The 288,358-nt window shown below is 42.3% G+C and overlaps 1 long non-coding RNA gene and 1 pseudogene across 5 annotated transcripts; both read right to left on the reverse strand.

Moving 5' to 3' along the window:
* Positions 1-10,655: 10,655 nt before the first annotated feature.
* Positions 10,656-184,425, reverse strand: LOC134354720 (uncharacterized). 5 transcript variants are annotated; one of them, XR_010019884.1, is made up of 6 exons: positions 184,272-184,425; positions 170,655-170,740; positions 143,873-143,967; positions 74,783-74,936; positions 37,927-38,122; positions 10,656-10,724 (listed from the first exon to the last, which is right to left on the reverse strand). It is a non-coding gene; the product is annotated as an uncharacterized LOC134354720 (long non-coding RNA). The 5 variants fall into 5 exon arrangements; XR_010019882.1 differs by lacking the exon at positions 10,656-10,724 and adding an exon at positions 10,809-10,861; XR_010019880.1 differs by lacking the exon at positions 10,656-10,724 and having other exon boundaries at positions 33,616-38,122.
* A 74,104-nt stretch (positions 184,426-258,529) lies between these two features.
* On the reverse strand, positions 258,530-262,002 carry LOC134355144 (sin3 histone deacetylase corepressor complex component SDS3-like; annotated as a pseudogene).
* Between the last annotated feature and the right edge of the window lie 26,356 nt (positions 262,003-288,358).

Below are 288,358 nucleotides of genomic sequence, written 5' to 3' on the forward strand. Positions count from 1 at the left end.
TTGCTGAGGTCCTATTTCCCACATCCCCCTTAAACTTACTAGAGCAATGGTAAAATTGATTATATGACTGTGTGAAACCTTAGACGTGAATGAAGTGTTCGGCTGTATTAGAGGCACAGAGTAAACAAGAGACCATGTGCACATTGATGTTGTTCCCTTAGTCTGCGTAATCAGTGCCATATCTCTGGACTGGAAAGCCCACAGTGATAAACATGTCCACATTATTGAGGTCTTGGAACCATACTCAGTGAGCAATTAACTTTTAACATGGTGATACCAAAGTTTATCAGTCAAATCAAAACCCACTTCAGTTCCTATTGCCTGAGTCAGGAGCTCCCTCTGGTGGAAGTAACCAAATCTGTAAGCTTTTGATATCTATGCAATTGACGAGCAGATTGTCTCTCCAGCCCTGGGCTTCTCAATGTTCACAGTTTGAAAATGATTATACTTCAGGAGTTATTGTTCCAACAGGATTATCCACTCCTCTTGACTATTTCAAGGCTGGATTTTGAACTCTGTTGTGCTTTTCCTCAATGTTTCTGTGTTTGGAGAGGAGCTATCTTTCATATATCTTGCTGTTATATTTCTGGTCTGTGACAATAGACTAAGACGTAAATATAAAACAAGATGCTCTATAATGCTGGAAATCAGAGAGTAAAAAGTGAAAAATTTGTATCTAAAATGTTAGTAGGCAAGATCAGTGATGGAAGAACAGGTTTAATGATCTAAAGGAGAAATAACTGCAGATGCTGAACAGAAATAAAAAATGAAGATAGCAAGGTCAGGCAGCTTCTGCGGAGAGAGAAGCAGTTGGTATTTTTGCTCTGGGACTTTTCAGAATTGATCATAACTTTTTTGAAAAAGAGCTCCACACCTGAACTGATCACTGTTACTCTGTGAACTGCAAACACGAGGAAATCTGCAGATGCTGGAACTTCAAGCAACACACATAGAAGTTGCTGGTGAATGCAGCAGGCCAGGCAGCATCTCTAGGAAGAAGTACAGTCGACGTTTCGGGCCGAGACCCTTCGTGTGAACTGGCCTGTTTCCAACAATTTAACCTTTCCATTCGATGGGATTAGCAGCCATAAGGGATCCTCTGCTATGGCTTATTGTGAGTCTTGGGCTGCTAACCTTCCAGCACCTGTTTACACCTGTCTGCAATGTTTTCGAGCAGGACTGGATGATCAGGTGGGAGACATGGAGACATAAGAAAATGGTCTCATATCAGAAGGCCACCGGTAGGAGAGTAGGATTATAAAGAGCTGCCAGTGATGGGAATGTGGAAAGGAAGTTTGCCTCTGCTGAAGCTCATCAATTCCATGCTGAGCTTGAAGAATTAATAATGTTACTTCCAGCCTACGAGAAGTACAAGTTCGGGTATTCAAAGTTGCTTCTCTACTGCAGGAGTGACACCACCTCATATTCCATCTGGGTAGCCTCCAATCTGATGGCATGAACCGGTAATTTCTCCCTCCTCCCTCTTCTCTGTTCTTCAATTTCCTGTTCTGATCCCACTTTCACCCCTTCTCTCCTCCCCTACCCGTCACCTCCCTCTGATTTCCCCTTGTTGTAGCGTGGATGTAATCACCGGAGAGACAGAGTCACTGGTAGATACAAAGCAGATTCTTTATTCAACACAACAAGGTACAGCAGGCATCTTAGCGGATGGAGGCGCTTTCCGCAGAAAGGTCTGTTAGCTCAATGTGGGCTCGATATTTATATGCTAAACACAACGGCAATCGCTACTTAAAAAGTTATAGACAATGCTTCCTATTGAAGCTGCATACAAAATATCACACCATCCTTTCCTTCCGACACCAACATGTCTGGGTTGGTATCCACAGCCTTTAGGAATGCAAATTAAGTATACAATACATTTATATGGCATTTCCCATGCTAACATAGAAGACAATTAATATTTATAATGTATAGATAATACTGTCTTCAAAACTACAGCATCAGGTCAAACTACGGCACCAGAAGCATCTGGTATTCACACCTTTTTAGGAAGCGCATTGATGTGGACTTAATCCACAGTACTTTGTCAAATAGAAGTCTGGTGGCCAAAGTCATTTAAGTGTAAACAAATCATCTACCCAAAATAACTCACTCTAACACTCCTCCTCCTTCCCTTTGTCCCATGCTCATTCTCCTATCAAGGTTCTTAGGAATCCATTGTTCAGAGCTGCACTGTAGACTTAATCTTCAATGCATATTTCAATCTGAAGAATGATCACTGAAGTCAATATTTGCTTTAGGTCCTAACCCCAAAAACGCCCTGAAAGTCCCTCCTCTTGGCCCTCTTGGACAAAATAAGTTTGTACCAGGAAAAGGCCAACAACCTTAAGGAAGATCTACTCAAATAGGGCAGCAGAAATGCCCTGCTTTGGAACCCTTCCATATATGTGTATCTACATCTACCCTATCATCCCTAATAGCTACTTACAAAATGCTAAGCAAAAAGGTTGTTCCAGAAACTTGAACAGTCTTTAGAAATGCAGCTTTGTTCGTGCTCCTGTTGGCTCTTTCCCTGCTGGCTGGTTGCTATTCCGTGTCTTCACCCCTTCATTTTCTGGTAGACAAAACTCCTTCTTTCTAGGAGTACCAGCAAAGTAAATGTATCAGGCTCTCAGGCCCTCTTATCGATGTACACAAAGGGGGTTGGGGTGGTCTCTATTTGAATGACCGCAAGGACCTCTCTCCAGTGGCATCCCCTTCCGAACTGTCCAGCTGATCACTGGCCCGACTGCTGAAAGCACCCAGCTCATTTGTACTCACTCTCCATTCAGGCTGGGGGTGACTGCCTTCAGATGCCGTGTGCATGCCATTGAAGTTATAGAACCTGATATCTCTGCTTTAACTTAAATCCCTCCCCATCTATTTTCCTCAATATTTTTTCTTTTCTATTCTATGCTATTCAACTAATCATTGACTTTCAGCAACCAGCCTTAATTACAGAGTACCATTTTCAATACACTTTAGCATGCTATTCACGGGTTTCTGGCGTGCCCTCAGTGTCTTCTGCCTTTGAGTCTGCTGTGCGTGTGTTCCCATCAACTATGGTCAGGCCTGGTGTGGCCTTCTGTTCATCTCTTAGGTTCTCTGTAACTACACAGTTACTGGGTACACTTGATCTCCCACTCTGCCTGTGGGGCAAACAAGAAAGTTTAACCTGAGTCTAGCGTTTCCACAGACTGCCTCACTGAGTCTGTACACAGTCATTTGTTAAAAGTACCATCTGTGGTCCTAACCATCTGGGAGTAAACCCTGTGCTTTCAGGCTGCACCCTCACCATGACCTGGTCACTCAGCTGTGGGAGGACTATCTCCTTTCCTTCTGGCTCTCTCTGATTAGCAGTATGCTGCTGTTGTTTTGCTCGGTCCTTCAATGCTTTAAGTCAGTTACAAATGTCTTTCCCTTGCGGGGTCATTCTATCCCTGTAAGCCCCAGGCTCACTGCAACCCATAACTACCCTATAAGGGAGTTGCATTGCTTGCCCCATCAATAATTCGTAGGGGCTGAAACCCAATATGCCGTTTGTGGTTGCTCACAATTTCATCAGGATTCCTGGTAATACATCAACCCATGTCTTTCCCATCTCAGCTACAACTTTGGCTAAGATGTTCTTGATTGTGCAGTTCATTCTTTCTACCATTCCTGAACTCTGAGGGTGGTGGGGTATGTGGAACCGTTGTCGAATTCCTCACAGTCGGCACATTTTCTTCATCACTTTCCCTGTGAAATGTGCTCCCTGATCCGAGTCCACCTGGACTGGGGTTCCCCACCTTGGGAGAAACTCCTGAACTAGGATCCATGCAGCAGTGCTGGCAGTGCAGTCCCTTGTTGGGAAAGCCTCTACCCACCGGGTGAAGTGATCCACAATTCCTAGACTGTAGCTTTTCCCCTTGCTTTTTGGCAGAGGCTCCATGAAGTCTATCTGGAAGTTTCCCAGGGTCCCCTCGGCAGTGGCTGATCTGCCAGCTGTAGCTTTATGCCCTGACCAGGGTTATACTGGGCACAAATGATACAATGTGGCAGAATTTCTCAACATCCCCGCCCATTCCTGGCCACCACCAGTCCTGCCGGAGGGTCATGATCAAGCTCTGTCTTCCCTGATGTCTCACCCCATGATATAACTTCAGTAGTATCTGCCTAATACATGGTGGGGCCACCACAACCCCTTCCTCCCCGTGTGTCCAGCACCCATCTGGTCCCTCCTTTGCTCCTTTTCTCCTTCATTTCTCATTCTCTTCTGCCTCTACCTCTTCATATAATTTTAAACTGGCTTCTGTCATTTCCTCCTGCACACTTGCAATTTCAATTGCCTCTTGTTCCTCCGCTGCCTTCTTCACACTGGCATCTGCCCACTCATTTCCTTTCTGCTCCTCACTCTCCCCTTTCTGGTGAGCTTTTGCTTTAGTTACTGCCACCTCTGTTGTCAGACTCACTGCTTCCAGCAGTTGTTGTTTTAGGTGCCCGTGCTGAATACCTGCTCCTGATAAGGTTTCAGATCCTCATCGTGCCCACACTATCAGATAATCATGTACCACCCCGAAGGCGTACCAGCTGTCTGTATATATATTTGCCCGTCTGCCTTTACTGCAACTCAGTGTTTCTATCAGGGCCACAGTTCCGCTTCCCAGTCTGAACAACCGCTTGGCAGTGCTCCTGAAGCTAATTCTTCACCTGTTTCCTTCACCATGCCCCACTTAGTCCGTGGCTTCCCATCTACGTACCTCCAAGACCCACCTATAAAAATTTCCTCTGCTTCCCTTTCCGGAAGTGTTTCCTTCACACCAATATATTCTTCCTGCTCTATTTCCATTTGGCACTCGTGTGTATCCCTCTCTGTTAGGGTGCTGCTTGCGGGGTTCATCCCAGTGTCCCTAACTATCGTTACTGACTTGTCTTTCCAGATGAGAACCACCTCCCAAGCTGCCCTTCTGCTGTTGGTGACTGCTCTCAGCCTCCCTGTGGTCAGGAGCTCTACAATGGTATAGGGTGTGTGTGGAATGAGCTCTCCCACCATAACAACTGGTTTGCTTACTCCCACTGCCCATACAACACAGTCTAAAACTGCTACACAGTGGGGAAGTCCTGCTGCAATGGGAGTCTGTTTCGTTGAATAATATGCCACTGGTCTTTTTTTGTCCCCATGGTCCTGCACCACTCGTGCATTGTAACATACTCCCTTATTGCTGCAGTATAGGCGAAAGGGGCCACATCCGGTAATCCTAGAGATCAGGGCTTTCTTAATATCTGGAAAAGCCTTTTCCTCATCTGGCTTCTCTCCTTTAATCAAGGCCTGTATCGGGGCCACTAGTGCTGAGAACCCTGGTATGAAATTACAGCAGTAATTAAATAGACCCTTTACCTTCCTCACTCCCCTTACCTTTGCTGAGCGGGTCGTGAAGCTGATTGCTGAACGTCTGTCATCTGTCATGTCCTTCCTCCCCTGGGAAATGGTGTAGCCTATGAGCCCTGTGTGGACAGATTTTAAACCCATCATCTTGCAGTATCTCTAGAACACTGGCTATCACCTCTAAATGACCAGCTTCATCTTCTGAAGCAATTGGTAGATCATCTACATATTGTAAGATGGTCGACCAGTAGGGCATTAGAGTGAGCTTTTCCAAAGTCTGCAGTATGACCTGGCTGGGCTATTGCGGAATCCCTGGGGGAGTCTGGCCCACGTATGCTGCTGCCCATCCAGGATGAAGGCAAATCGGTCTTGGGACTCAGGTACTAAGGGGAGCCCCCAGAATCTATTAGCGATATCCAGGACTGATAAAACATTATGTTCTGGAGACAAGCCATTCAGTATTGTTGCAGGGCTCGCCACAGTGGGATGCAATCTCGGCGTGGTCTTATGAAGAGCAGTATAGTCTATTGTTGAGTCTATTGTTCTCCTTTCTTTTAAGTGGGTTTATCTTTATTCCACCACAATCTTGCTTGTGTCTCACCCACACTGCTGGGAACAGCTGACGAAGTAACCCATAGACACTACCCTGACTCTACTGTCTCATGGTCTGGGCAGTTTTTGCTATGCTGGCTAGGTTGTGTACTTTATTGCTTGTATGTGTTTGCTGCCCCTGACTTACCCATATCATTTCACCCTTTCCTAAATCTATGATGGCCCCTGCTTCTCTTAGGATACGTATTCCAAGGATAGCACCCTCTTTATTTGGACAGACCCAGCAATACACTGGAAGTTGCACTCTGCCGATTTCAAGTATCTGCAACTCACTTCTTTCTGCTTTCACTGCTTCCCCACCCCGCGCACACACGTAATATAAATAGCATGCCTGGTTGTTAGCAAGGGAAGGTCAATTATCAATACTGATGTCCCCTGTGCCAATTAACATATCGCACTGCTAGTCCCCTAACAATGCTTTGTGTACATCTGTGGGTCACCAGCGCTGGCACTGGGGGCCGCCACTAGATATTTTGCTGACCTAGAAGCTGCCTTCACCAGCCCTATAATCTGATCAGCAGGCAGATTGAACAAACTGGGCGCTGATGGGGTGAGAGATTACGTGTCTGCCATAACTTCTGCCTGTTCCCCCCCCCCCCAACTCTATTTTGGACACTGCCTCCAACCATGTCCCGACAGGGCACAGCTGTAGCTTATCGACTTCTTTACTGTTTATGCCTGGTCTGACAGTCCTTTGCTAAGTGCCCTAGTTGCTGACACACAAAGCAAAGCCTCTGTGATGCTATAGCAGCTGCATCCACTAGAGCCATGTTACAATTTCTTTTGCATTTTCTTTGGTCTATCTCACTGGCCTGTGAAACAATTGCAGAGTAGGTCAATCCTATCACTATCCCTAAATCTAAAACTTCCTATAGGGCTGAGTTCAGGCTTCCTTCATCATTTTCAGGGAAACTAGGTTGTCTCTCCCTGAATTATCTAATCTTGAATACTCCTCGTACACTGGATATTTATGTTCTGGAAGTCCTTGGCTGTCTCATCAGCTCCTTGAACTATTATCGTTCCCCAGTTATTCTCAGCTACCCCAGTAGCTGCCTCACTTCCCCTTTAAAAGAGTGGTATCTTTCTTCATTGCTGGCACTCCCAGTAGTTGCCCTGTACCATCCCGCACTCTCTGGGCCATACTGCTCCAAATATTCCTCGGGCACTTCGCTTTTTACCAATGTATGTATATTTTTAGGGTGCATCTGGTGAATTTCAACCATTTCCTCGAGCTTGCATCAGAATTCTGAATTCCCACATGTGACTTAAGTGAGGGCAACTCTGATAATGCCCTGTTTCTCCCTGGGGGTGAAAAGCTTATGAATGGTCGTAATCAAGGTCAAGGGCAGGCTCGGATCATTGGGGTTCTCGATCTGATGTTTGCCTGACCTCAAAAGCTGCCATCCTGACAGATATATCTGGGCAGAACCTCTCCCTGAAATATCTCCACACTACACAAAATATAAATGACGGCTACCAGTTGAGCAGCGCAAACTTAAAACCGCAGAGTATATGCTCCGCAATCGGCCACATCTGTGCACCAGAGCTCATGATGCCTGTTGTATTCCTTTGCATCACACTCGCAAAACGTGTAAGCTAAAATGCAGCTCCCAGAACGAGTATGCACGCCCCCACTGGTATCCCGCACCTTCAATACCCTTCGCAACTGGTGGCCCTGTCTCACCAAATTAACACACAAGGTTTCGTCTCTTAAATAAACACACATGCACGTGCACACACTGCTTTTATATCTATCAATTCAGCTCTCCATGTTTGCTATACCTCGCATTCCCGTGTGCCACCGGCCCAAACAGATCCAAGTGTAAATGCTAATTTAAAAAACACTCACCTACTTAGACTGCTAAGATCACTGGCCACACAATGGGTCACAAGAAGGTATCCCATTCCTGAACGAAATGTTGTTTTGTGAATGAAGTCACCAGAGAAAAGTACTAGTAGTTATGAAGCAGCCTCTTTATTCGACAAAACAGGATACAGAAGGTATCATATTGAGACCCTTTGTGGAAAAGGTCTGCTTGGCCCAGCTCTACACAACATTTTATGTCCCAAAAATCAAAGAAAAATTCAGGACAATTCAAACAAATCCATATTTACAATGCTTTCTTTCAATTACACACCATAATTCCGTATTTATAATGCTTTCTTTGACCTACACACCACAATTCCATATTTACAATACTTCCCTTGAACACACCACTTTCACACCTCCCTCGTTCGCACCCATGCTACAGACATCCAAATACACACAAATAATGAACTTAAATCAGCAGTGTGTGATCTTCTGCTTAACTGTTGTCTTCCAAAGAGCTTGGTTCAAGGTTCTTAGGAACCCATTGCTCAGAGTTGCATTTTAGAGTTAATCTTCAATGCACATTCAGATCTGAAGGTTGGACACGGAAGTCAATAGCCAATGTCCTGACCCCCAAAACAGCCTAACACATGGTTGTGCCCTCGACGCCTCAGTGAGAGAGAAGCAATGGAGTCAATCATTGGCTCGTTACCCATCTCCAGGCTACCAGACCTCCAGACCATACACTCTGCTCTAAACCTCATCAAACTCCCTTGGAGTCAGCAAAGCACAAGATCACTCAATCAGCCTCAAAATACACCATCACAGGTTCCCATTGCACATAGTTTAGTAGTAGAATCTTATCTGAAAGAAGCAGTGAAAGAAGGAAAAGAAATATTCTGGTTTCTTCCCCCGTCCTTTCAAGCACTGTTGAAAGGTCCTGACCTGAAATGTTAACTGCTAATTCCCCCCAAAGACACTGCCTGACCTGTTGAGTTCCTCCAGCATTTTGTCTGTTGGTCTGTTTTGAATTCCTCCGGATGTTCTGCAACTCTTGATGAGCATTAGTTTCAGGTTAAAATAGGGTTACGTGCTCTGCTAACACTGGACGCATTTCCAAGCAATTGAAGACTGGCTGCATGCAGTCCCCCTGACAGAAGATCGTTTTTATGGGGGGATCACAAGAATATTGCTGGTATTGCTTTTGTTTTTGCAGGGCAGATATGATTCCAATCAAGCCATCAGAGTTATGATACAGCACAACATCCAGAGCATGCTAACCAAAGTGAATGTGTGCAGTGCTGCTATCTTTCTGCACATGCTGCAACCATTAGTGCAATTGGCTTCAAAATGCTTTGAGCACTCATTGGAATACTGATCTGATTTCAAGAGCCTATTGCTTCAAATGTAACAGTGCCCTAACAAAATGCCACACACTTTAAAATGCTATGAAAGGCAATGCGAGTAAACTCTGTCACCAATTATTTCTGTGCTTTACACTTTAAAATGTCATCCATGTTCAGCCCTCCAGTGAGAAATGGGGAATACTGGTTTGAAAGGCACTAGTTTGTGTACAGAGCATCAAAAAATACACTGACATTTAAGTTTTTTTTATCTTGTTTATTTGTTTCAAGTAACAACATTACTTGGGCTGAAGTAGTGCATCCATATCTCAGAACCCTTAACTCTGCAGAGATTTACTAGAAACACAGCCCATCAGGCTTATTGCGTAGGTTCTGTGTGGCCCAGAGTTTCCCAGCTTAACCTTGGTATTTCTGAAGCCCAGTGTAATCCTGTTCAATGCTCACTGTCAATCCCACCCAACATAATAAAGAAAGTTTTATATTTTATTGAGCCAAAAAAGGGAGTAAGAATTATAAAAGGAAACATTATTTGTCTGAATTGGTATATGGTCCAAAATATTACAAGAGATGTCATTCATGGTGCCTCACAGTTCTCCCTTGTCTTGTACACTGAAACCGCTGGCCAGATGCAGCTGTTATTTGGTGACATAGTGAGCCCTCTCTCTCTCTTTCCTGACACAGACTGTGTGCATCTTTGCCTATTCACTAGGCACAGGTGATGGGTACAGCACAGCAATGAGAAGTACGGTATGTGGATAATTTCCCTTTGAATGTTTAGAATGAAGCAACAAGTCAGAGTACATTTTCCTTTGCTGCGATATATTGCAACGATCATAACTAAAGTGTTCCTTTATCCATTCATTCCCATGAAAAGATATATTCTATGGGGACAATCATAACTAAAATGCTCCCTTTATTCATTCATTCCTCTGAAAAGATGAAAGTTTTCCATAGGTCACTACCTTCAGTGCCATGGGCTAACCCATTAATGTGCTTAATTGCATGCTTTATCAAAAACACTTTGCACTCAATTAAAACTGAATTACACAGTGACTGGTTACTTCACTATCTAGGGGAACATTGGATGCTGATAATATTGAATGTGTCCCATTGTATCTCCTTGGTGATCGTCTGAATTCTCCCACACTCAGATGAAATAATGTTATTCCTGATGTTTGAGATATGTACAGTATTTTAAAAGATTAGGTGAATATATTGAATTGTGCCTACTCTTCCTTCTTTGGCAATTGTTGTTGTCATTTTGTCTCTCTGTATGGGCTGCAGATTTATACAAGGATTGCCTACTGTTCTTTATCAATGTGAAACTTGGATGATTTTCTAACCTCACCTGAAGAGTTCGGGGTGCGTGCCTTTGAAAAATGTTCTGCATTGAGTATACGAGGGGTGATTGATAAATTTGTGGCCTAAGGAGTCAATTTTAGAAAACCTAGCACATTTATTTTTCAACATAGTCCCCTCCTACCTGTACAAACATAGTCCAGCAGTCATGGAGCATACGGATCCCTTCTTTGTTGAAGTGGTCCACAGCAGGGGTGATTGATAAGTTTGTGGCCTAAGGTAGAAGGAGATGAGTTATTAACTTCAAACTCTCTGCATTATCACTCAAAGAGTTGAACTGCACGTGCATGTAACGAGAGCGTCTTGGGCCTCCAAGTAGTCCACAGAAGGGGTGATTGATAAGTTTGTGGCCTAAGGTAGAAGGAGATGAGTTATACAGCTGTCATTACATGCACGTCCAGTTCAACTCTTTGAGTGATTATGCAGAAAGTTTGAAGTTAATAACTCATCTCCTTCTACTTTAGGCCACGAACTTATCAATCACCCCTCGTACTTTGGATCATATTCCAGTTCAGAAAAATAATGGTTCCCTTTATAGTTTTAACTTCCTGTTGCATGAAATATTATTATACTAGGTAGGATTGATACCAAGCATTGGACTATATACTCTGAGGATAAAATCACCAATCACTCAAGGGTTGAAAAGTGCTAAGCTCAGCTAAGCCGTGAAGTTTTGGGGTATGTGGATCCCTAGTAATGGACTCTGCTCCCAATGAAACATTTTAATAAATACATTTTATAAATAATGTTATCACACCAGCAGTTTTGTTCAACTTTTGAAATGTAAATTGCAGCCCAACTTATTACTATTAATAATGACCTTTGTGGCATCAATTCTGTTGAATTAAGACTTGGCGAAAAAAGCCTGACTCAGGTTTTCAGCTCTAAGACCAGGTTTGGTAAAGGAATTAATGGCAGTAAAGGAAGTGCTACAACAGCACTATTTTTCTTTTGCACAATACGTATAAAATTTAATCCCCCTTCTCCAATAAAAGTTAGGTATTGTATATCCTGTTTGTGGCCTTGACTATATTATCTGTCTTTCTTGCTCTCTTTTGGACACCAGACTAGAACAATGCAAAAATCCTGCTGTTCCTCTACACTACCTTGCAGTCAAGTGAAGCAATTTTCTTTTATTGTATATTTGTTTGTCAACTTTACCCTCCTAATGCATCACCTCACACATCTCTGGATGGAATTTCATTTGTCATTTTTATGTACACTTTATTTATTTATTGAGATACAGTGAGGAATAGGCCTTTCGAGCTGCACCACCCAGCAAACCTTCGATTTAATCCTAGCCTGATCATGGGACAATTTACAATGACCAAATAACCTGCCAACTGGTACGTGGGAGGAAACCAGAGCACCAGGGAAAACCATGCAGTCATGGGAGGAACGATAAAAGTCCCTACTGGAATTGAACACGGTTACTGGTACTGTAAAGCGTTACGCTAACCATTACATTACCACGCATCCATAGGCTTCATTCCTATGTCAAAATGTTCTTCTTCACAATCAATAATGTTGCCAAATTTGGTATAGTGAGTATGCTCCCCAAACATGGCACCTCTGTTTAAGCTCACGTTATTGATAAGCACTCAGTGGCCACTTTATTAGGTACAGGAGTACCACACCACCACTGCTGTAACATGTGCTTTTTCAGTTACTGTTGTCTTCCTGTCAGATTGAACCAGCCTGGCTATTCTCATTTAACTTCTAACCTCTCTCATTAACAAGGTATTATTGCTCACAGAAATGACACTCACTGGATCTCCATGTCATTTAATTTCCATTTTATTTTAACCTTTGCACCTTCTATATTCTTCAGGCTTTTTGCTGCATTGTTTTCTCATTATTTAATATAAACCTCATTGACAAGGCATTATTGCCCACAGAACTGACACCCACTGAATATTTTTATTTGTTTTCCACATCTTTCTCTGTGAACTCTACAGACTGCTGTGTGTGAACATCCCAGGAGATCAGCAGTTTCTAAAATACTCAAACCACTCTGTCTGTCACCAACAATCACGCCACAGTTAAAGACACTTTCCCACTTCTTCCCATTCTGATGTTTGGTCTGAACAACAACTGAAACTTTGACCATGTCTGCACTGAGTGGCTGCCACAGGATTGGCTGATTAGACACGACTGGCTGATTAGATATTTGCTTTAATGAGTAGGTGTACAGGTATACTAACTAAAGGAGCAATGAGTATATACCACAAAAAGCAAGGGACCTGATAGCAAGCTCGGTAGGCTCCGCTGCACACCTCCTTGTGACATTAAAATTCCTACCAACTGTTAACCTTTGTGTTCTCTCATAAAGCCCATTTTTAATCCAACTGGACACTTTTCATGCAATTTCCAAAAGGTTTTACTTTCCTGATCGGTATAATATCTGGAACTTCAATATAACACTTCTACTGGAATCCATCAAATGATCAGAAGACATTGGCTCCTTTTCACCTAAACTTTTGAAAAAAAAAAATTCAACCAGGTTTATGAGACATGGTTTTCCTTAAAAAATCCATGCTGAATGCTATTGATCAATCTTCTTTTCTTTTTAAATCTTTTTATTGAATAAGTATACAAAAAGGTAAGCCATATAAACATTAATACAATGTTAAAATATAATAAAATTCCAGAAGGTATCAATACCAAAAAAAAATACTACAAACAATGTAATTTAAACATAAGAAACCAAGATAACATAATAGTATACTAAATTTTATATATATCAATAGAAAAAAAGAAAAAAAAAACCCCAAAAAAAACCCACCGTGCAACTAACTAAAAGCAAAGCAAAGCAATGGGCTAACTTGAAACCAAACAGAGTTAAACTTAAAATCACGTCCTCAATCCCGACCTCCATTAAAAACAGTGAAAAAAAAACAAGAAGGGTATATATTACATTAAATGAAAATATCGAATAAAAGGTCCCCAAATCTGTTCAAATTTAAATGAAGAATCATAAAGGTTACTTCTAATTTTCTCCAGATTCAAACATAAAATCGTCTGAGAGAACCAAAAAAAGGTAGTTGGAGCATTAAGCTCTTTCCAATGTTGTAAAATACATCTTTTCGCCATTAAAGTAAGAAATGCAATCATTCTACGGGCTGAAGGGGAAAGATTACTAGAAATTTTAGGTAGTCCAAAGATAGCAGTAATAGGGTGAGGAGAGATATCTATATTTAATACCTTAGAAATAATATTAAAAATATCTCTCCAAAAAGTTTCCAAAGTAGGGCAAGACCAAAACATATGAGTTAAAGAGGCTATCTGCCCCGAACATCTATCACAAAAAGGATTAATATGCGAGTAAAAACGCGCTAACTTATCTTTGGACATATGTGCTCTATGAACCACTTTAAATTGAATTAGGGAATGTTTAGCACAAATAGAGGAAGTATTAACAAGATCAATCTTCTCAAAGTGCTGAGATCTGCCAACTCTTTGAATTTCTTCCAGTGATTTGTCTACTATCAATACAGGATGGTCAGGCTATCTCCCTCCCCTTTTTCAAACAATGTCATCACTTCAACAGTCTTGTCCTCCGGCATTGTGTCAACATGGATTAGAAAATAGAAATCGGAGCCAATACTATTTCTTCCTTTTCCCTTGCCTCTTAATGGTCTAAGCTCCATTTAATCTGAATCTGGTGATTTTCTCAATTTTTCTAAAAATGCTGATCCCTTTTAACGCTTTTCTATGTGTGTTTTACATTCACAATCCTTTGCGTTTTTCTTTCTCAATGGCAAATACTTTGAATTATTTATATCTTCTTTTGCACTCAGGCTAATAGATTTCTTTATTCTTTTCATTAAGGATTTTGGGATTTTCCTTAATTTTACCTGCTTGTATTTTTCATTCCTCATCTTTAGGTTTGTAATTTTCCATTTTATTTTAACCTTTGCAGCTTCCTTACTCCTTGGGCTCTTTGCAGGGGTGTTTTCTCAGTATTTAAAATGTGCTTCTCTTGTTTTACATTATTTACTTATTGACATACAGCGCAGAACAGGCCTTTCCCACCCTTCGAGCCAATCCACGCAGCGATTCCCCAATTTAACCTAGCCTAATTACAGGACAATTTACAATGAACAATTAACCTACTAACTGGTGCGCCTTTGAACTGTGGGAGAAAACTGGAGCACCCGGAGGAATCCCGTGCAGTCACAGGAAGGACATGCAAACTCCTAACAGGAAAAGGTGGGAATTGAACCCACATTGCTGGTATTGTGAAGCATTGCACAAACCACTACGTTGCATTTACCTTATATTTTCCTCAACATCCAAGGGGTCCAGATTTTTGAATGACTATAGTCGATATTTATGAATAATTAATTTGCTATTTATGAATAATTCTATTGATTTACCTTCAAGTAAGTTATTTCTGGACTAGTTGTCACAGGAGTGATTAAACTTTCCTTCAAGCCCACCAGAAAATTTTAACTCCTGCTCCATCCTTGCCCCTTTCCATAACTATGGAACTTGTAATTTAATTATGCTCAGTTACTCAAATATTCTCCCTCTGCAACCATTAGTCTCTCACTTGCCCCAGTTTATTTCCTGAAACTAGATCCATGACAGCAGATTGAGTTCAAGATTGTTTAATATAATTTCCAATGCACAAGTGTAAAGGAGAATGAAAAGCAGGGGTTCCCAGCTGTTTTTATGCCATGGAGTCTTGCCATTAACTGAGCGGTCTGTGGACCCCAGGTTGGAAACCCCTGTTACTCTGGATCTGATGCAGTGCACAAAAAAACCACTAAGATAAAGAATGCAATAATAAAAAACACAATAAATATAAATAGATAAGATAGCTAATATACACAGCTTGAATGTATGTCCATAAAGTAACATTAGGCACAGGAATGCTTGTACATAAAGTGACTGACATAATGTTGGTGAATTAGGCACCAGCCACCATCTTCTCATCCCTCTTCAGTGAATTCACACTTAGAAATGTCTGAGTTTCAGACACTGAACTGTGCTCTGTGCATCCACCTTCTGCTTGCCCCTGGGAGTGGAAGGACTGGGCCCAGATAAAGGAAACCCGTATGTCTACTTTGAATCACAGTCTCTGTGGACACATTAGTGGCAGTGACCCAATCAATTAGTAAAACAAGGTAGAACTTAACCTTGAATTGAAGAATGGTTGATAATTACATTTCATACAATCCATGAATGTGTGGAATTGAGAAACAAGTCCTTGAATTAACAATACTATACATGCAGAAGGTATAAACACATTAAGCTAAGTATTCAGAACACAAAGGTAGACTGACTTCATCACATTAAGGACATTACTGTGAAATACAATACAGAAACAGACAAGGTTAAAATTTAAAAAAAACATTCAATCTGATGGTAATGATAATTTTGAAATTTCTATAGATATAGAACAGTACAGCACAGTACAGGCCCTTCGGCCCACAGTGTTGTGCCGACCCTCAAACCCTGCTTCCCATATAACCCCCCCATCTTAAATTCCTCCATATACCTGTCTAGTAGTCTCTTAAATTTCACTAGTGTATCTGCCTCCACCACTGACCCAGGCAGTGCATTCCATGCACCAACCACTCTGAGTGAAAAACCTTCCTCTAATATCCCCCTTGAACTTCCCACCCCTTACCTTAAAGCCATGTCCTCTTGTATTGAGCAGTGGTGCCCTGGGGAAGAGGCACTGGCTGTCCACTCTACCTATTCCTCTTAATATCTTGTATACCTCTATCATGTCTCCTCTTATCCTCCTTCTCTCCAAAAAGTAAAGCCCTTGCTCCCTTAATCTCTAATCAGAATCCATACTCTCTAAACCAGGCAGCATCCTGGTAAATCTCCTCTGTACCCTTTCCATTGCTTCCACATCCTTCCTATAGTGAGGCGACCAGAACTGGACACAGTACTCCAAGTATGGCCTAACCAGAGTTTTATAGAGCTGCATCATTACCTCATGACTCTTAAGCTCTATCCCTCAACTTATGAAAGCTAACACCTCATAAGCTTTCTTAACTACCCTATCTACCTGTAAGGCAACTTTCAGGGATCTGTAGACATGTACCCCCAGATCCCTCTGCTCCTCCACACTATCAAGTATCCTGCCAATTACTTTGGACTCTGCCTTGGAATTTGTCCTTCCAAAGTGTACCACCTTCTCCAGGTTGAACTCCATCTGCCACTTCTCAGCCCACTTCTGCATCCTATCAATGTCTCTCTGCAATCTTTGACAATCCTCTACACTATCTACAACACCACCAACCTTTGTGTCATCTGCAAACTTGCCAACCCACCCTTCTACCCCCACATCCAGGTCATTAATAAAAATCATGAAAAGTAGAGGTCCCAGAACCGATCCTGGTGGGACACCACTAGTCACAACCCTCCAATCCGAATATACTCCCTCCACCACGACCCTCTGCCTTCTGCAGGCAAGCCAATTCTGAATCCACCTGGCCAAACTTCCCTGGATCCCATGCCTTCTGACTTTCTGAATAAGCCTACCATGTGGAACCTTGTCAAATGCCTTACTAAAATCCATGTAGATCACATCCACTACACTACCCTCATCTATATGCCTGGTCACCTCCTCAAAGAACTCTATCAGGCTTGTTAGACATGATCTACCTTTCACAAAGCCATGCTGACTGTCCCTGATCAGACCATGATTCTCTAAATGCCCATAGATCCTATCTCTAAGAATCTTTTCCAACAGCTTTCCCACCACAGACGTAAGGCTCACTGGTCTATAATTACCTGGACTATCTCTACTACCTTTTTTGAACAAGGGGACAACATTCGCCTCCCTCCAATCCTCCGGTACCATTCCCATGGACAACGAGTACATAAAGATCCTAGCCAGAGACTCAGCAATCTCTTCTCTCACCTCGTGGAGCAGCCTGGGGAATATTCCCTCAGGCCCCAGGGACTTATCCATCCTAATGTATTTTAACAACTCCAACACCTCCTCTCCCTTAATATCAAAATGCTCCAGAAGATCAGCCTCGCTCATATTGTCCTCACCGTCATCAAGTTCCCTCTCATTGGTAAATACTGAAGAGAAGTATTCACTGAGGACCTCGCTCACTTCCACAACCTCCAGACACATCTTCCCATCTTTATCTCTAATTGGTCCTACCTTCACTCCTGTCATCCTTTTGTTCTTCACATAATTGAAGAATGCGTTGGGGTCTCCTTTACCCTACTCGCCAAGGCCTTCTCATGCCCCCTTCTTGCTCCCCTCAGCCCCTTTCTTGCTACCCTATATTCCTCAATAGACCTATCTGATCCTTGCTTCCTAAACCTCATGTATGCTGCCTTCTTCCACCTGACTAGATTTTCCACCTCACTTGTCACCCATGGTTCCTTCACCCTATCATTCTTTATCTTCCTCACCGGGACAAATTTATCCCTAACATCCTGCAAGACATCCCTTAACATCCCTAAACATCGACCACATGTCCTTAGTACATTTCCCTGCAAAAACATCATCCCAATTCATACCTGCAAGTTCTAGCCTTATAGCCTCGTAATTTGCCGTTCCCCAATTAAAAATTTTCCTGTCCTCTCTGATTCTATCCTTTTCCATGATAATCCTAAAGGCCAGGGAACAGTGGTCACTGTCCCCCAGATGCTCACCATTGAGAGATCTGTGACCTGACCCGGTTCGTTACCTAATACTAGATCTAGTATGGCATTCCCCCTGGTCGGCCTGTCCACATACTGTGACAGGAATCCGTCCTGGACATACTTAACAAACTCTGCCCCATCTAAACCCTTGGAACTAATCAAGTGCCAATCAATATTAGGGAAGTTAAAGTCACTCATGATAACAACCCTGTTATTTTTGCACCTTTCCAAAATCTGCCTCCCAATCTGCTCCTCGGTATCTCTGCTGCTACCAGGGGGCCGATAGAATACTCCCAATAGAGTAACTGCTCCCTTTCTGTTCCTGACTTCCACCCATACTGAATCAAAAGAGGATCCTGCTACATTACCCACCCTTTCTGTAGCTGTAATAGTATCCCTGACCAGTAATGCCACCCCTCCTCCCTTCCCCCCCCCCACCATCCCTTTTAAAGCACTGAAATCCAGGAATATTGAGAATCCATTCCTGCCCTGGTGCCAGCCAAGTCTCTGTAATGGCCACTACATCATAATTCCATGTATGTATCCAAGCTCTCAGTTCACCACCTTTGTTCCTGATGCTTCTTGCATTGAGGTACACACACTTCAGCCCTTCTACCTTACTGTCTTTACACCCTTTATTCTGCTTCTCTTTCCTCAAAGCCTCTCTATATGTTAGATCTGGTTTTACTCCATGCACTTCTTCCACTGCTCTATCGCTCCGGGTCCCATCCCCCTTGCAAATTAGTTTAAACCCTCCCGAACCATGCTAGCAAACCTACCTGCAAGGATATTGCTCCCCCTCGAGTTCAGGTGCAACCCATCCAATCTGTACAGGTCCCACCTTCCCCAGAAGAGATCCCAATGATCCAAAAATCTAAAACCCTGCCCCCTGCACCAACTCGTCAGCCACACATTCAACTGCCATCTCCTCCTATTCTTACCATCACTATCACGTAGCACTGGCAGCAATCCTGAGAACGCCACCCTTGAGGTCCTGTTCTTCAGCCTAGTTCCCGAAACTCACACTTCAGGACCTCATCCCCCTTCCTGGCCTATGTCGCTGGTACCAACATGTATCACGACTTCTGGTTGCTTTCCCTCACTTACCAGGATGTCTTGCACCCAGTCAGGAACATCCCAGACCCTGGCACCCGGTAGGCAACACATCATGCGGGTGTCCTTCTCACATCCACAAAATCTCCTGTCTGCTCCCCTGACTATAGAGTCTCCAATGACGACAGCTCTCCTCTTCTCCGTTCCACCCTTCTGCACCACAGGGTCAGACTCAGTGCCGGAGGCCCTGCCACCGTGGCTCACCCCTGGTCGGTCATCTCCGCCAACAGTATCCAGGACGGTAAACTTATTATTCAGGGGAATGGCTACAGGGGTGCTCTGCACTACTTGTCTGCTCACCTTCACTTTCCCCCCTCTGACTGTCACCCAACCACCTGCTTCCAGTAGCCTAGGTGTGACTACCTCCCTGTAGCTCCCCTCTATGACTGCCTCATTCTCCCTTACGAGTCGAAGGTCATCCAGCTGCTGCTCCAGATTCCTTACATGGTCTTCCATATCGCCCAGCTGCATGCACTTCCGGCAGATGTGACTCTCCGGGAGAGGGGAGTTGCCCCAAGACTGCCACATCTCACATGAGAGGCACATCACCGTCTCAGGAGGCATTGTAAAGCCTAATGGGGAGCAAGCTCATCCTCCGCCTCTTCTCATCGAAGCCTCTCGAGTCAAAGCCTCAAAGCTCCACTCCTTCACTGGCCCACTCACTCTTGTATGATAATATTTGACAATGACACTCATTTTAAATTAACAATACAATTACTGGTTTCAATTATTGTCCACAGATAAAACTTGAAACCTGGGATCAACTTGACTGTTGCCAATGGACAGTGTGCATAAATCACAGAAAAAACAATATGTCTTCCCCTTTGCTGGAGGCTGCAAGAGTTACCACAGGCTAGTTCACAAACCCAGCTTGACTGTAAGAGTTCTCCAAAGGGCTTTCAGTATGTGTTTACACTTTCTTGAGACACACATACAGATAGTTTCTTACATTCTCATACTGATCGAGCAGAAGCCACGTGGCTTTGGCACACTGCTAAGAGGACTAATACTAAGTGTTACAAGTAATGTGAAACCCTCCTCAAGGATTATCATCCAGTAGCACTGGCATCCACAGAGATGAAGTGTTTTGAGAGGCTGGTGATGAAACCCATCAACTCCTGCCTGAGAAGCCAATTGGATCTGCTCCATTTTGCCTACAGCACAACAGGTCCTCAGCAGCTGCCATCTCAGTCGCTACTCACTTCAGTCTGGAACGCCTGGACAGCCAAGGTACATAACATCAGGGTGCTCTTTATCAATAAACATGAGAAAATCCGCAGATGATAGAAATCCACAGCAACGCACACAAAATGCTGGAGGAACTCAGCAAGCCTAGCAACATCTATGGAAAAGAGTGAACAGTTGACATTTTGGGCCGAGACCCTTCATCAAGACTGCAAAACATAGAAACATCGAAACATAGAAAACCTACAGCACAATGCAGGCCCTTCGGCCCACAAAGCTGTGCCGAACATATCCTTACCTTAGTTCTAGGTACTTAGAACTACCTAGGCTTACCCATAGCCCTCTATTTTTCTAAGCTCCATGTATCCATCCAGGAGTATCTTAAAAGACCCTGTTGTTCCGCCTCCACCACTGCCACCGGCAGTCTATTCCACACACTCACCACTCTCTGCATAAAAAAACTTACCCCTGACATCTCCTCTGTACCTACTTCCAAGCACCTTAAAACTATGCCCTCTCGTGCTAGCCATTTCAGCCCTGGGAAAAAGCATCTGACTATCCACACAATCAATGCCTCTCATTATCTTCTACACCACTATCAGGTCACCTCTCATCCTCCGTCGCTCCAAGGAGAAAAGGCCGAGTTCACTCAACCTATTCTCATAAGGCATGCTCCCCAATCCAGGCAACATCCTTGTAAATCTCCTCTGCACGCTTTCTATGGTTTCCACATCCTTCCTGTAGTGAGGCGACCAGAACTGAGCACAGTACTCCAAGTGGGGTCAGACCAGGGTCCTCTATAGCTGCAACATTACCTCTCGGCTCTTAAACTCAATCCCACGATTAATGAAAGCCAATGCACTGTATGCCTTCTTAACCATAGAGTCAACCTGTGTAGCAGCTTTGAGTGTCCTATGGACTCGGACCCCAAGATCCCTCTGATCCTCCACACTGCCAAGAAAGAAGAAAGAGGAGCATTCAGAGTAAGAAGGGGAGGGTTGAAAGAAGTACAAGGTGGAAGGTGATAGGTGAAACTGGGAGAGGGGAAGAGGGTGAAATAAAGAGCTGGGAAGTTGATTGGTGAAAGAGATAAAGGGTTGGAGAAGGGGAAATCTGATAGGAGAGGATAAAGACCATGGAAGGAGGAGGAGAACCAAAGAAGGTGATGGGGAGGTAGGAAGAGATAAGGAGAGAGAGGGAACAGGAATAGGGAGTGGTAAATTTGGGGATGATTACTGGAAGTTTGAGAAATCAATGTTCATGCCATCAAGAGGATCCTCAGACGGAATATAAGGTGTTGCTCCTCCAACCTGAGCGTGGCTTCATCACGGCAGTAGAGGAGGCCATTGACTGACATGTTGAAAAGGGAATGGGAAGTAGAATTTAAATGGGTGACTACTGGGAGAACCCGCTCATTCTGGTGGACGGAGAGTCGGTGCTCAGCTAAGTGGCTGCCCAATCTACATTAGGTGGCACTTGTTCTGCTTGCAAGGGTAAGTACCAGAAGGGAGATCAGTGGGGAGGGATCAGTGGACAAGGGAGTAGCGTAGGGGGTGATCCCTGCAGAAAGCAGAAAGTGGAGGGGGGTGAGGGTAAGATGGGCTTGGTGGTGGGATCCCACTGGAGATAATGGAAGTTAAGGAGAATTATGTATTGGATGCGGAGGCTATGCGGGGGGGGGGGGCGGGGTTAGATGAGAACAAAAGGAACACTATCCCTGTTGTGGCAGCGGGAGGATGGGATGAGGGCAGACGTGCATAAAGTTGAAGAGATGGCAGGTGAGGACAGCGTTGATGCTGGAGGAAGGGAAGCCCTTTAAAGAAGGAGGACATCTGAGTAGTTCTGAAATGAAAAGCCTTATCCTGAGAGCAGATGCAGTAGAGATGGAGAGAAGGGGATGGCATTTTCACAAGTGACAGGGTGGGAAGAGGTATAGTCCAGGTAGCTGTGAGAATCAGTGGGTTTCTAAAAGATGTATCTCTTTATCTCTTTATTGACTACAGCTAACATTCGATACCATCGTTCCCTCAAAACTAATCAATAAGCTTCAAGGCCTGGGCCTCAACTTCTGTAACTGGATCCTCGATTTCCTTACTTGCAGACCCCAGTCATTTTGGATTGGCAACAACATCTCCTCAACAATCTTCATCAGCACAAGTTCACCACAAAGCTGTGTGCTTAGCCCCCTGCTCTACTCGCTTTACACTTATGACTATGTGGCTAAACACAGCTCCAATGCTGTACTCAAGTTTGCTGATGACACCACCGCCACTGGCTGAGTCAAAGATGGTGACAAATCAGCATATAGGAGGGAGATTGAAAATCTGGCAGAGTGGTGTCACAACAACAATCTCTCACTCAATGTCAAGAAGCTGATTATTGAATTCTGGAGAAGGAAACCAAAGGTCCATGAGCCAGTCTTCATTGGAGAATCAGAGATGGAGAGCGTCAGGAACTTTAAATTTTTTGGTGTTATAATTTTGGAGGACCTGTCCTGGGCCCAGCTTGTAAGTGCAATTACGAAAAAAGAACACTTCTTTAGAAGTTTGAAAAGATTTGGCATGACATCTAAAACTTTAACAATCTTCCCATAGATGTGTGGGGGAGAATATACTGACTGTCCGCATCAAGGCTGGTATGGAAACACCAATGCCCTCGAATGGAAAATGCTACAAAAAGTAGTGGATATGGCCTAGTCCACCATAGGTAAACACCCCCTCACCATTGAGCACATCTACATGGAAGGTTGTCACAGGAAAGCAGCATTCAGTCCTGACGAAGGGTCTCGGCCTGAAACATCGACTGCACCTCTTCCTAGAGATGCTGCCTGGCCTGCTGCGTTCACCAGCAACTTTTATGTGTGTTGCTTGAATTTCCAGCATCTGCAGAATTCCTGTTGTTTGCAGCATCCTTAATTAGAGACCCTCACAACCCAGGTCATACTCTCTTTTCACTGTGGAAGAAGGTACAGGAGACTCAGCGCTCACACCACCAGGTTCAGGAACAATTATTGCCCCTCAACCATCAGGCTCTTGAAGCAAAGGGGTAACTTCACACCACATCACTTGTCCCATCACTGAAATGTTCACACAATCTATGGACTCACTTTCAAGGACTCCTCATCTCACGTTCTTCATATTTATTGTTTATTTTTTTTGTATTTGCACAATTTGTTATCTTTTGTACACTGGTTGAATGCTCAAGTTGGTGCAGTCTTCCATTGATTCTATTACAGCTATTATTCTATTATGGATTTATTGAGTATGCCCACAAAAAAGTGAAGCTCAAGGTTGTATATGGTGACATATATGTACTTTGATAATAAATTTACTTTGAACTTTGGCCAACACTAACTTCTTATCTCTTATCCTTACACCTCCCTATAAGGCTTTGCATTCCTTGCAGGGTGGACTGAAATTATCTCTTCTGTTCTCTCTAAGCATAATGTTGCATTTCATTACTCAATTTAATTCTAGCCCTGCACCTTCAAGTTGTTCATCTCAAATCAATTGAAACCGAATTATAAAATAACTTAACACCCATTCTGACATGGTTCATTAATTCTCTGTGCTTCACCAGAGTCCTTCCCATTTTCTGCCAACCATCCCAGCAAGCCATAATTTGCTAATATCAGTTTACCCTGTACCACTGACAGACTGTTTTTAAGTTTTGTATTAATTGTGCAAAGCAAACATGTTGGAAACCATCACGTAAAGCATCAACAGATCAACAGCAACAACCACCAGCTCTAGAACAGAGAATGTCAGGGATGCACAAGGAGCAGAAATGGAGTAAAGTGGTGAGAGTTTGGAGGAGTTACAGAGAAGGGAAGGCCAAGAGCCTGGACAAGATTGAATCAATGTCAAAATTACTTTTGTCTGTAAATGGAAGTTTCACTCTAAATGACAATGCCAGAGGGCCTGCCTAGCTGTTTTACTTAGTCACTGATTTAGCGTTAATCTTCACCGCTTTTCTTGCCTGTAATAACTCTGCAGAGTCTGACAGCTTCAGGATGGAGCCAATATGAGAAAATAATCCATGGAGAGATGTTTAAAATTAGTAGTAAGTTGCATCAATCAGCAATTGGCATCAAGTGGGAAAAGGCATCCTGGCAAAGGAATCGAGAGGCAACAGTGGGGAGAGCTCCAGGCATCATGAGCCGCACAATTGATGACTGCATTCTTGCAGTGATATTAACACATCACTACAACCAAAGTCAAGCACAATTGAACAATTATTTTTGAAGTACAAAATGTGCAGTGACAGGACAAATAGAGCTGCCCCTGCCAACTCCAACAATTTGGATTCAAACCTGAGCTCAGGTGCTGTCTGCGTGGAGTTTGCATGCTCTGCCTGTGACCACAGGTGTTTCTTACCACATCTAAATACTTATGGGTTGGTAGGTTAATTAGCTACTGTTAGATGCTGCAGGAGAGTAGGTGGATGGTAAAATCTAGGGACATGGGGAGAATAAAATGAGATTGGTGTAAATGAGTGTTTAATGGCTGACTTGAAAAGCTGATTGCACACTGCATGGATCTATGACATCAACTTTGAATTTACTTTTCACTTTATTTTACATGGCCTTGCCTATTCATTCTCCGAGCACACTTGTGTCAATGTCATATGCAATGCTGACCTCCAGAGGGCACTGGAGTGAAAAAACTTAGCCAAAGACATAAGTCACTACAACACACATCAAAGTTGCTGGTGAACGCAGCAGGCCAGGCAGCATCTCTAGGAAGAGGTACAGTCGACGTTTCAGGCCGAGACCCTTCGTCATAAATCACTATTACTTACAAAAGGGGACATTTGAAACATTGAGCCCCATGGTAGTGCAGCAGTTAGCACAATGCTATTACAGTTCGAAGCATCAGAGTTCAGAGTTCAATTCCGCCACCCTCTGTAGCCAAGTTTAAACGTTCCTTCCAGTGTGCACATGGATTTCTTCTGGTTGCTTCAGTTTCCTCCCTCAGTCTAAAGACATATGTACCGGTCAGTAGATTAATTGGTCATTGAAAATTTTCCCGTGATTAGGCTGGGGTGAAATTGGTGGGTTGCTAAGTGGTGCGGCTCGAAAGGCTGGAAGGGCCTGTTCTGCACTGAATCTCTATATAAATATAATTTGAGGGTGGAGAGAGATTGAGGGAGTGACAACTAACGAGAAAACCTAAACACCAGAAGTACCTGAAGTCGGTGGTGGGAAAGATGCTGGAGTCAATTATAAAAAATGAAATTACGACACATCTGGATAGCAGTAACAGGATTGGTTCGACTCAGCATGGATTTACGAAGGGGAAATCGTGCTTGACTAACCTTCTGGAATTTTTTGAGGGTGTAACTATGAAAATGGACAAGGGAGAGCCAGTGGATGTAGTGTACTTGGACTTTCAGAAAGCCTTTGATAAAGTCCCACATAGGAGATTAGTGGGCAAAATTAGGGCACATGGTATTGGGGGCAGAGTACTGACATGGATGGAAAATTGGCTGGCTGACAGAAAACAAAGAGTAGCGATTAACGGGTCCCTTTCGGAATGGCAGGCGGTGATCAGTGGGGCACCACAGGGTTCAGTGCCGGGACCGCAGCTGTTTACAATATATATTAATGATTCAGATGAGGGAAGTAAAAGTAACATTAGCAAATTTGCCGATGACACAAAGCTGGGTGGCAGTGTGAAATGTGAGGAGGATGTTATGAGAATGCAGGGTGACTTGGACAGGCTGGGTGAGTGGGCAGATGCATGGCAGATGCAGTTTAATGTGGAGAAATGTGAGGTCATCCACTTTGGTGGTAAGAATGGGAAGGCAGATTATTATCTAAATGGAGTCAAGTTAGGAAAAGGGGAAGCACAACAAGATCTAGGTGTTCTTGTACATCAGTCACTGAAAGCAAGCATGCAAGTACAGCAGGCAGTGAAGAAAGCTAATGGCATGCTGGCCTTCATAACAAGGGGAATTGAGTAGAAGAGCAAAGAGGTCCTTCTGCAGCTGTACAGGGCCCTGGTGAGACCACACCTGGAGTACCGTGTGCAGTTTTGGTCTCCAAATTTGAGGAAGGTCATTCTAGCTATTGAGGGAGTGCAGCGTAGGTTCACGAGGTTAATTCCCAGGATGGCAGGATTGTCATATGTTGAAAGAGTGGAGCGACTGGGCTTGTATACTCTGGAATTTAGAAGGCTGAGAGGGGATCTTATTGAAACATATAAGATTATTAAGGGATTGGACACGCTGGAGGCAGGAAGCATGTTCCCGCTGATGGGCGAGTCCAGAACCAGAAGCTACAGTTTAAGAATAAGGGGTAAGCCATTTAGAACGGAGTTGAGGAAAAACTTTTTCACCCAGAGAGTGGTGGATATATGGAATGCTCTGCCCCAGAAGGCTGTGGAGGCCAAGTCTCTGGATGCTTTCAAGAAAGAGATGGATAGAGCTCTTAAAGATAGCGGAATCAAAGGTTATGAGGATGAGGCAGGAACTGGATACTGATTGTGGATGATCAGCCATGATCACAGTGAATGGTGGTGCTGGCTCGAAGGACTGAATGGCCTACTCCTGCACCTATTGTCTATTGTCTATTGTCTACCTTGAACATTAGGCCAACAGAGCTTTGTCTGAGTGTGCAGGAGTAATGCTCACTTTAAAATAGGCAAATAATCATGGGTTTCCTGACGTCTGGAAATTCTTCAACACTGAAGTCAGTTGTGGAGATGCTTAGAGATCAAAACATCTGATATGAATAGGGAATAAGATAGGGCAAGTGACGTAGGTATGTGTTGGGGAGCACTTCAGGTCCGGTCATCATTATACCATTAGTTTCAATATAATTATGGAGAAGGATAGGACTGGACCCAGGGTTGAGATTTTTGATTGGAGAAAGGCTAACTTTGAGGAGATGCAAAAGGATTTCGAAGGAGTGGATTGGGACAATTTGTTTTATGGGAAGGATGTAATGGAGAAATGGAGGTCATTTAAAGGTGACATTTTGAGGGTACAGGATCTTTATGTTCCTGTTAGGTTGAAAGGAAAGGTTAAAAGTTTGAGAGAGCCATGGTCTTCCAGGGATATAGGAAACTTGGTTCGGAAAAAGAGAGGGATCTACAATAAATATAGGCAGCTTGGAGTTAATGAGGTGCTCAGGGAATATAAAGAATGTAAAAAGAATCTTAAGAAAGAAATTAGAAAAGCTAAAAGAAGATAGGAGGCTGCTTTGGCAAATAAGGTGAAAATAAATTCAAAGGGTTTCTACAGTTATATTGATAGCAAAAGGATAGTGAGGGATAAAATTGGTCCCTTAGAGAATCAGAGTGGACGGCTATGTGCGGAGCCAAAAGAAATGGGGGAGATTTCGAACAATTTCTTTTCTTCGGTATTCACTAAGGAGAAGGATATTGAATTGTGTCAGGTAAGGGAAACAAGAAGGGTAGTTACGGAAAGTATGATGATTAAAGAAGAGGAAGTACTGGTGCTTTTAAGGGATATAGAAGTGGATAAATCTCCGGGTCCGGACAAGATATTCTCTAGGACCTTGAGGGAAGTTAGTGTGGAAATAGCAGGGGCTCTGACAGAAATATTTCAAATGTCATTAGAAACAGGGATGGTGCCGGAGGATTGGCGTATTGCTCATGTTGTTCCATTGTTTAAAAAGGGTTCTAAGAGTAAACTTAGTAATTATCGGCCTGTGAGTTTGACGTCAGTGGTGGGTAAATTGATGGAAAGTATTCTTAGAGATGGTATATATAATTAACTGGATAGACAGGGTCTGATTAGGAACAGTCAACATGGATTTGTGCGTGGAAGGTCATGTTTGACAAATCTTATTGAATTTTTTGATGAGGTTACTAGGAAAGTTGACGAGGGTAAAGCGGTGGATGTTGTCTATATGGACTTCAGTAAGGCCTTTGACAAGGTTCCACACGGAAGGTTAGTTAGGAAGATTCAATCGTTAGGCATTAATATCGAAGTAGTAAAATGGATTCGGCAATGGCTGGATGGGAGACGCCAGAGAGTAGTGGTGGATAACTGTGTGCCAGATTGGAGGACGGTGTGTAGCGGTGTGCCTCAGGGATCTGTACTGGGTCCAATGTTGTTTGTCATATATATTAATGATCCGGATGATGGAGTGGTAAATTGGATTAGTAAGTATGCAGATGATACTAAGATAGCTGGCATTGTGGATAATGAAGTAGGTTTTCAAAGCTTGCAGAGAGATTTAGACCAGTTAGAAGAATGGGCTGAAAGATGGCAGATGGAGTTTAATGCTGAGAACTGTGAGGTGCTACATTTTGGTAGGACTAATCAAAATAGGACATACATGGTAAATGGTAGGGCATTGAAGAATGCTGTAGAACAGAGGGATCTAGGAATAATGGTGCATAGTTCCCTGAAGGTGGAATCTCATGTGGATAGGGTGGTGAAGAAAGCTTTTTGTATGCTGGCCTTTATTAATCAGAGCATTGAGTATAGGAGTTGGGATGTAATGTTGAAATTGTAGAAGGCATTGGTAAGGCCAAATTTGGAGTATTGTGTACAGTTCTGGTCACCGAATTATAGGAAAGATGTCAATAAAATTGAGAGAGTACAGAGGAGATTTACTAAAATATTGTCTGGGTTTCATCTCCTAAGTTACAGAGAAAGGTTGAACAAATTAGGTCTTTATTCTTTGGAGCGTAGAAGGTTGCGGGGGGACTTGACAGAGATGTTTAAAATTATGAGGGGGATTGATAGAGTTGACGTGGATAGGCTTTTTCCATTGAGAATGGGGGAGATTCAAACAAGAGGACATGAGTTGAGAGTTAAAGGGCAAAAGTTTAGGGGTAACATGAGGGGGAACTTCTTTACTCAGAGAGTGGTAGCTGTGTGGATCGAGCTTCCAGCAGAAGTGGTTGAGGCAGGTTCGATGTTGTCTTTTAAAGTTAAATTGGATAGATATATGGACAGGAAAGGAATGGAGGGTTATGGGCTGAGTGCAGGTCGGTGGGAGTAGCTGAGAGTAAGAGTTTGGCATGGACTAGAAGGGCCGAGATGGCCTGTTTCCGTGCTGTAATTGTTATATGGTTATATGAATACCTCAGAGGCTTATTTCTGTTCTGTAATTGGACCAGGGATGAGGGCGCAAATCGGGAGAAGACACATAGTGAAAAGTTGGTGAAGTGGGGTGGTGATTACAGGTGACCAAAAGAGAGGGTAATGATCGCAGAGGGTCATGTTCACAGGAGGCACCATCTGTCCAATAGAGTCCACAAAGACTCAGTTCCCTTGTATTAGAAGACCAGGCACAGTGGTGCAGAAAGCTGGGATCACCAGTTTGGATGATTTGGAGAATATCTGCTCTCTACATAATTTGCTAGCTGCTCATTAGCAGGATTGGTGGAGGTGCTCTCTGTCCTCAGTCTTCATTTTCAGCTCACTCTGGGCACAACCAAAGCCTGATCTTCCAGTCAGCTCACGTACTTGCAAAGAATGAGTTTGTATGACCATGAATCTATGGATACTGGGACCCACATCTGTAGCTGTTTTTCCACAGCTACATATACCATCCCTGTTGCCAAATAAATTTCCGTGAGGAGCACTGAACAGCCCACACTGAAGTTTCAGACAGATAAGCTTCAGATTCCCTGGGAGGTGACACAGTGCTTTCTCCTTGTGCTGGTACACCACTCCTCTTGTGCTTGTGGCAATGAGACACGTTATCAAACAAAGCGGGAAGTATGTGTGAGAAGCATTTCAAGTGTCTAAAGTGCTTGAAGGCCTCCTCCAGCTAGAGTGTCTATAATAACCAAGATGACGCATAGGACAGTGCAGAAATCTCAGAGGACAAACCTCTTGCTATTCTTCCACCAGTGAGGTTTCCAATCAAAACGAGGAGAAGGTAAAGGGCATCACCACCGAGCCAAATACAGACTAAATCAGCTGGCAAGCATGTTCTTGAAGCCTCAAAGTTTCAGTAAGGCAGTTCACAAAACTGAATTTTGACCTGCCCCCATTGCACCTTCACTGACGTTAGGTTGCCAACAATCACAATTCATCACTGCATGTGCAAGAACTGGCTTCGTTCCATTTATGTCCTTTTCAGTTATGATTAAACAGTAAAAAAAAGCGTCAGTTGTCAAGAACGGTGAATATAAATTAAAACATTTTCTGTGATTTAATAACTAAATGAAACTTTCTAACAACAAAGAAGCATGCTTTTCTTCAGTAGGCTATGCGGCCCTTTCAGAACATAAACACAAGAGATTCTGCAGATGGCCTGGCAGAACATCCCAAGTGCATCCCTTGTTGTAATGTAGGAAATACATCAGACTATTTCAGCATAGTAATCTCCTAAACATTACTGTGAGAATGACTCATGGGCTTGTGATTATCAGAGACAGTCTCCCCTGCTCTCTTAGTCATTTTTCAGGCTACAAGCTGATGATAGCATTATAGGTTTCCTATTCCAAATAGCTCCAGGGGAGGTGATGGTGAGCCACTTTCTGAAATGCTGGTCTTGATTAAGCTTAAACTAAGACAGTAAAGGAGCCAGCACTACAGGCAGACCCCTGAGGGTACGGTCCTGGGACAATGAACTTGCAGGGCAGTCACCCAACAGCGAACTCAAACAGGGTTCTAACAGGCACTGAGCCGGACTGCACACAAGCGAAGGAGCTGCTCGATGGAGACATTTTATAAATACACACGTGGCAGAAGTGTACATGTAGACATGTTCATTGACATGCGGCAGTGTAGAGGTTGCACATGAATAGACACCAGGGACTGGGCCACTGATTCTGCAGGACAGGAAAACCACAACTCAACACTGGGCCCCGAGGGGCGCCAGTGCGCATGCGTATGGATTAGACGTGTTTGGTCAGTGTTCCTCTCCAAGGCCTCAATAAAATTACTATTATACCGTGCTTTATTCATTCATAGGCCAACAGTGCATGTCTAAACTAAGTGTCCGGAAAAGTTTGACAATGCCGAAGGCAAATAAAGCCAAGACCGCCGACTGCCAAACGACTGGAGTTAGTGTTAACAACAGGTCTGTAAAGAACTTCTCGGCGTCTGAGATACCACCGGATGAAACATATGCCACGTGCAAGGAGTTGGGTCAGGAGATTTCTGAGTCAGTTCTGCGCGGCATTAACGACCGCTTTGATGTTTTTGAGACCAAGTTTCAGACACTTGTGGCCTCACAGGCCGATCTACAAGTCCGTGTGGCTAATCAAGAACTAACCGCTAGTGACCTTGAAGCACGCGTGCAAGAGCTTGAATCTAAGTATTCAGAGCTAATGAGACAAAATAGCCAGCTCCAAGCTAAAGTGCTTGACATAGAGGCTCGTTCCCAGAGACGTAACATTAAGATTGTAGGGATACAAGAGGGTGAGGAGGATGCTAAACCTACTGAATTTGTTTCCAGACTGTTTCCCAAGTTGCTCGGGGAAGAGCATTTCCCATACCCAGTTAAAGTCAATCATGCACATCGCTCTCTCCAGCCGAAGCCGGCTGCCAGCGCTAAGCCGCGCACCACTTTGGCACGTATCCACTTTCAAGTGAAAGAGCTGATCCTGCACTGCAGCAGACTACGACCCATGGATACAAGGGAAACAAAGTCTTGATCTTCCCGGATTATACTAATGAGGTGATGACTCAATATCGTGCCTTTCGTGATGTACTGCAAACTCTGCGTGATGGAGGAATCAAGCACACCCTGCGGTATCCGGCTAGGCTCTATATTTATCATCAGGATGGAGGAGCGCCTATAGTATACGACGACCCGATGGAAGCAGCACAATTCTTGGAAAGGAATAACGCACACAAAAGGGAGTAGCTATATTGACACTGTTTATTCAGCTTATATTTGTGCCCGTTTCCATGTTGGGGATAAGGGGAGGGACCTGCTTGTTATACATAGTTTTACAATGTTGTATGCCGCACTGAGATTTAATTGCAGAGAATGTTCTAAATATGTCTGTTATTATAAGGGTTAAATTTGAGTTGGTGTCATGAATGTCCAGCTTCAGGTGTGGACATTGGATAACTCTAACCCAGCCCTAATAGCATTTATCTAATGGTATTATATAGTTTGTGTTATAAATTTTCTCAGAGAGAGGGTTTGTGATAATTCTGTAATGTTAGTTACCTGCCCAGCAGCTCCTTTTGGGATGGAAATGGGGAACTATGTGTCTGGTTGTGGGAAACACGAAGGTGGGGTGGGCTAGGGTGTGTGTTGTTCTTGTTTATGGGTCAGACATGCTTTTTTTGTTTACGTTGTGTTTTTATGAGGCTGCCAGCTATTTTGCATTGTTTACTATGTTTGTGCTCAACTCTAATAATCTCTTTTTTATTCTCATATGCAGAGGCCTTGCGGAAGAACGCAGCTGGGGGGTAAAGATATTACAATAGTCTCGTGGGATGTTAAGGGCCTTGGTCATGTTGTTAAGAGGGATAAAGTTTTTAGACATCTCGAATCTCTATCTGCAGATGTGATTTTTCTACAGGAAACCCATATCAAAGTAACTGAGCTACACAGATTGAGGTCGAGCTGGATATTGCAGGTTTACCAGTCACTATTTACTTCTCATGCCCGTGGTGTGGCTACCCTCTTTAGGAAAAATATTCCATTTCAACTCACCTCCATGACCACAGATCCTCTCAGCAGGTTTATCATGACCTCTGGCACCATTAATTCGTTTCCGCTAATCTTCCTTAATATTTACAGTCCAAAGACAGACGAGCCAAATTTTTTTAGGAAAGGTTTTGATTTACTTTCAAATATAGTAATTGGCAGTGACTTGAATTGCTACTTAGATCCATATTTAGATAGATTGTCCTCCCGCCTGCCCTCAAATATCATGTAAGCGCAGATCCTAAATAATTTGATTAAATCTAGGAATTTAGCAGATATCTAGGGAGTTCAACATCCCACCGACAAGGACTATTCTTATTATTCTCATGTTCACAAATCTTATAGTAGAATAGACTATTTTTTGGTTGACTCTCATTTGATTGCTCGTGTTACCAATACAAAATATCATAATATATTAATTTCTGACCATAGGCCCTTGACAATGTCCCAAAATCTCTCCCTTCCCAAACAAATATATTCATGGTGCTTTAACCCCTCCCTACTTACTGATAAGAAATTTATAGAAAATATCACCACCAGATTAAAAGATTTTATAGAAATTAATGATAACGGTGAGCTGTCAGATTCCACGCACTGGGAGACATTAAAAGTTGTAACTCGTGGGTATATAATTTCATATGAAACCGCTGCTAAGAGGGAGAGAGAAGGGCGATTATTAGAGATTGGGAATACTCTCCCAACCCTCGAAGCGACATACCAGGCTTCGAAATCCTCTGAAGATTATAATAATATAATGAAGCTTAAATACGAGTACAATTGTATCTTGGGTAGTCAAATAAATAACCTCCTCTTAAAATTAAGACAAAAGCATTTCAAAATGGAGGACAAACCTGGGGGGGGGGGCTTCTGGCGCAGCAGCGTAGGGGTACCCAGGCCCTAAGGTCAATTCATTGCTTTAGATCGAGGGCGGATACCCTGTTAACTAACTCCAAGGAGGTAAATGATTTTAAAAGAATTTTACAGTGAACTCTGCACTTCTAAATGCAATGCCACTCAATCTGATTTGAATGACTTCTCTGATTCTTTTGTAATGCCAAAACTTAGTGACACTGCTCGGGAGGACCTGGATTCTGACTTCACATTGGAAGAAATAACTTCTGCCATTAAGTTATTTCGGTCCGGCAAGGCAGCTTTGGCTGTGAATTTTATAAGAAATTTTGTGATATCCTTGCTCCACTTCTCCTCAGAATTATATCTTGCTCTAACAGGGATAAAGTCTTATCTAAAACATTGTACGAGGCTAACATTTCCCTCATTTTAAAGAAAGGTAAAAAGGAAACAGACCCAGCCAGCTGTAGGCCCATTGCACTCCAAAATTTCGATAGAAAGATAATTACTAAAATGCTGGCTAATCGACTAAATAAGCATTTGTCATCTATCACTCATCCTGATCAGACAGGATTTATTCCGGGTAGTTTCTCTTTTTCCAATGTCAGATTCTTCTGTAATACTATATATGCTGATCATGGGAAAGTTAGTAGGGCAGCAATTTTATCCCTTGATGCACAGAAGGCTTTTGACCAGATTGAGTGGCCTTACATGTTTGAGTCACTGTACAGGTTTGGATTCAGCGAGTCATTTATTTCCTGGGTAAAACTGATATACAACAGCCCAATGTGTTTTATTATAACTAATGGTGACAATTCAATTCAATTACATCTTTGCCGTCGCGGTAGAGCCCATTGCCCTAAAAATAAGAAGTCAACCAAATATTGTGGGTTTGAAAGTGGGAGGTATTGAAACACTTATTAGTTTATATGCCAACGATGTGATACTCTACTTACAAAACTCAGAAAAGGTAGTCCCCCTTCTTCTAGATTTAATCACCTCTTTTGGCAGACTATCGGGATACTCAAACAATTGGCCAAAAAGTGACTTCGTGACCCTATCCATCGTCTACACGTGGGGTTTTTTGGAAAGTGTCCCATTCAAAGTAGTTAAAGATCACTTTACTTATCTTGGTTTGGCAATCCCCAAAGATCCTAAATTAATATTTGAATTAAACTTTGCAGAGTTTATTTCAAAACTTAAACAAAATATAGGAAGTTGGAAAACCCTACCTCTGTCCATGATTGGTCATATAAATTCAACTAAAATGGTTTCCCTTCCTAGGTTTCTCTATCTTTGTCAAAATCTCCCCATTTTTCTTACATCAGCCTTCTTTAAAGAATTGGACTCCATAATATTGTCTTATATCTGGAATTAAAAGAATCACAGGATTTTGAAAATTCATTTACAAAAGCCCAAGTCTGAAGGAGGGCTGGGATTACCTGTATTTAGACACTATTATTGGGCTGTCAATGCTAGGGCTTTAATGTTTTGGCAAAAGGGGCTCTGCATAACCTATCCCCTGGGGCTCGCTTATGGCTATGTATGGAGTCTAACTCTGTTGTCAATTCCTCCTTGCCAGCCATGCTGTTCTCTAAGTTAGAAAAGCCTGGGACTTCAAAAAGTTTAAGTTTTGTTTTGAAAACTTCCGTCAGAATCCTAAATCAGATTAGGAACGTTCTGAATTTACCAGAGACCTCTGTACAAATACCATTCTGTTTCAATCACTCCTTTCTACCCTCATGGTCAGATAGAACCTACCATGCTTGGAGGGAGAAGTGTCTAGTTTCTATTGAAGACCCGTACATAGAGGGATGGTTTGCAACATTTAGTCTGCTGAAAGAGAAATTTGAGCTGCCTCATTCGCACTTTTTTCATTACTTACAAATTAGACACTACGTTCAATCTAAGATTTGTAATTTTGAAATCCTTCCAGGGAAGCATATATTTTTTGATATTTTAAAGAACCCTCCTGACTCCAGGCATCTCATTTCTAAGTTTGTACGTTTGTTTGATGATTGTACTGTAGCGTCTACTGTGAAGATTACAGATGCCTGGAGAGAGGAGTTGGGCATTGAATTATCTGAAGCTGCCTGGGACAAGAGTTTGTCTATGATACAGGCTTGCTCTGTTAACAACAGACACCAACTGATTCAGTTTAAATTTGTCCATTATCTCCATTACTCTAAACTTAAATCGCACAGATTTACCCTTCTGTCTCACCAATGTGTGATAGATGCCAAGGGATGGAGGCCATGTTGTCACACACCTTTTGGTTTTGCCATCATTGACTGGATTTTGGTCCAAAATATTTGACTGGTACTCAAAGGCCTATGAAAGATCCTTCCCCTTGGAAGCTGGTCTCGCCATCTTTGGCTGTTCACAATCTACTCTATGCTTCTCTACAGCCATACAACAGTCTCTGATGCTGAGGATGATTGTCGCGAAAAGACTTATCTTGAGGGAATGGAAATCACCCTCTCCCCCTTCCTTTCGGAGATGGATGGCTGACATGACCTCAGTCATACAGATGGAGAAACTCAGGTTCTTGAGAACCAATTCAATTAAAAAGTTTTCAGCTATCTGGGATCCATTTCTTGCCTACCTGGATGAGGCCGGGGGCGGATGAGCAAATTCCGCCCATCTGATTTCTCACGGCCCTCATTTGAGATTTAATGTTTAGTATTTTTGAGCACTTTGTACAATAGGCACCCCTCTAATGTTATGTCCCTTTTTTTTTTGCTTATTTCATTTTTACACATGTCTGAGCTGGTATGTTCTTGTTGATTTCATTGTTTTTTTTTAATTTTGAAAACAAAGTACGAAAAAAACACTGGGCCCCTGGCGAATCAAGCCTGGCTTGTCCTAGAGACAGGAAGACAGCCTGTTAGCTCTTATTCTGGTAGTTTGAAAATAAGCCCCATATTTTGGAGGTCTGTTCTTGTTTCTTTTTCTCCCTCATTATTGAAGCTTGAATGAAAAATACACACTCATTAGCCACTTTATTATTTAGAAACACTTGGTCGTTAAAGCAAAATCTAATCAGCCAATTATGTGGCAGCAACTCCATGCATAAAAGCATGCAGATATGGTCAAGAGGTTCAGTTGTTCTTCAGACCAAATATCAGAATGGGGATGAAATGTCATCGAAGTGACTCTGACCATTGAATGATTGTTGGTGCCAGGTAGGGTGACTGGAGGATCTCCTGGGATTTTCACGGACAACAGTCTCTAGAGCAGGGGATCCCAAGGTTTTTTTTTAATGGCATGGACTAATATCATTAAGCAAGGGGTCCATGGACCCTAGGTTGGGACCCCATGCCCTAGGGTTTACAGGGAATGGTGCAAAAAACAAAAATATATCTAGTGAGCGGCAGCTCTGTGGGACAAAAATGTCATGTTAATGAGAGAGGTTGGAGGAGAAAGGCCAGACTGGTTCAAGCTGACAGGAAGACGATAGTAACTCTAATAACAATGTGCTACAAAAATGGTGTGCAGGGAAGCATCTCTATTGCACAACACATTAAATTTTGAAGTGGATGTACTACAGCAGTCGATGACCATGAATATACACCCAGTTCGATGATTCAAAGGCTCAGTTTAAAATCAGAGCACATATACAGTATACAACCTGAAATCCTTACTCTTTGCAAACAGAGAACAAAATTCCGAAGAACGAATGACAGAAAAACGTTTGAACCCCAAAGGCCACCCTCTCCCCCACACACATAAGTAGCAGCAAAAGCATCAACCCTTTCCCCTCCCCCTCCCTGTCTAGCTTCAGCAAATGCATCAGCACCACCCACCATTCAAGCAATAGCAAGCCCCCAGAAGCTATGATCTAGAGTCAATCAAAACCTACTGACCATCCCAACACTTCAGCATCTCAACAGGCCCTCTCTCTCACTAATGAAGGAGTGAGAGATATCAGTCCTGCCACAGCGAGAGGGAAGGCCAAAAGCCCGCTATTTTGATGTTACAGTCTGCAGTGTCACTTATTTGAGTTCCTCTGACTTGGAGCCAACAGATTCTTACTCACTATCAAAAGGGAGAGACAAAAAGATAGAGAGACAGCTGTGCCTGCTGTCTCAGTGTTTCGAACTCCTGCGACGCTTCAGTCAGTGTCACCAGCGAGGAATCGCGTCGCCCACAGAGAAGAGTGAGAACCGACTGCCCGTGAAGAACATAGTTTGAGTGCAGCTGCAGATCATGGATGCTGACAAGATCCCAGGCACCTTGAAAAGGAAAAAAGACAAATGAGAACAGGAGATTTAAGCTGTTTTGCTGATGAACTGGAAGAAGTCATCCAAGTCCCCAAAATCCTCTGGTGCCAACTTTTATTTAACGTGGCCTCGTCAACAAGTATAGGAGGTATCTAATAAAGCGGCCACTGTGTGCTAGGTTGTGCAATATTGGATAATTATCCCTTTAAGAATTGTAACGTGTGATCAACTGCTCCCTGTGTGTTGCTACAAACATTTCTGTCTGGAAGTGGGCAGAACCAGCCTGGCTGTGTGGAAGTCAGTCACAGCAAGAATGAGGTTCACACTTTTAGCTAATTAATCTAGTTGGTTGCCTATTTTCCAGAATCGTGGAGAGCGAGATTGAAACAGAGGTCCCTTCTGCAGTGGGGTTCTTTCTTTCAGAGACTGTGCTGACTGTTACTTGCAACGACACAGCAGTTTCTAGTGTTGGTAGCATCATCTTTGTATGTGGACAAAGGGACACTGCAGGGCAAACAGCTAATGATTGATTCATTATATCAGCCACTCCATTCATACCAATTTCCCATTCTCTGTGTGCACAGAGGCTCTGTCCTGTGTTTTATCTTGGCCTATTTCTGTATTAAAAGAAAGAATTAGTGTCTTTTCTCAACTTCAGAACATTCCACAGTCCCACAAACAGCTAGGACTAGGAGCAGCTGCTCCAACCTCTGGGTTAATACATTGCATCAAATGTTTATACTTTGGTATGTTACGTGCTATTTTGTCTCCACAAAAGAAAGGGAATTAATTATGTGCATTGGCCCATTCATTAGGGATATACCGAGGGAAAAGACTGATTATCTCTGAGAATTAACAACTTAGACTGAAAATGCTTACCCTGAGGCGTATCCTCATAAATCTCTCATTCAAAAATGACAGAGCCACGGCAGAGGCTACCTTTCTCCTATCTGTCTGCAAGGAATAACATCAGCACTGGTCTTGCTGGGAGGGAACAGATCGAAGGACGTGAGAGTTTATTGGGGCAGGAACCAGATCATCCAGGGTTGCCCAGACGGCCACGCTCTCACCTCGTAGCCACGATATTAAAAGTCAGAGTTGTAAAGGTGTCAGCTGACATGAGGTCTTCGAAGGGCTTAATTTCCACATTCTGTTGCTAATTATCTCAGATATAGAAACCACTGTATTTAGTGTTTAAACTTAAACTATTGTGTTATTGCTTCTGTGTAAGTTTCTGATTCTAAGTTTGGCTGAGTTTCTCTCCTGAGTTCCAAGGTCCAGCACTAGTGTCTGATTGCAAACTGTGTGGATTCACTGTGGAATATAACAATAGATGTTAACTCGTCTTGTGAAAGAGCATGGCTCTAAAGTTCAGATAATTGTTGGGGGGTGGAGGCTGGGTTCGTGGCAAGGGGGAAGAACACGAGGATGTGGTAGAGTACAGTACACTGGTAACTATCTTACAAAGGATTTTCTAAACTATCTGTCTAATTTCAATTGAGCCAGATAACCAACATCAACTCTAAATACGTCATTTAAAATAATCAAAATATTGCATTGAAATTGTCCTTGTAACACCAAATATTTTACAGTGGTCAGTGTCTTGCTTGCATGGTAATCCCCCTCACATATTATTCATTATTTATAGGTTATTTGGTTGCCAAGGGGTCTGACCTTTCAGAAGAATTGCCCTGGCATTGGCGGAGGCTGCAGGTGGTGTTAGAAGGCAGATTTAGTCTGTCTTCAATTGGTTTGAGATGGTTGTTCTGTTTTAGAATCAGGGATTGTGATTTACCTCTGCTTTTCAAGTCAAGTCAAGTCAAGTCACTTTTTATTGTCATTTTGACCATAACTGCTGGTACAGTACACAGTAAAAACGAGACTTTTTCAGGACCATGGTGCTACATGAAACAATACAAAAACTACACTGAACTACGTAAAACAACACAAAACGACACTAGACTACAGACCTACCCAGGACTGCATAAAGTGCACAAAACAGTGCAGGCATTACAATAAATAATAAACAAGACAATAGGCACAGTAGAGGGCAGTAGGTTGATGTCAGTCCAGGCTCTGGGTATTGAGGAGTCTGATGGCTTGGAGGAAGAAACTGTTACATAGTCTGGTCGTGACAGCCCGAATGCTTCGGTGCCTTTTGCCAGATGGCAGGAGGGAGAAGAGTTTGTATGAGGGATGCGTGGGGCCCTTCATAATGCTGTTTGCTTTACGGATGCAGCGTGTGGTGTAAATGTCTGTAACGGCAGGAAGAGAGACCCCGATGATCTTCTCAGCTGACCTCACTATCTGCTGCAGGGTCTTGCGATCCGAGATGGTGCAATTTCCGAACCAGGCAGTGATGCAGCTGCTCAGGATGCTCTCAATACAACCTCTGCAGAATGTGGTGAGGATGGGGGGGTGGGAGATGTATTTTTCTCAGCCTTTGCAGAAAGTAGAGACGCTGCTGGGTTTTCTTTGCTATGGAGCTGGTATTGAGGGACCAGGTGAGATTGTCCACCAGGTGAACACCAAGAAATTTGGTGCTCTTAACGATCTCTACGGAGGAGTCGTCGATGTTCAGTGGAGAGAGGCCACTCCGTGTCCTCCTGAAGTCAAAAACCACCTCTTTTGTTTTGTTCACATTCAGAGACAGGCTGTTGGCTCTGCACCAGTCTGTTAGCCGCTGCACCTCCTCTCTGTTTGCTGACTCATCATTCTTGCTGATGAGTGAACAGCAGTGGACTGTGCACACAGCCCTGGGGGGCCCCGTGCTCAGTGTGATGGTGTTAGAGATGCTGCTTCCAATCCGGACTGACTGAGGTCTCCCAGTCAGGAAGTCTAGGATCCAGTGTTCTGACAAGTCTGCCAAATTGACCCATTTTAGGCTATTATAGAACATAGGACAGTACAGCACAGGTAAAGGTCCTTCAATTCAAAATATTATGCTGAACTAATTACATTAATAATCAAATACCCAGCTAATCCCTTTTGGCTACAAAATGACCATATCATTCCATTTCCTGCACATTCATGTGCCTATCTTAGAGCTCCTAAACAACAGTATTGTATTTTCCTCCACAATCACCCCAGGGAGTGCATTCCAGACATCCACAACTTTGTGTGTATATAAAAAAGTACTTGCCCTGCACATCTCTGTTAAGCTTACTCCCTCTCCTTAAATGCAAGCCTTTTCTTATTAGACTCTTCAAACCTGGGTAAATAATACTGGCTGTCTATTCTATCTATGTCTCTCATAATCTTATAAACCTCTATCAGATTTCCCCTCAGCCTTCATCACCCCAGATAAAGCGACCCAAGTTTCTATAATCTCTCCTTATAGAACATGCCCACTAATCAAGACAACATCCTGATAAACTTCTTCCACACTTTCTCCAAAACCTCAATATCTTTTATATAATGGAGTGACCAGAATTGAATGCAATACTCCAGATGTGAATACACCATAATCTGCGCGGATTGGTGATAACATATCCTCCTCACTGACCATGAACACTGGCGCACCTCAGGGGTGTGTGCTTAGCCCACTGCTCTACTCTCTGTATACACATGACTGTGTGGCTAGGCATAGCTCAAATACCATCAATAAATTTGCTGATGATACAACCATTGTTGGTAGAATCTCAGGTGGTGACGAGAGGGCGTACAGGAGTGAGATATGCCAACTAGTGGAATGGTGCCGCAGCAACAACCTGGCACTCAACGTCAGAAAGACGAAAGAGCTGATTGTGGACTTCAGGAAGGATAAGACAAAGGAACACATACCAATCCTCATAGGGGGATCAGAAGTGGAGAGAGTGAGCAGCTTCAAGTTCCTGGGTGTCAAGATCTCCTGAGGATCTAACCTGGTCCCAACATATCGATGCAGCCATAAAGAAGGCAAGACAGTGGCTATAGTTCATTAAGAGTTTGAAGAGATTTGGCATGTCAACAAAAGCACTCGAAAACTTCTATAGATGGGTACTGTGGAGAGCATTCTGACAGGTTGGGTCACTGTATGGAGGAACTACTGCACAGGACCGAAAGAAGCTGCAGAAGGTTGTAAATCTAGTCAGCTCCATCTTGGGTACTAGCCTACAAAGTACCCAGGACATCTTTAGGGAGCAGTGTCTCAGAAAGGCAGCGTCCATTATTAAGGACCTCCAACACCCAGGGCATGCACTTTTCTCACTGTTACCATCAGATAGGAGGTACAGAAGCTTGAAGGCACACACTCAGCGATTCAGGAACAGCTTCTTCCCCTCTGCCATCCGATTCCCAAATGGACATTGAATCTTTGGACACTACCTCACTTTTTTTTAATATACAGTATTTCTGTTTTTGCATGTTTTTAAAAATCTATTTAATATACATAATTGATTTACTTGTTTATTTATTGTTTTATTTTATTTATTATTTTTTTCTCTGCTAGATTATGTATTACATTGAACTGCTACTACATTAAAGCTGCAAATGAACTTCTCAACTCTTGAACTCAGTTTGTTGACTGATAAAGGCAAGCATGCCAAAAATCTTGTTTACCATCCTATCAACCTGTGCAGCCACTTTCAGGGAGCTATGGACTTGGACCCCAAAATCCCTCTGCATATCAACATTGTTTAGGGTTTTATCATTTGGTTTGATTTCCCAAAGTCCAACACTTCACGTTTGACCAGGTTAAACTCCATGCATATCTGCAACAGTCCTAATGGGATATCCCTCTGTATTCTTTGCCAGTCATCTATGCTGTTCTCAATACCACCAATGTTCATATCATTTGCAAACTTACTTGCTCATGCATTTATGTTTTCATTCACGCCATTTATAAATATCATAACCAGCAGAGGCCTCAGTACATATCCCTCCAGAACACTGCTAGTCACAGAGCTCCAGCTGGAGTCAGTCCCATCAACCACTACCCTCTGTCTTCTACAGGCAAACCAATCCTGAGTTCAAACGGTCAATTCACCATGGGGCCCATGCATCTTGATCTTCTGGGTGGGTCCATGAGGGGCCTTGTCAAACAGCATATAAAGTCCATGTAGACAACATTCACAGCTCTATCCTCATCAATCACCTTCATCAGCCCCACAAGAGCCCCATCAAGTTAGTAAGATACACCTTGCCATGCACAAAGCACAATCTCTAATTAGTCCATGGTGTTCCAACTAGTCATAAATCCTATCCCTAAGGATCCTCTCCAGTAACTTCCCTACCACTGAAATGAGACCCACCAGTCTATAGTTTCTATAGTTATGCTTGATCCCCTTCCTGAACAACGGAACAACATTAGTTACTCACCGGACATCTAGGACTTTACCTGTGATTAGAGAGAGCACAAAGATATTGGTCAAGGCCCTAGCAATCTCACCTCTTGCTTCTCTCTGTAACCTGGGCATATCCATCAAACCCTGGAGACTTATCCACTTTTCAAGATACTTCTGTATCTTGAAATGCCTTAGAAAATTATCATGTTTCACTATCATCCCCCCCCCACCCCCACTATCCTTCACATCCTTTGTCTTGATGAACACTGATGCAAAGTACTCATGTACTACCTCATTCAGATCCTCCACCTCCTTTCTTTATCCTTAAATGGTCCTACCCTCTCCCTAGTTATCCTCTTGCTTTTGATGCAAGTATAGAATGTATGGGATTCTCTTTAATCCTAGTTCCCAAGGACTTTCATGGCCCCTGCTGGCTGCCCTAATTCCCTTCATGAGATTTTTTTTCTGGCTGCTTTATAATCTTGAAGGACTCTTTTTGGTTTTAGCTTCCTCAATCATACATGTGTTTCCTTTTCCTTCTTGATTAAATTCACCAACCCTGACCTTGCCATCCTCGTCTTTCCTTCCTTACTGGAACACATCCACCCTGTACTCTATGCATTTAGTCTTTAAACACCTTTCACCTGTCAGATGTAGTCTTACCCAAATCACCTGATCCCAATTAACTCTCCCTAGTTCCTGTTTAATATCCTTTGAATTTGCCCTGCTCTAACGTAATATTCTCCAGCAACGTCCATACTTACCCTTATCTATAGCTATCTTAAAACTTAATGAGTTGTGATCACTGTTTCCTAATTGCTCTCGTACTTAAAGGCCAGTCATCTGGCCAGACTTTTTACCCAACACCAGGACTTTACAAAATCCTTATAATGAATTCTGCTCCATCTAAACCTTTTGCACTAAGGAGGTTGCAGTCTATATGAAAGAAATTTAAGTCACTGACGACCAGAAGCCTATTGTTTTTGCATCTTTCCCTAATCTGCTTGCATATCTATTCCTCAATGTACTGGTGGCTATTTGGGGATCTGTAGTATAATCCCATCAGAGTGATTGTACTCTTAATTTTTACTCCGTAGAAGCTTCTTCCATTATGTCCCCTCTAAGTGCAGGGTCCAGTGTACATCTCTGCATCTGGTTTTGATGCTGCCTGCGTTTGGGGTGCTCCTGTTCCCTTTGGTATCAAGAATAAGTATCTGTCTCTGTGACTGTGTACTCAAAACACCTAGCCAGCTTCAGCTAGTACTGGATAATCTGGATCCCAAATCTGAAGGTGTGGACCCCCCCCCCCCCCCCCGTGAGTGCATTGTCATTAGTGGAGCAATCCTTGAACATTATGTTGAGATGCTAAGTGCTGATCCAGGGTCTCCATCCAATTTCTCTAGATCACCCCAATCTGGCAGCCGCAGAAAAGTGCTGGAGCCATCACCACTGTGGAATTGAAGCCTAATGGGTGCTCTGACAAGGTGTTACTGAACATCTGGTGAGGCAGCCTGCCAAACAAAAAGCTGGCACTGAAGATCTGCACTGATTCCTAACAGCTATGTTAATCCTCTGGGAAAGGTGGTTGTCAAACTGTTTGATATTTTCCAGTTACTTACTGTCAATGTTGAACTTCTTTGCTAGTCCTGAGGGTTGACTGGGAGCAAGCTGATAGAGAACTACTTCACTACTTCACCTGGTGATCAGGGCAATACTTGGGCTATTTCCAGCTTCAGAGAAGTAGTTAAGAGCTGTTATCTTCCTCTTTAAGTGTGCTGTTCCAGCACAATTATAGGTATACTTAAGTCTGATTATCTTTATCATTGTTACTGTGCTTCTAAGATGATGTGGGAAGATGGGGCGCCTTGTACAACACTGATCCACGGTAAGACCCTGGAAAACACTAACAACTCTCCATATCTGACAAGTCTCCTCTCAGTGTGGACAGACATCGATGAGGAAAATTACAATCATCTTCTGTATGCCAGCACCCCATGAAAACCTGAGGAAAAGATGGTTTGATAGCCAAAGCATATAGCTCATTGTCTATAGCCAGCTCTGATCCCTGTGGTTTGAAAACTTTGTCTATTGCAGCAGACATCTCCAAATATTGAAAAAATGCCACCAGCGTACTTTCTGAAAAATCATCCAAATTCCCTAGAAGGATAAGTGAAGCAATATCCTCCCATTGACCTCCCACATCATGAAGACCTTGGAGAGACTTGTTCTGGAGCTGCTCCGGCCTATGGTCAGGCCACACTTAGATCCCCTCCAGTTCACCTACCAACCCCGACTAGGAGTTGAGGATGCCATCGTTACCTGCTGAACCGTATCTACGCCCACCTGGACAAGCCAGCGACCACTGTGAGGGTCATGTTTTTTGACTTTTCCAGTGCGTTCAACACCATCCGCCCTTGCTCTGCTGGGGGAGAAGCTGACAGTGATGCAGGTGGATGCTTTCCTGGTGTCATGGATTCTTGATTACCTGACTGGCAGACCACAGTACATGTGCTTGCAACACTGTGTGTCCAACAGAGTGATCAGCAGCATTGGGGCTCCACAGGGGACTGTCTTGTCTCCCTTTCCCTTCATCATTTACACCTCGGACTTCAACTACTGAACAGAGTCTTGTCATCTTCAGAAGTTTTCTGATGACTCTGCCATAGCTGGATGCATCAGCAAGGGAGATGAGGCTGAGTACAGGGCTACGGTAGGAAACTTTGTCACATGGTGTGAGCAGAATTATCTGCAGCTTAATGTGAAAAAGACTAAGGAGCTGGTGGTAGATCTGAGGAGAGCTAAGGTACCGGTGACCCCTGATTCCATCCAGGGAGTCAGTGTGGACATGGTGGATGATTACAAACACCTGGGGATCGAATTGACAATAAACTGGACTGGTCAAAGAACACTGAGGCTGTCTACAAGAAGGGTCAGAGCCGTCTCTATTTCCTGAGGAGACTGAGGTCCTTTAACATCTGCTGGACGATGCTGAGGATGTTCTACAATTCTGTGGTAGCCAGTGCGATCATGTTTGCTGTGGTGTGCTGGGGCAGCAGGCTGAGGGTAGCAGATACCAACAGAATCAACAAACTCATTCGCAAGGCCAGTGATGTTGTGGGGATGGAACTGGACTCTCTGACAGTGGTGTCTGAAAAGAGGATGCTGTCCAAGTTGCATGCCATCTTGGACAATGTCTCCCATCCACTACATAATGTACTGGTTGGGCACAGGAGTACATTCAGCCAGAGACTCATTCCACCGAGATGCAACACAGAGCGTCATAGGAAGTCATTCCTGCCTGTGGCCATCAAACTTTACAACTCCTCCCTTAGAGGGTCAGACACCCTGAGCCAATAGGCTGGTCCTGGACTTATTTTCTGGCATAATTTACATATTACTATTTAATTATTTATGGTTCAACTGTAACGAAAACCAATTTCCCCCGGGATCAATAAAGTATGACTATGACTATGACTACTATCAGTGTCCTCACCCTGGCAACATTGCCAATACTGAAGTTGGAATTGCCTTCCATTTCCTTCAAGAGGCAGGCCTTGTCATTCACAAGCTGACACCAAACTGCACAGCAGATACTTTATTTCAAGCTTGAACATGGTCATAAATTGTCGGGTGCATGAGGGAAAATTTGAGAATATTTTCACAGCTCCAGTGCCCCATTGGGATATTTTCCCATAATTGCTTATGCTGAAAGTGGAGTACTTGGAATGCCTGGAGCCCTTGCAACAGGAGCCTGCAAAACTCTGACATAAATGGTAAAAGGAATGCTCCCTTTCAAACACCTCCTGCCCACCTCTGGCAAAACTTGTGGCTTTCATGGTCTGAGCAGCTACCTCAGAATCCACAGAACTGGAGTGGAAGGAAATCCTCCTCAAACTCATGGGAAGAGAAGAAGGAAGATGTGCAAGTTAATGAAGTCATTGATAATGGCACCTCGCAGCACCTTATCCAATTGGATGGCTGAAAATTGCTGCTAGCGTTTGAGCGCTGGTCAGGTGGCAGGTTAAAATCCTTTGTGCTGAGAGATTGACACGCACTTTATAACTACATTCATTAACTGTTCAAACCAATATGAACCAAACCTTGATGCCCGTCTGTCCTATTGTCTAGTTGTTGTCTGATCTTGCTTTCAAAACAGTGATTCTCCATGATAGTTTTAGCACAGGGGTGCGCCAAATGTTTCAAATATTTTTAAAGCCAGACAAAATTATTTTACCATCACTGACCCTGTTGTGTATCAGTCAGTAATTTCAAAATTTGCATACCTGAGGCTTATGAATGCTACCATTCGAGAAAAATTTGCTTTATGAATCTGCATTCCTGTCAAATAAATGAGAACAAGCTGCTGGTACAGTGAAGTCAGAGGTCAGCTCAGGTAGTCCATACACCAGTTCCTTCTTCACAATGGGTAAGGCAAGATCATGTGTTATGCAGTACCTGAGGTAACCCTGAATCATCTTCCTAGCTCTAATTATTGCAACTGAACATTTGTTATCGTCATCAACTTTAAATTCCTCGGTGTTATTATTTCAGAGGACCTGTCCTGGGCCCAGCACGTAAGTGCAATTAAGAAGAAAGCACAGCAGTCCTCTGCTTTCTTAGGAGTTGGCAAATATTCAGCATGAGGCATGATATCTAAAACTTTGACAAACTTCTATAGATGTGTAGTGGAGAGTATATTGACTGGCTGCGTTACAGTCTGGTATTGAAACGCAAATGCCCTTGATTGGAAACTCCTTCAAAAAGTAACGGACACGGCCTTGTCCATCACGGGTAAAGTCTCCCCACCATTAAGCGCATCTACATGGAACGTTGTCGCAGGAAAGCAGCATTCAACAGCAGGGACCTCCACCAGAGGACATGCTCTCTTCTTGGTCCTGTCATTGGGAAGAAGCCGTAGGAGCCTCAGGTCTCACACCACCAGGTTCAGGACCAGTTGTTACCCCTCGACCATCAGGCACTTGAACCAAAGGGGATAACTTCACTTGTTCATCTTTGAAATGTTCCCACAGCCTATGGACTCACTTTTAAGGACTCTTCATCTCATGTTTCTGATATTTATTGCTTAATTTTTTTTTTTGTCTTTGTACCGTTTGTTGTCTTTTCCACATTGGTTGAATGCCCAAGTTATTACGGTCTTTCATTGATTCTATTAACACTCTATTATGGAGCATGCCTGCAAGAAACATTTATGTACTTTGCCAATGAATTGACTTTGAGCTTTGAACTTTATTTTGTAGTTACTGACTAAAACACATCAGAGTCAATGATGTGTAAGTATTTATGACTGGCTTCAAAATTATTTGAAGCATTTTGTATGTTCCTGATCTAAATATTCTGCATTGAATCACTATGTTCTTAATATTAAGTGAGTCAGGATTTTCTCTGTTTTATTTTTAAATGTAACTAAGACTATCTGTAAATATGCCAAACTTGTTCCCAATTCGGCAGCCACTGCAACTAACCTACTTTAGCTCTAGAGCTGCCAGTACTTCTGCTTTGGAATCAAAATTCCAAGCTGTGACTGTAGCTCATCGGGAACTCGGAACAGCATGCAATTATTGTATCTTAGAGCAGAAATAGAACATTTGCATGTTAATGAAATTATTGGAATTATTGAAATACTGAGATTTATTTAATTTCAAAAATCTTTAATGCATACCCATGAGACCTTATTATAAAATTGCTTCACTTAAGAAAATTTCCATTTTTATTTGGCAACCAAGATGTGTAAGTACAAAGCAGTACTATGATTAAAGTGACAAACTCTGTGTGAGTGGTGGAATAGTGGAGGGGGTGGTGATGGGAATATGGGGAGTTTTGGCATGGATTGCGTGCAAATGGGTGCCTGATGGTTGGCACAGACTTGATGAACTGCAGGGTCTGTTTCTGCACTATATTTGTGAAAAGTGAACATTTTGTCCAATAGAGGAGTTAAATTAATTTGTTCAATTAAGGAAATAACGATGCAATATGCTCCTGAGGAAAGAGGTTGGTGCCATCTCCACTGCTAGTAAACTACACTTGACTATACTTACTAACTGTATAAATTCAGTGCAGCTGCTACATAAGATCATTGTGGATAATACTTTCATCCAGCATAAATAAATGTACATTCTCTGTGGATTTACTCTCACTATTGTCTTCTCATGTTTGTCAAGTTTAGTCAGTACTGGAGAGCTTCAGCTAATTGCAATGTCAGATTGCCAACTCACCTCAGTTAGAAGTTCCTAGTACTGATGCTGAATTGTGATGTGAAATTGTGTAGAAGTTTTTGATCTCCTGTGGTTTGTCTATAAGTTTGTGTGCAGGTTTGTCAGAGCCTCAGAGCAGGCTATATACACGTGCACAAGGCAATGTCACCACTGGCCCAAAACAGTCATTCATATCCGTGGCATTGTTTTCTACTAAAGTTGCAGGCCAGAATCTTTGTGATGTAAATGAGCGCAGTTCCTTTTGTCTACTGTTACGAGAATACACATAAAATTAAGATGTTTGCTGGCCTGGGCTAGCATCAGTGGCATCAGCAGTTGGTCTGCCACCTGCCCTCAGGGGAAGGAGAGATAAGGAACAATGGAGCAGCGTCTGGAGATGTGTAATGAAGGGATGTGGGAGGAAGAGCTGTCTGGAGCGGCTCCCCCCTTTGAACCCTGAACTGTTTGAAGTGATGGACAGGCGATACCCCAGCAGGGGGATAAAAAGGGACAGGTTCGCTAAGACAGACACACACGCCACCCGAGGTAACGAGACCCTGGAAGCGGTACGCTTCTCACGAGTGGGTGAGAAGTGCCAGACAACGACCAGGGTGGAAAGGTACGATCAGCGGGAACCCGGTGTGTGTCCGCCCTTGCCTGGGTGCCGGGTTCACTGCAGAGGATCGACCGCATCTGGAGGAGGGGTCACAGTCGGTGACCTCAGGTGACATCACCAAGGACCCGCCCAAAAAGCTGTTTGTGAGCCATCTCGCTGGTCTGTGAGTGAAGCCGTTCTGAATGATGAGTTGTTCCTATTCTATCTCTCTCTTCCCCCACGTTGTCCACCGCCATGGCAACGATTACTGCGAACTGAACTTTGAGTCATTTTGAAATTGGTCATTTACCCCTAGACAACGATAGAGCTTGATTGATGCTGTTATCTTAATTCTGTGCACATGTATGGTTATCATTGTTGAATTGTTGCATTTATTATCCTTTCGATTACTGTGTTGCTTGTTTCTTTAATAAAACTTTCTTAGTTCTAGTACTCCAGACTCCAACTGAGTGATCCATTTCTGCTGGTTTGGCAACCCAGTTACAGGGTACGTAACACTACAAACCCCCACCCACTGGTCCTTCATGTCCCTTGCCACTCTGCTCCTCAATCATGCCCCAGTGCTGATCTCTTCTGTTGTCAGGTTAAGGTAGGTCGCCCCATTACTGTCTACAACTGACACTGGGCAGTGAAGCTCAGGAAGGATAATAATTCTTAAATTGTGACATTCCTGCTTGTTTGCCAAGATGTTTCATGATGCTGTGGTGAAGCATCTGCAAGTAGTTAAGCGGAGATCCACACAAGGTAAGTAAGAAATGTGTTTTTTAGGTGTGCTGGAAGGGACTCTGTCAACCATTTTGTGTATGTGCTTTGATGAGGTTGGAGATCCACCTTTAATGCCCTAACCTAAGGTAGTTTTGTTAAATCCGAAGAGGTGATCTGATATAAACCATCAGTGTTCAGGCAGAGTGAGACTGTAAAATTTCCAGCATGAAATTACCAAGTTAAAGTTGTTATTATGGGATGTAGCAGTTGATTGTGTTTGCATTAGGATTTAGTGCAGTGGATTGACTTTTAGTCTGCAAAATAAATCAGGCCCAGAAATTCAATGGCACTCAGAAGGGTATATTAAACGGGCAGAGAGTGGCATCCCGATGAATGTTTTATTCAAGGGCCAGTTACTGTTCTGGAGGATTCTCTAGTGCACTAGGCACAGTGCATTGCAGAAGAACACTTGCACTCTTTGTGCTTAAGGGCCTTTCCTTCATGTATTGAGCTCTAATCACCCCTTATAGTTCCCTCTGCTTGGACCTAAACTTCCGATTTGAGACTAAACAATAGCACTTACAAGGTTAATGCAAAATTCTGAAGTATTGTGGTCATTGTATTCTAGGAGCCCCTTTACAACAACATGAAAGGTTGTACCCAGGTTAGGCAGATTTTCATTTCTTTGAACTGTAAGTAACCTGGACAGAAATCCTGGACACGTTCTCAGGTGGCAGGAGGTAACTGTAGCCCTGCAGCGGCCAGCAAATCCATCCCTCCAGTCTCTGGAAAGCTCGTTTTTATGTTTGTACTGTACACAGGTTTGGCATTTGTAACATGGAGACAACTTGTAGGTTAAGGATCCTTTCATGTTGCCCAATACTAAATCTAAAATAGCCTGCTTCCGAGTCAGTTCTTCAATATACCAGAAATCCATATTGCGTATGTTTCAATAATTTATTCACTACATCTTCCGTACTAAATGATTTGCCCAGCCTATATGTAGATTGAAATTACCATAATTACTGTCTTGTCATCGTTACTTGTGTAATGGGTGAAAATTGGAGATTAGAGCAGTAGATGGTGAGAGCCTCTATTCAGTCACAGTACTTTCACAGGAGATCAGCAAGGAGAATTTTGCCAAGGAGTAGTAAGATATTTTGCTCTATATATTTTGGATACAATGATAACATCTGACAGGTGATTGACAGCTCATCAGATGTAATTACGGCCATTCCTTGCCTGGCTTGACGGACAGCAACCCATGGTCAATCCTTATATCTCTTGGAGATCCATGTTAAAATAGTGATGGTCACGAATTCTCAAATTGACCCCTAATGTGCTGCCCATTCATACTTTATCTGCTTCCTACTGATAGCTTTTCTCAGTGATCTAATAAACTTCACATCCCTTTATACCATTTCAATCCATCATTTCTCTTATCCATTGTCACAACACTGTCTTGAAGCTTTAATGTATCTATCAATGGAATAATGTGGATTCCTGCGAACTTGATCCTTTATTCTGTCTGTTTCAACATAGCCTTCCATGTTCACTGTACATTTGGCCAAATATGCCAGACTGCATACCATCTGTTGTCTATCCCAGCACTACAGAAAGAAGTATCCATGCGCATATTCCTATTCAAGGTCAGGATTTCTGGCACATATATTTCATTCTGAGAGTGTACACTATGAACCAATGATGTCAAGTGGTTGCTGTCTGGGTAAACATTGTGCATTTCCATTTTAATCAACAATGATCTTTGATCACACAGGTGTATGCTGGGGATTTCAATGGCTATTAATTATTGCAGTATTACAGAAAACAATATTTTGTGATATCAACATAGGATACAGTAGAAATGGGTTAAAGGCTGGAGCTTGCTAAATATCAATGGTTCCTATTAACACAAACTTCAAGCATGTCTCCTTCTTGTATCCATATCAAAACAAATCTTAGATTTCCTCATTTTTACCATGTCCTACACCATAATTTCTAATCAGACTTTGGGAGACACCTTTATTTTCAGTCAATTTTTCTTAATTAGCTCCATCCAAATTGATTCTAGTTCTTCACAACAATCTGCCAAGTCAAGATTTTTCAAACACTTTTGACACCATCCCTTTGTTCTAGCGCTTCCATATTTCCTTTTCATTTTTACCCATTCCTTCTAAATGTTGTATTCTCTGGAGTTATTATTCCCCAACTTTGCCCATGTTTTGGTCATGACAATATGTTCATACACATATATATGACAATCTATGCCCTTAATTATAGAACATAGAACATAGTGGCACAGGGCATGCCCTTTGTGTGGTCTTCCTTCCTACATAGCTCTCCACTTCTCGATGATCCATGTGCCTATCTCAGACTTTTTTAAACCCTTAATATATCTGTCCTTACCAGCATCCTTGGCAGGTCATTCCATGCACCCACCACTCTCAATGAAAAAAAACTTATCTCTGACATTTGCGCTATACTTCCCTCAATCACCTTGAAATTCCATGCTCTTTCATTAGCCATTTCTGCACTGGGAAAGTCTCTGGCTATCCACTCAATCCATGCCCCTTATTATCTTGTACACCATTATCAAGTGACCTCTTCTCCTCCTTTTCTCCAAACAGAAAAGCCCTAATTTAGTCAACCTATCCTCATAAGTCTTTCAAGCAGTGTTGCCATAAGTATCCTCTGCATCCTCTCTAAAGCTTCCACATCCTTCCAATAATGAGCCAACAGGAACTGAACATAAAATTCTAAATACGGCCTAACCAGGATTTTACAGAGCTGAAACATTACCTCGCATCTCTTAAATTCTATCCAATAACAAATGAAGTCCAGCACATCATAAGCCTTCTTACAACCATATCAACTTGTGCATCAACTTTGAGGGATCTATGGACGAGACCCAGAGATCCTCCACACTGCCAATAATCCTGCTATTAACCCTGTAATTCAACCTTCCAAAGTGAATCATTCACACTTTTCCGGACTGAACACCATCTGCCACTTCTCAGTCCAGCTCCGCATTCTGTCAACGTTCTGTTGTAACTTTCGACAACCTTCTACACTATACACAACTCCAGCAGCCTTCCTGTCATCTGCAAACTTACTAACCCACCCTTCCACTTCCGCATCCAAGTCATTTTAACAAAGAGCAGCGTCCCAGAACAAGTTCCTAAGGAAAAACACTGGTCACTGGCCTCCATGCAAAACAAGCTCCATCTACTCCCACCTTCAGCCTTCTGTGGGGAAGCCAATTCTGTATCCACACTGCCAAGTTTCCTTGATCGCATGCCCCCTGAATTTCTGAATGGGCCCACCGCAAGGAACCTTACCAAATACATTACTAAAATCCATATACACCACATCTATTGCTCTGTCTTTGTCAATGTGTTTTGTCACTATTCAAAGAATTCAATCAGGCTCGTGAGGTATGACATGCCCATCACAAAACTCTGCTAACTATCCCTAATCAGACTATGCTTCTCCAAATGCTTGTAAGTATGCTCTCTAAAAACCCTCTCCAATATTTTGCCCACCACTAAAGTAAGACTCACTGATCCATAATTCCCACAACTATCTCTACACCTTTTCCTGAACAAAGGTATTACATTTTCCATGCTTCAGTCATCTGGTACAACTCCTGTGGCCAGTGAGGACATGAAGCTCATTCCCAAAGGAACAGGAAGCTCTTCCCTTGTTTCCTTGAGATATATCCCATCTGGCCCCAGGGATTTTCCAAGTTTTTCAAAAGTTCCAGCATATCCTTTATCTTAACGTCAACATGCTCCAACACATTAACCTATTCTATGCTGACCTCATATTCATCAAGGTTCCTCTCACTGCTGAATACTGAAGCAAAGTATTCAATGAGGACCACCACTACCTCCTTCAACTCCACGCAAGTTTCCTTTTTAATTTCTAATCAGTCCTACCCTGGCATTAATTATCCTTCTATTTTTCACATATGTGTAGAACTCCTTGGGGGTTTCCACAATTCTACTTGCCAAGGCCTTCACATGCCCTCTTCTAACTCTCCTAAATCCATTCCTCAGCTACTTCCTAGCTACCTTGTACCACTCAGGAGCCCTATCTGATCCTTGCTTCCTAAACTTTAAGTAATTTCAAGTTCAAATTTAATTATCATTCAATCATACATGAATATAACCAAATGAAACAGCATTGCTCCAGGGCCAAGGTGCAAAACACATTCCTGACAGCACACAGCAAACTGCACAAAAGCAGAAATGGTTACAATAGCAGAAAAACATACAGTCACAAGGAATAAAAAGAATTATAGTCTAAGTCCCTGAGTGGCGTGGCCTGGAGACTGAAGGTAAATTGTCCTGGTCCGGCTTGTTCTTCCACCGAAAACACAGGAGAGCAGCACCAAGCGAACACTGGAGGACAGCACTGACAGGAGAGGCAGCTCCCAACCCGGTACAGATCGCACGCACCCACATCTGCTCTCTCCCACACTGCCTCCGCCCCGCAGCTTGTGTGCCTAATCCTCGCCACGACCGAGGAAATGCAGCTCCCCCACCGTCAGTCTCACCTATGAACTAGTGAACCGGATTTGCAGTATACTACATTACCAATGTCCAGCAGGGTCTTGCAATCACAATAAAAATGTCCAAGACAATCACTATGCACCGCCTCGGCATAATTACACCTACCATTGGATCCAAAGTAGCCGCTGAGTCCGAGCAAGCCAGCATCTTATCAGCAAGCTTCTTTCTTTCTCTTGTTGAGATGTTCCACATATTTTATCAACCATGTTTCCATTACCCTACCATTCTTTCCCTTCCTCAATGGGACATAATTATCCAAAGCCCCATGCAAGGGCTCCCTAAACAACCTTCATATTTCTTCATCCTTTTTGTGGATTCAATGTGCATTCAGACATGGTGCCTTTAAATCTCATCTTTTACCGTTTTCGTCACTCTGACTGTTTTTGTGCACGCCTTTATTTCCACTGTCTGTTTACTTATTACATTTCCGACTCCCACTTCTAGGATTGTTTCTCTCCCTCTTGGCTCTCCTCTCAGTTTCACATCACCCTTCCCAAGCACAGGGAACACACCATTGCAAGGATAGTCCCAGTTTTGTTGAGTATAACCATTTGATTTGTACAGGTCACAACTGTCTCCAAAGTCTAAAGTCTTCCCTCATGCACTATTTCTCAACTCATGCATTCATTTATTCTGCCTTCTTTCTGTTTTTGTTAACACTGGGAGTAACCCTAAGATTACTTCCTTTCAGATTATTTATAAATATGTGTGTGTATCTTTTCACCTCCCCATCATCTTCCTCAGTTATTGATAATGCCTGTTGGTCAGAATTCTTTATTTTTTTAATCCTCTCAGCAGCAGTTCAGTGAGCTTCTTGATCCTAGGACCTGGAAGGTAACATACTAAGGGATTGGACACGCTGGAGGCAGGAAGCATGTTCCCGCTGATGGGCGAGTCCAGAACCAGAGGCCGCAGTTTAAGAATAAGGGGTAGGCCATTTAGAACGGAGTTGAGGAAAAACTTTTTCACCCAGAGAGTGGTGGATATATGGAATACTCTGCCCCAGAAGGCTGTGGAGGCCAAGTCTCTGGATGCTTTCAAGAAAGAGATGGATAGAGCTCTTAAAGATAGCGGAATCAAAGGTTATGGGGATAAGGCAGGAACTGGATACTGATTGTGGATGATCAGCCATGATCACAGTGAATGGTGGTGCTGGCTCGAAGGGCCAAATGGCCTACTCCTGCACCTATTGTCTATTGTCTATACTACTAAACAGGGACTCTTCAGAGACAGATGCACCTAGCTTCTCCCCAAGTCAAATTTCCTTTAACGTTAGCAGCTCTCGCTTCTTCATCTTCTCCTGTATAGCTGCCACACTCCCAGTTCTAGCTGTGCTCCCCAGGGGACCATTCTCCTCACCACAATCCAAATCCTGTACATGAGACAGGCAGACTCATGGGGACTCCTGGATGACCTATCTGCTTCTTCCAATTTACCTGCTGGTCTGTACGCTCTCTTACAACTCTATCAGTAGCTGATGATGAGGTCACACCACTGAAGTGAAGACATTTAACATAATTCCCTGTTCTTTTGTTTAAAAAGATATAAAATAAATATGAGGAAACAGCAGCACTGTAGAGTTGGAAGGTTGGAGCTGATTTCAGTTTTTACTTTAATGCATGTCCAGATTTGGACTAAATTGAGGGGACATTATTTTATCATGTAAAGGGTTTTAGAGTCATATAGGACTTGGGCTTACCGAATAGACACCAGCCATCATACAACCATTCACACTAAGCCCACACCATTTTTTTCCCCTCATCAGCCCCTCATTCCCATCAACCGTTCGGGCTGACCGGAAGTGCACTGAGAGCGGTAAGCGTAAAGGAGTTGGGGGCTTGCTGTTCTGGTTAACAATGGATGGTGCAATCCTGGTCATATTACGATCAAGGAACGTGTTTGTAGCCCGGATATTGAACTTTTTGCTGTTGGACTCCGGCCATATTCCACCGAGATACAACACTGGGCATCATGGGAGGTTGTTCCTGCCTGTGGCCATTAAACTTTGCGGCTCCTCCTATGGAGGATCAGACATCCTGAGTCAATAGGCTGGTCCTGGACTTATTTCCATCTGGCATAGTTTGTATATTGGTGTTTGATTGTTTGTGGTTTTTGTATTGCTATATTTATGCTCTATTCTTGGTTGGTGCAGCTATAAGGAAACGCAATTTCCCTCAGGATCAATAAAGTATATCTATATCTATCTATCTATCTATCTAACTCTACCCCATCCCTTCCAATTTCTACAACAACGTTTCACTAATCAAGTCAAGTCAAGTCACTTTTATTGTCATTTCAACCATAACTGCTGGTACAGAACATAGGGAAAATGAGACAACGTTTTCCAGGACCATGGTGCTACATGAAATAATACAAAAACTACACTGAACTACATAAGAAAACACACAAAAACTACACTAGGCTACAGACCTATCCAGGACTGCATAGTGCACAAAACAGTGCAGGCACTACAATAAATAAATAATAAATAATAAACAAAACAGTAGGCACAGTAGAGGGTATAGTAGGTTGGTGTCAAGCCAGGCTCCGGGTATTGAGGAGTCTGATGGCTTGGGGGAAGAAACTGTTACATAGTCTGGTCATGAGAGCCTGAATGCTTCGGTGTCTTTTTCTAGATGGTAGGAGTGAGAAGAGTTTATATGAGGGGTGCATTAGGTCCTTCATAATCACATACATACTAGGTGCTTTTCGTAGAGGGCAATTAATCTACCAACCCACACCTCGTTAGGACACAGGCGAAAACTGGAGCACCTGAAAGACACCTGTGAGATCACATGAGAACATGCAAACTCCAAGCGGAGAGCAGGTCAGGGTTGAAGCCAGGTCAATAAGATGAGGCAGCAGCTTTACTAACTATGGCACTGTGCCATTTTGTGCTGGCAAATTGCTTTGTATGAATTATACAACAACAGTCAAACCAAAGCTCTTTATGGTTTTCCCCAAATTCCTGCATCAAAAGTTAATTGATGGTCCTCACACCCTTTGGTGAGATCTGCCAAAATTCTCTACTTATCCCTTTAGACAATAACTGGACACAATTTTCTCCAGAGGTTAATTGTTTCATCAGATTTGCCCTTGCCTTGCTGTTATTTTCAAATTTTTGTAGTATTTTGCCAAAATAGTGAGCTGATGAAAGTACCTATTGTAAGGTGATATTCCCCAAAGGTGCCTGGCATCTGAATGATTGGGGCAGGTAACTATTCAGGTCTTTGATACAAGGCCAATTTTATTCCACACAATTCCTCATGACTTATGTACGCTGCTGTTCTACTGTGGGTGGGGTTGGGGCTATAGAGGGAAAAAAGTGGGCCCTGCCTTCCTTCCACCTGTTGTGCCTGTTTTAAGACACAGACAGTTTCCTTGGCCCTGAACAAATAATTGCAGTATTTAACCATATTCATTTTTCACATAATGAAAATTAGATTAAAAATTACTCTTCGCAGTAACAGCAAGCCAACACTTCACCAGTTCACCTGACTTTCAGAAAGTCAAAATAGATCAATTAACACCATCTGTTATTCTGAATGTTGGAATCAGACCATTTAATTTGACATTTACATATACTTATCTGTTCCAGGGGAGTTTTACTTTTAAGCTTGAAGACAAAGTTGCAAGAGCTTTTAATCTGGTGGAGAATCGTCACAGAGTGAGAGAGAAAGAGAGAAATAAAGCCATTGGCTCAATTAACATCTTCTGGGAGCAAGAAGTGCATCCTGCTGGAAAATAAATTTCTGTTCTTCAGCCTTTGTCTCCTTGAGACTCTCAATCTGGTGCAATGGATAGGAGTACCAGTTAAGGAAAAGCAAAAACTAATGCCATTCCATCCAGTTTAGACAAAGAAAACAGGATTCAACACGGCCAAAGCCAGAAACTAGAGGTGGCTCATTAGATTATCCTGGAATCTCTTGGCATTTCTTTAGTACAGGCCTGAGAATTTGAGGAGCATTTTATTGCCTCATTAACATGAGGTGTATCAGAAAAACCTACAGAAAGGTGAAGCAATTAACATCAGTAGGGCCCAATGAGCCTTAATTTCTTCCACAAAATACACATCCCAGTTTGGTTGCTAGAACAAGTGAGATTTCTGATCCAGATAGTTGTTTACACAAGTCTCACTTCAGATATTTGAGTACATAATTGGGATATTCATGTGCAATACTGAGGGAGTGCAGCTTTGTTGGCAAGTTACATGTTAATTTCTGATCAACCTGAAACATTAATCAGATATCTCATTATGCAGATGCTGCCTACTTTTCTAATTGTTTCTAGAATTTTCTGATTTATTTATTTTGATAAGATGCCAAATGAAGTGCGGTTTCCCTCCTTAAAAAATTCAGTGGCACAACTTCAGGGCGATTAAGCGGAGCTGCTATCCTGGCGAATCTTTGTCAGTCTACATCACTTAAAAGTGTGAGTCATCTTGTCTTAATCATTGCTGTTTGTGAAAATTTAATGCACACAGATTGGCTGGTCCATTACCTCTCACTGAAACAGCACTTCATTGAATGGAAATTTCTGCAGGACACCCCAAAGCAGTGGAATATTTTCCATAAATATAAAAGTGTTTTGTATTGGATATTCAATTATAGGAATAAATACAATACTGGGGGCAAAATAGCAATCATACAGAAAGGAATCGAGCAGTATATGGACCAAGTATTAATCGACTCTTTACTTGCATTGTACTGACAGTCTATACATTGGGGTAAAAAGAGAAATGTTTTATTGCTGTGAAGTGACTGTGTGCATTTTGAATTCATGGGATTAAAATCAGAAATATCTATGGTATATTGACCATGTTTATTAATTTACGAGTAAGATGATATGCAACTTCATTTGTTAATTCACGATTCATTCAGTAATATCAAAAAATCATCAAATAGAAGTTGGCGATATTGTGTACCTGTGTCTGCCCTTGTGTGCCTGTGTGTCTCTCCATTGGTGTCCTTCAGCACCTGCATATTTTTCTGTTGCCGTGTTTGTTTTGTGTGTGTGTGTGTGTGTGTTCTATGTTTCTGTACATCTGTGTATGTTTCTATGTCTTTTTGCATCTGAGTTTTCAGGTAGTATATCTGTGCATTTCTGCACTGGTGTGGTGTGTGCGTGCGTGCGTTACTGAGCTGGTGATGGCTCCTGCCTTTGAGTTTTGGTGTCAGCGCTTTTCTATGTGTATTTCTGTGTCTGTGTCAGGTTTTGTAGATGATCCCATCTATGTACCTGGGCATACTTCTGTGCCTGTGTGTGTACACGCATCCGCGTACATCTATAATTCTGCATTTCTCTGTGGGTTTCTGTTTCAGTATGTGCCTGAGAGTCTGTATCTGTGTTGTTGTTATTGCATGTTCCCGTTTCATTTATTTCTGCATCTGAGCTTTTGTATGTTACTCTGACTGTTTCTTATGTGTGTGAATATCCATGTGTGCCTCTGCGTATGTGTTTCCACAACTTGTTGCTTTCTCTCTGCATTTCTATGCTTCTGAGTTGGTGTGTGGTTCTGAATGTGTGAGTGTTTGGTTTTATATGAATGTCTCTCTGTGTCTCTATTTGCTGTAAACGTGATTGTTTCTGAACTTGTGTGATTCTGTAACTGGTTTTCTCTGTGTGTTTCTGCCTCTGTACTTGTTTCTGTGTTTTTGAGTTTCTCTGTCCCTGTACATCTGTGCTTGTGTTTGTTTCTGTCGATGCCTTTGTCTCTGCACATCTTTGACTCTTTGTTTCCAAGTGTTTCTGTGACTTTATATTTCTGTCTCTGAGCTTGTATCTTTGTCTTGATGGGTGTATATGCACAGAAACAAGCACAACAGCAGAAACCACTGGAGGTTCCTCGAACTCACTTAGTCAGGGCCAACCTCAGAAAGGCGCTGCCAAAGTTACACCAACATGTCTCCCTGCCCCACTAGAGGCCCGAATATACTTGACCACTGCTACACAGCAGTCAAGGATGCCTACCGTTCCGTCCCACGACCTCACCGGAAAATCGGACCATCAGGACGCACTCCTCCTCCCGGCTTGCAAACAGAAACTGAAGCGGGAGGTCAAGGTGTCAAAAGTAGTGTCGCGTTGGACGGAGGAAATGGATGAGGTCCTCCGTGACTGCTTTGAATCAGTGGACTGGTTAGTATTCAAGGACTCAGCAGCTAACCTCAATGAGTATGCCTCAGCTGTCACGGACTTTATTTGGAAGTGCACGGAAGACGATCCAGGTATTCCCTAACCGGAAACCTTGGATGAATTATGAGTTCAAGTCCCTTTTAAAGGCTAGAGCTGCAGCTTTTAGGTCCGGGGATACCAGTCGCTACACGAAATCCAGGCGTGAACTCCGGAAAGCCATTAAGGGTGCCAAGAGGCAATATCGAGCCAAGTTGGAAGCCCAGGCTAACCAAGGGATGCCAGTAGACTATGGCAGGGTCTAAATGAGATCACTGGGTGCAAAGAAAAGGCTGGGAATATCAATAACTGCGGCGCTTCTCTTCCTGATGAACTTAACATATTCTATGCATGATTCGAACAGAAGAGGAGCGTCCTGCTCCCTCCGGCTGAACCGGACCTGGTGGCATCGAGATTCATCGTCACTGAGGAGGACATTAGAAGGGCCTTCCTGAAGATAAATCCAAGGAAGGCGACAGGCCCAGATGGTGTCCCAGGACGGGTTCTCCAGGCCTGTGCAAGCGAGCTAGCTGGAGTGTTTGCTGACATCTTCAACAACTCCTTGCTTCAGTCTAAGATCCCCTCATGTTTTAAGAAGGCAACGATAATCCCAGTGCCGAAGAAGGCAAGGTGGCACGCCTGAATGACTATCGACCTGTGGCTCTGACATCAATTGCTATGAAGTGCTTCGAGCGATTGGTTATGGCACACATCAACCACAGCCTACCGGTCAACCTCGATGCTTTGTAATTCGCCTACCGGAGCAACAGGTCAATGGCAGATGCCATCTTTCTGGCCCTACATTCCTACTTAGAACACCTGGAGAATAAAGACGCATACGTAAGGCTCCTTTTCATTGACTACAGCTCTGCCTTTAATACTATCATTCCAAATAAACTGATTCCTAAGCTCCGGAACCTGGGCCTTAGCACTCAGATCTGCAGCTGGATCTTCAACTTCCTCACAGACAGGACCCAGGCTGTAAAAATAGGGGACAAGCTCTCCTCTACAATCACTCTGAGCACCGGTGCCCCACAAGGCTGTATACTCAGCCCCCTGCTGTACTCACTGTACGCCCATGATTGTGTAGCCAAGTTTCCATCAAACTCAATATATAAGTTTGCTGATGACACAATTGTAGGCCGTATCTTGGGTAATGATGAGTTTGAGTACAGAGAGGAAATTAAGAACCTGGTGGCATGGTGCGAAGACAATAACCTATCCCTCAACATCAGCAAGACGAAGGAATTGGTTGTTGACTTCAGAAGGAGTAGTGGACCGCACAACCCCATTTACATCAGTGGTGTGCAAGTGGAACAGGTCAAAAGCTTTAAGTTCCTCGGGGTCAATATCGCAAATGACCTGACTTGGTCCAGCCAAGCAGAGTTCACTGCCAAGAAGGCCCACCAGCGCCTTTACTTCCTGAGAAAACTAAAGAAATTTGGCCTGTCCCTTAAAACCCTCACTAATTTTTATAGATGCACTGTAGAAAGCATTCTTCTAGGGTGCATCACAACCTGGTATGGAAGTTGTCCTGTCCAAGACCGAAAGAAGCTGCAGAAGGCCGTGAACACGGCGCAGCACATCACACAAACCAATCTTCCATCCGTGGACTCACTTTACACCGCATGCTGTCGGAGCAGTGCTGCCAGGATAATCAAGGACACGACCCACCCACCCAAAACACTTTCGTCCCTCTTCCCTCCAGGAGAAGGTTCAGGAGCTTGAAGACTCGAATGGCCAGATTTGGGAACAGCTTCTTTCCAACTGTGATAAGACTGCTGAAAGGATCCTGACCTGGATCTGGGCCGTACCCTCCAAATATCCAGACCTTCCTCGCAGTTTTTTTTCACTATCTTACTTCCCATTTTTCTATTTTCTATTTATGATTTATAACTTAAATTTTTAATATTTACTAATTTTAACTATTATAAATATTTTAATATTAATATTTGTAAGCCAGGGAATGTGAAGCACAGAATCAAATATCGCTGTAATGATTGTATGTTCTAGTACCAATTGTTTGGCGACAATAAAGTATAAAGTATATGTGGGCAACCAATTAAAACTCTGATATTCCCTATTTTCCCATACACCCCAGCTCAGACCGACCAATCCTGTCAATAACGGTAGATCAAAGGTTATATTCATTCCACGTGCTTCCCAGTCAGTTTCAGTACTCTTTAGCCCTTGCCCTACAATCTGCCCAATTTGAAAATGAGGAGAAAATCTGTTTCACACTCACTGCTGGCAATGTTGCCTCTTTCTGCAACTTCCCTGCAGCAATTTGGCGCTCATTGTTGTGACGTAATATTTGGTATTACACAGAAGTAAGATGAACCAAATATGACAATCAACAAAATGGGAAGGAAAACACCTCCCCCAAACCACTGCTGAATGCTACATGTTGGCTTGAATTATTTTCAATTGGCTTGATATGCTGTAATAACAAACAAGTACCTCAAGACTAAAGGGCATAGGAGCAGAATTAGGCCACTTGGCCCCTTGAGTCTACTCTACCATTTCACCATGGCTGCAGCTCAACGCACTTCATGGATATGTAGTTATCAGGAAGACAGGGGGTCTCCCAAAGATCCCAGGTCTCTCACAAGAAATACACCACTACCTCTCGATCCATTCTCAGCAGACTAGCTATGTACTAACCGAAAAAACACTTAATATAAACTTTCTTTCTTATTTACTTAGAACTTCCACCTGTCTTTGCCCAAGCCTGTTCTCACCTAAGCCTGTGGAACTAAAGCCAAACCACTCTAACATTGCCCCACTCCAACAATGGTCCCTCTGCTTCTGTACTCTGTGGGTATAATGACCATATTTCTGTATTTCCTTATGATATGAAGGAAGCTATTCAGTCCATTGAATCTCACAGAGCAATCCCACTGCTGACTAATTTTCCTTGTAACCTAGTTTCCCCACATCCACTTGTTATCGGGGCAATTTACAGTGGCCAATCTTCATGATGGGTCAGGAACTAGAACACCTGGTAGACACCTACATGGTCGCAGGGTAAATGTGCGAACTCCACATTCATAACCAGAGGTGAGACTTGAATACTGGTCACTTGGACTGTGAGTTAGCAGCTCTACCTAGTGTGCCGCTGTGCCACACAATATAGGTACCAAAAGAAGGGAGCTTAACTCTTGGGAATGCATCCTGCAAGAGGGAGGCAGGCTAATTTTAATCACCAGCCTTATTAATTGGGTATCCTCAAAGCACCTCCTCTCTGCCCTAAATTACAGAGGTCTTTGCAATGAGACCAACATAATAAGAGCAGTCTGTGCTATTCTGTGTACCTAAAGGTGAACTCTATTAGCATCATGCAGAGTTTAGATTGCCAGCTATGAAAATTAGTCAGCAGGAGGCTATTTTAACAGCTGGTCGCCTCCACTTGTCAGATAAAGTTAAAATTATGCCCCCTGCCTACCTTAACAATGCATCTTTTGACCAACACAGGGGATTCATAAACATTCAGGCTGGATTTTTAAATTCATTTTAGAGGATCTCAGCAGCACGAACAGGACAGCATTTATTCCCCGTCCCTAATTGCCCTTGGGACAGAGGTTGCGAGCCATTAGTTTGACCTGCTCCAGCCCATCAGGTGAAAATGCCAGAATACTACGCTGTTGCACAAACAGTTCCAGGACTTGGAGTAAGGGAAGATGAAGAATCAGTGTTATATTTATAAATTGGGGTGATGTGTGATTTGGAGGAGAATGTGAAGCTGGAGCATGCATCCACTGCCTTTGCCCTTGTTGATAATGGAGATATGCAGTCAGAATAATTTGGGTGAGTAATTGTGACTGTGCATGATAAACACAACAGTCACAGTAGTCTGCCGGAAGAGGGAATGACTGTTAAAGGTGGGTGCTGGAGTGCCAGCTTGCTTTGTCAATGACTTCATGAGTATTGTTAGAGCTGCACTAGGGTAAGCTTGGATATTGTGTCACATTTCTGTACCGTGCCATGTAGATGGTGGAAAGGCCTTGCAGTGTCAGGAAGCAAATAATTCACTGAAGGATATAGTAGTCAGTATCTGATTGCCTCTCATAGTCACAGGATTTATGTGATAGTCCGTTTGAGTTGCTGGTCAGTGGGGTCACCCAAGGTGTTGATATGGGCACTCGATGATGGTAAATCCATTTGATGCTTGTTTTAAAAGAGGAATAACATGAATGTGTTTTGCATTAACAATAACACAAAATGTTCCATGTGTTTGCAGCCAAACCAGTATGAATTCAATGTTTGGCTTTCGGTTCAGGACCACCTCCAAGTGTTTGTCATCCACAGCTTAAGCTTTGCTCTTGCATCGGCACATAAAAGAAAGCGCATGCTTTAAAATCTGAATTTCAAAGTTTTCAAATGAGCTGCTAAGACGTCCTGGCAATTTGAAGTGCATTTATGAAACGAGAGGCAGTTTACAGACTGGCATTCCAGTTAGGTGTTTGGAAAGTGGGAACTTGAGTTCAGACAACATATCCGAAACACTTCATATCCTATGAACTAGATTTTAAAGACAGTGATTGTTATGTGCTGAAAGTCATCCAACGTACACACACGCCCCACAAAGATCAAATGAGGTGAATAGTTGGTTTGAGGTGGTGCTGGCACACTGAGAACTGCTGGCCACAACACGAGGTTTCTTTGCTCTGATGCAAGCATTCGGATCTTGCCATAACAAACTCTGGCTTAACCTCTCAGCCAAAAGACAAACCACTTCAACAATGCACCATTCCTTTGCTATTGCACTGACAACCAAAGGAGTCTGCACAACAGTTGCTGTAGTCCTTAGTAGCAAATCAGATTTTCAGCAGCATTATTTCAATTGAGATGTTCAACATACAGATGTATCGCGTTAGTTCAATGGAGGGCAAGAGGGCTGCTCTTCTAGCCCATGTTAGTTTTTCATCAAAAATCACTGTAGCTCATACTCTGGGGATGCAAGAGATGGAGCATAGCACAGTACAGCACAATATGGGTCCTTCAGCCCGAGATGTTGTACCAACTTGTATAAACCTAATCCACGATCAATCTAACCCTTTCCTCCTACACAGCCCATAATCCTTAATTTTTCTTACTGTACATCCATGCGTCTAAGAGTCATTTTAAATGTCCATATTGTATCAATCTCTACCATCCCTGGCAGTTCATTCCAGGCACCCACCACTCTCTAGGTCAAAAAAAAATCTACCTCTGATTTCTCCCCTAAACTTCCCTCCACTCACATTAAATGAATATCCTCAGAAAGGACATTGCATCTCCGGGAAAAGGGTGCTGGCTGTCCACTTTATCTGTGCCTCTCATTATCTTATCCACCTCTATCAAATCACCTCTCATCCTTTGTTGTTCTAAAGTGAAAAGCTTTAGCTCATTCAATCTGTCCTCCTAAGGCATGCTCACTTATCCAGACAGCTTCCTGGTAAATCTCCTCTGTACCATCTCCAAAGGTCACCCGTCCTGCCTATAATGAGGGAATCAAAAATGAACACAACTCTGTAAGAGTGGTCTAACCATTGAAAGGAAATCGGCACCACAACATAAGGATTTTGAAATCTCAGCTAGCTAGTTAAATCTAATGGTCAACTTAAAGATCATCTGTAATCGAATGAGACCTTGTGTTTCTCTCATTAGACAGTGGTTAGTAATGAGCCTCCTTCAACACTGTACTTGCAGTACAAGTGAAGCTTGAAGTGCTTGAAAGTCCAAAAGCTGATGCAATTGACTTAGTTTGGGAAATAAATCAAATTAACCAAGGTATTGTTATTTCACATATTTTAGAAAGTGACGAGTAATTTTGAAATACTCTAACCAATTTTTGCTCTTCTATGTTTGCTTATTCCTCATCTGAATGGTGTTGCTGTAGCCCACTGGTGACAGACTTCCCTCTGAGTCAGAGTATGACTTCAAACACTTGGCCAGCTGAGTATTCAAACCAGAATGGCAATTTTATAGTGAATATTGTGTTGCTGGAAGCGCTGGATTGCACAAAGCTTTGTTGTCACATGCAGTGAGGTTCGATTTCCAAAGCAAAATTAGTCACTGAGGAATATTGTGGACTAAATGTAGGTTTTGTGAAACTCTGTGATTTAGGTGTTGTGATTTGCTAGCATGTAGGGGATAGGTTGTACAATCCTGAACATTTTTGGTTGAGAAAGGAGCCACTCAGTCTATCATGGAATATGCAAAGCAAAAACAGCCTATTTCATCTTACTTCCAATCTCTTGGCACAGACAAGGTGTCCAGACACCATATCTTGATGTGGATGGGTGCTTGATGGTTGATGCAGACTTGTTTTCAGTACTGTATGAATCTCTGACTCATACTGTGGTATCTGACTTTATATAAAGCACTGCTAGAAGCATCTCCATAATGTTGGTACATAATCTCTCGTCTCTCGGGCCACACATACAAAATGCTTTTACAATGTGTGCAGTCTGCTCTGTCATGACTTATGGGGTCCTACATAGAAGTCTGGCACTGATGAACTCCCCTCGGGTAGGTCCTATTTAAAGTGTAAATCAGTCACAGTACACAAAAGTGTTCATCATCACTTCTCTATGAAAGACAGGTTGCGCAGCCCAGTCCAGCTAAATGGAATAGCCCCCAGCAACATGGTTGGGCCCATCCTAAACATCAGTGGGGACAAAGAGAACTTCAGCATGTAATCCAAGGCCACCTCATTATTGCACACTGAGGGATTAGAGTTTGAGTTAAATAAAAGTCTGAAAATCTTTGCTCAAGGAGTGTATGAAAACTGATGCCACATTGCTGTGACATAAATGAAAATATGTTTTGCTCACACATAAATGTACTTTTTCATATATTCAAACTTTAGAGAGAAAAATAAATCTTCCCTATAGCTAAGTTGGCTGTTACTATGATCATGGGATATGGGAGTCGAACTAGCTCATTCAATGCATTGAGCATTGGAGCTGCGCCCAGCCACACAGTCATACTGTAAGTGTAAAGTGAGTAGAGCAGAGAACTAAACCCCAGCCATGTGGTGGACCTGTGCTGATGGTGATTATGGAGGAGACACTGTTGCCAATCTGAACTGTGTGGGGACTACAATTGAGGAAATCGAGAATCCAATTGCACAAAGAGGTATTGAGGCCAAGGTCTTGGAGCTTATTGATTAGGTTTTAGGGGAGGATGGCATTGAGTGTTAAGCTATAGTTGTCAGTAAGTTCACATATGACCCAAGTGTGGAGAGAGAGAGAGACATTAGAAGTGGGTCAATAGTTCACAGACTTTAATGTGAACAGAGTTTTAAGGGAAAGGAAAACAATAAATGCTCGGCCAAACAGCATCATTGAATAAAACTTTCAAACAGAAAACTAGGTACCAACACCGCAGCTGAAAGGAATTTCTAAATACAAAACAAATACCACAAGTCTTCAGTGTCAGTTGACTCGATAGTCCACTTTCTCAGGCAAGGCTGAACGCAGGCAGGCGGCGTAACATTGCTGTGCTTTGCTCAAGTCTTAACAAGTGCTACAAATCGAAAAGAAGGGAGTTAAATACTGCCAAATTAAAGTAATAATTAGCTGCAACACACATCAAAGTTGCTGGTGAACGCCAGTAAATAATTAGCTGACAAGTGCATATTCACAAGCACAATTGCCGAATTTGCTGCGCAGCCAAGTCTGTGGTTGTGACAGGGCCCTTTCCCCAGGGCAGCTCCTGAGGCGTCAGACCTGTGCCCGCTGGAAGTCCAGGGTGAGTGAGTTGTCCAAGATGTATTTTGCCAGGATCCAAGAGGTTCTTCAGGAGAATATCCTTCAGATCCGCAAGGTACTGGACCTTACCACATACCGGGAGAAAGGCCAGGAGGTGCCGCACCATCTACCAAGTGGGGAGGAGGGAGAGGTGGGACGACTGGGGCCAGGGGAGAGGTGGTAATTAACTTAAGCTCAGAAACCTGGAACGTTGGGTGGATCTTCATTGATGCTGGTAGACACAATCTATACGAGAGCTTGTAGACAGCCTTTTCCACTACAATGGTCCCATGTAGCACAGAGCCAGTTTACAACTCTCGACTTTCAGGGGAAGATCCCTTGATGCCAACCAGACCTCCTCTTCTGACTTGAATGGCCTTACCTGTCAGTGGAACTGATCAGTTTACCAGGCATGTTATTTCTGGGTGCGAAGAAGAGAAGCCCTAGCTCACCTCCAGGTGTGCTTGTAGCGCTGAATCAACTGTTCATCAGCAGGAACTCCTACATCAATCGGCTGCTCAAGGAAAAGCAGTGGCTGGAATCCTTTTTGGCATTCAAGGGGGGATATTCCCATGGAGGCCAACTGGAGGTTATTGTGGGCAGTCTCTGCACAAAACAATTGGGAGCTCCAGGACATGGGGTTGGAAGAGGCAACAGAGTTGTCTCCAACTCTTGGTTCACTCTCTCAGTCTGGCCACTGGATTGGGGTTGGAAACCAGAGGAGAGGCAGACCGTGGCTCCTACAAGAGAGCAGAAAGCCTTCCAAAAGCAGGAAGTAAACTAAACTGTGGTCCAAGATCAGACACTATGTCTTGAGGGAAGCCGTGGAGCCTGAACACATGTTGAACCTTGAGTGTGACAGTCTCACCAGCCGATGGGAGTCCAGGGAGGATAATGAAGTGGGCAGCTGTGCAAAATTGATCCACAATGACCAAAATGGTTGTGTTTCCATGAGACGGGGGCAGCCCAGTGGTGAAATGAGAGGTGTGGCCAGGGGCAGCAGACATAACAGACCCACAGGATGCTGGCATGACGTCTTGTTCTGAGTGCAGGTGGGACAGTTGTTGAAATCCTGGGACATAAGTCAACAGAGGACACCATCTCCACGGCACTTCATTCTGCCCTGACCCACCTGGACAGCCCCAACTCTTACGTCAGAATGCTGTTCATTAATTTTAGTTCGGCATTCAATACTGTGATCCCCTCCAAGCTGATCGCCAGACTTCGTCAGCTTGGTATCAGCTCATCCCTCATCAACTGGACCTTGGATTTTCTGACTAACAGACCCCAATCAGTTAAGTTAGACAATCTCTCCTCCTCCACTCTCACCCTGAATACTGGTGTGCCTCAAGGCTGTGTGCTAAGCCCTTTTCTGTACTCCCTTTTCACCTATGACTGCATTCCTGTACATGGTTCTAGTTCCATATTCAAGTTCGCAGACAACACCATGGTGGTTGGTCTGATCAGGGAGGATGACGAGACGGCCTACAGGGACGAGGTCCAGCACCTGGCTGCATGGTGTGCCGACAACAATCTGGCCCTTAACACCCAGAAGACCAAGGAGATCATTGTGGACTTCAGGCATGCTAGGAGCCACACTCACGTCCCCATCTACATCAACGGAGCTATAGTGGAGCATGTATCAAGCTTCAAATTCCTTGGTGTCCACATTTCCGAGGATCTCACCTGGTCCCTGAACTCCTCCATCCTGATCAAAAAGGCACAACAGCGCCTTTATTTCCCGCAGAGCATGAAGAAAGCTCACCTCTGTCCCAGGTTACTGACGGACTTTTACCACTGTACCATTGACAGCATACTCACCAACTGCATCTCAGTGTGATATGGCAATTGTCCTGTATTGGACCACAAAGCACTCCAGTAGGTGGTGAAAACTGCCCAGCAGATTATCGGCACCCAATTGCCCACCATTGAGAACATCTACCATAAACGCTGCCTGGGCAGGGCGAAAAGCATTATCAGGGATGCATCTCACCCTAACCATGGACTTTTTACTCACCTCCCATCCAGTAGGCGCTACAGGAGCCTCCGCTCCCACACCAGCAGGCACAGGAGGAGCTTCTTCCCTGAGGCTGTGACCCTGCTGAACCTCACATCACAGCGCTAAGCAGTATTGCACCCATATTGTACTGTCTCAGTACTTCTATATTTGTGTACTGTAGCACTTACTTTTTATTCACAGTTATTTTGTAAATAACACTACTCTTTGCATTTCTGGTCCGATGCTAACTGCATTTCATTGGCTTTGTATCTGTACTCGGCACAATGACAATAAAGTTGAATCTAATCTAATCATAGATGGCCCCCAAAATTGTCTCTTTATAATCTCCTCGGTCCATTGAATTCCCAGACTGGAGGAGCAACCCCATTCCAACACTTTGGAGTGCACCGCAGCAGGGACAAACAGCCGGTTGGGAGGTCTCCCACCTTGGTCAGGGTCTGACTGTTGGGTGGTCCTCAAATCTGCCTTTATTCCCCAGATCATCAGAGCACCAATGCATGAGTGAGGAAGGATGGGCTCCGGATCAGCATTGTCCTCAGATCTGTTGAACTATCGGGAGAGAGCACTGGCCTTGGTATTCTTCCTGCTGGGACGATAGGGGAGGAAGAAGTTAAACCGTGTGAAGAAGAGAGCCCACCCAGCTTGACGAGAGTTGAATGTAGGAGAGGTTTGTGTGATCTGTCCAGACCAAGAATGGATGCTCTTCCCCCTCCAGCCAGTGTTGCCATTCCTCCATGGCCTCTTTGACAGCCAGAAGTTCCTGGCTCCCATCCTTGTAGTTACTTTCGGCCACAGACAAGCAGAAGGGAAAGAAAGGCACAAGGGTGCTGCCGTCTATCCACAGAAGAGCGCTGCGAGAGGATTGCTCCATTGCCAGCATTAAATATGTCCACCTCAACTATGAATGGCTGTGATGGGTCTGGGTATTGCAGCACTGAGGCAGTGGTAAAGCATCACTTTAACTCCGAAAATGCTCAGTCAGCATTGTCTGTCCAATGGAATCCTGCACAGGCCTTCCTGGTGAGGGCATCCATGGGAGCCAAGATAAAGCTGAAATTTCGGATGAAGCAGCGATAAAAGTTCGCAATCCCCATGAAGCACCATACCTGTTTGACTGTAGATGGGTTGGGCCACTCTGAAACTGCCTGAGCTTTACTACAGTCCATTTGAACACTGCATGGGGTAAGTATATAACCCAAAAACAACACCTGGTGTTTATGTAACTCACATTTTTCAGGCTTGGCCTACAGGTAATTTTCGAGGAGCTGTCTGAAAACCCTTCGGACATGCTGAATGTGTTCCTGATGAGAGTGGGAATAGATAAGGATGTCGTCTAAATACACAAAAATCAAGTGGTTCAACATGTCCCTGAGCACATCGTTAACTAAGGGCTGGAATACAGCATACTCATGTTGGCCAGACTAAAGTGCATCACAAGGTACTCATAGTGGCCATTAGAGGTGTTGAAAGCTGTCTTCCTCTCATCCCCTTCTCTCATATGAACCAGATTATATGCATTGTGCAGATCAATTTTGGAAAATATGGTTGCTCTCTGGAGACGTTAGAATGCAGTCACCAGCAGGGGAAGACGGCAGCGGTTCTTCACAGTGATATTGTTCAGGGGCCAATAATTGATGCAGGGCTCGAGCTTGCCACCTTTCTTGCCCACAAAAATAGAAGCCTGCTCCTGCTGGCGAGGTTGATGAACAGATAAACCCTATGGCCAATGCCTCCTTCATGTATTCCTCCATGGCCACTGTTTCAGGATGAGAGAGGGAAAAGAGCCTGCCCCAGGGAGGAAATGCCAGGGAAGAGGCCCATGGTACAGTCATATGGGGTTAGGGAAGTGGCCTTCCTCTTACTGAAGACCTCAAGAAGATCCACATATACAGACATGCCAGCCCCCACCCTTGGAGTGCTTCCAGAGACCAATCGATCCATAGGTTATGTTGGAATAACCGGGGGAGACCAAGCACCAGTGGCAGTTCAGACGAATCAACCAGATAGATGGAGAGTTCTTCACTGTGGTTGCCTTCAAGCATAAGTTGGAGGGGTTGGGTGGAAAGGTGGATCTGGCCAGTGCCCAGAGGTTGACCATCCAGGGCCTTGATATTGACCTTTTCTTTTAATTCCTGAGTTGGAACTCCCCATCAGTGAGCTCGAAGGATGTTCATGAGATTCCTGGCTGAACCGGAGTCGATAAACGTCTTAAGTTCACGGGTCTGAGACCCCTACAACAAGGAAGTCAATAAAGAGCATTGCACAATTAGGGGAAGCTGACTGCAGAGAGAACCAATCCATCTTTTACTGGACTGTCGGGACATGTCACCCGGAAATGTCCTGGGTCACCACAATAGAGGCAGGAACTTGTTCTCCTGCACCACTCTCGTTCCTCCTGAGACAGGCACACGCACCCCGCTTGCACAGGATCGTCCATGGACGGGGTGCAAAGTGATGAAGGAGAGGCTAAGGAAAGGTGGTGGAAGCTCGAGATATTCTTTCCCTGCACCACTTAGTTACTCGGTCGTCAACTTGAATATCCAGATTAATCCAGACTATCCCGCTCGTTACGGACAGCGATCTTGTGCTGGACCCCTGCGGTCAGTCAACTCTAGAAGGCAGTGATTGAGAGAGCTCTCATTTCATCCTGTCTCTACTGCAAGTGTGTGGAATTTGACTGTAAAGGCCCTTGACACAGGTCCAAGAATCAGTGGGCAGTCTCTTGACCTCATACTGGAAGATCACAAACCTTCCTTAACACTGCAACAAAATAGCAGAATGACTGGGGTATCCTTGCTCCCATAAAGCCTTGAAAGGGCTGAGTGGAGCTTCATCTAGGAGACTGGCCATGTACGCCAGTTTTCATGTATCATCACCAAAACGACCAGGCTGGGCTTGGAATGTCAGCTTGCACTGGGTAATATGATTTCTGCAGCCATCAGGATTGCCAGTGTATCTGCCCAGTCGTAGAACACTTGGTTCTTGTACGGACACGGGAGGCTGTGATGGTCCAAAATCGGGAGTCAGTTCTGGACCAGGCGCGGGACTGGGAGCAGTAGTGGCAGAGGTTGTCAGGGCAACAGAAAAAGAAGGCCTGTGAGATACTGGGAGTGGGACTGATATGGCCAGAGGCTGCTGAATTGTGTTGGCAAGAACCCTAATGGCTGTCAGCTGATGAATTCAAGGACGGCAGCTGTGAGAGTGGAAATCATAGATATCTGACTCCGATTGTCTGTGGTGAGCTGTTGAACAGTTGCGACAAGGGATGATACCTGTTCCTCCAGATGAGGCTGGGCTTGTCGGCATGACATTATCTGCCTCATTGCTTCAGTAACTTCACCCAGAACAGATTCAATTGCCTGTAGCTTGTATCTTACCTGACTATTGAATCTCAGGGTCAGCTGCTTTCTCTCTCTCTCTCTGCTGGGTCCAGACGTCTTCGTGTTGTCAAGACGTGCTGTCGGTACATTCGTGTATGGTCCAGGAGCGGAGAGAGAAACACGGAAATGGGTCGATAATTCAGTCTTTAATCTGAACAGGGTTTTAAGGGAAAAGAAAACAATAAACATTAGGCCAAGCAGCATCATTAACTAAAACTCTCAAATGGAAAACTAGATGGCAACACTGCAGCTGAAAGAAATAGCTAATGTAAAATGAATAACGCTAGTCTTCAGCTCTGCTCAAGTCTCGACAAGCGCTACAATGAAAAGAAAGGAGTTAAAAACATGCAGCCGAGTTCATGGTTGTGACAGTAGCTGATAAAGAGTATTTTAATACTTGCATCTTTGCTGTCTAGGTGTTCCAGGAATGAGTGAAAAACCAGTAAGATGGGATCTACTGTGGACCTGTTGCTCCAGTAGACAAACTGGTGCAGAACGAATTCGTTTTGCTGGCAGGAGTTGATGTGTTCCAACACCAATCACTCAAAACACAATCACTGTGGATATAAGTGTTACTGGGTGTAGTCATCGAGACAGGTCACTGTGTTCTTGGGCACCGGTATAATTGAAGCCTGCTTGAAACAGATGGGTACCATATACCGCTGAAGCAAGAGGTTAAGAGATCTCAGTGAACACACCAGCCAGTTGATCAGCACAGGTCTTTAGTATTTGGCAGGTACCCCTTCTCAGCCAGATGCACTTCTTGGGTTCACCCTCCTGAATGCTGCTCAGGATCATCAGGGTAATAGGAGTTCATGATGGCTCCTCTGTGTTTTGACAGTCAAAGCGAGCGTAGGCTTTGAGCTCATCTGGAAGCAAAGCTCTGCTGTCTCCTACGTCATTTGATTTAACTTTATAAGAGGTGATAGTATTCCAGCCCTGCCACAACTTTCGTTAATTCAAGTTTGGTCCGAAATTGCCACTTCGCCTGTGAGATGGCTTTCTGGAGATTGTACCTGGACCTCTTGTAGCTTTCTTGGTTACCAGACTCGAATGCCTCTGACCTGCCCGTCAGCAGATTTCACATCTCATTGTTCATCGAGGGCTTCTGATTGAGGAAGACTCTGAATAACTTTGTGGGGACACACTCGTCTACAGCTGTTTATTTTAATAAAAACCATTACAGCCATGGTGTATTCATTCAGATCCCTAGATGAGCCTTTGACTCAAAGCAATCCTGTAGCCGCTCCTTTGCATCCTGTGACCACCTCTATGTTGTCCTCATCTCTGGAGCTTTTCTCTCTAGCTTTTACCTGTATGCAGGTAGGTGAAGGCTGATTTATTTTCCCTGCTCAACCCTAGTCTCCCGGTTTCTCCTCATAATCTTTGATGCCCTTACTAATCAAAAACTTATCGAACTCCATTTTAAACAAACCCAATAATACTTTGATACTAGTGCCAAAACTTTCTCCCCTCACCTCCTTATGCTCTGATTTGCACCTACCCCAAAATGAGCAGCAGGTTAATACCCTTTCACCTACATTGCCCCATCCTTCCATCTCCAGCTCCCACCCTCCCAACAACCTACCATCCCAGTCACTTTAATTAACCATCACAATATCCAACTTAGCTATGTTAAGTTCCCCGCCCCCCCCCGACTCCAGGCCTATCTCGGCCATAAACCCAACTCCCCCAGGTCCCAAATCCCATGAAAAAATGTGGTTCCTTCCTGAGCAATCAATCAAGGAAAAACGGACTCCTTTTGCCAAAAAAATTTTTTGACATTGATGTACTTGGATGTAGGGAATATTAAATCAGTGATAGCTAACCACAGATCCTAAATTTTAAACTTCGCCCTCAGTTATGTTTTATCCTACTTGACATAAGACCCACTTATATTGTTATCATATTTTCGACCTATATTTTTTGGTTTTCAGATGCTGAGTATGTAAGCACAGCTTTGTGTTTTTACATAGACTTACTCAATGAAGCTTTGTACAAAAAAGGGCAAGGTTCCATTTCCTCCGTGGTATTCTGTCCACTTCTTTTTCACCTGAACTTTGGTTAGCCTTTCTCTTATCTCGAGATGATCTCATCAATGTGCCAGGGTTATGGCAAGTTCAAATGGGCAAAAACAACCAATTGAATATCCACAAATAATGTTTGTCTTGTTGCTAATGGTTAACATGCAGCAGCATTTAAGACCACTAGCTAGTGATTATGGAGAGTGGGTTATTTCAGTCAAGCCTACTCTGTGTTTACAGGAGCCTGAAATTATAAGTTGTATTTATTGCAGCTTTTTGTTTTTAAAGTTTTGAATAAGGGTTTTACATCTGTTTTGTTTCAAGAAAACCATCTATGTAGCCTACATAGTTCCCATTTTTCAGATGTTATACTTGTCTTCTAAGTCCTAATATGGTAGTTAGGAAATCATACACATTTTTCACTTAAAATGCCTGAACTATCCAGAATTAAAATAAAATGCCTCCGTTACTCAGACGAGAGGGAGCACTGGCCCTTTGAATACACAGATAATAGGCCGAACAATTGTTGAAGAAGCGGACAATAAGCTGGAAGAACCCAGTGGGTCAAGCAACATCTGCAGGACAAAAGGAATTGTTGATGTTTCTGGTATAATGACTGCATCAGGACTGAGAGGTGAGATGGATAGGGGAGTGGCGAGAAAGGATTAAGAGGCAATTGGCGGAGTTGGAGAAAAATATTAATGAAACCATGCCATGGATCCTGATCTCCAAGTTTACATTCATTCAGTCTTGATGCCTGATATCAGATGCATTTCTCAGAGCCACTGACCTAAGTACCATTGTGACAATGTAAGTACCTTGAACTTGCACTCCACATGACTGTTGAATTATAACCAGGCCCAATATCTGCAGGAGCTTCAATGCCATAAAGGAAGATTTGAATGTTGAACATTTGAATATTAAACTTTATACTTCTCATGCAATGTAAATGGACATTCTCCATTGCTGGATCTTGGTGTTAGGGGTTCTGCATGTTCTACTGAAGTATTTCCCTTGAAAGGAAGATGCTCAGAGAATTATCAAATACATCTTGCACCTTGCATACAGCATTGAAGCAGATCTTCCCATCAAGATGGTGCTGAGTGCAGTCTCTGGTGAAGTCGTGACTCAGATTTAGTCCACTTTCGATTTTGTAGAGATGGATTTGGGGACAGGTATAGAGCTAGGGGTGAGGGTAGGGTCCTGGATAGGGCTGTGTGAAGTTGGAGATCAGGACGGAGTCCATATCAAAGCACTCTGTAGTTGAAGACTAGGACTCCCTTGGATGGATATTGGTTTGGCAAGTGCTGTGGATGAACACCAGTGAGTAAAAGGACTGGTGACCCCCCCCGACCCCCCACAAGAGAAAACAGGTTAATGAGTTCCCCCAACTTGGCAGGTCCAAGGACTGGTGGTCCATTTGGCCAAGTGGTATGAGGACCAATGACTCCTCTGGGTCAGCAAGTTGGCAAGTTCAGAGTTGGAGGCCTGGAGTTCATGGTCCTGCCATTGGCGCCTCCTGGGGTCGATACTGAATTTTGAAGCCCAAGGTCAAAGCCTGATGTCGGCGAGTCCAGGTGTCGAACCCTCATGGCTGAAGCCCTGGTATGCAAGTTCACCGGGGAAGTCAAGGGCCTGATGTCTGCAAGTCCAGTGGAGAGCTGGAGGCATCCTATCCTGCAATTGGAGGCCTGTGTGTGTAAGTGGGTGGGTGAGAGAGAGAGGAAAGAGGCTTGTTTTGCTTTTGTTGTTTCATTGCTGTTGTCGTGTTGCTCTTGTTGGTGCTTGTGCTGCTCTGCTGAACGTTATGGACGTGCTGTGTTGGCACTACAGTGTGTGCCAGCACTTGTGGTTAGGTTGTGTCGTTTGTTATCACCAAAGACACATTTCACTGTATGTTTTGATGTGCATGTAATAAATAAATTAATCTGAAGCTGAATCAGATGCTGTAGTGCAAATGCAGCCTTCTGCAGTGCCATGTTAGTGATAGTATCAACGAGGACAGATTGTGGGAGTTTCTGCTATCCATTTCAAATCCCTGTAGCTCATTGAAGAAAGACCATCAGTCTTGACTGGTAGTTCAAAACAGTAAACAATGAATAGGGATCTAACACCAATCACATTGGTACACTTCACCTATTTACTCTCATTTCCCCATTATAATTTCAGTGTTACCTCATGGTACAGTGAAATGTTGTTAAAGTTAGAGAGACTTGTTTCTGACATGACTTGACAGGCTATTGAGGCAGAACAAACTGAAACTGTTGGCTTCAAAATCATGACAATTACAAGATGGCAGAGCAAAAAAATTCATCTGTTGTCTCCACAACACTTAATAAAACCCAAACTCCTAAGCGTGTGCTCAGGGACCAGCACATTTAAAGTGTGTAACTCAGGATTGCTTTGATTGAAGATAAGGTCATACTGCTTTAACTGTAGGTGACCTTAACATGGGTTTTGGAATGCGATAAAAATCAGCAAGATAATACTTCCTTGATTGCAACTGAGTGTGAACTGTAGAATAGGAAAAGATTCAAGCATTGCTGTGAAATTCTTCTAGCCCCAGTTATCTTCCATTGCCTTTTTCCATATGAGGTGTCAGTGGGTTCTTGGTATATGTGGAACTACTATGCTGAAGTGGTATCCCTGCTGAAGGTCTAAATATTGACAGAGGGGAATTTTGGACACAATTTCATCAGCTCACCCGCCCATCTGGAAAGAGGAGATGTACCGGGCGCCAGAAATGTACCATAATCATGACCATTTTCGGGACAAATCTAATGGGAGGAGGTCTTCTATAGGGTAAGTCATCAGGAAGGATCTTCATCACCTCCTCTTAGTGATCTGTTCGGAACTGTGGTGTCTATTCTGTACATCCAGACAAAATGAATCTGATTTTCGCAGAGCAACAATTCCAAGTAAAATGCAGAGTTTGGCAGGAATGACAATACATGAGTCACTTCAGATCTTTAAAAAAAAGCATCTGAATCCTTCAGTCAAGAGGAACTGTGATTAACTTTCCCAAATTCAGCAGGTATATCAACATCTGCTACATGACAGCGTGCAGGCAAGGATTCCAACCAATAGGCTTAGCCATGGACAAAATCCTTTGCAGAATGATGTTCAGCTTCAATCTTCTTCACAAGCTTTTATCACTCTCAGTGAGATCCCTGCTGGAATAAATCTGATCTATGGGATAGTTGGGAAAACCACTAAGCTGTTTTTACTTTCAGTACAAGATCAAGGTCACTCTCATCTCAATAAAACAACTGAAGTGCACTGAAGCCACTAGCGGCTGGGGAGGTTTGGAGACCAGGGTCCAAATTACAGCAAGGGTCTTAACTTCTGCAAAGCAATGTTCTATCAACATTCTCCCAGCACACAATGCTGCGCTCCTATTATAAAAGTCCACAGCAAAAAGCTAGAAATTATTGGCCAATTCAATATTTCAGAAGACAGCCCTCCCTAACGGCAAAGATTAAGGATTAAATTTTCCCATCACTTCTAGTTGTCTGAAGAAACTGAATTATTAAGGCCTCAAATAGAGTACGAAGCTCAGTGTAATAGAAATTTATAAAGATGTACTGTGGAGCGCATTCTAACTGGTTGCATCACCGTCTGGTATAGAAAGGCCACTGCACAGGATCGGGAAAAAATGCTGTTGGAAGTTCTAAACTCAGCTTGCTACACCATGAGACAGCATCAATGACACTTCCAAAAGGCAATGCCTCAAAAAGATGACATCCATCATTAAGGACCCCATCACCCAGAACATGCCCTTTTCTCATTGTCATCATCAAGGAGGAGATATTGGAGCCTGAAGAGACACACTCAACGTTTCAGGATTTCTGAACCCATGTACACTATCTCACTTCTTTTTCTTTTTTTTTTGCTTTATTTTTTGCACTACTTATTTAACTTAATTCTTTATATATATGTCTTATTGTAATTTATAGTTTTCTTTACTATCATGTATTGCAATGTACCACTGCTGCAAAACAACAAACCTCACACCACATGCTAGTGATATTAAACCTGATTCTCATTCTGACTACAGTGGCTCTTGTCCTCCTGTATGCCTGTGAGGTAAGGATCACTTGCAATACAACAGAGAGGAGCTACTAAAACCATCTCTGCAAAATTCTCCACAGGCACTGTAAGGAAACCAATGTCAGTGTTGTCTCCCTAACACTGATGTCCTGGTTACAATCAACCTGTTTCTGGGGTAGAACTCTAGGCTATCAGACCCCTGAGGCAGGTGCCCTATTCTGAGGTTCCTCACAACAGGGGATTACCAAGAGGAAAGAAGAGTTCAAGGATGCTCTCAAAGCCTCCTTGAAAACCTGACCTGTTGCAACGCCTGACCCATGGCCTCCTGAAATGTACAAGTATTACGTGGATTTCACTGAGCTTGTCTCTTAAAGCTTGTGAAGCAAAGAGGAATGAATCTTGACACTATCCCCCGCAAGAATCTGAACTGTGGGTGGACCTGTTGACACAGTAAAAATGTGCACCATCACCCATCACCTCCATTCCCTGTCAGGACTTTCCTGCCCTACCTGTGGCAGTAAGCGGGCCACACACTGCATTTACTACCTACTTCAGAACTCCCACACTGGAGTGGAAACAAGCTGTCCGTGACTCCAAAGGGCTGATTAAGGGGAAGGCAGCCTGACCTTCAGAGCAGGACAGGAGAGGATTGCATGTCTCTGAATTAATCTGGGCATGAATTGCGTGCAGCTGGGGCAGCGTCTTTAAGAATGCCATCTCTGCAATAAAACTCATCACAATCGCAGCCCTTGTTTTATGGTTACAAAAGGGAGTTTTATGTCGAGGTGCTTTCTCAGTATTGCACTGCATTGTGAATGGGTCATGGTTTGTGTTCTGTGCCAGTTTCATTGAGTTTCAGCTGAATTCATGTGAAGCTGCACTTCTGTTAATTTAATCTTGCACAAATGAGTTGGTGGTTTAAAGGGTTTCCCTTTAAAAGAGCAGAATTGGTTTGATTTTGGAATTACACTGTTATGGTCAGTCAATTTAGTCTTTTACCTCATTAAAAAAAACTGTTGATGCCAATTCTAATTATTTTATCAACACAGAACCAATCAGACAATTGTCTTGAGATTTAAAGAAGCCCTTCGGGGTGACTTACACCTGAGACTTCGCTTTATTTTAAAGTTTTAGTAATCAAAACTCTTGTTTATAATTCTCTGTCACTTCATATGAATTCAAGGCCAGAACAAGCAAAATGAAACGATGTTATGCTTTGGACTAAAAACAAGGTCATCGAACAGAAGGTTAAAGGTTTAGAGCAGATGGCAGAATGAAATGGGACTAATGGCTCTCTAGTCCTTTCCCCAGATTAATGGATGGAAAATGAAGCCATGTTATGTATCTCTGCAATTTCTCTCTCATTTAACATCAGATTTTTAAAAATACAAAGGAATAGTCCTTTTGGGTGTATTGTTGAGAATGTGTTCTTGTGGAGCATTTCCTATTGTGAGAACTTAAGTTCTTTGGGCGAATGCCTGACTATTAATGAAGTAGGTTAAATCATGCCCTTGAATTCACCCCATCCTTTTGTGGTGGCCATTTACTGTCGGTTGTAAGTGTTGTATGAACAGGTGAGGTCAGGTGAGGGCATCAAAATAAAGCACATGTTTCTTTCAGACAACATGAAAATCCTCACCATAGGATAAAAAGTCAATTAATATACTTAGTAAACCCCTGATGAACAGTGAACGAGTTGCCAACAGTGTAAGTTTTTGTAATGTGTCGAACAGCTAGTAACTAAAGGATATATTGGCACTTTGGGTCAATAACTCAGCAATTTCTGCTGGTTGTAGGAGTAACTATGCTTCTTGCATGGATTCTGTTAAACTATGATTCCTCGAAACCAAGCATCAGAGGAGTGCAGAGGCCCTGTGTGGACTGCGGAAGGAGTGTACCTCCCAATTTGTAGAAAACTCTGTGGTTCCCACATTAGACATATTATTCATTTCCAGATCAACAAAGCTAGAGTGGAAAGAAGACATCCTCAACTTCTGATGGATTATTGTCCAAGAGGAAGATTCCTCACTTTAATTTTTACCTGATAGAATTTCACAACTTTCCACGCTGACAGACAAGCGAGAGAATTCTGGCAAATTCTTTGATCCAGGTGGCTAAAGGCCGAATTTCAGCATAATGATGATTTTACAAATGTAAACATTGTACACAGATCACTTTAAACAAAAAAATACTTCAAAATATGGAATAAGTCTGAAAGTATTTAATCTGTTTAAAACATAGCTCCTTGTCATTGTGAATAATTATGTTTGCACCAGATGGAGGGGGAAAAACCGTCATATTTTTCCAATGATTCCCACAAGTTAATTTGAAATTGCTTTCTTGGTTTAATATATTTATGCAGCTGGGTAGCTGAGCTTTGAAGTAAGGCATACAGGAACTGCAGTAAGGTTTGAAATACCCCATGAGGCTTGAGCTGTGACCACCAGGCTACACCATGCTGTTTTAAAATGTTGCCCATTCAAGCAGCGGGGAAACTAGTGCAGGACTTATGTGAAGCAGTTGGATAAAATCAGAATGCATTGGAATGAAGAAGTGCATCGTTATGCTCTGCACTTGACAGCCAGGTTGAGGGGAAACAACAGATTATGAGGATGTTACATTCTTGAGGACAGCAGGCAAATGGTAAATCTAGTCCGGTAGGAAATTCTGCTCATCTATACTTAACTCCTTTTCCAGTAGGCCATACTACGACTGGCAGTTAAACCCCTCAGTTTAATGAACAGTAGGAAAAAGAGTGGGTAAGGAGAAATTTTTTGTAATTCTTTGGTTTCAAGAGGCATAGCAATAATGCTTGCATGATATTTTATGTGACAGAGGGATACTTCAGAGTCATTGAAAAGACACCCAAATTGAAATAAAGCTTTTGTAATGATGTGTTTCTTTAGAGATTGTCATGACATCATTTTTTACAAATCTACTGTCTCCAACTCTACAATCCCGAGAAATATTCTCAGAATGACTCGACTGGCAGCAAAGTGAAATAACATCAGAAATTTTATTACAAAACCTAACTTCAAAGATTGATTCGTAAACACGAGCAATGAGGTAATAAATAAAGATGAAGATTGATTTTACTTTTAACTCTTGCAAAGCATACACCAAAAGACAACTGTATTCAAGTCTCCATTAGTAATGAATAAAAATCTGGCCAAAGAACCAAGCTAGTTGTAACTTGGCTTAGTGACATGGGAGTGGAATAAATGTTTGTTTAAAAAGCTCTTTTCTGGCCCTCCGTTGAATTGATGATTCAAATAGACATTTGTGTATATGGAAGAGTGATGACCTAATTACTCATGGTTAAAAGTCACTGAGTTCATTCTCGTGAGGAGATATATGTCATTTCTCATTGCTCAGCATGTAGTAATTTGTATCATAAAGCCGCTTATTGCTCTGGTTACTTTGTGATCATTGAACTGGACTGGAATACATGATACAACTTGCTTTCTGTGCAGTATTGCATTAAGAAGAAACAGAGCAAATTCCTGCAAATATCACTCATTGAGCCCATGAATCACATGCTGCTGTGCTGTCTCTAAAGATGTTCTTGACATGGAGACACTTTACTGATGAATATTTCATTTTATTTAGATAAACAAAATTCCACAAGGGTTTCCAATTGAAACAAAATGATGGTCTAAATAAACTCAAATAGAATTATTGGTTGCCAGTGCATAGCTTTCAAAAGTCCACTGACAAACAAAATGAGCATCATTGCAGAAATTAGGGACACCAGGAGTTTAAAAATGTGCAGCCAGTCTACTCCTAGCCAGTAGTCCTAAAGCAGTTTACTGTAAGAAGTCGGGAGCATTGGCAGTTTAACCGAGTTTGGAAGTCTGAAATTGTAGCCATAGGGGCAGTCTAGAGAAGCCGGAACACAGGAAGCCTATAGCAACAATTATGGGGAAATTTGAGAGTTTGTCTGGGATTTTACAACAGCCATTACTAAAAGATGGTTGCAATTATGCTGAGAAGCTTGGAGCAACCGTCACAGGGAGATGCACTCAGTGTCTCCACAAAGTCAGGGCCTCACTTTCAAGAATGTAATATCCTTTGATGGGCAACATTGGAAGCCCCCTTAGCTACAGACTATTAGAGCAGGATGGAGCCAGAAATCCTCAACTAAAGAACCATAAACACTGTTTTTCCCCTCTTTTGAGAAAAAGGGAGAAATTATCTTTGGTAGTTGATGATTTGCATATCTGGAGAAGACACATGTTCAGAGTCTGACTCACTGCAGTGCATGCAGGAAGACAGCCAGGCTGTATCTAAGTATTTCATGCAAACTGCCCACAGCTCTCGAGGTGGGGACCTCCCCCACTCTGTCTCTGAGGACCTACTTGAGAGCCTCAAAAACCCTAATGGGTCAGTGGCCAGTGTTCCAAAGAGTGGCTGTCAAGCTACATGGACCAGGAATTAACTTCATAATTAGTCTCGCCAAAAATAATTTCGAACTCACTATTACCAGTGAGACAACTTCTTCTTTGTTGACAGAACAGTTGGTGTGTGTACTTTCCACATCTGTGATACAGTGAGACAATGAGGAGCCATACAGAGATTGGTTGGTTGAGTAGTGTCACAACAACAACCTTGCATTCAACATCAACAAGGACAAGGAGTTGACTATGGACTTCATAGAATAGTACTACGTGGTTCCGGCCCTTTGTTCCACAACATTGTACCAACCTTTTAACCTACAGCAATCTAACTTAGCTCCAATATAGCCCTTTGTTGATCTTATATCCATGTGCCTAGCTAAGAGTCTCTTAAATGTCCCTGTTGTATTAGTGTCACCATTCCCAGTACAGCATTCCAGTCTCTCACCGCTTTCTGTGTAACAGAAAAATCTCTGTGAAACTGTCCTCCACTCACCTTAAATGGATATTATCTGGTGTTGGCCATTACTGCCATGGGAAAAAATGTGCTTCGTGTCCACTCTGTCTATGCCTCTCATTATCTTATATGCCTCTTACAAGCCACCTCTTATTCTTCATTGTTGCATTAAAAAAAAAGCCCTAGCTTGCCCAGCCTTACCTCATAAGATTGATCTCTAGTCCAGGCAACATCCTGGTAAATCTCTTCAGCACTCTCACTAAAGTTTCTACATCCTTCCTGTAATGAGGCAACCAGAAATGAACACGATACTCACGTGTGGTCTAACCAGGGTCTTATGGAGCAGCAACATTACCATGAACTCAGTTCCTCCAACTAATGAAGGCCAACACACCATATGCCTTCTCAACCACCCTGTCAACTTGTGTGGCAACTTTGAGGGACCCATGGACCTGAACCTCAACATCTCTATGCACCTCCACACTGCTACAAATCCTAATGTTAACCTTGTACTCTGCCTTCAGGTTCAACCTTTACTTCACACTTTACAGATTGAGTACTATCTGACACTTCTCAGCCCAGCTCTGCATCCTACCAAGTCCCATTGTAACCTACAACAACCTTTTATGCTATCCACAACACCACAAGCTTTCCTGTCATTGCAGACTACGATCCCACCCTTGCACTTCTTCATACAAGTCATTTATAAACATCACAAGGAGCAAGTGTCCCAGAACAGATGCCTACTGAACACCACTAGTAACAGATTTCCAAGCATAATATGCTCCATCTACTAGCACCCTCTGCCTTCTGTGGGCAAGCCAATTCTGAATCCATGTAGCCAAATTTCAATGAATCCCATGCTTCATATTATTATAAATGAGCTTAAGATGGAAGCCTTGTTGAACGCCTTTCTAAAATCCATATGCAGCACATCCACTGTTCTACCTTGAAGAACTCAAAATGGCTTGTAAGGCATGATCTGTCCCTCACAATATCCCTAATCAGAATTCTCTCCAATAATTTGCCTACCATTTGTTGTAAGATCCACTGGTCTATAACTCCAGGATTATCCCTATTATTTTTCTTGAACAAAGGAATAATATTTGCCATCTTCTAATCTTCATGCTACTCCTTCAACCAGCGAGGACACAAAGATCATCGCCAAAGGTGCAGGAATCTTTTCCCTCACTTCTCATATTAATCTGGAGCATATCCCATCCAGTCGCAAGAATTTACTTATTCTAATATTTTTCAAAAATTGCAGCACATCCTTTTACTTATCATGGACATGTTCCAGCAAATTAGCATGTTCTACGCTGAACTCACCCCCGTCAAAGTCCCTCTCACTAGTGAACACTGAAGTAAAGTATTCATTAAGGACCTCCCTTACCTTCACCAAATCCAAGGAATCCACCAAATCTTTTATCCCTGATCATCCCTACCTTCACTCTCATCATCCTACTGTTCTTCACATACGTGTAGAACACCTTGGGATTTTTCTTCATCCTATTTGCCAAGGCCTTATCATGTCCACTTTTAGCTCTCTAAGTCCATTCTTAAGCTCTTTCTTGGCTACTTTATAACTCTCATGAGCCCTGTTTGATCCTTGCTTCTTAAATACTAAGTATGCTTCCTTCTTCCTCTTGACTAGATATTCCACTTCTCTTGTCAATCATGGTTGCTTCATCCTATTATCCTTTCCCTGCCTCAATGGGACAAACCTACCAGAACCCTGTGCATGTGCTCCTTAAACAACCTCCACATTTCTGTTGAGCATTTCCTCAAGTACATCTGTTCCCAACTTACTACCTAATAGCATCATAATTCATCCTCCCCTAATTAAATGCTTTCCCATACCATCTATTCTTGTCCCTGTCTAAGGCTATGGCAAAGGTCAGGGAGTTGTGGTCACTGTCTCTGAAATGCTCACCCACCGAGAGATTTGTCACCTGACTTAGTTTAATGCCTCGTACTAGATCCAGTATGACCTCTCCTTTAGTCAGCTTGTCTACATAGTGTGCCAGGAATCCTTCCTGGACACATCTAAAAACCCCTGGGGAGGATGAAAGCATACTCCTAATGGAGTGATTGCTCCCATCTTTAGCCACACTAACTCAATAGACAGTCCCTCCATGATGCCCTCCTTTTTTGCAGCTGTGATACTATCCTTGATTAGCAATGTCTCTGCCCCACCCTATTTATTATCGCCCTGCCCCTTTTGACACATCTAAATCCTGGAACATCCAGTAGTCATTCCTGCCCAAGTCTTTATAATGGCCACAACATCCTAGCTCCAACTACTGATCCATGCTCATCTTATTCATCACTCTTGTCCCTAATACTTTTCACATTAAATTTGACATACTTCAACCCATATAATTAACTTCATAGATGGTGCATCGACTGTCCATGCTTCTTCATAGTCTCTCTACTCATTTCATCTAACAGTACAACAACTGCTCCATCATCTGACTGATCACTCTGGTTCCCATCATCCTGTCAAACTCGTTTAATCTCTCCCCCCACCCCACCATCCCTAACAGCTATCCCTCGCCAACCCAGTTTTAAACCCTCCCCAACAGCTCTAGTAAAACTGCCCACGAAGACATTGGACCTTCTTGAGTTCAGGTGTAAACTGAGCCTTTTGTACAGGTCATACTTTCCCCAGAAAAGTTCCTAACAATCCACAAATCTGAACCTTTGCCCCTGCACCAGTTTTTCAGCCATACATTCACCTGCTAAATTATCCCACTCTTACCCTCACTGGTACGTGACACAGATAGTAATCCAGAGATTTCTACCCTTGCAATCCTGCATTTTAGCATCCTACTTAGTTCCCTATATTCACTCTTCAGAACCTCATCCCTTTTCCTACCTATGTCAAAGGTATCGATGTGTACCATGACTTCTACCTGCTCTCTCCCCCTAAAGAATGCTGTGGATCTGAGATGTCCCTGACCCTACCATTTGAGAGGCAACATACCATCCGTCTCCTTGACATATACAATAATCTCCAGTCTGTTCCCTAACTATTAAATCTCCACCACTCTCTTCTCCCCCCATCTCCCTCCCCACTTCCCCTGGAAGCCACAGAGCCAGATGCCAGAGACATGGTAGCTGTGGAAGGGGGAGTTGAAGATCACACAGCAGTCCTCGTTGAGGGGTCAACAGTGGAAAGGGTGACCAGCTTCAAGTTCCTTTGTGTCAACATTTCAGAGGATCTACCCTGGGCATGTCAGTAGCTCCAGTTCATTAGGATTTGAGAAGATCTGGTTTGCCATCAAAGGATCTTGCAAGTTTCTATAGATGCATTGCTCCATCATGACCTAGTAGGGGTTTCCAATATGCACCATCACAAAATGCTGCAGAGGGCTGTAGACTCAATTAGCTCCATCACAGGCACAACCCAACCTGGCATGGAGGACATCTTCCAAATGGGTGCCTCAGGAAGGTGGCATCTATCAGTGAAGACCCTCACCATCTGAGGCATATCCTGTTCTCATTAATCCTCAGGCACAGGGGCCTGGAAACCCACATTCAACATTTTAGGAACAGCTTCTTTCCCTTTGATATCAGTCCATAAACCCATGAACACTGCCTCGTTAATTGTCTTTTACACTTTATTTATTGTGACATAGTAATTTTTAAGTTTTGCACTGTACTTCTGCAAACCAACAAATTTTTCAGCATAAGCACAAGAGATTCTGCAGATGCTGAAAATCTGGAGCAACCCACACAACATGTTGGAAGCATTCAGCTAATCAGGCAGTATCTATAGAGTGGAGTAAACAGTTGATGCTCTGAGCCAAGATCCTTCATCAGGACTGGAAGTGAAGAGCGAAGAAGCCAGAATAAGAAGATGGGGGAGGGAAAGAACGAACTGGCAGGTATTAGGTGTGACTAGGTGAAGGGGAAGGTGAGTGAGTGGGGAGGGGGAGAGGGGATGAAGTAAGAAAGAGGACATCTCAGATGTTCTAGAATGGAAAGCCTCATCCTGAAAACAGATGTAGTACAGATGGAGGAACTGAGAAAAAGGAATAGCATTTTCACAAGTTACAGGGTAGGAAGTGGTATAGTCAAGATGGTTGTGAGAGCCAGTAGGTTTATAAAAGATATCAGTAGGGAATCTTTTCTCCAGAGATGGAAACAACGGGATCGAGCAAGGCGAGGGAAGTATCAGAAAAGAGCCAAGTACGTGAGGGTAGGGTGGAAGTAGGAGACAAAGTTGATGAAATTAATGAGCTTGGCATGGGTTCAGGAATCAGTACCAATGCAATCGTCAATGTAATGTAGAAAGGACTGGGGAGCATTTACCGGTGTAGGCTTGGAACATGGACTGTTCCACATAGCTAATGAAAAGGTAGTCGGAACTGGGGGCCATGCAGGTGGCCATGGCTACACCTTAGATTTAGAGAAAGTGGGAGGAGCTGAAAGAGAAATTGTTGAGGGTGAGAACCAGTTTCACCAGACGGAGGAGGATGATGATGGAGGGGAACTGATTAGGTATGTTGTCTAGAACTTTAAGCCCTTCCTGAAGAGGGATAGAAGTATATAGGGACTGGATATCAATAGTGAAAACGCAGCAACCAGCGACCAGGGAACTTTGAATGATTGAAGCAATTGAGAGCTTGTTAAGTGTCACAGATTTAGGTTGGAACAGACTGAACCAAGAGGGACAAAATGGAGTCGAGATATGTGGACAAGATTTCAGTGGGGCAGGAGCAGGCAGAAATAATGGGCCTACCTGGACAGTCAGTTTTGTGGATCTTAGGTAAGAGTTAGAAACGAGCAGTGTGGGGTATGGGAACTATGAGTCAGTGATAATGACCCCGATTCTGAGTCACAGCTGACATCCTGTGCACACTGTATCTATCATCCAGATGGGTATTTTTATTGTCCAAGAGTGGAGGTGTGAAAGTCGCAGTGGTCCAGTTGGTGAGATAACTAGAGCAAGTTACTGAACCCAGATCCAGGGCCTTTACTGGTCCACTATTGCCAATATTGGCACTGAAAATTAACCCAATCAGTTTGTAAGATATACATTGCCAATATATCGTATACAAAAGTTCAATATTTGCACTTGACAGCTTTTAAAATCCAACAGTAAAGACTTAGTGAAAGAGTATGCGAATATAACAAACTCACATATAATACATTCTTTGACACAGTACACATGCATGTTGTATGAAAATGCCATCAATTCTCTGCTGGTTTTTGTTAACAATCCAGCAAGTCTATAAGGTCAGGGCTGGCCTTTTAGCTGGTGAGACACTGTTCACATCACAAAGGGCATCTTTGGCCCTGTGTGTCAGCTCCACTCCAGGACAATTAGAAAGTCTACAAGTCCATTTAATAGAACATAGAACATTACAGGCAGTACAGGGTCTTCAGTCCATGATGTTGTGCCAACTTTTAAACTACTCTAAGACCAATCTAACCCTTCGCTCTTACATAGCTTTCCATTTTTCTATCTGTTGAATTGCTTGTACATGCAATGTGCGAAGAATACCATTTTAATACACAAGTCATCACTGTGGACACTGAATTTTCCTGTAAAAAAGCACAAGGGATCTAAAAATGAAGAGTTTCAAATTATTTTTGAGAGGACTATTCAGCTGCTGGGTCAGGCGGCTTCTATTGCCAGTCCTCCAGCTATGGTAGCTTGGCAGAGATGGGCGGGAGAACAGTTGTGTAGTGAACTCTTTAGCCACCAGGTTGTGAAGTAGGGGGAGAGTATGCTGTTTCTTTTGCATCACTTTGGCCACTGACCCACAGGGGTTCCTTCTGGGATGATCAACCCCAGGGGGCATTCTCTATCTACTTCAGATTCCAGAGGCTACTTCAATCTACTTAGTGTTCAAGTTTTGCTTGAGCAGGAAAATTTAGGCTAATTTTTCAGTATCAGGTATAAGGGCTGCTACACTGCTGAAGATGCCTATTAAACCAAGGTAGGTGTCTTCTCTTGCATTGACTTAGCTTCACTTTTTACTAAAGAGGAATGTGGTAGCAGGGTGCAGGAGGGGCTTGGTGTCACCTGGGGTCCTACCCGATATTTATACTGCAATCAACATAACAGGAACAGATTGTATTATCCTAGTTCTATTACATTGCTGATCACGGGAACTTTTGGTGCAGAGATTTATTGGCACTTTTCTAGCTACTTCGTTATGATCTTGCACTACTCATTTTCAGTAGATTTTACATTTTATTCTGCATTGTTATTGTTTTACCTCAATGCACTGTGCAATGATTTGATCTGTATGAACAGTATAGAGGACAAATGTTTCACTGTACCTTGTTACATATGAAAATAATAATACAATACCAATACCTACCTTACAAAAGTGAATACAAGTGAAAGTACTTCGTTGTTTGTAGTGTTCTGGGATGAGTCAAGGCTGTCAAGAGAGCTAGACCTCAGTCTTAATTTTTCAGCTCAGTTGCAAAATTATTAAAATATTCTAGAATTTGTTGATTTTTAGGATAGAGCCAATCGTCAATACGTAACTGGTACATTACTGTTGTTCAGAGAAACTCCCGTTTCAGTGTTCCAACACAGAGTTTAAACGATCGATTGAATTTCATTACTAAATGTTTGGTTCACGGTCCACACAAGCAGCCCAAAGCAGAGGGCTGTGGTCTCTGGAAGTGTAATACGTTCAATAGAATTCCTCACGTGTGGCTTTTCCATTAACACTTCCCTGTCAGATTATGAATGTGTTCCGATCGTGGAATTAATCGCTCTCTACTGTCCCTTTGGATTGTCATTGGTGGATGCCACTAGATTAACTCAATAACTTCATCATTTTGCTTCATATATAAATCAACAGAGGGTGACTACCTCACAGATTTGGGAAGTGTTCTCTCAATGTGCAGCAGACGGGGTGTACAAGGGGGAGGCGTGTCGCTTTAAATCTCCTTTGCTCAGTGTGCTGGACTAGATGGCTGCTGTGCAGGTGCAGAGTACTTCCTGACCGTTAATTCTTTGCAGCACAGTCCTGACCGCCAACCCCCACCCCCAAGGTAGCTGCAGGCCAGCTGTGCATAATTTTTAGAGCTGGGAAACTCAACGATTGCACGGGGGGGGCGGGGAGGGTGTGAAGAGGGCAATATTGGTAACCGACGGCAAAGTGGAAAGAGGTACATCTGTCTGCCGCTGCTGTATTGTTTCAGCGGAGAAGCGCCTCAGAAGGTGTAGTCAGACCCCAATTGATTCCCCAGCTGCATTGCCTGGGCGCCATTGTAAGTTATGAGCAACTCTCGGGGCAGCGATGTGCTCCGCGAGAGCAGCTCATAGCCGCGCCGCCTTCTGTAATTGTGGATTCTGTCGTCTGTGTGGAGCGACATTCCTCAGTGGCAGACGCGTGCAAAAGTTCAAACCATCAAGTGCGCGACGGTGAAACGTGACTCCCCGCCGCCTTGTCTGGAGGGCTTCTGTGGGAGTCCGGGTCGCATTCCAACGCAAGAGTGCAACAACAAGGCCGGGGCATTTAGGGGCTGCACGGCTGCATTCCTCCTGTAGGTGTAAAGCCCTTTACATCGAAACACTATTTGTTTTGTTCCAATATGACAATCCACCCGTAAATCAGTCGTTGAATAGTTTAAAGAAATAAAGAAGTCCTAGCCGTTCTGAGGGAGAGCGCCAGAGGATTCCATTGCCTGATCATGTTTTAAGAAGGACCGGCCGAGGAGAGTGACTCGAAGCCAGGAGCTGAGTTTAAAATATTCGACTTCCCAGATTTTTAAGTCTTGCACTTGAACTTGAGTCTGTTTTGTCTGGGCTCAGACCAGTGCCTCCGGATCGAATAACTCACTCACACAAGTAACTGCTCCATTTAAAGTGGGGGGAGGGGAGGAAGAGTAATTACAGCCTGTCTGTCTACTTTAGGTTTGAATTATCGCTCCTGCTAGCTCACCCTTAATGGCCACGAGAAGCTCAGTAGTTGAAATAGCAGGGCGCCTGAAACAAGATGACTGACTCTTAACAGGGCCATAAAGTGGGGGGAAACTGAAATAAGCAGAGTTAATCTTCATCACATCTCCAATTTAAATTCCAGTCGGAATAGTTGTGTTCTTGGTTCACTTTTTCCTTTAACCCTTCGAGCTCCATATTCTGAAGTGACTTTGCTGTTCAGATTTGCCTGTCAAATAGGATCTGGTTTGCTCGTGTTGCTCTTTGCAGCTCCATGAGTTGGTAATTTCCATGCATGAAAGGTTTTTTTAAGTGTCCAGTTCTCTGCCAACCCTCCCTCTATGCCTATGAAGGGCAAATTCTGTGGCTCACAAGGGCAGCGTTCTGACTGCAAGACAAAGGTGAAGCTAGTCTTTCCTGGCAGGAATTTCTGGGCATTACCCATGTCCTATTTTCTAAGCAATTCACATTGTGGTTTCCATACTCAGTGACAGGTTGGAGATCACCAAAGCCATTTTGTATTAGCATGAAGTCTCCCAGCATAGGGTTGAATTAATTGGTCATCGGTGGTTTATGCTTTGGGAGCTCTTGGACTTCACAGCAAATGCAGTTAGATGCAGAATCCCAAAAGATGCAAGAGTCAGAAACAGGAGGCCATTCAGCCCTTTGTATCGGCTCCACCATTTGGTAAATCCATGGCTGATATTTTACCTCAGCAGTACTTTTCTGGATTAACTTCATGATTCCTTTAAGTTTACAAAAATGTAAACACACCTCTTGAGTAGAGAATTCCAAAGGTTCACCACCTTGTGGATGAAGAACCTTTTTTTCTCCTCAGATCTGAAATGCTGGTCCCTGAATTTGAAGAGTCGATGCTTAGCCTGGACATTAAAGTCAGTGCAAACATCATCCCAACATCTTGCCTTTTGAGGCTCCACTATAATCGTTCCTTCTAACCTCAAGAGAATGTAGGCTTAATCTCACTTCATAGAACAAACTTCTGTCCGATGAATCTTCATGGTATTACCATAATCCATGGATAGGGAGATAAAACCTGGTTCAATCTCTATATTCCAGGTTTCATCTCACCAGAGCTGATTAAAGTCCAAATACATTAAATCAACTCACTCTCCTTAATCATTAAGTTAGTCCGACACATCCTTAACGTCAGGTGGTTCCTACCAGATTGCGTGCTGCCTGAAGAGAAGACCTCAGATTTGTCTTTAGCATTGCGACAGGGAGGGCTAATGTAGGAATAGGTTTTGAATAGGTTTCCTGTTTGATCTGAATAGTCTTTGGATACCGCAAAGGACTGCTAAACACAGGCGCAGCTCAAGGATGTGTACTTAGGTCATTATTTTACTCTTTCTATACTCATAACTACATGGCTAGGCACAATGAAAGCACCATTTGCAGATGACGGTGACGATGACGCCTGTAGAGGTGGCTGGTTGAGTGATATTGTAACGATAACCTTTCACTCAGTGTCAGCAAGACCAAGGAATTAATTGTGGATATCAGGAAGGGGAAGTCAGCAGAATATGATTCAATTCTCATTGCGGTGTCAGTGGTGGAAAGGGTGAGCAGAATTCATATTTCTCGGTGTTAGTTCCATCCTGAGCCCAACATATAGATGAAACCAGGAAGAAGGCTTGTTAGTGGCTTTATTTTGTTCGAAGTTTGAGATTTGGTATGTCACCAAAAATTCTTACAAAAGAGCATTCTGATTGGTTACATCGCAGCCTAGTAGAGAGCTTCCAATGGACAAGTTCACAACAGGCTTTAGAGCAGGGTTTCCCAGCCTTTTTTTTATGCCATGGACCCCTACAATTAACTGAGGAGTCCAAGGACCCCAGGTTGGGAATTCTTGCTTTAGAAGGTTGGCCAGCATCATCATAGGCCCAACTCTTCCCCACCATCGAAGATGACATCAAGAGGCAGCGTCCATCACTAAGGGCCTTTACCATCTGGGACATACCCTCTTCTCATTACAACCATCAGGGAGAAGGTCAAGGAGCCTGAAGATCCATTTTAATAATTCAGAACACAGTATTTTCTCCTCTGCCATCAGACTTCTGAATGGACCATATGCCCCTGAATACGGTCTCATTATTCCTTTTTATTGCGCTATTTATTTTGTAATTCTAAGTAATTTTATGTCTTTGCACTGTGTTGCTGCCACAAAAAAGTAATATTTCACATGATATATGACAGTGATAATAAATCTGATTCTGATGTTGACCTGCTGAAAAGTCTTGTGTAGTCTGTAATGGCAGGGGCCTATCAGTGGGTTCTGGGATTACAGGTCTTAAGCTACACAACCGGAAGCTGGACTGCAGCATGGAGACTAGCTGGATACTGGTTGGTTGTGGAGGGGCAGCTCAACTACCCTATATCTCATGGGAAGATTAGTGTAGATGGGTGGAAGTTTGGGCAGGGATCTGTGTCCTAGTATAGTTCAACCTGTAGAAAATTGCCCCAAACTTAAGCATAGCAAAATTTTTCAACCCTCCCCCCCAACTTCCTCCATTCCCCACTCTGACCTTTTACCTCTTCTCACCTACCTATCACTTCCTCCTGGGTCCCCTCCTTCTTCCCTTTCTCCTATGGTCCACTCTCTTCTCCGATTAGATTCCTTCTTCTCCAGCCCTTTACCTTTCCCACACACCTGGCTTCAACTATCCTCCTTCCCCTCTCCCCACCTTTTTATTCTGGCATCTTCCACCTTCCTTCTCAATCCTGAAGGAGGCTTTCAGCCTGAAACAGCAACTGTTTATCCATTTCCATAGATGCTGCCTGACCTGCTGAGTTCCCCAGGCAGGTGTGTGTTGCACAGCAGTGCTGGATACTGTGGATCCCTCATAGAAAATAAAGCTCAACAACAAAAATACCCCAGGAAAGAAAGAACCAGCATTTTGATAATTGTTCAAAAACTCAAGACGTCCTTTAGCCCTTGTTTGTTGATGAGGTATCTGTAAAGTGTGGTCTTGGTCGAGATGTAAAAAGCCCAAATGACATTTTGCCACACATCAGCATTGATGGTGACCAGATGATCTGCTTTTAGTGATGTTGATCTTGGATGACTATCATGCTCTGACTGGAATGCTGTCAGAGATAGGTCAGTGAGTATGTGCTCTGTATTCTGTAGATAGCCAAATGTGCTAGTGATGGAAAGGCCACCATTGAGTCCATGGGCACTGATATCGAATAAGTACATTAAAGGCTAACTTTGATTACCCTGAAAAAAATGTGCATGGACTTTGGTACATGACTATCTCACACCATCAGTAGCTAGGGATAGAAAACAACAGTAGTAGGGAGCCAAGACCCTGAGTGGCCAGATCCAGTTGGAGATGCCTGCATATTTTAAGTTTGACTAGAGCAGAGACGATGAACCATGGCAAAAGTGAATCCGACCTGGAAAATAGTGAAAGCATAACATGGCAGAAAATGGGCTGTGTGATTCCTCTTCACTCATGTGTCCTGGCTCCTTGGCGGTATTTACTATTATCCTTATCCCTTGAAAGGGTGGTGGTGAACTCTCTGTGCTTTAAGTATTCCCACCATGTTGTTTGGGAGCTCCTGAAATTTGACTTGTAGATTGTAATGTTACTATTTACTGCTGTCCCCATCTCTCAGGGTGACAGTGCACACAGAAATATACGATGCTTTTAAAGAAACCTTTCCAAGTCACCATAGTGTTTCTATATGATACCCATTGCAGACACCTTGCGTAATTACTTCAAAAACAAGATTTTTTTAGTTGATGAATTGGGTGCCAATCAAGTGGGCAGTGTTGTTCTGGCGAACTGGCTGAATCCTCTCAGAAAGTGCTGGAGGAGTTAAAAGATGGTCACTTACTTCAGAATAGTCAGCATCTAACTTGCTCCTGTAGCTAGATACAGTGTCTATAAAAAGTATTCACTCCCCTTGGAAGTTTTCATGTTTTATTGTTTTATAAAATAGAATCACAATGGATTTAATTCGGCTTTTTTTGACACTGATCAACAGAAAAAGTCTTGATCTATATTAATTACAAATATAAAACAAAAATAATTAATTGCATACGTATTTATCCTTTTCAATATGACACACCAAATCATCACCGGTGTAGCCAATTGGTTTTAGAAGTTATATCATGAAGACCTGAGAGAGGCTGGTCCTGGCTCACCTCCAACCCCTGGTCAGATCAGCCTTCAATCCCCTGTAGTTTGCCCACCAGGAGTACATTGCAGTCGATGATGCTGTCATCTACCTGCTGAACAGAGCCTACTCCCATTTGGATAAGCAGGGCAGCACCGTGAGGACCACGTTTTTTGATTTCTCAAGTGCTTTCAATACTATACAGCCCTCATTGCTGGGGGAAAAGCTCCATTCAATGCAGGTTAGCACTTCCATTTTGTCCTGGATAATGGGCTACCTGACTGGCAGACTACAGTTTGTGTGGCTTCAGAGCTGTGTGCCAGACATGGCAATAAGCGGCACTGGGGCCCCACAGGGGACTATATTGGCTTCCTTCCTGCTTATCCTGTATACCTCAGACTGTAGATACAACGCTAAGTCATGTCATCTGCAGAAATTCTCTGATGACTCAGCAATAGTTGGGTATATAAAAGGAGGACGAGATGATGAGTACAGGACCCTGGTGGAGGATTTTGTCAAATGGTTCAAGCTGAATCATCTGCAGATCAGCATCAGTAGAGAAAAGAAATGGTGATGGACTTTAGGAAGACGAAATCTGCACTGCTCTCTGTTACTATTGATGGTGAGGAGTAGATATGTGAGGACCTACCAGTACCTGGGGGTGCACCTGAATGACAGACTCGAGTGGAGTACCAACACAGAGGTTTCAATTAATAGGTTTCAATAGGTACATTTAATGTCAGAGAAATGTATGCAATATACATCCCGAAATTCTTTTTCTTCGCAAACATCCATGAAAACAGAGGAGTGCCCCAAAGGATGGATGACAGTTAAATGTTAGAACCCCAAAACCACCCAGCCCCCCCCCTACCCATGCACAAGCAGCAGCAAAGGCTGCTCGTTCACCTGGTAATTCAACATACCACAGACTCTCTCTCTCCTTAATAAGAAAAAAAGAGGTGTCCCCTTTTCACAGCGAGAGAGGAGACATAATAAAACAACTTGCTGACTTATGGTGTTAAAAGACTGTTGTGTCGCTTTTTCTGAGCTCTGTGCCCAAAGAACTCGGGTCCCTGGGCACACAACCAGCAGCCAGCTCGTTGCTTTCAACCTTACATGTAGTCCCAGGACACATCAGGTGGCAGGACAGGTCTTGAATCAGCTGGTCTCCAGAGCCATGAAAATCCAACACCCTGAAGGCGTGCCGGCCTTCCAGGCCGCGTCATTGACATATCAAAAAGCAGCCGGTCGTGAGAACCTGTGAGCGGGTCCCATTTCCACAAAGAACCGAAGTTAGCGTGTAACTCCAGGTCAGTGTCTTCAAAAGAACCTTGAAAGGGAAAAAAAGAGCTATCAAAGATTGAAATAGCTGTTTCTGAAGATGCAAGCAAAGGAGTTGCCGTTAGGCATCATCATCTTTCTAAGCTCCACCCTAAGCTGTGTGCATAAAGGGCCAGAGTCGTCTCTACTTCCTGAGGAGACTGAGGTCCTTTGGAGTATGTAGTCCTCTCTTTCACATGTCCTACCAATCTGTTGTCACCAGTACAACCTTCTATGTGGTGGTGTGCTGGGGCAATGGCATCAACAAGGGTGATGCCAACAGGCTTAATAAACTGATTAAAAAGCTGACTCTATTATAGCAAGATCTCCCAGTGGCCACACATTTTAATTCCACGTCCCATTCCCATTCTGATATGTCTATCCACGGCCTCCTCTACTGTAAAGATGAAGTCACACTCAGGTTGGAGGAACAACACCTTATATTCCGTCTGGGTAGCCTCCAACCTGATGGCATGAACATTGACTTCTCAAACTTCCGCTAATGCCCTACCTCCCCCTCGTACCCCATCCGTTATTTATTTATATACACACATTCTTTTTCTTTCTCTTCTTTTTCTCCCTCTGTCCTTCTCACTATACCCCTTGCCCGTCCTCTGGGTTTTCCCCCTCCCCCTTTTCTTTCTCCTTAGGCCTCCTGTCCCATGATCCTCTCATATCCCTCTTGCCAATCAACTGTCCAGCTCTTGGCTCCATCCCCCGCCGCCCTGTCTTCTATCATTTTGGATATCCCCTCCCCCTCCCACTTTCAAATCTCTTACTAGCTCTTCTTTCAGTTTGTCCTGACGAAGGGTCTCAGCCCGAAACGTCAACTGTACCTCTTCCTAGAGATGCTGCCAGGCCTGCTGCGTTCACCAGCAACTTTTATGTGTGTTGCTTGAAATTCCAGCATCTGCAGATTTCCTCGTGTTTCTGTTATAGTTTCTTTAGGTTCATTTACCAACAGAGAAATGTACAAAATATACATCCTGAAATTCTTTTTCTTCACTGACATCCACAAAAACAGAGGAGTGCTCCAAAGAATGAATGACAGTTAAACATTAGAAACCCAAAGCCCCCCTTCCCCAGCTCACCTCTCCCACACACAAGCAGCAGCAAGGCAACGACCCTCCCACCACCCCACCAGCAAAACGCATCAGCGCCCTCCACCAAGCACTCAGCCGTGCAGCAAGCATCAATAAAGACACAGACTTGCAGTGCCCCAAAGAATAGTAGTTCACCCAGTAATTCGACATACCACAGACTCTCCCGAATAAGGGAAAAAGAAGTGTCCCCGTTTCACAGCAAGAGGGAGACTTAACAAACAACTCACAACTCACAGATTTACGATGTTAAAGGTCTGTTGTGTCACTTTTTTCGTGCTCTGCACCCAGAGACTTGGCCCCAGAAAGGCGCAGTTCTTCGGACACACAACCCACAGCAGCTAATCTGCTGCTCCTGATGTTCTGTGTTCTCTCACGACACTTCATCCAGGGGCACCGGCCTAGAATCAGCCCGTCTCCAGAGGCACGAAAGCGTGTTAGTCTTCCAGGCCGCATCCTTGGGATATCAAAAAGCAGCTGGTCGTGAAGCCCTGGTAGCGGGTCCTATTCCCGCAAAAGACCAAAGTTAGAGTTTATCTCCAGGTCAGGATCTTCAAAAAAATTTTGAAAAGGAAAAAAAAGATATAAAAGCTAGAAACCGAGCTGTTTCCAAAGATGCAAGCAGAGGAGTCGCAATTTAGCGCCATCATCACTTTGCTCCACCCCTCCGAAGTAGAAGTCAAACTTGACACACTGTAGGCTGTGGTAGAGCAAAGGACCCTATGGAAAATCCAGGCAATTCTGGGCAATGTTTCTCACCCTCTGCATGCCACCTTGACTAAACTGAGGAGCACTTTTAGTAATAGACTAAGACAACTGCACTGCTCCAGAGAGCACTATTTGAGGTCATTCTTACCCTCGGCTATTAGAAAGGGTCAACCTATAGTTGGGGAAGTAATGACCCCCTCCCGTAAGACTGTTTGAGGTAACTCATTTTTTATTCCTTCTTACTTCTCCTCTTATAGACAATAGACAATAGGTGCAGGAGTAGGCCATTCAACCCTTCGAGCCAGCACCACCATTCACTGTGATCATGGCTGATCATCCACAATCAGTACCCTTTTCCTGCCTTCTCCCCATATCCCTTCACTCTGCTATCTTTAAGAGCTCTATCTAACTCCTTTTTGAAAGAATCCAGAGAACTGGTCTCCACTGCCTTCTGAGACAGAGCATGCCACAGAACCACAACCCTGTCTGTATCTTGTTTTACGGCGGTTGGCATCCAGCTTAATGGTGCATTACCGCCACCCTCTGCTCCGGAATGTGCACTAGACATACATTCTAAATCCCTTAAAACCACAACCCTCTGTGTGAAAAAGTTTTTCCTCAACTCCGTTCTAAATTGTCTACAAATTATATTTGTATATCTGTGCACATGTAATGCTACTGTGACACTGTATATACATTTAGGATTAATAAATTCTCTATCTAATTAGTTAAATGGAGATCACCTGTGTGTAGCCACAGTGTTTCAATTGATTGTAGTAAAAATATACCTGTATCTGGAAGGTCCAACTGCTGGTGTGTCAGTATCCTGACGAAAACCACACTTCAAGCAACTCCGCAAAAAGGTTCTTGAAAAGCACAAGTCAGCAGATGGGTATGAGAAAGTTTCCAAGTCTTTGAATATCCCTTGGAATACAGTTAAGTCAATCATCAAGAAATGGAAAGAATATGCCTAGAACAGGCCGTCCTCAAAAACTGAATGACCATGCAAGACCGAGACTAGTGAGGAAAGCCATCACACAGCTCTGGAGGAGTTACAAGCTTCAGTGGCTGAGATGGGAGAGACTGTGCATACAACAACCGTTACCAAGTGCTTCACCAGTCGCAGCTTTATGGGAGAGTGGCAAAGAGGAAGCCATTATTGAAAAAAACTCACATGAAATCTTGGCTAGAGTTTGCCAGAAAGCATATGGGAGACTCTGAAGTCAGCTGGAAGAAGGTTCTATGGTCTGATGAAACCAAAATTGAGCTTTTTTCCCTTCAGATTAAATGCTACGTTTGGTGTAAGCCAAACACAGCACATCATCAAAAACGCACCACATCTACCGTGAAGCATGGTGGTGATTGCATTATGCTGTGGAGATGCTTCATTGCAGCAGACAGTGGAAGGCTTGTGAAGGTAGAGGATAAAATGAATACAGCAAGATACAGGAAATCCTAAAACCTAATGCAGCTTGCAAGGGAACTGCGACTTGGGAGAAGATTTGTTTTCCAGCAAGATAATGACCCCAAGCATAAAGCCAAAGCTCCATAGTAGTGGCTTAAAAACAACAAAGTTAATGTCCTGGAGTTGTTACGTAAAAGTCCAGACCTCAATCCAACTGAGAAGTTGTGCCTGGACTTGAAAAGAGCTGTTCTCTCATGATCCCTATGCATTCTGACAGAGCTTGAGCAGTTTTGTAAAGAAGAATGGGGAAAAATTGCAGTGTCCAGATGTGCAAAGTTGATAGAGACCTATCCACACAGACCCAAGGCAGTAATTGATGCCAAAGGTACATCTACTAAATACTGACTTGAATGAGGTGAATACTTATGCAATAAATTATTTTCTTTTTTTATATTTGTAATTAATTTAGATCACTTTGTAATGATCCATTTTTACTTTGACTTGAAAGAGTCTGTTTCTGTTGATCAGTGTCAAAAAAAGACAAATTACATCCATTGTGGTTCAATGTTTTAAAACAATAAAACATGAAAACTTACAAGGGGTGTGAATACTTTTTATAGGCATTGTATGCGTCATTCATCAAGTCAGGTCTCTGATCGGTGTGATTTGATGACAGGGATAGAGCTAAGTTTTAAAAAAAAGAAAATGTTTTAGACTTTCTCTTGTTCAAGATGATTATAGCTGGCATTTATATGACAGTTGTCTAGCACTAATCACTCATTAGCACTCAGATCTGCAGCTGGGTCTTCAACTTCCGCACAGACAAGACCCAGGCTGTAAAAATAGGGGACAAGCTCTCCTCTACAATCACTCTGAGAACCGGTGCCCCACAAGGCTCTGTACTCAGCCACCTGCTGTACTCACTGTACACCTATGATTGTGTAGCCAAGTTTCCATCAAATTCAATATATAAGTTTGCTGATGACATCACAATTGTAGGCCGTATCTCAGGTAATGATAAGTTTGAGTACAGAGTGGAAATTAAGAACCTGGTGGCATGGTGCGAAGACAATAACCTATCCCTCAACATCAGCAAGACGAAGGTATTGGTTGTTGACTTCAGAAGGAGTAGCGGACCACATGACCCAATTTACATCAGTGGTGCGCAAGTGGAACAGGTCAAAAGCTTCAAGTTCCTCGGGGTCAATATCACAAATGACCTGACTTGGTCCAACCAAGCAGAGTCCACTGCCAAGAAGGCCCATCAGTGCCTTTACTTCCTGAGAAAGCTAAAGAAATTTGGTCTGTCCCCTAAAACCCTCACTAATTTTTATAGATGCACTGTAGAAAGTATTCTTCTAGGGTGCATCACAACCTGGTGTGGAAGTTGTCCTGTCCAAGACTGAAAGAAGCTGCAGAAGATTGTGAACACAGCCCAGCACATCACACAAACCAATCTTACATCCTTGGACACACTTTACTCCACACGCTGTTGGAGCAGTGCTGCCAGGATAATCAAGGACATGACCCGTCCAGCCAACACACTTTTCATCCCTCTTCCCTCCGGGAGAAGGCTCAGGAGCTTGAAGGCTCGTATGGCCAGATTTGGGAACAGCTTCTTTCCAACTGTGATAAGACTGCTGAACGGATCCTGACCCGGATCTGGGCCGTACCCCCCAAATATCTGGACCTGCCTCTCTGTTTTTTTGCACTACCTTACTTTCCCTTTTCTATTTTCTATTTATGATTTATAATTTAAATTTTTACTATATTATTATTGATTTGTACTCTAGGGAGCGGGAAGTGCAGAATCAGATATCACTGTGATGATTGTACGCTCTAGTATCAATTGTTTGGCGACAATAAAGCAAAGTAAAGTAATCAGTCATGCTAGAACCCTATCCTTGTTTCATGTGGAAATGGATAGTTTCATTATCAGAGGAGTTTCAAATGGAACTGATCTTATGATGGAGATTTGCTCACTGATGAAGATGAATGGGGCTAGCAAATTGCCCAGAAGTATTCTGCAACAATGTTGGGGGACTGAGATGATTGGTCTCCCGCAATCACTATTTTCTTCCTTTGTGCGAACGGGGACACTAACCCTTCGTACCAAGTGGCTTAATTTTTTGCCCCAGGACCTGTAGCAGAGAAGTTTTTTTTACACTAGCAATGTTGGCATTCATTTTGAGAGGACTAGAATATAAAATGTAAATGGTGCTTTATAATGCATTAGTCAGACTAAATTTGGAGTACAGTATTGTGAATATTTTTAGACCCTGTATCTAAGAAGGGATGTGCTGGCATTGGAGACGATCCAGAGGAGGTTTATGAGAATGATCCTGAGAATGAAATGGTTAATGTATGAGGAGCATTTGATGGCTCTGGGCCTGTAGTCACTGGAGTTTAGGAGAATGGGGGTGGGGTATCTCTTTAAAACCTATTGAATATTGAAAGGCCTAGTCTGAGTGGTCATGTTGACTGTGTTTCCATTAGTGGGAGAATCTAGAACCAGAGCATACAGCCTCAGAATACTAGGATGTTCCTTTAGAGCAGAGTTGAGGAGGAATTTCTTCTGCGAAAGGGTGGTGAATCTGTGGAATTCATTGCCATAGGCAGCTGTGGAGGCCAAATCATTGGGCTATTTAAAGCAGAGGTTTATAGGTTCTTGATTAGTATGGGCATCAAAGGTTATGAGGACATGGCAGGAGAACAGGGTTGAGGCAGGATTCAATGGTGGAGGAGACTCAATGGGCCGAATGGCCTAATTCTGTTCCTATGTTTTATGGTCTAATCTAGAGACTATGATCAAATTTAAATCCATTAATCTAGAATAACAATTTGTTATCAATAACAGTGATGATTGAACTAGTAAATAAACAGAATTCTGTTGTCGAGCTGTCTTTAGCATCTGAGGGTCTTGAGACAAAATTGGAAGAACTGTTCCATGGCTGTGTTTATGGGTGTTGCACTGGAAATCTTGGAAGTAAGAGAGAGTTCCTATAGTCAGCACGAGGTCCTCAAACAGTGTCAGAAGGCAGTGCAAGCAGGTCATTCATTCTCTTCAAAACTGGTCACAATGCTGCAAGAATGCAACTGAGCTCACAAATGAGGTCAAGGCATATCGTTGAATGTCATACATGATTACCGGGAGCCTCGTTAACTGCTCAGTCACCACAGCCCCATCAGAATGTCCTTGTATATCTTACCCTCACATCTCAACACTGCTGCAAGCTTTACTTGCACGTGTGTACCTAGTGGGTATTCAGCCATGACCACATCATCTAACAACCGCTCAGGAAATGCTAGTGGCCACACCCTGCCATTTGCCAGTTATTCTTCTGCTTTCTCCTTTTCGAATGCCTTAAGAACTGCCAGCAGGCCGGACAGTGGTAGATCAACATACAGAGCCAGCCAGGACCAGGGTGATTTGAGGGTATCCGTTACAGAGTCCTAGGACATGGACTTAGGTCCTCTGGCCTGCTATCCACACTGGCCCTCCAGCACCCATTACACTAATCCCAATTTATTCCCCCACATTACCCAGCTTCTACTACTTGCAATATCTACTGAGGCCAGTCAGCCGAAAGCCAGCTCCTCTTTGGAATGTGGAAGGAAATGGGAACACAGTGGGGTGGGGGCCATTCTTACAGAGTCAAAATGAGAACATGCAGACTCCACACAGAGAACAGCGAGGTCAGGATTGAACCCCAAGTGACTGAGGCTATGAGGCAACAGCTTTACTAGATGTGCCACTGCGCCACCCTCTATTCTATTTGCGACCCAGCAGTTTGGGACCCTCTTTGCCACAGTCACTGGATAGCATGGTGTTGGGGGAGCTGGAATAGGCAAAGGCACTAAAATATGTACAAGTTCTGTACAATGAGTTGATATCTACAAACATGTGGTATGATTGGATTAGTAACATAAACTGGCTATGTTCATTTGATGATTTTTTTTTTCTGTTTGCACTGTGGTCAGACGCTGGTAGTGACCAAGTGAAGATGTGAACATCTGTTGGATAGGGAATTAAAGATGTGAGCATTTGTAGTCATTGATTCACTCAACAGTGTCCTAAATGGACATTGAAGCTTTGGACACTACCTCACTTTTTGTAATATACAGTATTTCTGTTTTTGCACATCTTTTCAATCTTTTTATTAATTTCATAGAATGAGAACATAAAGCAAAAATACAAGTAGTAGGAGATACATTGTTACACTTAAAATGAGATTGTAAAACCAAATAGTATAAATTGACGAAGCTCCCAATCATGTAGAATAACAATGAATAATACAAAGCAAAAAAAAAACTAGAAAAAATCATGAAAAAGAAAAAAAATAGAAAAAAACAAACCCAATCCCCAAAAACTAAACTAAACAGAATTAGTCAACTAAACTAAAAGACTTGGGCAATACTAACAACTTGAAAATGGGAAAGAAGAAAACCTTAGTGTCGACAACACCATTCCTCTCAACCAACAGTACAGAGAAATAAAACATCTTTTTAAAATCTATTCAATATACGTAATTGATTTACTTGTTTCTTTATTAGGTTTTATTTTATTATTTTTTCTCTCTCTGTTAGATTATGTATTGCATTGAACTGCTGCTGCTAAGTTAACAGATTTCACATCACATGCCAGTGATAATGAACCTGATTCTGATTCTGAATAGCAGATGTGAGCGCTATGAACTTATCAGGCTTTCCTCCTCTCTGTGACCATCAACACTGATGGCATGAACTGCCTGTCCTTGGTGTCCATGTTTGGAGCACATGGCAGACCACCATGTTCCTCCGAGCTTTATAGCACTTCTTCTCTATGATAGTGGCCACTTATCTCAAGTACTTCGTTATGGAGCACTGTAGGAACATGCTGAGATTGGGAAAGGTGCTCTATAAATCTAAATTTTATTGTTGAAAGAGATGTTGTTGCAGCATGCCAATAATCTGCTCCATCAGATGTCATCCCATTTGTAATGTGCCTGTTGTCCATGTATGTGCTGGAGTAATCATCATCGGCATCTGTACGTCTTGAGAGATGATGGTGTGACACTGTTTCTGATGGTTCTCAGGGTTGTAGACAGGGCTATCTGCACTTCTAGAGTGGCTGTACCAGACATCCCACCCTGCAAAAACTCATTTCAGGGAGGTAGCACCATCAATTTGCAGGAGACTCCCAGAACTTCCGGGAGAGGTGGGATGTCTGCAATAGAGTAGCACGTTAGCAGCTAGCCAGCTAGTTTAAGTAACGTTAGCTATGCTAATGAACAAATGACACCTGTTAAACTCACCTCAGCATGTCTTTTACGGTCTTAACCCACCATGGGCAATAGAAAAGTCACTGTTGCAACAGGGGAAAGAGCAACACTGTCATTATTTTCGACCCCTATTAGGCAGGGGTACACTTCAGTGTAGTCTGGGGTGATGTACGTTTTATATTTTCTTTTTTTGGAACACCCTGCCATAGTGCTCTCTCTCTCTCTCGCTCGTGCTCTCTCGCTTTCTCTCTCACACTCTCTCACTCGCTCGCTCTCAAAAGAATCGATTTCCGGGATATTGTATACAATTGCAGGCGTCAGGGAGCCACTATCAATATGCGGGAGACTCCCGGAACTTCCGGGAGAGGTGGGATGTCTGCTGTACAGCCCTACTCCAGAGTGACAGCCTCTTCCAAGTAATTCATGTCATCCTGGCAAGTTGGTCCTTGCCTTGCTCTAAAACTGGAAGTTGTGGCTGCAACAAATGACATATTCCAGCAAGAATGTCCTTGCTACAACAGGCACCTCACAATCTTATTGGGTTTGAAGAAGAGAAATGATCCTGAGTACCCTAGGTGGATAAAGCAGTCTGACAGTGAGTCCACTTGCCCTCCTCTGCTTCACGCTGCAGTAGCTGATGCCTCTTATTCGTGAAATCATGTTGCATTCAAAGAAGAATGCCCACTCTCTTCCCTATGTCTGGAAGCATGTAGATTGTGCAGAAAACTTGACTTCATTGGTTCTGCAGTACATAGCGTATCTCTTCCATGAAAATGCCCGATGCAGGCCTCTCATGGTCTGAGTCGACGTTCCCCTCCCCTTTCTATAGGCTCCTGCAATTTGAACTAACTTATAAAACACCAAATGCTTGTAGAATCATAGCGACAGCAAAACAGAACCCACAAACTGATCTTGATGAACTCTTTTAAATAGGAGTGTGTGTGGGCCTAGGTGGGATGCATCCTTCCTGCTGCTGAATGGGGTTTTAACTAGGCCGGGACAAGAACAGGCATTGTCTGGAGCACAATGTCCCAAAATAACAGTGCAGGCATCGAATCAGCATTGTATGTGGACAAACCGCTTGATTGTTTGTTGTTACTGGAGACAAATGTTGATTCTGTGGTAGGGGCTGAGATTTGTTTGCATCAGCACACTCCATAAATGTGCCCCCCTGACGTAGCCACTCTTTGGAGCACAGAGCTTATTCACAACATCCAACAGATAGCAATGATCGCCAAGTATTTCTAGTTTATTCCTAGCCTGTAAACATTACTGCCACTGTTGTAGTCCATATTCTTCATTATTTCTGTATGTACTAAGTATTACTTGACAAATGCACGTTGGAAACTTCAGGTTTTACACACAAATATTCAGATATAATTTGCACTAAATTTACATAATTCTGTTGGCATTTGAACAAATATCCTCCTGGAATTGTGTGTGGTAAAATTATTTAAATATTCTACTGCTTGGAAGATTGCACTGTTGTTATTGTAGAGCCATTGTAAATTACAATAAACAGCATCCACTGCATTATCTACCAGCTCACCGAAGCATTTAGAAACTACATTCCATGTATCAAAACCCTTGGAGCATGCAATCACTGCTCTACTGGTTACTCCACTTTTGATCTTTGTAATGATAGGTTCATGCCCAAAAAAATCTACATGTTTCTGGTTAGATGTAGAATGAATAATACAATAACTCATTATAACTTGCACTCCTTAAGATGATTCTTTTTGGAGAATGACAATTTTCTAGATTTGTGACATTGTGATAAATTGGCTGGGCTGCCTCCTATGGTTTACTACACCTTCAAATCAGAAATAAAAATACATATAATGAAAACTAGTGCAGTGAATTCTCAGATTTGATGCAAGACTGACTTAGGATTCTGAAGTAACACATACAAAGTGCTGACGGAGCTCAGCAGGTCAGGCAACATCTATGGAGAGGAATAAACAGTCAAAGTTTTGGGCTGAGACACTTCATCGGGACTTGGAATTCTGCAGCTTATCAGCAGAAACTAGGTAAGCTCCTCATTCACTGGATACTTGCACAGCCATCCACAGTAAAAGGTATAGAATTCCATCAGGTTGTTCCTGAAAATTTGATGTTGCATGTAACACGAAATAAACATACTGATTTCCAAGAAAAGGATGTCGGTTCCATCAATAACTGTACATTTGCTGTCAGCCACTGTGGAGACAAACTCTACAATATTGTCGTTTAACAGTGGGTAAGTATCAATAATCCTGGCATTAATTAGACCTGACACTCGAGTGTTCTGACAAACTGCAAATTATACCTATTCAACAGTTTTTATAGAATATTTCTAAAAGAAAAATTAGTTAGCAGATATTCTGTTCAATTACGCACAATAATTTGAATGACATGCTCCTTAAGTAGGCTGCTAATTGAGCTTTTTTAAGGTAGTCTGTCTCCATTGGACCACAAAACTTGCAGCTTAATGTAGTCTAAAACCAATTCAAAGTTACTGTTGTTCAAGGAGTATGCAGATAGGGAAATGCCTGTAGAGCGGGAAATTTTCAGAAAGAATACCCCCAAATGATGAATTCATTTCTTTTGATATTATTTCACATCAAACCATGATGTCCAAAGTGTTACCTGCTATTATTTTCAGGAGGTTTCTTTTTAGATGAAAATTACACTTGCTGTCTTCATAAGAAATTCAGAGATACTCTAATTAATACGTCAAGTTTTCTCATGCTGCTTTTTGAATTCACTTTGAAGACTCTCTCAAATTAAACATGTCTACTCCTGGGACAAATGTCGCTGCTGCATTTGAACTAAATCAACAACACTGGGTTGCTGTAGCCTTGTGCTGATTTCTCAATTACTTCCGTTGTACTAGAAAATGGGATGTTTAAGTAATTAATATTTCACATCTACAAAATAGCTGTGCCTCAATGTAGTGTAGTGACAATAGGCTGACAGTCCAAATATTTAACAGGGCAAATATAAATTAGATCTAACCGGTTTGTATCTCTGGACCACATCAGCATGTTAGCGTAATGCTATTACAACACTAGTGATCATTGATCAGGGTTTAATTTCCACTACTTTGTGTAAGGAGTTTGAATGTTCTCTCTGTGACTGTGTGGGTGTCTTCTAGATGCTCTGGCTTTCTCACATATTCCAAAGAGCACCAGTTATGGTTTGTGAGTCATGGGCATGCTATTTTGACACTTTTGACTATTGTGGCAACACCTGTGGGCTGCCCAGTGTAATCCTTACTGATTTGATTTAATGTAAATGACATTTTTCGCCGTAGGTAGATGTACACGTGACAAATAAAAACCAATCTAATATTTTTTTAGGCACTCTGGTGTAATCTATTCTACCATCAATTCATGGAAAATTCCCAAGTAATACCAAAGTATCCCTGCTGCTAATGTTCGAATTTAACTGAACTGTACACATTGTATGTCATGCTTTAGGATAATTCAAAGTAGAGATTGAAAATTATGCTGGTATGAGTTTAATTGTAGCATCTAAGATGGGTATGTCTGTCTCAAATGTTCTGGATTACTTTTCTGTAATAGCAAAGGCAAGTAATTACACCCCAGTGATTGTTTTCAGTGGTGAGTTGTTAAACTGTTAGCAGAGTACAATGTAAGTAAACAAATATATTCAATAGCTGTTGAAAAATATACGTTTCAAAAAAATGGAAATTATAATTAAAACACTTGAGATAAAGTAAGTCTGCATAAAGAACACAGTGAGCAAATAATCTTATTTTCCTAAAACTAAAATTAAGACAGTATTGATTTTCTGTAACATTTAAAATATCTAATGGAGTAGTTTTTACCAATGCAATGCGGTGGAATAATCCTAAATATTATTATTGTTAGCTGAACTAAAACCAGCAAAAGTAACATGATTTAAAATGTCACTGACTTTGTATTTCCTTGTTGCATCTAAGGGATCTGAACATGGTTTCCTAAGTCTGGAATGGAGGTGTTAAACAGAATAATAAATGAGTTGAAAGTTGGTCGGCATTCCCATTCCCCAAAAGAAATAAGAATCTGGCCATTAGGACAAGATGAGGCAAACTAACGAGATTATCTATAATTTGAAAGGATGTCGAGCATCAGGCTTGGATTTACTAAGTGCATTCTATTTTAAACTCACTTTTGCTCTGAGGAATGAAATAAAAAGTCAGTCTTAAAGTCATACTTTCATGACATGAACCAAAACCAGTAATTTATTCCAGATTCTGACTGATCATTCAAAATCTTTTTTAAAAAATTCAAGTTGTCATTAAAATAGGAGATAGGCAGTTCATGCGCTATTTAGCATTCCTTCTTCATACCTGTTTTATAAGAATTGTGATCCTGAAAATGATTTCCATAAAGGGAAATAAATATAAATAAGGTCAGGAAGAACAAATACATCCTTCCTCAAACTCTCCCCTCTTTATTTAACACATAAAATCCTTGGGGTCTATAGATTTCTTGTAGGTGAAGTGAGATTTTTTTTATGGAAGCTCATACTTCAGCAAGGTCCTGCATGGAAGGTTGGTAAAGAATGTTCAGTCACTTGGCATTCAAGATAAGGTAGTAAAATGGATTAGATGCCGGAGAGTGACAGTAGATGGTTGCGTCTCTGACTTGAGGCTTGTGACTAGTGGTGTGCCTCATGGATCATTGCTAAGTGTGGTGTTGTTTGTCATCTATATCAAAAAACTGGATGATAATGTAATAAAATGGATCAGCAAATTTGTGGATGACACCGAGATTGGGGTGTAGTAGACAACAAGGGAGACTATCAAAGCTTATAGTGGGAACTGGACCAGCTAGAAAAATGGCAGATGGAATTTAATGCAGACAAGTGAGATGTTGCACATAAGTAGGACCAACTGGGTAAGACTTACATGGTGAGCGGTAGGGCACTGAGGAGTGGGGTAGGATCTGGTAATACAGATCCCTCATTTCTTGAAACTGGCACCTCAGGTAGATAGGGTCATAAAAAAGCTTTTGGCACATTGGCTTTCATAAAGCAAAGTATTGAGTATAGGAGGTGGGATGTAATGTTGAAGTTGTATATTAGTGAGGCCTAATTTGCAGTATTGTGTGCAGTTTTGGTCACCTACCCACAGGAAAAATGTCAGTAAGATTGAAATAGTGCAGAGAAGATTTCCAGGGATGTTGCCAGGACTTGAGGACCTGAGTTATAGAGAAAGGTTGGCTAGGTTAGGATCTCCAGAGCGTAGAAGAATGAGGGGAGATTTGATATAGGTATACAAAATTATGTAACAATATCTAGTAACATGAGGAAATGAATTGAAGCAGCAGAAATGTGGTTTTTGAGGAGGATGCAAAGAATACCATGGACGAAACGAATCTCTAACGAGGATGTCATGAACAGAGCAAACACAAAAAGAGAAATAATGTATGAGATCAAGGAAAGGCAACGTAACTTCATTGGACATGTGATTAGGAACGAGGAGTTCGAATGCACGGTAATTATGGGAAAGATTGAAGGGAAGAAAGCAAGAGGAAGACAAAGACAAATGACAATGGAGACAGCAGCCAGAGAACTGGAAATGAATACCAATGAATTAATCCACTTGACCTGAAACAGGAATGTATGGGCCATGGCAGTTAAAGCTCAAACTGGGAACGGCACCTGATGATGATGATACAAAATTATGAGGAGTCTTGTTAGGGTTAATGCAAGCAAACTTTTTCCACTGAGGTTGGGTGAGATTACAATTAGAGGTTATGGGGGGGGGAGGGAGGGAACATCAACTCAGACCATGAGAGGCATGCGTCGGGCATTTTCATGCCTTACAAGGCGCAGATTGGAAGTCTGTGTGGGGCGCTACTCCTCGCACAGACTAGAGCAATGTGCCATTAACTGCCTTGCTCAAGGGCACAAACACGCAGCCACAGCTGAGGCTCAAACTAGCAACCTTGAGGTAACTAGACAAACGCCTTAACCACTTGGCCACATGCCCAGCACGTTATGGGTTAAGGTGAAATGTTTAAAGGGAACATAAGGGAGAACTTCCTTTACTCAGATTGTGGTGAGTGTGGAGCAAGCTGCTAGTGGAAGAGGTGGATGCATGTTTGATTTCAACACTTGAGAGAAATTTGGATAGGTAAGTGGATAGGAGGGGTCTGGAGGGCTAAGGTCCAGACGCAGGTCAATGCGACAGCTCAGCATGGACTAGATGGGTGCATGGCTTTTTTCTGTGCTGTAGTATTCTATGACTTACCTTAAATGCCTGATGCTTATAACAAATCTCTTTGGGGGCATTAAATGAATTTAAGATAGTTTCATGACCTTGAACAGTGGGGAGGTAATAAAATGAACACTACTGGCTTGACAGACTATAAAAGGAGTTTATTGTAAAGCACTTTTCATGACTTGGCATATTACAAAGTGCTTTTAAGCCAACAGCAAATGTTTGAGTACTGTGTTAGGGGTTGAGAAAAAGAAAATCAATTGCAGGCAATTTCGTGCAGAATTTAGGTGTCATTAAAGGAAAACTAAATGAATAGATTTTGGATTTAGAGAAATTATATCTTTATATCTCCAGCAAAAATTGTGCAGAATATGCTCTAATGAATGACCATAAGTACAACATGACACTTTAAATAGCCCCTAGAATTATTCCAGTTAATGTCTTTATCAGTTTACTTACTCAATGAAGTTTATGGCAAGTTATTTTATCTACCCCATTAACAAGTACCATTTTGTGTAGTACAAAGAGCCTTAAAACAGACATACCGTCTTCTCCCTTATTAGGGGGAAGAGAGAGCCTGTGGTATGTCGAATGCCAGGTGAACAATGTGGTCTTTGGGGTAACTGCAAGTCTGTGTCTTTGCTATTGCTTTGCTCAAGCTTGAGTGCTTGGTGGTGGGTACTGATGCTTTTTTGTTGCCGGTGGGGGGGGGGAGGGGGGATTATTGCTTGCTGCTGCTTACGCACAGGAGGGAGGGGAGCTGGGCAGGACTTTGGGCTTCTAACATTTAACTGTTGTTCATTCTTCGGGACACCTCTGTTTTCGTGGATGGTTGCGAAGAAAAAGCATTTCAGGATGTATATTGCATACATTTCTCTGACATTAAATTGGACCTTTAAACCTTTGAAACATTTTTCAACCAAGGCAGATCCAAACTTTATTTTGTGTTACATTTTTATCACCCAAAGATATACAGTGGAGTGAAAGAAAGCATTTGGTGAAATATATGGTGTTATACTTTGCAAAGTGAGCTGGGACTTAGAGATACTGGTGATGGTTGTTTGATATTATATGACATTACTGCAGCAATAGGGGAACTAATTGAGTTGAGGCCAAGCCAGACAGAGCAGCTGAATTCAATACTATTTGTTCCCAACAAGTTCCGCAGGAAATGAGCGAAAAGAAAATTCCAAATGGTTCAAACCCCAACTGGTTTGAACCAGCAAGCCTTTCTGATCTTTAACAAGGACCAATTAATCAGATACAAAATCAGAATCAGGTTTATTTGACATATGTCACAAAATTTGTTGTTTTGCAGCGGCAGTAGTGTGATACCTAAAAAATAACTAAGTGACAAAAAGAAATATAAACCATAAGTAGTGCATTAAGTTCAAATTTATTGTCATTCAAACATACACAGGTATGCAATCAAACGAAACAACATTCCTCTGTATCAAGGTGCACAATACAACGTATAACTCACACAATTAACACATACAATAATATTACCACAAATAATAAGGTGCATTTTGTGACGCAAGTTTTAAATAAACAACATAATGCTACTGGCGCTTCATGCGTGACAAGACCTGGGTGCTGGCAGAGAGTTCAGTGCTCTTATAGCCTGGGGGTGGGGTGGGGTGGGGGGGGGGAAGAAGCCATTTCCCATCCTAACAGTACTTGTCCTGATTGCTACGGGACCTCTTGCTTAAGGGTAGGGGGTCAGGGATTGTTGAACGGATGGGAAGGATTATTGATAATGCCAAGGGCCCTACACTGACAGCGCTCCTGATGAATATCTCTGATGGATGGGAGAGAGACCCTGGTGATCCTCTCAGAAGTTCTTGCAAAGCCATGTCGGAACTTGCAATCAGATGCCTTACAATTCCTGTACCAGACAGTGATGCAGCTGGTCAGGCGCTCTCGATGGTGCTCCTGTAGAAATTGGTTATAATGCGGGGGGTGGGCTGGGTGGAGGAGGGGTCCTTGCCTCAAACTCCTCAGGAAATGGAGATGCTGCTGTACTTCCTTGACCAAAGCGGTGGCTTTGACCAACCAAGTGGGATTGTCCATTATGTGCATTCCCTGAAACTTAGTGCTCCTAATTCTCTCTGTGGAGGAGCTGTGTATGTGCTGTGAGGAATGGTCAGCCTGCAGCTTCCTAAAGTTGACAGTCATCTCTTTGGTCTTATCCATGCTGAGACTCAAGTTGTTGCGCTCACCCCATTCTACCGGCCTCTCTACCTCCTATCCGTATGTTGTATTATTAATGTTGTTGATGAGGCCAGCCACTGTTGTGTTATCAGCTAACTTGACGATTCAGTTTGAAATGGACTAGCAGGGCAGTCAAGCACCAGAGCAGACTGCGCACGCAGCCCATGCAGGAGAAAATCAGAGGTCATGGTTATGGGTTCATGAACTACTCAGAAATCCGATGGCAGAGGGGAAGAAAATGTTCCTAAAATGTTGAATGCGTCTCCTGTACCTCCTCCCTGGTGGTAGAAATGAGAAGAGGACATGTCCTGGATGGTGAGAGTTCGTAATGATGGATATCACTACTTGAGGCATCACTTTCTAAAAATGTCCTCAACGGTGGGGAGGCTAGTGCCTGATGGAGCTGGCTGAGTTTACAACCCTAATGTATCTTTTACCAATCCTCTGGGTTGATACTTGATTTGGTTCAGATGCCGAACTGAACCTTTGTTTTTGCACTAGGCTGGTTCAGCCTTTTGTACAGCTGTCTGGCAAAAAGTACCTCACTTAGTGACATCTGTTTCATAACAATCAAGAATTCTTATCTTTTTCAGTGGCGAAAGATTTGGAAAGAATGTTCATTCGATCAGTTTCACAATGTGCCTGTACTTCAGGGTATTTTTTTTTTGCAATTGCCACTTTCTAACTGATAAAAATATCTCAATCACACAGACCAAGGCTTTCAGGAAGTCACAGCAGTACATTTGTTAAAATCAGTTTCAATGTTAAAGCTACAAAGCATGTTAAGTACACTGACCAATTCGAAATGAAAGTTTTATTACTACATGGCTCGTAGTAATTCTGAATAAGTTCGTGGATTATAACCTATCTCAGCTCTGTCCTGTTCAATGTAGATTCTGTTGGTACCGTTGCTAAAGTCTGGGCCGCAGTTGCATTCATTGTTCAGCGAGCTTTACCATAGAGTTCAACCCACCGACAGCAATGAATGTTGATTGTGACCTTTGCAGGAACTTGTTTTCCACATTCCCTGAAATTATCTGTAATGATCATGTTAGCATCCGTCATAATAAGCAGATAATAGTTTTCAGACCGATCTCCGTGGCCTAAACTAGCCCAAAAGCAGTTGGAGGAGGCTGGCTACAAGGTACAATCAACGGTCGATGGTTCCTCCAATAGCATCAAACTCACCGACAGCGTTGAATGTTCCCTGAAGCCACCAGTAAACATAATTTAAAGTGAGGAAAGAAAAATAAAAGCCAAAGACGTTTTTTTTTGCCTTCTGTAATTCTTCTGCACTTTTCTGACACAAAGAAAGTTGAATCAGTTAAATCTGCAAAAAAAAGGCAAGAATTCAGAGCCATGAGCTCATAAAGAACATTCCGGTTGAATAAATAATTTCAGAAACATTTTAAATCTGTTTTCTTGCAAAAAAAAATCCCCTTCCCCTGCCATTACAGTCAGTATGGCTGTAACAATGTGAGGAGGTAATGATTGATTGTTTTCATTGAAAGACATTTTTCCTCAATGCTCCCTTCCCCCACACCTTTAACTCCCACCACCAAGGGGAAAAAAAATCAACCTTTAAGAATGGAAAGGTTGGGAGTAAAGGCAATTAAATGAACAATGGTGACAGCAAGAAATACACCTCACAAAGAAATTCCTGTTCAAATGTATGTTTTTTTACTAATACACTGCATTGCCTGTGAATAGAAGTCTGGAATCTGCACAAGGGACATAGATGATTAATCATACAGACGTTGAAACAAAGTATTTAAAAAGTATTCACAAAAGGCAGAATCCACATAGAATACTTAACCCACTGCAGTTTTCTCCAGATGGCCTCTGTGGCTAGATGGCATACAGGGTGACCACAGCACATGCAAATTATGCTGTTTTGCATGATTACAGCCTGTTTATGGTAAAGTAGGTTAGCGTGACCTCGTCAGGTTCTTGGTTTTATGTTGGCAACTGTTTAAATAGTTGTAATTTCCATGCATTTTCAGCAAGCAAATCCAATGAGCTTCTTTTCCCGGATAAGTACAGGGAAAAAAAGCTTAGGCTATTTTGAAACTCAAACTGAGTAGCAGAGAAAAAGTTGTTGAACCCATTTGGATGAAGGTCAGAAGAATGAAGTGAGATGAATTTGTAATATACATGGCAGTTTGACAATTTTATGCAAGGTCTTCTATTAACTTTTGTGTAACTACATTTTCTTCTGTTGCAAGATGCTAAATGTGTGTGTTGCAGGCATATGTGTAGTGTATGGATCATAAGATCTTTTTAAAGCAATTTATGAACTCCGAAGGATTGAACTTATACCAGTTAAGATGTTTGAGCCCATTTTGGAGATGAGGAAATGGTTTAAGTTTTCTACTCATATAGTTTGTGCACAGTGTATGGCTTGCTATACTGTAACTTTCAGAACATGGACTAAGGTTATGCTGACCTAGACACAAGAAATTTTAGTGGTTTACTGAAGACTCAAACCACTGCTGTAATAAACAAAATGCATTGAAAGCATTTCCAGTGTTTTAAGTATTTCTGTATAGTGACAAATATCTGCTTGCTGTTCAAGATTGCTGATGTCAGGAGAAAATTCAATTTTATTTGTAAAGTAACAAAAAAGAAATTTTTAAATGTCATTGATATGACCACAATGCTCCCTGAACAGTAATAGAAGAGAATTGGGTGGGAAAGACTCAGGGATACTTTGAAAATATCTTCTTGCCATTGACAAAACTACTCCATGGAACTTGTACTTTTCACCAAAGGTCTTTACAAACAATGGAAAATACGTAACAGATGTCAGTGATATTCCCTGCATCCTTTTTTCCCAATCCAACACATTTAGATATTAGCTATGAATGAAACGTTGGATATATAGCACTGGGCTATGAACTGTCATCTCACTCCATTTTTTTGTAGGGATAATTAAGGAGGAACATTGGCTAATATGACGAGAGAAATCCCTGCATTTCCACCAATGCCAAATGATTGCTCATTAGTGTCCTTCTACTCGCTCTCCCCCATCCAACTGATTAGGCGACACCACTCTCTTCACTATACTCAACTGGCATTGAACTGTCCACAGATCATCTCCTCAATGGCTCTATTACTCAAGATCTAACCTATTCCTCCACAATTAAAACTATGGCTTCCTCAACAAATCAAACTAAAATAATTATTTACTTTCTGAATGTTGCTGAACAACAAGGAAACCCAATTGATAACAGTTGTCAACATCTGATCACTTTTTAAGGTTGGAAGTGTATTTATTTAAAAGAAATGTTGACCTTTTTAAATGGTGTTAGGTTGAGGTAGCCCTATAAGACCCTTGCCTAGGTGACAGGAACTGTGAATGTACTATTTTCTAGTAACAGTTTGACTTTGACCCTGTTCCAAAGCTAATGTTCATTCTCAGAGGATAACAGAAGATGTCAGCTCTCAGTGCTTATGTCACCACAGTAGGATTTGATTTGTTTGCTTCCTTCCAGCCAACACAGGGTCTTTAAAACCTCCACTCACAGGAGGATTTTAGCTTCCTTAATGATCAGGTTCAAATATAACTGCTGCTCACACTCCAGGGTTCAGGTCTGACAAGGGTGCAGCAGCCAAGATAATGGCTTAAAGATGTAATTTCCCTTCGGTGTTTTGCTGGGAAGATTTTAGTAATAACCCATTAATGACTGACTTTCACAATCAATTAAAGCATATTCAAAAACCCTCAAATGCCAAATGGTTTCTAAAATACATATAAAACATAGCCCAGTCAAAACTGAATCATTAGCCCTCCTGGCTTGAATCACAATAAAAATGTTGATTGGGCGGGGATGGAGACAAAGGGAGGGAAGGGAGCAGGCAATATTAAGTTGTTGAACAGTATTATGAACAACTATTCTGGAATAGTTCCAGTTGTCTGCTTTACACATTAGTCCCATAAACTTATATTATGCTTGGCAAATGGAATTTTAAAATAGTTCCCTGTTTGGAAGATTGATTTATTTTACATAATACAGCTCCAGTTCTATAGTGGGTTTAGGGAGTAACTGGTAGATGTGAGTCGGTGGCATGGTGCCTAATTAGGTTCAAGCTGGCAAGGCAGCCCATTTCGTCTGAAGCTGTGAGCTATGTCTAATATTTAATGCACAGATCTACATACTTCTAAATGGCAGCTCCCCAGTAAACACCCACTGCCAGATCTGCAGAAATCCACCTCCTCCTGGGTGGGCAGGGGACTGCATTCATTGTGGCCGTAAAGAATTCCACCTTCAACATCCCTCCTCCATAGGTGGTTGGAACAATGAGTTGCCATGGAAGTCTATAGAAATAAAGAAATGAAACTGCAGTGCAATCAAAATAAAATCTCCAGCACACCAGCCAACATTTTCTTTCATTCTACAGTTAACTACTCAACACTTCCTTTCTGCCAGGAGATATCCTTTATTGCCATTTCCGATTTCCCCCCATCCTTATAGCGTATTTGAACATCATATTATTGAAGACGTTATGAGTGCTGAGAAAGGCAGCAGGTGTAGTGAGGTTGCTGGCTCTTCAGCATTAAGCAGGAGCCTCCAATTCAACTGGACAAAATACCAACTAACCGAGAGGAGAGAGGAAGGTGCCCTCTAGACAGTCAGAGGGAGAAGTAAATATGATGGAAAGTGGGACAACACCCAGTCACTGGTATCTCCAAATGCTAGGTTAGCCAAAGCTGTGTTAAACTTAAGGATAACCAGGTTAACTCTCAGCCAGGTTAATGGGCAAGGCTAGTTACAGTGAAAGCCCTTTTATTTGGTAGAGACTTTACTCCTGCAGACATATGCCGGATTGGAAACTGCAGATTAGTCTGGTGGAGCACATATGTTTTTCCTAATGTTAAATTAAGCATTTTTCAAATAACCTCAGGTGGCAAAGGCTTTTTTAGTCCTGTGGAGTAGCCTTCAAGGCCATACCTGTAAGAATCCAAAAGTTGTGCATTGCAATTGCTGCCAGCTGGAGCATTACCTAAACACAAGAGATTCTGCAGATGCTGGAAATCCAGGGAAACACATCCAAAATGCTGGAGGAACTCAACACCTCACTCAGCATACATAGAAAGGAATAAACAGATGACTTTTTGGGCCAAAACCCTTCATCAAGACTGGAAGGGAAGAGAAAAGATGCCAAATAAAGAAGGTTGGGGGGGGGGGTGGAGGGAGAAGAGTGCAAGCTAGCAAGCGATAGGTGAAATCAGCCCAAAACATTGATTATTTATTCCTCTCCATAGACCTGCCAGGTTCCTCCAGCATCTTGTGCGCGTTTAGTGGAATCATTTGCAGTTGAGCTGATGATTCACTCTCACCACTGCAGCTGACATTGAACTATCTCCAGTGCGTGCCATCAGCTGTGGGTTCTGTGGTGGGTCAAGTTTCTTTCTCTATTTCAATCAGCTCAAATGACCTTCAGACACTTGATTAGAGAGCAGATAATCGGAAAGCCCGTACTGCATCAGAGGCTGAGGAAAGATGCTGTGTCATGTTAATTACTAATAATTATGCATCATCTTTGAAGGTATGAAGTGAATCTCATGGCCAGTGAGTGGAAGAAGAGGGTATATGATGGTCTCTAAGTCAGTATATTCGGAAGCTGCATTTTGATTATTATGCAGGTTTCCTCTGCTGATGAATATAGAAGGAATGAGCTTTAAACAAAGAAACCTATAACTAAGCTAAAGAATACTTGCAATCAAAGGTATAGTGAAACACGAGTGTCTTTATAAAGTGTAAATACTAATCCATCTTTAAATCTTCTATTTTAATTTCTTGGTACACTCTACACTTACAACACACCAGATCGTGTGGATCAAATATGATGAAAAAGCACACCAGGTTTATATTTTGTGTGAGCGCACTGTATGTGTTCTGTTTATGAAAAGTGGGTGACTGAGACCTGCTTTTTAGAAGGGGATTGATCCACAGAAATACACAAAATGCTGGTGAACGCAGCAGGCCAGGCAGCATCTATAGGAAGAAATACAGTCAATGTTTCGGGTCAAGACCCTCTTCAGGGCTAACTGCTGCGTTCCACCAGCATTTTGTGTGTGTCACTTGGATTTCCAGCAGCTGCAGGTTCCTCGCGTTTGCGTTTTTAGATCCGCAGAAATATACTGTTTTGTACTATTGGATATTCGCAAGTACAGAACTGGATTATATTACAAAAACACAAGCAAGGCAAAATTAAAATATTTGTTCTTACTAAAAATCTAATACAACTTTCCTTAAGAATCCAAGGCTTCATTTGTTCTTGGCTGTATAGAAATCATGAACTCTAATAACAGCTCAAATGGTTCAATCTGTTAATCTTTTCCAAATAAAGAATTGCAGAGCCAAGAAATAATAATAAAAATAGAGCAGTGTAAGACCATGCAGCCCCTGGAACACAATCCTGCCATCGAATAGTCCTGGCTGATCTTTTATCTCAATGCCAGCTTTTCCAGCACTACCTTCATGTTTGTGAATTCCCTTAATTCCCAGAATTGTATTGACTCCCATCTCAAGTTTACGCAGAACAAATGCTCAGGCAAATTGTCATTTTGCACATACTCTTTCTCCAGTCGCCTTACACCTCACCCTGTCCCCTCCCCTCCTTGTCTGGAATCCGATCTCAAACTGCATGTGGGAGAAGTGAATCAGGGAGCAGTTTGTGCTTCGCAAGATATCCACAGGGTCCTTGAACTGCTACAAGTCAGCTGAGATGACAGTAGCTAGCAATCTGTGCCAAACTGAAGCAACTGCCTAAACCAGTCTGTCTGGAGGGCAAGTGTGTGAAATGGAGCATCCCCTCCCAAATCGTGTGGTGCGGCACAGCTTCGGTATTCTGCCCTTAATTTGCTGCCCTGGGATTTAAACCCAGGGAGGAAATAAAAACATCATCTTTATTTCTATCTCTGATTGCATCCACGTTCCTATAGGGATCAGCGTGATCTCTTTTGCTTTCTAATTATTAAGAGCTTAGGTTATTTCTAGAGTTAATCCTTGATCACAGCCGCAGCTGCAGAAACTATGAAAGGATTAGAATTTATTTTCTTTTTACGTCTTGCAGACCAACAAGTTAAATAATTAGTGTCCTTTTTTTATGTCACTCTTTCCTTCCCTTTTATTTTCCCCTTCTGCGGTGGAGAAATTTCTGCATGGCCCTCTCTGATAACTACCAGCAGCAATACTGTGGGAAGAAGTTACAAAGCAAAGTGTTGCTGTGAAAAGCAGGTGTTTTTACCAGTTTCTCATCATCCTGGGCTGGAAAAAAAACAAAGATAATCCACCCAAGGGTGCAGAAAAAAAATAAAACATCATCCAGGCCAGCACTTGGAGAATGGAACTTTCTGGTTGGAAGTCAAATCTCTCCTTTAAAACCCTTGGCTCTGGCTGAATGTGAAATGTTGACGCTTTGAAAATTAAAAAAGATTTAATATGAAAATGATTCATTCAATGCCACATTCCTTTGGGAGCAACTTGACTGATGTATTTCCATGAGAACATCCCATGTAAAAGGAATCTGAAGCTGCATTAACAAGACACATTCCACCCATGCTCAAGAAAGCCAGGATTGTACGTCTTAATGTGGTTGTGCTATTTTAGGTTATATAGTCCCACTACGAGGAAGGCCATTTGAGTTAATATGTTCCATTCTGCAGTGATTATTTTTAAACCCTCTACCCAGATTCAAGCAGCTTTGCTAATGCTCTGATTGAGATGGGAACGTTTTGTTACTGCAAGCAAAGTATTGCAGTGTTCCCAGGCATCTGCACACTTACTGTAACGCCACAGAAAAGAAATCCATCTGCTCAACATCTGCCAGGAGTACAGATGTAGGGTCAGTTAGCCCCAGTTGATGGTTATCTCAGGCTTTTTTTATTCTCTCATTTCTGACAATGAAATTAAATTCTGATTCATCATCAGTATCAACTAAAATTAAAGTGCAGGGAGATCTAATTGGATTATGCTCCCTGCACAGTTAAGATCTTTAGCAAGTTCATATGCTATGGCACTCTCACTTGTTCATCCTGGGTCTAATATGGTTTAAGGGTTTTGTTTTCCAGGAAGCAGAATTTTAAAATCCCTAAATGGAAACATTGAGAATTGTGTGTTGAATTAAATGCCCAAAGCATGATCAGGATCCCTACCACCCATCCCACAATCTCTTTGACCCTCTACCATCAAGGAGGAGATTCAGAAGCATCAGGACGTGGCCTGACAGACGGGATAACGGCTTCTTTCTCTAGGCTGCGAAACTAATGAATTCCCTGCCCACCACCGAGGTCTTGTCACCAGGAAAGCGAGCTGTTTACTGTACGGTTTATCTGTGCTGTACACAACATAAACTTTAAACTATATTTTATTAACTTATTTCTGATTATATCTTGGTTTATGTGCTGTGTGTGATCAATTCTGTGGGTGCACTATGGTCCAGAGGAATGTTGTTTGGTTGTATATGGGTACAGTCAGATGGCAATAACCCTGAACTTGAACTTGTTAGGTGTTTCATTAAACAGTTTTAAGTTATCATTTGCTATGTACTTCAATGTGCAATTTGCCCTCGATCTTCCATCTTCACCACCAAACATGCCCCCAACATCCAACCTTACAACACATTTCATTTTATCCCTAACCCCCTCTCAGAGTCCATAGTTACTGCTTTAGTTTCATGCTATCTATTCTCTGGGGGGATCTGCTTATCAAGTGAGTATGAGCAATTAGACCTCAAGAGGCATCTGATCCCAGCTTATTCCTACCTTTGCCAGTTATCTATCAAGAGGCAGAGGCCAATGTCAATGTCCTCTTGCTAAGTCAACCAAGACTGGCCAAATCCATTCAGAAAGTCCATGTCCAATCCCTAACAGGAGCTGTCGGCAAGAGGAGTCTTTGTCATAAATCCATTTAGATTTTATATAACAAAGTAGTATACTGATCTGACTGTATTATGGCAAAACATTAAATAGCTGTACAGTGCCTATAAAAAGTATTCACCCCCCCTCTCCCACCAGACATTTTAATGTTTTATTGTTTTACAACATTTTATCACAGTGGATTTAATTTGGCTTTTTTGATACTGATCAACAGAAAAAGACTCTTTTGTGTCAAAGTGAAAACAGATCTCGAACAAAGTGATCTAAATTAATTACACATATAAAACACAAAATAATTGATTGCATAAGTAATCACCTCATTTAATATGACACACCAAATCATCACTGGTGCAGCCAACTGGTTTTAGAAGTCACATAATTAGTTAAATGGAAATCTGTTTTTGGAAACGTGTGGGCAGTCGAGGCATTTCAATTGATTGTAGTAAAAATACACCTGTATCTGGAAGCTCCAACTGCTGGTGAGTCAGTATCCTGGCAAAAATTAGACTATGAACACAAAATAACACTCCAAGTCACTGAATATCCCTTGGAGTACGGTTAAGTCAATTATCAAGAAATGGAAAGAATATGGCACCGCTGTAAATCTGCCTAGAGCAGGCCATCCTCAAAAACTGAGTGACCATGCAAGAAGGGGACTAGTGAGGGAGGCTACCAAGAGACCCATGACAACTCTGGAGGAGTTACAAGCTTCAATGGCTGAGATGGGAGAGGCTGTACATGCAATAATTGTTGCCTGGGTGCTTCACCAGTCGCAGCTTATGGGAGAGTGGCAAAGAGAAAGCCACTGTTGGAAAAAAAAAACTCACATGAAATCTCAGCTACAGTTTGCCAGAAGGCATGTGGGAGACTCTGAAGTCAGCTGGAAGAAGGTTCTATGGTCTGATGAAACCAAAGTTGAGCTTTCTGGCCAACAGACTAAACACTATGTTAGATGTATGCCTAACACTGCACATCATCAAAAACACACCATCCCTACTGTGAAGTATGGTGGTGGCTGTATCATGCTGTGGCATTGCTTCACTGTAGCAGGCCCCGGAAGACTAGTGGAAGGTAAAATTAATGCAGCAAAATAGAGGGAAATCCTGGAAGAAAACCTGATGCAGTCTGCAAGAGAACTGCGACTTGGGAGAAGATTTATTTTCCAAGTGTAAAGCCAAAGCTACATAGGAATGGCTAAAAAACAACAAAGTTTCAAGTCAAGTCCAGATCTCAATCCAATTGAGAACTTGTGGCCTTACTTGAAAAGGATTGTTCATGAGTGATCCCCATGCAATCTGACAGAGCTTGAGCAGTTTTGTAAAGAAGAATGGGAAAAAATTGCAGTGTCCAGATGTGCAAAGCTGATAGAGATCTATCCACACAGACACAAGGCTGTAATTGCTGCCAAAGATGCATCTACTAAATACTGTCTTGAAGGGGGTGAGTACTTATGCAATAACTTTGGTGTTTTATATTTGAAATTAATTTAGATCACTTTGTAGAGATTTATTTTCACTTTGACTTGAGAGTCTATTTTTGTTGATCAGTGTCAAAAAAGCCAAATTAGATCCACTATGATTCGGGTATTGTATTCTTATAGGCACTGTAAATATTTCTCCTTCAAAAAGCTGTTGTCTATATGGAACCTCACCCAACGTTACAGCCTTTTAATGCACACATCACAAGGCTTCGCTCATGGTGCTAGGATTCTGTACTGTAGAAACTATGTGAATGTGGTCACTCCAAATAAGGTAGTGTCCATGAAGGCCAAATCAGAAAAACTGATTCCTCTCCCTTATTGTCATTTCACAACTAGTGGTCTTCTCCTTAAACCAGCTGGATGACTATTTCCATGATTAGGAGCCACATTTTACCAATTACCATGCAAAGGTTACACAACCATCTCCTGCACAACATCTCATATTACTTCAGGCCTTCTGAATCCTATCAAGTTTCAGCAGGTTGATAAAATACCAAATCCTTTGAAAGCTGGAAAACAGTGCTTTGGAATGTTTAAAGTTAGAAATAGAAAACATTTAATATTTGCAGTCATCTTCACGCTACTTAAATATTAACGAGTTATGGTTTGCAGTGACAATAGCAAAATGCTGGATACACAGCAGGTCAGACAGCATCTATGGGAGTGGACAATAATAGTTTATGCTTCGGGCCGAGACCCTTCATCAGGATCCGGTTTGTAGTGAGGTCACATGTGCCTAGCTATTGGATCCACCTCCTAGCCATTAGTAACTACCATCAGTTTAAATGACATTCAAAATCCATTAACCAGAAAGCAAGTGCTATTAGGGACTCCAAACAAGCTGCTGGTCTGTGCCGATCCCTCTTGTTGATAATCCTAATGTGATGCTATTAGACAATTTATTGTGATAGCATAAGGTTTTGCTGAGCTACCATGGTCTAAAGGAAGTTCACCAGCAACTTGCACTGGATCTTCAGATGTGGTTGAATTATTTTACAAGGCTGTAACAGGCTCTTACGTTTGTAACTATATCATAAACAACTGCTTTAAGATGAGCTACTTTCCATGTGCGGAGTTGATGAGCTTCAAGAAAAACCCAAATGAGAAAAAGCTCTTGATATTCATCAGGCTCGGTAATGCTCATCTCCAATCTGTATTAAAGATAAGACTGCCCTTACCTTCTCTTTCATTTCATATCTCCCTGTTACTTGCAAGGAATGTGCATCGGTGAAAATCATTTTCATGCAGTGTGACAGAAACAGATTCAGCAATGACTTTCAAAAGAGAATTTACAATGCGCTTATTGTACAAGTAAAAAAAAATCCAGAGCTAGAATGGAAAACCAGACAGGTTGTTCATGAGTAGCAAAGGAAAGGTGGTTCAAATGCATTTCCATGTTGGAAGATTCTACTACCGTATTTTGTAAGTTGCCCTGCTTCTGGAAATCTATTCACACAGAAGAATAAAATGCAAACTAGGACATGTTACCAAACAGTGGAACTTTGATATTTTTGTCAGTACTTTGCATACAGAGGGTGCTCAATAACAACAAAATGGTAAAAACAAATGGAGAACAAAAACTTCCCCAACTTAGTGGTAAACCAACTTTAAGAATTGTGCTCCAGTAAGATTTTTGTTTTTAGCAAGCATATGGCAAATGAATTTAACCACATAGTACGTAACAATAGGAATTGTTGATACTCTATGAAACTTTCTACCTACAAGCTTTACTTAGGGAGTCAGGGGGGTGAGGAAATGTACCAAGGCCTCTCAGATGACAATGAGGAGCTGTACAGGAGTGACACTGATCAGTGATTTCAGGGTGTCACAACACCAACTTTGTATTCAGCATCAGCAAGATCATAGAATTTATTATTGAGTTCAGGAAGGGGAAGACAGGTAAACACATACCAGTTCTCGTTGAGGGGTCAGCGTTGGAAAAGGTGAATGCCTTTCAGTTCCTGGTTGTTAGCATCTTGGGTGATCTATTCTGGGCCCAACTCATTGAAGCAATCACAAAGGTGGCACACCAGTGACTCTGCTTCATTGGGAGTTTAAGGAGATTCAGTGCGTCACCGAAGACACTTACAAATTTCTATAGATGTATGATGGAGAGCATTCAGATTGGTTGCATCACAGCCTAGTATGGACGTTCCAATGCACAAGTTCGCAAGAGGCTGCAGAGAGTTGTTGACTCATCGAGCTTATCATAGACACAACCCTCCCCGCCACTGAGGGCAACTTGAAGAGATGATGCCCCAGGAAGGCAGCGTCATCATTAAGGACCTCACCATCTGGGACACGCCCTCTTCCCATTAACACCTTCAGGGAGGAGTCCGAGACACACTCAGTCATTCAGAAACAGCTTTTTCCTCCCTGCCACCAGATTTCTAAACAGTACATCAACCCATGAATACTACCTCATTATTGCTTTAAACTTAAACTCTTTAAAAAAAAATTATAATTTATAGTAACTTTATGACAGTGCCACAAAGTGACAAATTTCACATCATAAGAGAGTGAAAATCACCTGTCTATGATTCATAGGAAGCAAAAGAAATGTGATACTGTTTAGCTCATAGCTGTGAAATGAGTCAAAATGGTTAAATTGTTGATTTTCTACATAATTATGTCTGTCTTCTCCACTCTGAAAAAGATCAGAATAATACATCTGAGAGTGGAGAGCGACCTTTTAAGCTGACCAACTTCCTTCCATGCTCTCCACTCCTGCCAAATAAAATTATTTTGGAAATTCTGCAAGTTAAAATAAATGCATGTGTAAGGCGGTTTCGATTTTTATGCTTCTGCGGAGGCTAATTAAAATGGCGTCTTTGTTATGTTAATCTGGGGAATGCGGCTTTGTTGTGTTAAATACTGAGAAAGTTTGCGCTAACAGTTTGTTTTTGTTTTAGAGTCTGATAAGAGGGCACTATTAACCAATTGGGATAGTTGTTATGGTTTTGGTGTATTTGAAGATACTGTATGCGCGGGGTTTTGGGGCAGAAGGCGGGAGAGCGAGACAGAGGATGGACAAGGTGCTGTGAGTCCGCTAACGGGGTCAGACCCTGAGCGGGACGTTCAGTGAGGAGACGGAGACGGACTTGTGTCGAGCGTCTGGTCGACCACCGTTGTTGGTCCCAGGCAGCCGGTCGAAGTGGTCCGAGGGGTCGCAGGGTGAAGAAGAAGGTCCTTGAGCTCCAACGGTTTTGTGCACGAAGAGATTGAACTTTGATATATGTGGCGCCTTTTATTTTCCTTTTATATTTTATTCTTTTAATTATATAGTTCCAGTAATATCTATAAACTGTAAATCATTTAATTGCATCTGGTGTATTGTGTTATTTGGGCAGGGTGGGGTACCTCACACAGCATCCACACAAACGAATTATCCAGTTTGGTGGGGCCGAGGCTGTTTCCCTAGATGACAGCGAGCCGAGCGACCCTGAGGGTGGCCGGGGGGGCTACATTGTGTGAGGTTTGTCCGGGATTGAGTCTGCTGGTATGCTGTGTGGGTGCCCTGTTTAAATCTATAATGTGTGTCTCTGTGGGTTATTTGCTGGTGATTGCTGTATGCGTGGTGGGTGAGGTCTTTGTTCGAGTTCAGGGTGGCATTGACAAGTTGGAGGTGGCACTCGGAGCTGCCCAAGCGGTTGGGAGAGAGAGGAAAGAGTGGTCTGATTTGGAGGTAGGGTCTGCGAATAAATGTTCTAGCTCTGGCAGGCTCCGCCTGGCACTTGGGATAGTGTCCACCCCACGTGTGAGACGTGGGCAGAGCGGATCACTCAGTTGTTAGATGAGTGGCAGTGCTCGGTTGAGGGAGAGCGACAGGAATTGGTTGAAAGTTTGAGTAGGCGGGCTGGTGACGGTATTAGAGCTGTCAGGTTCACTTACACCGTAGTGACAGCTGTCAGTTATTTGAAAGAGGGGGGGAAAGTTTTCAGTGTGTCTTCTCTGGCGAGGAGGGCGGCTAAATTGCTTGCAGTGCCGGGGGATCATTTCAGGGGATCAGTTGTTCAGCTGATCAGAGAGGTGTTGGGAAACTTAGTGGACGGCCAGTGGGGGAATGGCTTGGGTTCTCTGGGGAAGCACATTCCCAGCAATGTACCAATGAACTTCCGAAAGGAAAAGACCCGATTCCTAAAGGCTTAGAGGGGCTACGCCCCAGGGTGTCACTATGGATAGAGGAAAGCGATGCTAAAGCTATCCTCGACCCCGGGGCACAGATCAAGTTGTTGGACAGTTCGTTTTACAACCGGTGTCTGAAGCATTTATCCTTGACAACTGCAAGGGCACCGGAGACTTTGGGTACTAGTGGCAGTAGTTATCCAGAAGACTATGATTGGTTAATGACCCTGGAGTTCATGGAGGCATTTTCTGGGCACCCAGCGTGTCGAGTTGCTTCTGAGCACGTGTGTAGCAGCCTTGAGCCAGTACCGAATTTAAACGAGACCCAGCGGTGGTACGGCCTGGGGAAAGTAGCTGAGGGTGAGACCCTCTTAGTAGATGCTCCGAACTACCACGAGGGAGGGGAGTTGACCGCTGAAGACACCTCAGTGAGAGAGAGGTCGCGGCAACTGGACCCTGGCGGCATGGAAGATGGAGGCAGCGTGTGTGCGGATTATGTGATGTGGTTTAATGTGCTGCATCTGAGGGGTGGATGTTGCCAGATCCTGAGGAGTGCGGCTGTTGAGCTGAAGATGGCCTTTACTAGTTCCCTAGGATTCTTCCGATCCGAAAAGATACCCAAGGGCATATCCAGAGCCCCTGCATCCTTCCCGCGGGGCATGAGGAAAACCATGGGGGAAATGAAGGAGTGTGGAGTTTTGACGTATGTGGATGACCGCCTAGAGCTTGGATTCGCCTGGGGGGACTATGAGGCGAGGCAAGTGGCTGAGCCCGGGCGACTGAAGCGAAGTGTCAAATGTGGAGGAGTTTTTGGCCGGAGGTGTTTGGTGCAATGTGAGGAAAATGACCCGACATACCAGTTGAACTTCCTGGTGTTGGGACAGACGGTGGTGGACTGGGGCATGGAAACCCAGGTCGTCAATCTGAATGAGACACAGGGAAGAGAGGGGATTTGCACCGCACTGCGGTCATGTACTGATGAATTAATCCAGCGAGAAGAAACAATGACCCACCTTGGAAGGGATCAGCAGAAACTCAAGACGTCCATTCAGAACAGATTGTAAGACTTGCAAGTTGGAGAAGATCATGGAAGTGTTCTGACTAAGGTCAACAGAAAACCAAGAGCACAGGGAGGGGAGTTTGACTACACTCCCGAGGAGGTAAAGAAATGGAGGACAGATCTCGGAAAGGGGAGGCGGACGCTTGAAAGGAACCTGAAGATGACTATCGCGAGTTTAAATGAAGTGGAAAAACTGAACGTTGACCTGGAAGACGTCCTCAGGAAGAAACAACCGGAGGCTGAACATTCTTTAACTGCTGCTTTTCAGGTCAGGGTGGAAGAAGCTGGTGGGGTAACTGCGTCCCAGATTGAGATGGCCAGGAACCCTGAGTCAGAACTGCGGAGGCTGTGGCGAGAGTTGAAGGAGTCCCCGAAGAAGCTGACGTCTCGACTGCAGGAGGCTGAAGGGGTAGCCCCGGCTAAATGTTTCAGTTTGGAGAAACTCAAACAGCAGCTACCGATCGATGGAATGAGGAAGGATACGGATTCGAAGGATGATGTGCTGCACATGTGGAACATGCTGCCTTTCGCTAACTTCCCCGTGACTGAGGAAGAGACTTTTGGCCCTTCTCCCACTGAGTCAGGTGTAGCGGGGAGAGCTAGCTGTGGGCAGTCTGAGTTGCGGCAGGATTGGGAAGGAGGAGAGGCGGGGCCCCGGACACTGGACTGGGGGGGTCCGAGCTGTAGTGGTGGCCTGAGTGGGAGAGGAGTTGGCAAGCAGGCCCGAGGTATCCCTAGTAGTGTCTGAGCCTTTTGGGTTTAGGTGAGGGGGTACGGAGGTCTCAGAGGGTTAAGAAGCTCCCAGATAGGTTGGCCTATTTAGCGCCTGTGGGACGGGAGTAAGGTCCACTGTTTGGGGAGCACTGTCACTGTGTGTATCTGTGTATGTGTGTGTTGTGTGTCTGTAGGACTGGGTGGCGAGTTATTTAGGAGTCATGAGGACATGACTTTATTTGGTGGGGGGAGAGTGTAAGGGGGTTTCGATTTTTATGTTACTGCAGAAGCTAATTAAAATGGCGTCTTCGTTATGTTAATCTGGGGAATGCGGCTTTGTTGTGTTAAACACCGAGAAAGTTTGCGCATAAAACAGTTTGTTTTTGCTTTAGAGTCTGATAAGGGGGTGCTATTAACCAATTGGGATAGTTGTTATGGTTTTGGTGTATTTGAAGATACTGTATGCGCGGGGTTTTGGGGCAGAAGGCGGGAGAGCGAGGCAGAGGATGGACGAGGTGCTGTAAGTCCGCTAACGGGGTCGGACCCCGAGCGGGACGTTCGGTGAGGAGACGGAGATGGACTCGTGTGAAGCGTCTGGTCGACCACCGTTGTTGGTCCCAGGCAGCCGGTCGAGGTGGTCCGAGGGGTCGCAGGGTGAAGAAGAAGGTCCTTGAGCTCCAACGGTTTTGTGCACGAAGAGATTGAACTTTGATATATGTGGCGCCTTTTATTTTCCTTTTATATTTTATTCTCTTTTAATTATATAGTTCCAGTAATATCTATAAACTGTAAATCATTTAATTGCATCTGGTGTATTGTGTTATTTGGGCAGGGTGGGGTACCTCACACAGCATCCACACAAACGAATTATCCAGTTTGGCGGGGCCGAGGCTGTTTCCCTAGACGACAGCGAGCCGAGCGACCCTGAGGGTGGCCAGTGGGGGCTACACATGTAAAATAGTCAAAAAATAATTACACCAAGAGATGGCACACTGAACTGGAAGAATACTGCCCATAAAAAGCCTGTACATTAACTATCCTGTTCAACACTGAGGAAATGTGGAGAAAATTTTCATCAATAATCTTTAAGTGGTAGAAATCATCCAACTTATTCTCAGGGAATGGCACTGTAATGGAATTAGAAAGAGGTGTGCTGACCAATTTTGAGAAGGAACATAACTTCAAAGTACAAAGAATTATTTTTTGACTGGAGTCATTTCTCAAGTGGATTAGCTGTCCATCATTAATTGAACCCCAGGCTCTCTCACTTTGCAGCAGCCTGCTTCCTTTGATCTGAGAGATTAAACTAATTGCAACTGTAAAATGTTGCAGAGTGCTTGCAATGCTTGAACATGGAAATCTGTATTGAAATTAATCCTGTCAAGATGCATGATAAAACTGGAACAAACTCAAACTGCAGATCGAGACAGCAATTGGACCTACTAATTGAGTATCATTGAAATGATGCAACCATCCAACTTTGTGTCACAATATTTTCTTTGTAACATAATGCTGACTTTCTCACAGATGAAAAGCTACCTATCAAGTAGTGCAAATCTAAGATTTGATGTTGTACTTCATTCTGGTGACATTGATTCATCTTCTAAAAGTGTTTTACATGTTATTCAGTTTGTTTCAACAGAAAAGACTGCTTCTCACAATAATATTTTTTTTAAATCAAAGCAGTTGTGATAAATAAAGGTATTCTGCAAAATGAAACTATAATCCTACTCATTATAAGGGATTTTGGTTCAGTAAGTTAAATGTTCCACGTTGCTTTTGAAATTCTCTGGATGTTTCTTTTCCAATCATCGTAAACAGAACGATCGTAACAACTTAAATGTGATATGCTTTCATCCTCTACTGTGAAGTAACACAGTGCCAGACTCCATGTTTACTCAGGAAAGGGGGAGTAATCTAAGTCCCGGATGTCACCTTCACTGTAAAATATGAACTCAGCTACCACCATGTGCACCTTTGACTTGTAAATTTCTGTGCTGCATCAAGGATATACTAGCTGAGTGCAGGTTTCAAAAATCACATAAGAGTTGAAAATTGCATTAGTCAGCATTACTTTTGAATAATTTGGTTCAGCATTCTAATTGCACATTTACTGGTTTATGATTAGAAATACAAATCTACCTATGTATAACTCAACAGCAGCAAGCTGGCAAAATGAGAGAGCTTTCCTTTAAAGATGTACACTCTTTCCTAAATCCCAACCTCCCAAAGTTATTGCACAACACTACAGGAATGAACTGCTCTTCCAAGTCCCACGCTGACTGCCCTTATGGGCATGATGAAAGCATTTATTCCTGCCAACTGTATCAAGCCTTAGGGTTGTGCCCACAGAGGGACAGGATGCTGGTTTAAAGCTGTTCAAACCTTCTTTCAGGCAACAGAGGGATTATGCCAACTCACAAGATAAATTTGTTTCCAGAAAATGGTAAACCTCCACATCCCTGTTGAAATGCTATTGGGTTGGCATACCCAGAGCTGTAACTTGTTTTTTTTTAAACATGTTAATCTTGAAAGCCAATACAATGAAATGTTAAATTCACCCCACCATGCTATGAGGGGAACATTGGACCCTGGCAGATTAGTTGGTGCAGTAAGCCTGTTTCATTATTCAATAATACCATGGCTAATACGTTATTTAATCCAGGTATTCACTATGTCTACATTATCACTGATTGAAAATCTATAAAATTCAGAGATAAAACGAGCAAATGCCCTGGCATTATCTGCCATCCACAGAAGAGATTTGTAAACCTCTCTCTCTCTCTGGTATTCATTCCTCCCATCACTCCTGAAAAGCAGCTCCCAATTAATAGACATTTGCACTACTCCTAAATATCTCAACCGGCAGAAATATTTTTTTCTCTTTCTTCCCTCATATTATAATAAAAATCAATTAGATCTCCCCCCCCCCCAGCTACTAAACTGCAGCAAATAGCTTGTGAAATTGCAAAATTTAACTTTTGCGAGTGTTGGTATTATTCTATTAAATCTCTGAGGTAGTGCAGGATAGAATAATGTATCCTTAAGGTCTGATGCCCAGAACTGGTCTCAGAAGTCCTTTACATCTGTTGCACATTAAAGACAATTCTTTAATTTCAAGTTATTCATTATTACAGCCATATTTTCTAACATTTGCACATCCGGTACTTTTTTTTTTGCTCTTGACATTTCAAATGGAGTAAGTTCTTCCTAGGATATCAAATTAAAAGAGGTCAAATATTTATTTCTTTCTATCATAGGAAGCTAGTTCAACAATTAAGTCTACGTCAACTCACTGAACACTGCCATTCTGCACGAATTTTCCCATCAGCTCTCTCCAGTTTCACTACATAACTACAGACTAGGGAATGGTTACGGTGGCCAGTTAACCTACCTGTCTGCATGTGTTTGGTGTGTGGGGAAGACCAGAGCACTCGGGGAAGCCCATGTGGTCAAAGGTGAATTTACAAAACTCCGCACAGATGGTGGCTGGAGTTAACAATTGAATCTGTCTTGTTAGAACTTTGTGGGAGCAGTTCTACTGTTTCACCCAGGGCTTAGCTCTACGGTTTAGAGGATTGTTAATCAAGTGTAGACCAAATTGACTGAGTCCATGTTGTTGGGTCTTCAGTGCTTCAGCTGCATACCAGTTCCCACTTTATGACTAAAGTCAATCCTAAATTCATGTCATAAGGAAGGTTTACAGATAAAATATGTGAAAGCACCTCATGGAGGCACAATACAGCAATTAAATCATCAACACAACAGAAGGTATGTTGAGGAGTTGAGAATAAAGGTACAAGAGCCTCCTGTAGATAAAGACCATCGGATGGGCCCCTCAGCCCATTTCTCTGACAGACCAATTTCTCTGTGTGAAAGCTGCATAAAATATTCATACAAAGAAGTTGGACTGTCAAGTAGAAAGTTCATTCATTTCTTCAAAAAAAAGCATTCCCTGCCTTCATGATGGCCAAATGCAAATCTAATACACTTTAATTTTTTTTGTGTAAATGGTATTCTTAATTTTTCTCGCTGTATTCTAAATTCTGCTCTGTAGTCATCAGCCAAGTTCTAGTTATCGAATGATATCAAAGACTTAATTATTTATCCCTCTTCCTTCCTCAATCTGGAAGGATAAAACCCAAACCCATAAACAATACCAGTTGCTTAATATCCACTGCACTGTAATCTAAGAGAAGCCATCTGGTGCGATTCAGTCAAGCTTTCCCTCAGGATTGAAATGGCTGGTTTTTGATTCCCAGTAGGGAGAGTGGGGCAATTCTGCCTGGAGTCACCGGGTAAAAGCAAATAAGTGTTTCTCCTTAATCTACATAGTAGGGTGTACTTTAGATGCCCGATAAATTTGTCTACCACCAGCTTCTCCCTCCACCAATTGACAAAAGATGTAATTTTTATACTACCCTTCAAAGCAGTTTGAGAGTTAAATTACATGCCTTTGACATCGTGTTTATAAATTCATCATCTGTGTGCTAATGTTGTTCCCACAAATGCATTTTGTTTCTTTTCCTCCATTTTACAGAATTTATGGCACTTTCTGAGAAGAGTTAGCATGGTATTAGTGCAAGGCTGACATATTTTTACCCCACCCCATATTTCAAAAAGCTTATCCACTTTTTTTTTGCTCTTCTCCCTTCAGGCGGAAAGTCTCTTTCAGCTTGACTGCACCATATGAGTGTGTTTCTAGCCCAATGCTCTGGAAAAAACTCCGGTGTGAATGCACAGCAGAAGCAGATTAAAATAACCTATTTAATACTGGCTGGGTGGCAAGAGAAGCCTTGATTCTATGACTTCTTATGTACATGTTGAAGTCCCAAATATAATTGTAACTATAGCCTAACATTTAAAATGCTAACTTCAATGTCAGCTTACATTGTTTCCTTGAATAAGATTGGGATGTTTGGAAGCAGATGACCAACTACACCACTGTGTAAAGATGTTTCACCAGTTAGAACATAGAACATTACACTTTATTATGTATACCAGCTCATTAACGCAAATATCTAATCAGCCATCATGTGGCAGCAATTCAATGCATAAAAGCATGCAGATATGGTCAACGGTTCAGTTGTTGTTCAGACCAAGCACAAGAACAGAGAAGAAATATGGCCTAAGTGAATTTGATGGCAGAATGATTCTTGGTGCCAGATGGGGTGGTTTGAGTATCCCAGAAAACTGCTGATCTCCTGGGATTTTCACACACAATTCTCTAGAGTTTACAGACAATGGTGTGAAAAATAAGAAAACTTCTAGTGAGCGGCAGTTCTGTGGGCAAAAATGTCTTATTAATGAACAGCGTTCAGAGGAGAATAGCCAGACTGATTCAAGTTGACAGGAAAATAACAACAACAATACCTTACAACAGTGGTGTGCAGAACAGCATCTCTGAACACACAAAATGTCAAACCTAGAGGTGGATGGGCTACAGCAGAAGATTATGAACATACATTCAGTGGGCACTTTATTAGGCACAGGAGTTACCTAATAATGTGGCCACTAAGTATACACCAGCCAATCCACCTACTAACCTGCATGAAGAACATGCACCATGCTATATCCCTTCTGTATTAAATTGTTCTGCATTCCTAGTGCTCTAACTAAATAAATTTCTCTTAAATTCATCCAAGTAGCCATTTTATGTTAACAACGCCCTACTCCATACATAACCTTTGTTTTTGACGCAAGGCACTAATTATTGCCTGTACCTTACCATAACCCTTGGACTGAGTAAACCCAGGGGTCACTTTATGAAGGCTTCATTTACTTTCCAAATTTGAAAAGATGCAAACAGGCTGCACACTTATGAAAGAAAAGCTCCCATTCATATTGAATCTTTAATGATTTCGGCTTTACAACTACCTTTGAAGTGTAATTGCTGTTGTAATGTAGGAAATGTGGCAGCCCTATTGCATACACCACAGATCCCACAAAGAACTATATTTATATGATAACTGGTCTATTTCTTCACTAATGCTGACTGAGGGATATCTATTAACAAGGACAAGGAGAACTGCACTATTGCTTTTCAAAATAGTGCTAGACGTTTACAACCACCTGAGACAATGCAAGAGACCTTGCCCTAAATTCTCTTCTGAGAGATTAGGTTTTAAACTACAGGGATGATTTGAATGGAACAGCTTAACGGTTTTAATGTTGGATGCAGAGCTGTTTCAAGCAAAGTGTTTGAAGTATCAACAAAGAGTTCATGCTAATATTGTGATTCAGATTAACTTGGTAATCAGCACATGCATGCAAGTGATGTTCTGAGAAAGTAGTGACTCACATTTTCTCTTGTTGGATGCTTACTGTACACCCAAGTACAGTGGATGAACATTTCCACTGTAGGAGAGAAACCATTACTAATTCTGTTGTGTAATCAGTTGGCATTGCTTCAAAACAAAATGCTGAAGTCCAAGCTAGCAGAGACAAGACATCAAACCATTTTACCCATGCAATGAACATAATAATGAAACGTCAGTGCACCAGTTTATTGTACAGTTACTTCCATTAAAATCAAAAACATTCAGAAAAGATTTTCACAGTCAAACTGTAACACTAATTTGTTTTGTCATGTTACTGCAAATGGAGGGTTTATAATCCAAAGGCAAAGATTCTGATGAGCTGAATCTTGACACATGCCTGGAGCCCATCTTCCCCTCTTGGCTTCTGGTCCAGTCATTTTAGTGGACAGAATATCATAGCCCAAGAGTGCAAAACTTGCAGTGGCATTTCTGGATTTGTACCAAGCAGTGAAGAATTAGAATTTTCACCCCTATATTTCAAAGCTCAGCATGACAATGTGAATAAAGGCAAAGATTTTTTGTTCTTCTCCATCATAATTGCACTCCCACTGTTGAATTGACATACTGAATTGGTGAACTCTAAGTAAATCAAGCACTTCAACAAATAACAGAAGCTCATTTGTAAATTCTAGTGAATGCTCTTCTCCATGGATGGGATATTTGACAGTAAGTGCTCTCTGACCACTAACAAGTAATGGATCAACAATGCTACCAATGAAATGATTTTCTCCATGGAGCAGTGATAGTTCTTAGAAAGGCAAATATGAAAATGCACTTTTTACGTAATCTAAAGGCAGAAATAACATTTCAAATAATGATGCATTAACTGCTTGTTTTGAAGATGCCCACTGAACACCTGTTAGGGTGCTGCAATGGCCTTCCCACTAAGCCTTGGAATCTTTAATACCCCCATCACGCAGTAGTATAGGCAGATGACACTAATGCCACAGTGAACTGTGGGAGATGGGAACTGCTTATGTAACAATTTCCAAAATGTTAGCATTAAATACTGTATATGCTGGACCATCATACAAGGAAGTCTTTGTTGACAGTTTCTCTTGTGAACAGTGACCCTCTTAGCTGGATGATTATTTTGACAGCTATTAAATAAATTGGAATGATGATAGATGTTTTATTGGTGTGAGTGTAACAGTTTAAAGTTGACACTGCATTTGTGTGAGAATCCTCTTAATAAAAGCATGAATTAGGCTGGAATTAGCCAGTATTTGGACCTATTCTACTTCCTGTAACCTGTTGCACCAGTTTGTCAGCTAATGATCTTGTCCGTATCTTATGTTCATCTTTGCTCTGGTCAATTCGTATCTTTGGTCTGGGGTATTTACAGTGATCACACTGTCCTTATTTGTTTTGCAGTGAGTAAATAAGCACATATACCACCCTCTTCTGTCTGGCAGAACTGGTCCTCACCCTGAACAACTTTTCCCCTCAGCTCCCACTTTCTCCAGAATCGAGGGGTAGCCATGGGTCCCAGCTATGCCTGCCTCTTTGTTGGCTATGCAGAACAGTCCACATTCAAAGCCTTCCTCACTACATTGACAACTGCATTGGTGCTGCTTCATGCACCCATGCTAAGCTCATCAACTTTGTCTCTAACTTCCACACTGCCCTTAAATTCACTACGTCAATTTCTGACAGCTCCCTCCCCTTTCTCAATCTCTCTGTCCCAATCTCTGGAGACAAACTGTCAACTGACATCTTTTATAAACCTACTGATTCTCACCGTCATCCCAACCATACCTCTTCCTATCCCATCTCCTGTAAAAATGCTATTTCCTTTTCTCACATCCTTCATCTCCACTGCATCTGTTCTCAGGATACAGCCTTCTTCCCCAGGACATCAGAGATATCCTCCTTCTTCAAAGGACAGGATTTCCCTCCCTCCACTGTTGATGTTGCCCTCACCCTCATCTCCATTTCCTGAACATCCACGCTCACCCCATCTCCCTGCCACCATTACCAGTGACAGCATTCCTCTTGTACTAACCTACCATTCCATCAGCCTCTGCATCTAACACATCATCCTCCGCAACTTCCGCCATATCCAAAGGGATCCGACAACTAAACCTGTCTTTACCTCCTCCCCTGTGCTTTCCTCAGAGATCTCTCCCTCTGTGATTCCCTTGTCCATTCATCTCTCCCCACTAATCTCTCTCCTGGCACTTATCCCTGCAAGTGGCCCAAATGCTCCACCTGCCCATTCATACTCCTTCACCTCCATTCAGGGCCCCAAACAGTCCATATCCAGGTGAGAAAACACTTCCCCTGCGAATCTGCTGAGGTGGTGTGTTGTGCCCGGTGCTCCCAGTGTAGCCTCCCCTACATTGGTGACAACTGTCGTAAAATGGGGGACTGCTTTGTCAAGCACCCCTGCTCCATCCACCACAAGTGGAACTTTCTGGTAGCCAAATATTTTAATTCAAATTCCCCTTCGCGTTCCGACGCGTCTGTCAATGGCCTCCTCGTGCCAAGATGAGGCCACCCTCAGGGTGGAGAAGCATCACCTTATATTCCACTTGGGAAGCCTCCAACCTGATGGCATGAATATTGGTTTCTCCTTCCGATAATCGCCCCCACACCACCCTCTTCCTCTATTCCCCCCTGACCTTTCACCTCTTCTCACCTGCCTATTACTTCCCTCTGCATCCCTTTCTCTTACGGTCCACTCTCCCCTCTCTTTAGATTTTTCTTCTCTAGTCCCCTGACCTTTCCCATACACCTGGCTTCACCTATCACCTTCCTTCCCCTCACTCCAACTTTTTATTCAGGCATCATCCCCCCTCCTTCTCAGTCCTGATGAAGAGTTTCAGCCCCCTAAAAAAATGGACTGCTTATTCATTTCCATAGACGCTGCCTGACTTGCTGAGTTCCTCCAGAATTGTGTGTGTGTTGCTTTAGATTTCCACCATCCGCAGATTTTCTCATGTTTACTCATTGAAAGGATAGGTAACTTAAAAAGTGGTGCAAACAAAGTTGTTCTTTAAGGAGCTATCTATATATAATGATAATTAAACCATGGTTTCAAAATGTCAATATGGAAAACACTTTGAGGAACTGTCCCATGCAACACCCAAAGGTCTTTGCATTAAACAGAAACCATGCCTTGCTCTTTCCAGTAATTATTATATACTTCTTTAAGTGATGACTTTACCTAAATTCATAAGCTTAACACATTACAATTACTCAAAATAATGGATTTCAACTTCATTGCTTTAGATAGCATTTTAAGGGGAGTTTGAAATATATTGCACAAAATTATTCATTCAAAATATGAAGAATGATATTTTTGAAATGTCCTTCTGTTCCCTCAATTGCTTCTATTATTAATCTGGGGTGCTAGAAAAGAATGCATATTCTATATCTCCAATGTTTAAAGTACCACTTTCCATCACCGAGATCATTACATTTGTGGAACTAAGTGACAGATTAAAATCACACACAAACCTCTGACAGGTCATTCATTTTGCCAGTTTCTTGCTCTCTGTTTGGGGAAGTCTGACGATGAGCTCTGCAATACTCAGTCCAAGAAGCCACTCTTGTGCGTGCTGAATCCAATGTTTCAGACCAGCTCAGCCTTAAGGGAAATAGTGCCAAACCCTTCCCGACATCCACTCGTGCATCATTTAGCAGGACTCATAGACAGTCATCAGGGACAGACATCTCCAGATAAAGACCCCATCACACTCAAACAGCAACGTTACTTCTCCATGTCATGCAGCAGAAGCGTTCAGTTGCTCCTATTCCCATTTTACTTTGTGTTGTCCAAAAATGATATCAGCCTAGCAAAGCCTAATGCTACCTTTAAAGTAATTGAAAACAATAAGGGAGAGGCTGAGCCACAATAGTTAGGGTCAAAAGCGAGTCCTGTAAGTAATAATTCTGTTCCTTGGTTACCACAGCTTATTCAGCTCCCTTACAAAATATATCTTTTTGTAACAAATACCCACTGTAAATCTATTAAATCTCAGCAACTGTTTTTAAAAGTCATATAACGCAGAGGTAGGCCCTTTATCCCAAATGGTTTATCCATGCCAACCATCGCTCATCCCATGTATTTATTTATCTAGAGATAGGGCTGAAAGGGCCTGTCAGCCCTTCAAGACACGCCACTCCATCATCCCCCGATTTAACACTAGCCTAATCACGGGACAATTTACAATGGCCAATGAACCTACTAACCAGTTTGTCTTTGGACTGTGGTTTTCTCCAGGTACTGCGGTATCCTCCCAATGTGTTCTACGGGGAGGACATGCAGACTCCTTACTGATGATGTCAGAATTGAACTCTGAACTCTGATGCCATGTTGTAATATCATCGTGTTAACCATTACAGTCCTCTAACACTCCCCCCCGCCGCCCCCGCCCAAACTGCCCATCTCCCTCTAAACCTTTCCTATTAATGTACCTGTCTAAGTGCCTTTTAAATGCTGTCAACGTACCTGCCTCAACTTCCTTTGACAGCTCATTCCACGAATGTCCACACTCGGAGTGAAGGAATTGCCCTCAGGCTCCTATTAAATCTTTCACTCCTCACCCTCATGCTCGATTCTCTAACCCTGGGGAAAAGACTGTGCAAACTCACCTTATCTATATCCCTCAGGTTAAAATACAAGCAAGGAACAGTAATATTCTTAGAATGATTTGCTTTGCATGGAACTATACATAAACCGATGATTTTCACACATTCTAGTTTTCCTTTACTGTCTTCATCTCCTGCACACCTGTTCTACCTTGTGAATTGGAGGGGTAATATGGTCCCAAGAGGGGATAATCTGGTGACTGTCCTTATTAACAAGCAGATTTGTTTCCTCTTCACTGCTGCTCTCCTTAAAATTTGGCAGTTTCTTGTCTTTTTAACATTCCTCCCATACTTTCTTCCTTTCTTTTCCTTCTTGCTGTCTCATTCAATGCCACATCACTGCTTCAATGCCTGCAACCAACTCCTGAAAAAAAATCAACTTACTTAACACAACATTTCCTCCTTCCTACTTGAACCATTTTTGTTGCGTGTACCTGTAGGCTTAGGGCAATGAACTGGCAGAGATGATCTTAAAGCAGAGGGAGAACGGAGAAGTGGTAGTCTCAGTTTTACACCTTTTAAGTACACGGTGCACCTTTTTCATTGTAGAGAGCGATTACTTTGTCAGCAATTTATCAAATACGTGGAAAAAAAATCTTAAAAAGATAACGACAGGAACCAAGACAGACAGCTCAGCTTTTGATCTACTCTGGAAAGTCAACGGATACTGAAAAGGAAAGAATTGTATTAGGAAGGAAAATACCTTTTTCAGTTATTTTGTTAAGTCACCAAGGTTAACTTCACGCCATTCCACCATCCAGTCACAATCTGTGCACAGCCTATCCTTTCCTCAGACCTCTGGAAAGCAAAACGTAGATTAGCTTAGTGCAGCCATCATCATTTGGAGATAAGCATCATTCAGATTTACACTCCTAGTTTATTTGGCAGAAATTGATGACTTTCCATTCAATAACGTTATCCGTGCTAAAAGTGCACAGAGCAACCAACTCTGAAATGCGTTAGTTCCGCATTTAGTTTGCAGTGTTTCCTCATTTAGTAACTCACATTGAAACACCTGCACAGTGGTATGATTACTCCGGAATGTGCCAAAGCTGAATTCCACAATCCTACAGTATCCTGGACCCAATCAGGATAGGTCCCGCTATGTACATGAGGGTGAATGGGCCAGAGGCCCTGAATCAACTGTTGCTGCTCGTCATGGAATTACCAACATCACAATGCACACTGACTAGATGGATTATAACTGTAGGTCAGGTTCCCTGACGAGCTGCACCGGCAAGTTGATTACGGATGCAAGAGATTCTTCAGATGCCGGAAATCTTGAGTGACACACATAAAATTGCTGGAAATCTTGAGTAAAACACATAGAAGAACTTACCAAGCCAGGCAGCATCTATGGAGTTGGGGGTATAAGCAGTTGACGTTTCAGGGGTCTCAGCCTGATGCATCAATTGTTTACTCCCTCCATAGATGCTGCCTGACTTGCTGAGTTCCTTCAGAATTGTATGTGTGTATGGAAAGTTGATTACCTACAAGATAGAGGAAGCAGGAAGCCAATGAGATTTTAACCACCTGGTCTCATTTGAAAACAATGTCCTTCTCATCTACAGAGTCTTAGCCATAACAAGTTCCAGCTAAGTGGTCAGGCTTGTGAAAAGAATAGGTTAACGGCTCAGGCCAAAAGTGACCACACAGTCCCAGTTCAGCTAGTCAGTAAGGTCTGGCCTCACAAGAACAACGACTCTCTTTTATTCAGGTCAGCTCCAATGCAGCAAGTGAAAACACTATGCTGGCTTTACTGACCCAGATGCAGTCACAATGACACCAAGTACCCTCAGACATGAAGACACTCCAGCTTGCATGGTCCAATCTTGCCAAGAGCTTCACCTGTCTGCCCAAAACTACAGGTAACAGTTGCCAGCAATCAGCACTTGAGTGAGCTGCAAAGGTGCTCATTCATAATAGCCGTTCTACCATCTTGTGCAGGAGTAAAACTGACTATGTTTCATAAGTGCAGACAGAGAACAAAGGCCATAATAATTCATCCAACTGTGTTTGAAGTTACAATGCTGCTTGTGGTGCAAGCAAGATGTGTCTATCATGATAAATTACTGAGGTGAGCCAGCAGTGACTCATTTTTGTAAAGGCTCAGAGAGCAGAAGGAACAACAGATGTGCTCTCTGAAGACTCCTCAACTTGTGTCTGTTCCCAGAGACCTCCACACACCTCTGGAAGTGTGACAGTGCTCAGGTGATGGGGTTGACAGCCGAGCCAAATGACGTGACCTCAGGGGTGTGCTTGCTCTGCACAGGAACCCCTCCTGAGACTCTTCAAGCAAAATACAGACACTGTGTCTGCAGGAAAAATTTAAAAAACAGCAACTAGGGGATCAGCTGCAGCCAACAGCATCAAACATCAATTGTACAATCCAGGGTCATTTACTAGGTGTGGGATTGGAGCTAATGGAAAATGGAGACACACAGAAGTTTCATATGTCTGTAGGCTGTTGCTTTTGATACTCTTAGACCCCACCCCTCCCCACACAACCCTTCATTGATCCATTTTTAGCTAATGACATTAAACTTTGATGGCTTTAGTTTCCAAGTCCATCTTCTCCCACTTCCTGGACTGTATTAAGGTAGTTACAGGTTTCAGACAACACAAATCCAGCCACAGAGACATAAACAGATTAAAATCATAGATCTACATCTGGAATGAAATGAAATATATCTACACGGTGAGACGTCCATTTACAATTCTCTCCAACATCGAAGATGGTTGAGAAGCAGAGGGTGCAATACATTGCAATCTCTGTCGATGGTGCACGCCATCCTGCATTCATTAGTTTTGATTTAGGAGGTACTTGCATGACCGGGCAACTTACAAAAACAACAGGTAGCACCAAAAATTGTTTTAAAATGGTCACTTGGTAATGAAAATAATTCCAAAAATGATTTAAATGGAATGTCCTTAAAAAGGCTTTTTATAACTCAACTCCTGTAAAAAAAATTGTGCATGTCTGGATAACTCCGCCCTTACTTCAAACACCTCTCAGGATAATTTTAGAGCTGCTGAAATATATAGCCCTTTGAAAGCAGTAGAAGCATTTACAGTCTAGACAAGAGGTCAATGGCAGTTAAAACCTCACAATTAGTCAGAGTTCCAGGAGATTCCATTTAAACCAGGTTGCAATCAGGACTAATCTTGCTGTGTTCTTTGCTCGATTATTACTATGACCTTGTTTCTTCTCTTAAAAGAAGTCTAAGATAATGCATCACTTCTTTTCCCTATTTGCTAATATGTAATTCAGTCAAGATATAGATTTTTGTCAGAACCAGCCAACAGAATCTCTTTCAATATCATGTGTTATTCTAAATGTGGATGGTGTACAGTGACTCAGTGAGCCAATTATACTGTCACCAATTGCGCAGAGTATTATTAACACTTGAGTCGTTGCAAAAAGCGGTATGGCATCAAATTAAAACCTGCCTGTCTGCATGTATTGCTGCTGACAGCAAGGATTATGGCCCCTCTCATACGAATGGTTTCAGAGACTGGACCATGCCTTTGACACCACGTTTCACGCTGCCTTTTGGGGAGAAACTGACCGCCTTTTGTGGTGAAAGGTAAAACCTATGATGAGCAATAGAGAATTTAAGTGCAGAAATGATCAATTCCACTTCTGCAGTTAATGTTGCTTTTATAGCAACTGGGAAGATTAAGGGCTGATGTAATTGAAACGCTCAGGACATGAGTACGGGAAGACTGTTTCAGGAGCTAATGATTTCGATACCGAGTGATTATAAAATGGGAATTTAAAGGCAGGATTGAAAGTTAGTATAGGCACTATAAAAATACCTTTTTAATTAAAATGTAGAATGCATTACAAGTAGCACTTGATGCAAAAGGAGAAATGTGTGTTTATTTTATGTCTTCTGCATTCCTCGGGAATTTTCAAAACACTTTATATGACAAACATTTAGCGACTTACAGCACTTAACAGGCCCTTCCAGTCCAACAAGGCCACACTGCCCGATTACACCTATGTGATCAATTTAACCTACTAGCCCGCATGTCTTTGGAACGCGAGAGGAAACTAGAGCACCCGGAGGAAACCCAAGTGGTCATGCAGAGAATGTGCAAACTCCTTGCAGGCAATGGCGGGAATTGAACATGATCCGCTGTAATGGTACTACGCTAACCACTGCACTATGGTGAAGTATTTGTGTAGTTATTTTTGCAATGCTGCAAACGAACAGCCATTTAATACAGGACAAGTTGTCACAGGAAGAATGTAACAGTTATCATATGCTTTGTGTTTTCAGTGAGGTAGAGTGGGGGATAAATATTGATTGTACTGGAGAGACAGCCTCAACTTTGGTGCTTACTCCTCTGCAATGGAATCTGAGCTGGAACTTACCAACGCAGAAGTGAAAATGTCACCACATCCCCTCCTGATACTGACGACATATAAAGAGCATTTGAAGAATTTAATAAATTTGCAAAACATTCGGAATTTAGAGGAAAAAGACAGAAAATGGGTTTAACGTGGTGAGCTCCATGTGGACTGGATTAAGCGATGTTCTGTGCACTGCAAGATCAGAGCTCCTCCTAGAAAAATAACAGATGAAACTGTACCAAGTAGTACAGGCAGATAAATACACTTGCAGATTTGTATTACATTTCTTAGTCTACTGTTAAAAGTGTGTATTTCTGAAACAACACGGATCTCTGGGTTTATTTTTAGATTGTAATATTTTGAAACTGTTCAGGTAGATGATCTGGATAAATGTCATTGACACTCCAGATAAGTGTACATCAAATAGCATTTAGTGAAGCTCTTCAACAAAATTGTTTCAGGTAATTAGATTTCAATCCCCATTCCTATTCTGACATGTAGTTCATGGCCTGCTCTATTGCCACAACGAGGCCACTCTCAGGGTGGGGGAGCAATACCTCATTCTGTCTGGGTAGCCTCAAATCTGATAGCATGAATATTAATTTCTCTAACTTCTGGCAATTTCTGCCCCACTCCCTTTTTCCCTTCCCCATTCTGGCTCCTCTTTTACCTCTTCTCTTCTCATCTGCCCATCACCTCTCCCTGGTGCCCCTCCTCCTCCCCCCCCCCTTTTGCCATGGTTCATTCTCCTCTCCTATCAAATTCCCTCTTCTTCAGTCCTTTACCTGTTCCATCTTTCACCACCCAGCTTCTCAATTCATCCCCTCTCTCCCACCCATCTACCTTCTCTCACCTGGCTTCACCTATGACCTTCGACCTTGTACTCCTCCCCCTCCCCCACCTTCCTATTCTGGCTTCGTCATTCTTCCTTTCCAGTCCTGATGAAGGGTCTCTGCCCAAAACATCAGCTCTTTATTCCTTTCCATAGATGCTGCCTGACCTGCTGAGTTCCTCCAGCAATTTGTTTCTGTTGCTCTGGATTTCCTGCATTTCAGAAACTCCTGTATTTCAGAATTAGATGCTGGGATGGATGAATGATGGGAATTCACCTACACTGCCTGCATTTGAATGCACCCAGATGGAAAAATTTAAATGATTCCTCTTTCGCCCTTCTATGGCCTAGATAGAATTTCGCTTGGACTGCCTCAAGCATTTCTGGTAGTCAGAATGGTGTCTCTAATTTTGCACCAGGATGAGTTGTCATTCAGATCAACTGGGAATAGGGCGCAAAATGAAATGCTTGTTCAGCAGCCTGCACGTCTGTGGTCAAACCTGACAGACCCTCAGAACATGATCGAGGAAAGCCTATAAAATGGATTAGTGAGAAAAAAAAATGTGACTTTTTTTTCCCCAATGTGTAGATCAGGCATGTGGACATTTTGGTGTGTGCACCATTTCTGGTCTGTTCTGCCCAGGAGGAAATTTGCTGGGGGACATGTAGCTATAATTCACCTCAACACTGATGCCATTTCCCCATTTTAATTGGTGATAAGGTCATGTTTCCGACTCACCAATGGAGACCAGATCAGAAAATCAACACCTTCGCTGTTCACTCACAGAGAAAAAAAAAGAGTAAACCATGCAGGAAGTTAAGAATCATGCATGAATTTGAAAGCTCCCCAGAGATCTTCTATTACCTTCATTGCCTACCCAGCATTGATTTCAATGTGCTGCCCTTTCAGACCGGTAGCAAGAGTGCATATCAGAGCAATGTGTGCAATGCATGCTGAAATCTCTGGCCCTGGCTACCACTGACCTGATTGCAACTCAGGACCCGCAACGCACCATAAAAATCCATCCCTATGACCTAATTTCACCCCCTCCCCGACCCACCCAGCTTCCCTCATCTTCATGCAGTGCAATTGCCATGGAGGGAGCTCTTCAACTGTGCCAACCCTCTCTCACAGGTCGAGTTAGCTCAGGCAGCAAACGCCAACTCAAACTGCATCTGCATAAAGAGGCTTCTCAAGCTTATTAATGGGGTGAGGGTGGCCAATTTATTTTGGGATGCGGTATTGCTCAATATGTTGCAGCAAACACTCTGCCCATTTAGTGTGCCAAAATGGATACATTCTAGGTTATTGTGCTTAATCCAGAACACGAATGCCTCGACATCGGTGACCGGTGTATGAACTCAAGACCCCAACCATCAGCAAATAAGTTTCTTCTAGCTGTTGCGTGATTTGGTTTCACATTCAGCAGCTGAGACAAGGTTATGGTATACAATGTTATAAGATCATACATCAATTGCTTTAACAGACAGATGTTTGAAAGAAAAATGCATGCCAAGTATTAGAGGATAAAACCATTTAAAAGGCAATTAAAATAATTCAGGGCAATAATCATTCTTCACGTTGACTACTTCTGCTAATTGATTGGTAGCTACATCATAACATTCCCTTCTGAAGCTTGAATGATATAATGATATTGAAGAATTTTGAATAATGTTGAAGAGTTTTTAATGGTGTAGCAAAAGCAAACTGCAAACATTTGCATTTCATTGTGAGAAACCACAACTCACCTATTAAGTACATATATTTTTTCCCCACAGATGAACTAAGAGATTCGCAATTCATGAGTGAGAGCATTTTAGAATTCACATTGTCCTAATCTTTTTCCTCTTCTTGAGCCTCTCCTCTGTACAGAGATTAATGAGAATGACTGAATGATTTCAGTTGTGACTCATGGGACTTCATGAAGTATTTAATGGGAATCAAGCAGCAGACTAAAGTCTGAAGCAGAAGCCTGAAATTTTATTGTTATCTGTTTGGAAACTGGGAAGGCCCCAGTGTAGCAGTTGAGAGATTTGGCATCACCATTCATACATGCACACAGTTGGATTACTTCCACAAACAAAAACCGAGCACTACTTGCATGAATCAAATGCCTGACTACTGTGCTACTGGCACTCTGCAAAGAAATCATCTCACTTTACTGAGCGAATTACTGGCTGGGCTAAACCTCGAGCGATCCAAAAACGCAGCATTACCTCCTGGCCACTGGAGGAGCACTGCTGCTGCAGTCAATCCTTCGCAGAGTCAAACCTTTTGTTCCTCGAGTTCTCCCATGGGATAAAGCAGTGATTACGTTACCGCTCCTCGGCATCACCACTGCCTTCGCTTTTATTCAGTAGCAGTCCCTTTTGTCTTGTCTAACCAATCCCCCTGAATATATGAGGACCATCGTGCAGAAGCAGACCTCCAACCCAGTACATCTGCAAAGGCATTTTTGTGCCTCTTACTTTATCTCATTTATTTCCAAACCTTCACTTTCCTATCAATGAACATTGACTCTATGCACAGCTTGAGACAAACCATTCCAGTCATTTTGTAAGTGCCTGTTCCCATGCAAAAAGCAAACACAAGTTTAATGTTTCCATCTCCCTATCTTAGCCATTGAACAATAGTGGAGGACATGTTTGCTTATCTGGAAGCTTAATTAAATTAGTTTTATCTCCCTGGTTTGTAATAAGCCTTTTGGCAATGTAAACTTCTTCAGTAATCGGCAACCAAACGACTAATGATCTTGCACATCTTATTTCCATTTGATGTAAAGCTTTCCTCCCTAAACTTAACGATGAATTTCTATCAAGAAAAGCTGGCCAGAACGATGTTGGACTGAAGAGCAATGAGTTGTAGCTGTAATATGGTAATATAGCTGTAATTGTGAGGAGCGCCAAGATGGCACCAAATGGCTGCAAAAACAGCTTAAATTCCTCTCTTTAATGTCTTTTTTCCCCCTGTTCAAGGAGGTTGAGGTCCTATCGAAGTCCCTGATCTGCAACTGTGTTCCCACCCCCCTCCACAGCGGATGAGTTCCTGCTCTCGGAGCTCACCTGCCGGCCGTTCTCTCACATTCTCCACAAGCAGCCTGGAATACGCCAGGGTACAGCCCTGCGGACGACCGACTTCAGGCTTGTGCTTCCGACAGGAGAAGGAACATCAGGATTTTGCAGCGGTGGATGCTGCGGACAGAGGTCTCTGTATTCGAGTGATCGCTCTCTCTTTCTCTTGGTGGGGAGAATTTGCTGCCAATTATCGAGTCGGAGAATCTTGGAATAAAAAGCCACATGGCAGAATGTAATATCGTAACAGTGATTGTTTGTTGGTCTCCCCTTTCACTATGAAATGGGTGATGTCTCTCTGTCTCTCGTTAATGGGAGAGAGCGCGCACCTGTGGCATGTCGAACTGTTGCATAAACAATAGCTTTTGATGACCGCAGATCATGATTTCTCTTTGGGTGCTTTGCTATTGCTTGGTGGGCACTGATGCTTTCTGCTGAAATGGGTGGGGGGGGGGAGGGAAAGGTTGATGCTTTGCTCCCGCTTGTGTGGGGGGGGCAGGGAGGGGTGCTTTGGGGTTCTAACATTTTTCTGTTGTTCATTCCTTTGGTGTTCTCTTGTTTTTTGCAGAGGTCTGTGAAGAGTAAGAATTTCAGGTTGTATACAGAATACATTCTCTGATAATAAAATGGAACCAAAAAATATTTTGTCAGGTGCCAGCGTTAGGAACAGTGTTGTGATGCCATTGCTGAAATCACTAGCAATTTAATGAAGTTTATAAGGGCTGCAAGAACAAAGATGATAGAGATGGTCTAACAGATGACGAGTAGTTCTGTTCCCTGGGGCACAATTGCAAATAAGAGGTGACTTGGTAGAATTGCCTGTGACACCCAATGTTGTGGAATAAATTAATCAATCACAGAAGGCCACAGAAACAATGGTGTATATGCATTCAAGATGCGATTAGATTCCTTTTGTCTATTTTCTTCAGGGAATTCATCTGCACAAGTTCGTTCTCCCTCTCTCCCTCATAACATTGGCAGCAGAGTGTTTTGCAGACTATGTGCCATTCATAGGAAGTTCCAAAACTTCTGTACTGGAGTTCCAAAGAAAACTGTTCGCTTGTGCCATGAAAAAATCACTACTTCATTCCAGTTTTCATCGAAGCACATCATTTTCAATGTGAGCACAACATAAATGGACCTTAGCTTTCTCGGAGCAGAGGTACAGAGCCATCACTAAGCCAAGGAATGAAAGTTAGATGCTTTTCTATTATCTGAAACTGAATATGCATCCTTATTTCTGTAAACCCTTGGTGTCCCTTACTCAATATTGATCACATGGAAATGAGCAGAGATGGTGGATTTGTAGAGTTTAGAATCAGAGGATTCAGTGTTCCCCTGAATTCCCAGTGCTGGTGTAGGTTCAAGTGCGTTTTAATCTTATATACTGGAAATCTGGTGGGGGTGGAATCATAATTAGAGTTAAGATGGATGGAAGACCAGTAAATGTGCATCAAGTGCTCAGAGCAGAGACATCAGGACCACCATAAAACCAAAAAAAGTAAATTATACAAGCTGTTCTGTCACTGAAAACCAACACATCTTTACTTTGATTCAGCAGAGTCCTACCTGCTTGAAAAGGCCTTTGAATTTCTTTTACATCTCAAGAAAAATAATGTCCCATTTCACAGCTGTCTACCAAAGATGCCCCCTTTAAACATTGTGCTAGGAAAATGAATTTCATTGAAATTGAGTACACAGTGATGTACTGCAAACTTTCATTCCTCTGCAAATGTTGCTGTTTCATCAAGTCAATGATCAAGTTAATCAGGGGAAAAAAATGATAAAGCCCTTCTTTGTCCCAATGTCACATAGTATATTTGTCTGGCAAGTGATTGGAAATGGTTTTGATCTTCTCCCTGGGTTGTTCATAGCATACACAAAGACCCACACAAAATGTACTGAGCCTTTCTGGTTCCTAATCCTTCTCCACTCTAAGGCTAATAGATGTGGGAAGGTTCCTCCAGCCAGAACCCTGGCTTCTTGCTCACTAACCACTTTTGTCACCTTACCCGTTTAGGTCCCAACTCCTAGAATTCCCTCCCTCAATTGTGAGCTCTTACAGACTCCTTTTCCTTCAAGGCTTTCCGCAAAACTGATCTCTATTCAGGATTTTGGTCACCTGCCCTAAATTTCCTTGGTGCCAAACAATATGTATCAATGCACAAAACAGTTAATTTTGGTTGTTTACACTCTGATACAGGATGGTACACAAACGCAGACTGTCAGGTTAGACATGAACACACTGAGAACTAGTTAACCCAATGATTTGTTCCCAACCTTTTGTTAGGCATACTGACAAACAAGCTTGATCATAGTTACAGTACAGCACAAATATTCCTCACAATGCATACTAGGAATCAATCAACCATTTCAAGGGTCCTATATAGATTACGTTACATTAGGTTTGAAAAGTCTCAAATTTCAGCATCAGAGTGCAGAAACATCCTGATAACAGACACCAATGGCTCCTTCCCAGATTATGGACAGGACATAGAACATCGAACACCGAACACAGTACATTCCCATGTGCGGGCCATTCAGCCCAAAATGTCTGTGCCAAAGAAAGATGAATTAGACCAAATCTCTTCTACCAGTACATAATCCATAACCCTCTGTTCCCTGTATATTCAGGTATTTATGTAACAGTCTCTAAAACACCACCATCATATCTGCTATCACCACCACCCCTGGCAGTTCATTCCAAGTACCTACCACTCTCCGTATAAAATAACTTACCCTGCACATCTTCAAAACTTTTTCTCTCTAACCTTAAACGCTCCTTCTCAAGTATTTGACGTTTCTACACTGGCAAAAGGACCCTATCCAGTTGAGACATGCCAGCTGGCTTACATTCACCTCTTTTATGTGTTTGCAATGTTCCTTGATGATTAACAGAATGCAGGCTGAAAGCAGAGAAGGATGAATGAGAGGACAAACGGGGAAAAAAACTGGCTGCCGACAGTACAGTAAAAATGTTAACACCCAATTAAATGTCCAAAATCAGATTTTATGTTCATTTACCCGAATAATAAAATTGAAAGCATGGCAAAAATAGGTTGATATCTTTAATGATTGAGAATTTAAAAGATGCAATTAATTTGCTTTCCAAAGTTTATTTCCTCCAGTTCTTCAACCAAAGATGAATTCAATTCAATTCATCTCGCTCTGGGATTTCTTCAGCTTCCTGCTAAAGTTACAGCAGGAGACTGAGAATCGAGAGACCCTGGTTCCCCACTGTGGAAATCCTAAGGACTTAAATCTAGTCTGGTTCATGGAGATTAGTAAGAAATGGAGCTTTAAGCTCCCTCTCCACAGCCAATAGCATTGCCACACCATAGTGATTCCAAGTCTGAAGCTCGCAGATGTGATCAAGTTAGAGCAAGCTTATTTCCTTCTGGGGAAAAAGGTCTCACCACATCTGTGGCTCACAGCAGAAACAGACTCCAGTTGTACCCAAGGCTATGCTCTGTTTTCATCCAGGAACTGATAGTCAGCCAGCAGGGGAGTCCCATGTGTCACTTCCCTACTTGAATATGGCAAAGCATGTTAATTGTTCCATGTTAATTATAGCAGATGTAGCAACAGACTTGAGTAATGATATGGAATCATTTTGTCACATGCTACACAGACTCGCCATTCACTTCCATCGGATAAATGGAGGATTGAGCAATGTGTGTCAACCGACAAAGTAATACTACCAATGCATCCGCGGCCAAATCTAATTTCACCCAGAATGTTGCGAAAATGTAAATTAATGCTATTCTAAGTCCATTTCAGAACAAAGCTATTATTTGGCTCAGAAGGGATGAAGATGGAATGGTTAGCTGGTATTTAAATAAACAGCCATTCAAATATTTTCCGGGAAATCAGTAAAGGTGCAATATTTTTGTGTAGTAATTCCAAAACAAGTTGGCAATCCCCTATACTCCATTAACTGTTCACACTACTACCTGTTCTGTTCTATTGACTTCAAAAGGAAGAGAATCAAACAGGGTTTAAAAAGGGCCACCAATGGATTTTTGCCAATTTTGCCCAAAATCAATTCATCCATCTCCCAGAGCATATTACTAAGGAAATTACAGACCTTCTCTTATTTAGTCCTCTCATTTACAAAGTGTGACTGCCACCTTGTAAGCAATACAACCATATTTCATTACACAACAGAACAAGTTAGATATAGGAATGGAAACAAACATCCTGAGCAAGCTATTGTATGCTCTTATGGATTTTTCCTATAAATCCACTGCCACTATTGCTGGACTTTTGGTACTCTTAGAAAGAGGCTTAATTCATGATTCAAGGAGGCAGTTTTTGTTTCGGGTAACATCTTTAATTTCTAATAAAAAATCTTTCTTGAATTCCTGACATGTTGTATGATCTTTCTTAGTTGGAAAAAATACGATCGACCAGCTATAAATCTGATTTTTTTTTGTCTGGAAAAGGTTAAGACTATAACCTTGGCCTTTGGCAAGATAATGCCATAAGTGAAATGTTTGAAGTTCAGGACCATTTAGGGTAAAGTGATTTTGCTAGTTGTGATTGTTGAAAGAGTGTTAAATCAGTGATAATCACAGTAACTATCAGAAAACATACCATGTGCACAGGGCTTCCAGAAAAATGTCTCAAATTGAGTTAATGCCTCGATTATCGCAGACCCTGGCCACATTCCAAATGAATGAAGTACGGCTGACACAAGGAGACTTCTAACGCCTGGGAATGGATCGACCCAGAAACAGCCATTATAAAAAGAGCATTCAGACTAAAACAACGTGCTGTGACAAAGGTGATTTGTGATCAAAAGGTCATTATGATAACTGGTTCCAATTGTGTGAGAAAACTTCAAATAACCTGATTACAATCCATTGTAATGGAACTTGCTTCTGGCAACTTCATGAAAACAACATTTTGAGTTTTCCTTTATTATGACCCTCATTGTCTACATTAACCATCACATCACAAAAGTAATACAACAGATACAAAACCTACTTTAATGTTAAAGCAAAAAAAAACTGCAATTAATATTTGGTTTTCGAGTATCATTGGCTTATTCTGCACTTGTTGCCAATGTAACATCACCACCTTGAACAGTAAGGCTGGCTTTAAATGATACTAATTATAGTTTCCATGACCAAATGCGACACTCAACATTGAAACAATTGTATTATGACATGTTCTTTGCCAAGGACGAATTACAAACTTTGATCAAGTTGAAATTTGCTTCCAATTTTTTTTCTCTTTAGAACGTAATATCTGTGGTAAATTTTTAAATAGCTTCTGGTTTAAAAAGTTCCATACACTGTTTAATGTATTATTCAATAATGAAGTGACCATGTATGAGACCATAAAATAATGTGTAATGCCTAGAGTTTACAGAGCAAATAGTTTGTTCTTAAACAGTGAATTTGAGTGAGGAGCAACATGGTGGCATAAAACGTAAAACATTGCAAATTGACTAGGAAGCTCTGAAGCCTCATCGATCTTCTATAGACTTTTGCCCAGTGACACATTAACCATAGTGGCTAGTGGACTCTTGCACCTTTGACAAAATTCTACAATATTTTACTGATAACTGATGTCAATTAAGAAACAAAAGCATATTCATAACATAACCCTGTGAAAAGAGTGAAAGGGAGTGGCAAAATGGCTGACATATTATTGTAAACCAAGCACTTTGGCTGATTAACTTAACCAAAACAGTTTTTGCTTGTAAGATGGTAGTTGTCATTGAAGCAGTTCTGGGTACCATATTTTATGGAGGATGTTGAGGCTAACCAGAGCACACTACTCACGTCAGATTGAAAAGTCCTTAAAGTTATTTACAAGATGGGGGGGAATTATCACTGGCAAGGCTAGCATTTACTCCCCATCATTATTGGCTCCAAGCCATTTCAGAAGAGTCAACTGCAACAAATTAGCGCCATTGTCAATGTCACAATAATACAGTTCAATATTCCATGATCCCAGGCACCGCCAATACTCATCCCATTGAGGATCTGAAAGTATAAAGGGGCATCCGATTGATCTAGACTCACTGGGTATTCTGGGGGCTGTGGGCATTGATGGATCTGTGAGCATATTGCTCTGTATGCCACATTCAAGAGTCATGATTCAAGACTCAAGGTTGTTTAATGTAATTTCCTGTATACAAGTGTAAAGGAGAACAAAATAATTGTTACTCTCGATCTGATACAGCACAAATGATAAAGAACTCAATACACAATAATTATAAATACATAAAATGGCTTATACACTTTGATTGATTTTATGTCCATAAAATGACTCCAGGCTGTGCATAAGGTGACTGACAGGAAATAAAGTTGTAGTGGAGGTGTGGATCAGCCTTACTGCTTGGGGAAAGTAACTGAGTCCGGTGGTCCTGGCATGGATACTATGAAGCCTCCTCCCTGACGGAGTGGGACAAACAGTCTATGAGCAGGGTGGGTGAGATCCTTCACGATGTTACTGGCCCTCGTCTGCAACCTTTCTGAATACATGTCCTCAACGGTGGATAGGCTAGTGCTGGTGATGCTTTAAGCAGTTTTGACTACCCACTGTAGAGCCTTTCTGTCCACTGCAGTGCAGTTTCCGCATCACGCAGTCATGCAGCTTGTCTGTAGAATGACGCGAGTATGGATGTACAAAGCCCGGCTCTCTTTAGCCTCCTCAAGAAGTAGAAGAGGCTAAAGGGATGAAGTGCTTCAAGTTTCCACTGTTGTGCCGCCGATGTAAAGGGCGGGGGTGGGGGTGGGGTGAGTGGTGCAAATTGTCCTGAAATACATAACCTTCTCCTTTGTTTTGTTAACATTAAGGAAGAGGTTATTTGCCAAACACCAGGCCTCTAGCTCTTCCACCTCCTCCCTGTAGGCCATTCCATTGCTGTCGGTAATGAGCCCACTACTGTTGTATCAACAATGAACTTGACAATGTGATTGCTGGGGTGTTTGGCCGTACAGTCACGTGTGAGCAGAGTGTACAGCAACAGGCTCAGCACACTGCCCTGGGGAGCACCCGCGTTAACAGCGATGTGCAGGAGGAGCAGTTGTGCATCCTGACTATCTGAGGTCTGTTCGTTAGGAAGTCCAACACCCAGTTCACAGTGATAGATTTAGACTGAGGAGTAGGTGTTTGCTCACCAAGTCAGTGAGACAAAAGTGTTCTGAAATCTAGAAACAGCATTCATAGCCAGGTGCATGATAGATGCTATGACATCTGCCATAGAGCGGTTCTGACTGTAAGCATATTGGTGAGTGTCCAATGTAGCAGGGATGGTGTTTTTGATATGCGCCATTATAGGTGTTCAATGCACTTCATGATGATTGGAGTCAATGCCATTGGGTTGTAGACATTTAGTTCTAAAGGTTAGTTATTTGGTACAGGGATGATGGTGGTTGATTTGAAGTATGTGGGGACAGCAGCCTGGATAGGCGAAGTGTTGAAGATGTCCATGAAGACATCAGTGAACTGGTGTGCACACTCCCGGGGTACTCGGCCTGGGATGTTGTCCGGCCCGGTTGACTCCCTGCAGAATCCTGCTGTGACAGAGTGGCTGCTCACCTGGGAGGAATTGGCCCAGCTTTGTGTTGCATGCCTCGAAGCATGCATAGAAGTTGTTTAGAGCATCAGAGAGGGAAGTATCACTGGTACAGTCAATGCAGTTTCCCCCCCTCCCCCCTTTGTGTAGTCTGTATTGCCCTTGATGCCCTGCCACATATGCTAGGGATCGCTATCGGACAGGTGTCCATAACACAGTCCCTGCCCCAAAAATAGTTCAGGAAGGTACCTGTTGAGTACCCTGGTTCAGATTCTTTAAAACTTCCAACCCTTGCAAGTATTTTTCAAAAAAAAAGAGAAGAGAAGAGAATTAGGTTCTCCAGGAGCTATCCCTTTCTTGGAGCACTTAGAGGAATAGTTCTGGAGGCTGGAAGCCTTTTCCTTGTAGAAGATGGTTACAGCAACTTCCTTACAAGTCATATAGGGAAGAACTATTCAATAACTTAATTACAATAATGAGTATCACCGTGGTAATTTTTTCAGATGGGAATGGATCATTTTCATCCCAAGTAGAAGCTTAATGAACACATTAATAGTTGGCTGGAAACTTACAGAATCACCTTATACACTTCTCTTGGTACAGCTGGAATTAGAATGGAAGTCAGGAAAAAAATTCCTCACGGATATATTTAGGGAGAGTTATCTACTATCTACTATCTGATGCTACTATCTGAGCATCAACATTTTCCGTTGATGAGACACCCACCACAGCATTTGGTACACACCTGTACTAGAATTAGAGGACATCAGAAACTACTTTACCTGGGGCACGTTAAGTTACAGGAGGCTGATTATTTTCATGCTACAACCTGTCAAACACTGGCATATTTGAAATGAATCCAAGTTACTCAAGGAAGGGCTCGAAACCCAGGGGCTACTTTTCTAACTTTACTGAGTAGCACATGTCGTTTCTTCAAAAAGAAAATGAAAACACGTACTGAAATCCTAATGCCAAATGGAGACTGAAACCAAGAAATTCTCAAAATATCCCCCCAGTGTTCAAATCAATATTGCATGGATCATCTTCAATTCAGGTTCTAATCTAAAACAGGTGCAAAAATGGCTAGTCCATGCAACAGCTTTCAATGGGAAAAAAAAAATCAGGCAATAATTATTGTGCCCCGATTTCCCTGAAGTAGGAATAGTGACTTGGTGGAAGGAAATTACTTTTCTGAGCAGGAGGCTGGTGCATTTTATTAAGTTCAATGCAAAGCAATTTTCAATTGCACATGTGACAGAATTCTTAAAGTCAAACAATACCAGAACCCATTTCTACAGGATGCCAGAAATTTAAAAATTGATGATAATCACTGCTTTGAACATGCTGAAGGACAACCTTGGTTCGTGATTTGGAGTTTTTATAGAGAGGCTACAGGAATAGAAGTTGCCATTCTTGCAATGTAAATCTTATGATATTGCTCCATCTTCATCAAACTCAATAGGGTGATCCTAGATCTGTTCTAACTAGATTTCACAAAAGTGTAAAGCATATTGGTTTAAATGACTACAAGACTGAAAAATTGCATTTGATAGCTTGAATTGTTCAAATTATTTTCAAAGTTCGCAAGAAAATGGTCACTGCACCAGATTTTCTGTCTGATTCTTCATCTCACCCTCTCTACTTCTTTTGCAAAACTAATCGTAAAACTAAACATTTCTACACTCTCATACATATTCAATCACACTGTGGAATGAAAATATACAGCCATGGTAGTTCTCTACTCTTTTGGCTATCTCCACTAAGCTATTCAATCCTAATTCCAACTATGCTTCTTTTCCCAGACTTTCAAATATAAAAAAACACCCTGAACTCCGGATCTGAAGCAGAACAAAGTTTGTATGAAGCTTTTCATCAGCATCAAGGCTAAAATTCATGGGAGGATACCTCTTTTCTAGAAAAGGAACCAGTGAGGAGTATTTAAACGCAAACAACAGGAATTCTGCAGATGCTGGAAATTCAAGCAACATACATCAAAGTTGCTGGTGAACGCAGCAGGCCAAGCAGCATCTATAGGAAGAGGAGTAAGCACTTCGGGGCACCATGGTAGTGTAGTGGTTAATGCAACGCTATTACAGCTCAGGGCGTCAGAGTTTGGAGTTCAATTCCAGCGTCATCAGTAAGAGACTTAGTATGGCGTGTGCATGCATGTTTCCTATGTGTCCTTTGGTTTCCACCCAGTAGGTTAAGTAGGTTAATTTGTCATTGTAATTTGTCCTGTAATTAGGCTAGGGTTCAGTTGGTGGATTAGTGGCGTGGCCCATTGTGCTCGAACAGGCTGTTTCATACTGTACCTCTGAATAAAAAAATATAATAAATAGCCATGTCATCATCTCCGCACTTCCCTGCCATACATAAATTTGCCTTTACCCATCCTGAAATCCCAGCTTTCGTGTGCTGGGAACATCCACCCAGTGGGAGTCAACTGCACCAAAGGGTGGAAATGCTGCAAGAAGTTGATGGAGAAAATGTGGAGGGAATATGCAGGGCAAAGCAAAGGGGATAAAACAGAATAGAAAACTAACAATGAACACTGGAAAAAAAAGAGACTGCACAAGCGCTCTGTCTGTGGCATCACTTACAAAGTCCGTTTATCTCAACAGCACAGTGACAGAGGCAACGTAGAAAGTAAAAAGGATGGAGGGAGTGGAGATATCATCAAGGCAGTAGTAATGCATGCAACTAAACTGAAAAGGCGGCAAGTGACAAAACAGACTCCAAACCTAATTCAGGGAAGAGACAAGAGGCGCACCCTTGACTGGAGCCAGAGACAGGAACTGATATCCATTTATGGGTAGGGTGTGATCTGATATGGGAGTGGAATTCATCCACTGTTGCCAGAGGCAAGCACACAGTACAGCAGGAATTGTATGCCTACAGACAATGCCAGCAACAGAGATTGAGTGGTTCTCCCCGCTCGAAATGGAACAGCCTCTGCCAGGCCCCTGTAATTATACAGCAACGCGAAGAGGGAATACACCAGCAATTTGAAGAAGCTGCTTTGAGTTTATGTATTCCGCAAATCTCTTCAAAGGAAATAAGAATCCCGATTGGAAAAAGACATGTACAGTGCTCCGATACTAGCTCAAAGAGATAAAGAAGTTCTCATTCCACCAAGGCACCTTGAATATTTTATTTGTTGAAGGCAGCTGAGGAGCATGAAAAGAAGATGAGAGGGTTGTTGCAGCACAGACAGACTGTAATGAGAGACTGGAGAATATGTTGAGGTTTTATTGTGACTGGGAAAATCCAGAAGTCTGTAATTTAAATACCATTATTAGGAGAGCAAGGTAGAAGGACACTTGACTCTGGTGGTGGTATGACAGAGCTTGCAGCCTCACTTGGATGTCTGATCAAACTGGTGCCTGTGACTTGACAGTAAATTAAATATACTGCTGTTGTCAGACACTGCTGTTCTGCCACTGAATAATTATGTCTGTCAGATAATGAAGAGTTATTTTAAGCTAAGCACATCACATGTACTCATTTTCTTTACTTTTCTCAGTAAATTATTTCCACTGTGACATCTCCCTGATTAGTTCAGACTATACTGACCAAACCAAGATATAAAATAGGCACAAATCATTTCATTCTAATTTTAGATAAGCACGGTGCCACTTTGTCAACTAAATCTGTTCTTCCAGTTATACTTAAAATTACATAGTGGTGAAAGTTCAATCATTCCACTTACCAAACTTCCCCTGTTAAATGAAAGCAACCATACAAATTTTGTTGGGTTATTTTGAGTTATTTTTGCCTGCAGAGGATCAGAGGCATTTCATTCTACTTTGCACCTAGTAATTTTTCACTACTCTTTTCAACTTTAAGATCATGAGAAGAGAAGCAGACAGTCCAGTTCTTCAAGGGTGCTCCACCATAGGAGGGAACAGTGCCTCAGTTCCAAAGTTTTATATTGCTAGATCAGACATCCCACCTCTCCTGGAAGATCTGGGAGTCTCCTGCATATCGATAGTGGCTCCCTGATGCCTGGAAATTATATACAATATCCCGGAAATAGATTTTTTTGAGAGGGAGAGGGAGAGCGAGCATCCTGATTGGTCTGTCTTTGTGCTAAGCGTGGTCCCCCACCACTGGGCCGTGAGGAAACTATGATTTGGCGATATGAAACGATACGAGTCATTTGCACCTTTCCTCATTCCCTGTCACACACTGTTGAACTTGAACGCACGCGAGGTCATTATGCGCGCGTCATCCATGTCAGCGCGGGAAAAAGATCAACTCCTCGAGCTTGTAAATGACAGTGGGCTGAAAAGTATGTTTGACATAACATCTCTGCCGGCATTCTGGGTCAACAGCATTCTTGATCAAAGTCAAGATATCCTAAGATAGCCACGGAAGCACTGAAAACATTGCTTCCATTTCCAATACCATATCGCTGCGAAGTGGAGTTTTCTGCAATGAATGCAACGAAAACTGAATTGCGGAATAGACTGGACATAAGGAACCCCGTTCGAGTATCGCTGTCTCCCATCATCCCTCGATAGGACCGTCTTGTTGCAGGGAAACAAGCCCAGGGCTCCCACTGATTCAGCGATATTGGTGTGTTGCAATGATTTTATATGTTCATACAGGGAAAGTATGCACTGTGTGTTTAATATCCAAACGTTACTTAAAATGTTATGATGCTATTGACTTATCACCTATATTCCGGTCATGATTAACACCCCCCGTCAGCTGGTCCGCAAGAATATTGTCATTATTAATCCGGTCTGCGGTGCACAAAATGTTGGGGACCCCTGCTAAGTAGACCTATCAGTTTTCTCTGTGGGCGGGCTTTACAATCGACCTCAAAAATAATGACAGTGTTGCTCGCTGCACTGTTTGCAACAGCGACTTTTCTATTGCCCATGGTGAGTTAAAATGTAAAAGACATGTTTAGGTGAATTTAACAGGTGTCATTACAGCATAGCTAACGTTATTTAAACTAGCTGGCTAGCTGCTAAGGAGCTCTCTATTGATGTCCTACTTGATGAGGCCAAACTCCCTGTAGACTTGCTTAAAGTTGTAATAGAATAAACATGATAATAGAATAGAATATAAGTACATATTTTAATGTCACATTTGCTGCATATACCCAACATGGTTTACAGATTAGACAAAAACACTAAACAAAGTATTACATACACCCTTGGAGGTCGACGGTGGGTGGGGGGTGCGGGGGTGCTACCTCCCTGGAATGAGTTTTTGCAGGGTGGGAAGGGTGGGATGCCTGATAGATAGTTATGCTCAAAATGGGTCAATTGCTTTCATAATAAGCCCTCTTGCCTAACATCGGCGGCCTTAAAAGATCTCCAGCTTTCCACTACCAAAAACTAAAGGAAACCTAGAGTACAAAACAACCAGTGAGTTGCAGAAGGTAAACTAAACCAATGAACAAAAAAAAATTAAGTAACTTCTTTTTACTGCTGTTGATTAAGAAGCCTCCGAGGTGGTACAAATAGGGCTTGTCACTCGTGTATGGAGACACTGGTTTAGAGTGCAGTCTACATAAATGCATCTTTGATAATGCAGCTCTTTTACAGTACTGCACCGTGGCATCCTTGTTTTGTGCTCCGGAGCCCACAGAATTTGGAATCCAGCACGCTGCCTCTGATTCAGAGACAAGCCTGCTCCAACTTCTTTCATTAAAATGTCTTTACAGCTGCTGAGCCATTGTGGGAAACAATGCAGTTTAAAAAAAACATTATCTTAATGCATCATCATTCACTTTAGATTTTTGTATGAAAACAAACATCCTGCATGCATTACAGAATGAATAAGCCATGCATAAAAGCTATCTTCAAATATTTTATTCTTGCTGACTGCAATAATAGTCAGCTTTCTCTGCTGTCGTATATGGTTAGGCTCAAGTCCCACAGACATTAGATCATAGCCACTTCACTGTAGATTCATTGTCCTTTATAGTCTTAGTTTGCTTACCTATAAGTGTTCTTAGTACAGTAATGGATTAGTTGTAGTAACCTGCTTTCCTGATTTAATATCTTTAATTTGAATGAAACGCTGTTACATAGGCAATTTTTATTTAATTGTCATCTTTCATAATGATACTGTCTTATAATAACCCAAAAACTAAAGAATAGTTGAGTTTAAGATGTTCAATCAGTTTTATGTATTTAATTCTAATTAAGGTTTGCTGTTCTTTAGTTATTGAAATCCCAATAGTGCAGATGTTTTGAATGAAACTACTTTTGGATGACTTATTGGTGTCTTTAAAGAGAGGGTGTACATTCTGTAAAAAGTTTAAACTCTTTTTTGGATAAAACTACCCGCTTCCTTGTCCAAATGCTACCTACTCCTAGATATTTTTGAGAATGGCTGTGGAATTACATCATTTAAGACCTTAGTTGAATCCTGATGTTATCATAGCACATTTATTAGAGGTAATGCTGGTAATTATTGTACACTGAACACAAGCATTTTCTGGCAACCTTACAAGCCTGTCTGCAATTTAATCTTGCAATTGTGAGCCAGTAATGGATGCCAATAGGCTGTCCTGTGTTCAGTAAGTACTTACAGAAACTGTATTCTCAACTCATTTATTTGCTATTAAACATGCTCTTTTGCAGCATTCCATGTGAACAGCTTTCTAATTTTCTGTCAGCAAAGATCCTTGCATCTGACTTTTGATAGAAGGACTAAAGAATGATTAAAAAAGCATATTGGATTAAATAAATCTTTATGATGACTGCTTGGCAAGATCTCATATGAAATAATCTTAATACCAGAGTAACAAATCACTTGAGCTTTGAATGAAATGACTTTTGGTTGTCTTCTTAATGTTGGTACATTACTTCTCATGAACCATCAGCTGTTAGGTTAACAACTTCTGACTCACCTCATCCAGAAATTTGCAATCTTTCAACACTGGATCACAAAATATAGGAGCAGAATTAGGCAGTTCAGTGCATCAAATCTCATTTCATAATTCAGTTTACTCCAGCAGTCGGATAAATGAGTGACCATTACTACAACCATTTACTTGACATGTGCAGTTAGTTAAAATAAAAATTGAGCTGTAGTGTTTAAGAAAGATGCAGACTTCCATTTGCATGTATTAAATGGTACCTTTGTCTGTCATGTTTATTTGTGCTGAGAAATGTGGTTAGTTTCCCTGAACAAAACATTTTTATTTTGCTTGAATTACCACATTCCGACTGCATGGAAATTTGAACAGAGTCTTTTTCCCTTCTTCACAATCCACTCTCCAGAGGTTTCAAGCTGCCTAATTTGCATTGTCTGCAAATAATCATTTTGAGTGCTCTTCATTAATTTGGAACTGCAATTTTCAGAAAAGAAAAGAATCTTTAAGAAAACATACTAAGGAATCGTTAACTTGGACAATTCCTGCTAGATTTTAGCAGCACATGGGGAAATGTGTAGAAGAGATACTGACCACCACCCCCCCACCACCTCCCATGACTTGAAAAATCTTTGTTGACACGTTAAATATACTGCTGAAGCATATTAGACTAATGAGTGATGTTCATCTTGTTGCTTTCATCTCATCAGACAAGGCAAATAGTTTACTCAAAATGACTTTGAAAATATTCACAGGCTAAGTAGTCCATGAGTGAAATCTTTCACTGAATGGTCACAGGTGAATGGTATACATTTGTTGTTTTGTACATTTTAAAGTTCACCGCCAACATAGTGAAATAATTACAGCAGTATTCCCATTTTCCCCTATTAAAGCCTGTTTTATAAAAGGCTACATTATGCTAAACGTTGTACAACACTACAGTAGCTCTTTTGTCTGCAGTGTGAAAGATCCATATCTGGTAAGCACTGTAGGGTGAAAGAGTTCAGAAAGACTCAGGATTGAAAGAATGCAAAAACAGTGTCACTAGGTTCAATACAGTTAACTACTTATGCTTAGCACTGATTGGACAGCCTTGTTTAATAAAACACTCTAAATGAATAGCACAACGTGACAAATTAAATGACAAATCCAGCTAGCATTACCTTCCGTACTTGTTCATACTGTACATTAGATGACTGAACTTCCTAAGTAAAATCATCAGAAAGTACTATGCTCTCTTGCATGTGAATTAATATCCCTGGTGAAAATACAGTTTTACTGTTTATGACACTATTCAGCAGTTTTGTTGTGAATACTTGAACAGGGAACAAAGACTTGTTCATGGACCTCACCTAAATAAACACGGAGGCAGCCTCATCCACCATAAAATATGCAAAAACTGTTTCAGACTACCAATAGTTTTTTTTTAAACTTTCAATATTCAGCATGCTTTCATATTTCCTGTGGTTTTGAGAATAACTTAAATTTATAAAGTCCCCTCCACAACCTCATGATGTCTTGATGTACCTAACAGAATGTTTTGGAAGCAGTTACAATTGCAAGATGCGGAAGTCCAGGGGCATTTAAGCACCACCAAATGCCACAAACTTCATTGCAATCAATGCTACAGGATGTTGGATGAGGGATAAATATTCACCAGAACAGTAAGAATAACTCCACTACTGTGTTTTGTATAGCGGCACAGGATTTTCATTTCCACCCAGCTGAGCAGATCGGACCTCAGTCTACTGTTCCATCTGAAAGAATCCATCCCTTGAATATGGAACACTGTCAATGCAAATAGAAGGTAGTTTTTTCGAATAATCCCAAAACAGGATCATCAATGTTCTGGTATCGAATGCATGCACAAGGCTAAATACTAGCCTGCTAATATCTTGATTTTAAGAAAATTCTTGGATGAACACAATCATCATCTTTGGATCAGTTTTGTTTTAAAACCCCTGATAGCATGTTTTCCTATGTTGGCTGGCATTGAAGCTTGTACTCCACACACCCTATAATTTTTAGGGCATAAAAGAACTCACATGTTTATTCACTTTAGGCATTCTTAGCAGATGTAAAACTGACTAAAGGGGGATTAGACAGAGATATGTTTGTCTGTCGCAAGATTTCTTAAAAGCTGTAATTGGCAGTTAGATAAAACAAAATAAACGCATACTTTCGACTCCTCTTTACTTGAGACAAAATGAGGTCCAATCTATAAATATCATTTTCTTCTACAGCTTGGAAACAAGTAAGCAGCACACCATTGATTGTAAGGGCATTATGAATTAAATAGTGCAACGCTTTAAAAAATGGGTTATGATCTCCTGCAAAGCTGTTTGATGCAATTAAAACTTCTAAACAATCAAAAATGGCAAAAGATGAACCAAACTTTGTCTCTTCCAAAAGTAAATAATTTCTTTTTTAACGATTTAGCCTAAGTCAATTTGCAGATCACCTAAGAGCTGAAGTACCAAAAAAAAGTGGATATACAGAACAAAATACAAAACTAAGAGCAAATTAGGAATTGTTGCAAATTGTGTCAAAGCAGCTACAAATCACAATGGAGCTACACTGCTCACTTTCAGGTGAGGCGCTTAAAGTTCCTGCCAAGGAGTACTGAGAGATAATTTGTCAAACTATAGACAAAGCGTTGCTTTTGATGTATTATGACAGATTACAGTGGCAGTGAAAATCCTAAAACTGCTGTCTAACTGTAGCTTAACAATTGTTTTGAACAGGTTTAATGCTGGCAATTTCCTCTTGAATTTCACAATTTTATTAAATGCCAGTTGTTACTCAGCTTTGTACTGCGCTAAAGAATCTTCTGAAAAATTCTTTGTTCATTCGCTACATTGTTCCACACATCTAACTCTGCGGTATGGTTCTCAATCTACCTAAAGAGATTTGTAGTAACAGATTTTATTCACTGCTTGCATGTAGCACTTTGAACTGTGTATCATCTTATAGAAAATTAAAATATACAATATGTGAACAGGTGCATGACAAAGATCCAGATTTGGATTAAAGATTCATTCTAATCTGCTCTGAAGAATACAATCCTTTTAAAATGACTAAATAGTCGCTAGCCCAAGATGTATGCCAAATCTGAATCAATGTTGCTCCAGTTTTCACAATGTCTAGTATTTAATGAGATGAATAAATCATCTCTAGGGCAGAACCAGGCAAAGCTGATTTTTATCCCAGTTTAATCAAACCTACTAGCTTTGGATTAGCTCACAACTGATCTACTTGGCGTCAGATTTGCACTCATCCTTGGTACCAAGGATCAGGAAGGACATTAGTCAATGAATTAACGTTAACTGAAATTCAGAAGAATGGTGCAAACACCAGACAGACAATTGCCCTATTTAAAGCTACATTTGCCGAACAATCCACTGTTTGTATTATTCCCAGAGACACAAAAAACATTTATTCTCACCCACAGCCAATCACATTAAGTACCTCCAAAGCAGCTAGAAAGTCAATCTTAACGGTTTTCAGAAAATGGAAGAATGACACCTAAAATTGTCAGAAATTAAAAAGGCAGAAATGCTTGACAGAAAGGAACAAGCGGAACACATTTTGAACAAGAAGCATGCATCATCTTAGTTTGTATTCTGTGAACAATGGAGAGGAGTGGGTTCAGATAACATTGAAAACCTGCTTGGAAACAAGTTACTATCAGCAAAGAGCTGTAGATAAAGCACAGATCAACACCAGGTAAGTGACCAGAGCAGTGCTCCTGCAAAAACTGGTACTGGAAGGAAAGTTATTTCAACATGCTTTAGGAATCTGGACCTAGGGAAGGCACATCATTGTAAAGTGGACATCTCCATATCCTCTTCCTTTCATGTTGAAAAACATCCCATTTATTCGCAAAGGAATGGAAACTTCCAACACCGAACAGCAGTCAAAGCTGTGAATTACTGCTACATAAGAAAGATGGACAAAAAATAATTGCAAGAGAAGCCAGAGAATGGAATCTCCTAGTGAATGAGCAGAGACAGGACGTAAAGCAGCTGGAGGGTGTGAAGCTTGTAAAACGAAAACACTTCTTGCTTCTTTTAAAAATAGAGATGCAGGAATTGTTCACTGGACTTCGTAATTCCCAGTTCCCAGAAATCAGGTTCGGCACCATTTCTCACAGTTGTAGCAACCACAGAAAGGCCATTAAAATGACAGCTTTCAGACTGCCTGAACCTCTTATTTTCTGCAACTATAATCTTCTAGTTTATGTCCGTCTGACCACTTTAGCAGGCTGATTCAAAATATGCAGTGTGGATTCTGTAGGAAAAGGCAGACCTAAAAGAAAGCCTAGGGACAGCAGGGGGGAAAAAAACAACTTTCAAGGGAGGGGGGTAAAAGTGGGTGTTGGAAAGCAAAATAGAAAGAATTATAAGGGTTTATCAATTGAGTGTGTAGCTTATACATAGCATGTTTATTAACAAAATATTTAATAACTACTCCGAAGCATTTATTTGTGAAAAGAGCAAGATCAGAAAGCTTCAGCTAGGCATTCTGAGACACAGGAAGAACAGGAGTCCATGCAGAGGGTTATTTTTACCTCCTCTAGAATGGTATTCAGAGTCCATTTTATTGAGGCATCCGTGTTTCTCAGCACCTGCTTGATGGCAGACAGTTTGAAGCCACAACAAACAGCAATTACAGCCCATGTGCAGTAAGTAAAAGGATAACAAAATATTCTAACTTCCAGTGGCGCATCGGCTTAAGACTCGACTCAGAATAATAGTGTGGCTCCAGTCATTATGATTTTTCCAGTTTAATGGGCTAATCTGTGTCTGTGCCTTCAAGGCAAGAACACATGGCAATGTACCGCCCTTACCTTAGTGTAGATCAGCCAGAAATGCCTTCAGTCACATCCCTCTTTTGCTAGACTTAACTGCTCAAAGGCGTAGAGATTCAAGTAGCCTAGAGGACAAGAAAAACTCATGTCAGAACACACAATTCTTTAATATAAGAACATGCTGTAATTAAAATGTTATCTCAAATGTTACACATATACATTTTGTGCTCAGTAAGTTTTGAATCAAGAATCAAACTTCATGTTTGCATTATAACCATAGAGCAACTAAAATTCCAAAAGGAGGCATATGCTAGTTACTCTTGCAAAGACCCCCAAAAAAATTGACCCAGCCTTGTGTTCAGCCTGAACAAAACAGCTAAGTGGTTTCAATTTAATTCTCAGCAGCCACTGTAGTTCAAAAACAAAATACATTCAGCTTCCCTCCTTCCTGTGGGATTTTAATGGTAACAGTACACTCATATTCATGGAAAAATTCAGTCTATTTGCTTTTGTCTCACTGTTAGCTCTCAGGCATGTCTTGACAGGAGCTCAGTATTGCAGAGAAGGTGGAGGAGGGGACAAGCAATCATTTGCAAGGCTCTCTCAACCCTGAAAATTCCAGCCAACTCAGCACTCTTTGGAGGGGCGAGCGAAGGGGAATTGATGCTGTCACCCCTGAATCATAATTTGCAGAAACCCTTCATCTGTTTAGATAGGAGCAATAATGAGATTACTGATCCAGAAATGGCATCTTCTGTGTAATTTAATTAAGAGCATCAAAACCATCTGGAAACCTGGGAAAAGAATTAAAAAGTCGTCCACAGTTAAGTTACAGGAATGAGTGCACGATAACAAAATAGGAACAAATCCAAAACACCAGCATTCTAAGCCTTTGGTGCTAAAGCTTTTAAGTTAGTGTTTCTTTATCTCACTCCCTCCTCCTTTGTATCACAAGCCAAAACTGCATGATAAAAAGATGCTTCCAGCCTTCCAGTGCCTCTCCTTCAGGCTGATTTGGTTTGGAGATAACAATGAACTATCAGCCAATGTGATAGATCAGGAGAGCAAGAGGATATTTTCCCATATTCTGCCACTAGAAATGGAGACAAAGGCCCTTAGTACAGCAAGTTAGAAAATTATTTACTTCAATAACTAATAACTGATGAACATGACTTCAGATATTTGGAATAACCTTGTTTCCCCCATGGAGATCCTTGTCTACTACTCTGCAATAATGTACTTCATTGCTACCTTCTGACCAGCCACGAGAGATACAAACAATTCATGGTTTCTGCAAAGCATTTTCGAAAAATAAGTATATGGTTGTTTACAAACCCAGTTTTGAACCTGCTCAAATCCAAGCTGTGGGCTAATGACTGAGACAGTCAAACTGATCTGTGATCAATTCAAACACTCTCTGCACACATGTTCTAGAGCCAAAAATCAGCTTCTTCAGTTAATTCCAAAACCTGAGATTGCTGAGATAATTTAACTCTAGCAATGAACTTCACAAAAGACTTCCAACTCGAAAGAGAAAGCTGTGCTCTTAAGGCTAACGATAGACCCATCGTAAAAATAAGTAATACGATCAAGAGGATTCCATTTTGCTGGCAGAGCAACACAACTAAAAATTGGTGTTTTCATCCAGTGGACGCCTTTTTACAATCAACTTCCACACCGAATAAGTGCAACAGTATTTCAATCGGGTTCAAAGCAAATTTACTACAAGCTATTCTTTATGGCATCAGTTATTTGATATTATCTTATCTATAGTTAAGCAAAATTATGAAGCACACTTTAATAAGTTTGTGAAGAGGATCGAGTGAACTTATGCATAAAACACACTAAAGAAGAAAGTCTTCTTAGCCCGTGAAGTATACCCTGATAGAGAGGTTTGTCTTTTGTGCTAAAGCAAAGAAATACAAGAGTGTTCTCTTAGCCCAGAACATTAAGCTACCAACTGTAACCTTTAACAGGTAAATGCTATTTGTTAAACTGGTATTATCCTGTCAATGTGCACATGATTATATTGTTAACTAATAGAAGTACAAAGTAAATGAGCCTTCACTGATATAACCAATGATTGATCATCACAACTACAATGACCAACAATGTAAATTTGCATATTATCTTAAATAGAAATCTATTAAAATGAGAGCAGAATCAGAATCAGGTTTAATACCACTAGAGGGAAAATAATACCGAACCCATGAATGCTAATTCAACATCCATTCAGAAATCTGAAGGCCAAGGGGAGGAAGCTGTTCCTGAAATGTTGAGTGCACCTCTTCAGGCTCCTGTACCTCCTGTCGGATGGTAGCAGTGAGAAAGGGGCATGTCCAGGGTGATGGTGGTTCCTAATGATGATGGCGCCTTTTTGAGGCATCGCCTTTTGAAGGTGTCCTGCATTCTCTTGGGAGGCTAGTACCCATGATGGAACTGGATGGGTTTACAATTTTCTACAGCTTTTTCCAATCCTGCCCAGTGCCCCCCCATACCAGATGGCGATGCAACCAGAGTGCTCTCCACGGTACATCTTTAGAAATTTGCAAGCGTCTTTGCTGACATACCAATTCTCCTCAAATTTCAAATGAAATATAGCCAGTAATTGCATTAACGTGTTGGGCCCAGGATAGATGTTGCATCAGAGATGTTGACACCCAGTTACTGGAGACTGCTCACCTTTTCCACTTTTGACTCCTCAATGAGGATCTGGTGTGTGTTCCCTTGACTTCCCCTTCCTGAAGTTTGACATGGCACCTTATGTATCAGTTGGTAGAATTAGCATATGTATTAATCAGCTTTTTACTGTGCGTGTTTAAGTTAACATTAATCTGGATTGTATTGAATTTAGAAAACTATAGCAGATTCTGGTCAAGATAAACCCCCCAAAAAAATCGTGTATGCGTACACACACTCACACTTCCAAATTCTCCAATTCTAAAACCTAAATGCCTCTTGATCATTTACATTCATTGTAGTTAGTGATAATCAATCATTGGTTACATCTGTGAAGGCCCATTTAATGTCCCTTGCAGAACTTTCATCAATAAAAATCATAAACATTATGGGAATTGTTTTGCTAAACTTCCTACTGCTGCCTGTAAGGAGTTTGTACATTCTCCCTGTGACCGCATGGGTTTCCTCCAGGTGCTCCATTTCTCCCCCCCTTCCACAGTCCAAAGACATACCAGTTGGTAGGCCAATTGGACATTGTAAATTGTCCTGTGATAAGGGTAGGATTAAATCAGGGGATTGCTGGCTGGCACAGCTCAAAGGACCAGAAGGGCCTATTCTGTGTTGCATCTCAATAAATATACAAACAAGCTATCTACAGAGTCAATAGTTCAAGAAATACCTGATCAGGTTTATTAATCTTCAAGATGGTACGTGGTAAGTCAGATCTAAATATTTTAGCCATCCAGTTCCATGTTTACTAGGTAATGGGCAAATTTCACTTCATATAATATTGTTTGAAGGGTCATTAAACATATCACAAAGCAAATTGATGACATATTTAACCATTTCAGTCTTATTATACAAGACATTAACACTCATGGTTAAGAGTAGTAGGCACTCCAATTAGTCAATCAAACTAAACAAAGCAGATTTTTAATAACTTCTTAACCTGCAAGACAGGCACTAATCAAGGAACTCATACGGACCTTAAAAAAACCCATCCCAGACTAAATATACGGATGTGTCAGATACTTTGTTTCATTAAATACTTTAGCTAAAATAGAATTCAGCACTTAAAACCCCACCAATTACAGAAGTAAATTATACAAAGCAATATACATGTTGAAAGCACAGGATCACTTTAAAGGACTTAAGCAAGTGTATTGTCACTTAAAGTTCTAAAAGGTAGCTGAGAATGTGCCACAATGCTCAAAGGTTGTTCACCAAGGATGTAGCTCAAAGCAACATTGTACCTTTTCTATCCACACACTGCATATTTGTGAGATTACCCTTGTTCTACAGAAACCGCACCTTGAAGTCAAACATTTCTCATGAGTCAGTTACCCAGATTATGATATGAAATATTTCACATTATTTCCTGACTTTTCTGCATGTACAATGAAGCAGACTGTCGTAAAGTACTAGTATCACTAGCTTGGATCACAGGGTTGAAATGGCTGTTTATATGACCAATACAAATACTTCACTTTATTGTTGCCAAACAATTAATACTAGAGTGTACAATCATCACAGTGATATTTGATTCTGCGCTTCGTGCTCCCTGGATTACAAATCAATCGTAAATATTAAAAATTTAAATTATAAATCATAAATAGAAAATAGAAAAGGGAAAGTAAGGTAGTGCAAAAAAAAAACTGAGAGGCAGGTCCGGATATTTGGAGGGTACGGCCCAGATCCGGTCATATGCCATCATATTTCTAAACTTTGACGATTTTTCTTTCATTCTGCTCCTTAACACCTTGTCCAATCCACTATGTTCAGATTAGTATTTTAAACAATGATTAGTTTAAGCAATGTAATATAATAAGAACTAGATTCAGGACTAGGTCACTTGGCTCTCCAAGCTGTTCCATCATTTGAGATCATTGCTGAACCATCTCCATATCTCCTGTTCCTTAAATGCCCAGAAATCTACCCTTCCGCTTTGAAAGATCAAACAGAAACTCCTTGCACCTCTAGAGTAAAAAATGTTAAAGACACACCACCTCTACATCAGAATATATTCTTTGCCTCAGTCTTGAATTTTTAATGTTTTACTGAAATCTTCTTTCAATTTTTCTAAATGCTAGGGAATATAGACCTAGTGTACTCTATCCCTTCTTATAAAGAAGACTCACTATTCCAAAACCAGATCACTGCACCCACACTAATCAAGGCACATCCTTTCTGAGGAGATCAAACTGTACACAATTCTCCAGATGCAGATAATTGCAATAAGAAGCCTTTTGTAATCAAAATCTCCAGTAATTAAGGTCAATGTACCAGTTGCCTTCATAATCACTTGCTGCAGCTGCAGGTTGGTATTCAGTGCCTCCTGCACAAATAGAGCTAGGCCCCTTTGAACATCAACATTACTCAGTCTCTCACCTAGTTAAAAAACAGGCACACCAAAGTGAACAACTTCACAGAAGTTAGCTAGGTTATTCCACACACAGTTTGATACAATGTGCTTCATATCATGGTACTCAAATTTTTGCAAGTCAAATTATTTGGATTAGTAAATTAAACAAGCTACGAATCCATAACCAGAAGGAAGCTCAGAGTAAAACTATATTTGTGGTTCTATGCTACATTACTGATTTAAGCAGTTTATCCCAGACAATCACACTTCAGAGAAAAACTGCAGCTGCTGAAAATCTTAAATTTAAACAAAATAGAAATTTCTCAAGGTAGCAGCTGTAAAGAGAGCAAAATAGAGCTCTGGGTCTCAGGAATGAAGGATCCCTGACTTGAAACATGATCTGTTTTCTCCCTAAGCTGATGCTGTCTGACCTGCTGAGCACATCCAACATTTTTCATTTCTAAATCAAACGCCAAAGAATAAGGTTGGCACATCATTGTGGGCCGAAGGGCCTGGCATGTGCTGCAATGTTCTGTGTTCTAGAATAATCAAAGCTGATTTTGTCAAGGCAATGAGAGCAGGAGAGGTCTGTGAGTCACACATTATAGAGACACAAAAAAGCTATTGAGAGTTGGCAGGTTGAATCCAACAGAAAACTTTCCCCCCCATATCAGTGGTAGTTGCAATCTGTTTGATTAACAGTATGCCACTAATGATCATTTCAATATGGTGTCACTTATTTTGCCCATACTCAAATTAATTGGGTTCATTATGACGGAACGTATGGAGCACAAGACTAGTAGGGAATACGTTATCTGAATAAATTGGCAGAACACAAATGTAAAGTAAAGCACTTCAATATCACTAAAAAATTCTCATATTTTCACTGGTCAAAAGTCACAAACCGGAATTTTTTTTAAGGTATATAATCCCATGGTGTTCTGCTTCATCAGAAATCTGGCAGAGAATGAAAAGATATTATACCGTAACAGCATTTTTCTAATTAATCTTTTGATGACTACATGGAGATTTTTCAAAAAAAAAATTGTCTAGCAGAGAAAACCAAGATTGAAAGATTTTCTTTGGATCCCTACATTCTTCTGGTTAAACGGAAAGTGCAGAGGCAAGTTTTGCAGATGTTGTATGATAGGAAACATGTGGCTAGCCTGAAATCTACTGAGGACTTTCTGTATCTTAAAGATTACGATTAAGCATTTTCAAATAACTGTAAACAGTATGTGAAAGAGGAAAGCAAATTGCTGAAAAATCAAAATTCCTAAATGTTACTCTTCTCACTGGTGTGTAAAATTTATCCTTTCAGCCACAAGGTGTTATGCAGAGAAAGCATGGGCTGTTTCAGCCATTATTGACAGCCACCTTTTATTTTTCATCTCAGCAACTGTTCCAAGCCAGTCAAAGATAGCTTTGTACAGTTACAGCTTATTTTATTTAAGCTCCAAGGAAGGATTTTTTAAAATTTAAAACTAATATTCACAAAGTTGCTACAGTTGCATTTTTCAGCCTCTATTTATTCACTATCTTTTCAAACAAACAAAAGCTCTGGTGAAACACTGTTAATTGCCCCTAGCTTAAATAATGATTTGCATAATTGAAAATAACACTCACACAAAAGAGAAAGATCATGAAATATATGAAAGGATATAATCTCGTTCTAGTCAGGTCATATAAGAAAAATATCGCCACTGCAAACTGTGAACAAATATTTGTTGTATAAATTTATCTTTAACATCTTTGTAATGACCTTGCACTTGGCATTGTAGCTAAATCTGACTGACCCCGTCTTTTCCTTACACAGTAAACCTTGACAGACACAAATCAATACTTATGCAGTTCTGGGATAATGATGCTTTTTCTTCCTCCTTATTTTCTTGCTTAAATCTCCCTCAGTCTATTATTTTGGTGAAAACTAAATTTAATATTTTTAAGATTGGCAATGTCAACTTTTTGTCAACAACCAGGAAAATCAAAACATGACTCACACTACTAGGAAGTTGCAATAAATGATACTGTAGTAAAGGAGAGAGGACATGCCATTACTCATTGACTGATTGACAAAAGGATCAATTCTAGATTCGTCTATCACCCATTAACCTGGGTTTCTCTGCCGATATACAAGATGGCAGTTCATTTTTGTCAACAGATACTACAAAACCGACTGAAACTTTGTCAGAATTTAATTTTAAACAAAATAAATTGGTGTATTAAATGTAGTCTACAAAGGAAAATTAGAAGCACAGTTTGTTTGAAAAATTAAACTGGGTACCAGTTAAAAAAAAACTGCTTTGTTATAAACAATCATCAACAAATGATGGAAATCTTCAGCAACACAAAGTGCCGAAGGAACTCAGCAGGTCAGGCAGCATCTATGGACGGGAATAAGTAGTCAATGTTTTGGGCTGAGATCCTGAGAAAAGGAAGGATGCAGAAGCCAGAATGCAGAACTACTTTGCTATGATCATTCGGGATGCTTGGCAGATGGCAGAAAGATTTTCGAGCAGCCAAAATCAAAGCTCAATCCCCAGTGACATTCAACATTTTATTCTTACAACAATATTTAGGGGTGGAGCATTTAAAACTAACATGTAATTTTCTTCAGAAACATGGCTTCTTAACTGATCATCCTTAATTAACAATCTATTAACTCAGAGAAGTTTTTAATTAAAGTTGCCTTCTTGAGACACAATTTCAAAATTTAATATTGTTAAATTGGTGTTTTCAGAATGAAGACTAATAGTTAGATAGTAAAAATTTGCCCCCCATTTTAAAGTGTGAATAGGTTGGCCTCTTTGTTATTTGAGGTACAAGATCTACACAACCAATACTAAGTCTCAATATGTTAAACAAAAATACTCTGCTCAGCATTAAAGGAAATCTATGATATGAGGTGGATTAAACAATGAGAATTTCTAATACATAGCATTTGAAGTTATGGTTTCTTAATCGTGAAGTATGGCTAGAGAGCAAAGTTTTATTTAATCTTCCCACTTCCAGTCAACCATTTCCTGTTTTTGATAAAAACTGTACAAAGGTCAACTTGACTACCGCATTTTGTCATCTTTAATAATATATCTGGAATAATATTCTGGGACCAAAAGGGATAAAGTACCACGGTTTAGTTGCCCATACTGGATTTCTTCTTCTTGTAACTAATCTATTCAAATTGCAGTTGAATCTGCAATAAACTTATATTATTTGACCAGCTTACAAACATTATTCTATTCTTGTTGGAGAACACAGCTCAGTACTTCAGATTGTATCCTTGCACCCAGTTAAAAAATACAACGGAATACAGCTGGAGGAAAAATGAGGTGAAAATTTCTGTGCACGTGCTAGATGAGGTGATCTAGTTGGAATTAAAAGGTGTTCTTGTTCCTATGGCCCAACATTCCCAGTCGTTACCCTTTCCTATTGTGAACCAATTGAACTTGAACCAATTGAACTTTAGGCCATTGAAGTTTGTTCATCTCTGTTCACATTCATTCAAATTTCTGGCATCTATTATTTGCCCCCACCCCACCCACACATAAATGAGTTAATGTCAGAAATTATATGCCTTTGAAAAAAAATGTGAAATTGCAACAATAATATTTCAAATGGCTTGGTGGACACACATGGAACCAACATTTTAAAGACGTAATCTTTGATCCTAGCCAAAAAGGCAAAATTAACATTTATCCCTGAAAGAACAAACTATTGGAATCTCTGCTTCCAGTAACGATCTTGCAATCTCAGATACTGGAGTGGGCAGTGCATCAACAAGACAAGGGTTGACTGCAACCTTTCCTTACCAAATAATCCTACCCCCTTGTGCTGTGATCAATAGTCACTTAGTCCTTTAACTGTACAGAGCAAAATTTGACAGGTTCAAAAGACAAAACAGATTGCAAACTTGAATCCATGTTCCAGATATCTAAAATTTAGTTTTGAGAGCTCTATTGAAAAGTACCTTGTTCAGTTACACTAGGTTCACTCTTCAACAAGAACATGCAATTCTACCACCTTTCACTTCCTGGCTTGAATTTAAATGCTTTCAAAATTCACTACTGAACACAGCAGTTAAAAGTCAAAAGATTGCTCTGATTAAAAAAAAAGCTTCAGGGTGGTTAAAAGTTGGTTCTTGTAATGTACAACTTTAAAATATAAATTATGATCCACAAACAAGAAAATCACCACCCTGTCTGAGAGCTTGGTAAAAAAGGCTATGTGACCAAGAGTGGAACTAATATGGCCTGGGCTTTGCAGGATGTCCCTTAGTCACAACCAAACTATTCATTACCTAGTACTTCCACCAATATAAAACAGCAAAGGGAAACATCACACTGGGTGAAAGAAAACATTAAACTCCGCTACAGGGCATTTGCATTGCCAAAATTAAATTTATTCTCCTAGCTGATCTATTCAATCAGCAGAGTGTACTGTAAATTTATATTAACCACTTTACCAAGATTTGTTGGAAAACATAGCTCAGGTTTTCACACTGCTCCATGCACGCAGTTAAACAGTGACTGTGGAAACGATTTAAGTCATCAGGAGACTTTTGAAAAAAAAAATCTGGAAAGTGTATTTTGACTTGCTGCTTAAATTCTTTCCTGCCTGTTCATAAAGATTAAATACACCACGTTAAATTTCTTAAAAGTGGAGGGGGGGGGGCATAAAATGTGCTTTTAATAATTTACTGTCTAACGGGGAAATGGCTGTGTAGCACACCGTCAAAGCACTCTGATTAGGAACAAGAATCTCTTACTGATTTTTATGTGTAACTGCCTACTTGTGTTTTCCGAGTCAGCAGCGGTAATGATATCCAGCTTTTACTAAAAGGGGATGGATTAGTTCACTGGATGGAGTAACGTTTTAATGTATAGTTTAGATGGAGCAATGCGGCTTTTCAGCAAAGCTCTGTATGTCTGCTGCAATGCATCCAGACAGTTAGGCTCTCAGCATGTCTGGGCTTTTGATTTTAAATGCATGTCTTCGCAGAATTCAATTGCTTGCTGCTCAATTATTGATTGTCACGAGGTCTCGCTTTGTCTTTCAGAAACAGTGGCAAAATGGATTACAGGGTGCTACAGGGAGGGGGGTGTATTTCTCATGAAGAAGCGCACCAGGAAAGTTACTGATAATGAAGTCCATGATTAAAATAAAATGCATCGTCTCCAACCATGCACGAAAACGGCGGTCGTGAAATTAGAGAAACGGTTGGGAAGGGAAGGAGGGAGTGAAGAAATAAGAAACAATGTAAGGAATACCAAACCAAACGCTGTCCAAGTCTCATGCTGAAGATAGTCTGTACGACCCTATTTTCAAATTTCCCAACTCCAGAGTGGCAAGGCAGGAGGGGAAAAGGGCCCCCTTTACAGACAGTTGAGAAGATTTTTCACAGAACGTGATACTTCTCCGTTATCCACCAGGTAGCGCGGAACCGTCACTCTTCATTTTACTACACCGAACAGTACGCGGTTCATAAAATTTGCAGACATGCGGCCGTTTACAAAAACTGGTGGCCAATCTAGGAGTTGTAAAACAATTCAACGTGCCACATGAATTGGTGGGAGAGGCCAACGCTCACTTCCAAAGCCACGTTCAATTTAACATTTGTCATGGTAACAGCCCAAGTGCTCTTTTCAGTCGTGTCACTTCTCCCTCCCCATGGAGGCGACCAGGTACCTTAAACCCCCTGAGGGCCGTCTCTGGTTATTTAATTTGAAAGAAAAGGTAGAGTTAAAAGCGCGCTCTCAGGGCACAAGATTTTCCCCCCACAAAACAGAACCAAGTAACACACACAAAATGCTGGAGGAACTGAGCAGGTCAGGCAGCATCGGAGTACTGAGAACAGCTACCGCATTTTTCTACACTTGATAAGTTAAATGCGGGTTGAAATCACATTAGAGGCACGTCGGGGCTCTCAGGGCATCCGAAAGGGCTGAAGTAAAAGCTGAGATTGGCATTTCAGACGGGAGGAGCACCAGAGGAGACGGGCAGGGGAGTAGGCTGCGGCTTGCATGGCTGCCCAGCTCCATGTGTAGCCGGCAGTCAGAGGTCCCACCCGCCAGAGGTCAAGTAGCTGGCTGCACCTGGGCGCGGGGGGAGACGATGAAGAGGGCAGGGGCTGACCCGGCCGAGGGCACTGACTGCACACACTTTGCACCGTATGAAAAGTCCAGACAGCCCCTGCGGATTCATCATGTGACACGCGCCTTTCTTCTTTCCCAGCCGCGGTAATCCACAAAATACACTCAAGATCACCAGCAGTGTAATTGTTCTCCCACCCGTTGCAAGAAATACGGGTATTTTTTTAAAAAACTTTAAAAATTAGATTGCACAGAAAGCCTGTCTTATGACTACCTTTCAAATTCCATCAAGCCGATCTAAATCCTCACCGTTAGAAGCTAGGAGCCTCGTTAGACGGCAGAAGAGCCAATGCAGCGAGGAGCTTCTCTGCGGGCGTGGTGCTCGTCTCTTTCAGACGTCAGATACTTTTGTCATTCAAAAAAGCTACCACGGGTTACACGAGTTCTGCGTGGCGTACCTATGCCTACGAGCGCCTTTCCGCCACCTCCTCCGCAGTGAGCTACAGCCTCTCCCTATGCAGTTACACACACCTGGCTTCTCGGTTACGCGAACCGTGAACGATACCTTTGGTGGCATTTCCTCTTGTCACTTCCAGTCCGCCTTTACACACCTCCTCTCATCCTCCCATCACACCCGCTCGAATTGCGGGCAAGCGACTGGAATACAAGTGCAGGTCCGGGTAGTAAGAGGGTTTCTTCATATCATGAGGAGCCCATAAGCGTTTGAAGACCAAATTTTCCTTGCAGTAATGACATGATTCATTTGTCTGGAGATGTGCAATAATGCTTGCTAAGATGCAATGCATCTAAAGGCCTGTAATTCAAAGCGCCGTTAATCTCCTATTTTTTCTTCAAAAAATGTTAACAGTTTAAAAGTTCTCATGTTTGACGGATGCTTGGGAACTGGCACAAATGGGATTTTACTCTGTATTCAATGACCAGGGTAAGAAACCGGCAAGCCATCCCGTCGTCACTCCATAACAGTGCGGAGAGTTTGAAAGTTATGCCAGTCGCGAAAACTTATGACGGAATATTTACGTTGCAGCCATACTGAAGCGGGAAATGTCCGCAATAGATCGATTAAGTTCAAGAGCAGCAGCCCCGGAGCCCTCGACGTACTGTAAATGATGTGTCAGAAATGAGGTAGCGCCGAAGCAAGTACTGCATAAAAAATGTTCAATTTCTCTACCCCCCCCCATCGCAAAGGGAGACAAAGAGCAGATTGATCCCCTTAGTCTGACAAAGGTCCCAGTGACTGCACACACGAGCCCTTCCTCTGCATATGGTCAATTAGTATTGAAAATACTCAGCTGATTTCATTCGCTGGAAACTTTAAGCTGGGCCTTATGAGCAGGAAGAATGATGTTATTGAAAGGAAGAGTCTCATCTAAATAATAAAAGGGCACGCGGCCATCTGGTCTGGTCAAACTCTGTACAAAGTTTACTGCAGCGACTGTCTCTCTCCTGCATGTCCTGTCGTTTTTGAGGTGCCTTAATGTAGGCAGATCCAAAAACGACTGGTCGTGTAACATTTTTAAAAATCCACCCTTTTAGTGTTTGCAGTATATGGAAGCTCACTGTAGTCGATCTCTCGGTACAGAAAATACACTCGACCTGCATTGCGTGCAGGCTCCTTGATTGTAGGGGAAAAGCTGGCTGGCGGCCAGACAGGCGAAAGCTCTGTTGATCATTATGTCTAGCCTTCAGGTGTCTCAGCTCACAGTGGGTGGTGGTGAAGGGGAAGGAGAGAGAGAGGGAGGGAGGAGGGGAATGGGGGGGGTGAAGGAGGAGTCGCCGTAGATGACATGACGGCAGACAAAGAAAGGGGAAAAAACGCCTATATAAAAAAAGCTCATTCCCTTGTTACATGAATGTATGTACTCTATTTTATCTGTGCATTCTCCCGAGAACTGGAGACCGATTTAAGCCTGTCCCAATAAAGTCCAGCTTCTTTCAGGATTTACTGGCCGCTGCTCAGTGTTGTACGTAGAAATGCATAGGAAAGATTAATTAATGTAAACACACACAACAAAGAGAGAAAAAAATCCCCTCCTGCTTGGCCTTTGTCTGAATTTCATAGTCTTGCAGCTGTGTCTCTGTAAACCACTGCCCTTTCAGCAACTCGGTGGACGAACTGAACTCGGAGTTGGCTGGACAGGCTTCAGCCCCTCGCCGTGGGGTCAGTTGAGTTTGTTCTACTTACTGCTCACAATGCCACTGATTGGACACGGCTGATGTGTTATCACAAGCATCAGACTTCATCTCCAGCTCTGCCTGAATAATGCAGCGGGCTGCCTCCACTGCAGCGGGCCGGCAGCTCCCTTAAACTGCCGACTCTTAATTCCCACCCCCCCCACCTCAAACAAAAGTGATTTAAGGTCAAACTGCAGAATGTGAGCTGTTTCCCCACAAACTTTAAACGTTTTTCCAATGTATTTATTTACAAGGTTATGTGACCGTTTAACAAACATTTGCTGAGTCGGTGTGTGGATCTGTGTAGTTAAGTGCATTAAAAGAAATACTTACAGTTCAGTTGACAGTATAGATTCTTATCAATCTTCGTTAAGCTGTACAGTGCCTTTCAGTTTTAATATTGGGTGAGAAGGGAAAGGGTGAGGAAGTCCCATTAATTATACAAAGAAGCATGCTTCTATTTACAGTCAGACACTTGTGTGCAGACATCCCATTGCTCCAGTATTGCTTCATCTGCTGCACTGAATTGAACTATATAACACCCATGTGAAAGACAGGGGAAATATAGTCACGTGGAGCACACAGACTCGTACCATTGGCTCAGCAGATAATCTTTAAGAGAGACATTTTTTCCTCCATTGGCCGCAATGGAAGATTGAAGGCGGGCGGTTCTTCCCAGTCAGAGCCTCCAGTTTTGTAAAAAAATACACAGGATAATGACTGTGTGGGTGTTAGGCTGACAGGAGAATGGGTCGGGAGAAAGGGTTGAAGCCATCGTTAAGTTGAGATCAGAGGAACAAGAACGGGAAGATTTGCGACCCCAACATTAGCTATCTTACTAATATATCTGCGTTACTGGTTTGTGAATGACTAACCTGAGCCCTGAGCGAAATGATGGGGCCGAGCAGCATAGCCTACTCGCGCTGAACTCGAATTACTTACTGAGGGGAGAAATCTTAATTGCGTTTTAAGTTAATCCTGATGGGATCTAATAGGGTTTAACTAATCACTGGATTTTAAAATGATACTCTCTAAACCAGGAGGTCTTTAATTTGTTAATGCTCTATGAATCGAAGATCAATTTTTCATCACTACTTTGAGACTCGTTCTCTGGTCCCTCGGTCCCGTTCACTCGAAGCTGCTGACTACCCAACCTCATCGCCTAGTCACAAACAAGAGAAAATGTACAGAGGCTGGAAACCCAAGCCACACCCACACACTGCTGGAGGAACTCAGCAGGCCAGGCAGCATCCGTGGGAAAGGGTACAGGACCGCTGAAAGGTCTTGGTCCGAAACGTCGACTGTCCTCTTTCCCATGGACGCAGAGAGGCCCGCTGAGTTCCTCCAGCAGCGTGTGGGTGTTGCTCATACCCTCTACCTCGTCTTAATTTCATACTGTGAATATTCCTCTTTCTTTAGGGATCACCCCGTCCTCTGCCTCCATCTATCCTTTGCACAACAGACCCTTGAATCTACCATAGATTCAAGCCATCAACTCATTTCCACTTGGCTGCCCTTGTCTTCTCAAATTCCTTTATGTAGCCTGTTATCTTACAGTGAATCCTCCAAGTGAGCTTCTGCTTCTGTGCTATTTCCAAAGCAGATCCAAATTCACCAATGGCAAACATCGCCGTTATAACAAGGAAAATGTACTGCTCCTTGGCCCTAGTTTATCAGCAGACGCTGATAAAATTGGATGCACCATTATTCATTAAGCATTGTATCATTTCTTAATGCATGTATGCATTTCTAAATGACAATAAAAGAGGACTGAGTGTTCTCATAATCTCTTCTCAACAGCTCTCCCCTTTTGTTAATTTGGAGAGCCTGCATATTTGCCTGTCCATACTCATCTATTGTGTCCCAACCAATGAATCACAGGAGTCATAGAGCTCAGAGATAGGCCTCATGCTGACCAAAATGTACATCCAAGCTAGTCCCCGTTGCCAGAATTTTGCTCATGACCTTCTGAAACATTTTCATCTATGTATCGCTCCAAATGTCTTTAAAAGCTGTTATTGTACATGCCTCAACCACTTCCTCTGGGAGCTTATTGCACATAAATACTACCCTTGGTGTAAAAAAAATGTCCCTCAAATTCTGATTAAATCTTTCCACTCTCACCTTAAAACTATGCCTTCTATTTCTTGATTTCTCAACCCTGGGGGAAAAACATTGAGTGTATTCACCATATCTATACCCCTCATGATTATATATGCCCCTGTAAGATCAGCTCTCAATCTCTTACACTTCAAGGAAAGGAAGCTCTAGCTTATCCAACCTCCCCACGTAACTCAGTCCCACAATCCTGGCAACCTTCTTGTAAATCTTTTTTGCACTCTTGCCTGTTTAATACCTTAAATGTTTTTTTTCACTCATAATGCTTGTTCTTTCTATGTCCTCACTGTCATCTCTGCCTTCACCAAGGATCTCTCTTTGCTTCCAGCACATCCAATTTAATCATCTGCTTGCTTCACTCAGTAATGTCAATTGAAACGACAGTCAGCATTTACAAATCCTCAAAGGAGACTCATTGGCTTGTCATCTGCACACACAATCTTTCCACTAGACCTAAATCATCAACATTCAACATCACATGAACAGAAATTTCCTCCAGTCACTTTCTAGGAAGAAACTAAGATCTTGTTCCCTGTAACAAACTCCATTCCGCATTCATCAGCTCTATCCCTCTCTCCGTTAACTGTGTGAAACTTAACTAGATTGCTCATAACCTTGGTGTGATATTTGAATTTTGTATCTCTATTATAACTGTTTATTGCTTCCAACTCCTTGACGTTACCCAGTTCAGTCACTTCCACAGTTCACCTTGATGCTGAAACTCAAAACCCTGCCTTAAGGTTTCACTCTCCAATACACATGACTTCTCCCCCCTCATTCTCTCCCCACCTTTTAAAACCTGCCTCTTTCACTAAATGAAATGCCTTTTGTACTGAAATCTTCTTATTAGGTAGAACATCAATGTTTCTATTTGTTTAGTTACAAGTCTATAACTATTGGTGATCAGTGTTGGGTCCTTTGTGTGCGCATGCATGCATGCGTGCACACACTCACACACACACACACACACACACACACACACACACACTCACACACACACACACACACACACACACACACACATACAAAATGCTGCTGAAGGAACTCAGCAGGTCAGGCAGCATCCGTGAAGGAAAATGTACAGTCTGTGCTTTGGGTCTATCTGTCTATTATCTCCTCCATTATTGTTGCTTTCTCAATGCCTCTCTGTCCCTCCTTCTCCCAGTTTTAATCAGCTGTTGCTGTCAGTACCTTAACACAAAATTGAATTTTACTATCTTCAGCTATTGGTCAGAAGCTGATATTTTTGTTTATCATCCAGAGAATAAAGGGCATAGTGGATGTCGTGCTAAATCATATCCAAAATTGCATCAAAATGGATGTGAAATGCAAGCTTGTTTCTAAAGAAAACAAAAACAGAAAATGCCAGAAATGCTCAGCAGATCAGGCAGCAAAATGGAGAGAGAAACAGAATTCATACTTCAAGTTGAGGAATGTTGATTTAGAACTGGGCCAGAGAGACGATAGGTTAGTTCTTAGTAATAGAGCTGGAATGGATCGGCTAAAGAGAATATATTTGGTAAGGCATCTAGCATAGATGGATATCATTTGTTCCACCCACCCCTCAATCAATCCCTCTACAACTTCAAACTCTCTTGCTTTCCCTCTTTCACAGTTCTGCTGAATTGCCCTAGATCTGAAGGATTTACTCTGTGTCTCTTTCCAGAGATGCTGCTTGATCTGTTGTACTTCCATTTTTAAAAATTTTACTTAAGACTTCTAGCATGTTTTTGTTATCATTTGATAATATTTGGTTTTACACGAACACCTTTTATGACTCCAGAATCTTCCCAAATTACTTTACAGTTAGTGAAATACTTAAGAATTTGAGTCACCATGAACACATAACAATTAACTTTCACTCAAGGTCCCAAAAACATGAGTGAAGTAACAACCTGATGAGCTAAACATTGGCCAGAAGTAAGGAGAAATCCTGCTCCTTTAAGTATCATGGGATCATTGAATTAGTTAACAGATTAACCTCTGTTTTGACTTTGTGCTTGAGAATGCAGCACCTAATTCAGTACTGGGATGGGAAAATTAGCCTTACGAGCAGAAGTTGAAATGAACTTCAGAATTGTGCAAAAGTGTTAAGCACAGATATATATCTAGGGCGCCTAAAACTTTCGCATAGTACTATAGTAGCTTTATGTATTGCACTGCCGCCGCAAAATAAATCATGACATATGTGAGTGATGATAAACCTGATTCTGATATGGGTCTCTGCTGTGTGCTGAGAATGGGAAGGGGGTAGGAAGAGGGGAATCATAGTTGGATAAAGGTGATTGGAGAGGGGCGAGAGTGGGAAGCACCAGAGGGACATTCTATATTGATCAATAAGCCAATTGTTTGGGATCAAATTACCTTGCCTGGTGACTTAGGGCCGGGTGTGTCTGTACCCACGCCACACCTTGCCCCTAGCACTCCTTCTCTGCCACCTGTCCCTCACCCCTCCCTCGGTGCTCCACCCTCACCATTTCCAACATCCTTTATAAATTCGCTCTCTGCTCCATGTTGACAAATACAGTACTGTGCAAAAGTCTTGGGCACCCTAGTTATATTTATGTGCCTAAGACTTTTGCACAGTACTGTATGTAACCCCATTTGGATGGCACATTGGTGGCAGGGTTGCTGCCTCACAGTTTCAGCAACCTGATGATGAATCCGACCACTGCTCTTTTTATGCAGCTTTCACATTCACCTTATGGCCACAAGACTTGGGGTGTATGGAGTCGCAGGGAGGGGTAGCACCTCTGGTGGGGGAGCATGTCACGACCTTTTCAAGGCGGTTAGTCCAACGTTGGTCCCCAGCTGGCACTCAGCTCTCACCTGTGGCTCCCCGTAGTTGTTTGCATGCGACAGCGGCCACACCCTGGGCAACGGCTAAACCAGGTGAGGGAAGCCGACGGGTCTCAAACCCTCGGTGAGATAGGGAGTTGTCTATCCCAGCATGTGAAGACAGACTCCGGCGGATTGAGCGGATGAAACCAATGGAAGGTCTAACGGTCAAGAAGGCGGTCTCTGCAAGCGTCGTGGAACGTGTAGAGCAGGACAAGACACAGAAGACGTCCTGGTCATCCAGTGCGCCTAATCCCATCGGGAGGAGAGAGAGCAGCGCGCCGCGCGTGCACAGCCCTCCGGTGAAAAATGATATCGTATCCATTAAATAGGGGCTGTGGACAATTGTGATTTGATGGAGACGGACGTGAAAGCACAGAGGAACATTTGGAAAAATTTCTGAAACGCTCGTTTACTGCTGTCATTACTGCATGTTCAGGAATCTTTTGGAGGGAAGGCCTCAAAATCCCCGGCTTTGTCTGCTGTTGGTGACTGAGATGGAGGTCGAATCGCTCGGATAGAGATGGCGCTCAGTACCCGGTGTCAGAGAGCTGATCAGTGCTCGAAGTTTTCGGATGACTGAGAGTCGGACCGTGGTCGGGTATGGCAGGGAGAGTTTTTCTTCCTTCTCCCGTCTGCGTGAGATGTGGGACATTTGAGAGCCTTTGAACTTTTACTGTGCTCATGGACTTCTTCATCAAGTTATGGTATTGTTGCACTGTTGTAGCTATATGTTATAATTATGTGGTTTTGTTAGTTTTTTTTTCAGTCTTGGTCTGTCCTCTGTTTTGTGACATGACACCAGAGGAAATAATGTATCATTTATTAATGCATGCATTACTAAATGACAATAAAAGTGGACTGCGTGTCTTCATAATCTAATCATAATCTAATCTTCAGCCATCTCGACTCTGTCTTGCCACTGGATCCAGATGGGAATTGGGAAGAGAGAGTGAGGCTGACACTGCGCAACTCTCCCTCATCTAAATCCAAATCATGCGCTAGTCTCAACACCATCATAATGGTGTCGAGGTCCTCATCGACGCTGATGATGGACGAACACATGGCCACATGGCTTACCTCTGGGTCCTCCGGTTTCCATGCCAAACTCAAAGGCATGCATTTTAGTGGATTCATTCTCCACTAACTTGCCCCTGGTGCATGCAGGGAGAACAAAATGACACTGGCATAAAAGGGTGCCTGAAGGTGAGCGTTGTCACTGAGTTGCATAGCTGTTTGCTTCATAATATATATGAATGTTTTGGATAGGGATATAATAGGTATAAATTTGCAGAGATTTGTGGAGTTATTGACAATGTGGGCAACAGTCAGACAGCAAGGCGGAATTGATGTGTTGGTAAAATGGGCTGAGAAATGGCAGATGGTGTTTAATCCTGATAGATATGATGTAATGCAGTTGGGGAGTACTAATGAGGCTAGGAAGTACCCCATGAATGGTAGGGAATGAGGAAGTATTGAGGAACAGAGGGACCCAAGTATATAAGTCCAAAGATCCTTGAAGGTAGAAGTGACTGTAAGTAATACATAGAAGGCATAGGAAATGCTGACTATCATTAGTCAGGGCAGTGAATACAAACCAAAGGGAAGTTATTCTCCTGCTTTATAACACAATGATCAGACATCAGCAGGAGTACAGCACTGAAGTCACTCCCGGTAACTCCAGTTTGCCACACTACAGGGAAAATGGGAATGTGCTGGACAGGCAGCTCAACAGGATGTTACCTGGATTGCAGTGACTCATTTCTGAGGAGAGACCAGCTCTGTTTTCTCTCAGCTGGAGGAGATTAAGAAGGGATGTGTTTCAGGTACTTAAAATAATGAGGAGTATAGACAGTGAAGGCACCAGGAAATCCTTCTCTGTGTAAGAAGTAAACAGATTTAGAGGGGATCTGATGAGGACGTAGGGATTATTGTGTACCTGGAATACACTACCAGAGACAGTGGTAGAAGCAGAGTCAGGGACAGCATGTAAGAGGTGTCTAGACAGGCACATGAATCATCTAGGATTGAAGGCGATAGGGCAAGTGCTGAAAGATGGGATTAATACAGATGGGTGCCCACTGATTTTTGTGAGTGTGGTGAGCCAAATGGCCTGTTTACCTGCTGTATGACTGTGAAGGAAAGTAACATAAAAGAAAGCAAGAGGTTACATGTGTTTTTTTTGCACAAAGAAATGTTTTAAATGAGGTCACCCTCCCATTATAGAAGCTTCCATGCTTCTTTACTCCCACTGCCTGCCAAAACACACTGCAGCCCATACAGAGGAAGAGCTCTTTGTCACCTTTTGCTTTGCCAGTATGTCATTCTGAGGACCAGGGATGTAAAATTCCTGCTCCATAGAGTACGGCGTGATTGGTGCGCAGTACACAAAATGGACAGGAGTGAATCACAATCCACTTTGTACTTTAGAGTGCCAAACAATCTGCTGGAAGAACTCACCTAGCTGAGCAGCATCTATGGGAGGAAGGGACATCTTGAGTTGAAACCCTGCACCAGGATCATTTGATGATTGCTTCAGATTCCTGCATCTGCAGTCTATTGTGTCTTTTTTTCCAATCAGAAAGGAATTCATGTTGTGTAATGAGCAGGCTGTTCAATTCCTATTATCCCCTTTGAAAAAGCACGATTTCAGATCAATTTCACCTCTGTGATATCTTTATTGGAGAAGAAGAGAACCTTTATTCCACCCGGCCATACCAGAAACTCTTGTCCACTGGAGAGGCCTTCCTGCAGGATCTGACAGGCACTGGAAACATGGCACTAAATTCTGTTTACGCTACCTTAACATGACTAATTGTAATAATTCCTAATGCCACAATTCATGAATTCAGCTGAAAGAAGGGGCTAAGTTTAGAAAAGGAAAAGAAAGATTTGCCTCATGTAAGCCAATGAAATGATTTTGAGGCCTAGTCAATGTTGAAATGTTAGGAATGTGATCACCAGCTTTGCATACTGAAAGATAATCTGTTTTGTCAGAGTTCACTATTGGTCAGAGTGCAGGGGAGAACCTTCTGCTCTTTCAAATAATGGCTGTAGGATTTTTCACTTCCAAATGAGAAGACTGATATGTGTACATTTAATTTCTTGAATAAAAGACACTTCCGCAGAGTGACTAGACCTCTCCAATGAGAAGGTCAGTGTCAGCTTAGATTTTGTGTTCAAATCTCTGCAAGAGAACTCAAACCCGTATCTTGGAACTTGAGAGCAGACTCCTTCTGAATCAATGTTGATGCATCTGGCAATTGTTGTACTATATTAAGCTTTTAGTAATATAATAAATAGTACAGTACAGTACAATGAAGTTGAACTAATATTCCTTTTTCTGTGCAAATGTTGTAACATCCAGGTCAATTTAGCACAACTGATCGGCTCAGACAGGGGGAAAAAAAACTTCTTTATTTTGAAGATTGCTGCACAATTGCACAGAAGTGAAGTCAAAACGGTTCTTCTGTGGTTAGATCTGGCTGCAATAATTGTTTTAATTTGTAATGGTAAAGTTGGCAAGCGTTCCTCTTTGTAATTTGTGCAACTCTTTTAAAATCTCTGGTGATCGTGGGGGAATGAAGTAATGAGGCACAGGATGAGGTCATGCACCATTATGTAATTATTCCATCATTATCATTAAAGTCAATAGCACTCGTGCACCACTTTGCACAAGTCAACTCCTTCTGCAATTTTGCCTCTGTGGTCTTTGCAAAAACTGGATGAAAACTTTCCCTTTAGTGAACTTTATGCAGAATTATGCCAGACTAATTGGTAGTGAGGCAACATATGCTACATTCCACTATTCCGGGGGCACAGGAAGCTGAGTGCAGCCAGGTTATATATGGGAGTCAGAGAATGGAAGGAACACTTTGCCATCTTGAGTTCTCATTTGTTAATCAAGATGATTATTTACAGGTGGAATAGAGCCTTCTGTTTGCCTTAATTGTGTGAATCAATATCTTCTATACCAGTATAATATTTTCCATTCTCCATTCCACCCAATACAAGAACCCTAGTTAGCCTCAAGCATGAAAAAATCTGTCTTCTACTCTGAATGGTGACAAGTGAATGCATTGTAGGTCTGCAAATTTTATGAATAAAGTGTATTTTAAAAACTTTTGATCATGTTTTGTAGTCTTTATGTATGAGTATTAGAAATTTAACTGTGTGAGACAGCGAGGAGGATTATTTGAAGAAAGGATGAAGAATAAGAAAGGTAAAACAATCTAATATTTTGAGTTTAAGATGTAGTACAGATGCTAGAAAGAAGGTTGTAGATATTGAAGGAAAGAATGAACAGAAGTAGACACATTGAAGTTCTTAAAATGGTCAGAAATGTAATGTTTGTCTTCAATGTTCAAGCATGGGAAATGTGTGAAACTAATATTAAGTAAAACTCAAGGGCGCAATAAAGAAAACTCCATAGTAAGTTAATTCACCTGTGTGAATCTCAGATCTAAGATCACTTCAAAAATTAGGTTGTGATGGAAAAGGAGAAAGAGAGATGTCTTATTCATTCTAGTTTATTAATTAGGGACACCATTATGACCTCAGAAATCAGAGATTTTATTACTAGCATTGATCAGATGGAGATTATTTGGGTTAGGATAATAAATAATAAGGAGCCAGTTGAAATCTTGGGGATCACAAACCTTGTTGTCAAAGGTGATAGACAAAATACCATCTCATTTTTGATAGTTAATTTTTTTGATGTTAATTAAGATCGAGTTTTGCTTTGTGCATGTAGACACAGAATGAACAATTGATTCAGGATACATCAGGTTTCAAATCTTATTTCCTCAGATGCCATTTGCCATCAGCATAAGCAATACAACAAGTTTTACAGGAGACACTAGAAACTGCAGATGCAGGAATATAGACCTTAAAACAAAGCGTTAGAGAAAGTCAGTGGGTCAAGCAGCATTAATGGAGGCAAAAGAATGGTCTGCGTTTTGGATTAGAAACCTGCATCAGGAATAGGCCCTTTGGCCGATCATACTTGTTCCAGTTTATGCTAATCCCTGCACACCTGTAAGCACATGGTCTATATCACCCCACAAAAAGAAGTGGATACAGCCCACTCCAACATACGTCAAGCCCTCCACACCTTTGAGCACATTTACAAGGAGTGCATTGCACCATCCAGGCCATACTCTTTTCTCGATGCCTCTGTCAGGAAGGAGGTACAGGAGCCACACCACCAGGTTCAGGAACAGTTATTACCCCTCAACCATAAGGCTCTTGAACCATAGACAATAATTCCACTTACCCCAACACGGAACTGATTCAACTCTCTATGGACTCACTCTTAAGGACTCTACAACAGGTGTTTTCAATATTTATTCTTTATTCATTATTATTATTGTTTTTTTTTGTATTTGCATAATTAGTTTTCTTTTGAACATCTTTGTCATGTACGTTTTTTTACTGATTCTCTTGTGTTTCTTTGGATCTACTGTGAATGCCTGCAAGAAAATGAACCTCAGGTTCATACTGCATATGGTGACATGCAGTATATGTACTTTGATAATAAATTTATTTTGAACTCTGAACGTTACCTTGCCTGTTTGTGTGCCTGTCTAAATTCCCCTTAAATGTTGCTTTCTATTTCTCTTCCTAATTTTTCCATGAGCACCGGATAGCAGGCACCTACACCCTACTACCTCCATGTAAAAAAATGCCTTGCAAATTGTTTTAATCTTTCCTCTTCTATGCCCTTTAGTACTTGACATTTCTGCAGTCAGAAAAAGACTATCTTTGCCTCTCATAAGTTCATATACAATGTATCAATAAAAATAACAAATGAGCTTTCCAGATACAGTGTCTAAAAGACGTTTGTATTTGTAGGGCTTTTAAGTAGACTGAGGTAGATTGAGATGACCAAATGCATATAATTTAAAGTGATCTGAATTACATAAAATGTTTTCCTTAACAAAGTTTTATCAGGCAAGAATGTAAAAGAAAATAAAATAGAAAATGCTGGAAAATATAGGCCAGTTAGGGAGCATCTGGACAAAGAGAAAAGTTAATATTTCAGATCTATGGCTCTTCATTGGTTTTCCAGCACCTAGAATGTCATTCTTGAAGAGGTTCCCTGCTCTCTGACAAGACATCTGCCTGTCTCTTTCACCTGATTTCCAACATCTGCGGTTTTGTTTTGATTTTCAAATTTAAAAGAATAATTGTCAATAACATAAAAGAAACAGAAAGAGTTAGCATAAACTCAAAGCGTAGGTACCTTAATTGTTTTTGTCAGTTTTTAGACTAATTTCAGCTGGATGGGCAATGGTTAGCACAGACTCAATGGGCTGAAGGGCCTGTTCTTGTCTTTCTATGACTGTGAAAACCAGTGGAGGGGGTGGGAGGAAAGAACTTGTGAAATGGAAACCTTATCATTGAGCCTACAATAAAAAGGTCAAATACTCCAGAACATAGCAATTCTTTTATTCTTTAGAAGAGATTAAAAAAAGCACAAAATAAACAATCATGCTATTTTACATTACCTGAAATTAGTAAACATTTAAAAAAATATAAATAATCAAATTATGATGAACTGCACGAATTAAAGTTTTGAACAACGACTGTGCAATTGTGGAGACTGAGATGTTGTAGATTATAACTTTCATAAAATGTATTTCACAAAAGGAGGTACGCAAGAGGCTTGTAGAGATGTGAGGATGCACCAGCTTAAAGAGCATCCAGTCCAAGAATGAATAGAGGAGAAAAACTCAGAAGGAGTAAAGGATTGCCGTTGCAATTAGGAGAGCATGTTTATAAGTATGCTTCAGAAAGGAGGACCTCTATCTGTTTTCCAGTAAATAACTTGGTTTGATGACAATTTTAATGGTATAATACTGACATTTTCTGATCTACCTGATTTCAAGGACATGGTAAAATATGAAGAAGACCCAGGAGGCTGCAAAAGACCATTGCACATTAGCAGAGACCAAGTGTGAAATGAAGATTTTGGAAAGGAAATGTCTTATCCACAGTAATGGAATGTAACATACAATTAAAAAGAAAAGTGTAAATGATAATATTCTTAGCAGAAGTACAGAGGGAGTTCAGAATAAACAAGGAATTAAGAGTGAGGCTGCATTCAGTGAAGCCATTAATGAAAAATGAAGTTCTGAGGCTGATTCATGGTGGTGATATGAAAGGAAGATTGTACTCCAATCAATATTTTACTGGGTTCCACTAAGCAATGATGCCATGTGATAAAGGAAGAATGAATGGCCATCACTTATTTAGCTTTTTGCACAACTTCTATTGGGATGCATGAAAGCCATTGATCACTTCAGTAAAGTTCAGTAAGCAGGAGAGTAGGTCTGAAAATTTTCACAATGTGAGCTCATACAAACAGCAACGTAGTAACCACCAGATAACTGATCTTAAATGTCATTGGACGGCTGCGCATTAGACAGGCAATTGCATGCAACTCTCCTTCTCCTATTTGGATTGATATTGGGAGCAGAAGGAACCTGCCTTCAGGAAGTGTGATTATGGTTATGAAAAAGGCAACAAGTACTGACTCTTTTCTTTCAGTGTGACATTACATGTTAAACAGAATCCATTAACTTGTTCAAGGTTTCAAAAGGTTTTGAAGGGGTAATTAGTGAATGATTGTTTCTGCTATTTTAGTATCAAGAGCTTAGAGACTCATGATATTACTATAATGATGAAAAGAGAATGTAGAAGGCCTTCTTTAAGAATAGCTTTCCAAAAGTACCTATTGAGGCTGGAATTATGCGGTACTCAAGAGAGAACTTGATGAGCACTTGAAAAGGGGAAATATAAATAATACAAGGAAACCAGAGGGGTATTGCACTAACACTGGCTAAATGGTTTCATGGCAACCACAAGACACACATTGAAAGGAATGGCAAGACAAAACAGATAGGCTCAGTGACACCTACGCTCTATCTGCCAGAGAAAGCAGGATCTCCCAGTGGCCATACATTTTAATTCCACGTCCCATTCCCATTCTGACATGTCTATCCACGGCCTCCTCTACTGTCAAGATGAAGCCACACTCAGGTTGGAGGAACAACACCTCATATTCCGTCTGGGTAGCCTCCAACCTGATGGCATGAACATTGACTTCTCTAACTTCCGTTAGTGCCCCACCTCCCCTTCGTACCCCATCTGTTATTTATTTATTATTATTATATATTTTTTTCTCTCTCTTTTTCTCCCTCTGTCCCTCTCACTATACTCCTTGCCCATCCTCTGGGATTCCCCCCTCCCCCTTTCTTTCTCCCTAGGCCTCCCGCCCCATGTTCCTTTCATATCCCTTTTTGCCAATCAGCTGTCCAGCTCTTAGCTTCATCCCTCCCCCTTCTGTCTTCTCCTATCATTTCAGATCTCCGCTCCTACTCCCACTTTCAAATCTCTTACTATCTCTTCTTTCAGTTAGTCCTGACGAAGGGTCTCGACCCGAAACGTCGACTGTACCTCTTCCTGTAGATGCTGCCCGGCCTGCTGCGTTCACCAGCAACTTTTATGTGTGAGGCTCAGTGATGCCGCCTTTTCCCACTAAGCAATGCAATCCCATTCCCCATTTCTAGAAAGTGCTTGTAATCCTTCCCTGGGTAAAGTAAGAAAGTGCTAGAGGAAGGAAATGCTGCGTAGGTTTATGTAAATCTCTTGATAACTCTATAACGTATCATCAACTTTCAGGTTGCCACGTATACCATTTGTTAACTGAATTAACCAATGAATCCTGAGATGGCACTGCCTGGTCTAAACGTAATACTTTAAGTCAAAATTTATACTTTTACAAGTTGTTTCTGTTTCAATCATCTTCCCAGTTTGCAGCTCCTTTACGTCCCACCGTTCCTTGTTACCTTTGCTCAGGAGCTTGTCAGGTTCCTTCTCCCAGAACTGCAGCACATCCATGGTTTCCCCCAGGCCAAAGGGTCTTTAGCCAATCGGTCTAGCGTATTAAGTCACAGATGCAGAGTGGAATGTCAATTACTGAACACAGGAGATGTTTCCTCAGCTTTCTTTCTCATGGTTTGCTCAGACTGTCCATCTTTCAACAATGTGGCTGATTGTAGACGCAAGGATTTTTATAAAGGGACACCACATTTGTGCTGCAAATCAAGTGAAAGTACTGGCTTTGAATAAGACTGCTATCATTAATAAGGAAGCATTCCTATTTTCTTCAATTTCCTGGCTTTCTCTCTTCCTTCCCTTGAAACCTGTTCTGTCCTTATCATCTACTCTGTAAAAGCTGGAAACCCCCTTATATCTCATCCAAACATAAGTTTTTAATGTGGAGTCTGAGAGTATCAGCAGACTTTTCTGCTGTTGGAGCAAGCTGGTCACCTGCTGGGACTCATCCGCATATTCAGAACAACGTTGGAAGATGCATCTGCACCCACAACTATTGCAGAATGTTCCCATTGGAAGATTTCAGAAAGGAATCTGGAAAGTATTTGAATAACATTGCAAGGTGTTTGGCAAAAACTGAGAATTGAGCTAACCAGATTAGTCTTGGAACCTGTTGGTAATGAGTCATTGAGCTGAGGAGCTTCCTTCTGTACAACTGTGACTCCTGGATTCACTAACCAGACTGATACCAGGAATAGATAAGTGGTTACATGAGGAAAGGTTGAATAAACAAGACCTTTATTGACTGGAATTTAGGCAAGCAAGAGATGACTTGAAGGAATCAGAGGGGAATTTGCCAGGTGGGTGTGGAAATGATGTTTCCTTGTGATAGAATTGTGAACTGTTGCTCACAGTTTAAAATTAGGAGCTCACCCACTTAAGTCAGAGATAAAGTGAAATTTTAAATCTCAGAGGGATGTTAGTCATTAGAAGTTCAAAGTTCAAAATATGTATAAATTATACAATCTCCTTACGGGTAGCCACAGAAAAGAAGCCCGAGCAGGTTTGAAGATATAGGTGGGAATAAGGAATTGAGAATGTTGGCGCATGGCCAAGTGGTTAAGGCATTCGTCTAGTGATTTGAAGGTCACTAGTTCGAGCTGTGGCTGAGGCAGCGTGTGTGTCCTTGAACAGGGCACTTAACCACACATTGCTCTGCGATGACACCGGTGCCAAGCTGATTGGGTCCTAATGCCCTTCCCTTGGACAACATCGATGTCGTGGAGAGGGGAGACTTGCAGCATGGGAAACTGCTGGTCTTCCATACAACCTTGCCTAGGCCTGCGTCCTGGAAACCTTCCAAGGTGCAAATCCGTGGTCTCATGAGACTAACGGATGCCTATATAAATGGAATTGAGGTTACAATCATATCAGCCATGAACTTTTCGAATGGCAGAGCTGCTTGAGGGGCCAAGTGGTCGAGCCCTGCTCCTAATTTGCATACGTGAATACTCTCATGACATATCTAATGGAAACCTTCCACACAAGCATGTTAGTCCGTAGTCACAACTTTCTCTCAGTAAGTAATCATATTTGTACCAATATGATAGTTTGTATATAAGGTTCCCCTTTGTTTAGTTCCTCATGTGATGCAGAGCCAACATTTATCCTACAATTCTGTGATTCTATGTAAAACATTAAGTGCCTTTAAAGAAGGCTATTTTCCTAGATGTTCTCCAAGAACAAAGTTTGCACTGACTAACTACAAGAAGCTGGTGGGGAAGCCAATTGTAGTCTCTCAGCAAGAAAACATCATAGTAGAGATTTCATTTGAAAAGTAGCACTCAATACAATTTGTAACAACCTGGGATCATGTAAGTCCTGCAAGTGCAGGACCATCAGTTAATTAGAAGGAGAAGTGGGGTCTGTAACTAGAAAGCCTGGTCTATAGATTGAGTGCTGCATTAACACTCTGTAGCAACTGTTAATACCTCCTGCAATATGCCACATTGCAAGAAGCATATTTTATGTATTTTCAATATATGGTATCTGATGCTTTTAACTAATCTGCACCACAGGTGTGTGGAGAGAACTTGAGCAATGCAGGAAGAACTAAGTTGCAGCTGTATGTGAGAATCTGATAAGGAAGAAATAGACCTCACACATAGTCACAGATCTATTCAAAATTATTCCATTACAACAAACCCCATGTAGTCGACTTTTGTGCTGTTACGCTGTTTTATTGTGCAGAGGAAAAATTGAAGAGCTGTTCTGCAGTCACCACAATATTTTTATAGCTTAATCTATTCTTCAATGATGGTGCAGAACAACATACAGCCCTCTCGGAAATATATTTCCAGTGCCATGCAACAAGGCCTGTCGAAACTGAGGGTAGTATTCAGCACAGGTGCAAGTTGAAAATGGGAGATAATTGGATCATGTAACAGCGTATGCGCACGTACTTGAAGAATTACCCTAACTTCATATCACAAGTTCATAGGACCATGTCTACAACCTAAACTACTGATGTTGATGGGAATGTGCAGAATATTGTAGATTACATGGAAAATTAGTGTGGAAATGGATTGCACTGCCTTCCAGCACAGACATGAATTCCTTCTATGTTTAGAATTGGAATTATTATTATTATTATTGGAATAATTGTTTATTATTGTTACATGTATAGAGATACAGTGAAAAGCTTGTCTTGAGTATTATTCATGCATACAAATTCATTACACAGTGCATTGAGGTAGTGCAAAGTAAAACAGTAGCAGAATTCAGAATAAAGTTTAGCAGCTACTGAGAAATGCAATGCTGGTAGACAATAAAGGTCCAGAATCATAATGAGGTTGATTGTGAGTCAAGAGTCCATCTTGTCATACTGGGGAACTCTTCAATAGTCTTATAATAGTGATGTAGAAACTGTCCTTGATTCTTGTGATAGATGTTTTCAGACTTTTGTATTTTCTGCCTGTTTGGAGGGGGTAGAAGAGACAGTGTCAGGGGATGGTTGGGGTGTTTGATTATGCTGGCTACTTTACTGAGACAGTGAGAAGTATAGTCACTGGAAGGTATAATGGTTTGTGTGATGTGTAGGAGAATAAGGATTAATAGAAATGTGTAGAAGGATACAGTTGTTCTTGTACATGATTTGCAAAAGGCAAACATGCAAGTTCAGCAATTAATTAGAAAAGCCAACAGACTGTTATTGTTCATTGCAAGAGGAATTAAATACTAAAAATAGAGGGGTTATGCTTCATTTATATTATACATTGGTAAGACCACATCTGGAATACTATGTACAGTATTAGTTTCCTCATTCAAGGAAGGGTGTTGGAAGCAGTTGCGAGAAACTTGACTACAAATATATCTGGAATGGCGAGTTTGTCTTATCAGGAAAGATTGGACAGACTAGGCTTATGTCCTGGAGTTTCGAAGAATCAGAAGTGACTTGAATGAAAATTTTAAAATTTTGAGGCGTCTTGGCAGGATGGATATGGAACAGATGATTCCTCTTGGAGAGTATTCAAGAACTGGGAGTCGCTTTATAAATAAGGGTTTACCCATTGAAGACAGAGACAAGAGCATTTTTTCTTAAACTGTGGTAGGAACTGAGTATTCTTAAGGGAGAGGTAGACAGATTCTTGATAAACTAGGGGATAAAATGTTACAAGTATAGATGCAAATGTGGAATTGAGATTACAGACAACCACGACCTTGCTCCATGGTGGAACAGGCTTCTGGCCCACTACTGCATTCAATTTGTGTATCTATACATTGATTCTTGACTAGGTATGGCAAGATAAGAAAACTTTAATCAAATGTGTATTGGATGCTTTCTTTACAGTTTAGCACACAGCCCATATTGGCATTGCACCTATGAGGCACCTTGCATGCTCTTTGACATTGCTAATTGAACTTGGGCTAGCTACTGACTTGGGAATATTGGTGGAATGGGAAGCTGCTAATAGACTAGAATTCTATTAATAGTGGTGAATGACAGTGCCTCGTGGATGCTTGGTTTTGGGCTGTTAGATTCCGGACATTCCAAAGGAGCCACAGGACTTGATGGACAGTTCCCCAACGTGAAGTTGGAAGTTTGTCTCCACAGAAGTTTGTTCACTTCTTCCAGCACTGGCATGGAAGGATGTATCTTCAACAGAGAAGTTGTTAAGAAACAGTTCACATTGAATTTTGAAAATTATCACCCAGTATTCCTCCTGAGCCCTTGGCATTTCTTCCAATTTGTATTCAAGATATATTGGTGCTGAATGATCAGTTATGAGTCAGCAAATTGGTGGAGATTAACAAAATTCCTTATACTGTATTTGTCTGACAAAATTTTTTGATATTGCTTGGGGTTCAAAGTCAAGGTTGACCATTCCTGGAGCCATTGCCCCCCGAGAGAACATCACAGTGTTGGTAGGATTGATGAAGCAGGGATGATTAAGTACAATTCTGGGACAGTGTCTGTCACATATATTTCATGAAATGCTCCCTGAAGCAAGCTAGGGCAATGATCTGGTCTGGTTTAATTTATACAGCCAGACATGATTTTATCTTAAGTATAAATACTCTAAAGGAGTGCCTGGCCCACCATCTGAGAAACTCAATTAGAATTTACAAAAACTGGCTTGTAACAACTGTACTGCATTCGCTAATGATTTCATTGATATATAGTAGTTATTATCTCTGGAAATAAAATTTAATGTGGGTCTTTATTCATTAAGTCCCACCAGATTAATTTGAAGAGCAGATGGATGTAAACTCACTTTCTTTTTTTCTTGGTATGGCCTATTGAATGGCTGCTTCCCATTGTTTGTTAAGTTTGTGCCCAAAATAGCAGAGCGATTACTTAAATTGACATAAAAATGACAAGATTTTCACCTTCCTTTGTCAATTTCATACATATTGGTCTATTAAGGCCTCTGGAACTTCTAGGTCAGGACTGACAATGCAATCCTCAATGAGAAAGGTATGAAAGCTTAAGGATTCCATGTGTAGTGAGCAAATACATATTTTGATAGCACATTTTACCCACAGTGCAAATCACAATTTTGGGAGAAAGTTGTCTGTCATTTTCCAATAATTAAAATGAATGGGTCACGAACAGTCAAAATTCATGGGCATTTTGAGGTAGCAGAAAAGGTCCATGACATTATCTCAGAGCTTTCATGTATTGTGAATCTAATCTTCATACAGAGCCAAAAGGAAAAAAATCAAATTTTAAATATTCATATGATTGGATATTTTGAACTTAATAACACTATTTGATTTTCAGATCATGATCTCGTGGGCATAGGTACTTCATCATTTTCTAAAGGTCTTAACTGTACCATTCAGGATAGGATTATAAAAAGGTGTAGGCTACATTTAACATGTTATTAATAACCCATTATCCACAGTTCAGTGAGAACCTGCTCTCCAACTCAGTGAATAAAGGCAGAAAAAGGTGTGAAGAGCATGAGGGAGGGGGTGGCTGTGATGTGTGATAAACAGTATGTGCTGTATGTAATTGACAATGTGATTAACTGTCTAGTGTGTTGTCTACATTGTACTAATACTGAAAGGGAATATCCTAACCCATGGAAAATGAAAGCAAGCAGGGAGTTAATTAAATAGTAGACTCAAAATTAGTCAAAGCAGAAAACCTATTATGCAGTGGAATGGATCAGTGGCAAGTTACTGATTTGTAGACCCATGAGAAAGACCCTAAGCCAACCATCACAATAGAAACTACAGATGTTCATGTGCACAGGTGCAAGCAAGTTGGAGAAGAGCTTCAAAAAGATAATTTTTTTAAATATATCAAAGCACATTGAACATTCTGATACTGGAATACACTGATACAAACTGGGACTTTGCTCATGAGTTTTGCTCTCAGTGACAATATTCATATTTCCACCAATTTAAACTTGGTTGAGCATTTCAAACTCTATTCCATCAAATGCTGCCACTTTGGGTTAATTATATACTATTAATAAATCAGAATAATGTTCAGTAAATTAAATGCATCTCAATTCACTCCAATGGTGATACAATATTGTGCAGATGTGGGAAGGATGTCTCTTAGTCTCACATATCCAGTGAAAAGCCTTTAAATTAACATCCAGGCTAAAATGCAAGGAATTTGCAAACTGCAGGACTCCAGAAAGCATTAGGAGGGTCAGTGAATAAGGGATCTTCTGTTCTACTGATTATCACTAAAGAAAAACTATTATCCAGGATATGAGTGAAATTTCCCTGGCTCTGTTATAAATGTCTATTTGGGTAAGGCAGACAAGCCTCTGCTTAACACTCCAACAGAGATGGTAAGTGGGACAGTGCAGAAAATTGTTCATCTGAATTATGGCCCCAATTGCCTGAAACTTGAAACCACAACTTTCAAAAGAAAAGATTAAAGATTGTCTTTATTTGTCACATGTACATTGAAACATCAAAACATACAATGAAATGCATTGTTTGCGTCAACGACCAACACAATCCGAGGACATGCTGGGGCCAGCCTGCAAGTGTTGCCATGCTTCTGACGGCAACAAAGCACACCAACAACTTACTTACCCTAACTTGTACTTCTTTTTGGAATGTGGGAGGAAACTGGAGTGTCAGGATGAAACCCATATAGTCATAAGGAGAATGTACAATCTCCCCACAGACAGAGGTGGGAATTGAAATCTGATCTGATGCTGTAAATTTTTACACTGCTCTGCTATCGTACCACACTTTATAAATGAGGAGTACATCAGTTGGAGCACATGAGAATTTGGAGCACTAGTTGACTCATTCGCAATGATGTACCGTGGATGAATTTCTCTATCAACCCCACTCGCCTTTTGCAGCAACACACTACTGTGTTCCAACATTCCCAATACTCACTTGATTTCCTTAGTGTCTGAAAGCTCACAATGTTGCTTTTGGACTTAGTCATCATCTGAAATCACTAAACCGCATCTAACATCGAAGCTAAAGGAAAGGCGAAAACAGGTGAACTTTTTGGAGTGATCTATTCCAATGGAGCCCCTGAAGCAGGAATATTAATCCAAATATTCCGGTGCACAAGCTCCTTTCCTGCAGCAGTAAATTGCCACAGAATTTGTTGTGTGCCTTGTTAGAAGTTGTACGTCTTCACAAGTGTTTTCTTCAACTATGGTTGCCTTTGCAACACCAGTAATAAAGTCCAAGTTCAAGTTTATTGTCATCTGACTGTACATATGAAATAATGTTCTTCCAGACTACGGTATACCCACAGAACATACTGTATATCACACACAGCATATAAACCAAAATATTATTCAATAAATAATTTAATAAAATATAATTCAAAATGCATGTAGTAAAGTGAAGATGATCGTCTCGGCAGTTTTTACTGTCCTCTGTAGGGTCTTGTGGTCCAATGCCTTGCAGTTTCTGTTCCACCTAACGAAGCTGCCAGACAGGACACTCTCGATGGTGCTCCTGTGGAAAGTTGTTAGAATGGAGGCAGGGAGACTTGCATGCCTCCACCGCCTCTGAAAGTGGAGACACTGCTGTGCCTTCTTGACTAGTGAGGAGGTGTTGATGGTCCGGGTTAGATCGTCCATTTTGTGCACACCAAGGAACTTCGTGCTCTTCACTCTCTCCCTGGCAGAGCCAGTGTATAAAACACATAAGGCAAGCCAGTGGATCCCGAATGGTAAACTTAGGAGTCAATGACAAGATCAGAGGCAGCACTATGATGGATACGCACTGTGAAACCCACACTGAGGGGAGGGGGTTGCAGGCACACATTTTCAGAGAAGCTTATCTGCAGGAGAATGGTTGTGCTGGATTCCTTGGTCTGGTTGTTTCTTCTCAAGGTATCCCTTCTGAGGTCTTGCTTCTGTAATAATGGCCTATGCCAGTCCCCAGTCAGGTCATGCAATGTACAAGTGTTTGTAATTTGTGCAAATGACATCAAAGATATACAGAACTTCGCATGCGATTTGCTAACACTGTACATGTCCCAATGCTTCTGTTTGGAAGCGGAGAACACAGAACTAGTTGAGAAGCCTCAGCAGGGTGACACTGAGCAATCCAGTTTATGGGCGCATACCTTTGCGCAGCACACCAAAACCTTGACCCTCCATCAAAGCACTTCTAAGTCTCTGTACTTCTGTGGAACAATTTGGAGAGCAAATTCATCCCCTGAGGTATTAATGAAGTCTGTGATAAGAGCAGATTTCTTTAAAATCACTCAATATTTTTCAGGGTTTGTATCTAACCAGTAAGCCCGGAGAGGGAGGTGGTAAGCAGCAGCAACTCTTGAAACGGATGGTGCTGCCACTGACAGCTCCAGGTTTCAGATCGGGTGTGCGTAGCGTGCTACTTGGAGGGATTCTGCAGGTGGTGGTGGTGGTATTCCCTCTGCCCCGTCCTCCCCAACCATTGCCTTACATATTTTTGGTGCTGCAGGTCATGGGTTTGGTTGGTGCTGGCATAGATGCAACACGTTTTGCAAATGTCACGCATGACAGCCACTGTGTGCCGTTGCCTAAGGGCATTAAATTTAAGACAAGTGGATGGGCTGCTTTGCTTTTTCAGAACTATTGGAGCTGCCCTCCTCCTGTTACATGGACAACATCCAGTCATGCTCCTCACTTGCAGGATTTGGAATGGCTCTGGTGTAACAGCAGGTGAGTCATTTGCAGCTGGATATCCAGTCTCTGGCCTACATCTGCGGCCATAGTATTTGTGTCATGAGTTCATCTTAGTTTCAAAGTCAAAGACAAATTTTTACTGAAGTATGTATATGTAACCATATACTACCTTGAAATTCATTTCCTTGCAGGAATTTACAGAAAAAATAAAGAAATGCAATAGAAGTTATGAAAAACTATACATAAACAAAGACTGACAAATAACCAATGTGCAAAAGGCAAATTGTGTAAATAAAAAGAAACTCTAAGAACATGAGTTCTAAAGAGTCCTTGCAAGTGTTTCAGTATCTTATAGAATCAGTTCAGAGCTGTGGTGAGTGAAGTTATCCACGCTGGTTCAGGACCCTGATGCTCGTATGGTAATAACTGGTTCTGAACTGAGTGGTTTGGGACTTAAGGCTTCTGTCCCTTCGGCCTGAACGTAGTAATGAGAAGAGGGCACGGCGTGGATGGTGGGGTCCTTGGTGATGGATGATCCTTTCTCGTGGCAGCACTCTATGCAGATGTGCTTGAAGGTGGGAAGGGCTTTGCCTGTGATGGGATGGGCTGCATCAACCATGCTCTGTAGACTTTTCCTTTCCTGGGCGTTGGTGTTTCCATACCAGGCCCTGAGGCAACCAGTTAGGATACTCTCCACAATGAAGCTTGTCAAAATATTTGGTCACATGCCAAATCTGTGCAAATTTCTAAGAAGGTGGAAGTGCTGTTGTGTTTTCTTTGTGCTGGTCCTCCTCCAGTTTTGATGGTTCAGTTCCCTCCAGTGTTGGATGGCTTCCCAAACAGTGGTTTCCCCCTGGGGTGGGAATGGATCTCCTGAGAAATTTAAAGTTACTGCTTCTCTCCACCTCCATTCCTTTTTCTCTTGTATTGGATACTCAGCTCTTTGGTTTGCCTGATGTTCAGCGAGAAGCTGTTGTTGTGGCACCATTTTCAACAACCAGATTTTCAATCTCCCTTCTACATGCTGATTTGTCAGCACCTTTGCTTCAGCCTACAACAGTGGTGTCATCAGCAAATTTAAATAAAACATTGAAGCTCTACTTAGCCACAACCTTAAGTATAAGCGAGTAAAGTGTGTGTGGAGGGGGCGGGGCGGTCGGTGCACCTGTGCTGATGGTGATTGTGGAGGTGTTGCTGCCAATTTGAACTGACTGGTGTCTGCATGTGAGAAAACTCAGGATCCAGTTGCACAGGGAGTTATTGAGACCAAGGTCTTGGAGCTAATTGATTAATTTCAAAGGGATGATTGTGTTGAATGCTGAGCTGTAGTCAATGAAGAACATTCTGGCGTGTGCATCTTCATTGTCCAGGTATTTCTAGTCAGTGTACACCCCCAGGATTTGCTGGCTGAGGACTGGCAACATAATGTCATTGAATTTTAAGGGTAGGTGGTCAGAATCTGTCTTATTGGAAATGGCTGCGGTCTGACCTTTTTTTGGTTCAATTGATGCTTGCCACTTAGAAGCCTATGCTTTAATGCTGTCTAGGTCTTGTTCTATGTAAGCATGATCTGTTTCACTTACTGAGAAGCACAGAATGGAAATGAACATAGTGGCCATCACTGCAAGTATCCTCATTTATGACCAGATGATGAAAGCTTGTTAATAAGGCTGGTGAGGGTGGTTGAGCCAAGGACATTGCCCTCAGAACTCCTCCAGGAATGCCCTGGGCTGCAATGATTGACCTCCATCAACCACAACCACGTTCCTCTGTGTGGGATGTGACTCCAATGACTGGAGTATTTCCGCCTTAATGCCCATTGGCATGATGCCATGCTCAGTCAAATGAATCCATAATGTGAAGGGCAGTGACTCTATCTTCACCTGGGCAATTCCAGGAAAATATATTCCTCTCATCATCCTTTCTGTCTTTATTCATGTCTCAACGCAATATTCAACTATATATATTCACGTTCTGGAGCTCCTGGAGCAGTGTAGGTACTGTTTCCAACCACGTCATCCAACTGCCTGGGGTAAGACAGGACAGACCTTCAGAAGATCTTGGATGGACAAGCCCTGTCCAATTGACTTTCTAATGGTTTGGAATCTGAAGGGACTTGACCTAAGCAGAGCTTAATTAAATTAGACCTTTCATTCTTTTATGAACCCAAGAATTTTTTTTAAAACTTGTTCTACAATTATATTTGTAATTAAATTCAGTGGGCTCAATTTATGATTGTGATCGCTGCAGTTAGTGTAAAGATTAATTCTTTGTCACCACAAAGGGTGTGAGAGCATTGAAACATACACAGTATGAAGAAACAAGACTACATTAATTTTAAAAGAAAATGGTTTTATAAAACCATAAATCCATAAGATATAGAAGCAGAATTAGGCCAGTCAACCCATCAATACTGTTCTGCCTTTCAATCATGACTGGTTTATTTTCCCTCTCAACTCTATACCCCTGACTTCTCCCCATAACTTTCGACACCCTTACTAATCAAGAACCTATCAACCTCCGCTTTAAATATACCCAGTGAATTGGCCGCCACAGCTGTCAGAGGCAATGAATTCCTTAGATTCACCACTCTCTGGATAAAGAAATGTCTCCTCATCTTTGCTCAAAAGGGATGTTCTTCGATCCTGAGGCTGTGTCCTCTGGTCCTAGATTCTCCCACTTCAGTGCAAATGAGTACCACATGAATAGAAGATTCTTCAATATGTCTTTCAAAATGTATTTATTTGTTTATTTTTTGAGATACATTGTGGAATAGGCCCTTCATCCCCTCAAGCCGTGCCACCCAGATATCCCCCAATTTAATCCCAGCCTAAATAAGGGACAATTTACAATGACCAATTAACCTACCAACAGATACATCTTTGGACTGTGGGAGGAAACTGGAACACCCTGAGGAAACCTACGCAATCGTGAGGAGAACATACAAACTCTTAAAAGACAGGGCAAGTAGCCTGCACTTTGTTGTTTCATTTTGTGTGTGTGTGTGTGTGTGTGTGTGTGTTTTGTCTGTAATTCAATATTTTATCCATTGTGTATTGAGCAAGAATGGTGGCTAAGTATCTGCTGCACAACCTGGGTATTTTTTTTAGAAGAATATTTTATAAAATGTAAGGGCCAAATCAGGATCTATTAACCTTAATAGTCTTGTTGCAGTATTGTCTGGAATCATCAAAATTAAAAGGAGAAACTGGAGATCTAAAATAAATAAAAATGAAAACAGGAAATGCTGGAAATTCAATGCATCCAATCATCTTCCACCAGGCCATTTACCCTTCAAGTGCTCCCTTAAGATAGTTTGTGTTCCCACACTTACCAGCAGCCACAAGAGCAAGAGCTGCCTATGTGGTTATCAGGCAGAGTAGAGATCTCTCAATGTTCCCACACCTCAAGTTAACAAATTTCATGACACATGCTGATGATAATAAACCTGATTCTGATTCTGATTCTGACAAAGAACATATCAGTAGCTCTGGATCTGTTCTCAATACACTAGCTAAGTACTATTAAATGAAGAAAAAGAAGAACAACTTACTGGAAACTGACTTAGAAGCACCACCTGTTCTCACTGAAGCCTGTTGAGCCAGAGCCTCACACTTTAACCCTGGTCCACTCCAATAATAGCCGCTCCAATTGCACCTTTCTTCTTTTTATTAGCCCTTGCTAAGTTACTGACAACATAAGCAACACGCATAAAATGCTGCACAAACTCAGCAGGCCAGGTGGCATCTATGGGAAAGAGTATAGTCGACACTTGGGCCAAGACACTTCATCAGGACTGGTAAAATAAGGTGAGAAATTAGAGCAAGAAGGTGGGGGAGGGGGGGAAGGGAGGAAGAAGTACAAGGTGGTAGGTGATACATGAAACTGGGAGGGGGAGGGGTGACGTAATGAGCTGGAAGCTGACAGGTGAAAGGTAAAGGCGGAGATAGGGGAATCTGACAGGAGAAGGTAGAAGACCATGGAAGTGAGGGAAGGGAGAGGAGCACCAGAAGGTGGTGATAGGCAGGTAAGGAGAAAAGCTGAGGGAAGGAAGTGGGAAAGGGAATGGTGGAGACTGGGTTGGGGGTGGCAATTACCAGAAGTTTGAGAAATCGACGCTCATGCCATCAGGTTGGAGGCTACCCAGACAGAATATAAAGCGTTGCTGCTCCAACTTGAGTGTGACCTCTTCAAGGCAGTGGAGGAGGCTATGAACTGACATGTAAGAATGAGAATGGGAAGTAGAATTGAAATGGGTGGCCACCAGAAGAACCTGCTCTTTCTGGCGGACAGAGCATAGGTACTTGGAGAAGTGGTCTCCCAATCTACATCAGGTCTCACCAGTACACAGGAGGCCGCACCAGGAGCATCGGGTGCAGTAGATGACCTCAACAGACTCACAGGTGAAGTGTTGCCTCATCTGGACGGACTGTTTGGGGCCCTGAATGGTAGTGAGGGTGGAAGTGTAGGAGCAGGTGTGGCACTTGTTCCGCTTGCAAGGAAAAGTACCAGGAGGGAGATCAATGGGTAGGGACGAATGAACAAGGGAGTCGCTTAGGGAGTGACCCCTGTAGAAAGTGGGAAGAAAATAGACAGCCAGTGCAGAGTACCCCTGTGGCTATTCCCCTCAATAGTAAGTAAACTGGGTCGGACCTCTTCCCACTCTGTCACTTGTATAAATGACAACTCCTTCTCTCAGTTCATCCGTCTCTGCCACATCTGCCCTCAGGATGAGGCTTTTCATTCCAGAACTAATGAGGTATCCTTCTTCTTCAAAAACAGGGGCTTCCCTTCCTCCACTATCAATGCTGCCCTCACCCACATCTCTTCCATTTCACCCATGTCTGCCCTCACTCCATCCTCCTGCCACATCACCAGGGATAGGGTTCCTTTTATCCTCACCTATTGACTCAGTAGTTTTCACGTCCAGTATGTAATTCTCCATAACTTCTGCCATCTCCAGTGGGATCCCACCATCAAGCACACCAAGTGCTATACCTGCCCCTACATCTTGTCCCTCGCCACCATTCAGGGACCCAAACAGTTCTTCCAGGTGAGGCTAGACTTCACCTACATGTCTGTTGGAGTCATCTACTGTATCGGATGTTCCCATTGTGGCCTCCTGTATATTGGTGAGCCCGATGTAGATTGGGAGACCATGTCACCGAGCACCTATGCTCTATCCGCCAGAAAAAGTGGGATCTCCTTGTGGGGACCCATTTTAATTCTACTTCCCATGTCAGTCCAAAGCTTCCTCTACTTCTGTGATGAGGCCATACTCAGGTTGGAGAGGCAACACCTTATATTCCGTCTGGGTAGCCTCCAAACCGATGGCATGAACATCAATTTTTCGAACTTCCAGTAATTGCTCCCCACCCCCTTCACCATTCTCATTCCCATTTCTCTCTCTCACCTCTTCTCCTTACCTACCCATCACCTCCCTCTGGTGATCCTCTTCCTTCCCTTCCCTTTTATCTAATATCTTCTACTCTCTCCCATCATATTCCCTCTTCTCCAGCCCTTTATTTCTTTCACCCATCAGCTTTCCAACTCATTACTCCACCCCATCTCTCAGTTTCTCCTATCACCTACTACCTTGTATTTATTCCTCCCACCACACCCCCCAAACTTCTTACTCTGACTCCTCATCTTTTTTCTCCAGTCCTGATGAAGGGCTTCAGCCCAAAACGACGACTGTTTACTCTTTTCCATAGATGCTGCCTAGCCTGCTGAGTTCCTCCAGTATTTCGTGTGTTCTGCCTGGATTTCCAGGATCTGCAGATCATTTCATCTTTGTACTAATAGCCTAAGCAATCTTCAGGCTCCACTTGCTTTGTAAAACTGGCGCATAACCTCCACAAGAAACTGTCTCTAAGTCTCTCTGCAATATCCTGCTCCATTGCTGGGCCTGGTTGATTCTGACCTGATGTCCAGAAGAAATGTTGCTCTCAGTTGACCCAATCAACTTCTTCAATCACCTAAAACTCCATAAAAGTCCTTAAATCCATTACTTTTATGACCAGTTACTTCTATAGATGTATCACTGGAAGTTGTTCCAAACTTTATACTGCATTGTTGCACCCATCAATGTACTTACTTCACTCATAGGCAAAACATTTTTATTACTGTTGCTGCTGTTAATGCAATGAAAATGATTAAATAATTCATCATTTATTTGATTTGCTAACGGTGCAATGTTTGGGGAAATTCATTCTAAGTGGAAGAATTTGCACATTTTTACAGCAAGAAGTGTCGTGGCAAGCCGGATTCAACCTCTGATAGAGTCTGTATGTAATTTCCATTTCTCCCTGTGACCGCATGGGTTTCTACCTGGTGCTCTGGTTTCTTCCCTCATTCCAAAGATGCATGGGTGGGAAAATTGCCCCTAGTATAGAAGGATATACGGAAGGGAGAGTTGATGGGTATGTGATGGTGAATGGCTTGCATGGAAATAAACGGAGAAATAATTTTAATGGCTATATTCTGAAAGCTGGCAGAGAATTGATGGGCCAAAGGATTCCCTGTTCTAAAGAAATGTAAGTGTCTAAGAGGGTAAACTTTGTTTTCTTCTTCTCAGTCACTCCAGGTTAATCATGGAGATAAAAATCACACTGTTGTCCTCTGCTCTTCCAAACCCATCAATATGGAATTTCCATTTAATGAAACTTATCTGTAAAGTATTTTAAATTTTGCAATTTCTTTGATCAAATCTGAAAAGTAACATTATAATCTTAAATAATTGTAATGTAATATTAATCCGATAATGATCCAGTGCCTAACATGCATAACTTGACATGTTTGCAAAATGGAGTCATATGCTGAAAATCTGACATATCTTGTCTTCAATTCCAGAGGTTCCAGAAAGTTAAACTTGGGGAATTTGACACTGCTGATTCATCTGAATGGATTGTCTGTCTTTGATACAGATGAGAAGCATGTTCTTTTATCTTGTAAACCCAAAGTATAAAGGTGGGAGGGAGGTGGTGTTGGAGGTTAAAGGTAACAACTGTCTTCATTGATTGATTGCAGATTCTTCATGTTGATGATTTAAGCAGATAAAACATGTCACGCTTCCATCTGGGAAAAGAGTATTTGTATACAGTTTCAATATTTAGAGTACAGTGACCATGTTTGTTCTATGTTGGATGTTATGCTGCAAATATCATGATCCAAAAACATCACAAATAACTCAATGAGTATGCTTGAAATGATAAAAAATTCACAATGAACAATTAAATAAAACTCAGCACACCCCGCTTAACATGCTTTCCTTCATGTGTTTGATGTTCCATGCTGCAACAGAGCCTCAGGCAAATAACCATTTAAATGAAAGAAGAATGATAAGTCTGGCCCTCACATCTCAAGAACTTTGTCAAGTGAATGAAACTCAGTATTTGGTTATATATAGACTGCTGAAATAAACTGTTTCCCCCTCCCCTCACCCCGATATGATCTCTCCACCTCCTACCCCAGCCTTATCCTAGCTCACGTTATTTTGTTAGCACTTCGCTCAGTCATCTGACCTCATGAGTAGTGGTATAGTTTGTTAGTGCATTGTCTCCTGTGAATCATGGGAGTATTCCCGATAAAAACAGTAAAATTGGCTCCTCTTCTCAGCAGTTACATCAAAATGTCAGTTAATTGAAGCATCCAAATATTTTCCATCATATTCTGCACGCTTCATTGTATTGTGACTCATTTCTATGAGACTGGAGAAGGAAACATAATTGCTCACTACAAACCGGCCTTAGAATTGGCTGTTTGGTCTCTTCCTTCCAAACTCTAATACCATCTCTGACGTAAACCTGAACTGTGATCTTGCCACCCGTCCACCTCCACTCTGAACCGTGTATATGTCCTTTTGTGTTAGTGTTCACTACATAAAGTTATAAACCTGGGCCTCTGTACCTCCCTCTGCAATTGGACTCATGACTTCCTAACCGGAAGACCACAGCCTGCGCAGATTGATGATAACATATCCTCCTCGCTGACAATCAACACTGGCCCGCCTCAGGGATGTGTGCTTAGCGCATTGCTCTATTCTCTATATGCACATGACTGTGTGGCTAGCCATAGCTCAAGTACCATCTATAAATTTGCTGACGATACAACCATTGTTGGTAGAATCTTAGCTGGTGACGAGAGGGCGTACAGGAGTGAGGTAAGCCAGCTGGTGGAGTGGTGCCACAGCAACAACCTGGCACTCAGCGTCAATAAGACAAGAGAGCGGATGTGGACTTCAGGAAGAGTAAGACAAAGGAACACATACCAATCCTCATCAGAAGTGGAGAGAGTGAGCAGCTTCAAGTTCCTGGGTGTCAAGATCTCTGAGGATCTAACCTGGTCCTAACATATCGGTGTAGTTATAAAAAAGGCAAGACAGCAGCTATAATTCCTTGGGAGGTTGAAGAGATTTGGCATGTCAACAAATACACTCAAAAACTTCTATAGTTGTACAGTGGAGAGCATTCTGACAGGCTGCATCACTGTCTGGTATGGAGGGACTACTGCACAGGACCGAAAGAAGCTGCAAAGTTCAGCGACACAGAAAGGCTGTGTCCATTATTAAGGACCTCCAGAATCCAGGGCATGCCTTTTCTCTTACTTTATACTTTATTGTCACCAAACAATTGATACTAGAATGTACAATCATCTCAGCGATATTTGATTCTGCGCTTTCCGCTCACTGGATTACAAACAGTAAATATTAAAAATAGTAAAAATTAGTAAATATTAAAAATTTAAATTATAAATCATAAATAGAAAATAGAAAAATGGAAAGTAGGGTAGTGCAAAAAAACCGAGAGGCACGTCTAGATATTTGGAGGGTACGGCTCAGATCCGGGTCAGGATCCGTTTAGCAATCTTATCACAGTTGGAAAGATACTGTTCCCGAATCTGGCCGTACGAGTCTTCAAGCTCCTGAGCCTTCTCCTGGAGTGAAGAGGGACGAGAAGTGTGTTGTCTGGGTGGGTTGTGTCCTTGATTATCCTGGCAGCACTGCTCCGACAGCATGCAGTGTAAAGTCCAAGAACAGAAGATTGGTTTGTGTGATGTGCTGCGCCGTGATCACGATCTTCTGCAGTTTCGTTCGGTCTTAGACAGGACAACTTCCATACCAGGTTGTGATGCACCCTAGAAGAATGCTTTCTACGGCGCTTCTATAGAAGTTAGTGAGGGTTTTAGGGGACAGGCCAAATTTCTTTAGTTTTCTCAGGAAGTAAAGGCACTGGTGGGCCTTCTTGGCAGTGAACTCTGCTTGGTTGGACCAAGTCAGGTCATTTGTGATATTGACCCCGAGGAACTTAAAGCTTTTGACCTGTTCCACTTGCGCACCACCGATGTAAATTAGGTCGTGCGGTCCGCTACTCCTTCTGAAGTCAACAACTAATTCCTTCGTCTTGCTGACGTTGAGGGATAGGTTATTGTCTTCGCACCATGCCACCAGGTTCTTAATTTCCTCTCTGTACTCAAACTCATCATTACCCGAGATACGATCTACAATTGTGTCATCAGCAAACTTATATATTGAGTTTGATGGAAACTTGGCTACACAATCATGGGTGTACAGTGAGTACAGCAAGGGGCTGAGTACACAGCCTTGTGGGGCAGCGGTGCTCAGAGTGATTGTAGAGGAGAGCTTGTGCCCTATTTTTACAGCCTGCATCCTGTCTGTGAGGAAGTTGAAGATCCAACTGCAGATCTGAGTGCTGAGGCCCAGGTTCCGGAGCTTAGGAATCAGTTTATTTGGAATGATGGTATTAAAGGCAGAGCTGTAGTCAATGAAAAGGAGCCTTACATATGCATCTTTATTCTCCAGGTGTTCTAAGGAGGAATGTAGGGCCAGAGAGATGGCATCTGCCGTTGACCTGTTGCTCCAGTAGGCGAGTTGCAAAGTGTCAAGGTTGACCGGTAGGCTGTGGTTGATGTGTGCCATAACCAATCTCTCGAAGCACTTCACAGAAATTGATCTCAGAGCCACAGGTCGATAGTCATTCAGGCATGCCACTTTGCTCTTCTTAGGCACTGGGATTATTGTTGCCTTTTTTACACGAGGGGATCTTAGACTGAAGCAAGGAGCAGTTGAAGATGTCAGCAAACACTCCAGCTTGCTCGCTTGTACAGGCCCGGGGAACCCATCCTGGGATGCCATCTGGGCCCGTCGCCTTCCTTGGATTTATCTTCAGGAAGGCCCTTCTAATGTCCTCCTTGGTGACGATGAATCTCAATGCCACCAGGTCTGGTTCATCCGGAGGGAGTGGGATGCTCCTCTTTTGTTCGAATCTTGCGTAGAATATGTTTAGTTCATCAGGAAGAGAAGCGCCACAGTTATTGATATTCCCAGCCTTTTCTTTGCGCCCACTGATCTCATTTAGACCCTGCCATAGTCTACTAGCATCCCTCTGGTTAGCCTGGGCTTCCAACTTGGCTCGATATTGCCTCTTGGCGCCCTTAATGGCTTTCCGGAGTTCACGCCTGGATTCCGTGTAGCGACTGGTATCCCCGGACCTAAAAGCCGCAGCTCTAGCCTTTAAAAGGGACTTGACCTCATAATTCATCCAAGGTTTCCTGTTAGGGAATACCCGGATCATCTTGTGAGACACACAGTCCTCCGTGCATTTTGAAATAAAGTCCGTGACAGCTGAGGCATACTCATCGAGGTTAGCTGCCGAGTCCTTGAATACTAACCAGTCCACCGATTCAAAGCAGTCACGGAGTAACTCATCTGTTTCCTCCGTCCAACACGACACTACTTTTGACACCGTGACCTCCCGCTTCAGTTTCTGTTTGTAAGCCGGGAGGAGGAGTATGGCCTGATGGTCCGATTTTCCAAAGTGAGGTCATGGGACGGAACGGTAGGTATCCTTGACTACTGTGTAGCAGTGGTCAAGTATATTCGGGCCTCTAGTGGGGCAGGAGACATTTTGGTATAACTTTGGCAGCGCCTTTCTGAGGTTGGCCTGGTTAAAGTCCCCGGCTGTAATGAGCAAAGCTTCTGGATACCTGGTCTCAAGTTCACTGATATTGGCATACAGTATGGTCAGAGCACACTCCATGTCCACCTGGGGGGGTATGTAGACTGCTGTCAGTATGACCGAGGTGAATTCCCATGGCAGATAGTAGGGACAACACTTCACTGAGAGGTGTTCCAGGTCTGGGCTGCAGGAGCTTGTCAGTGCCACTGCGTCCGAGCACCATGCAGTGTTGATCAGTTGGCAGACACCAACTCCCCTCATCTTGCCCGAAGACGCTGTGTGGTCCATCCGATGGATCGAAAATCCCTCCGGTCGGATGGCACAGTCGGGGATGGCAGGGGAGAGCCAGGTCTCAGTGAAACAGAATACACAGCAATTCTGCATCTCCCTGCAGTAGGTTAGTCTCCCTTTAAGATCATCCACGTTGTTCTCTATGGCTTGCACATTAGCTAGTAGGATGGTGGGCATAGGGACCCTGAAGCCCCTCAGCTTCAATCTGACCAGCAGCCCAGCTCTTTTCACACGCTTCCTCGGTAAATAGTGCATCTTTCCAGGTTTCCATTGATGCGGTGTGTTGTCAGCTCTTTGAGGTTGGTGGACGCATCCTGCGGGGATTGATCGGCAGGTCGCGTCGTCGTGCGCTCCGGGTCGGGCCGAGTGACAGGGGAGGCTCTGCTGCCACTTCCAGCTGCCGGGGGCCCGGGCTGTTGTTTCGGTCGGGCCCCAAAGCCGACACTTCATCCTGGATGGCCGGGCTCCTGGCTGAAACAAGTCCGTAAACCGAGTCACGTCTGCGGAGGCCTCCGCTCCAGCCGAGCCTTGGACTCGATTTCCGAGGTCAGCGGCAGAGGCCTCACTTCTGGCAGCTGTGGATGGCCACCAATGGGGCTTTACGGTGGTCGCTCCAGTGAAGCGTCTGGGGTACCTTGACGTTTCCGCTGTCACTTCTGTGTGGTCGTCTGCTTCGAAGAGGTGCTGGTCGGAATGGGCCGTGTCTCCAAGCGCTCCAGCACGGTAGCAGACCGCAGGTCTCCGGGAACATGGTGGGCCTCGCTGGTTGGGCCCTGGTGCGGTCCGGAGTTTAAGAAGCAATTCTGGCGCGGTGGTCTCCAGCTGGGTCAGTAGCTTCGCCAGGGTGTTGTTGATCTTGCTAAATGTAGCAGATTGGAGGTCTAGAAGGGTTTCTCAGGTATAGGATAGTGGAGAGGGCAGTTTGCTCGGCAGAGCATGCGCAAAGTCTCCAGTTACCGGCGCTATCTTAGAATCAGGTAGGAGGTACAGAAGTCTGAAGGCACACACTCAGCGATTCAGGAACAGCTTCCTCCCCTCTGCCATTCAATTCCTAAATGGATATTGAAGCTTTGGACACTACCTCACTTTTTTTAAATATATAGTATTTCTGTTTTTGCATGTTTTGTAAAATCTATTCAATACACGTAATTGATTTACTTGTTAATTTACTATTGTTATGTTTTATTTTATTTATTATTATTTTTTTTCTTGCTGCTAGATTATGTATTGCATTGAACTGCTGCTGCTAAGTTAGCAAATTTTACATCACATGCCGGTGATAATAAAACTGATTCTGAAGATACTACCTACAAATCTTCTCTAAATGAACGCAGTAAACAATCAACACATAACAGTGGCTAGTACAACAATGTCCCAAAGTCACTTCATACAGGCATTTCATTAACTACATTCACATTCATGTCCACCACCTTCCTTTCTTCTTTGCTTTAGTATAAAGTTAAAGTAAATGTACAATCCTAAAAGCATACATATATATAGCTAGGGTACCTAAGTCATTTGCACAATACAGTATCTGTCAAACTGGAGAACGAATTTGTAAATCTAGCAGGAGCAAAGTATGCTGGGAATGGTGAGGTTTCAGCATCGCAGGAGGGGTGCGGGACGGGTGGCAGAGAAGGACTGCCGGGGGTGGAGGGTGGCCTGGGTACAAAAACACCTAGCCCTGAGACACCAGGCAAAGTCATTTGATTCCAACAACTGGCTTATTGATCATTACAGAATGTCTCTCCGGTGCTTCCCAAACCTCCCCTCTCCCTTCCCCGTTTTGCAACCATGATTCCACTCTCCCTGTCCCCTTCTCAATCCACAATAGATCCCTATATCAGAATCAGGTTTATCATCACTCACATATGTCATGAAATTTGTTTTACATAGTGTATGAAATATATATATATGCGCCTAAGACCTCTGCACGATACTCTATGTCAGTAATTAGGTGCAAGTATAAAACTAAATAGTTATTGACAGGGTGATATGTATGTGTAAATTTACATATTTATTTAGTCGTCTTGACCACAGATTCTACCTGTCCCTGCTTAACCTTATCTACATCATTCACAATTGTTTCCACATACCAACTACAATACGAAACCAAACAGAAGCCCCTGTAGAATGATACATTAGTACCTTCCAGATTTATAATCCCACCAAGCACAAGAGCCTCCACCCCATCTGCAGGTCCTCTGCTACTTTGCACATCATCATGACTGAGGAAAATACCGCTAGTCTTTCATCATTATAGATTCCAAATCTTGGAACACCCTACTCAACAATATTGTGGGACTGCGATAGTTTAAGAAGGTGGCTTTCAATATCCCTATCAAGGGCTTTTATGGAAGGGATTAAATGCTGGCTCTGGCAGAGATGCCCAGAGAACAAAAAGGTATATACAGTAATAGATAATATTGCTTTGATATGTTATTGAATATCACAACTATATCATCTTCTGCCTCAAGGCTTTGACTCCGTTGATGATGAAGATTTCATCATAGGAGCAGAATTAGGCTATTTGGCCCATTGAGTCTGCTCCACCATTTCATCATGGCTGATCCATTTTGCCTTTCAGCCCCAAGCTCCAGCCTTCTCCCTGTATCCCTTCATGTCCTGAATAATAAAGAATCTATCAAACTCTGCCTTAGATCTACTCAATAACTTGGCCTCCTCGCCCACCTGTGGCAATGAATTCCACTGATTCACCACTCTCTGGCTAAAGAAATTCCCCCTCATCTCCATTCTAAAAGGACACCATTCTATTTTGAGGCTGTGTCCTTTGGTCTTAGACTCCACCACCATAGGCAACAACCTCTCCACATTCACTCTATCGTGGACTCTCAACTTTCAATAGGTCTCAATGAGATCCCCCCCCCCGCCCCATTCTTCTAAATTCCAGTGAGTACAGGCCCACAGCCATCAAATGCTCCTCATATGACAAGCCTTTCAATCTTGGAATCATTTTCGTGAGCCTCCTTTGAACCATCTCCAGTGTCAGCACATCCTTTCTTAGATAAGGAGACAAAAACTGCTCACAATACTCCAACTGAGGCCTCACCAGGGCTTTATAAAGCCTCAACATTACATCCTTGCTTTTAATTTCTAGTCTGCTGAATTAGAGAGTTGTCACCTCTGCCTTTCCACTCTGGATTATTTCCAATGCATACTTTAGCTGTAGCTGCTTCCAATCTCTCTTGGCAGACTTTGTCTGCCCTGTGTTCCAGAGAAATCAGTAAGTCCAGGTCTTATACCACTCACGAGATCATGAATCACCTCCAGGCATGCAACTGAATGAGCTTGATTCAGGTCATTAACTCCATAAACAATAGGTATTGTGGACATGTGTCACATGCACTGCAACAATGGCTATGTTAATTTAAGTTTATATGAGTTACATTTTTATGTTTGTCATACTCGTGGGAAAGTGTGGATGAAACCGGAGGAAATAGTGGAGGAACTTAATGTAAACAACAGGAATTCTGCAGATGCTGGAAATTCAAGCAACACACATCAAAGTTGCTGGTGAACGCAGCAGGCCAAGCAGCATCTATAGGAAGAGGCGCAGTCGACGTTTCAGGCCGAGACCCTTCGTCAGACGAAGGGTCTCGGCCTGAAACGTTGACTGCGCCTCTTCCTATAGATGCTGCTTGGCCTGCTGCGTTCACCAGCAACTTTGATGTGTGTTGGTTGAGGAACTTAATGAATACTTTGCTTCAGTATTCACTATGGAAAAGGATCTTGGCGATTGTAAGGATGACTTGCAGTGTTCTGAAAAGCTTGAGAATGTAGATATTATGAAAGAGGATTTGCTGGAGCTTTTGGAAAGCATCAAGTTGGATAAGTCACCGGGACCAGATGGGATGTACCCCAGGCTACTGTGGGAAGCGAGGGAGGAGATTGCGGAGCCTCTGGCAATGATATTTCCATCATCAATGAGGACGGGAGAGGTTCCGGAGGATTGGAGGGTTGCGGATGTTGTTCCCTTATTCAAGAAAGGGAGTAAGGATAGCCCAGGAAATTATAGGCCAATGAGTCTTACTTCAATGCTTGGTAAGTTGATGGAGAAGATCCTGAGAGGCAGGATTTATGAACATTTGGAGAGGCATGATGTGATTAGGAATGGTCAGCATGGCTGTGTCAAAGGCCGGTTGTGCCTTACGAGCCTGATTGAATTTCCTGAGGATGTGACTAAACGCATTGATGAAGGTAGAGTTGTAGATGTAGTGTATATGGATTTCAGCAAGGCATTTGATAAGGTACCCCATGCAAGGCTTATTGAGAAAGTAAGGAGGCATGGGGTCCAAGGGGACATTGCTTTGTGGATCCAGAATTGGCTTGCCCACAGAAGGTAAAGAGTGGTTGTAGACGGGTCATATTCTGCATGGAGGCTGGTGACAAGTAGCGTGCCTCAGGGATCTGTTCTGGGACCCCTACTCTTTGTGATTTTTATTAATAACCTGGATGAGGAAGTGGAGGGATGGGTTAGTAAATTTGCTAATGACACAAAGGTTGGAGGTGTTGTGGAAAGTGTGGAGGACTGTCAGAGGTTACAGCGGGACATTGATAGAATGTAAAACTGGGCTGAGAAGTGGCAAATGGAGTTCAACCCAGATTAAGTGTGAGGTGGTTCATTTTGGTAGGTCAAATATGAAGGCAGAATATAGTATTAATGGTAAGACTCTTGGCAGTGTGGAGGATCAGAGAGATCTTGGGGTCAGTCCTCAGGACACTCAAAGCTACAGTGCAGGTTGACTCTGTGGTTAAGAAGGCATACAGTGCATTGGCCTTCATCATTCGTGGGATTGAGTTTAAGAGCTGAGAGGTAATGTTGCAGCTATATATGACCTTGGTCAGACCCCACTTGGAGTACTGTGCTCAATTCTGGTCGCCTCACTATAGGAAGGATGTGCAAACCATAGAAAGGGTGCAGAGGAGATTTATAAGGATGTTACCTGGATCGGGGAGCATGCCTTATGAGAATTGGTTGAGTGAACTTGGCTTTTTCTCCTTGGAGCGACGGAGGATGAGAGGTGACCTGACAGAGGTGTACAAGATAATGAGAGCCATTGACCATGTGGATAGTTAGAGGCTTTTCCCCAGGGCTGAAATGGCTAGCATGAGAGGGTATAGTTTTAAGGTGCTTGGAAGTAGGTACAGAGGAGATGTCGGGGTAAGATTTTTACACAGAGAGTGGTGAGACTGTGGAATGGGCTGCCAGCGGCGGTGGTGGAGGCGGAAACGATAGGGTCTTTTAAGAGACTCTTGGATGGCTACATGGAGCTTAGAAAAATAGAGGGTTATGGATAAAGCCTAGGTATTTCTAAGGTAGGGACATTTTTGGTACAGCTTTGTGGGCTGAAGGGCCTGTATTGTGCTGTATATTTTCTATGTTTCTAAAGTAAGGAGGCATGGGATCCAAGGGGAACTTGCTTTGTGGATCCAGAACTGGCTTGCTCACAGAAGGTAAAGAGTGGTTGTAGACGGGTCACATTCTGCATGGAGGTCGGTGGCCAGTGGTGTGCCACAGGGATCTGTTCTGGGACACCTTATCTTCATCATTTTTATAAGTAACCTGCATGATGAAGTGAAGGGATGGGTTAGTAAATTTGCTGAAGACAGAAAGGTTGGTGGCATTGTGGATAGTGTGGAGGGCTGTCAGATATTACAGTGGGACATCGATAGGATACAAAACTCGCCTGAGAAGTGACAGATGGCATGCAACCCAGATAAGTGTGAAGTGGTTCATTTTGTTAGGTCAAATATGATGGCTGAATATAGTATTAATGGTAAGGCTCTTGGCACTGTGAAGGATCAGAGGGATCTTAGGGTCCAAGTGCATCGGACACTCAAAGCTGCTGTGCAAGTTGACTCTGTGATTAAGAAGGCATACGGTGCATCAGCTTTCATCAACCGTAGGATTAAGTTTAAGAGCCGAGAGGTAATGTTGCAGCTATATAGGACCCTGGTCAGACCCCATTTGGAGTATTGTCTTCAGTTCTAGTCACCTCAGTACAGGAAAGATGTGGAAACTATAGAAAGGGTGCACAGGAGACTTACAAGGATGTTGCCTGGATTGGGGAGCATGTCTTATGGGAATAGGTTGAGTGAACTTGGCCTTTTCTCCTTGGAATGGCGAAGGATGAGGGGTGACCTGATGGAGGTGTATAAGATGATGAGAGGCGTTGATCGTGTGGATAGGCAGAGGCTTTTTCCCAGGGCTGAAATGGCTAACATGAGAGGGCACAGGTTTAAAGTGCTTGGAAGTAGGTACAGGGGATGTCAGGGGTAAGTTTTTTATGCAGAGAGTGGTGAGTGTGTGGAATGGACTGCCGGCAACGGTGGTGGAGGCAGATACGATAGTGCCTTTTAAGAAACTCCTGGATAGATACATGGAGATTAGAAAAATAGAGGACTACCGGTAACCCAAGTTAATTTCTAATGTAAGTGCATGTTCAGCACAACATTGTGGGCTGAAGGGCCTGTATTGTTCTGTAGGTTTTCTAGGTTTCTATGCTTTGTAGCAAATTGTGTTTCTGCTGCTAAAAGGTAACTGTCATGGCATTTCTACCCTGTGTATGTATACCCACAACAATAACCTTGAACTTCATAATCTGAATTGTTTGAAATCATCTCACCGAATGCCAAACATCTTCCACCTTATTAGTGGATACTTGAAATAGCACAGCCATTCTCCAGACTCTGTGATGAACCAGTTCTCAACTTTCTCCCCTGAACTGCTCGAAACTGAGGACTGCATGTAATCTCATTGCTCTAAAATTGCAAAAGCACTTTTTAAGTGAAACTCTCAACTTTGGCTGCTCGTTAGAACTATCCTCCATTTTGGGAGATTGACCCATAGTCCAGTTTACTCGTTGTATGCTTTGCTGTACAGTTAGTCTTTTTACTTGGTGAAGCCTTCTGCAGACGTTTCAATAACAGGCACCTTCTAGCCAAGAGCTCTGCTGCTGTTATACTGCTGTACTTATTTATACTGCTATACTGCTGTACTCACTCTATTTATTGCCCTGCAGCAAAGTAAGGGTGCAGCTCTTGCTGGCAGATACCCAATCAGGCAGTACTGCAAACCCATGTCTTTTTAAAAATATACTCTCAATCTTCTTTTTCCTCATATTTTTCATTGATATTATCAATTCATGTTCTAAACCCACTCCTGGGAATATACCTCTTCTGTACACTTCTGGCTTACGTACCCCGATAAGGACTTGCATTTTGCTGATCTGAGCCAGACTTCGTATTCCTTGTTAAATGGGTTATCATCAGACTCCATCTGCAGTGATGCGGATGACATCTCGTGTGGCTGTTCCACACTGTTGCCCCCTTTGTCTGAACCAAATGAGTACTGCTGTCTTTGCCAGCAGCTACTTGCTTCAGCGATCCTATATGCACTTGACTATCTAAACACGGGCATTCCGAGGTGAGAAGGTTCCCAGAACATCCCTTGCAAAGCTGCCCCCCTTTTAACATTGACGTCTACTGGTCCTTTGCCAAACTCACTTACAACATTCACATGACTGAATTCCAAAGAAAAACGCCACCTGTCAAGCACCGGGATGTTAAAGTATTATATATTCTGTTGCTGTTAGCCAGCATTACTTTAGCAAATGGAAAGAAGTGGCCTTGAGGATCAAAACTGGAAGCCTTCTTATTCAAATTCTATTTCAGCGACTTGAGCACAAAGCTCTAAGCCATATCTACCGCAGTGTTACAGCATTGCTAGTAGTGCTTGCAGGCGTTCTATCAAACAAAGATCTTTTCAGCTCCCACAAGAGAAAGTAAAAGACCTCATAATATTATTTGATGGATGAGCAAAAGAAGCAATCCCCAGTACAATAGCTTTCCCCCATTCAACATCTCTAAAGAAGATCATTTGGTCATTACCATCATCATTACTTATGACTACTTTGAGCAAGATTTCTGTGGTCTAAATTGGACACCTTTATTTCTTTTCCTTACCTGAAAACGTGGATAATTTATGTTTGATTTTGCTTATCGTGTGATTGCTGATTATCCATGCATTTGTCCAGCATCCTCTTTGATACTCTATCATCAGGCAGGAGACTCTGATGCATAAAGACAAGAATGGTCAGGGTGGGAAACAGTTTCTTTAGGCTTCTGAACTCTCTGCTGCATCACATTTGAAGTTTCACTGGATGATTTGTACTATACCCTACAATGTTTAATTTATGCACATTTGTTATCTATGTGTAATTCATGTGTAGGTTTAATTCTTACTTTCCTAAGTTATTGCGTGTTTTATATGTGTGTTATGTATAGTATAGTATAGTATAGTCATCCGTTAGTCTCGTGAGACTATGGATTTGCACCTTGCAAGGTTTCCAGGGCGCAGGCAGTTGCCCATGCTGCAAGTCTCCCCTCTCCACGACAGCAATGTTGTCCAAGGGAAGGGCAAGGGCCAATACAGCCTGGCGCCAGTGTCGTTGCAGGACAACGTCGGACTGCCTTAGGGACTCCAGCTCCAGATTTGTCCTCAGGGTTTACTCCCGAAACCTTTCCCATGAGTGGGTATGGCCGCAAGGCAGCGGAGGTTTGAAATCAGTTTTCCCTCTCTGAGATGGACTGCCTTCCCAGGCTGACGAGCTCCATCTACCCGACTCTATATGACTCTATGACCCGTGCGTATATGTACTTGTGCATATAGCAATCAATTTGATTTTGACTTTGACATTTTATCCTTCAGTAGTGATATGCAGGACATTGATGTTGGGGGACTGGTTTGTCAAGAAGAGTGGCTGATGCTAGTTCTTGCAGGAGATGGCAATTGGCTGGCACGTATGCGGCAAAAGTATTTTTTACCACTATAGGTCCATGTCTGGTCATTATCCAGATTTTACACATCTGCAGAGCTGGACAAGGGATTTGTGATATGAAGAGCTGCAGGTGGAACAGCACAAAGAGTTTTCTATCCTTGTTCTCAACCAATATTTAAACTCTGATTCCTTGTAACAATTGCCCACCAGCAGAAAACCATTTTGAATATGACACATGCTTTGAATGGCAAAGTGCCTCCAGTCATCTAATTTTAAACTTACCTTTTATCAGTATGTATATTCAGCTTCTGTTCCTACAGTCATGGTTCAAATTAAAACCATGTACCAGATTATTCTTTCCTGGTCACTTGTTCTCCTGTGTAGTTCTGCTTTCAAGGTTGACGTTTAAACCAAACCTTTCCCTGGCCCCGACATCATCCCTTTGATTCCATTGCAGCACTGCATCCATATTTCCGATGTTTTCTTTGCTCCTGGGAGACCAAAATGTATCCACCCCCATCCCTCCCAAATTCTACCTCTCATAAAGAAACTATATCATTCATTGAGCTGAGTAATTTTCAAGGTACCTAAATTCATTCCAAAACTAATATGTGAGCTTTTGCATGTCTGTAAGCTTTGCTTAGCAGAGGGTGGATTCTATTTTTGGAGTTCTGCTGATGTACTGCTTCCTCTGGAACAGCCACTCAACACATTATCCAGAATATTATCAGTTTCTTACACACATTTTGTAGAAATGGGTGCCAACTAAACGCTGACCAATCCATATGGGCTGAGTCACTGAAGGTGCAGATCTATAAAGAGATGTATTTTGCAATTTCTGGATTCAGGTGTTTCAATTACAATATGAAGGAAAGGAAAGGATCCCGAACAGGATAGGAGAAATTGCCAAACAAGGAATGTGTCTCAACACTGATAAACACATTCCTGTTACCTTTACAACTCATAACGAAAAAACAATGTTAATATCAGGAAATAAAGAATGTTTAGAAAATGTGGGGACCATGGCGCAAGACACCGGTGTTCCATCTTTGCCCCAGCCGTCGTTTTTGGCTAACAGTTGCACACAGTGGAACTAATATAAATGAGAGTTATTACCCCATGAAGCCTAGAAATTGTTCTGTGCCTTGATAAGTGCTTAACAGGGTAGTGACAAGTTGCAGCAACTGTTTCATTCATGAATCTGTCACTGAACTTAGAAACTTTATTGTGTATATATCCTTGTTAGAACTCTAAGGGCCAAGTTGGAGAATGGACAGGGTTTTTCAGACCACTTATAACTCAAGACCTTCATTTCCAGTAACATACTTGTGAATCTGTTAGACCAGGAGACCATAAGATACGGGAGCAGAATTAGGTCTTTTGGCCTATCGAGTCTGCTCCTCCATTTCATCATGGCTGATCCAATTTTCCTCTCATCCCCAATCGCCTGCCTTCCAGCACTCCCCCCCCCATATCCCTTCACACCCTGACCAATCAAGAAACTATCAACCTCTGCCTTAAATATACATAAAGGCTTGGCTTCCACAGTTGCCTGTGGCAAAGAATTCTTAAATGCCTCTTCTCCTCTCTGTCTACCTATCTCTCCACTTTCAGAGAACTGTGTATTGTACCCCTTGGTCTCTCTGTTCTAGAACAATCTCCAGGGCCCTGTTATTTACTCTGTAGTCCAACTGAGGTTAATTTACCAAAACACGAAACATCACACATGCCCGAGCTAAAACCGATCTACCAATCCTTGGCTCGCTTTCCACTTGATTTAGATCTGTTGCAATCCTAGATAACCTTCTTCACTGACCATTATATGCCCAACATTAGGATCAACCACAAACATATTAACCATGCCAATTACACTTTCATCCAAATTGTTAATATAGATGACAAACGACAATGGACTCAGCACGATTGCTGTGGCACATCACTGATTGTTGCCTTCCTACATAACTGCATAGGAAACAATTGCTGTGCAGACAAATTTCATCTCTGGCTGTCTTCAAGGTGACAGATGTTATGTTGTTACAACCATTGTTCCTGTGAGGGGAGGGGGAACGCTTTATTCAGATATTTTCATCAGGTCTAACCAGGGCTTGATTAGACTTTAGCAGCCGCTGTGTAATTTTGCCAGAGGGCCAGGAAACCCGGCTGTGAAAGAGAGACAGGGACAACTGGCTCCAGCAGGTAAGTCAGTCTCTTGCACAGCTTCTGGGAGATGAAAAGAGGGGCATTTTCACCCTCAGGTCCTCAAGGAAACCGTCAGTTTTTCCTCTGTCAATTATGACCGCTGTTTCCCCATTCTTACTCACCCACCCACCCACCCCTCTGGTGCAAAAGCATGCCTTTATCTCCTCCACAATTGTTACCCTCTAATGGATCCTATGAGTCAATTCTTCAGTCTCACCCCCTACTTGCTCCTTGAATGCAGAGATCCACCCCTAAAGGTGTTGGCTTCTGTTCCCTTACTTGTCTCTCTAAGTGGATGGGAAATAGAATTAAAATTATAAGGAGGTCCTGTCATAAAATTAAGGGAAACCATGTGCTGAATTCTACCCCCCCACCCCCCCATTAATGAATATTGGTAAACCAGGTGAATTTTGCAAACTATATATCAGTTATACATCTCTGCACTTTCTGGAGTTATACCTAGAACACCAGGAGATAACTGTGACAGATAGAGGCTATTTATCTCTACCTGAGAGCATTGTTGAAGGAGTTGCTTAGATCAAGGTCCTAGATTTTCGTCATTCCTAGAGCATTCAAACTGATTTGATATTGCAAACCTTAGGTAATCAATCCAGTTTTATAACCATTACAGTACTCAACCCAACTGGAAGCAGAGGTGACAAACTGCTGAGAGGAGGAGGAAGGCAGTGGGAGGGTGGTGACCTTCTTCACCATCAATACTGCAGTGTTCTTGTGACTTTTTCAGCAAAGGGTGTGCTTGAAGGGTTAGAGCTGGGAGTGAAAGACAATAGGCCTTTGCAAGATTATAATCATAATGTTTCACTAATGAGAACAAAAATAATCATGGCTAGGAAACAAGAAGCATAAATTTGACAGAAAAGGTAAAACAAGAAGTAATTTTAAAGCCGGAGCGAGCAATCTATAATAAAGAAGATCATATGTGTCTCAAAATACAGGTTATAAAGGACTATATGATCTAACACCAGATGAAAGAACAAGATCTGTAAATATGCATTAAGGCAAAGGAAACTGAAAGCTGAATATGTTAGGACATCAAACGATAACCACGTGGTAGATTGGTGAAGTCTGATCTTTTGTCTTGAACTTTTCTTATTTACTATTTTCTATTTGCTTTCTGTTTAAAATGAAACATAAAAGCAATAGACTTTTTTAAATGGAATGCTGCATTGCTTTTTTGCTAAAAACAAATCTGTTTATTCCTTTAGGGATGAAGCAAAAATAAATGCCAAGGTGCAAGGAATTAGAGCATATGTAATTCAGTTTCCAGATCTGTCGGTACACAAGAGATAAAGAAAATTGATGTAGCTTGGCAAATTTCTCTTGCTTGAGTGTTGTAAAACCTACACTGAGAGATATATAGCACAGTTCTCTAAAAATAGTGCCTGCAATAAGTAACCTAATCTGATTGTTCATTCTGCAACACATTCTGTTTATTCCAATAATATGCACTCAGCCTCTTTTAAACTATGAATTATGTGTGAGATTAAATCATTAATTATTTTAAGCCAATAAGGTTTAAACTTGGAATTGAATTAACACAATTCAATGTGAATCAAGGAAACCTCTACACTATCTGGAGTCATACGTAGAACAACAGGAGATGGTTGTGGTCGTTGAAGGCCATTTATCTCAGACCCAGAGATTATTGAAGGAGTTTCTCAGAGCAGCGTCCTAGACCTAATAATGTTCAGATGTTTCATCTTGAGTCAGTAGTAGAGATGTCTGCTGATGATTGCATGGTATTCAATTTCATTCAGGCAGTTGAAATAGCTTCATCTGCAAAAAGTCTAACCACGTCCTCTTGACATTCAAAAGCATTACAATTGTCCATCATTGTCCATCAATACCCTTTAGTCATCTTAACTTGACCTGCAACTTGCCATAGGTAATATCACGGCCACAATAAAGGTTAGAGGCTGAGCTTTCTGCAATAATGGACTTACCTCCCAACACTCAAAAGATTTTCAACCCTTTATAATGTAGTTCGGAGATTAGTAGAATACTTTTTACATATGTACTTCAATGAAAAGTGCTCCCAACAGTCAAGACACCCCACAAAGTAGCCCACTTAGTTTACATGTCATCGATTGCCTTACACACGCTTAACAATTCACATTCTCAGCAACATCTGCCCCGTGGCTGCACTGGAAATAATCTGAAAGGTGAATTTCAGCCATTTGACAAGCTTGCTCTGTAGTATCTTCCACATCTGTATAGAGAGTTTTGAGCACCGCTACCTGGAGGATCCCCTCTAAATCATGCATCATGTGATTTAGAAATATATTGCCAATCCTCTTTTCTCATTAGATGAAAATTCTGGATGTTTCCATCCAGCAGCATTGGAGTACCTTCACCAGAAGAACTATTAAGGTTCATGAAGGTGATTCATCGCCACCATCTTGAAGGCAGTAATGGATAGCTATCTATTGCCTATCATGTTGAAGGGCCTTTGTCCTGAAATGTTAACTCTGTTTCTCCCTTCACACATGCTGCCCAGCCTGCTGGCTATTTTTCACTGTTCTCTGTTTTTATGACGAAGTCTGGGCAATACTGCAGTGACGACCAGACCTTGTCAATGAACTCACAGCAAGGACACAAAATTGTTCAGTTAGACTTGTCTCTCTGAAAAGCTTTTAGCCGTGTTCCATATGGAAGGCATTTAGGTAGGTTCAGCCAACTGTCAGGCTGGCTTAAACATGGGAATAAATGAAAGAAGTAGCTGGAAAAAAAAGCTGTTAAGCAAGTTACTTCAGGATCTTACTGCTGAGTGCAAAGCCCCAGTGACTGGTATTGGCATTGCACTGGCATCTAATTTATACCCTTGGTTTAATTCACGCCTGTGCTTGGCTGCAGGGTCCATGGACAAACATGGGCACTGTAGTGTGTGTGTGTGGCAGCATGCCCTGGCCTTCCAAATGTGTTCACTGTTGGATTGGTCAGGATTGTGATGGAACTCATACATCTGACCTCTTGCTGTGCCCCAGGACTCAACTCTAATTCAGCAGTTGTTGCGGAGCCAAGGGGTAGGATATTTTTATCGCACCTAATGTAAAGTAGTTTCATGCATATATATATTTAAATTTTTTTTTGGATTTCTTTAAGAATGTTCAGATTTTTTCAGATGTTTCCGATTGTCAGAAGGTTATCAGGGCCATCCAGGACTAGTGAGCTTAGGCCTCGCTAATTGCGGCTAAGTGTCTTGATCAGGATGAGGCACAGACCCTGAACTTGGTGCTTGGGCCCAGTAAGTTTCAAATACTAGAGGACGCGGATTTAAAGCGAGAGAGGCAAAATTTGAGATGAGCTGGACAAATTTTTTACACAGAGTGTGGCGGGTGTACAGAATAGGCAGCTGAGGGCAGTTGTGAAATAACAGATGACAGTGGTGTTTAAGAGGCTGTGAGAAAGGCAGATGGATATGTAGGGAATGGAGGAACATAGTTCATGTAGGGGCAGAAGAGATTTGTTTAATCTGGCATCATGGACACCAGATGTAGCGTGGGCCAAAGGATCCACTTTTGCTCTGTACCGTTCTGTGAGCTTTGTTCTTCAAGGTTGTACATTTAAATAAGTCTCCCAAATGCACCTGATTTAGTAAAATGGGAAGCACACATGCATCCTGAATGTTGTGTACATAGGAAGTGAATAAAGTCAAACTTCATCCATAGGACTGAAATCTCAGGGTAGATCTGATGTTGAAATAGCTTATCACTAACAGAGCGGAATCATTTAGAGAGAGGATTAAAGTCGAAATCCTGCCGAGACAATGTATCACACAATGGATATCAGGACCTGCTCACATTTCAGCACAGAGTCACCAGGTGTTTGCCTCTGGAGCTCTGTATAATGAGGAAGAACTGGAGAATATTGGCTTTCCCAGTGCTGAAAGTGGACAGCTGAGCACTGATGTTATTAGTATAAATAGTGTTATACCAGGCTTGTTCTGCTGTATCTTATGGATGATTCATTATAGCTGTGATAGTAAACCGTGATCTCACTTCCTCCTAACCAATGGCATTCTTCCCTGAGAGAAGACATACTCAGTCTTCCTATAGCAATTGAACATAGTTTTACTTCATAATGTCAACCATGATTTTACACGAATACCAGTGTACTAAGGAAGAGTATGTTTACTTCTACATAGTTACCTAATAAAATAATTAATGGCATCCATAGTCTTTAGTTATACGGTATATAAACTCTATTATGGAGGGAAATCGTCCAGGTGCAGGTCAATGGGACTAGGCAGGATAACAGTTTAGCACAGATTAGATGGGGCCAAAGGCCTGTTTCTGTGCTGCAGTGCTCTGTGACTTGATGACTCTATAAATGTAAGAGCCACGCAGGTTCTACTATATGCTTTCTAAACTTCCTCTGAATGTTTAAGCTGAATTATCAGAAAGGAACTAGTTTGCATATTTGGAAATCAAAAAAACAATCTGACTCTGGAATAGTGAATTAAAATTGGAGAATGCTGGAGGCCCTCAGCATGTCAGGCAAAACCTGTGGAAAGAGAAACAGAGCTAATGGGTCAGGGTGAGGACTCTTCTTAAGAATGGAAGGAACAGCTGAAGTTAAGATAACAATCCAACCCAGAAAGAATGATTAATTTCACTTCAGAGATCACTTTTCCATTGGGCAACATTGTAGGAACAGCTTCTTTGTTACTGAAATAATTTAAGGAGATGAGTAAAGGTTAGAGCCACTGTAAATCTTACTCTTGTGCTGAGAACTGCTTGTTTACCTATCTGGTGTTAAATAAATCCATTTGTTGGTTTATAACCTGAGCCTTGGCTTATATAGAACATATATTCATCCACCTACTAAGTGGTAACTTCATGGCATGTGATATATCCCAGTTAGCAGAAAGGGTGCTCTGTTATGTGGCTGGCTCACATCATATGTATTCAATGCCTGTTTGTCGATATGTTTATCTAGATATTGGGACGGAACAAAACACACACGTCTGGAGACACGAGGCCCACTTACTGATATCATTGCCACTGAGCCGCCGTTGTATTTTGCAGTAACACTTGTAAGGATTTGTATAAAATACCAAGTTTAAAAAAAAACCCTGGGAGAAGCAGACGTCAACAGTTACTCTGCATTTTTCACATTGGAGATCCTTGGAAAGTTATGCCTGCTGAAAGATTATTGGCAGTCTGTATTCAATAATAGGACCCATGTGTGCTCCACATTTCCAGTGCTATTAGAACTAAATTAATTTGTAGTCATACTCTTTGGAATGAATTATATACCTGGTGCTGTCTAGCCAATGATAAACAGACCTAATTACATGACATTGTTGAGGGCATTGCCATGTTTAGTCAGCCGGGGAATGATACCTTATCCACACCGCATAGGGTCTGGTTGTGTGAAGCAGTGTTGGCTGTTAGGATGAGGGAAGTGGTCTTGGCATTGCTGAAGCAAAATGTTAACTCATCATGTGGGAGGCCAACGATGTGACGCTGACGATGGTGGATGTCACTGCTTCCCCCAGCTTCCAGAAATAGACTGGGGCATTCCTCATGGCTAATCCAGAGAGTTTATTCACAACAGCGCAATATGACTCCACATACTGAAGGGGCTGTTTAGGTGGAAAGTAAGCTTGCAAAGCTGAAAGACAGCCTTTGTACAGATATTGTGCTATGACTGATGACTCTGTTTACTGTATCTCCTGACAACAAGTGGGAAACAAAATTTTATATTGGATTTATCAGTGCACCACTCTAAAAGGAGAAAGAGCAGACATTGGAGAAGAGCAGACAATGGTGTTTCCCCGAGCATGTCTGTTGATTTATTATTCCTGTGTGGAAAAACCTTTGTGACATTGAGAATGTTGCAGCAAAGGCAACAGCACTCTGCAGTTTTTTATTCAGATTTAAAGGAATGCCTTGAAGAGGCTTATGAGGCAGAGAGATAAAGAGAGGGAACTACAGAATAGAGTCTAGGTAGATAAAAGCAGAGGTCCCCATCACAGAACAAAACAAAATTCATGAATGATCAAATGGAGCAAAACTGAAAGGTTGTCTGGGGAAAGCATCTGGAATTTATTTTTATTTACACACAGGATGTGAGTGTTGCTGACAGGCCCAACATTTAACGCCCATTCCTTGTTATCCTTGAGAAGTTGGCAATGAGTCACCTTCTATAACTGCTGCAGCCTTTGTTGTGAAGGTACTTCCATCCTGTCATTAGTTGAGAGTTCCTGTTTTGTCGTAGCAGTTTGGTCCAACAGAATGGCTTTGTGAGCACTTTTCAGATGGGAGCTCAGAGACAGCCATGTTACTCTTGCTCTGGAGTCACACGTAGGCCATCCCAAGCTGGACACAAGATCCTTTGCCTTAAAGGATGTTAGAGAACCAGGTGGATGATTGTAGTATTTTGTGATTTGCATTAGGGATGCTAGGATGTCATTTTGGAGTATTTACAGTACAGCGCAAAAGTCTTAGGCACATAATAATAACTAGGGTGCCTAAGACTATTGTGCAGCACTGTATATTATGTCTTTCCAGTTACCAAATAACTAATAAAAAGTTATTTCTGTTTCCCAACCACCTTCCTATTTTAACCAATATATATACTGTGCCAAAGTCTAAGGCACCCTTGCTACATATAAATATATATGTGCCTAAGACTTTTATATAGTACTGTAGTTAGTTATATATAAGTTCTTCCATTTGCATCGCAGAATTTCAACTCATACCCAGGCCTCTTGTTTAGCTCCGTACCATTATCACTATCTTACTATGGCTTTAAAGAAGAAGGAATGAGACCATGGACAACAATTCATGATTATTTAATTTGATGATAGATATAAGTGCTGAGGTTAATAGACATCTTTCATGATACCCATGGCAGTTAGAAGTAATTCAGAAATAAGTGCAACTTGTTTGGATATACTGACGCCGCATCAAGTATTATGTTCAGGAGAGGGAGGAGCTCAGACATTTTATTGATAGCTTGTTTTCAATGAAACCATTGGGCTTCAGGGTTATGTACGTGCTTTCTTTTTTGTTGCATTAAATCCCTAAGAAATGTTTCAGTGTATCTTGTTTAGATTCCTGAGAAGTGAGAAAGGCAGCATCACACGTAGCTTGCAAGAAACTGTCATTAAAAGGCTGGGGGATTTTTAACTCCTGTGAGTGGGTGCATGTGAGAACAGGCAGGCAGGTTTAAATGAGGCAAAAGGGATGGCACGTCAGAAACTGAATGCCAACCTACCAAGGACAACATTTAAAGAATGCATGTCTAATTGGGCACCAGAAACAGATGAAATATGTTGGCCATTTAAAGATGGTTAAAGCAAATTAAGAGGTATAGTGCAGCCTTTAATTGAATTTTCAAGGCTTTACCGATCGTCCCAGAACATGTTATTGAAGCCAAGATAGGAATACAGAGAGACTGCAGGGGAACTGGGAGTTAACAAGCAAATCTGGTTGGGAGTACAGCTTCCTCACTGCTGCTTCCTTGAGCTTTTCTGTGAAAGACTTTCTTCATTTATGTTGGCAGTTAGTTTGAAGACTTTGAAGGTTTTATTAGAATTTTATGGGCTTTCCAAACTTCAGAGGTGCTCTTCACTCTATACCGATCAGAGTGCCCGGAACAGTGGCGATGATCAGCCATCTGCATGGCAATGTGCAGGGGTGCAGGATGTAGGTCAATGCAGGAAGGGCCAAGATTGTGTAAATGAGAAGAAGTTGCTAAAGTATCCAGGCCAATTTGTTAAATTAACTTCACCTTTGCATGTAGGGACAGAGACCAACCATATTGGTTGAGTTTTAGTTTCATGGAAATTCTATTACCATTTGGAGTATATTGGTTTTCAATGGCCTAAAAGATGGCCATCGGATTAATTGGTTAATTCACAATTTCCCGTAAAGATCCTTGTCTTTAATCTCCTTGATAGGGTGTCTAATCATTCCTTTAAACGGAGTGGGCAAAAATTGCAAATAGTTCATTTTCATGTAAATGATACACTTCGTCAGAAGGCCAGAGGTTTGCTGGAAGTTAGGTCTCAAGTTCTCATTCTAATAATTTAGAAAAACTGCATCTCCAAGAGTTTTTACCAGTAATAGCTTTGGTATACTATACAGAATGTGGTATACTGTGGTTCCTTAAAGTTGTTGTAACCGGGAGTAGTAATGGAGACAAGCTGCTATTACCTACTAAATGCTCCCAATAGCATGTGTCTCAAATAGCCTCTGACAACCAAGTCCAGCTCCTGGCCTTCACGTGTGGCTTAGCTACGAAGCCTGGTGGAACTGTTTCTACTGACTGGAGAAGGGATAAAAGCAAGTTACTGGTGCCTTAAAATCAGTTACTTTAGGGGCTCATCAACTGTGGTAGGCAGCTCATCTTGGAGAAGGAATCCAGATCTCAAACCTTAGCTGCCTTGTGGCTATACCCACTATAACCCAAGAGAAAAATCCAGAGCTAGAGTCCCTACATTGAAATGAGTTCTGACTGGCAACTCCTGCAATGCTGCTGGTGCCGTGCTGTTGCATGGAGAGGGGGAGCTTGCTACTTGGGCAACAGCTTGCTCTCCATATCGTACTGCCCAGGCTTGCATACCTAGATGACTAGGTTGCAATATCTAAGGTCGACTCTGACTGATGGAGGCCTCAGACTCAGACTGTATGTTCAGACAGTGGAGGATTTGAGAGTCCAGTCATCCAATTACTAATCCTGGTTTTGGTTAGCAGCAACAAATGGAACAAAAGTCCTGTGATTGAACTTCACACTCAGCCTAAATTTTGTTAATGCAGTCAGGTCCACTTAATGTTGTTGTGTTCAATGGCTAGACATTGCTATGCATTCTGCACCACAAAAGATATATCAAACCAGCAACAAGATGACACATGATTCATGCAAAACCTCCTGCAACAATGTCGTGTGCAAGTTTCAAGATGTTGTGCATGATACAATTGGCTCTGTGGGCTATTTATGCACAGATGTTGATCCTCCACTCATTTTTCCATTGAGGAGTGGGCAGAAGAACTGATATTGCCCATATTTCACCATGAACGGAAAGAGAACATATTGATCTTCCACCCTGTTCCTGTTCCCAATGTAATCTCATTCATCCATACATCTCCCTGTAGCCTATTCTCTCATACATGCCCATGCTGATCTTCCCATCTTTCTTCTACCATTCGAGGTGGAGAATCATTGCCCTGTGATGATAGCTCTGTTTCCGATTTATGGATGCTCTGTGCTTGTGACTTTTTCTGGTTTGCTTTCAGGTTTGCAGCATTAACTTGGCTTTTCAATCCACATCTGGTTCTGTTGTTAATTCTGCCTTGCGTCCTCCATGGATGCTGCCTGACCTGGTGGGCCTCAGCGCACTCCATTACTTCCGACTTCCTACAACTAATGCTCAGAGTCCCAGAACTGGAGTACCTTTTTTTCTACTTATCTTTCATTTACTCTGCTGCTGGAAAATCAGCCCCCATCAACAAGCTCTATCCCCAGCTGACATCAATCACTCTCCTGGTCCCATCCCACCTTAGACATTCCCATTGCCCCCCCCCCACAACCTTCTCTGCAAACCAATACATACCGTTCCGCAAATCAAAACTTGTTAAAATGTCGTCAGCTTAAAATTCCAATGACGTTTCCTTCTCCACAGTGCAACCTGACCTGTTGAGCACCTCGAGAGCTTTTATTTCCATTTCAGATATAACCCATCTGTCATTTTCAGTTAGGTTTCACAAAGGTATAATTATCTATACCTCATATCTCATCACAACATAGAGAAAGGTCATTCAGCCCATTGAATCTATGCATGCTCTCAGAATACTCCCATCAGTGCCATTGCCCAATCTATTTTCCTGCCAGCTGTTCTCTCCACACCTGCATTAACAGTAACCCTTTCCCCCAGCTCTCCTGCAGCATCTTCACTGGGAGTACTTATGATAATGCTGGAGAGGGTCAGGTTCAAATTATATTCAGTTGGAGTCTTCAGGCAAATAGTTTTTTAAAATTTATGCTGTTTTAATAAAGTCTGCAAATATGTAAGACAGTATTTTCAAGCGTCATCGAAATAGACATCATTTGCTTACAAGGTCTATGTCACACCAGCGAAAAAAATCAGTTTTTGTTTTAGGAATGTCGTGAGAGAGGGATCAAAGAGAGTTGTACATAATTTCTTCTCTCTCAGTGCGTAAGAATGGGACAACTTTCCCCACTGAGCCTTTGCCAGGACTTCACTTAACCCCAGTATGTCCCTCAGCATGTGCTTCTGCATCTTACAATGCACCAGTTAGCAGCATTTGTTTACAGACAAGTCCTTGCACTGTAGCAGGCCAGAGAGCATCTTGCACTGAGGTGAGGATCTCCCAGCAATGCTTGCTCATTTTCTCTGGGCCTGGCCCTCTGAACAACCTGTTACCTACAGAATCCTGTGTATATACAGCTGTTTGGGATGACGCTTGGCACAGACCTTTAGATCCTTCCTCAGACGTTTTTGGAAAATGCACGCTGCAGAATAAGATTGAATGGTTATCTCTCCCCTCACAACAGCCACCTCAGAAACACTGTGTGGTAGTGCTGGGACTCCAATTATGCATGAAGTATCTGACAGGGAAGGACCATCTGGTCAATTGAGATCCGAGTGTGAAGTGACCTCAGCTATGCTGTACATGGTGTGGGTGTTACCTATACTAGACTCCTGGGCTGCAGCAGGTAACCGAGCTGTCTTCCGGCTCATCTGCAGTTCAAATATGGATTATATCTCTCACGATGTGATGCTCAAATCGCCAGGGACAAGTTTTGGTGGGGTGGAGTGGTGAAATATGTACCCAATGCAGCCTTGATTCTTGTCTCTTGCTGCATGAAACCCTGAGAAATCAAACACCAAAGTCACTGTATGCTGAAGGTTTACCTATCCCTTATGTTGGAGGATAGGCCTGGGCACAGTTCCCTGGAACGTCCTACTGTGCTTCTGCCTCATAGAAAAGTCCATGGAAAAACAGAAAAAACAGAAACAATCCAACACATTACAGGATCCTGTAGCAGTTTAACACAATCTGAGTACTTAACCCAGGCACAATCAAATAGCAAAGATCATTCATCAAAATCTTGCTTTAAAATATAAATTCATATATGAAATCACACCTTACTATAAATACAAGCCAGATGCAGTTTTAGATTCAGAATACCACAAATCGTATTATAGCCTATCAGTTATTACAGATTGGGCAATCCATAATAATCATCTGGATATAATAATACAGGATAAACAAACAAGAACAACTTATTTCATGGATATAGCCATTCCAAACACACATAACTTACAGAAATCAATAACTGAAAAACACCAGAAATATGTTGAATTAAAAGAGGAAATTGGAAGACACTGGGACATGAATAGGGTATACATTCTCCCAATAGTAATATCTTCAGCTGGTATCATCCCAAAGGCACTACACAATAGCGTTAGACAATTAGGGCTACACAGTAACGTCTGTTTACATCTTCAGAAAGCCACATTACTAAACATCACCAGACAAGTCCGAAAGTTCCTAGCAACTGACAAATGAGCGTGCTTGGCTATGTCTATACCTCCGGTTATATCAGCTTGAGCTGAGAAAAAAATAATAATGATAATACATAAGTATTAAATATCGAGAACATGAGATGTAGATCCCTTGAAAGTGAGTACCTGGTTTGGGCAAACATTTCAGAGATGGGATGAGTGAATTTGAGTGAAGTTATCCCCTCTGATTCAAGAGCCCGATGGTTGAGGGGTAATAATTGTTACTGAGCCTGGGTATTGTGAGTTCTGAGCCTCCTGTACCTTCTTCCTTTTGGCAGCAGAGAGAAGAGAGCATGACCTGGTTGGTGGAGGTCTCTGATGATGGATGCTGCTTTCCTGTGATAACGCTCTGTGTACAGAAGATGGGCTCAATGGTGGAGAGGGCTTTACTCATGATGGACTGGGCTATATCCACTACTTCTTGTAGGATTTTCCATTCAAGGTCATTGGTATTTTCATACCAGGCTGTGAGGTAGCCAGTCAATATACTCTCCACCACTGCATCATCGTGTGCCGGTTTCCAACCGCCTAAAATCGAGGAAAAGCTTTGCTACAGTGGAGGAACTATCGAAAGGAACACCACCCCCCCCCACCCCCCAAACATACAGGATTGACCTCTGGTAACAAACAGAAGCCAGAACCCTACCAAACAGTACAGTGCAAGACCCCACAGAAATGTCACCAGACGGGGGAACTGCTTGACAGACAGAAGTGGGTCACTCTCAACAGAGTGAGAGCGGGAGTTTGTAGGACGGGAGACAATATGGTGAAGTGGGGTTTAAAGACCAGCGAATCCTGTGGGTGTGGCGAAATTGTGCAGAACATTGAACATGTTCCGCTCAACTGTCCACTCTCACCTGATTTAGCTGTCACTGACCTGCTCCACATCAACCAAACAACACTAGAGTGGCTGGCTGTCTGGTGTGACAAGCTATGATGATCTATAGAAATTTATCAAAGTTTTAGATGTCATGCAGAATTGTCTGAAACTTCTAAGAAAGTAGAGGCTCTGCTATGGTTTCCCCATCATTACTAATGGACCTCCAGTTTCCTCCTCCTGATAGCGATGATCAGATCCTTGGTCTTGCTGACATTTGAGTAAGAGTTTGTTATGGCACAACTCTGCCAGATTTTCACTCTCGCTGCAATCTGTTGATTTGGCCTAGGGCAGTGGTGTCATCAGCAAACTTCAAAATGACTTTGGAGCTGTGCTTAGCCACACGGGCATAAGTGTGAACTGAGTGGCGCAGGAGACTAAGCACGCAGCCTGGTGGTGCATCTGTCCTCATGGAGAGGTGGAGAGTGCAAAATAAGGTACAAAAGCTGCAGAGAAAGTGCAGCGTAGCTCAGCAATGAAGTGTAAGATCATAATGAAGTAGACTGTGAGGTCAACAGTCCATCTTATAATACAAGGTCCATTCAAGTGTCTGATAATAGTGGGAAAGGAGCTGTTCTGGTGTCTGCTTTTATGTGGTTTCAGGCATTTATATCTTCTGTTCAGTGGAAGAGGGGAGAAGAGAGGACATTTGTGGTGATAGGGTATTTGATTATAGTTATTGCTTTACTATGGTAGTGAGAAGTGCAGACAGAATCTATAAAGGGGAGTCTGTTTTTTGTGATATGCTGAGCTGTGTCCACAATGCTCTGAGGTTTCTTGAGATCACGTTATGGATTCAGATTGAGTGCATTCTATGGTGCATTGATAAAAATTGGTAAGGGACAAAGGGGACATGCTAAATCTCTTTTTGCCTCCTGAGTAAGTAGAGACATTGGTGAGCTTTCTTGCCCAAGACATCAATGTGGCTGGGCCTGGACAGGTTGTTGGCAATGTTCACTCTCAGGAACATGAGCTCTTGAACATCTCAAGCTCTGTCACCATTAATGCTGACAGGAACTTGTGCACTACTCCACTTCAACATCCAGCTCTCTTGTTTCTTTGACACTAATGGAAAGGCTGTTGTCATGACACCATGCAGCTAAGCCCTTTATCTCTTTTGTGTACTCTGACTCATCAGTATTTAAGAAACGATCCACTATGGTGGCACCATCTGCAAACTTGTGGATGGAGTTAGAGCAGAATCTGGCCATGAGTGTATAAGCAGAAGAGAAGGGGACTGAAGATGCAACCTTGTGGAACCCCAGTGTTTAGAATAGTCATGGTGGAGATGATGCAGTCTATCCTTACTGATAATGGTCTGTTGATTAGGAAGTCAAGAATCTGGTTACAGAGGGTGGCATCAACTCCCAGAGTCTGGAGGTTAGTGATCAGTTTCTTGTTATGGCAATTGACCATACCTTTTTTTTATTAATTTGTTCAGTTTTTTCCCCAATCTTCCAGTAAGTGACTGCTGATGAGATTGGTGGGAGGAATTACCAAAGGTAGTCCATATGAAGAAAAGGTGGCTGACTTTTCTACTGAAAAAGCAGTTGATATTATCAATTGGATGGAATGATCTTAGCGTTGTCTCCCAGTACAGTCAGACTGATCAGCTGCTTTAGGTAGTCTTCAGTACCAGAGTGGTGCTGAAACTGCACAGCTCAGAAAAGCCTGGGAGGGGCTTTTTGGTGGATCTGAACTCCCCAACACATTCCTTACCCCTCACCTTTTCCACTTATACTGTCTTTGCTTTGCCTAAAATTCAGGGTTCTCCCTGTAACCTCGCAGAGCAAGGGGCAACACCATAAAGAATAGATAGTGAACATAAAATAAACTGCAAGTAAAGGGGTTGATCATTTAAAATGAGGGTGCTTGGAAATTTCTTTTAGCAGAGTGTTACCAACATTTCCTTTAGTAGAGTGAAAGTATGGAATTCTCTGCCTCTGAGAATTATGAAAGCTAGATCATGGAGGTGCTTAAGGTCAGGTAGGTTGGAAGATTGGAAAATTTAAGGCAATGGAGAATTAGCGCAGAGGAGGAATCAATGCCAGTGTGTAGATTAGCAGAGTAGTTGGCTTCAGGAGACCTGTTCCTTTTTTCTCTTGAGTTCTGCTGATCTCATCATTTTCCTCCTCCTAACAAGAAGTACTTACGTTTTGTGTATCTCTGTGATCAGCTGGATGCAGTAACAATGAAACTACATGTTTGCACAGTAGATTTCAGATTGCTCTAAACACCTGCACATAGCTGGTGCAGAGCTAGAGTTGTGATGGAAGTAAAACTGAAGTGAAAGAAAGATGTGGGATAAACAACCCAAAGTGAGCTAAGAATCTTAAGGTTATGTATCAAAAAAAGGGCCGTGATTCATTGAAACTGTTCGGATAACATTACTCACAATATGCCAGATTATTACTGTAAGATGTGCTTACCTGCAAAAGTGCTGTCATCTAACGTTGCATTGAATGAAAGTTGACTCCCGCTGGCTCTAACTCAGCTAGGGTAACATTCTACGAGGTGCCTCTCTAAGTATAAAGTGTTGTGGGCAGCTCATATGGCTGGTTTTGATGTGGAAAGAGAAAGTTGAGCAGAAGCTGCAGGAAGTTGCTTTGGACTATTCTGGCCAATCCCTTTTAATGGCTTGCAACATACAACAGAGTGAAAGGTAGACACTCTGGCCCGACGTCCTTTGTTATTGGTTAGCACCACATCAATGATCAGGCACACAGCATACCACATGCAAACACATTTTGGATTGAACACTGTTTAATCCTTCTGAATCTTGTCATTTTCCTTTCCATTTGCAGCCTTGACCTCACAATCTACCTTGTTATGATCTTGCGTCTTACCTGCACTGCCCTTTCTCTGTCACTGTTATACTTCATTCTGCATTGTTATTGTTTTACCTTGTTCTACCTCAATGCACTGTGAAATGATCTGTTCTGCATGAACAGTATGCAAGACAAACTTTTCACTGTGCCTTGATAACGTATAAGATCAAGTTCATGTTCATAGTTGTTCAACTGTACACCTGTATACAGCTAAATGAGACAATGTTCCTTTGGAAGCAAGATGCAGCACATACAACAATATTAACAGATAATAAAAATATTCTGCAGATGTTTAAGTTGACATAAGGTGCATATACAACATGTAGTTAAATATACAACAATATAATGCTACTGGCGCTGTCATAAATGACGAGTACTGGTTGGTAACAGGGTGTTCAGAAGTCTCACAGCCTGGGGGAAGAAGCTGTTCCCCAGCCTAATAGTCCTTGTTCTTATACTGCAGTGCCTTCTGCCTGAAAGTAGGAGGTTAAAGATTTTGTGGGACTGATGGGAGAGACGTACCCCTCCACCCCCATCCAGTGACACTAATAAAACAATTCCAAGTCCAACTTATTATCTGGTGTCGAAACATATCCTGTTTCAAAGTTACAGTTTTAAAACCATTAACTTTGGTGTGCACTCCTAACGATTTTGTCAAACGTATGTAGCTTAAATCCACTTTACATTTTAATCCTTTATAACTTGCCTAGTGAAATCAAAATGCAGATTAAACACTACACAGCAACAGTGAAACTGAGGCTGGGTTTTAAGATTTGTTCATGAATGCAGCAGTTCTGAGCACAATGACCATCTGCTGTGTTGTGGAACTGTACTCTGACAAACACTCTGATGTCGAACCACATTTCACTGTTTACAACGCTGGCTTGTGGTTTGAACTGGAGATCCAGGCTTAGTCTCAACACACTGCTGCTGCTCCTCAAGTGATGGATAAGCGTTAGAGTGATAGAGGTGGTTTGAGCATCTGCTCCTTGAAATGAGCACGAGCTGATCTATTCATCTTGAACTTTAGATCAAGAGATTGACATCTGCAGTGCCATGCAAAAGCCAGTTCCTCGAGACTATCTGGCACTCGAAGTGTGTGGCTGTGTCAGGTACTTAGTAATACCAGAATTAAAAGTAGCAAGCAATATCAGAATGTTACGCCCTATGCCGAGTCATTAAACAACCAGGCTTAATTTCTTTATTTGAACAGGAGCTTTCTTGCTCCTCTGATTATCAACCAATGGCAGTGACAGGGCCTACTAAATGAAAGCCTTGGCCTGCCAGTCATGTGCCAGGTTACAGCTGGCACATGCCAACTCACAAGTACATGGGCCAGCTTGAGGTTTATTTGCTTAGAGCAGGAGTTCCCAACCAGTTTTATGGCACGGACCCTTACTATTAACCAAGGGGTCAGTGAACCCCTGATTTAGAGATACAGTGCAGAACGGGTCCTTCCAGCTCAACGAGCTGCACCGTCCAGCAACCCAGCTGTTTAACACCAGCCTAATCACAGGACAATTTACAACCACCAATTAAGTTACTAACCTGTACGTCTTTAGACTGTGGGGGGAAACCGGAGTACCTGGAGGAAGCACGTGTGGTCACGGGGAGAACGTACAAACTCCTTACAGAAGATGTATTGAACTCTGAACTCTGGGACGCCCTGGGCGCTAATAGGGTTGTGCTGACTGCCATGCTAGTGTGCTGCCTCAAAATGGATGTGATTGGTTGTACTGAATAACCAGTCCTCATATCACGGTAACGCCCATTACCACCATCTGGATATGTGCAAAGATTACACTGGGCAGTTGCTCGACAGAATCCTACTCACCTATTTCATTCATGTGTTTGAAACGTGAATTGTTGGCTGAGTTCCTTAAGTTGTCCATAGTCCTGACTGCCATTTCTGGGTTTACAGTCTGGCTAAAGCTGACCACCTAGATCTCACTTCCAAAAGTTTGAGTTCCCATCTTTCATTCATGGCCAAGGAGAGTTCCTCTGCAGGCTGTATGAAACTGGCCTGAAGCTGCCCTGTCCTCCTTCCAGAGATCTAGCCTTCCATCATCTTCAGAGTAATACACTCAGTGGCCACTTTACTAGGTATACCTGTACAACTGCTGATTAACACAAATGTCTAATCAGCCTATTATGTTGCAGCAACTCAATGCATAAAAGCATGCAGACATGATCAAGGGGTTCAGTTGTTATTCAGACCAAAAATCGGAATGGGGCAAAAATGTGATCTAAGTCATTTTGACCATGGCGCCAGAATGGGTGGTTTGAGTATCTCAGAAAATGCTGAGCCCCTGAGATTTTCTTGTACAGCAGTCTCTAACATTTACAAACAATGGTTTGAGAAGCAAAAAAACATCCTGTGAATGGTGTTCTGTGAGGAAAAAATATCTTGTTAATAAGAGGTCAGAGGAGAATGGCCAGACTGGTTCCTACAGGAAGCTGACAGGAGGCGACAGTAACTCAAATAACCATGTGTTACAACAGTGGCGAGCTGAAGAGCATCTCTGAGTGCACAACTCATCGAACCTTGATGTTGATGGGCTGCAGAAGCAGAAGACCATGATCATAGACTCAGTGGCCATTTTAATAGGTACAGGAGGTACCTAATTATGTGGCCACTGAGTGTAAGTATTAGAAAATGACTCTGGGTAGCAATATCTTACCCAGCTGACATTGATCAATCCTTGAAGTAGCCCATTACTTTGTGGATTTGGAAAACAGAAATGCACGTCTCCTACCTTAACTGAACATAAGAACATGGGAAAATAAGAGTACAGTAGGTCACTTGGTCCTTCAAGCCAGCCCCACCATTCAAAATGATCATGGCTGCTCTGCCTGGACTCAGCATCTCTTCTGTGCCAGTACGCCTTTGCCCCCGTTCCTTTATTTTTTGGGTAATTATTGACCCTCTTTTTGAATAGCCTGCAATATTCAAGCCTCCACTGCTTGCTGGGGTAAGTAATTCCAGAGATTCACCAGCTTTATTTTGAAACCATGTCCCCTCGTTCAAGGTTCTACCATGTGGAAGCACCTCAGCTTCTGCACTGTCAGTCCCCACTCAGGATCTCATATATTTCAAGAAGATTCATTCTTCTGACCCTCCAAAGAATATGGATCTAACTTATTTAGTTACCTGTGAAGCAAAGGGATGAATCTCAAATTCCTGGCAAGCTATAAATGGAATGAACTGCCATGCACAACTTCGGCATGATTGCAGCCACTTGAATAAAGCCATTACATTGATGTATTATTTCAGCATTTTGTCACTGATTAGGCAAATGGGTGTGATGATGGAGAGTAAGGCTCATTTTCAGCTCCACTGTGTAAAGGCACATGGCAAGCAGGATCTTCGATGATTACAGACAGGAGACTTGCCAAGACTGTCTCTTGATCCCCTATCTATTGGGCAAGTCTTTCCTAGACTGGCAGCAGGGTGAAGTCTGCCAGGTGTGGTGTGCAGGTTGCTCTCGGAGGATTGAGAAAGGCTAGTGCCTCCACACCCAGCCCTCCTCACCCCCCACAACCCCACTGCCACCAGACCTACATCTGGACTTTGCTGGATGTGGAAAAATGAGGATAGCTGCAGTTATTGCAATTTACCTAGAATTTCAGAAAAGAAAGGTTTTTAAGGGACCCGAGGGGGCAATCTTTTCTCACAGTAGGTGCTGGGAATATGGAACAAGCTGCCAGAGGACATGGTAGAGGAGTGTACAACTACAGCATTTTAAAGTCATTTGAGCATGCACAAGTAAAGGAAAGTTTCAGAAGGATATCGGCCAAACACAGGCAAGTGGATATAGGTTAGCTGGACAGATGGACACGGGTAGACAGCTTGGCAGGCATGGATGAGTTGGGCTGAAGGGCCTTTTCTATGCCGTATAACTCTATGACTCCTCCTGCACATCACCCTCAAAGCCACTCAGGTAGGAGAAGCAAGAATGGGACGATGCCACAGACCCGTGCCATGATGGCTATTCCCATGGACTACCTGCAAGGAACGTCAGACACAGCAATCGCACTGACCTGCTGCAGGGTATAGGTGTGAACTTGCCCATTGTGCTACAGCCATGGTTGTTCACTGCTGCACTGATCAGCATCAAAAACACTCAGCACATTGTTGGTAGAATGCCAGAGGGGATTTGCAAAGGGTTGTCCTGTCAGCAGGAGTGGTAGAGAGAGAGAATTTATCATCTGCATGTGTGAATGGTGGACTGATGAAGTTTACATGGTCATATTGAGGGCACATAAAGTGTTTACAGACATAAAGTGACTGTAGCAGCCACAGCTCGTCTTTCGTTGTCGACACAATTTCCTTCACTGTATGTTGCTTCTCATCTGAAATTTGCAGATATATAATTCAGTACCATTGAGTGTTTGTCTTTGGGTCACTGTTTGGATATCGCTATTTTTCATACCTTGATTGTTGCCCTTATTGTTATGATCCTCTCTGTGTATCCCTTGTTAAGGTGTCCGTGTTTGTGTGTCCCCATATAATAGATCATTTTGGATGACTCTTCTTGGAGCTATTGTTATGGTGCCCCTGTTTGTCTCTTATGGTTTGGATGCCTTGCTTTGTGGAACTACTATTGGATTTCATGGTCTGGGTATCTGAATTGGGTGTTGCTCTCTGTGTGTCCCTGCTTGAAAATGCAGGATTCAATACTCCAACATATGTATTCCTTTTTAGGGAATTCTTCTCTGGGATTCCTCTTTGAATGCTTTTGTTGAGCATGTTTGGGTGTTTGTTCTACTTTAGGTGCTGATGTTTGGGTGATTCGGTTGTTTGGAGTCTTTTCCTAATACTCTCTTTTGGTGGTATGACATAGTCCTCCTCTTCACATACTCTTGTTACGTACTCCTGTTCAGGCATAAGGCATGTTTGGGTGTTCTTATGTGCACACCTGCTTCTACGTCTCCGTTTGGTGTTCTTGGCTAGATCTATCCGGCTAGCACCCTGTTTCTGGAACCCACAGGTTTCCCTTCACCACCTCTTGCCCTCCTTTCTTATCGGGTCTTGGTTCCTTCTGACTTTCACCTCTCCGCTAATGGTTCCCATGATCACAAATACACGTGATTCTGCAAACGTTGAAGTCTCCAGCAACACACACGAAGTGCGGGAGAAACTTAGTCAGGCAGCATCTATGACTGGGGATAAACAGTCAATATTTTGGGCCGAGACCCTTCATCAGGCCCCATTACTACCCTCCTTACTTATTGGATTCTAACACTGGTGACCTTTGTGTTCCTGCTGTATCCACTTTCACCCTTCTCATTCTCCACCTGGCTCCGTTTTCCTCATTTTTTTAATCTCCTTCATCTAACGTGCCCCCCAACTCCAGTCCATCCCCTTCTCTGCCTGGCTCTATTTGCCATTATCCATTGACATCCCTTCTCCATCAGCCCACTAATAATTTCTTTCCTCTCTCTCGCCATTCTCTGTCACCTCTTTATACTTCTTGCTTCCCTACTCTGCTCAGCCCTGATGCTGAGTTTCGACCTGAGATATGAACGTTTCTCCCCCCCCACAAATGCTGCTCTACCCACCGGTTCTCTAGCAGGTCGCTTGTTTCTCCATATTTCAGCCTCTGTAGTCTCTTGTGTCTCCAGTTAGGTGTCGCCCCTTGAGTGCCACTCTTCAGATGCCCCATTCTGGGAGTCATTCCTTTGCCAACCTGTATACATTTATTTATTTGTGTACCTGGCCTCATACATCCTTGCCTTGGTGTCCTTGCTATTGAAGTTCCTCTTTAGGCATGCCTGTTTAAATATCCCTCTTTGGATATCCCTTTTGATATCTCTGTTTGGGTAAACTATATATGTGTGCTCTGGGTTGGGTACTGATGTTTGAATCCACTTGGGAGTTTCTTTTGAGATATCTTTGTTTGGCTGTTCCTGTTCGGGAGCCTTTTTTAGTGTCCCTATTTGGGCATGCCCTTCTCAGGGGGCTCTGTCTTTCTTGTGATCCTGTTTCGAAGCCCTGTTCTTGGGTATCTGTACAAATCTCTCCCTTTGCATGCTTCTATTTAGATGTTCCTGTTGTGGCTCCCTGCTTTATGTTTATGTATGATTTCCCTTATTTGAACGTTTCTGTTTTGACTCCTCCCCATTTCAATGTATGTGTTTGGGTGTCCCTTTTTGGTGCCCCTGAATGAAATTACTGTTTTGTAAACCTGTTTTGATCCTCTGTTTAGACGTCTCTGTTTGACTGTTACTATATTTGAATAGGTTCCAGCTAAAGCACTTTGCTCCTTAACTTTTGTTCTGCTTATTTGCATTGCAAACAATTTGATTTCCTTCCAGCCCTATTTTCATCCTTGGATGTTGGAGGCTCATTTATCAGATGCATGTTCAAACATCCCTCACAGATTGCCCTCTGATGTTATTACCTGTTGCCCAAGCCTGTTGATTCACATGTCAACATTATTTCAGATCCGTGTTCCTTTTTGATTAAAGTCCAGGGTCCCCACTCCCTTCTGAGGCCATGCTTGTAAGTGATGTCTGCAGCTTATCAAATTCCAAGAAGCAGTTGTGCGACTTGTTATGTGATTTGCAGCAAAGCTATTTTTTTTGAGAAATGTTGATGTTTACCCTCACGGGCCACAAAGAGACACTCCAGGCAGTGATCTTGGGCACAGCATCAGAAACTGAACTAGCACATTGAAATGATCCTATTGGTCCAGTGCATCAGGTGTGATTTGACATGGAACAGGAAAAGGGGTAAATGGGTAAGTCCCCTGAGATTTTGCAGTTACTCATTTGGTGGAAATCCCCTTTAACCAGAGAACGTCTCTCAGTTATGGTAAAAAATCTACATAGCTTCTTAAAATTATAAAAAAAATCTGACATAAAGTGACTGCGTTTCAAAAGTGCTACATTCAGGTGTTGCAAAAGGGCAGCATACAAATCCAAACTTATTTCTTCTTTCCCTCTTTGAGAGTGATCATTTAACACGTATCATAGCTACGTGAATTTCTCCAGGTGCTGGGAAAGCAGAGCAACACTCACAAAATGCTGGAGGAGCTCAGCAGGTCAGGCAGCATCTATGGAAATGAAAGGGCAATGTTTTAGGCCCAAAGCCCTTCTTCAGGATGGGAAACGAAGGGTGAAGATGCCAGAATAAGAAGGTAGGAGTAGGGAAAGGAGGAGAGCTGGAAGGTGATAGGTGAAGTAATAAAGGTAAAGGACTAACGAGGCAGGAAACTGATAGGAGTGGAAAGTGGAGCACAGAAGAAAAGGAAGGAGGAGGTGGCCCAGAGAGAGGTGATAGTCAGGTGAGAGGCCAGAGTGGGGAATGGAAGAAGAAGGGAGAGGGAGGGGACTTTTTTGTCAGAAGAAATCATCAGATTAGAAGCTACCCAGACACACATATCATAGCTGCCAAATGAAATATTGTTTTGGCCTGTCGAGAACTGCTTGAAATGTTTTGCTTTAGCCAAGTGCAGGAAAGTACCCAAGCTTTAAAACAGGTCTTTTTTTCATTTGAACCCAGAGATGAAAAATTGAGATAAAGAGCTATGGATTTTTGAAATGTTTGCTTTCAGCTTCCTGGCTGAAGTCACCCTTTCAAACTAAATAAATAAGGAAATGAAAGGAAACGAAAGGTAAACATGGAAACTATAGGAAGGGTTTTGGATTATAATTGCCTGTTCTTAGCCAGTTGTACCATTGGTATTATACTTTACATACAATACAATAGATTCTATAATTCAGGATGTGATTAATTTTCCTTACATGTTTAACAAGACTGTTATCTATAATGCCTCTTGTTTATTTCCCTTCATTGTAATACATTTACATTTATATCTACACCACGAATTTTGTTGAAACAAACAGCTCCACTGCATTGGTTGTATACTGTGGTGCTTTACTGCACTGATATCAATGTACCTGTAGGTTTAGTCTTAACTTGTTTTCCGTGTAATGCAGATTCTGCCATTTGCAATTTAATTTGATTTTCAGATATTATTGAAAACGATCTTTTCCAGCATTAATTTCAATATTTTCCAATGACATTTTCAGTCTCAACACAATATCAATACAACATTTATGAAATGGCACAATAATAATAATAATATAGCAGTAGTGTAGCCTATATCCCAAGTTACAGGAGGCATGTAGTTAAGTGACTGTCAGGAGCGGGCAAGGGTTTAGACAGGCTGTGCAATATACCCCTGAGGCCATTCCCCTCAATAATAAGTAAACAGTTTTGGATAATGTTGGGGTCATTCTTGTAGATCACCAGGTCTCTGGCACTGAGTTTGGCTCTGTAGCTCATGAAGAAGGAGGGGAGAAGGTGAATGAAGTAGTGATAAGGGAGTAGTGCAGTAGTAATATTGGGGGCAAAATTGAAAAGGGAGATGAATACAGGACTGAAGGTGTTTTATTAGAATGCACACAGTATATGAAGTAAGGTAGGCAATCTTGTAACACAGTTAGAAATTGATGGGTACGATGTTGTGGGCATCACTGAGTTGTGGCTGAAAGAAGATCATAGTTCTGAGCTTAACATCCAAGGATACACACTGCAAGTAGGCGGGGGTGGCGGGGGGGGGAGCGGTGTTGTGAGACGGCTCCGCTGGATGAAATGAAATCAAATCCTTGGAAGGAGGTGAGATAGGGTCGGAAGATATAGAATTCCTGTAGGTAGAGTTAAGAAACTGCAAGGGTAAAAAGACCCTGATCAAAGTTATATACAGACCTCCAAACAGGATGTAGGTTACAAATTACAATGGGAGATAGAAAAGGCATGTAAAATGGGAATGTTACAATAGTCATGCGGGGGGGGGGAGGGTGGATTTCAATATACAGGTAGATTGGGAAAATCGGATATTGCAAGAGAGGGAATTAGTAGAATGCTTACAAGATGGCTTTTTAGAGCAGCTTGTGTTTGAACCCACTAAGGAAAAGGCAATTCTGGATTAGGTGTTGTGTAATGAACCAGCTTTGATTAGGGAACTTAAGGTAAAGGAAACCGTAGGAGTTAGTTATCATAATATAATAGAATTGACAGTCCTGATGAAGGGTCTTGACCTGAAATGTCGATTGTACCTCTTCCTATAGATGCTGCCTGGCCTGCTGCATTCACCAGCACTTTTTATGTGTGTTACATGCAGGAAATATTCAGTAGGTTAGGCAACACCTGTTGAGATAGGGAAAGAGTCACTATTTTAGGCTAAACCTTTATTTTTATTTCAGATTTCCAGCATCTGTCAGCTTTTGTTTTTGGACAAACCAAGTCACTTTGGTGACATGGACAGGATTATCTAAAAGTTATAGGATTCCTTGATTTGTCTCCAAAAAAAAAGCCTTAATATTTAACACACAGGAACCTAGAAACTCTCATTTCCAATACGCCAGTTATGGCTCAGGTGGCCTCAGCCAAAAAGTTCAAGGACCCAATCCAGAGATAAGCACAAGAATCCAATCTGACATTCCCAGAGGGAGTCATGAACCTATGATCAATCAGGTGAGACATTAAATAAGGGCTCTTCCTTTGCTGTGTCAGACAGACAAAAAAAACGATCCCTTAGCTCTTATTCAATGACCACAGAAGTAATTACTGCATTATCGCCAATATCTACCCTTCAATCAACGTCATCAATCCAAATGACCTCATTGTGTTCTCCTCCTTGCACTTTTTGGGGGATCTAGCTGACTGCATGTCAATTGCTTCATTTTTTACAAAATAAAAAAATAAACAACAATTATTTAGCAGTCTGAAAAGCCGTTTGGATAGGCTGAGTTAATGAAAGGCACCATATAAATGGAATTTAAAGTCAGCACCTCAGACAGAGGCCCTGTGAGTTTATGATGCAGCCAAAATTTTATCGACAAAACTACAGATGGAGACAGCGTAGCTTAACTAGGATTTGAGGCACTGACCCCATATGATCTGAGAAGGAGGCCCAGTGGGTTTAAGGATAGAGTCTGAGATGGAGACCCTGTAACTTTACAGGTAGAGCCACAGACAAGAGGTCCTACTTCGACTTAGTCAGCTCTGTTGGACAGACTCAATCACAGACTTCTGTTACAGACACATTATGCTAAGTCGCTTATTGCAAAGCAATGATTCAAGGATGCTCTCAAAGTCCCCTCAAGTAAATGCAACATCCCTGCTGATTCCTGGGGATCGGTGGCTAGTAATCTTATTTATGAAACCCAGGACCAGATACATTCCACCAGCTGCTCTCGCTTAACCTGGCATGCCTCTATATCTGGCAAAAAAAATCTGACATTCTTAGGTTTCTGAGTTACTCAATGTTCAGGAACGAAGGATGCGGAAGGAAAGAAATATTTGCTTTTAGACTATGGTCACTGGTCCAAAAGTGCACCTCCACTGACACTTCAGCCGCTTATACCTTGTTATTTCCCAGTAAGAACTCAAATGTTGTCCCTTCTCTACTGCAGCTATCTATATCATACTTGAGAAGACATTCCTGGATGCACTTAACCTAACATTGCAACGTTGGCTTGTCAGAAGGAGTGAGAAGGTGGGAAAGGAAGATTTTTTTCCTGATTGGAAGTCTGTGATTGGCAACATGATTCAGGGATCCATGCTGGGTCCTTTGTTATTAACAACTTGGATGAAAATGTAGATAGCATGCTTGTGTATAACATCAAAACTGATGGTGTCTTGGGCAGTGAAGCAGTTTATCTAGGATTATAACAGATGCTAGATCTAGCTAGGAAAATGTGCCAAAGAATGGCATATAGAACTTAATTCAGTCATATACAAAGTGTTGCATTCCGGTCAGTTTATCTAGAGGAAGACATACACAGTAAAAAGACAGTCCCTGGTGAGTGCTATAGAACAGAGAGACCTAGGGTACAAGTACTTGATAACATAAAGTAGACAGTATGGTGAAGAAGGAATTGGCTTTGCTTGTCTTCATTGGTCACTGCATCAAATTCAAGCATTGGGACTATAATCTGGGAAGCACTGCTTGAAGGGTTGCAGGAAACAGAATCAATCAAGGCTGTCTGAAGGAATTGGAGGGAGAGCTGAGGAAAATAATTTTTTAGGACTAAATTATGTGTAATGTGACAGATTGGATTTCTTTACAAGAGCTAGTATGGTCAAGATAGGCTGAATGGCTTCTTGCTATGCTACAACAATTCTACAGTTCAACTGTATAAACAGAAAATACTTATTTGTAAAATACAATAATTGAAAATTATAGTTCAACAATAAAATATTTCATAATTAATCTATACTTCATTTTTGAATTTAATCTAAGCATCACTGAATAGGATGTTACGAAAATCTGATTTTAATCTTTGGTAGGTTTCCCTGTTACATCTAATGGTGCGTAATCTACTTTACTGCATCATCTTCCAAAAGGTATGAAGGATGTTACTCAATTTTCTCTTTCCACACTGTAATTATTTTGCAGCTGATTGAATTGTTTCATTTCTAAACTGTTATGAAGAAGAAATACAACTCAATGATTATAATCAGCACTGTGTCTATAATTTTTAATTTCTTGTTGTGTAAGAGATGTGTGATCCCAATATATTGGAATTTCAAAGGGATTTCAGATTGATAATGGGAGGGGATGGTTTATGAAGTGAGGGATGAACTGTACATTGTTTCTTTGGTCCTGCCATTAAACATCACTGTTCCCAGTCATGTGTAATGTGATATGATATGATTTTTTTTGCCACATATGAGGCCTTGGCACCTTACGTTTGCAAAGGCAGTGGAGTGTGCAAAGATACAGCTGGCACAGTCCTTTGGAGATTATCTGATAGTCTGTGGCATTTTTTTCTGTTTTGTAAAGAAGCACGCTAAAATAACAAAGCATTGTTGAACAATCATAGAAAGTGACAGAAGGGGGCCAGGCATGACTGTCGGCACAGGCAACACAAAGGCATTGGCCATTTTGATTCCAAGGTCTGTGAACATACAGGGTTACTCCGACTTCCCTTTATACTGAGATTAAAGGTGTTGCACATTGGTGGCCCAGGGTTGGCCAACTCTACCGTGAGACCGCAACACATAGGATCAGAATTAGGCTATTCGGCCCACTGAGTCTGCTCCACCATTCTATCATGGCTGATTTATTATTCCCCTCATCCCCATTCTCCCTCCTTCTCCTCGTAACCTTTGATGACCTGACTAATCAAGAACCTATCAATCTCTGCTTTAAATATATCTAATGACCTGGCTTCCATAGCCATCTGCAGCAATGAATTCCACAGTTTCACCACTCCCTTGCGAAAGAAATTCTGCCCACTTCTGTTCTAGATGGGCATCCCTCTATTCTGAGGCTGTGCCTCTGGCCCTAGACTCACCCATGACAGGAAATGTCCTCTTCTCATCCACTCTATCTCGGCCTTTCAATGTTTGATAGGTTTCAATGAGATCGCACTTCCCCCACCCCATTCTTCTAAGTTCCAGCCAGTGTCGGCCCAGTGTCATCAAACGCTCCTCATAAGTATGTTAACACTTTCATTCCTGGATTCATTCTCGTGAACATCCTCTGGATGCTTTCCAGTGCCAGCACATCTTTTCTTAGATAATGGACCCAATACTGCTCACAATACTCCAAGTGTGGTCTGATCAATGTCTTATGAAGCCTCAGTATTACATCCTTGGTCGTATATTCTGATTCTCTAAAATGAATGTTAACGTTGTATTTGTCTTCCTTATCGGCAACTTAATCCGGAAGTTAACCTTTAGGGAATCCTGCACAAGGACTCCCAAATCACTTTGCACCTCTGATTTTTTGAATTTTCTCCTTGTTTAAGAAAATAGTCTGTCATTATTCCTTCTACAAAAGTGCATGACCATACAGTTCCCTATACTATATTCCATCTGTCACTTCTTTGACCATTCTTCTAATCTCTCTAAATCCTTGCTTCCTCAACAATACCTGTCCCTGAACCTATCTTTGTAATGTCTACAAACTTGGCAACAAAGCCAATAATTCCATCATTCAAATCTTGAACACATAACAAGAAAGAAGTGGTCCCACACTGATCCCTACAGAACACCACTAGTCAATGGCGGTCAACCACAAAAGCCCCCTTTATTCACACACTTTGCCCCTTGCCATTCAGCCAATCTTCTATCTATGCTGGCATCTCTGCTGTAACGCCATGGGCTCTTATCTTATTAAGCAGCCTCATATGCGGCACCTTGTCAAAGACCTTCTGAAAATCCAAGTAAACAATATCCACTCACTCTCCTTTGTTTATCCTGCCTGTTATTTCCTCAAAGATTTCCAATAAACTTATCAGACAAGATTTCCCCGCAAGGAGACTATGCTGACCTTGGCTTATGTTAGCATGTGCCTCTAAGTACCCTGAATCCTCATCCTTAATGATGGACTCCACTCCAACATCTTCCAAACCACTGAACTCAGGCTAACTGACCTAGTATTTCCTTTTTTTACCTCCATTCTTTCTTAAGGAGTGGAGTGACATTTGCAATTTTCCAGAAGTCAAAGCCATTCCAGAATCTAGTGATTCCTGAAAGATCAGTACTAATGCCTCCACAATCTCTTCAGCCCCCTCTTTCAGAACGCTGGGGTGTCATATAGTTGGTCCAGGTGATTATTCTACTTTCAGACCTTTCAACTTTCTGAGCATCTTCTCCTTAGTACCAGCAACTACATGAACCCTCTGCCCCCCACCCACTCAGTTTCCTTGAGCTGTGTACATCTAGGGAATACACACTCTGGTCCCACCAAATCCATTACTCGTGCCTCCTGACAATTCAGACCCCTTGTCACTTGGCTGAGCTCAGCTTCATGGCCAGTTACTTTAGAGTCCAGCCTCCCATCATTTTCTAACCACAAACCTGCCTGTCCACTGCTAGTTCCTCCTATTTCACCCGCCTCAGCTTGAGAAGGGTTGGGAATCTCTTTGTCAATTACTGGGGAATTTGGGAAGGGCAGTGTTGTGTATGTGGCCTGGTTATGCAACAATGCTATTAATAAAAATGCTGGAGACGGGATCTAAGGTTCATGGTTCTTTACTGGCAGAAACTGAACTCGGCACACACAAACAGATCAATACACATCTAATAGTACATGCAACGATGTGTTACTAAAACATAAAGTGGTTCCTTGTTATAATGAAGGCTATACGGTACACTCCTCCCCTTTTACTTTAATAGTGTATCAACTTTTTTCCCTGGGGCATTATGCTAAACAAATATGTTTACCCTTAACATACAAACACCTACCATTTGTTTACTTAGCAACTTAATTATATCAAATTATAACAAAGCCTTTTTTAAACTTTTGGTCCAAAACCCATTTATAACTCAAGTCTCTGGGGGTGGGGGGTCTTCTCTAGATTATCCGGCACTGAAGCAAATAGGTCTTCACTCTATTGTCTGGAATAAATTGAACAATCCACAAATTGGCAGGTTCCAGCCACAAAGAGTAGTCACCTCCATCTTGCAAAGAGAAATCCGTGAAAAGGTGAATGTTATTCTTAAAAATATGTACAATCATCAAAACTGAGATGGCATTGGAAAGTGTCTTCAAATAGTGTGTTCTTCAGTCTGTCAATAAACTTGTTTGTTTTAATACAGATTTCCATATGAAAGTCATGAACAATTGACCTCTGAGCATAGGGAGTTAAGAAGATGTGTGCCTCCATCTTGCAAAGAGTTCTAGGCAGCAGATCGCCTCTGTATAATGAAGACTCCTCTGTGCAGCTGTCCTAGATATATACGTATCTTTGTGCTATCACTTGTCTTCTTTACCCATATCTCATTTGTTCCAACTGAGCTAATTACACAGCCAATCTTTGTATTCTCCTTAGATTCCAAATAGATAGCCTAACCTTTATGATACCATCTCTTATCATGGTATAACTTTCCATCTTCTGTTTGTGCTTCATACCTTTGTGCTGGTGATTCAGCAGGAGTGCTGGGAAGATGCTCAGGAGAAGACAGAGATGCTGGTCTTTTCAGAAATTTAAGTTTATTGAGAGTTTGCAGATCTTCTGTTATCTGTTCATCCATTAACAAGTAACTTAACTGCGCAGGTGCAGGTTTTCGTCTTTTGTTTGCAATTGGAACAGGGTTATTAGGTCTCCTCCTTACTTTCCTAGTCATTATTGGCTTTACCTCCATAGAATCTCCTGTGAGTTCCATTGTTAGCCTCTCATTCTTAATCATCTTTTTCTTCTCTTCTAACTCAATCTTTTTATCTTCAAGTTCTTTCACTGCTGCTTTCGTCTCTTTAATATAATTTCTTTCCACTTGTTCTGTCTCCAGTTGCAGAAAAAGCTCTGCATTTCGTATTCTTTCCTTGTATTGTTGATCTAGTTGCTTCATCGTTTTCTGATACTCCTGTGAAGTGCCTTCCTGTAACTGCTATAGCTGTCTTTTGAGAGATGTCAATTTCTCCAGGTACATCTGCTCTTTTACCTCCAGGTAGTCTTCATCATCCTGCTTATTGGCAATATCTGTCTCACTTGCATCCCCTGTATCTTCATCCGAGTTGCGGCCGTGGATACTGTGTTCGTCATCATCGTCGATGCTGTCTAGCTCCTCCTCGTCATTGTAATAATCGACAATTTGTGAGAGGAGAGCTGCAGAAATCTTCCCCGTCGAGCTGCCCTCCTTTGTTGACACATCTAGTGCCTTGATAGTGTGCCACACTAACTGGATTTTCCTGAGGCATTCACATCCCAGCAATGGTAGTCCTCCATTTTTCAGTACATAGAGGTTCAGCCGCTGTGTTTTGTCTCCGAAGGTCACTGTCACTTTTATTTTGCCTTTGGGACGCACTGTCTGTCCTGTGTAAGTCTTTAGCAAGTTTCAGAGGTATGTGAGAAAACAGTCGTTTGTAGTTGTGCACAGAGATCACTGTTAAAGCTGAGGTTGTGTCCAAATCCATTTTCAGTCTCAAGCTAGCCACTTGTGGAGTGATCGATATTACTCTTCGATCATCCATCTCTTTCATGCTGTGAAGTTGCCGACAAGACAATTCACTTTCATTGGAGTCGTTTTCATCAGAACTGCCTTCTTTCATTTTGTGTACCTTCTTGTGTTTTCCTTTCTGGGGTTTTTTGTTTCTCTGTATGTTGCCCTTTTTCTGCTGTTGACTAGCTTTGCATACTCTGCCAATGTGGCCTTGTTTGCCACAGTTTCTGCATTCTTTGTCTTTAAACCAACATTCATCAGGGTCATGTGACCTGTTCCCACAATGGTAACATTTCCTTCCTTCATTCCTGTTCAGTGACATTTTATTTGTGGCATATTCCAGATTTTTTTGTTGTATCTCGGAAGCACCCGGTGCCGCTGTTTCCGTTGATATTGCAATGTTTAGCGCTTTCTCCAATGTAAGGTCTCTTTTACACAGAAGCTTCTTCTGTGTGGTTTCACAGTGCATGCCACACACTAACCTGTCCCTCAATGCGTCTGATAGACCAGCTCCAAATTGACAATGTTCTGATAATTTGTGCAATTCAGCACAATATTCAGAAATGCTTTCATTTTTGCTCTGATTCCAATTGTGGAATTTAAATCTTTCAGCAATGACCAGTGGTTTGGGCTTTAAATGCTGTTGGAGAGTGTCTACTATTTGCTTGAATGTTTAGTCAGTTGGCTTTTCAGGGGTTAACGAGCTCCGTAGAAGGTCGTATGTTTTTGCTCCCATAATATGAGTAAAGCGCCGGCTTTCCTTTCATCATTAACACTGTTAGCCTCACAATATAACACTCTTTCAATGTAAGTTGCCCAGTCTTCAATGCCACTATCAAATGCTGTAATGTTTCCAATCATCGCCATCTTTGTTATGTTAATTAAGCCCCGTTCTCCCCTTATTTTCCTTTTTTTTGACTCACATGTCCTTTTTGCTAGCGCCACAAGCGTACTGCATCTAGATGTGTGTGTGTCGCTCCTTTTTATCTCCCTTCTGGGGCAGGCAGACCCCCAGCCCCTGGGGGTCAGCGCTGGCTGTGGTCGCACCTGGACTGCTACAGCTCTGACTGTGTCTCAGTCTCCCGACGTTCCCGGCCCCAGCTGTGCTCCCACTTCCTTTCAGACTCGTTGCCTCACTCTGCCTCTTTCTCCCACTCCTTGACTCGTTGCTTGCACTCTTCTTCCGAGTGTCGTTACCAATTACAACACTGCGTTCCGATACGACGTAGGTTCATTAACCTTGTCGCCAATTTGTTGTGTATGTGGCCTGGTTACACAACAATCCTATTACTAAAAACTCTGGAGACGGGAGCTAAGGTTCGTGGTTCTATGCCGGCAGAAACCGATCTCGGCACACACGTACAGATCAATACGTGTCTAATAACGCATGCTCGATATGCACTTAATAGCGCTTGCAACGACATGTTACTGAAACATAAAGTAGTCCCTTATTACAATGTAGGCTATACGGTACAGGCAGCATATACCACACCCCCATTTCCTCATTTCTGAGTCATATCACATTCAGGGGTGGGGTCTGGTCTAGTCTTTTCCGTTGCTGGTCCTTCAGTTCACCCATGTTGCCACAGAGTCCTCTTACTAGGTGTAGGGTCTGGGTCAGGCTCTGGGTCAACACGTACCTCTTGTCCCAGAGATAGAAGGTGGTTCCGATGGAGAATCTTGACAGGCCCATTCCCGTCCTTTGGTTTCACCTGGAAAACTGTTACCTTTGGTATCTGACTCTCCACTACATACAGTGTAGCCACCCAGCGGTCAGCCAACTTGTGTCTCTAAATTCTTTATGAGGACTCAGTCTCCAGGCAAAAGTTTGGAAATCCTAACCTTTTGATCATGCCTCCTCTTATTTCCTTGATTCTGCTTGATAACCGAGACTCCAGCTGGTTCATAAGCCTTTTGCAGCTCCCTTCTCATATCAGACACATACGTCAGATAAGTCTTCTGTTGTAGATCTTCCCCACCAGTCCCAAAACAGAGGTCAATGAGCAGACGTGCTTTGCGCTCAAGCATCAGATAATACGGCAAGTACCCAGAGGCATCATTCTGTGTACAGTTGTAGCAGTGGACCAGATGACCAATATGTTGACTCCACTTGTTCTTACTCATCTCCAAGGTATAGGTATGTCTAGGAATGTCCGATTGAACCTCTGGGGCTGGGGATAAGGTGTAGTCCATGACTTCTCGACCTCATGCATGCTCAGTAACTCATGTATGAACCTACTCTCAAAATCCCGTCCCTGATTGCTCTGTATCTGACTGGGGAGGCCATAATGAATGAAATACTTCTCCCATAACTCTTCGGCCACGGTGGACGCTCTCTGATCCTTTTTAGGGAAAGCTAACGCATATCTGGTGTAGTGATCCGTAATAACCAAGAGATTTGCCATGTTGCTGGAATCAGGCTCTATGAAGATGAAATCCATACACACCTGATCAAATGGCCCCGAACTCTCAAATGGGATAATGGAGTGGCCCTAGTAAGTGGCATCTTCCTCTGTATACATTGAATGCACAACTTTCAGTACTCTTTGACCTCTGCCTTTATTCGGAGCCAGTAGAACCGATCTCTGATCAAGCCATTGGTCTTGTCAACCCACAAATGACTGGAATCATCATGAAGTGACTTCAACACAATCCTCTGATACTTCTCAAGCAGAACCAGCTGGGAATGCCAAGACCTATCTGGAGGCAACACGGCCCAGTGTAGAATCTGGCTCCTCAACGCGAATCTGGGCCATTCCCTCAGTAGTAGAGACACTGCAGAGTGTTTCATCTTGTCCACCTGGGCTACGTCCCCTTTCGCAACCACTGACCAAATGGTACCTATGCACAGGTCATCTTGCTGAACAGCGACCACTTCCCCGGGACTCAATTCCAGCAACTGCTTTGTCTTCAGGGCAGTCACGTTGAAGTAAGCTTGTGAAATGGCTCCATCAGAAGCTCCCAAATGATTTACCACTCGATCCTGCCCTTGCCTTTCCTCTTCCTTCCCCGTTATGTAAAACTGGCACAGGGGCAGAAACGTTTTCCCACTCTCTGTCCCTGTCCAGCCTTTTATGCAAACATCAGGACAAAGCATCGGCAGCAATATTCTGACTCCTTGGCTGGCATTTCAGGCTGAAATCATAGGCAGACAACTCCACCAGCCACCAATGGCCTGTGGCATCCAATTTTGCTGAGGCCAGGATATAAGTAATGGGTTGTTCTCCGTCCTCACCTTGAACTGGGCACCATACAGATAGCCACTTAGCTTATCCAACACAGCCCATTTCAATGCCAGCAACCTCCAAGTTGTGTGTGGGGTAACTTTGCTCAGAGGGTGACATACTCTGACTGACTCACTCTTGAGCCCCGATCCTGATACAGAACATCCCCTAAGCCCTCTCTGCTGGTATCTATATGCAGTACATTTGGCAACTGGGGGTGTGCAAAAGCCAGCACAGGCACTTTCGTCAGCAGCTCCTTCAACGATTGAAAGGCCTCTTCACATTTCACTTCCCATCTTGCTCCAAAAGGCTCCAAGGGGCTAAAATAATCTTTACCATCCTCTCCTTTCATCCTCCTTTCTTTCTTCCCCAAGGGAGGGTAACTGCACAGAAGCAGACTTAAAGAGTGACTCACTTTTGCGTAGCCCTTCATGAACCTCCGATAGTACTCACAGAATCTAAGGAACGAGTACAGGGCGTTCATAATATAGGGCCTTGGCCATGTAGTCACTGCCTCTATCTTAGACAGATCCATAGCCACTCCATCCTATGAGACTATGTACCCAATATAGTTGACAGATGTCTTGCAGAACTGGCTCTTGTTCAGGGAAAGGGTTAATCCTCCAGCTTTCAGGCGGACCAGCACCTTCGGTAGCCTCGCTTCATGTTCCTCCAAGGTGGACCTGAACGCTATTAGATCACCCAGGTACACCAACACCTGAAGCAAGTTCATATCCCCCAGTTTTCTCCATGACATGCTGGCAAGTCCCTGGGGCATCCTTTCAAACTGGAAGAATCCCAATGGGTATATAAATGCCGTCTTCTCTTTATCAGCCTCACACATGGGTACCTGATAATATCCACTCCTCATGTCCAGCACACTGCATATTATTAAAGGAATTATATTTATGCATGCAAACTTAACTGAAGGATTAGTAAATAAAAGAAAGGCAAAAAACAAATAGGGCCTATTATAATTAAACAGTCAAATGTCCACAAGTTGGAGCTCAGTTCTTCCAAAAGCTATATTCACCAATCCTCAGTAGACCTCTGCACCTTGCTCCATCGAATCATGGTCCCCCACCAGGTTGAATCCTATGACCAGTTCTCTCCAGCGTCTTCTCCCTTCATCTCCCACTGAACAAAAGACCCCAGCTCACACCGGTGTCAGGCACACAACACAAAAAACTTACTCCCCTGATTGAATGACTCACATTCCAAAGCACCCATTTTCTCTGACCATAACCCAAACACTGCTTCTACAGAAAGACTATTGTGTTAGCAATGAAACTTTTCTCCAGGGTGTTACATACACTTACTTCTGCCCCCGACATTCATGAATTTCTGGCATACTGCTAGTGTCTTCCACAGTAAAGATTGATGCCAAATACTTTTTGAGCTGGTCCATTATTTCTTTGTCCCCAATTACTAATTCTCCAGCATTTATTTCCAGTGGTCAAATATCCACTCTCACCCTCTCTTTTACTCTTTGTATATCTGAACTATTTTGCTCTTTACACTGGCCCAGACTGTCCAACACATTCACTATTCAGATCACATTGAACCTGATTCAAAATTCAGGAGTTCCATGGTAAAGAGATCAAAAGCTGTCACAAAATCACTGAAAAGAATCTGTTCCCTTGTGCTTATGGTAATGTTCATGTCACTGGGTTCAGATCGTGGAGTTTACTTCCACTAGTGTTCATTGGCTCTGAACCACACTGACTGTACAGTACTATCCATGATAGAAAACCAGCCAATTCTGCAACCAGAAAAATGCACGATATGTATAATTAGAATCAGCAAGAGACAGAGCTGAAATGGCGGTGCATCACTTAGTACTGCTGCTGCAAAACTCCCCAAACCCGGCTTTCATCCTGGTCCTCCTCTGCTGTGTGTTCTGGGTGGAAGATCGGCAGGATAAGCTGGGGGAGGGGGGAGCAGAATTGTGAGAGAGATTGGGCAGCAGAGAAATAACAAATGGTATTGATTGAGAACCAACATAGAATCAATGGGCTGAATGGTCTTCTAGTTTATAAGTAAATATGAGAGAAGATATATGAAATATATGGACAGACTTTAATTGTGATTGGCACTCAGATTACCATTCCTTCTTTTCATGCTCTAAGGATAGAATAGGTTTAGATTGTTTTCTCTGGAGTGTCAGAGGCTGCTGGGTGACCTAATCCAAGTACATAAAATAACGACAGGGTGAGATAGTGCAGATGGTCAGAGTCTGTTTCTCTCGCCATGGGTCGGGGCATTGAGAGGCTTAAAAGTCTCCAATGATCCCAACCAAGCTAGTCCCCTGCTTGACCAGAACTACTCAGTAGACAAAGGTCTCAACCTCCTCCGTGTGAGCTGGTCTCACACATAAGTGTCCTTTGTTCTATTCCACACTACACAGTGGGGTTTTCCATATGCATTGCTCCTGCACACTTTCCATTCCTCTGCCTTTGCCTATGACATGGATAAACATGACTGGCTGTCTAGTCTGCCACTGGATTCAGTAAGGACTCCCAGGTGAAGGTCCCTCTATGTGGGAGTTTTTTCAAATTATACCACGGACTGGGTAGAGAGTGCTGCACAGACCTATCCCATGCAAGGAGATTTCTCATAGTTTAAAGTTCGAAGTAAATTTATTATGAAAGTACATACTATATATGTCACTATTTACAACCCTGATATTCATTTTCTTGCAGGCATTCACAGTAAATACAAAGAAACACAATAGCATCAATGAAAGACCATACCCACCAGGATGGACAAACAACCAATGTGCAAAAGACTGTGCAAGTACAAAAAGGAAGAAAAAAAAGAAATATTAATAATGATATCTTAATCTGATTACTTACAATCAAATGGCAAGCATCATTCACCAAAATCTTGCTTTAAAATACAAACTCATAAAAGACACTATACCTTATTATAAATACAAGCCTAATCTACAAACGTTTGTATTTTTAGATTCAGAATCCTACCAATTATACTATGACCATTATATTATTACAGGTAGGACAATCTGTAACAGCTGTCTGGATATGATATTCCAGGATAAACAAGCAAGAACAACCTACTTACAGCTATTCCAAGCACACTTAACATACAGAAATCAGTAAGTGAAAAACACCAGAAATATGCTAAATTAAAAGAGGAAATTGAATGACTATGGAACTTGAACAGGGTATACATTGTCCCAATAGTAATGTCTACAAGTGGTATCATCCCAAAGTCACTGCACAATAGCATTAAACAATTAGGCCTAAGCTGCAAAATTTATGTACATCTTCAGAAAGCCACAATACTAAACACCAGTAGAATAATCTGAAAGTTCCGAGCAATTGAGAAATGAGTGTGCTTGGCTATGCTTGGGTTTTACCAGCTTGAGTTGAGAAAAAAAATCATAATAATAATTATAATAAGTAAGCAACAAATATCAAGAACATGAGATGGAGAGTCATTGAAAGTGAGTCCATAGGGTGTGGGAACAATAGGTGATGGGGCGAGTGAGGCTGAGTGAATTTATTTTCTCTAGTTCAAGAGCCTAAAGATGGTTCCCTATCTCCCCAGCTACCTGCCATTTCTGCAGCCTGTACTATTCTGTCTACTAAGAACACATGCACCTAGTGGGGTACAGCTCCTGTCCGAGTACTTGAAGGGATTACTCCTCAAGTTATGGTTGCTCTTCAACCCCGTGGTCCTGATCTTCAAGCACCCAGTATGGAAGATGTGAAGTCTGTTGAGGACCTACGCATTGGTCTGTTGCTATGGAAGACCCATGAAGCCATTCACAGGTCCAGGCAGTGGGCCACTGAAACATCCATCTGAGCTCACTGCTTATCCCACTTCCAAAGTTCTGCTCAAGAGGTGGTGTGAGAGACCAGGTGAGGTCATCCATTAAGTGCATTCCCAGAAACTTGGTGCTCTTAATTCTCTCCACAGTGGAGCCATGTATGTGCAGTGAGCATCTTTCGAAAACCCACGATTATCTCTTTGAACTTGTCCATGTTGAGACTCAAGTTGTTCTGCATGCACCATTCTTTCAGTCACTCGGACCCCTCTCTGCACATTGTCTCATTGTTGTTGATAAGAACACCACTGCTGTGTCATCAGTGAACTTGATGATTCGGTTTGAAGTGGATCTAGCAGTGCAGTCATGCTTCAGCAGTGTAGACAACAGTGGGCTGAGCACACAGCTCTGGAGGGGGAGGGTGTGTGCTGGTGCTCAGTGTGATGGAGTTGAGTTGTTTCTGACTGTGGCCTTTCTGTCAAAAAGTCCGGATCCAGTTAGAGAGAGGTGTTAAGACCATATGAGGGTAGTTTACTCACCAGCTTCCAAGGGATTATTGCATTAAATGGCAAGCTAAAGTTGATAATCAGCATCCTGGCAAATGAGGCGCCATTTTCCCAGTGGTACAGGATGGAGTGGAATGTAGAGGCTATGACATCACCAGTAGACTAATTACAGCTATAAGCAAACTGGAAAGGGTCTAATGTAGCAGGAATATGGGATTTGTTGCAGTCCATAACTAGCTACTCAAAGCACTTCATTATTTTTAAAGTCAGTGCCACTGGACGATAGCCGTTGAGGCAGGTTATTGGCGCCTTCTTGGTTGTTGTTGATGTGCAGGATGGACTTATAGTCCATTATGGTCTGAATGCCTTGTCACAGGCACCTTGTGTCTCTGGTGTCACAGAAATGGCCGTATATTCTCTGTGACTAATCCCATTTTACCTTCCAGATGGTGCGGGAAAGTGCAGCTCTTGCTGACCTGAGAGCTGTCTTATCCCCCTATCTGAAGGCCGCATCCCGATTTCTCAGCTGTGTCCAGACCGCTGCTGTCAGCCACAGGTTCTCATTTGCCCAATTTGCCCTCAGAGTGGTGTGTATAATAATGGTGACGTCCTCAATACATTTCACTTATATATCTAGTCACAGATCTCGTATGTTTGTCATGCCAATGTGATGGTTGTACGTAGCTTCCTCCCTAAAGATGCTTCTGCTTGTGTTCTGGAGGCCGGTTCAATACCATACATATACAGCTGGAAACTTGTTCAATGGAATACTGGTTGAATTACGTGCCAGTTTTACCGAGACTGCCAGAATACTGCACCTCTACCCCTGTCGCCTGTATGTGAAGATAGGCATTCAGTGCAGAACCAGGACTACCAGTCCTTCAGGCCTCCTCAACCACGGCTGATCTGATTGTTACCCCAACTCCAAATTTCACCCGACAGGAATCTATGTACCTCTGCCTTAAAACATTCAAAGGTTTGCCTTCTGCAGCTCTTTGACGAAAAGCATACCAAAGACTCATAGCCCTAGAGAGAAACAGTTCACCATTTTCTCTGCTTTAAATAAACAGTCCTTTTATTTCGAAGGTTCTAGATTCTCCCACAAGAGTGCCATTCCCTCCACATTCACCCTGTCATGAATTTTCAAGAAGTTTGATGAAGTTTCCTCTCACTCTTTCATATACCTATCTATACAAGCTTAGCCTATCCATCTTTTCTTCACCATACATCCTGTCTATTCCAGCTAAGGCCTTATAAACCTTCTCTGAACTGTTTCCAAAGTATTTATGTCCTTCCTTAACTAAGGCAAACAATGCTGTTTGTGCTGCTCTGGACTGGGTGTCAGTCCATCAGAGACAAAGAGACCTGTTGAATACATTTACATGGAGCACTGCCACAGGAATGCAGCAACCAACATCAAAGACCCCTACCATCCAGACCATGCTCCCTTCTAGGGCAGGAGATACCACAGAAGAGATCCCAAACCACCGGGTTCAGTAATAGTTATTACCGTCCAATCATCAGGCTCCTGAACCATCATGGATAATTTCATTCACCACTACTTGGAACTGATTCGATGACTTACAGACTCACTTTCAAAGACTCTTTGCAATTCCTGTTCTCAGTATTATTATTTTTTTAATTGCTCAATTTGTTTTATTTTGCACATTGGTTGTTTGTCAGTATTTTCTGCTTACGTATAGTTTTTTGTAAATTCTGTTGTATTTAAAGCAACGTGCACAAATTACTGGAGGAATTCAACACATCAGGCAGCATCTTTTGAACTAAATAAACAGTCGACGTTTTGGGCCAAGACCCTTATTCAGGACCAATAAAATAAACAGAAGAAATTTCTTTTTTTTTGCTTCTGTCAATGCCTGCAAGGAAATGAATCCCAGGAAATACACGGTAACATATTTACACTTTGATAATAAAATTACTGAACTTTGAACAATGTGCTGTAGTTTTCTATTCAGTTTACCTCACAATAAACAATATAATTCTTTGTATTTTTTTGTTCTGATAACATGCTTCACCTTCATGGTAAGCCTTTGCAAATCACACATAGGTTCAGTACTGTACGTCTACATATAGAGGATGGTATAGAGCAGCGTTTCTATACCTGGATATTAACTCTACGCTGTGCCCCTGCACCTGTAGGTGAGTTCTATACTGTACTTCTACATATGGAGTTTGCTGTAATACTCTTCTGTAACACTGGTCCGACACTGTGACTTTGCAACTTCAGATAAAATCAGTACTGTTACTGCCTAGACTGAGATTGGTTCACCACTGTGTCACAACACCTAGAGCTTAGTTCACACCTGGGGATTGTTTCAGTACTGTGCGCTACGCCAGAATTGAGCTTCAATTCTGTGCATCTGGAGGTTGTTTTAGCTGGGGTTGGTAATGGCGATAACCTCCCACTACCTATTAAGTGCTCCCAGTGGTGTGCACCTCAAATAGCCTCTGAAACCAAGTCCAGCTCCAGCCTTTCATGTGTGCTGTACTTTCTACTGATGGGAGAAGGGGCTAAGGTAGGTTACTGGGGCTTTTTAACCAGTCGTTTTGGGCAGATGGAGTTTGCCAGCTGTGGCTGGCAGCTCACCTAGGAGAAGGAGAACTCTGATCTCAAATCTCTGCTGCCTTGCGGCTATACTTACTAATGGGGAAGGTCTTGGGAGTAAACACCAAGGGAAAAATTCAGAGCTGGAGTCCCTAAGGTTGACTTACGTTGAGTTCAATGTTGACTGGCAACTCATTTGACGCTGCTGGTGCCAAACTGTGTCAGTCTCTGCCATTCCTTTGAGTTTATCAGATGCATGGACGGGGTGGGGGTGTGGGTCAGGGGTGTTTGCTACATGGGGAACAGCTTATTCTCCGTATTGTACTGCCCAGGCCTGCAGCACAACATCCATGGTCTGCCCTGACTGATGGAGGCCTCTGAGAACAAAAAACAGGAGTAGGATACGTGTAATGATGGAGAAACTCATCAGACTAGGCATCCATTGAATCCATAGACGCTGCTTGAACTGATGAGCTCCCTTTGCACTTTGCGTGAGTTGTGAATGATTTCTAGCATTTGCAGAGTCTCCAAAATAGGAGCAAGAAGGAATAGGTCACCTGGAACTTAAATCCTGACATTCTTGGTTGACCTCTGCTGGTCTCAACTTTTTTGCTGTATCAGATACCTATAAACCTCAATTCCTTGATTTTTCAAATATTCATCTAACTTCTCCTTAAATATATCTACCAATCTGGCCTGCACAACCCGCTGGGGCAGAGAAATTCAGAAGTTCATTATCACCTGAGAGAATAAGCTCCCATTTTTAATGATCAGCCCTTTACTGTACCTTGTAACTATGTCCCACTAGTGCAAGTATGCGAACACATCTGCACTTGGAGTTTAGTTGCTCCATATTCTTATCAGGTTGTTTCCAAAACTTTGTACTATTGTCTTGTGTTTATAAATCCATTTATATTAAGTATGGAGATCATTTCTGATTTTTTATATACATGCTGAAATTCTTCCACAATTAGTTAATTAAGCGAATTCAGAGTTGGTGATTACTTTTTAAATTAATGACATTGCCTTCATGAATTCTAAGCACACCCTACAGAGATGTTAATGAAGAAAGCAAAGTGTCCTGCTGGAGAGAAAAGATGAGATAAGTATTTGTGGTACCAGCTCAGATTATTAACCTCTTACAACCAGCATTGTTCCATTACCTGCCATTAAAGCACTTGTGTCAGATTTCCTTGACTACTTTTGGAGCTGCTTGCATCCAGACAAAAGGAGAGTACTCCATCATATTCCTGACTCATATCCCAGCCTGTGGATGGTATAATGGCTTTGAGCTATCAAGTTCAATGTTAACCATCATTCAGCCATACCTGAATACCCACGAACACAGCCAAACACAGTATTATTCTGTCGCCAAGGTGTAACACCCAGTACCAACAGTCACACACAGCACAAGGCACATAGAGCACACATAAGATAGCAAGCATATACACAAGATAGCAGTAAAATGCATTCACACACAAAAACATAGTCCAAATCCATGACTCCATGAATGTTGCAGTAGTCTGCAGTTGAACACAATACAGCTTGATTCCTACCGAGCGAGCACTGGGAGGCAGCACCGACTCCAGCTTGCACACTGCACCACACTGCGCCCAGCACTCCAGTGGAGCGCCCGGCTCTAATGCTTCCCCCTGGGCAGCTGCAAACAGGCGAGACCACAGCTTGAGACCTAGTCCTTGCTGCAGCCAAGGCCACATAGCTCCCCCGCTATCTCCCCGCCATTTGATAATAAACTGATGAATTAGACTTGCAGCATTCCACACTACCAATGTCCAACAGGGTCTTACGATCATAAGAAGTATGCTTAAAAAAGACAATAACACCTTTGGTTGACCCTGTAGAAGCTGTTGCATCCAAGTACACCATCATCTTACACTGGACAACAAAGATTTTGTTTCTTGAATACTTTTTGGTATGCTTGATGGATTTTGGGCTGTTGATCATGAAAATAACTATGAAATTTCCCTATCATGCACCACTTTTTTTGAAATTGCCTCTATTTGCTATTTCAATTCATAATTCAAGTTAGAGTAACTGATACCAAGTTTATGGAAGGCATTTTTATTGGTCCACAAATCAAACGGGATATCAAATGACAAACATTTCAAAGAATTTCTAGTGGGACCAGAGAAAATTGCATGGCAGGCATTCAAGGATGCTGTTGAAAATTCTCTTGGCAGTTACAGAGCTCAAATTATGTGCAGCTGGTTGACAACATGCTTCAAGCATGCAAAACCATGACGGACAACATGTCACTAAAGATTCATTTTCTGCATTCCCATTTAGACTTTGTCCCTGCAAATCTTTGCACTGTCAGTGATGAGCAGGGTGAAACATTTCACCAGGACATAGCAGTAATGGAGAAATGATATCAGGCAACTGGAATCCATCAATGCTGGCTGATTATTGTTAGACACTTAAGCGAGAAGCCTCAGACACTGAGTACAAATGAAAATCATCAACAAAACATTTTTAGCAAAGCAGCAGCACTGTTATGCAATTAAACACTGTGGGATACCTAGCCTTTGACCTATTCACGCAGCCCTGGTACTTAGGTACCTGATCTGGTTGAATTTCTGATCAATGGTGACTCTCAGGATGTTGATGACAGGAACCTCAGGCAATGATAATATGAAATACTAGACTAGTACCTTTATGTAATATGCCAATTACCTGCCATACCATGAAGGTCACTGATGAAGCAGCTGAATATGGCTGGATCTTAGCCGTAGCCCTGAAGACTTCCTGCAGTGATGTCTTGGAAGGGGGATGTGACTAGCCTAAAAGAACAACAAGTAATTTTTTTTTGACTCATGCCATTGGAGTGCTTTCCTCTTGATGCCTATTGACTTCAGTTTTCCCAGAGCTCTTTGATATCACCCTTGGTCAGATGTTGCCTCAGTGTCACCCTCAGCTCACCTCACCTCTGGAATTCAGCTCTTTGGTCCATGTTTGGAGCAAGGCTATGATGAGGCCTGGAGCTGAGTGGTCCTGACAAAATTTGTATATTATATGTAAATAACTCTGTCAGTGCAATAATATTAGGGTACTATAAATAATGGCATCCGTTAGTCTTGCAAGACCATGGATCTGCGCCTGGAAAGTCTTCGCTCTCCAGGGCGCAGGCCTGGGCAAGGTTGTATGGAAGACCAGCAGTTGCCCATGCTGCAAGTCTCCCCTCTCCACAACACCAATGTTGTCCAAGGGAAGGGCATTAGGACCCATACAGCTTGACACCAGTGTCGTCACAGAGCAATGTGTGATTAAGTGCCTTGCTCAAGGACACAACACGTTGCCTCAGCTGGAGCTCGAACTCACGACCTTCAGGTCACTAGTCCAATGCCTTAACCACTTGGCTACATGCTCACTAGGCTAGTGGTTGACCAGTTTATGTAACAGGTGTCCCAATGTAGGCATCACTCCACAGATCTTCATGTAAAGATCTCTAGAAAAGTTTCTAGGTAGGGGACAACTTGTCTGCATCCATATTTAGGTCAATGGTCAATGCCAGGTAGTCCAATCCATTCTTTCTCAGTTTCAAAATTGCAGCTATGATGCAACTGAGTTGTTTGTTGCAGCATTAGTAGTCACATACAGTACATTGGCCAGACTGGGTACAACATAGAACTTAGAACAGCAGAACACAGGGACAGGGTACCCTGTAGCAGGGTACAGATGGCAGATTTACTCCTTTGAAACAATAAAGTGAACCAGTTGGACTTTTAGAATTATCATTATTAACGTCCAGTGTATTCCATTCAGATCATTTACCATATTTAAACTCCTCCGCTGTCATAGTTTGATTTGAACACAAATCTCCATAATGTCTGTGCAAACTTGTGGTCTATAGTCCAGTGACTTTACTCTGCTATACCTATCATTTATGATATTGTTAATTTGGGGCCTTTCAGAGTATTTATGAACCACTGTATTCATATTCCTGCATTGAATTTGTGATTGCAAAAGTACTTATTTGGAATAAATCTTAAATACATTTGTATAAATGTATAATTTTTATAAGATCTTAAAATGTCCATGTGTTCTATGACATTGTGGAAATGTATTATTGCTGCCATTTCCAGAAGTTTACAGAACGCTGCCTTTGTGCTAGGAAAGGAAAAGCAGAAGTTTGGATGTATTCATTTCCATGTTTTAAAAAAACACAATCACAATTCCATCCACAACAGAAAATTGAGTTCAGTTTTCTTTGATCCTTTTGACTGTATATATTTAGAAGGGAAAGAAGTATGTACAATTGTAGATCCCTAAAGGCATGACTGATCTGCTAGAAATTTTGCAATGTGCTCCCTCTGTTCAGTGTTTTAGGGGTGGAGCAAGAATTCTAGCAATTAGATGGCGAAAGAACCACTTCAAAGAAGCCTGGGAAAAACACCCTCATTTAAGATGTCTTGATGTCTGTAGGAGTCGCTGTGATGGTGCTCTGGTGGGGAGGGGTGGTGTGGAAGGACTTAGGCGAAGCCCAGCCTGTCTGATTCAACATCCTTCTTCCACAGAAGTATGGCAGCTTATTTTTAACCTGAATTTCAAAACCATCTTTGATGTGTGTCAGCCAAAGACCATCTTTCTTGCATTTTCTCCATGATGATTTCTATGTCCGTTGCTTTCAGAGCTGGGAAAATTTTAAAAGCAAGAGATCCTTCCTCAGCCTCAGATGGTATGTTGTGCAACCTGCTCCTTAAGTTCGACTGACTTCAAGCCATGAAATTTTGAGTGCTGAGGCCAAGGAAACATTTCCAGGCACTAACTTCAGAGGCCTCTGAAATTCCTCTGATCGACTGGGCAGTTGTGGGCCTAAAACTTTACTGCATGGGCCAGGAAATCTAGACAGCAGAGACATTTTCAAAATCTCGTCAGGCCAAGATTCCAAAGGTATACATATCTTTTGTACATTTCCAAATGTGGGTTGTCATTTTTAAAGATAGGTAACAAGCATGCTTGAATGGTGGCAACCCATCTGTAAGAATAGACCAGTCTTTTTACAAGGCAGCTGGTTCATGCAACATGGTTCCTTCAGCTCACTCAATGACTGAAGACACTGTTTAGCATCACTCCGACTCTAATTTCTGATTCAGAGATGCTGACAGATGGTTTCATTACTGCATCTGCGCAGAACTGAGCCTGGAACAAGGTAAGTGACAACTAAATAACTGTTCACTTAATGGACTTACCTTCCTGTGAGAGTAGGATTCCCATTCTCCCAAGTCTGGACTAAGGAAAAATTCCTTCATCGTTCAGATGAAATTTGTACCCTGCTCTATAGAGCAGCGCAGACATTCAACAAAATAAATTTTCCCGGCTACCCTGCTTCAGACTTAGGACTGGCCATGTGCTATTTTATATCTCCTGAACAGTTTGTAATGATATTGCATGACAGCTGCTTATTGTGGCGATGCTGACATTCCCAGTGTAGCTGTACGTTCTCGTGGCTGTGAAATTGTTTCTGAATGGACCTTTTGTGCTCTAATTGCTAATGACCGTTTTTACAACCTGCTCAAATCCCCACAAGATTGCATCTGTTTTATGCGAGTCCCATTCATAAAAATAGCACATCGGTGTAGAATTTTAATAATTGAATCCTAAACAATGCAAATAAGGCCAGTTAAGTACATACAGTCATCAACAGAACAATTTTGCCGGCGCCAGTCCGGAGTTACTCCCATTTCTTCCTACTTTCCACATTCAAAATTACTTATACATCTCTATGTCTCACACTAGCAACTTTCCATCATCATGGAATACTGAATTGAAGATTTTAAGAAAAGTATGTCTTAGAAGCTCTGTCAGAATTAAGTGAGAAGGTCCTTTGTCTTTAACAGTCTGGAGAGTGTAAGGGTGTAATGATAAGGATAATCAGTTTTATTTATAAACCACTAAATATATATGTTAAGAAAGCAAGCCAAACAGAAATAGCTGAAGAGAATATAATAATAATGATAATAATAATAATAATAATAGCAACTTATTTATAGAGCGCTTTTCATACAAACAATGTAGTTAAAAGTGCTTTACAATGGGATAAAGTACAAACATGAAAATAAAAGACGAAAAGATGTGAGGTAAAAGCAAGGTTAAAATAAGTAGATTTTGAACTGGCACTTACAGTATCAACTGAGCCTGCATCCCTCATAGTCTTAGATACTGAATTCCACAATTTAGGAGTGAGTGCAAAAAAGTTGACCTGCTAATTTTACTTCGAGGGAGGTTGTTTAAATTTAACAGACTGGTGGAAGAAGACCTGAGAGATCGAGCAGGATCATAAAACAAAGAAGATTATGTGATGTACTCTGGTCCAAACCATTGAGAGCTTTAAAAGAAGCAAGAGAACTTCAAATTCACTTCTTAAAAATACAAGAAGCCAATGCGGAAGAGTTAGGTCAGAAGTTATATGCTCCATTATCCTGGTTTTAGTTAAAAGTGGCATTCTGAGTGAGCTGAAGTTTATCAATGTATAACTTTGGAAGGTCAGTAAAAAGTGCATTGCGGTAATCTAGTAAATTCGATAGACAGATGCAAATTAGTTTTTCAGCATCAATACGTGACAGAAATCGATGTAACTTTGCAACATTTCATAAGTGCTGACATTCTGCTCACTTTCTTAATGTGGGATTGAAAATTGGAATCTAAATCAAGGAAAGCACCCTAGTGTATTACTTCTCATTTTACAAGGGAAGCCAAGTTCCCAAGTTTATCAAAAAGTTTATCTCTTTTGGCTTTGGAACTAACCAAAAGTATTTCAGTTTTATCTTCATTTAGTTTTAAGAAATTATTGCTTATCTATTTGTTTATTGCAGCCATACCAGAAGTCAGAGAAGATAGGGTGTTATCATCATCAGTCTCAACTGGGGTATACAATTGTGTGTAATCTGTATAACTGTGCAAATCAAGTTTCTGCTCTCTTATGATGTCTCCTAAAGGAACATGTATAAGAAAAAGAGTAAGGAAACAAGACAGCTTCCCAGAGCAACATCAAAAGGTGCATTATATCTCCTGGAAAACTGGCCTCCGAGATAGACAAAAAAATTCTCTCCAAGATATAGGAGCAAAACTAATTAAGGGTGCTACCAGAGAGGGTAGCCCAGTTCTCAAGGCAATCTAGGAGAATGTTGTGATCAATTGCGTTGAGGGCAGCACTTAGACGTAGAAGAATTGGAATTGTGACCCTTTTAGCATCACTGGCCTAAGATCAAATGACAATTTTGGTAAAGGCCGTCTTCTTGCTGTGGTTTGCTCTCAAACCAGACTGAAACTTTTCTAGAATATTGTTCTCCTTCGGAAATTTGTAGAGTTAGTTCTCAAGAACCTTGCAAAGGAAGGGAAGATTTGATACAGGCCTGTAGTTAGCTAGTACCTCACTATTAAGGTTTGGCTTTTTAAGGAGGGATTTGATTGCTGCAAATGTGATTCAAGCGATGGGATTGTTAATCAAAGATTCCTTTTGCTATTGGAAATTAAACCCACCAGTAAAGTTGTTCACGAGCAAAACAAAGCAAACTCTGGAAGATGACGTCCCTGCTCTTAATCTGTAACACATGTTTAAGTAACACTTAAGATGCAGGCCCAGGCAGCGAAGTATGCTGCAATCTATTTTACTTACATTGATCTAAAGGATGCAGTTGGGCTGAAATGTAGAACACACCGGAAAGAATTGTACAGTATCTCAGCACTGCGGATGTCTGGGCAACACGATCAGCTGAGTGCGCCGAGATTGGTTACTTATGGATCCTTAGCATTTTTGTATTGCATCCTGATGGATTTACTTGGACAGTAAGGTATTGTTTAATTGATTTTTTTTCCTTCCCCCTCTCAGCAGAGCGTCAAGGGGTCTGTGCATGTCTTATTTCTGGTGACTGGAAGAAAATCCACGAAGGCCTGACATAACATTGTGTTTTACATCACAACGGGACCTGAACTTTTATATAAGTAATGGCCGTCTGGCTGATTTATAACCAGGATTTAATGCACAATATCCTGTGGCAGGAAATGGAAGACTGACTTCATCAGGGCATAGGCTGAACACTGATTCTGGTTAAGAACAGTTCCATGAAAAAAAGGGTTTCCAGAAAAGAGTTCTGCATGTTTGGAGAATGAACCTTCTGTATATACAAAACCACCAGACAGTCTGAGCACTTGGGAGGTGGCTCAGCTTTACATGAATGTCCAAATTTACTGAGTTTAAACATGGGTTTTAAGTGGGCTAAGTCTCTGATTAGGTAGGAAACCACACTGAAAATCAAAAGGCAGAAATCCTCAATTAACTGTGTTTCTCTTGCAAAAGTGTAGCATGTGAACAAAGTACAGATCAAATAGTTTCAGAAAGGAATATCAAAGAGGAATTGTTAGTGTATGGATATGTGCAATGACCTGTTGCAAGTCTGAAAGGTGCATAATAATTTGTAAAGATAATTGTCAGTTGCTCTTGCACGGATTGGCCCATTTCCCACAAGCAGTGAGCATTCGTCAAGGTGATCTGGTTGGATTCACAAATCAAGTGGTACCCTTCTCCCAGATATCGTGGATTGCGGATCGTACTGCTCAGCCTTCTTTTTCACATGAATTAGTTAAGGTAATTAAAATGGCTGGTTAGTGACATAGATATGGACTATTTTAGAACATCACCAATCTGTAAATGTTTAGTGCAACAGATACGAGATGAATGGGTCTCAGACATGAAGGAAATCATTTAAGCACAGACCTCATGTAAACGAATTATGTTCTGGTCATCTACTTAAATCCATCCCTGCTACAAAATCATTATGATTTTATTGCTTTTGTATTATAATTGCATGAGTTACTTGGAGGAGTCTATGCTAGTGATCACAGAGTATTGCTAATGATGGTAGATGTGATACTTTTCACTCAAAGATTACATTTTTGCATGGTAATAGATAATTCCTGTCAGAGAATTTGGAAAGAGCTAGCACAAGATTTCTTGGAACCCATGGATTAGTTAGTTCGTGGTAAATAAATTAATAGTATTTTTCTTTCTCATTCTTGGAAGTCAAAGAAATAATTAGATGCCACAGTATCTCATTACATCTCTCTGTATGGGAGACAGCTCTGTATTGTCTCTCTCTGTTTAAATGCCACATTCTGTAACAAATGCCATAACAAATATGGAACGATTGGGGGCTGAAGTGAACACCAATGGAAAACAGCTGCTGGCATTGCAATGTGCAACTGATCTATCCACATCTGACTCAGTGTGCAAGGCGTTCAATATTTATGCGGCACTCTAAAAGTGGGTACCAACTATGGTGTTTATTACTGTGCACACCCACGCAGCTCCGATGCGGTGGATGGCTGCCAACTGTTGAAACTAGCTGCACTGATTGAAGGCAGGACTGACCTTTGGAAGGTGGGTGTGGCTGCAACGGCTGATGGAAATCATTCCGCCCGTCGTCGAGTCACGTCGCAAGGAAGCAGGCCCCTTGGGCTTACTCAGTCCACGCTGATCATTTGTATTAAACGTACAGTGATCCCATTTCATTCTCCCCTTCACTCCCACCAGCTCTCTTAAATTCTACCATTTGCCTCCACACTGGGGTCAGCTCACAGTGTCTACCCACCTTACAAATCTGCACATCTTTAGGATGTAGGAGGGAACTGGGGGCCTTGGGCCGAGGAGCTGGGGTGGGTATTCCATGTGGTCATAAGGAGAACGTGTAGGCTCAGCAAAGAGGATGTGGCAAATCAGGATTGTTCCCAGGCCCCTGGAGCCATGAGGCACTGACTGTGCCACCTTGCGGCCCATCAATGCCGAAGCACTCTCTAGCCTTTGACGAAGACGCAATCTGAGGGTGGGCAGCACAATTTTACAGTGTGCCTCTGTAAGACCAGTCTACTGAGGTACAAAGAAGGGTGGCATTTTTCCACACCCAAGAGCTGGTTAAAATCATGAGAGGCATAGATACACACAGTCTTTTTTCCCCTGGGATAGGGAATAAGAAAAATCTAAAGAGCATAGAGAGGGGGTAAGATTTAGAAGGGACTTGACAGCAGCTGCTTTGTGCTGAGGGTGATTCATATATAGAACGATCTACCAGAGGAAATGGTTGAGGAAGGTACAATTTAAATGTATAAAAGCACTTGGACCAGTACTTGGATACAAAAGGGTTGGAGGGTGTCCTGGTTGGTACAGATGTGTTGGGCTGAAGGGCCTTTGTCTGTGCTTATTACTCAATGACTATGACTCTAAGATCTCAAGACATCTGGCCAGCTGGCTGAGGGTGTAACTTCAAAGGAACATAGAGGGTGAGACCACAAGACAACACAGACAGAAATTTATTAATCAAGGCCAGTAGAACCATCATTGGATCCCATCAGTGTACACTGTCCTGCAACATATTGTAGACCTCTCTATCACCAAGCTGACAGCAATTACTATATAATATGATGAGAGGCATTGATTGTGTGGATAGTCAGAGGCTTTTTCCCAGGGCTGAAATGGCTAGCACGAGAGGGCACAGTTTTATGGTGCTTGGAAGGAGGTACAGAGGAGATGCCAGGGGTAAGTTTTTTTATGCAGAGAGTGGTGAGTGCATGGAATGAGCTGCCAGCAACAGTGGTGGAGGCAGATACGATAGGGTCTTTTAAGAGACTCATGGAGATCAGAAAAATAGAGGGCTATGGTAACCCTAGGTAATTTCTAAGGTAAGGACATGTTCAGCACAGCTTTGTGGGCCGAAGGGCCTGTATTATGCTGTAGGTTTTCTATGTTTCTAATTACTATCTGTATCAAATTGCAACACAGGCTTTATGTGTTCTCACATACAAAACAGTCCCTAAAGCATTTCCTCAAAGACTCACATCCCCATCCCACAGGCTGCTCAACCAGAACAGGCACGTGACATGGCCATTTTTCAAGACATTTTCCTTTCTTGTGTGGAGGCTGGCGTTTAGCACCCACCACCAACATCAGATGGCTAGGTGTGAAAGTGCAGCTACATCAATTCACCACAATGAAAGACCTGAAGAGGCTAATATTGGAGCAGCTGCCCCAGGGTCCATAACCTGTTATAGCGCATGGACTAATAGGCTTCCTTCTCTCATCTGGTTTCCACTCCATCCACAACCTCTCCTAGGTTGCAAACTTTTTATTCCTTCTTCCTTACTGATTTAACTCCAGCTCATTTAACTGACTTTATAAAGCTTTATAAAATCATGAGGCGCACAGATAAAAATGAATGGGCATAGTCTTTCTCTCAGGGTAGGAATGCAAATCTAGAGGGTAGGATTAATGTGTCAAAAGAAGTGTTTAAAAGGGATCTGAGGGACAATTCTTCACACAGAGTCTGATGAGTGTATGGAATGAGCTTCCAGGAGAACTGGAGAGGCAGGTTATGATTGCAACATTTCAGAGATATTTAGACAGGTACATAGGAAAGATTTAGAGGGTTATGGGCCAAGTGTGAAGGAATGGGACTAGCTCAGGTAGAGAACTTGGTTGGCATTGGCTTGTTGGGCCGAAGGGCCTGTTTTCATGCTTTATGACTCTGACTCTATGGTGGCAATGGAATAACAAAAGTGATGAAAGAGGCAGCCCACCCACCACTAGCTCTGATGTTAGCATGTTGTTTACTGCACTAAACTTGAGAGTCTGCAGTTACAAATTTTAGCCTCGCCCTTTGGGTGCCAGTTTTCCAAAAGATCAAGGTACAATGAGTTTGGTTGCAGAGGACTTGGATGAGGACTTCAGTAGGCAAAGTCAAAAAGGCTTCATGATCAGATGAAATAAAACTGCTAAAAATACTCAGCAGGTCAGACAGAATCTGTGGATAAGAAAGCAGCGTTAATTTTTCAGGTTGATGACCTTTCATCAGAAGTTGCAGCGAAGGAGAAGAGGTGGTTTTTTTTTTGCTGACACTTGTTAATACCAAATTATTCATTTTCAGGACAAGTAAAGTGAAGGAGATGACTGAAAAGAGGGAGAGAAACAAAAAATAATGTTGGGTGTGCTGGCAATCTGAAATACCCAAATAATGCTGGAAATGCCCAACAGGACAGACAATACCTTTAGAGAGAGAAAAACAGAATCAATGTGATGAATGGATGGCCTTACATCAGTTCTGATACATACTGGAAATTCTGGCTGTCCAAGTTGTTCACTGAGTGCCACAGGATGTAATGTACATGGTCAGAAGGTGCAATACTTTCCCTTCAGCTGATGTTCAAAGTTCAAATTTTTTTTAAAGTTAAGGTCCATATACAGGCGCATCCCTGAGATTCATTTCCTTGTGGGCACAGTCAACATATCTATAGAATAGTAACTGTACCAGGATCAATGAAAAGCTGCCCATCCAGGGCGTTCAGCCAGAGGGAATCATTTAAACAGTGCAAGTGGCTAAAGATAGAGAGGTTAGGGTGGGAATGGGATGGAGGATTAAAGTGACAGACAGCTAGAAACTCCATATCAACTTGCACTGTGAATTGAGATGTATAGCATTTGGTTTATTCAATATACAGGAGACCACATCAGGAACACTGAAAGTATTGCAGTAAGTTAGGACATGCTGGTATCCATTTCCAGCCTTGCCATCTGATCCAGCATGCAAATGAAGGCAGGATCCATTTCAACTTAACAATACAGAGTCTGATGGCCAAGGCAGCATAGGCAGATCCAGCCAATATCTAAATACTGTAAACATTGTCAAAACTGTTTGGTCTAAAGGCCTTTGAGATGTCACAATTTGTCCTCCAATGGAATAATCTGGTTGCTGACACAATGCCCCAAGGTAATAGTCACATCTCAGTGGAGGACGTAGCCGTTGCCTTTGCTGCTGTCACTCATGTGAAGGTCATGCAGTTCAGAGCTGGGCCTTCCTGAGGTGAAGCAGACTGCGGTGGTTCTTCATGTCACCTTCCAGAGCAAATCAACACCCTCTCATTAGCCTACCATTTGTTCCTTTATTTGCCCTGACCAGATGTTTTGGCTCCTTGGTCTTGCGTTCAGCTCTTCTGCCAAGTGAATATTGAGATGATGTGTGTAACGTAGAGTAACTTGACTGGGTTGTCGTATTTATTTGGTAAGACCAGAATCAATTATCACCCCTGGTTGCACTTATTTTTCAGTCGCTGCAGTCCTTGTGACAAAGGTCAGCAGTTGCTGCATCCTGGCTGGTGTTGTCCTTCATGTCTGTCTTGGATCTATATTCGTCCCAGCAACTGTATTCAATTATATTCCTGCTTTGTGCACTGTGGTGGTGACTTGGGAAATTGTGATCTAAGTCACTCATCATAGAATATGCAATGTCTGTTTGTTCTTGTGGTCACAGTATTCATGTGTCTGATCCAATTAATTTTCCAGTCAATGTTGACCCCAGGATATTGGTGGTAGACAAATCAATGATAATTAATCCATTGTATGACAAAATGTAGTGATTCAACTCTAGAACGCTTATTGCCTGGAAATTGTGTGGAATAAATGTTATTTGCCCAGCTTATCAGCCCATTATTTAACTATTCTTCATTAAGCAAGGAGTTTAAAATTGAATACTGAGAACCATATGAGTTTTTAATGAGTGCTGGTGTGTTATTGATATGAAATTACTTAATTCTAAATTTATTAAATAACCAAATTTAAACTTGCCAATCCTCACTGGATGGTTCATACAGGTCTCTTTATTACTGGACCTTAAACAAAGTTATTCTGTTGCTTAATTCTTATCAATAACCGGCTATATGGCCAATAGCTAAACTTAAATAATTGAGAAGAAGCCTGTGAGTTGAAGTCAGAGTCAGAGAGTTATAGAGCAGTACAGCACTGAAACCGGCCCTTCAGCCCATCTAGTTCATGCCAAACTGTTATTCTTTTTTTTATCTTATTTAGTGATATAGTGTGGAGTAGGCCCTTTAAGTCCAATTTATGATCACCAATCTGCTACTTGAGCCACACTGCCCCAGCAACCCCCGACAGACCCGATAATCCCTAACCTAATTCTTAGGAAAGTTAAAGGTCGGAAGGTACGGTAGATAAGTCACCCGGCCCGGAGTTCTGAAAGAAATAACTGAAGAGATTGAGGAAATATTAGTAGTGATCTTCCAAGAATTACAAGACAATAGGAGGGATAGATGTTCTTTCCTCAGATTTTCAGGAGGCTTTTGACAAGGTGCTGCACATGAAGCTTCCCATGGTATCACAAAAACATACTAGGATATACAATAGATTAACTGACTGGCAGGAGGTTGGCTACCAGTGACTAGTGGTATTTTGCAGGGGTTGGTTTTGGTACTGTTACTTTTCATGCTATTAGTTTCCTAAACACTGTTTTCTATTGCTTTGGGTGGCAACTCTATTTAATGACCTTCTGATCTTTTCACCAATACCGAAATTTTCTTCCCTCCTTTTCTTCATCCACCCATCACACAGTCGAGGAGACTTACATTCCAGAGGTTAGGCAGCCATCTTGCAGATAACATCCCAGGATTATGTTTAGTTCACTAACCTTAAATGATTGTGACAAGATTTCAATGATAAAATAGGTTGATAGTGATCATGAGGAGTATTACCATGTTTTTTTCACCTAGTTCTATTCTGAGGTTGCTTGTGATGTTCTCCCAAAACAGTTTCTTTTTAAATCCCTAAACATGTCTGGACCACAATGGGAAATTCTTCAGTGCTTTCACTTCAAACTGCAACTGTTGGCAGTGACAATTTAACAAAGAATGCAAAATCGCGACACAACCAACAAGCTTGCAGGGTGCTTAACCATGTAGTCATGCTCAGACTGCTTGGTGGGATGGCCAGTTGCCAATGTACTTCTCGGTCACCAATAACACTAACTTCTATTTTAGGTACGGAGCAGCACCTATGCAGAGCAAGCCAACTGAGTAAATCCGCCTTCTACATCTGTCAGTCATCATGTGCATGTTATTCTGAATGTGGAAGATTATCCAGCAAGGGACACTAATGAAGTTAAAATTCTTCCTGAAGCTTGGCAGAGCATCATCCTAAACATTGTTCTTTCTTTTTACTTGGATGGTTCACACATTGCTATATGAAAGAAGATAGCTTACGATGTAGATTGTCTTTCTGTGACTGTACAGGACCCTGACCTACACTACTGAAATTAATTATGGTTTCCTTAATTGAGGAGGAATATACTTGCATTAGTCCAGAAGCTTCGGTGTGTTAATTCCTGTGATAGATACAAAATTATGAGCGGTATGATAGGGTAAATGACAATGGGCTATTTTCCATTGATGTTAGGAGAGATTAGAACTGGAGATCGTAGGTTAAGGGTGAAAGGTGAAATGGGGAGCTTCTTCAATCAGAGTGTGGTGTAAGGGTGGAACAAGCTGCCTGCAGAGTGGAGGATGCGGGTTTGATTGCAATATACATGGTAAGAGAAGTTTAGATACGCACATGGATGGGAGGAGTTACGGAGGGCGATGACCCAGAGTGTATCAATGGGACTAGGCAGAGTATCAGCTCTCCATGGAAGGGCCGATTTTTGTGCTGCAGAGCTCTGTGGCTCACTGAAAGCAATATCCTGTAAGAAATAATTGTACAGATTGCACAATCACTCTCCTTTTTCTCCCTCTGTCCCTCTGACTATACCCCTTGCCCATCCTCTGGGTTGCCCCCCCCACCCCTTTTCCTTCTCCCTGGGCCTCCTGTCCCATGATCCTCTCGTATCCCCTTTGCCAATCACCTGTCCAGCTCTTGGCTCCATCCCTCCCCCTCCTGTCTTCTCCTATCATTTTGGATCTCCCCCTCCCCCTCCCACTTTCAAATCTCTTACTAACTCTTCCTTCAGTTAGTCCTGATGAAGGGTCTCGGCCTGAAACGTCGACTGTACCTCTTCCTAGAGATGCTGCCTGGCCTGCTGCGTTCACCAGCAACTTTGTTGTGTGTTGGATGTACAGATTGTGATTCTGTTTTATGGAGTTTAATTCAATGAAAAGGGTTCTACTGAAGTACAAACATTTTTTAGATGGTCTGATAAAAAAGATTCTTCATGGAGGAATCTAGAATATGGGATTTAGCTTCCAGAAAAAGGATCAATCATTCAATACTGAGATGAGGAGAAAATTCTTCTCTAAAAAGGTTGTGGGTGGAGAGTAATGAGGTGTGGTAAATCATATATATATGTTGTAACTGGGTTACCTGTCTGGACGAGCCCCTCTGCTGACTGCTCCTGTGGCTCCTCCCACAGACCCCTGAATAAAGGCGATTGTGCCACTGCTCCTCCCTCAGTCCGGGACAGATACTCAGCATGGTCGCGGACTCATCTTACTGTTAATAAAAGCCTTTCAGTATTTACTCTACTTCCAGTCTTTTGGAGTAATTGATAGTGCATCAATTTTACTAACAGTAATTTTATAACATGGAACACGTCCTGAGACCCGACAAGCTAGACCTCGACCCGCAAACGCCTGAAACCAGAAACGCTTTTGAACTCTGGCTGTCCTGCTTCGAATCATACCGAGAGGAGATTGAAGTGACCAGATCCACCGCGAAGTGCAGAGTTCTCCTCTCCAGGGTCAGTCAATGATTAGAGACCAGTCGAGTATGGTGGCGCGATGAGCACCCTAATAAGGCAATACCTGTGGTCGATAAACACCGTCTATGCGCGACATTGCTTAGCAACGCAGCAGCAGCGGCCTGGAGCGTCGAGTGCTGAGTTTGTCTGGGCCCTACAGACACTCATGCGGGCTTGCGATTGCTGGGGGCTGAGGGCTGAACAGCATGCGGAGCTCCCAGTAAGAGATGCCTTCGTCATGGGGACTAGGTCAGTGTATGTGCGCCAGCAGCTGCTGGAACACGCCAATCTTACCTTACGTTCGGTGATTGAGCTGACCGACATGCTGGAGGCCGCTCTGCACAACTCTGATGCTCCCCAGGCACGCGATCTCCCAGTGGCCTCGTGGACGCCGCAGACCCCGCAACCCACCGGTGAATCGAGAAGCACACCTGGAAACGCTGCCCAGCCCGAGAAGCTACCCGCTCCAGCTGCGGAAAGAAAGGCCACTTCACCAAGGCCTGTAAGTCCAAACCGCAAACAGGGTCGAGCAGCGCCGCCTGCGAGGCATGGGGGTCGCTATCTTGGCCGTCGCCATCTTGCCTGCACACCGCCACCATGTGCGAGACATGGGGGCGGCCACCTTGGTCAGCGCCACATCGCACCGCCTATGACCCATGGGTGCTCACGAGGCACCCCACCGCACCAGACCAAGACAGTGGCTCAACTCTGGCCTCCGTGACCCTCGACCAAAGCGCTCCCCACCAGCTCGCAAGGTCAATGATGGACATCCTGGTGGAGGGGCGCAGGGCAAGCTGTCTGTTTGACACAGGCAGCATGGAGAGTTATATCCACCCGGACATGGTGCAGCATTGCGGACTCGTGATACGGCCGGTAAGTCAGAGGGTCGCCATGGCTTCCGGGTCGCATGCAACAGACATCCGGGGGGGGGGGGGTGGATTGTGTAGCGACGCTAGTGGTGCAGGCCACAGAATATCGGGATTTTACATTTACTGGTCTTGTCTCAACTGTGTGCCCCTGTGCTATTGGGGCTTGACTTCCAGAGCCACCTGAAAAGTGTGACAATGAAGTATGATGGGCCCCTCCCACCAATCACTGTCGTAAGTCCTCAGTTTTGTAGGAATACGTCACATACCCCGCTACTGACCACACACACACACCGACCCGCGCATCCCACCCAACATCATGCCAACAGCCGCACTACGGACACCACTTGCGGCCTCTCCACCCTCAGGATCCCTCCCCCACCGCTGTTCGCCAACCTGACCCCCGACTGTAAACCTGTGACAACTAAAAGCAGGAGGTACAGCGTGGGGGACAGAGCTTTCATTAAGTCGGAGGTGCAGCGGCTGCTCAGGGAGGGGGTCATTGACGCAAGCACAAGTCCTTAGAGGGCGCAGGTGAGGTGGTGGTTGTTCGGAACGGGGAGAAGAATAGGATGGTTGTGGACTATAGCCAGACCATCAATAGGTTCACGCAGCTTGACGCGTACCCTCTACCCCGCATCGCGGACATGGTCAATCAGATAGCACAGTACAAGGTGTACTCGACCATAGACCTAAAATCCGCTTACCATCAGCTCCCCATCTGCCGGGAGGACCACCCTTACACTGCCTTCGAGGCGGATGGCAGGCTTTATCAATTTCTGCACGTCCCCTTTGGTGTCACGAATGGTGTGTCTGTCTTCCAGAGGGCGATGGACCGGATGGTGAACCAGTGCCAACTGAAGGCCACGTTCCCATACCTGGATAACATCACCATCTGCGGTCACGACCAGCAGGATCACGACAACAACCTCCAAAAATTTCTCCAAGCAGCCAAAGCTTTCAATTTCACATATAACAAGGACAAGTGTGTATTTGGGACCACCCGACTTGCTATCCTTGGGTGTGTCGTGGAGAATGGAGTCATTGGCCCTGACCCCGACCGTATGCGCCCCCTGTTGGAACTCCCTCTTCCC

The sequence above is a fragment of the Mobula hypostoma genome, chromosome 12 (genome assembly GCF_963921235.1).
Source record: "Mobula hypostoma chromosome 12, sMobHyp1.1, whole genome shotgun sequence".
NCBI classification, from domain to species: Eukaryota; Metazoa; Chordata; class Chondrichthyes; order Myliobatiformes; family Myliobatidae; genus Mobula; species Mobula hypostoma.